We start from the raw sequence: 263,111 nt of genomic DNA, 5'->3' as shown, positions 1-263,111 counted from the left end.
GATATGCTGACTCAGAGTAGATGATGAAGGAGTGGGGGTGGGGGTTGGGATGGAGTGGGGAGGGGTGGTGTTCCCTCTGTTGTTGCTGAGGAAGAGCTGCAGTAGTTTGCCGCCAGAATACTCATGAGCAGCTGAGACTGCAACACATGACCCTCTCGCCTGTCTTCCTACACACACACACACACACACACACACACTAGTCCGGACTTTGGTGCTGTGTGTGTGTGTGTGTGTGTGTGTGTGTGTGTGTGTGTGTGTGCAGTGACGGCCTGAGATGACCTGTGTGTTTGCAGCTGTCAGTGATCAGAGCCGCTCTGCAAAAGGGAAACTCCATCATGAAGGATGGAGGCGCATGTTGCAGCCGGGATGCAAGAAGGCTGATCCCGGAGCGCCTCTGAGCTTGAGAGCCGCGTCGACGCTCCAGGGTGTCCCAGGTGGTGACGGTAGCGTGACGGCTTTTAATCATCAAGTTGGCGCATTGCGAATTTACTGTTTGCCACGTTGTGACCAGAACCTGAGAGGACGCACAGGAGGCATCCCAGCAGCTCCATGAACAACACGCACCGCTGCCATCAGGGGGTTATGGTTTAAAAGGAGAAAATAAGGCTTTAAGTCTTGAGTTATAATCGAGAGAGGAGACCACCCCCCCACCCCTCTTCAAAGAAAAATAAAAAAAACAACCTGTCGACTACTCAGATATGACCGGATTAACAGCGCTAGACAATTGCAGGTGGTCGCAGGTTTGCGTCAAACTAGACATGCGTAACGAGAGCAAGACAGGAAATCAGTGGATGTCACCTTCAAAATAAACCCTGAATATAAATTCAAAATGTTTCCAACTGGGACTTTGGTAGTGAGTTGACAGGTGCATTCATTTATGATCACCATAAAGGATGTAATAATAGCTCAGTTTGTGAAGCAGAGTCTAAGGTTGACCTGTACTTTCTTAGCTGTCCCATTTTCGAGATGTTTTTAAAGTTTCTTTCCATTTGTCAGCCTGTATCTTTTTCTCTCTTTTTGTTTTGCTTGGTTTGCATGCATAATATTTATATACCTCTTTAAAATAAATTGTTCCAGCTTGAATATTACTTGTTCATGTTTCTCTGCAAATATGGAAAACTATTTTAAGTATATTGAGTTGATTATGGCACGTTTGATGATAAAGGTTATTGCAATAGTGTCATTTGCTTTATAGACAGTCTTCTCCAGCTTCCTCCCACATCCAAAAACGTGCAATTTAGCAGGTCACTCCAAAATTTCTTGTGTGGTTGTTTGTCTATGTGTGACCCCACGATGAGCTGGTGTCTCATCCAGGGTGTACCCTAATTCTCTCGCCCATAGCCATCTGGGATTGGCTCCATCAACACCCGTGACCCCTGACTTTGGATATCAAGCTGGGACAGTTGCGATTATCTCGTCTTCTATTCCAGAAGAGAACAAAAGAATGAACAGCAGGAGAGAGTCCCTCATTTTTATTTTTCTATAGTCTTAAAAATGTGTTTATTAAAATGTACCAATACCCCAGTAAATGAGATTGTCATGTACGGAATATTCTATTTCTTGTCTTTTGATACTGTTTTCCACCCTTCCTCCTCGAACAGTAAACACAACACGCCCCATAAATCTCTTGGAGGAAAACAGAGAGGGATTACACCCAGAAACGGGAAGAACATACTCATATCCGTGATTTAAAGCTGAAAGCTTTTATTTTGAAATCCGTAACCGGAAGCTGAGGTATCGCCTCGGAGCTGTGACAGCTGCTGCCCAGACGGCCGGAGGGGAGGAGGGGGAGGAGAGAGCGGAGGGAGGGAGACGGTAACCTGCAGAGGGACTCACATGGTCCTGCCGCAGCCGACAACGGACCAGCGAGTGTTTCCAGACCTTTAAGTGTTCCTTCAGACAGAAACACCCGGTTCCTTACCCCCCCACCCCCCCCACCCACCTCTCTCTCTCTCCCCACATCCTTCCTCCTCCCGCAGCCCGGTGTCGGTCACACTCGGGCCGGTGAAGCAGGCGTCATGGCTCGGGAGAACGGAGACGCGGGCAGGGAAGAGACGTGGAAGAAACAAGTGGACGACATCAAGAAGGTTTTCGATTTTAAAGAAGTCCTCGGGACGTGAGTAGACGCGCCTTTGTGTAACTTCATAACGCGTTATGACGTGATGACCCCCGCCTGGCTCCGGGGGAACAGTTCCCGCCACGGGCTCCATCGTGACCGTCGTTCCCTTCATAAACAGCACTGATGTCACCATGGAGACAGAAACTTTGAAATCCATTAATATAACGCTGTTTAACATCAGTGTGTATCCTTACTTTTAGCTTAGCAATTAGCTTCATTCATTTATTTATTCTAACTAGTTTCCACACACTCTTCTTCTTTGAAGTTTAATGTGTGAGATGTGTGTTAAATTCTTTTTCTTATGTTTGTTAAAGGAGTTGTCCCTCTCTCTTATCATCCTTCATACTTTCTTTGTCTCTCCTGGTATTGAATGAATGCTTTATGGTTTCATTTCATCAAATTGAGATTTTTTTTTGTAAAGTTTTCTTCTATTCTGGTTGTAAAAAGGATGAAATCCTAGTATAGTATTAAATTCTGGTGTTGATCATGTTTTTTATTTATTCCTGGTTCAATCTGCATGCAGCGTTGATCATGTTTGGAGTCCATGAATGACTTTTTGACCCTAAGCATTGCTTTTTAAACTCTAATTCCATGACAGATTGTCCTCTATGTTCCTGCAGTGTTATTGTACTTTATTTGGTGTTCAGGTAGGAACTTGTACCATGTCTGACGGTGATGCTTAAAAGTGAGCATCTAGTGATTCAGTGGTTAATTTTACACACAAATCACTTTCAGTTTAGCACCAGTTCAGTTTACATGGTTCACAAACAGATTCCTATAAAAATGTTAAATTCTCTTAAATTTGCTTCTGAAAACGTTTGAAAACATTTGACATTTTAGGAAAGGATTAATTAAGTATTACCAGTTTTATATTTGATTTTTTTTGATGAGCTTTTACATCATTTTAATTTGATTTCAGCCAAATTCTACATGTTATGTTGAAAGATTGCATATTTGATAGAACATTTTGAAGGAAGATGACCCTGCAAACAGGTTCATCTGGTCATAAATTGCCTTGTGCATAAATTATTTTTCCATAATCTTAAATATTTGTTTGTTAAAATGTACCAATCCCAGTAAAGGAGATTTAATTCTCATTTTAGGAATATTCTGTTTCTTGTCTTTTGATACCATGTTCCGCTTTCCTCCTCGAACCGTAACACAACACAGGGCAACGCCCCGTAAATCTCTTGCAGCCGGTCCCCGTAAGCATCTTGTTTGTCATCTGGGTTTCGCCTGCTGAGAGGAATGACCTGTTTGGACGAGAGCCTAAAGGACAAACAGGGTGGATGCAGACTGGGATTAACTAGCAGGGATTAAAAAAAACTTCCTTTGGAAGTTGAGTCTTATTGCATAAAGACAGAAAGAGTAGAAACGGTAACCTGGTTCGCTGGTTGTTCCTGGGCCGGATGGGAAAACGCAGACAGGCGTAGGCCTCAGGATGGTAATGGACTCAGTGATCCCCCGTCCGCCATGTTGTAGCCACACATTAACAAGGGCTGCTGATGGATCTTTGAACTGGACAAATCAGCAGAAAAGTGGAAGGGGAGGGTGTGTGGGTGGAAGGAAGTGATTTGTAATTAGCATGGAAAAGGAGGATGATGTAGAAGAGGGTGAAGAGGGTTTTGTTTGAGTTGAATAAGGAAGGGATGATGGTAATAACCGGTGAAAGTGAAACGTGTTGTCGATCGGTGGGATGAACCAATCAGCTTCCCCCGGCTCAGCCTTCAGCTGCAGCAGCGCGTTAGAGGAGTGATGTGGATGTTTGTTGCTGCGGCGCTGAGTGTGTCCGCGTCAGCGTTTCTGAGCTGCAGACTCCTCTGACAGGATGTGATGTCACTGATGGGACACTGTCCCATCGTATTTTACCTCCTCGCACTGGGTCGCATTTTGCATGCAATGGTTTGTGCGTGTTTGTGTGAATGTGTAATTTGAATCCTAATTTGTATTTGTGTTATTGTACAATTAGAAATAGTATTATTAGTAACAGGGTTGTTCTAGTTAGAGGCTGTTGAGGCTTAGGAGGTGCAGTGGTGGACAGGTGGGGGTGTGATCCAGACCCCTGCAGTCTGAATGGTGTGTTTTAGTGTCTGTGTGCAGGTGGTACCTAAAAGGAGCCCATCTTCCACTGTAGTAGGTGTCTCACAGTAAGGTTATCACTAAATACTGGGCACATACTATGTGATGTAAATGTTCAAGACTACATAATTCTATTTATTTCTTGTCATATATGGTAATTCTAAAATACAGTATTTTCCACACTATAAGGCGCACCTAAAAGCCTTTAATTTTCTCAAAAACTGACAGAGTGCCTTATAATCCAGTGGGCTTTCGTTGTGAAAAAAGTTTTGAAACAGGCCATTCATTGAAGGTGCGCCTTATAATCAGATACACCTTATAATCCAGTGCGACTTTTATATGATAAAGGTTTAAAATAGGCCATTCATTGAAGGTGCGCCTTATAGTCCAGTGCGCCTTATAGTGCAGAAAATACTGTACAGTAAGAGAAAGACACTAAAATGCAGCACATTGCAGATGAATCTTAAATGAACCAAAATGTTAATGAAACGTTTTACTGTTTTGTGTGTGTGTGCGTGTGTGTGTGTGTGTGTGCATTTATGTACACGAGGCCTCTTCATGGTGTCTTATTACTATCCCCTGTTGTGTACCTTTATGTGTCCATGTTGCTCACCATTCAATAATTCAATACCAACAGGAGTTGGTCCTTTTGTGTTATCGTGTGTGTGTATGTGTGTGTGTGTGTGTGCGTGTGTGTGTCTGCCACAGCTCCAGCAGGAGGGATCACAGCAATAGCAAGAGCAAAAGAATGACAAAACAGATGATGAAGAGGAGAGAGCGAGTGTGTGTTGGTCTGCAGTTTCCAGCTCTCCGTCTGAGAGTTAGCCCAGGTTAGGATTAGTCTGGTGTTCAGGGCTGGAGGTCAGGGACTGAAGGTCTATTCAAGCTGTTCTGCAGAAAGACAATCTGTGTGAGTGAGATAAAGTTAGGATGTAAAGTGATGGCTGCAATGGTGATGCATTGTGGGAATGTCACTGTGCCATTTAGGGCAATCTGCCCTTAATTGATGTTCTACTTCCCTGCCGCCGGCTCTGTTCTCTCCACTGTTTCTGGAGCTGCAGACCCCCTCCCCCACCGAACCAGCCTCTACATCTTCCTCTTCACGTCTGCCGTAGCTCTGATATCGTAGTGCTTGGCCCTCGAAGGACACATATTTTCGCACATTGTGCAAGACGACACAAAGTGCATGATGAAGTTTCAGTTCTTTTATCCCTGTTATAAATAGCATCTTATAAATAGAACAAGATGTCAATGTTTCAATGTGACAAAAAACAACTTCATCAGTGTCCCCGTTGGGACATATTTATAACACGAGATGTGCATGCATGCGTGCGTTTGTGTGTGTGTGTGTGTGTGTGTGTGTGTGTGTGTGTTTCTAAATTAAACAGATTTTTCTTACCCCTGCCACTCTTCCCATCTGCTCAGTCCTCAGTTCCCTTTCTGCCAATCTTTTTCTCTGGCTTGTAAATGGTGTTGTTCTTTGCTTGTTGTCGCTGTTGTTGATGCCATCAACAGTTTGTATTGGTAGATATTGATGGTGCAGCTAAATAGTCTGCCTTGTTTGTTCACTGTTCTGCTTTTAACAGATGCTGTTATTGTCAGTCGTCAGTAATTATATTTTAATATTCACTTTTCCTTTTGTTTGTGCTGTAAATGTGTCCATGATGTTATTGCTGACTGTGATATTTCAACAATGTGTTAATTTGTCAAAAATACCAACAGTGGTGAAAAAACTTCTTATGGTAGATTCCTGATCTTTTCCTCAGATTCAGTTCAACATAATGGTTTCAGTTTGTTTGTACAAGCAAACAAAGTTAACTCACTAGTAAATGACTGATAACTTCCACCTTGGTGTGTTGTTCATTAGCGATGATGAAGTTCTACTAAGTTTAATTTGTACTTTTACCACATGAGTGTTTGATTGTTCACTTGTCACTGTGAACATTGACGCTGACACCCAAAGATTTCCGTTCTATTTTACAACTTTTCAGAGGAGAGATAGTGAATATATTTGTAGAAGGATGCTGAGTTTTGAACTGCCAGGCAGGAAGTCTAGAGGAAGACCAAAGAGGAGGTTTATGGATGTAATGAGGGAAGACATGAAGATAGTTGGTGTGAGAGAAGAGGATGCAAAGGACAGGGCTAGATGGAGGACACTGATTCGCTGTGGCGACCCCTGAAGGGAAAAGCTGAAAGGAAAAGAAGATCCTGACAACCCACACAATGCCCAAGATTTATACCCAAATCGAATTGGTTTGCCCCGTATGAATTGCTTGACAGTGTTATGTCCATAACAGCACACATTTTGTCAACTGACAAATTCTCCTCAAACGCTCCAAATTTTCGGAAGGATTCTTGAAGCATAGTAATCAGTGGCCTTATTTTATTTATAATATTATTTTTTATAACATTTATTTATAATTTATAATATATTTCTATCAGAGTAAACTAAATGACAAAAAATGGATATACCAACTATGGTAATAAAACATGTAAACACATATCTTCTGGAGTGACTTAGATATTCATACATGTTCATACATGTTCGCCAGCGCGTACAGTTCTCACGTATGTTAGTCACTTTACAAGTTTCAACGCGTTACGTTCAAGCTTTTAGCCCGTTGCGTTGCAGTGCAAAATGTGTTTAGAACAATGAGATAATGAACATTATCTCATATTAGAACTATCAGAAACTTTTTCAGTTCTGAGGGTGGCTGATCATGTCCCAGCTTATTAACCCTGTGGGGTGCAGTCAGTGCTCCTGAAATGAGTGTCCCTCTTCCTACACTGAGTCCTCAGGAGGACTCAGTGAAAACTGCTATCAGACTCGTTATGGTTTGAGCTCGTTTCTTCCAAGTGAGGCAGCGCTTCTTCCGATGCATAATGCCTATGTAATGCCCAGTGTCCTCATTTGAGGACAGCAAAGTTTACGCCGTTCTATAACCTATAATTGAAAGCCGATTTCAAAAATAAGAAAGACAGTCTATAAATAAACCCTTCTGGACACTTGTCAATGAATAGCAGCATACGCAGATCAAAATTAAAGAAAATATTGGTAATCATCTTCATCGGTCCATAGAAGTGTATTTTTGTCAAATTTGCATGGAGTTTTTCGCGCTTTATACTATGTAAATGAGAATTTTGCATCATATATTGATGAATCAATGTGTTCTTATTACCCACACTTCATAATGTTGTTCTACAACCAATCCTTTGTCATTATTTTCATCGTTTTTTTATGCTGTCCTCAAATGAGGACGGTGGGTTAAAATGGGTTAAACCAGGATGTTTACACACAGGTTCAGTTACAGTAGACACCTTTGTTGCCTTTTTGATGGTCAAACATGTGACTTGGTTTTTGCTATGACAAAACCAATATTTCCTTACTAGAAGACACTCTTAGATTCTCAGAGAGGCAACACTGCTCCACATCTATACACCAGTTTTGTGGTACACCCATCAAAACGCGACCAAGATGTTCGAAACTTGAAGGATCCTTTAATGGTGTTGGTTTTTATTCTGCTGTTATTTACATCAGAACTGTAATCTGTGTACTTTTATCCATGTTCTAGTTTTAGAGAAGCTGTAGATTTAAATGAGCTGGATTCATGTCACACCACACACACACGAACACACACACATACACACACACACGCACACACGCTCGCTGAGCAGTAAATCACACTTGAAACACTTGCATTGGCCAGCTGTCCACACCTTCCTCATTTCAAAATTTAAGGTGAAATTATCTGTGTGTATGTGTGTGTGTGTTTGTGAGTATCCATCCCTCTGCAGACTGAAAGCGTGTGTTCAGACCTCTGAGTATTAATGATCATAAAGTTGAGTCCATTATCGGATCAGCGCTCTATTTTAAGCCTCTGGTCGACCACATCCAGCTTATAATGGCCCCGTGCTGTTGTGACACGCATGGCTTTGTAGTCAAACAGCTGCGTGCAGACTGGTGTGTGTTGCCATTCACCTTTGTAAACACAGCCACGTGTTAAATAACCATTCAGACGCTAGATGCAAGCAAAGGAGAGAAAGCATCATGGTTTGCAGCAGAAATAAAGTGTAAGCTATTTCCATGCTATAACAGATTCGGAATGATTCGACTTAGAATATTATTTGTTAAGACCTCTCACTTTATTACAATAATATTACAAGCTTTGCCACTTACCTGACTTTAGAATACTTTAAATACATCCAAAACTTGGCACTACCATCTGTTGCAAACTATGAATAATTTTTTGTCAGTCATAGAAACCGATCTGTTTCTAGAAATCCTGGCTTACTCACATGAGACTAAAGGTCTCTGCATGCTCTGCAGACACAGATGTGAACTTTGCAGGGACATGAAATGAATACAGGTGTTGTGGGCGAGCCGAGGAAACGGGACACTGGATGGTAATGCTGCTGAGCCGAGGATTTGGTTTCAGGCCTGTTGTGCAATCCTAAAGGGTCTCGACAACAACATCTGCTCTTAAAGAGGGATATCAGGGTCAGGGCCTGCCGGGAGACAAATGTTGCCTGTTATGATGAAGTTAGCGGCTGGGAGGGCGATCAAGGACGACAGGGCGCTGGGGGTCAGCGGAGTTGAGAGCCATGTTGTTTGCCGTCTCTCTGCAGGCTACCGGCCTCTCAAAACATCATTAGAAGTCAACAGACAGCATTACGTGGTCATTTGTGCCTCGTTGCAGCTCCGCTGCGAGCAGAGAGGAACCATCCTGTTGAACACTTCAGTCAGCTAACGTTTTAATCCGAATCAAAAAGAGTGTGGCTATGTGCTTGTAGTTAAATTTCTTTTACAAAATGCTGTGAAAGCTAAAAGCGACGCCGCTCGATAAATAAGCGACAGACTTGCTAAAACCGCAACTATAAATGAATGTTAATGTTTGTAACACGATCAATGTTGTTTTATAAAGTGTCTCCCCCCAAAAAATCAATGAAAGCCCCTGAGAAAAACGATTTTTTTTTATACCTTTGGTATTTCTCTACATTTTCATGAGAAAATATGCAGGAATAACAGTTACAGCTCTGGATGCTCATTAGCAGCCACCGTCAGATTGTGTTTTAAAACTTGATTGGTGCAAAAACTGTAATTCTAAATATATTTTTTCCAACTGAGCCCCAGTGATTTTAAAACAGAGCACATGCAAAGCTATACAGACACTTAGCTTAGATTTTAAATGCACAAATTAGTTGCAGCTTCTTGTAATAAGAAGCTAACAGACACACAAATGCAGAGTCAACATATTTACCTGGAGATTTAATCACTTGTAACTGTAATCCTGCCAAACAAGTACAGTATTTTCCGCACTATAAGGCGCACACAAAAGATTGTAATTTTCTCAAAAACCGACAGTGCGCCTTATAATCCAGTGCGCCTTATATACGAAAAAAGATTTAAAATAGGCCATTCATTGAGGGTGCGCCTTATAGTCCAGTGCGCTTTATAGTGCGGAAAATACTGTACACAATTATCTGAACTATTTGCAATTATTTGGCATAACTGTATGTTTTTCTATTCTTATTTGGCGTAAATTCAGATGAAATAGAAATGTCAGGTTCCCATCAGTGTTTCCACACCATTTTCCACAGTTCGATGTTTGACTGGTGCTCATTAGTCACGTCATCTGGCAGCACTGACTGAGATGAGAGGACAGATGGTCGCAGCCATGGGTCCTTTCAGGTGACCGGCTATTATTGGAGTTTGCAGACCAATGTCTAAATACTAGCTTCACGGTTTTAATTAGTCTTCTGCTAATAAAGTTTCATTAGATTTATATAAGATGAACTTACAGAAGGAGATAATCATCATCTACAATGAAATTCACAGAAAATACATGCAAATCGGAAAAGAAAAGATGGACACAAAGCAACAGAATCCGTGCCCGTGGTCAGAGGTGTCTGAGCTGCTGAAACAGAGCAGACCCTGTTTCCTGAATAAATCAAGATTAAATATCTGTCAGCAACTGTTGTGGTTACCCTCAGGGAAATGCTTTCAGATGCCTTTGTGTGTCGGAATTACAATGCTCAATGTTTTATATAAATCTTTTGAACGTTACCTGCATATCCTGTTAGACCCACTCAAGCACAGCCAGCAGCCAAACACACTCCAAACCATGACAGTGATTGGCTTTAATATCACAGGATATAAACATCTGGCTGTTGGGGTCAATGTTAATCCATTCCCACATTTTTCTTAATTCACTGCGTCACAGCAAAAGTGAGGAAATTGGATATACTGTAACTTCGAAGATCTATTACTGCTACACAAGGTCTTCAAAGAAGCAGATAGAAACACAGTTTTAAAACTGGATTATCTAATAAATCACTTATAAACAAGAGAGACAGAAAAAAAAGGAAGAAATTTGTTCATATTAAAATGTTCTTTCAGTCGTAATATTTAAGAAAGATATAAGAAAACATAGCGGTTCACGATTGACAAGTTTTTGTGCCGTGTGCAGCCCCCTGAATATAAATTCATGTCATAAAGTAGTTTTGTATAATTTCCCTTGAGGTTCTGCTGTTCCGGAAAGTGGCAATGTGCAAAATATAACAACAAAAAAAATATGGCAAGAAGAAGGAGGAGAAAGGACGTGATAACAGAGGGGAGAAGAGGAATTGCAATGAGGGTGGGGGGGAAAGAAGCACACATAAGCCCCAGGGAGCGGCTTCAGGGCTCGCTAGGGGTATCCTGTTCCACCGCTGAAGGATAAATAGCTTTGAAATGATCAGCCCTGCTTTCCTTCTCCCATCTGCCGCCTGCAGAAACTCACAAAGCTTCTGATCTTCAACCGAGAAACGCTGCTATCTTTTCATTTGAGATTTTTTTTTTTTTCTGCTTTGGTTATGAGGTATGGTGAAATAGAACAATTACGCTGTTACACATGCAGGTGACAAAACATGCAGTTATATCAACTGGGGTCCATTTTGCGTTTGCTTGGCACAGTGCAGCTTTAGCGAAGGTATGCACTGTGAGTGAAAGAATAGCACTCTCTTCCTGTTTCACAGTTTAACAGTTCCATCCAAACACAACCTGGTGATCCATTATGTAAACTGAGAAGAAACAGAGTAAGTACAGAAGGAGCTTACAGTAATGTTGAAATGATGAATTGGTGATAAATTACATCATTATTAGTGTCACTTGAGGAAGCAAGTGCCTCTTTCAAGAGGATGTTCAGAGTCCAAACTGAACCATAAGCTAATCCATCTGTGTCTCCCTTGGTCTTTGTTAGTCTCAGCTTCCTCTCAGGGTGCTTTTGTTTGTCTATTTTGTGAGTCCAAAGCAGGATAGGCACATTGAAATTGTATTTCTTTATCAAATTCCACATTTTCAATGTAAATTTATAACGAAAAATGTTGAACGTACACTCCAGAGTGTGTTCAGGGCCAGAGTCCATCAAAGAAGGATGGGAAGAAATAAATGATCCCGTAGTAAATCAGCTTTCTTGTTGGTGCACGAACACCAAACCATTCAATGGTGAAACATCAACCAAACAACACTTGAAGAAGCAGGAGCAGTGATTCCTCGTGTGGCACGATTAACTGATGTACAAGGTCACTTCTGCTTTTTCATTATTTACTAAAAGCAGCACACAAATATCCACTAAGATATGAAATACCCACATGGCCTACAGTTTAGTCAGTAGACCAATTGTAACGTAGCAGCATCTGCTGTTTCCTGAAAGTCCAAAGTCCACCAATCTTTGCCACCCACAACTTATCAGTAATGTTTTATGTAACACTATAAATCTAAATTCAGAATCTTCAGCCTTGACTTGTTGATAAGAGACACATTGTTTATATGTTTTCACTTTAGTTTTATCACACTCTGCTATGTTTTAGCTTTTGGTTTCTAATAACGCAGCTGCTCATGATTTTCATATGTATGTGTGATCAACATCTTGAACATCTTCACCACAACAACTTTTCGATGACCTTATCTCAAAACTATCAGAAAGCTGACGAGTTACTTGGAAGTTATTTGGAAGCAAAGTTCTTCAACCCATATACAGTATTTTTTCACAGTATAAGGTGCATCTAAAGGCCTTTAATTTTCTCAAAACCAACAGTGCACCTTATGTATGAAAAAAGTTTTAGAATAGGCCATTCATTGAAGGTGCGTCTTATAAATCAGATGCGCCTTATAGTCCAGTGTGCCTTATATATGAAAACATTTTGGTCATTTGTTGATGGTGCTCTTATAGTCCAGTGCGTCTTATAATGCGGAAAATACTGTAGTCTATACACATACATATATATGTGGATATTTAGTTTATTGAAATATAATACATGACCAAGCTTGTAAGTCAAACAAATTAACTAAAATCATTTTTATCCATTCCAGCCATGTAAAAAAAACCCCAAACCCTCTAAATTATGAAACAATTTTTGTCAACCAATAGACATGTACGTATACTTAACCTGTACGTTATGTAAACCATGATAAAGTATGAAAAAAAAACGAGCAACGTCTTTACATCACGAAAGAGAACGAGATCCGGTCTCCGCTGACGTTGTTTCCCAAAGCACGACTCATACCTCTGATATTTGCTCGAACAAAAACATGGACAGAGTGATGGCTCGTATCTCAAAAGACTCGTATGTCAAGCAGCTCGTATCTCAAGGTACAGTAATCCCTAGTTACTCGTGGTTAATGCGTTCCAGGACCACCCGCAAATAACAAAATTCCTCGATATAGTGACAAACTATTTATTTTATTATTTATGGTAATTTCAGCATTTATGAACCCTCCCCATACTGATATTAAACCACTGTATATCTGTATTACCTTCTCCCACAATCTTATAGACTGTTTAAAGCGATTTTGTATGAGTGAAGGATTATTGTACCACTGTACTCTAACTCATATAAAGTTAATATGCAATTTGTGCAGAATAATTTCGCTTCCGTACAGCGTACCCATATAATATTTGGCAGGCCCAAGAGAAGTTGCCTTGGTAACGGCTAACTGTTGCCCATCAAATTGTAAATGATCACTGCCGTTAATGGAAGCAGCGTGGCTGCAGCTCCATTGCTAGCCAGCACACACTCCGTCTTCTGGACAGGTAATTTAAGGCTGCATGCACGCGCGCACACACACACACACACACACACACACACACACACACACAAACGCGCACACACACACACACACACACACACACACACAGTCAAATGCAAAGAGAGGTAGATGCATACACATAAACTGACTTTCATGAGCCAAGACACAAAAAACAAACCCAGGAAGCCACAAATTCTCACTTAGAGGATCAGAATATCGACATCACTTTTTCTTTGTTTAAGAATTCACCAGAACACACAATTCTGCTGTGAAATGATACACAGTGTAATAGTCTGCTGGGCATTACACCTCACAAGAGTGACACACACACATATGCACACACACACACTCACAGACACACACACACACACACGTACGCACGCACGCACACACACACACACACACAGATTCATCTGTACCTTGGCACCTTTTTCTGTGTTATGGGAAAACCATTTACACTGAGTCCCACTACTGCACTTAGATCACTGTGTGTGCGTGTGTGTGCGTGTGTGTGTGTGTGTTTACATACTTGTGGGGCTGTTTATCTGGTAGAGCTTGGCCCAGTTATACTCACGTTGTCCTTGAGCGAAACAGAATGCTTCACACACACAATTTTTAAAATGCCCAATTTTTGCAATGCCTCAGACTTAGTGAGAGTGTGTGCGCGTGTGTGTGTGTGGGGAGGGGGGTGTTACATTGCAGTTGAGATCATTTATATGCAAAACCTGTTTTACTATTTGGTCACACCCAGCTGTGTGTGTTGATGTCTGCCTGAAAAAATGTTGCATGAGTCATCAGTCAAAGCGTCAGCAGCCCCATTTACACAGCCTGTTCAATGCTGCGATCGTGCACCTGTGTCCCGCCACGCCAATCTGAACCCAAACGGTGAAGGTGTGATTGAGGTCTGTGATGTTCCCAGATGAAGGTCGTAACAACTGGATGAAGGTAAATTGGGAAAACACAACCAGTGACGGGGCTTTCACTGCCGCAAAAATAGAAAGACACAAACTGCTGTTATGTCAGTAATCTGTGGTGGGGATTGTCAGACTGCTGCAGTTTACACACACACGTGGTACGTCAATCATGGAAATAAAAGCTTCTGAACATATTTGTATATAAACATGTGGACAAAATTGTGACATGAAAATGAATCATCTGGGTTTGGTTTGGTGAGGAAAACTCGAATGAAGCTCAGATCAGATTTAAAAAAAAGATTTTATTTCCCTGCACACTCTGAAAAAACTCAGATCAGGTTCCAGAGATCAGTTCAGAGCCGTTGTTTTATTCCTGGAGGAAAATCTTTGTTGTTTCATACATCTCTCTCTCAGTTTTTAAATTTATCATCTTAGTTTCTTAACCTCACTTTTAATAAAGGCAAAATGACAACATAAAAATTGAGGAAGGTAAATATCATTAAAGTTACAAATTCATCCCCCATAATTTGATCCAGAGTTTACTTGAAATTCACAGAAAGCTCATTGTAATATACTGTATGGTAATAAACAGCTGCTCTCACTGTAGAACCATCAGATACACTCGATTGAATGCCAGAAATGAGGCTGCAGCCTTGAGATGACTATAGCTTATCTTAACACAGAAACAACAAGCCTAAACATGTCTTATCTTGTTAGTTTAGTTCTTACGATAAGCAACCCATATGTTTGTGAGCTGATTGCTTGGCTAGGTTCAATAACTCCCTGGTGTCTCATCTGGCTGTCTTACAGTGTCATGGTAACCTCAAGACCACACAAAATAGCTAAGGTGCACAAAATCACAACTTTTACTTAGAACAGTATCTGATTGCAAAATCTATTCTGTATTTTCTATTGCTGGTTGTGTACGTAACTTGATCGTGTCGGATCCTCCCTGATCAACCTCCTACAACGGTTTACACACCTCCAACCATTCAGAAGTGATTCAGTACATTTCAGTCTATTCAACAGAGCCTAGATAAAACCTACGTCACTGTTTTGCTGCACCACACCTTGTTAACACCTGTTTTTGTTTTTGTGTGTCGCCGTCTGGGTACGATGATGTACGATGTCAGGATTGTATGTGATCATAAGATACTGATGGGAAAATGAATATATAGTTTCACCAGAGAGAAAAACATGTTTGAGCATTTGTGTGTGTGTTTGTGTGTGTGTGTTTTATGTAAGTCGTCTTTAATTACTTAAAATGCCCTGCAGCCAGTGAGTGATGTCATTGTCGAATATTTACAACAAAGACTTCAAAGTGTGTTCACCCAACACACCAAATCAGTCCACTTTAGAGTGACTTACATCAGCAGGAACTTTCACTCAGGGACCGCTGCTGCGGGCTGAAGGACAACTGTTCTTTGACTGCTGCCCTTGACAAACACGTCATTGTTGTCTGGATGAAATTTTTGCCTGTATGGAAATCTACTGACAATGATTGTGGACACTTAGAGGGTTACTAGCAGGAAGGTTGCCACGATTAGTCGACTAGTCATGATTTTGTCAACTATTAAAATCATCAACAACTAATTTAATAGTCGACGTGTCGTTTTTTTGTTTTTTTAAAAAGTTTATTTCTTTCGAAACTCCTGCTGCACCTTCCACTCCACCTTCCACTTTTGCCTTTTTGTCCTTATCCCCGACTGTGTAGCATTTTATGTTACACAACTGTTTGTTGCTACAAGCATATTTCATGAAAGGTTTAATGCACTATCATCTTAATAATCTTTATTTTAGTTAGCATATCCCTTGAACACTCTTCAAGCTGAAAAGTAATGATGGTCATATGAGAGCATCTTCATGCTGGTGGGAGAAGGTGAATATTTTACATTCAATTTACGTTTGATCCGATTAGTCGACTAATCAATAAAATAATCGGTGATTAGTTGGCGATCAAAATAATCATTTTTTGCAGACCTATTTAGCAATAAAGAAAATGAATGTGTGGTTGCTTTTGTGGGGGCGCTCTGCTTTTTTAAAGTGATGTTAGAGAATAGGATCCATTAGCAGGAGTCTGCTGGGAGAACCGGTCCTCTAATGAACAAATGTTGGAGCCCAGGCTATAAAGGCTGTGCATCTGCATGAAGTGATTCAACATTATTAATCAGTTAAGGTAATCTGTTACTGTCTCATTCACTGTGAATGAGACGGTGATTGTTACGTGAACTGAGTTAGTCGATACATGGAAGACCTACTTCTGTTTGGAAAATTACAGGAAATACATACTCGTTTTTTTCAACTCTACCTTTGCTGACATTTAGAATGTAGAACAACGATCAGTTTCCACATCAGCCGTCAGAGGAAGTCGACATGTTTACCTCCCGCCACCGAACCACTCGCCACCTTGTTAAGATAACGGGAACAGAAACCCAGTGAAAAGGCTCCGTCTTAGACAAATACAGGGGTGTTTACCCACAGCGTGTGATGCACGTAGACAAAACCAGTGACCCGGCCTGTTCTAGAGTCTGGCTGCTTCTAGAGCCAGAAGTGCAGTAAGAATCAAGTGTTAACTCAGATCATTTGGACTCATAATCCTCAAGCCTGGAGATTTAACTCGAGTTTGTGTTGAATTTTAAAAAGTAAGAGCCACCATCAGTGTTGATGAACATCCTTGTACTGTACATCCACTGTATGTGTCAGTGTTTCCTACAGACGGTGTGACAGTTCAGTGAGTATAATAAAGCCTTCATATTTTTTTAAACATTATATTCAACTTTTTCCCCATCTTATTTGAATTTCTACTCCAAAACAACTTTTCATCAAACGGCAACACATCCTCTTGTTTTCACCATGAAGCAGGAAGTAGCTTTTGAGAGGGTGGGGATACTTAAAAACTCACCACAACTATCACACTCATTTTAATATGAAAATGATATTAAACGTGACACATCTCCACAGCGCCGCTGACACAAAACTGTTTTTGGCAGGAATGAACTAGAATAGAGATGAGAGGAGTCATGGAGTCTGTTAACGACGCTGTGAGGATCCCTCCATGTGATCCAGTGTTAAATTAACACTAGACTCACAATAGCAGCACAATGTTCACTAGTAGAAGAAGAAGAAATACACTTTGGCGAAATTATCTTTTCACTTTATCTGTATATACAATGCACCCTCGCACATTCGCACATCAACGATTGCGACTTCACCTCATCGCGGATTTTTTGGTAGACAGTCATGTGATACCGTACGTGCGTTCTATTGGCTGACGGCATCCGGAAGTGCGCTGCATTCCGTGATTCTCGGACTGCCGTGAGACACAAAAGTAAGTAGTAAGATAAATAGTTTGACGCTTTCTCGCGGAATTCATTATTTGCAGTTAAATACAGCGGGAGGTAGGGTGGGAAGCAGCTCCTTCATGGTGCACCCCTAATGAGCAACTTATAAACAGACTAATGGAAGCTTCGCAGTGGGTTCATAACTGTTTGTTGCTCCACAGCTACACACAAATCCTTTCACATTGTATGTAAATGCATATAAAACACACTGTTGTGCTTTGAATGGTGTTTGTGGGTCGTCTGACGCGGTGTTTATGCAGTACGGCTGATGGTAGAATCCACTTCATTTATTCACTCGTACTTCCTGACATTTACAACAAAGGATGACTAAAACAAATCGCTCCAGCAGTGACTTCGTTCTGCTGGATCACAAAGGCTAATTCCTCCCTGAGCCGAGATGGTGGCCGACAGGAAGTCGACGCACATCAGGTTTTTTTCTTGTGTTCTTCTCTTTGATGTAATGCTCTGCTTTTTATTGTCTGTTTTAAAGCTGAGCTCTACTCAGTATTCCTCCTCCCTACCCTGTCTGCTGTTCACAAATGACCACTCCAAAATTTTGACTTTCAGATTTGTCACACAGGTCATTCTCACATGCATTGAAAAGCATGTGCGACCTTGAGCGCACAAACACACACTCACACACACACACACACACACACACACCGTGGTTTGTTCAGAGTCCATCAACGTCCTCACACGTATGATTGTGTGATGTTGTTTCCATGGTGATTAATGTAAACAGAAGGGAAGTCTCTCGACATCCCAGTCGTGGTCAGGGCTGTTGCCATGGCGCGTTCGTACCTTGTAGGCTCTTTGGTGTGAATCTCTACATATCGTGTCCATTTCGAGTGATGTGTGTGAACCGAGTGAACTCTCGTCTTTAACATGGACGGGAGCTGAAGGTGTTTTGTTAGCAGACAAGTCACGTTTTAACTCATTGTGACCAGGAGAGTGTGTGGACACATGAAAACTAACATCAAACATGTCAGACGTTGTACCTAACAATAACACCAGTGATAATAGTTTTGCACTGGTGACAGTAGATTTGAGTTGAAAACACCACTGATAAATAAAAGCACTTGTTTCCTGCAGATTTATGTGTTTTCTGTTGAATAACGGAACCATTCACATTTGGACATCAGTGAATTTGATATTTTTATCGGCATAATTTTTTTTGTTTCTTTGTTTTTTTTGGGGGGGGTTTCCTCATAACCATGATTTGTAGTTCTTTGAGGTCCCAGTATGTCTTGACATGGACCTGATTTTATCTATATTGATTTTTTGGTACGGCAGCCCCCTCCTCCCTAGCTTGTGCCAGAGAAGGGCGGTGGGCATGTGCTTTAATGAATGAAAATGGGAAGAGGGACCAGAGAAAACAGAGCAATGAGTCAGAGGAATACAGTTATTTTCTGCCTGCTTCACAGCAGTTATGTTCTAAAGCGCAAATAAACAGAATAAACAGGTGCACACTGACACACACACACACACACACACACATGCACCTTTGCAGGAAGACGCCATATGGCTGGATTTCCTGTGAACACAGACAAATCACATGTCCAACACACACACATGCACGCACGCACACACACACACACACACACACACACACACACACACACACACACACACATACACACACACACACACAGCTCTCAATGTTGAAGAAGCCTGGGCAGAGACTAGAGACGCGGAGCAACGTAACCTCGGCAATGCATTTTCAGCCTCACACAAGACGGACATGCGGAAATATCTCCAATATAGCAACACGTTAATAATCACACATCCATAATGGTTGTGTGTGCAGATTTTCATGTAATAAGAGTGTGATATGTAGAGGTATGTGCGATCTGAGTGGCCTCCAGTTATTACCACTCAATGATGTCTTATTATCTTCCCCAACCTGCACTGGTTCATGTTTTTCCTGTCGATGTTTAATTCGGTCGTGCAGAGCTCTGCATGCACCGACCATCTGTTGTGGTTGTGGTGATGGAGTGAAGCACATTCTTTATGCCCATATGGACAACTGGTTGGAAAACAATGCAGTGAGCTTGAAGGCCAAATATTACTTGGTCTGTTTTGTGGATTTGTGTCTTAATTCATATAAAAAAAACTGCAGGCATTTTTGTGCATCGCCTTCTCTCTCGGAGTCTCATCGTCATCTTCATCCTCTGCTGTCAGAGCAGTGAGAATATAGACTATAATTGGCACTTAATTGCTGCCGTGGCAACAGTGCTATTAAAACCTACACACTATGCAACAAAGGCATAGTGTGCTCACACATGCAGGCTCGCATTAAAAGAGGATGAAGACACGAGGAAGGAGGCTTTTCACTCTTCCTCATTCTAGTACACGTGTTGATTTTTATCTTACTGAGTTTTAAATTAAAACTCAGTGTGTGTGTGTGTGTGTGTGTGTGTGTGTGTGTGTGTGTGTGTGTGTGTGTATTTTAGTCTTGTTTTTCTGTTTCACTGCCTTAACAAAGCATCCATGATAAAATTTTACCCATCACAAGTTGCCTCTTGTTGCCATGGTGATTGAAATCAGTATTTATCATCTGCGAGTCAGGAAACTACTACGGGTTCTGACATAATTTTTGTATGAGTTTGTGAAACAGTACTTTTTTTTTTGGATTGCAATGCTTTATTTGAATTTTTGTTACATTTAATGAAGGTGAAAAACAGACCAGTGAAGTTGCGTGACGGTTATTGTGCATCATCTTATTTTATTTCTTCAATATCTGCATTCCCATTGAAGAATAATTACACCTAACTTGTATTATCACTTGTTACAACATTGAGAAACATATGCAACATTGGTTGAATCGGTAAGACGTGTTTAAACCAGTTTTTGGAGGATTTGTCACATCTCCTTTGGAAAAATGTAATTTTATTTAACTTAAACAAATTATAAATTAAATAAGATTACATTTTTAAAATGAAAAGTATCTAACCCATTTATTGACATGCGTGTGGTAGTTTGAATGATAGATTGTTTAAAACATGTATGATCTCAATCATATTTTTCTGATGTAGTGAATCACGGTTCAGTATTGGTAAACAGACGGTGTTAGAATCGGTATCCGGGGAGAAACAGTTCCTAATCCTACATCTGCTGCTTTCAATCTATTCCAAGTATTTCTTTTCTGACACTTTGTGTATTTTTTTACACATTATCTGTGTTCTTGAAGCCATTGCATAATAGACTTCTAATCGATTAAATATTCAACTCCCAGATGAGTGGGAGAAGCAGGAGGACCTGTAGAAAAAGCTTCACTCTACAAAGTCCTCAGCTGCTCTCATCTGTTTTGTCTTCGTCTGTTTTTGTCACACTTTGTGTTTATTCAGTTTCCATTCTCATCCGTTGCACCAAAGGACGTTTATTCATACCCACTTGTATTTAGACGTCAGATCAACTTTGTCAGCCATTAAACTCAAATACAGTTCTTAAATATAAAAGGTCTTTGGAGGAGGAAAACTTGTTGAACCATATTTTTTTTATTTCATTCAGGAGAGATTACAGGAAAAAAAGCGAGACATGTACCTGTAATATGATTTGTGGTGAAATAGAGTTTAGTCACCAGCAGGACGCTGGTGGTGGTGGTGGTGGGGGGGTTGGAATTGGATGTCAGGGTGACTTCATGATGCTGGTTTCTCTTAGATGTCGTGGTTGGAGGTGGTGAAGGGGGCGTGGGTGTCTTATAGATCTTTCCATGTCGTGATGACAGCTGGATAACAGCAGAGAAAGAAAGTGATTGGCTGTCAGGAGAACATGACAGGCTGTGATTGGATGAATAGATAACGAAGTTCTTCAGCATTAAAAAAATAAATACTGGAAGTAGGGAAAAGTTTTTGATGTAAAGAACATGTACAGAGATGTAGTGTGTGTGTCTGAAACGATCAACACAGAACCTAAACTTACCTTTTTTTATTTTTTTAGCCTGAACGTCTTCTCAGCTCGATGTTTGGAAGCACCTGTCTCCATGTTTAATGTAGTGCTGTCACCCTGTTGTCTGCTTCTACTTGTGTGTGTGTGTGTGTGCGTGTGTGTTTCTGAGACAGGTTGTCACACTGTTGTGTTGTGTATGCACATGATGGAAACACACACACTCAAAACAGCGGCTGCCAATCCATCTCCACCACTGGATGCATTGACAGAAGCAGCGAGGCTCGACTGACACAATTACACAGGTTCATACAGGAGAAAATGGAATCATTGTTGCTGTGGGTAACAATGACACACACACACACACACACACACACGCACACACACATACATTGTCTCTCCAGTTAAATGCGTGTCTCTTTGGGGAAAACACTTACATTTAGATGTTTCAAAGTGTGAAGTGGACCGTGATGCTGTTGTGGTTACAGAGATGCTGGAGTTTGTGTTTGTAAGCCAGCTCACTTATCAGATCCGTCACACACACACATACACACACACACATACACACACACACACACACACACACACACACACACACACACACACACACACACTGGGGTGGACAAATCACCCCAGGGTGCCAGGTCCAAACAGGGAGGGGCGAGTGAGGCAGGATAATCATACTGTATAATTAATTTCCCTTTACTAATTTAATCTTATGACCATCAGTAATTGTGGCATTTTACCAGATCAGTTACCAGAAAATGTTATAATTAAAGTTTGACCACCTGATGGTTCTAGAGTTCAACCAAAATTAATTTTTAGGCCTCCTGGTTTAAATGTTTATGGAGGCCTTTGATGAAGTGGATGTTTCATCAGGAGAAAGGCCACTGTGTGAGAGCCACAGGATAGATCTGAAGGCCTGCATAACGTATTCAAAACATATGATTTCAAAAATGGAATCTGCCAATGCTGAATGACATAATTGCATTTGTTAAAATTTTTTGTTACCATTCTTAATTTTTTCTTAAAGTAGAGCAATGAAAGGTGCTGTGTTTATGGTGCTTAAACACACAATGGCCACCACAGAGGATTATTCTTTCCTTTAGTGCTGCTCTGTATATTATCACTTAATCCATCGGTAATTATTTTTTAAATGTCGATGATTGCTTTTTTTTTTTTTTAACAGTTACCTATCACTGAATCATTTTACACCTTCAAAAAGTACAAACGCATGTGCTGCTGTGAGCGGTCCACTTTTCATAATTAATAAGAATCCATGGTAGACAGCCCAGTGTACTCGTGTAACATTTCACAGCAAAGGAGGAAGCAGGGAATTAGATCATTGAAGTGAAGTCACTTTGATATGCTACCTTCAGTCAGACATCCTCTGTGTGATGTCCACTTTTAGAATTTGGGTGCAGGTGGGGGGTGCTGAGAAGAGAAATGAGATCCCTGTTGTTGAGCATCAGGAAAGGCAGCAGCAAAGATTTCTCTTCCTGTAACCCCTCGTCAACCCCTGCTGATATGAGTGTCTGCATAACATCTCAAACAGCTGTCTGGAGTTGAATAAATGGGACAAGAAATAGTGGGTGTAGCTGTGTACTGGATTCTAAATCACTATTTCATCATCTTCAACTATGAGAAATTTGCAATGGGATTTTGTTTTCCAATATCATGAAAAATAATCAATTTATGCCAAACCAAATGGAAATTCATGCAATCCATAATCACGCTCAATCCAGAATTTGCATCATAATCCTGATTGAATAGATTAAACATATGGAAGGACTAACAAATAGTGATTTATGATACAGTAACAGAGACATGGCACTGCTTTATCTCCAGTGTATGGTGGAGATAAAGCAGATTGACAGTCATTCATTTCAAAGACTGAAAGACTTGTATTTATAACTCATTTATAACTATTTATGGTAGGTGCGTGATTTCATTCCAAGGTCAAGGAATTACACGGAATCTAATTTATCATGAGTCCGAAATGAGAAAAGTGACAGCGTTATGACGAATCTACGATGTGGGTATCATCTCTTCTTTCAGATGACCTCTGAACGTTGTGGTTGTTCAGGGTTTAGTGTCAAACACAATTCTCTAGTTTACTGCTGATGAACGTTTGTGTTCAGCCTTTTTGATAGATGGTGATCTATAAATGATTCCAGGTCTTTCCGCATGGCAGCCTTCAAATATTGACGCTATAAAAGCCTCAGTGACACAAGCCATGAATAGAAATCTTAGCAAGAAGCTGGAGAATGAAGATACATGGAAGCTCACGGTGTTCATATTTACATCGCAGGGGAATCTTGGTGTGTTGGTGTGCACACATCCCACAGCCGATACGCATAAGACCACTTAGAGAGCGCCAGCAGGTTGTGTTTCTTCCTGCTGCCTGTTGACACTGAACTGATGACTGTGTCCATCAGGCGACGTTCTGACACAAACACAAACAGCTAGATGTCACGGTAGCTGTAGGCGTTTAATATTGTGCAGACTTGCTCTTTTTTTTTTACACCCCTAGATGTTTTTTTCGCCCCCAAAAGATGTATTCCATAATTGGTTACTTGTTTTTTGCTTATATTAATTTCTTCAGGCACATTTGAATCGAGCAGATTCTGCTGTTATTGTGCCATGATGGACATTATGGCTCGCATCAGCACTAGTTGATTAATTCCTGGTGGGGTATTTGCATCCTTGGGTTTTTAATTCCGTGAAAGGACCAAGATTAGTGGAAACATCTTAAACCGTGTTGGATTTTGCGATGGATATCCATTCATTCTTTATTCTCCGGAATATTCATTGTTCGATGGTGAACATTTGGTCTCTAGGTGGTTTTGCACACAGACACACACATGTAGAACATCTAAACGGTCCAGACAGACGCTTCATGTGGGATGTTTCCACCAGAAGTTAAACCTCTGTTGACAAGAAACATCTGGGTTTGATGTCAGAGGACACACCACAGCTAAAGACCTGCAAAACATGACTGACAGGAAGAATGACGTCCAAACCGTGAAGCTGTTGAACTCGAGTCGGTTGCATATTATCAATCAATCAATCAATCGATCAATCAACCAACCTTTATTTATATAGTGCTCAATCACATCAACAGACAATTCAAAGCGCTTTAACAGACAAAGGAACCCAACAGAACCCTCCAGAGCATAAGTCACAGGGACGGGGAAAAACTCCCTCATTGAGGAAGAAACTCCGGACAGGACCCAGACTTTGGAGGACTGGTTGGGTGGGAAAGGAAAGATACTGGGGGTAGAGACAGGGCAAGATAAAGAGTGGCAGATAGGGCAAATAGAATTTCCAGTCCAGATTGTGCCGTGGCTGCTGAAGTGGGGGTGGGATCCATGATTGCTAAATATGCTGTACAAAATATAATGGTTTTGATTATTGACAGATGAACACCTAGCATTAACAAATCAGAGACTAACCGCTAATGTATGAGTGGCTCTCACCTGTATGTTTTCATTCTTGCCGGCCTCCATTGAAAACCAACTTGAGATCTAGAGTACTTCACTGAATCCATATTATTCAGTGTCATATTGTTTTCTTCAGAGTGTTATATAGTTCTTGTGAAGTTAACGTGGTGCTGGATTTAGCAACCTAATGCACGCAGAAATTTAACAGAAAAGTGTTGTTTCAAATCTGCAAACTGTTGGCTCCACACTCTCTATGGACAGGACGATGCTCGCGTTGAGTCGACTGTTTCTTCTTGGCAGTATCAAATGCTTTAACCTGGACCTCCAGCTTGTGCTTTAAAATGATATTTCCGGACTCATATTGTCTCAGCCTCATTTCACACAGACAGGTCTTTATACACTCGTATTGCTTAGAAAGCAGAGTTACTGCCGCCGTAGTTCGAAGCCTTTTACAAGGTAATGTGAAAGTGAAGGTCAGAAATATAAAGCACGAAGCTGCTTTTGACGCCCGTCTTGTGGTCGGAAATTCAATCTCATTTGTTCATTTAGCTGTACTCAAATAGTGTAAATTTGGATTTGTGTTGGCTGCAGCCTGAATGCCGTGCAGAAAGAGACGAAGCAGAGGGAGAGAGAAGAAGACGACGAGGATGAAGAGATGTTTACTGTAATATGACGTTGGTGAAGCAGCTCGACTCAGAAGTCAACACACGGTTCAGGCAGATTAACTCACAGCGGAGTCATCTCTATTCATCGCCTTCTCGTCTATACACACACACACACACACGCACACACACACAGACACAAACACATCTGAAAGTCATAGCTACATTAATAATGTTCTGCTTATTATCTGTGGTTTTATTACTGTTGACATGAGAATCAACAGTTATTGAGCTTGTTTTCAAGCCTAACCATCCTTCTAAATGAATAAATAAAATATATTTATTCTTCTAATGACACATGTGGTCGATCCAATCACATTTGCATTACAGTGTAATTTTCTGCATATTAAAGGTCGTCTGATATCTCAACTAATTGTAAATTGGCTCATGAAGACAGTCAGTCCGTTTATCTGGAAATATACTGAATGCATTTTTCATAGATGAGAGGCTTTATGCTCATGCTAATGCTAATGTAATCTGAATGAATGAAAAGCGTGATCGTCTGTACCTATGAAACTTCAGGGTTATCCCACTTGAGACTGGAAAGGAACTTGAAAAGAACGTCAGTTTTAAGTAAATAAGTTTTAAATAAAACCGTGTATTACCATTCATCTAACCAAGTTAAGGTACTGGTTAAGGACTAACTTATTGCATTAACTATCAGTCTGTATTATCCAGCTGATCTAAAAGAATATTTTATTTTCTACAATCATAAAAATGAACTTTATTCTCTTATGTGAGATAAATGATATATACACGGTAGATGAGACCAGGGATGACTAATAATTATTTCAGCAGGTGTCAGAAAGTTATTTGATGATTTCATCCTTTTTCTTTTAAAAAGTCCGTCATTACCTGTAGTTTCTGCACAGACAGGCATGATTTCAAGATACCTAACTTTATCCCTCCCCTCTGGTGAGATGTGTATTTTAAATAACAATCATTTGCTTTTTCTCTCAAACTATAAAGCTGGTCTATGCCTCTGAAATTGCTTGTTTCTCCTTTGCTTTTATGTGATTATTGATTATTAATGAAAAAACACATATAAAAGTGTTTTTATATTCCCACTGTCTCAATGTGTAAGTGCTAATAATTTCTAATAAAAAAACCCATTCATGTACAGTATGTTCCACACTATAGGGTGCACCTAAAAGCCTTAAAATTTTTCAATTTCTTATAATCCAATGTGCCTTATATATGAAAAAAAGTTTTAAAATAAACCATTCATTGAAGTTCTCAGATGCGTTTTATAATCCAGTGCGCCTTATAGTGTGGAAAATACTGTATTTGTCATTAAAGTTGCAATGCATGCCTAGACTCAAATGCTAAGTGCAACGGCTGACACGACGTATTTTTGAGAAAGGATCTGTCATCTTTATCCTCTGCTGCTGAATATATATATATTTTTACCACTTTTTACTTTTATCATGTGAGGGTATAAATTTAGACATGACTTCTTGTTTTCAGTTGAATTCTTGAAGGTTAAACCTCTCCAGAGAGACATGCACACAGTTGACAGAATCCAGTTTGTGTCTAAGCTCTTCTGACACCAGAAGATTAGAGGTTATATTGTCTAGTAAATGACCTGCTTCGGACTCAAATGACATTTTTGTTTATGTGTTTCACAGAGGGGCGTTTTCTGAAGTGGTCCTGGCCCAGGAGAGGCTGACTGGTCGCATGTTTGCGGTGAAGTGCATCCCTAAAAAGGCTCTGAAAGGGAAGGAGAGCAGCATTGAGAACGAGATCGCCGTGCTGAGGAAGTTAGTACCGTTAGACAAACACACATGCATGAGCAGAAGAAGAAGCCAACCAGTTCCTGGTTACCGGGGCAACTGTGCATCTCCTCTCACTCCCTCGCAACCCCCCCCCCCCCCAACCTGCCGCCCCCAGGTCACGATCCACAGCCCACCTACCCACACACACACACACACACACACACATCACAACTGAAACATCTGTCTGTCTGAGAACAAAATAGCTGCACAATATTAACCACAAGATTCCTGCTTGAATGCGATGCTGAGACGGGAAATGTCCTCGCACAAGCCCTCAAAAGAAAAACAACAATCAATCTGACACACAAACGCGTAACCACACAATAAAACGCCACTGTCAAACTGCAATTTTTATCTTATTTTATTTTTTTTTGCTTTTAACAGCACAACTATTTTTTGTCAAGATTTGGTCCGAAACTGGACCTCATCTCTTCATCCCCTCCAGGTGATGTGTCGGTTCATTGACTCCCAGTAACAGTACAAGACAAAAGTGTCAGAGTTCAGTGAATCACTAAGTTTATTGAACACTCAGAATGAAAGCTTTACTCTGCAGAGGGTTCTGTAAATGTCTCAGGACCGAGATGAACATCCAACCAACAAATAACCTGGGAGCAGATAATCCTAAACTTTATTGGTCGTAGGGCAGCTCCCTTTTCACAGAATGTGTCCCTCACTGCTGTGAATGATGAGGCCTTCCTTTGGTGTTTTCTTCCTGTTCTTGATCGATCCCAGGATGCTTCGCTCAGAGCGACGTCGTCTTTGTTCGCGGGTGAGCGCTGACCAAAACAGACGTTTTTGAACCGTAAGCTGCCGCAACATCACAGTCTTCCTCTGATTCTTCATGGATCTGTCGTCATGACGCTAAATTCCATGACTAGAAGCCTAGATTTTCACTGGCGAGCTCTGCCAGACTGTCCCCCAGCCCTCCGTCATTGATGTCTATATGTTTCATTGGCAGCCAGTGAGTTAAGTACAGTATATATCTGAACAATTAAAAGAAAATGAACCAAAAATAGAGATAAAACCGTTACACGTTTCATTGATGGGGGACACGTAATCATGAATGAGAACAACTGGCTGCAGCTAAAGGCTGTAATATATGGGAGGGTTTGTCTGAGTGCTCTCTTCTGTCATTATACTGTTTGCTGCCAGCTCTTCAATGTCCTCGGGAGGGCTTGAACACATAAACCTGATCCCTTCTCAACCTGCGTGCCTCTGTGTACATGTAGAAATGGGCTCTGCCGTCAGCGGTAAACATCACCTCTTCACGTTCCTTTAAGTGTTTTTAAGGGAATTAGCTCTGATCATCAGGCAAAAGACGGTAAACACACGTATCGTATGTGGATGATGCGAGGCGACACTGCTGCCCACTGAGTCACTGTGCCTTCCTGTGTAATCAAAGAGTAAATATATTATATTTCAAAAAAAATTATAGGATTATTAAAGTTAGTACTTATTTGATGAGTATTTTATTGAACTGGTCTTTTTCTTTTTCATTTGCCTTTAAACATTATTTATGTGATAAAGAAAATACTAAATGTATATGCTTTCATTCTTTTTAAGCACTCCAAACATCATTTCAGTGACAGTGTGGTTACAATTCAAGCCAAAATTGTGATCTAAATAAATGTGACTGATCAGCCATCTTGCTTTCTTTTGTGAGCTTTAAACAGCTGATATTTCCTTTAAGTACTGAAATGCCTTTAGCAGACAAACAAAGTGAATGCAAGCTTTGAGCTATTGACATTAGCATTTCATTTAAGGTCCATTTAGTAACTGAAACTGAAAAGCAAACAGAAACATCAGGTGTCCACCTCCATTTTTTTTTTTCTGAAACCAGGTGTGATGTGTGAATCTGGGAGTTCCAAAATTTCTGGGATCTCCAGTCTGAAAACACATAATAAATGCTTTGTGTGCATCTTGCCTGAATCATCTGGTGTGTGTGGTTTCTTACACTTAAAATAGTTACACTCATGCTGTTTTGTCCATTGAGAATCATGTTTGTGGATACTCAGCTCTGGATCCTACAGCAGCGGCAGCATGTAAAGGCTTCTGGATCATGTTTTCATGTGAGGTGTAACATGATGCTGCTTTGAAATAAGAAGCCCTACATATGGTTTGCCTTTGTTTGCAGGATCAAGCATGAGAACATCGTGGCGCTGGAGGACATCTACGAGAGTCCCGACCACCTCTACCTGATTATGCAACTGTGAGTTTCACCTTCTCTTTTTGTCGCTCTCAACTTGATCACTTTGACGGCTGTTTATGAAAAAGGCACGCAGAAGAATTCCTGATGAATGATACAGATCAAAACCTCTAGTGCACCAAGATGCCCTCCTATCCCCCCACCCCCACCCCCATCCCTGCAGTTTGAAACTCAGATTCCTGATTTGGAGACGTGAGACTTCAAACAAGTTGGCATTCATGAGATCGTAAATCACGATCTCCACTAGCAACCTTTTTGCCAAGTACAACCCACAGTCAATTTCACAAGGTCCTCTTTAAATCTGGCAAATCACCTTTTTCCATTTTTATTTTCCCTGCTCCTCTGCTTCAGACTACAATTAGTTATCTTAGAAGACTCCAACAGTGGAGCCAGTAAATTAGCTCTTTAATCATATTTAACAAGCTGCTCTGATCTGAAACCTAGTAAATGTTCACTGGAGTTACAACAACTTACATCCAGCAGGATTTTAATTCCTTGCAACACTCTTATCAAACCTTGAACCTCTTCTAGAAGCTAAAAGCATTTCCATATGGAAATGAAGGTTTTCATGGTGTTTAGAGGACATGTTTTTTCACCCAATATTCAATGTCAAACATTTCTAATGTAGGCGTCTGAAGAAAGAAATGCTGCTGAAGTGGTGAAACAAAAGTTTATTAGCTATCAACAAAAATATAGTTGTCCATAATTCCCCCAGATCCATTTTCCATCTAGATTCACCGAAACAGTAATTCCATTTCACTGACATTATGTGGATCATCTCAGCTCCGTGGTGGTGACAGTACCATGTCTCTACCCTCTCTGTTCCTGTGACTGAATACACACTGCTCCTCTCCACATCCATGTAATCTCCCAGATCCATGCTGTAATCCACATCTGGATCCAATTGCACATTTTGACAAAACACCAGCAAGATGTCCATTAATTTGACTGGCGTTTTATTATTATTTTAAAGACAATGGCAAAACAATAAAAGGTCCATTTCTAGTGCATTTTCTTGATTTGTCGTTCTGTTTTTTTGTGTTTCATTCTTTTTATGAGACCCAGCTCAGAACGTGGTATTTGAATAACCGTATTTATTTTGGAAGAATTGTGGGATTTAGTGGTTTTGGAACTTGGTTATTGACGTCAGATAAAATGTCTTTATTTAATAATGATTTAAATCCCTTCACTCTTCACTACATGCACGCTCAAACACATAGTTTTTACTTCAGTGATGGCTCTACTGATATGAAAACATTCCACACGGTAACACACACACACACGTAACCCACCCACCCTCCCACACACACACCAGTACAGCAAACATCTACTGGTGTGTGTATTTATTACGACTACACCAGTAACCCTGGCTGTAGCCGCTGAGGGGAGCCGAGTGGCTCTGGTTTACCCGTCGGTACACGACTAACCTCCTCTGCAAGGTTACCTGCTGCTTACATAAGAAGGCAAGTTGGCCTCCAAGCTGGCAACCATGTTGGAAACATTTCAGTTAAGTTCGGGTGGAAGTCACGGCTTGGATTACACAACAGTAGCTATGTTTACAACCGATGATGTCATGAGATGATCTGTTTGCCTAGCACACGTCAGTAGGTCCTTTGGTTTCTCCCTAAATTTAACTTAAAACAACATGCAGCTCTTTGCTTTTCATGTTTGCGAATGAACTCTTAAATTTATTGTTGAATTACGTGAAACAGCTCATCCACATAATTTTATTCTTTCAAATAAACTAGGAGACACTGAGAAAAAAACAGTTTTTAATTTTTCATTTGTATCCTTGCATTAATTCCCAACACAGTGCTGTTTCTGAAATGGAAAATGTTATTACAGCAGGGACATTGAGCACAGACGATCATACAGCTTTTATTCTGCGGCTGTACACCGAATAAATATTACATGATTCAAGTCACCAAAAGCAATCCACATTTCATTGGAAGTTGAATTAAATGTAAAGATTAAAACTATCATAGTTTTAGATTTGGACTAGTTATTTGCTTCCATCCAGTTCTGGAGTTTGTGTAGCTGCTGCTCAGTATATTCACCTAAAAACTGTAAATTAGATTTCATCCTGAATGAGGATTTCAATATTCTTTATTGCAAATTGCATTTCTAATGTTTTTTATGGACGATTGTTCCTCTATTTCCTTATTATTTTAATTTAACTTATTTTCATGTGTGTGTCAGTATCTAGAAACAGAGGATAATGTGTTTCTATAATAGAGAAAAATCAAAGATTCTTTCATTCATTATTTGACTAATTCAACAGTAACCTGCTGGAAATCCATCAAATATCTTCCTTATAGTGATAAAGTGTTCAAAAACAAGAGATCAACCTTCAGATGGGAGTTAGTAATAGACAGTTGATAACAGGTACTTTGTAGTAGGTACACTTTGCTCCTGAATATGTCACAATGACATACTTTTGTCAGGCCTCATCTGACAATGAAAGATTGAACTGAAATCACTGATCTCTGTTGTTCGGCAGCAGGCAGAGGGGTTCACTGTGACATTTTCAATCCAGGTTGAAGACATTCTACAGAAAACTGCATTGGGTCTGTTGCATATTTACTAAAACATACAAATTTAATCCCACTATTAATGTATAAAGCAGTCATTTTACATCAAGATGAGAATATTGTTCTCGGCAGAGCCGTCATTTGAACAAATATAGATTTTGATGTAAAACAGTGTCAGCCTGCTTGATGGATTCTCCTTCAAACTCTGATGGAAGAATTTATCACTTTCCAGTCACACCGAGAGTCACGTCTTCTGAAAGGTGCGCTATCTCGTCTCAAATCTGTCTGCTGGCTCGACTTCACTCTCCAGTCTTACTGCTGCTAAGCTGATTACACTTGATTGAGTTTCCTGGTGCGACGAATAAACCTGTTAACCCAACATTTGTTTCCTGGCTGGTGGTTACAACCCATTATATCTCCTTTATACGTTGCACGAGAAGAAAGTGATAGTCGTAATAATACTAACAGATAATAATCTCTGCCGCCCATACGCTTGTCTCGGGGCAGCAGCTGTGTTCATTAGAGATTCTTGCTGCTTATGTATTCTTGAATTTATTTGATATTACAGACTGCAATTTAATTTTATTACATCACTGTTTGTTTGTTTTTGTCGGCAGTCTGATGAATTAAGGGAAAGGCTTTGAGATTAAAAGATATGGTGGCACAATCTTTAGAGGAAAGCCCCCCCCCCCACACACACACACACATGCACACACACTCACTCAGCTCCTTCATCTTCCTGTATCCACGCTTCATAGCTGCTTCTGTTTTCTCTCCCAACACATGCGCTCTTCTTTTCTTTGGTTTCATTGTATATTTTTCATTCCCATCACAGCCTCTTTCTGTCACTTTCTCAGTGTCTCTTTTTGTCTTTTTGTCCAATCAAAGTTTTCGTACCATCTATTCTTTGAATATGGGTCAGGGTCTTCAATTATGTCAAAAGTAAACAACTAGGCTTTAGCTTTGCAAGGTGACAATGAGAATTTTAGACGACATTATTATCATGATAAATTTATTGTTAGATTAGATGAAACATAACATATTACAGCGGCTGCACTTGAAATACTGTGGGTTTAACCCTTTAAACCAGTTCAACATTTGATCTAAACTATGGCTCCTTCACTAGGAACCATAGTTTAGATCAAGAACTGGATTTTATATTTGTTCTGTCATTCTTTATTTGATGATTTTGGGTGTTGTTGAATTGGACTGAATTATAAAATGAAAAGAAGTTCTTCTTTTTTCTTCTTTTTTTAAATAAATAACTGATTTGGAATATCGAGTCACTTAATAACACCATAAAGGTTCACTAGATATGACTGCACATTAAGTAGTTAACAAATTTAAATGAATAATTTTGCTGTATATGAAATAGGTTCATCCTGTAAATGGAACTTGGGGATGGGGTTTTAGTTTCCAATCTGCATAAGAGCGCAGCCAGTCGGCTGAGACACAATAGAGCTGGAGGAAGTGAGCGTTGAATCGAAGGACAAACTCATTACGTTTTCTAATGAATTCTCATATATAGGATTTCTTATCTCGCTTCAGTCCTGGAGTCGGTCATTTTTAAGAATGTGACTCAGCTGATTTCATGTTCAGATTCCGAAATGCTTTCCTTTAATTCCTGCCCTTGAACTCTAAACAGCCCATGTTTGCATTGCTTCTGTTCAAACCTCATGTTTACACTCACTATGTTGTTCCTGAGACAAATTTCCTGCTCTGCAGCCTCTGGCCCTTCTTCTGCTCACTAGACCTCTGCTCAGGTTTTTCCCAGCTCTCATGTAGTTACAGTAACCTTATAAAAAAACCCTGAATGCCAGTATTTGTGTTCTAATGCAAAATTAAATTTAGAAGAGCTTTATGATATGAGGGAGCTGCTATGCAATCGATTTTGTTGGGTAAATTTAAGTACTTTGAGTGTTTTGAATTGAGTCACGTGTCAGAACTGCTGCTGACTGAGGGAGCGGTCCATGATGTTCTGTGTTTGATTCATCATGGGCGGATGGATGGACGGATGGATGGATGGACGGATTACTGCTGGTGTAAAGTCAACACTGAGATTGATCCTCAGGTCGTTCACTCATTCAGCATGTGCATGTGTGTCAAGGGCTTGAATTTCAACGACATTTATTTATATCTAAACGTCCCACACTGCTTCTTTGGTTGTATTAAGAATGGAGTCTTTTAACCACCAGCTCATTAGTGAGTGAATATTATGTTTTCAGTCTCTTCTGCTGCTTTTTAGATGCTAACAAATGTATGAATGCAGCTTTCATTAACCATGAAATCATTTTTTAAAATCTAATATTCTTTACTCCAATACGTTTGGATAATTTAATAGCAAGAATGTGCAACTTTAATTGAAGTTTCCTGTAATTTATGCGTTTTATTTACTTCGTTTTCTCTAACGTTTTCTCCGTGCCGTTTCATGACAGAAAATGAAAGTAATCACATTACAGTATCACTGTGAAAAAGGTGTTAAAACAGCCCAGAATTATTTTATTTTTTTGTGTACAGTGGTGATCCTCGAATGGAAATTAAGAGCAAACGGTAGTTTTGTCAAACAAACAAGATCTAATTATTTATCTGTTACTTATCTGTCAGATTATATGTTTGCACAGATTATCAGTTAAATGTAATTGGTGTCATTTTCTACATAATCAATTATATACTGCACATTCCACACAGTGACCTTAATCTGTTTGCATAAACGTAGATCCGCTGGATTGCAGAGAGCAAACAGAGGTCAGATGTTCTGCTGTGATCTGCCTCTGAGATGTAATGTAATCTCCATCGCCGACATTCAGTATATCACGCATGCACCCAGGCCTGCTGTCAGCCATAATATACAAGCATCGCCCCCAGAGAGGGACACTGCTGCCTCCAACCACAGCAGCAGCACTGATGGATTTATGGACAATAAAAGAGAAACAGGAAAAAACATTATGTCTGAAATAGAGGCAAGAAAAGACGATGCTACTCCTATGAAGTATGAAAAAGTCTGAATGGTTAGCGGTTAGCTCATTTTTACACCCAATGTCTTTGTGGTCTGGAAAGAGAATGAAGGAAACGACACAAACCAAAAGAAGATGTGTGAAATGAATGTGGCACGTTGATTCACGGCAACGCTGCAATCCTCCCCCCACTCTGTCATATCAAACGTGTAAATTTCTACAAACACTGTGGAATTACAAAAGCTTCTGTCTAGAAGTTGCGTTATAATTTACATCATTTAATCAGAGGTGTTTCTCGTTATTCTAACTCTTTCTACTTTCTGGTTGAATGAAGGAGAGTTTAGTTCAGGGGTGTCAAAGGGCCAAATCAGCATTGGGCCAGATATAACATTTAAATGTACTGTAACTAAATGTAACTCAATGTAATATAAATGAAAAATAAATGTAACTACTCCTTAATGTTAAATAATGTTGAATTTATTACTTGTTGAAGTTATAAACATTATAGTTACACAGAAAAAAATATGTTTGCTTGTTGCTTCTTTTAAATCTTTTTAATCTGTCAGGTTATTAAACCTACAGAGCTCCAGAAAAATAACGTCAAACACAAGTTAAGACATTAACCTTGTTTGAAACACTTTTGTCAATGTTAAAATGGGCTTAATTACTCTATTCTGGGAAATGTAGTTTTTGGTCAAAGGACACTTTTGACCTATTCATTTATAGACATTCTGACCTTTTTATGCTCTTGCGGGCCTCATAAAATGATGTGGCGGGCCACATTTGACCCCCGGGCCTTGAGTTTGACACATGTGGTGTAGTTCATTTTCTCAAAAGAAATATGAAAGCCTCAGGTGACCTTTTAATTGATTTAAAAAAAAAAAAAATCAAAATATGAAACAGCATCACATGAGGTATTTCTCTTAAATCAATAATGATGATTTAAGAAAAATAATTGAGGTAAAAAAAAAAAAAAAGTAGTTTTTGATGAATATATGAAGCCTAGTTAGAATATACTAATGCCACTAGTAGTGCTAGATAAGATGTCTGCTGGGAGAACGATGATGATGTTGTGTCTCTAAACTTCATGAGGCAGGAGGAATGATAAAGCCTGATGTTGGAGACCTTTTCTTTCGGAACACTCAGCCACACTTTTTATCTTTTGTTTATGTGCTGTCAGTTATCATCAGATGAGCGCTGTTGAGCTGAAACTGAGACTCTCTATCAACACAGCAGGCAGAACCATCCGACTGTGAGATGATGAGAAAGGAGGGTTCTGATACGGGGACAGATAAAATTGATTTTAAGCTTTTGTGAGTCTGGAGGGAGGGGGACGGAAGAGAGACGGGAAAACAGTGATTTCCTCATCTGTCCATCCATTTATTCATAAAATACATCTTTATGGTGTGAGTGAAGTCTACGGACGCTCCAGATAAGGTGTTCCCTAAAGTTTCAGGTAGAAACAGGCAAATCAGATCCCATCAAAATAAAAGGATTTGAAAATAGTGACATCTGCCTCCTCAGTGAGCAAAGTTTGGTGTGGAACTAGAGGATGACTCCTCATCTCAGGAGAGGGTCCGGCCTCTGAGTGAAGCTGACATCTGGATCACATCTGAAGCACATTTTTGCTGTTTCCATCGACACAGATTTGCATAATCTGTGTTGATTTCACGTGAAAATCTTTTTGCCAGGTGCTCCGCTCTTTCATTCCTTTGTGACATTTTTGAGGGTACTTTACAGAGCGTAGATTTACCCTCAGATTTAGTCACTCAGTGATAATAATATCGTGGACAAAAAAAATGTACACATTGAGCCATTTGGACACATCCTGTCTTATGTCTTCTGTCTTCCTGGATTTTTATGTCTTTTTTATGTGTGTGTTTGTGTGTGTGCATGCTTGTGCATGTGTGTCACTGCCAGACTCGACTGCCTTAGAAACCAGTGAGCCGCTGCTGCCTCTGCAGAGAGAGGATTAGCAATTTAATTCTGATTCTTCCAGAAACTTCATTAGAGTTTTACTTCCACAGGCTCTAATCTGATCTGTGACGCCGCCCCACGAAAAAAAAAACCATGAAATTGTGTGTCTGGTCTGAAGATGTGTGTCTGTTGTTGAGCTTTAAAACAACACACACAAGTGTTAACAGTTCTACTGTAAACACAGTATGAGGGTTAAGGTGCGTGGCTTCAGGTGAAAACTGGACCATTCTGAGGCAGAAATGACTCGGTGGTTGTCGCTCAGTCGGTCCTTTGAGGGTTCATATCATCTTCATCAGCTTTGGTCAGCTGAGGAAATCTTCCTCTTCCATCTTCCTATGCTTTCTTCTGTTTCATGGGGTGGGGGGGAGGTCGTAAGAATGTGAACATCTTGTTCTGACGCTGTAATAAAATTTATGAAATCTCACAAGAACATCTGTTGCATAAATAAGATGGCACCATGGGCTGAGAACAGGAAGTCAGGGCTGTGTGAATTCAAACAGACCGTCTGAGGCTCCATCAGTCACGATATTCACATTTTTTGCATTTTGACTCACGGCATATTTTTGTGGAAGCTTTGCCTATACATGGTGAACGTACAGCAGGTTTGATGAACATCAAACATCCAGCTGAATTTTTTTTCTAACGTGGTTAAGCAGTGCTGAGAAAAAAAAATGAGGTCATCATTTAGTCAAATGAACATTTATTAATGTAGCATTCACATCACTATGTTACAAAAAAAAATACAGAAAATTATTCCAGTGGTTGGAATTTTCCTTTCTTATTTCTAATAATCAATCAGTGTATGTGTGCTGCTGTTGTGTTACTATGTTCTTATTATAAGGACCAGCTGCATAGCATAAAATAATCCCTCAAGAGGACACTGCATAGAATGCTTGTATGTTGAAAAATTAGATGTGCTGATATTTTTACTTTATCAACCGGTAATGCATCAGATCCGACATAGTTCTAGTTTGAACAATTCTGAATGTGCTGTAGATAATAATATTAAACCTAATTGGTTCTTCAAAGTTCTTCAATCATCGGTCAGATTTGAACTTTGTTGTTGACATTTGTGATCACTTGGAACAAGATGGATTTCCCACTAGTTCAGTAGTTACTTTTCTCTGACTTAATAATATTATTAGATATCATATTATAGCTTTACAATGATAGTTTACTGTTTAAAAGAATGCTGCATGTTGTGTTGTGTGGCATTGTGAGTGAAGGTGGGGGTCATCCTCCAGCAGGGGGCGCTATGTGTCTGCGTTGGAGATGATGGACAACTTATGTTACACCCTGTGTGAAGGCTGTATCTATACCTGAACAAGTCATGTCAAGTAGTCTGGAGTTGATTAACATAAAACCAAACAGTGACACAGAACTGCACTGAAGAAATGAGTTCAGATCAGAAGATGTTTTAGAAAAAGTCCAATTTTGTCAGCTGCATGTAAAAAAGTGAGGAGTTGAAGTTTTTTTTTTTAAAGTTTGTTTGATGTCAAGGTGAAAGATGAGGAAAGAAAAAGGATTCAGTTTACAGGAGTAGATCAGGGTACCATGATCACACATTCAGAATTCACTTGAATATGTTAAAATGTATGGAAAGTGTTGAAGGGTGTATGAGCATTGTGTGTCTCTGTGTTTGTGTGTTTGCACATGGCTCACGGGTTACACACACTCTTGACTGGAAACATCCACAGCTCATAAATTACCAGAAATCTCAACCATGCAAGCCCCTCCACCCACCCCCACCCCCAGTCCATGACGGCTATGTGTGTGTTTGTGCATGCGTGTGTGTATTTTAAGAAAAACTGACTAACAAACTTCCTTCTTTCTGCAGGGTATCTGGTGGTGAGCTGTTTGACCGAATTGTGGAAAAAGGTTTCTACACAGAGAAAGACGCCAGCACGCTAATCCGTCAAGTCCTGGATGCTGTGAACTACCTACACAACATGGGCATCGTACACCGAGACCTGAAGGTACAGCAGTGTGTAAAAGGCTTGTGTGGGTCAGTTTTAAAATTACATTTATGTGCATTGGTCAGATATTTTTCACATGCAAGATTATTGATAAATGAATAAATAATTAAATAATTATTAATAATATATTTATATATATTTATTTTATATGTAATGTATTAATAAATAATATGTTAACATTATATTATTATTAATATTATATAATTAATAAAATAATAGTATAGTATTATATTACATATTAATATAATATATTGATATTATTAATTATTAATATTGACAATAATATTAACATTAACACATTTATTAATATTTTATCATTGATAAATTATTGATAAATCATTGAAAATGTACTTTTTTTGGAAAAACACAAAAAACAGTCACGTTAAATGTTCTTGTTTTCTTGCTGTCTCCTAACTCCAGCCAGAGAACTTGTTGTATTTTAACCCTCAAGATGAGTCCAAGATCATGATCAGCGACTTTGGCCTTTCCAAAATGGAAGGCAGCGGTGATGTCATGTCCACCGCCTGTGGCACACCGGGATATGTGGGTAAGTTAGTCAATCTTTCCTTCTATTTTTTTTTTTTCTTTTTTCATTTTCTTTTGCTCGCAAGAAAGTTACCATTCATTATATGTTTTCTGGGCACCTGTCAGAGGAAATAATTAATCTTTTGGTAACTTGTTTACTTTCTGTTGCTCTGTTTGTCAGGCTTTCCGTTTTCTCATGGCTTATGCAGCAGGTAGCCACACAAATAAACCTCATGAGTTATTCAGGAATCAATGGGCCGTTGATTTTAAACATCTGGGGACGAAAGCAAGTGACTCATTTCGTTGTCATTGTCGCAACAATGATTCATGTAGATAAAAGTGAAATAAACAAACAATTTTTCTTTCGTGGAAGACAATGACAGGATGGGCTCTAAACCAGGACTTCTGCTTCCACATTATTCATTGCTCATTCAGCCAAGCCTCACTTTTACAGAATCTAATAAACCTATTGTTATTATATACTTTAAGAAACCGAGGAGGAATAAATCAATATGAAAAATAAACAACAAAAAAAAGTTGTCATCAAATTTGCTTCAGACTGGTCGCTTATATCTGATTTCAGCCCATCCAGATTGATATTGGATATCTCATGTGTAGTCTGAACAGCCCCAAGCAAGCTTTGTGAAATATATCAGATCTGCATGTACCCACAACGTTTTTGGGTTTTATTATGCTTGAACACAGCAATTTTGTTTGTTCAAAATTATTGTGTTTTTTCCCTGCATAGATAACTTAAAGTTGTTGAGGTTCTTGAACTCATCAGCAAAATGTTTAACTCCTGCAGGCAGATTTTATTATCAAATGGTTAACCGTGATGAAAGTTGTCCTCTTAGAACAAGGTGATAATTTCTATTTTCAGTTCATAAAAGCGTGACAACATCTTACCTTCACATACGTAAGGCTTAACACGTTTTTTGAAAGATAGCAGGTGTTCTTCGCACTCCGTTTAATGTGCTTCACCACTTTGATGACATCTTCCATAGCTTCATCAACCACAGGCATCGTGTTCTTAGCCACCAGTGCCTCTCGGTGTGAAGTTGTGGGTTTTTTTTGTCACATTAGGTGTCATTCCCAGGATTTGCTTCCCCACATCTGTCATGGACCTGATGCCATCACACTTAAAGTTAGGGACCAGCATTCATCACTATTTCTGATTAGGATGACTCTCTCAGTGTTGTCAGGCTGTTTCCAGTGAGGCTGGAAAGCTTCACCCTGCTGATCGCTGCTACCTGAGTGTCCTATCAGATAACAAGTGATACCTGCTCTCCTTTGGTTTCATCATCACTCAGACCGGGGGTGTCAAACTCACCTTCACCGAGGGCCACACAGCATAATGTCTGTCCTCAAAGAGCCAGATGTAACTTATGAATGTAACTCAATGTAATGTAATAAATCTAACTACTTCTTAATGTTAAATAACTGTGAATTTATTACTTATTTCAGTTACAAACATTACATTTATACAGAAAAAAATATGTTTGTTTCTCTGTTACAACATGAATCTTTTTTATTTCTCAGGTTATTAAACCCACAGAAATCCATCAATCAGGGATCAAACTATCAATGCATAAAGGAAAATAACATCAAACACAAGTTAGGACATTAACTTTGTTCAAAATGTTTTTGTTAGTGTTAAAATGGGCTGAATTACTGCATTGTGGGAAATGAAGTCTTTGGTCAAAGCGCACTTTTGACCTATTTATTTTTAGATACTCTGACCTTTTATGCTCTCACAGGCCACCTAAAATGATGTGGAGGGCCACATTTGGCTCCAGGGCCTTAAGTTTCACAAATGACTGAAAGTGTTTTTCAAGTATAACAGATTGTAATGAAGTTCACTGCTTTCTGATTGCTTTCTGTTTGTTTTCATTATTATGCTGCTCTGTTGGTCGAACTCATGAAATATTTGTCATGGTGTTTCTGTGGGACCTTATTATCTCCAACAAAAGTAGTGATGGCACGACTCTGTACACAAATGAATGCGTGTAAACAACATTTACAGGATGAAAACATTCTATATCATGAGGTCGAAGGGAAACAGAATTGTTATGTAAAGACTGATCGAGGTCCTCCGCTCTGCACAGGTGATGTCTGAAAAGAAGCCAATGATATAGTCCTTAATTCTTGATTGAATGTTACTACCTCTTCTCTCATATAATCCCACATTAATTACAAATTGTCCAAGCTGATACAAGAAGGTATGATACCTGCTCCCCCTCGAAATCCCCATGGTTTCTGCTGTATGTAGGTGGGTGGTTAGCCAAACAGTGATTGTAAATGTGAGCATCTATACGCATCAGCAAAAAAGAGGAAAAAAAAGATTGGTTGATGAAATAGAAACACAGAATTGATCAGTCTAATTATCGGGGTAGCACATTAACACTGGGGATCTTAATGACTAAATTAATGTTTAATGCAAATTAAATAAATCACCATCATTGACCCTCAAATAATTCCAAGTGGTTGCAAGTTTAGGTGAAACTAATGTTGCACCAAATAATGAGGCACTTCTTGATTTATTATGATTCATATGATGAATGACTGACACTCTTGATGTGAAACTAGATGACAGTGATTTTCATTTTTACATTTTTAAAAAATTATTATTATTCATTATTCAAAATAATTCCACAGGTGCCTCTGATCAATCAGCCAAACCCATTCACCTCTCTGCCTCTGGTGTTTTGTTCTACACTTCGACACGAGGGGAGCTGCTGTGCTTTGGTGAAAACTAATTGACCAATTTCACTTGGGAGGAAGTTAGTGAACAAGAAATTGATATTGTTTTCAGTCAGTGTGATGTAACTCTTGTGTAACAGTTCAGTTTAAATCTATACTGAGCCGAATTAATTTAGATTTCTGAATCCAGCAGAACAATGGCGACATCAGAGTGCGTGTTGTTTCCATCAGACACCATCTACGATTCTTTTCCTCAGTCACTGTGATCTGGAGCACCGTGTGTTTCTCTGTGTATGGGTGTTTGTGTATCGGTGGTTCACTAGCACAAGCACACACTCACCAATCACGCTTATCGCTCCCTGACAGACCAGCTCCCTCCACAGAATCAACGTGGAGCCGGACAGAACCAGTGTTTGTGTGTACTAGTGTGTGTGTGTGTGTGTGTGTGTGTGTTGTTGTTGTAAGAAACAGATGTTCCCTGTTGACACATGACATACACTTCATGTTGGAAACACAAACAGACCGATTGTTCTGTCAAACATTCAAAGTCTCACATAAACAATGCAGTCAAGCTGATACAATTTGTTCAACAAGTTGTTTAACTCCTGAAATTAATAATCACAATGTTCCCTATAAGATTACTTTTTTAAAAAAAATAAAAATTGAAAAGTATTCTTCAAGGGCAGCAAGAAAATAAATGTCCAAGAGGTCAAAAATAATTAAAGACGTATCACGAGCCCTGACTGGTAACGCCCTGTCCTCTTGAGACTTCAGCCCCCGTACCGGATGAAGACCTCTGCCTATATGCTGTTGCATACAAAACATAAAGTAGGACATACAGTGCTGTGAAGAACTATGGATTTCTTATAGTTTTGCTTGCTTCTCATAATTAAATGTTTCATATGATCACAGTAACTTTTAATTTAGGAAAAAGTCAATTCCAGTGACTAAGTGCAGCTTTTGAATTGTTATTCCATTCAATTAGAATAAAAAGTCATTTCATTTCATCCCCTTGCCTCCCTGAATATAACGCCTTTTGTTTCGTCTTTCTATCTTATTCGATTCCCGAAATGTGTGCACAAAAAAAAAGTACAAAAGTTGAAATTTGACCTTGACATAGTTTTCTCAAGGTCCAGCCTGGATGTGTGTTTAATATATCAAGTGTAAAAAAAAAAGATTTCCCTCACTAGGATTAATAAAGTAATTCAACTCTTAAATAATGAGCTTGTGCTCCACTCATTAGTTAAGCCAGTTCAACCTCATTTATAAACTTAAGCTGAAATTTATGATTATAACACCTAATTCCTATTAAACCGTAAATTCCTGGAAAATGTAATGTAAATAATGACCTCCCGCTGCATGAGTCACTAAAAGCGTCACATATTTTTGAACAGCTCTGCCCTTTTTCCCTGATAAATCTCTCCAAAACACATTAATGATAGATTTTACTCTGAGGACTGTTTTATACCCACTATTTGTTAAAAGGAAATTATATTGAATTTCGTATTTTATAGTTCCATTTACTGGTACATGTTCTGCCAAAACAGCTGCTGAGTCATGTGTAGAAAATGGATGAAAAAGTAACGTACGCATCACACCTCCAGCTTTTTCGCTCTAACATTCTGCTTTTATCTAGAAGAATTGCTTCACATCCGTTGTCTTCAATTAGATAGAAAAAAATATGGCAACACATCTTCAAGAATATTCGATATACTGCATATTAATTGTTCACTCCAAGGCTTTTGTCAGTGTTTTGGTGCCTTGATGTCTCTTAGTGTGAAGCAGCTGCAGACGCTCAGGACAACCGTCAAAACAGAACATCCCTTAGCAACAAAATGCTGCTTCCTTGATTTTTCTTCGTCTCAGCAAAATTCCACTACTGCCAATTTAAAATGCAAGGGGCAGAAAAAACTTTCCACAAAAAAAAAAAAAAAAAGGAGGCAGCATCTGAAATCTCATGTTAACGACATCATTCAGACTCCTGAAGCAATCTGTCCAAAGATGGTGAGGTCCCACATGGGGATTTAAAAAAAAAAAAAAAAAAACCCAAAGCAATGAGAAGTAAGTAACATAAAATTGATTTGAAATAAAATTAAAAAAAATATTTTTCAGTTGTTTAACACATTTTATACATTTACTCTGGATTAGTGCCTTTGATTATTGATGAAAAAGACAATAGGCAGAATGACTTCATCGTCTAAAAAATGTCCCAAATCTGGATCCAGCAAAACAAGATCACACGCACGCACACACGCACGCACGCACGCACGCACGCACGCACGCACACACACACACACACACACACACACACACACACACACACACACACACACACACACACACACATAATGAGTCAGGATAACCCTATAAACACAACTAAGCACTCTGATTCAGCTCGAGTGCCGGGTTTATATCTCGCTCCAGATATGAGTGGTATTTCTTCCATGTGTGTGTTTGCTGATGTTTACTGGCTGCTCACAGTCATCAGGTAGGTTTTGCCTGGGCCTGTCTGCCTTACACGCACTAGTAATATATGATGATGATGATCATGATGATGATAATGGAAGAAGAGAGGAAATTGTAGATCAAACAGCGTTTAGTTTTAGTTTGACATACAGGAAGAAGTCTTCAAAAGAAGATCTCAAACCTTGACAGCCTGTCTTTGTGTCTTTCATGATAGCTTTAGGTTACAGAGTTCAGATATTTACTTTCTCAGGCGTGAGAACCTGGTACCTACTGTAGAACATTTCCCATGGTTTAACCGAACTGACATGTGATTTGGATTTGGACGGACATGTAGAGTCTGCACATTTTTCTTTGTTTTCAGGCTAATAAAAACAGTTTTAATTATCATGTAAAAATCACAGCACACTTAAATGGACCTCAAGCTGACAAGAAAGTGAAATACTCCTGATAATACACTCATTTAAAGACCGACTACTGTAAAATGGAGACACATTAAAATTTCTGAAAAACACCAACAAGCTGTTGTCTTTCACTTCCAGCTCCGGAGGTTCTGGCTCAGAAGCCGTACAGTAAAGCGGTGGACTGCTGGTCCATCGGGGTGATTGCCTACATCCTGTAAGTACTGACCAGAAAACACACTAATATGCACCAATTGTCAAATAATGAAGTTATTGAGACATCACAGTTTATCGATCAGTTTCTGGATCACTTCATTTAATTGAATTCCACTCGTTTAATGCCAAAGTTTAGGCCACATGAAATGATCGATGTTATAGATTATTGTCACGAGAGACTTGCAGTAGTAATAACTTCCATCAGATCTATTGAAAAGGGTTCCTGTTTGACAACACAGAAACAGGAAGTTACAATTTGTAGTCCTTCATTCTTTTTTCTTGGTTGCCGTGGTCGCAGGCATTGACATCTTCCTGCCCGTGATTTATTGATTACCTGAAACAGATGGGGGGAAAAAAAGTGCAAATATTTGTGAAAAATGCAGAAATTTTCAAGGCGACGTTACAAAAAGTATGTTTGTGAGTTTAGTGATCTCAAAGGTCAAGTAGCTCAACGCTTTCCTCAAACTGGGCTGCAAACACTTGCAAGCACACACACACACTGCGGCTTTGTGTGTGAGTGAGTGTGAGTGTGTGTGTGTGTGTGTGTGTGTGTGTGTGTGTGTGTGTGTGTGTGTGTGTGTGTGTGTGTGTGTGTGTGTGTGTGTGTGCGTGATGCTTCGTGGTTGCCATCATCAGAGCCAGATGGAGCTCTGCTGGATGACCTTGTATGGTTATGGAGCTGCAGGCTACTCTTCTTTTTCCTCAGCTTTTTGTTTTTCATCTGCCACGTCGCCTTAACCTCTTGTCTCGCTTGAACATGCATCTGTGTGTGTGTGTGTTTGTGTGTGTGTGTGCATGTGTGTGTGTGTGCATGTGTACATGTTACCGTTATACATAATGACCGAATGTGTTTACAATGCTGCTGATTCCTGAATCCACCACGTGTGTGTGTGTTCTACATCTGTATCTTGTTGTGTGTGTGTGTGTGTGTGTGTGTGTATGTGTGTGTGTGTGTGTGTGTGTGTTTGTGTGTGTGTCCAAGAAAGGAGCTCCCTGCTGATAATTAGCACAATAGGCTTTGGGATTCAGACCTTGTTAGCTTGTAGCTCCTGTTCAGGTGGAAAGATCATATCAGGTAATCAGCCATGAAAATCACCAGGGATCCAGTGTGTGTGTGTGTGTGTGTGTGTGTGTGTGTGCGTGCGTGCGTGCTGTGAATATGTTTGATGGAGTGAAGCCTTAGCTGAGCGACAGCTGAGTCTTTACACAAATGTGAAACCAGGAAAACAAAAGGAAAGCCTTGCTTTCCTCACGCCAGGCGCAGCCTTCACTCCTTTCATCCCAGTGTGTCTCTCATTCCTGTGTGTGTCCTTGTGTGGTGTATCGATGGAGAATGGCATTTTAATAAGCTCTTATGAAAACCTCTTGGTGCATCCAGACTAATGAGGTTCAGATGATGTTTTCCGTTTAGCAGCAGCCTCGCTGTTGGTTCAGACTCATTATGAAAAATCAGGGTGGAACTTCAGTCACCTTGTGTTCGCCAACACTGTGAACCAGTAACCTCACGCTGACCTGATTAAGGTGATACAGCCAGCGCTCTGTGTGAGGGGTTGTCTCATTAGGCCACCTTCCATTAATTCTGGCAAGATCACATTAACTGATGACAAAACTTAAAAAGCACAACTGAGTTACTGTAAGTTGTGTGAATCTGGGAGTTGAACGTAAGTAAAAGCACATTAAATACCTTCATCATCACTAAGCCAGTAAAAAAACAAGAACCAATGCAGTCACGGACGGCAACAACCCACGACACTCCTAAATTCAAACTTTTACCCTGACCTACTTGCATAGATCAAAGATCAAAGCTAGTTGTTTGACCTACTGTCATAGATCAAAGCACTAGCTATGATCTATGGTCTTACTCATATTGGTCTTCTCCCTCGTCTTTCTATCTTATCCAGTTCCTGAGTGTACAAAAGTTCAAATTTGACCTTGACCTAGTTTTCTCAAGGTCAAGGTCATCATCTCATTTCCATCCCCTTTGCTGCCCGAGTCATGTGTTTTTTCTTTCATCTCTCCATCCGCAACGGTTGTGAAGATATTTGGTGGACTAGCGGACTAACAGACGAACTCACAAACGCTGACAATGACAACACATCACCGCTTTGAAGAGGGACGTAATGACTGACCGACGCTCTCGTCTGCAGGCTGTGTGGTTACCCTCCTTTCTACGACGAAAACGACTCCAAGCTGTTTGAGCAGATCCTGAAAGCCGACTATGAGTTCGACACGCCGTACTGGGACGACATATCAGACTCAGGTGAGCTCCTGGCATCATCCTCTTCCTCCTCCTCCTCCTCCTCGTCCACTGCTTCCTCATCTCCCCTTCTCCTCCTCCTCTTCCACCCATCCTGCGGTATCGAACACGGTCCACATGGGTGAAAACCATGAACAACTGGACATGTCTTCATGTGGTGAGACCTTGATAATGTGGGGGCTCACAGGGTGTCAGGGCAACAGAGAACGGTCACATTGGGCTCACAGGCCTTGTGTTTGACACGTGTGCTGTAGGCTCTTGTGCACAGGAGAGACTAGGCTTTAATGTTGCCGGTTTTTCAGCCCACAGCTACTGTCTGTGAAATATGCCGAAGAAATTCAACCTGACATTTCAAAGATTATCAGTGTTTGTGTGTGTGTGTGTGTGTGTGTGTGTGTGTGTATGTGTCACAAGTTAATCATGTTTATGGCCTTCTGGATGTTTTCTTCTCCAGCCAAGGACTTCATCAGCAGTCTGATGGAAAAAGATCCAACCAAGCGTTTCACCTGTGAGCAGGCACTCAGACATCCCTGGTGAGACACACACACACACACACACACACACACACACACACACACACACACACACACACACGCAAACACTTTCAATCTGTCTCTCTCATATACAGTATGTTATGGTTTTTCTTTAGCTTCTGTATGACATTCTTTATGTGTGTGTGTGTGTGTGTGTGTTTCTGTGCCAGGATTGCTGGGGATACAGCGCTCTGCAAGAACATCCATGAGTCAGTCAGCCGACAGATCAGAAAGAACTTTGCCAAAAGCAAATGGAGGGTAAACATTGTTTACTGGAGTGTATTCTTCAGGGTTTTGGCTGCAGCTGGTTTCTACATTTCTGTGGTGTGACTCCTCAGATGATCCTGTTTTCAGTTGGTGAATCACTGTGTAGTAAAGGAACAGTGCGCCATATGGTCAGGAGTCACTCCTACAGTGTTTTTTCATGTCTGGAAGACATCATTCTTTCTAGGTCTCAATAGTCAGTTCATTCTCAGACTTTTTAAAGATAATATTTGGTATATTTTTCACTAAAATATGAGTTGTTGTTGTTTTTTTTTTCCAAATTCAGAACACAATCTTTCTCTAGAACAACACTTTGATGGTTTAGTCCAAACTGGTTATCAGAGGTAGAAATGAAATCATCTATGAAGTCTTTGTCTCTATAAGTTTTATTTAAAATCAAAATGTCTTAATGGAAGATATATAAGTAAAAATAATGAAGAAGAGATCAGGTGAGAACGCTTCATCTTTCTATTTCCAGCAAGCTTTCAACGCCACCGCTGTCGTCCGACACATGAGGCGGCTGCAGCTCGGCAGCAGCATGGGCAGCAGCATGGATGCCTCCAACCCCCCAACTCGGACGAGTCAGACGCAGAAGCCAGCCCAGGTGGGACAGAACCAACCAACTCAGAGTCAAAGCGGCGGCCCGGTGGCAGCGAGTCAGACCTCCAGCGCAGCTGCCGTTAAAACCACCTCCATAGACAACAACGTAGCCGCTCCTCGCAAGGAATGTGAGTACGACTATGGGGAAGTTTGTCAGTCTCCTGCAGAGCCTTCTGCGGATGGAGTGTGTGTCCACATATCAGGCTGCTTTAAAAGTTTGTTTTTTATTTTAAAAAAATATTTAAAGAAAAAAGTCAAGAAACTTGACAAACTTCAGACTTCACCTGAAATATGAAGTCTGTTTGATTCTTCCTCTGGGTTTCATCTGGATTTGTTTCTTCAGTCAGTCGTAGAACAGTGGGAAGCTGGGTATCTACGCTACATGCTAATGCTAATGATCCATGGACTCTGTCCTCCCAGGCGTACCCGCACCAGTCACCCCCTGCAGTCTGGCGTCTGCAGCTCCACCTTCATCGGGCCCAGAGTTGAACCGACCCCACCCCTCGGCGGTTCCGGCGCCGGTGCTGACGGAGACCAAGTGACGCCAGGTCCCGCGGGGGACCAGCTGGGAGGCCACAGCACTGTGAGGCAGAGGGACGGTAACCAGTGGATGACTGAAGAAGAGGAGGACCCCCCCCCCCTTACTTCTTCATGCCTCGTCCACCTCACTGCATTTCAATGTGGATGTGCCCCCCCCACCACCACCACCACCCCCCAGCTAGTTCCTCGCCCTGCTCCTGGGGAGAGCAGAGGACTCCACCTACCAGTTGAAGCCCCAGACCACCACTCACACCCCCACCCCCACCCCCACCAGAGGAGGATTCCTCCTGCCACAGCAGCAGCATCGCCGCTGACTCTCGCTGAGGATGCGTCTACGGCCGGCTGTGATTGGCTGCTGTTTGATGATGAATGGGCGTCATCTGAGCAGGTCATGGTGGGTCATGGTGGGGGCCGGTGGTGTCGTATTATTCAATGTCAGTCAACGTCAACTTCCCTCCACAATCCAGTCTTTAATACACCCCTTCATTTAACTGTTTTTTGGGTTTGACTGTTAGCAACTTGATTGTTTGGTTATATATATTTACTGTTTAAACGTTACAGGTGATATGTATGACTTTAAAGAGTAAACATCATTGTCAAATTGATCCTGCTACTTTGGTACAATGATCGTAAATGGACAACGCCATGATTGAGATAATCGCAGACTTTCCAACCTGTGTGTGTTTTACAGAACAGCCACACGTTTTGACATTGAAGGACATGCGATGCTGGTGACGCCAATGTGTTCACTTTTTTTCACGTACAGCATTTTCTGCAACGTAGTGCGGAAAATACTGTACTGAAATTTAATCACAAAGTGTTTACCTGCTGGAAAGTAAGACAAGAAGACCTCAATGTTCTTGATTTCAAGCAGAGATATTTGACAAACGTGTAATCAGTCGCGTGAAGGCTCTTTCCAGGCAGTTTGAATCCAATCACGCCATCTAATGTGTAATCAGTTTGTATCAAGTCAACGCAACACAGTCCTACATTTTTCTTGCTGTGTGACGACAATTTGTTGTTTTTCATCCAAGCTGATCCATATCTGAACGTCGTTTGCAGTCAGTCTTTATGTAAATTTTACTGTATTTTATCAAGGCTGGCAGGTCTGTGATTGGTCACCTCTACCTCAAAACAGCTAGCTATTGTACAAGCATAATTTAACAGTAGGACGCCCTTTCCCATAATCCCTTAACTCCCTGGTTTTCTCTCATTGTTGCCATCAACTAATCTCAGAATGCTTTGAGTCGGTCTCTTTCTGTTTTGTGCCATAAACAAATCCAGCAGGTTTCCCTCCGAAATCCAAACTGGACACTGTGGAAATACAGAACAGAGGCTGACGGCTCTGCTTATTGGTGACCTTGTTTGTTTACAGCAATTTTACTAACGTAGCAAACGAATGTGACAATGATTTCTTCGCGTTAACATGCTACATACTGCACCTTTAAGACATTTTATATGTCCTCATGAGCTTTTTTTTTTTTTTTTTTGCTTTAAGAAATGCTTTAAAAATACCACATGACTGTTGAGATAAAAAACATACGTAAAGCGCTTTATATACTTTGCACAGGGAGGATCAGATATCTCAGACAAAGTTACCATCCACTAATGTATTGGAGATTGTATAAACCTTTATTAAAAAAAAAAAAAAAAATAGTGGATGTCAGAGCATTGTACAATTTGTTTACTGTCTGAAAGATTCTGATTTGTTTATTATTTTCTTACTTTATAGGGTTTTTTATAATACAGGTAATCACCCTTTAAGGGACAAACATGCAGCAGGTTACGACAGAACAGGACAGAACTGTCTCCAGTAGAGAATGTAAGCGACTGCATGAAATCTCGCCCTTTGATTTTCCAAACTGAGCGGCCACATTCAGTACAGTTCCAAACTTTCTCTGAGATCTTTTTACTGCATTCATTCCATTACTGTTTTACCTGTGGGGGGGAGGGAATGGCCTGCTACTGTTCCTTTCCCCTTTGAAGAAGCCATGCTCTTATCTTTCTTTTTTTTTTTTGCATCACTAGGCTGCGCCCAGTTCAGAAGTGCTCAGGGAAAATTAGATGCACTGTGAGCTGGTCAAATGTGATTTAGGATTTCTTGTCACAGTTTTTTGGTTCAGGCGTCGTCCAAACGGTGAATGACTCAGACACTTTTATTCTAAGTTACAGATTAAGGACTCAGTCTTGGGTTCAGATTATTCCAACGAGAACTCCAACCTGTTTTGGACTTGATTGTGGTTGAATTCCAGTTTCATTTCCTGCTTCAGGCCTTATTGTGACCAAAAGCCTGGTTGTGTGATTTGGTCGTCATGATGTCCAACACTGGTGCGTGATAAGCATTTATTTGACAAAGAGCAGTTAATGACAACAATGCTCTCCTCTTCCATCACCTCCAGTTAGAACATTACAAATCCAATGTGTTCCTGATCTAATTTCAACAATGGAGGAATTGTTTTTGGGCAGGTGGTTGTAGTTGCACATCCCCATTTCCAAATGTTTCTCAATAGCTGTATCTGATCCCCTGTTGATTTAACGGTTCAGGTCTGCTTCAGCATTGATTAGCATTTTAATTCAGAACAAAATGAAGAAGTCTGTGGCTTCCTACTCATCCTACTTATCCCTTTATTGCGAATTGTAGCCAAAGATCGACGTATGAAGAAAATTGGTTCATTCTAAATGATGAATTGAATGGAGCCGATCAGACATCCTGCTCTTTGATACGCATGAAGTAAAACCAAAGGCTCAACTCCATCCATCCATCCATCTAGTAGACGAGACAGTCTGCCTATTCCGGCAGGCTACACCCCGGATAACACGCCAGCTCATCATGGAGCCACAAGGAAGACAAACAACCTTTCACACTCACACCGTGAAGTGATCGATCCACCTGAAGCGCGTTTGTTTTTGGAGGTGGGAGGAAGCCGGAGAGAACCCACGCAGACACGGGGAGGACATGCAAACTCCACGCAGACAGGAATCATACCCACAACCTTCTTGCTGTGAGGCGACAGCGCTAACCACTGCGCCACCGCGCCGCCCAGGGCTCAACTTCAGCTACAAAATTAGCCTTTGAGCCATCCTAATCTGTTAACTTTTATATTTTATACACATAGGAATGATGGAAGGTATCTGCAAGTTATTCATTGCGCTTGTTTTTAGAAGAGTGCTCCACCGCTGCTGGATGATAGAGTAAGATGAAAATGGCAAGTAAGGACAATTCTAACATTCTAACTCTAACAGTCCTTTTCTCATAACAGTTCTAGTCTCCTTTTAGCTCTAATTCCCAATCCTATTAGCTTCAGGCGGAAACAGAAATCTTTAAAATGAGCCAAAAACTAAAACTTTAATTTCTAGGAGAGGCTCTGTAAGCTGAAACAGCTGGGCGCTGTAGTTTTTAGGGGATTACTTGTATCTGTGCATTAACTTATATTTGTTGAACCTGTAATTGCAGCAGCACAGTGGGGAATGTTATGCGTAAAGAAACAACGCTACAACAACATGTCGACCAGTCCAGTGGTGGGTTAAGGTCACACTGGTCACTCGTAGCTGGTTACCCGTCGAGTTCAATTTGACATGAGACAGAATGAATATATGAGGTCAATCCTTCTACCACAGCCACTCAGATTATAGTTATTCAAAACATCGGGGTAGACATGCCAGAAAATACCAGTTGACCGGATTAAATTTTTTTTTTCAATGTGTAATCATGATGAAAAAACTGGCGTTTCTTACTGAATCACAGAACTACGTCTCCTGCGTGGCCACATCGACGTGCTTTCATATGTCGTGACTTGTTTTGCTTTCAAGACACTCCATACGATATTATGTTATCGAGGGAATCGTGGAAGGGCTGTATTACCACGACAACTTCTAATTATTCACTGTAACCATGTGTACATTGATTGCTATGCATTTTTTTAACCATGTTAAATGTACACTGAAAACTTCTTCAAGTGGAGTCCAGAAACAGCATCTGCACTTTTTGCCGAATCTCTTAGAGAATTCCAATTCACTTCATTATTATTATTATTATTATTATTATTATTATTATTATTATTATTATTATTATTATTATTAATATTATTATCGTTATTATTATTAATATTATTATCGTTATTATTATTATTATTATTATTATTATTAATAATAATAATAATAATAATAATATTATTTATTACTACTATTGAATGAGCTACATTGTAAAAGTGTTGTACTTGGTTTTTCCTCCTTGACAAAAGAAGTTCATGACTCGTCAGCCAGACTGTGTTTCATTACAAGCGCTGTCGTCCACATCACTTTGGGCGTTATTTTCATGAATGTACAGGAACAGGCAGAGGGTCCGGGTTCATGCTAGTCAGTGTTTCAGCTGTAAAGGTTTTCAGAATGAATATGTCCTTGTTAAAATGTACTACTGTAAATAGATTGTGAATACAACTGGTGATTTTCAAGGTATTTACAAATGTTTTGCCGTTCAGGCAGGTGTGAGTGAATGAGCAGATGTGTGTGTGTGTGCATGGAGGGAAGTTGATTGTGTTGTCTATGGAATGTTTAATGTAAAAAAAAAAAAAAAAGAAAAGAAAGAAAAACACAGCTAAAACCCCCTTTATTCCCTCCTGCAGTTTGCTTTTCTATACTGGCTAGCACTGTGTGCCCCCCCCCCATCCAGGGCTACACACTGGTTCAATCCCATCTCTGTTCCACTGTCATGTCGTGTCGTCCATCTCAAACTGAACGCATTGTTTACTGAACTCAGGCTTAGGTTTTTGCCATCCTAAAGGAAGAAATCCAAAGCTGTGATTGGCTCAGAAAACCGCTGTCATACTCCTTGGACCTTTTTTTTTTTTTTTTAACGGCTGATGCTGCTGAAGTGTATCGACAATGAAAACACAAGCATGTCAAAAAAAAAAAAAAAAAAAAGTGTTCCAAGAGTTCAACCTCACTGAATGTTTTCAAAATCTTGTATGCCCTCGTGTGATGTTAATGTCTCTGTATTTTGTAAAAAAAAAAAAAAAAAATGTACACAGGTTGATCTGCTGAGGTGAAGAAAACCTGCGTTTTTATTCAGAGGCAGATTAGAGTTGAAGTCCAACCAACAGTTTTAAGAGGCAGAAATGCTCCCCGTATAAACTTTTCCCAAAAATCAAATTGGCTTCAGAAATCAGCAGCCATCCTGTCGCTTTTGGCGAGTCTGGCCTTAAAAAACTATGGTTCAAATTAAATCAAGACTTCTATCGTTTCATGTGTTCATTACAAAAAGCTTACCTGGTGAGATGCAGCCATGCACAGCAGTTCTGGAATAGCTAGATGACGATGATGATGATGATGATGCCAACATATGTAGCTTTTATACAGCAGAAGTCTCAATTATATTCTCTTGACTCTTTTATTCCAAAATAAGCAACCATTCTAATTTTTAACCCAGCTTCCCAGGAGGTCACACGTTGCTAATGACTATATAGTATTTGTTAAGTGCTATTTCAACCAGTTGTCATAGGATGAAAAACTGACTTCTAGAGAATGTATTTACTGTATTTTATTTACATTTTACCTGATCTTACATCATATTTATCAAGCTAGACATGGAAGCATGTTTTCTTATATCTAAGGGGTTATTCTGTACTTCTGCTAAACGCTGTAGCGACCACATATTTAGCATTCTTGACCTCAATCCTTCAACTCAAACCCATCTGAGGGGAGTTCTGCCTCTGAGAACTGTCAGGCTGAAACTCTAGGTGGGGCGTCTCCCTGTGGGTGTCCTCGTCCACGGCCTGCTGGCTCAGCTGGCTGTTTGTATTTACTCTCTGCATGTGACCACAACAACCCTCCCCATCCTGTGCACCGTCGTCATGACGCGCTCACATCCGGGCGGGATGCTGCCTGCTGCACTTATTGTGTCGTGATTGATTAATGATGATGACTTCTTTTAAATGGGGCTTGTATATCAGATGCCTTCGACAATCATGTGCACATATCAGAGTTAACCATGAAAAAAAAAAAAAAAACGACATCGGCCGGAGCGATTGATTGTGTTTCGTTTGTCTTTCTCCTGGAATAAATCCTGAATGATCGCAACGTGTTTCTCTTTTTTTAAAAGTATGGTCTGAAGCCTCACAGTCCTGTATGTATCCAGACTTCTCCTATAACTGCTAGCACCAGTGTGGAAGCCACTTTTTAATAAGTCATGGGCTGGAAAATAATCTAGTTCATTAATGATTAATGGTACTTCAAAGTTAACACGTTTAGTAATTGGAAAATATGAGCTGACAGGAAGAAAAGGGGTAACTATTAATTTTAAAAACTTTTACACCAAGACACATAAAACACTTTATATCCGCTGTCAGTGTAATAATTAATGTACCAGCGTGTAAGAAAATACAAAAACACTTCCACATTACGGTTTGTATTTGATTCTCATTATTCTTGCACAACTGTTGCCATGGTAATGAGTGTACAAAGCATCCTACAATATCGGCAGAGGTCAGCACATGCATATATGCAGATGTGATGGTCCGTTCACATCACATGACCGTGAATCAGATACGATTCTGATGAAGGACCAGATATAAAACGGCCACGTTCACACGTCCAGGCCTGAGGTGAGTCAAATCAGAGTCAAAGCAGGGGTTTTTTTCTCCTGGTGATTGTTTCTTGTTGAAGTAGAAACGTTCGCTTCAGCAGACACAGCTTCATTTAATTTCACACTGCGGGAAGATTCTTTCTGCTCCATTGACTTCATGTGCATTTAAGCCAATTTAGGAAAGGAGAACACATTTAGTTTATAACGATATATTAAGACAGAAAAGCTGCAGGCTACATTCTTCTCATGCCAATACAGTAAATGGGCTTTGGTTATATTTAAAATGTGCGTTTTTAAAAAAAAATCACCACACAATGTAAACCGTGTGCTGACTTTGGCTGTTAAACTGTGAGTCAGAGATGCTTCCTCTCCTTAAACTCGGTTCTCTCCATCTCTTTAATCCCCCCTCCCATCCTCTGTCTCTAACCTTTTCATCATTACATACAACATAAAATTAATTACAGGCAGATCATCTAAAGTACTAAATCAAACTCAAGGCCCCGGGGCCAAATGTGGCCCACCACATCATTTTATGTGACCCACAAAAGCAGAAAAGGTAAGAATGTCTAAAAATAAATAGGCCAAAAGTGTGCTTTTGGCCAAAACTACATTTCCCACAATGCAGTAATTCTGCCCATTTTAACTTTGACAAACTCATTTTGAACAAAGTTAATGTCCTAACTTGTGTTTGATGTTATTTTTATTTATTTTCTTGGATAGTTTGATCCTTGATTGACAGAATTCTGTGGATTTAATAACCTGACAAATGAAAATGATTTATTTATAACAGATAAACAATCAAACATGTTTTTTCAGTGTAACTTGAATGAGTATTGAATTCAGTTAAATTCAATGAAAGATTAAGATTAAAGATTAAATCCACTTTATTGATTCCCAGTGGGGAAATTATCTTTAAACTCACCATGCTGATGTGGCCCCTCGGTGAAAATGAGTTTGACCCCCCCCTGATCTAAACAGTGATGTGCTGAAGGTCATCTGTGCCGTGTGGACTTACAGTCGGTGGTCGAGTCGAGTCGGTTTCAGAGCCGACTGTGAGCTAAACACGGAACACGGATCCTTCCTGTTGACTCAGCTGTAATATAACGATCAGCCATGTCAACAAGTAATTTAATGTCCCATGCATTCATCCTGGGTGGCGTTCTGTCTCAAGCTTTGTTGCTCTTAAAAGTGCTAACTTCGACTATAAAATGTAAGTTTATTTATCTGGATTAAATTATTTGATATCAATACAGTAAGGCAATGCAAAAAAAAAAAGTCAACTGAATGTGTTTAATAAGAACAACCATAAATATTCAGAATCACTTTTGAGATATCTGAAGTATTTAATGATTGAAACCCAGAACCAGGTTATGCTGGACCTAACACATCAGATGCATTCAAAAACTACAATCATGTAAGAGTTATTATTCATTTAATACCAACTCCAAGTCTTCATTTCTCCCCTGATCTTCCCTGAATGTGTGATCCTATCCACATGGCAGCACCTCTCTGTGTCTGCATCCATCTCATCCGTCTCATCCGTCCTGCCTGTCACGTCATCATCCAGCGGTTTGGGGGGTTTTTTTTGTGTTTTTTTCTTCCTCGGTCTCGTGATGACGGCTCCTCGCCTTCCTCCAGAGCATTCACTTTTCCAGACAGAATTAAAGGAACATTTCAGCGACGTCCCGCTGTTCAGAACACTGCTGCCCACAAAAACACATTCCAGTCACTTGATGGACCAGACACACACACACACACACACTCATACTACACATATGCACATTAAACCTCTGTTCTGACCTCAACCTCTCTTTACACTCTCTGCGTGATGCTGCCGGGCTTAAGCCAACCTCTGTGCGACTGTTTGTTTTCTTGTACTCCTGTGACCCACAAGCTAATAACCCACTCGAAAACATCTTCACGTTCACACCGATGTTCAAATCATGTTTTATGTGCAGAAAATACTCGTACAAAAATATCTACAAACAAGCTGATGTCACAGTCTTTAAAAAAACACAACAATGAACACACTTTCAAATATTTTCTATTTTCTGTCCTCATTTACTTTCTGTTTCTAATTAAATTCATAAATCACAGCATCAGTAAAAAAGAAAAAAAAAAAGGAAACTATTACGGTGGTTCACAAGCCCGTGATCACATGAACATGTGTGACAGCCACATGTGTGGCTGTCTTTTCATTGATTAAGAAGTGCTTGATCTTCATATTTTAATCTGCTGTAATCAATATATTTGTAATGACTCTGGGTCAAATAATTCTGTTTTATTTACTCCAAGAAATGAACCTGCAGACACTAAAATTTCAGTGACGTCTCGACGGAATAACTTTGTGGAAAAAGCTTTAAAACACAACATCAAATCAAATGCTAATGTAGATGTTGCTAATGCTAATGACTGACATCGGTTGTTTGCTGTTTACTTTTATTCTCTAATGCGTCATTTTATTTTAAATCCTTTATAAACCCTTTCTGTATTTTTTATGATGCTCTAATGTCCTTAATCTACCTTTCATGTACGTAAAAATGCCGTCTGGTTGCTGTGATCCGTCCCACGTGACCACGGCCTGAGAAGTCAATCTAGCTGATCTCTTCATGTCCTTTCAAGTTCTTTTCGGCTGAAATGATTCTGACGTGAGAGTTTATTGACAAGATGACTACAAAGATGATTAATTTTAAAGTGTGCTGACAGCTGCTATGTGTTTGTGTCTTACGTTGAGACCGCCCACAAGTCTCTCGCTCCCCAACGCCAGGTTTCAGTCAAGTTGGGTTGTTGTTTCGCGTCGGGCGACACTCCTCAAAGTTGCATCTTCTGGTGTTTTGCCGTGCTGGCGTAACGCCGGGGTGTAGACTCCTCTTGTGTTATAGTGTTGAGGTGATGACCGTCCCTCCGCTCCATAGCCTGCAGCCTCACCCGCAGATCCTCCACCTCCTGCTCGGCCTTACGCGTGGCCTTGCGGGCGTTCCTCAGGGAGCGCTTCACTTTACGGACGCGCTCCTTCAGCTGCCGGTTCCTCCTCTCCGCCGCAGACAGGCGCTCCTGCAGTTTACGGCCTCGCTCCTCTTCGTCAAACAGGGCGGCCTGGACCGAGGAGCACAGCAGCTACAGGCGGGGGGAGAGAGGTGCAGTCAGTCACACACAAAGAGGGGCGTTCTCCTGCCACAACAAAGCGTAGTAAACCACCAGTTGTCCCATCAGCTGGTTGTGTCGTGTGGGAGCACTGGTGATGAGCTTTTCCCAGTAGCCTCTCTAAATCAATCGATCAATCAATCAATCAATCAATCAACCAATCAATCGATATAGCGCTTAATGACATCAGTAGACATTTCCAAGTGTAACAGAACCCAACAGAACCGTTCAAGGCATAAGCAACGGTGGAAGGAAAAAACTCCTTCATTGAGGAAGAAACTCCGGACAGGACCCAGACTCTGGAGGGGGGTCATCTGCCTTGACCGGTTGGGTGGGAAAGGAAAGACACTGGGGATAGAGACAGGACAAGGACAACAGAAAGAATGACAGACAGGCCAGATAGAATTCCAGTCCAAATTGTGCTGTAGTTGCTGAAGTGGGGGCGGGAATTCCAGCCCTTTGGATTTCCTGTCTTCTCTACTTATTCCCCACCTGTCGAACGGAACCACTGAGACAGCAGCAGTATCTTGCAAGAGAAAAGTCTAATTTAATATTAGTAGGAAAAGCAAAGAAAGGGAAGTAATAGAAGCTCCTAAAGTAATTAAATTAAGTCCCTTTAATGGAAGAGACGGAGAAAATACCCTCAGCAGTCTAGACCTATAGCAGCTCATCTAGTAGAATCTGTCAAACCCTCCTCTATCAAACAGGAGGGTTTCTAGTCTACTCTTAAATAAGCAAAGGGTCTCTGCCCCCCGGACCGAGATCGTTCCACAGTAAAGGATAGCTGAAGCTTCTGCCACCTGTTCTACTCTAAAAGACCTGACAGGTTACCAAGAAAATGCTTTTGCTTCCATCTCCTCTGGGGTATTAGTTTTCCCTCACTGACGTTGTTTCTCCTCTGCCCTTAGATGGAGGCAGAACCAGAGCGTCAGGTGGAGGTCCTGACCCTCGACAGTTACATTTATCCACACAGGCTCCCCACTGCGAGTGGAAGACATGAGAAGGCGGTGTGTGTGTGTGTGTGTGTGCCGTTTATGTGTGTGTGAAACATAAATGTTTCACCCTGTGGACCTCCAGCTCCGTCTGACAATGTGAGGGTCAGGGCCCCTGACGTCTCAGGGGCCCTTATTTTCCATGCCGTTGGCAGGACAGTGCCGACCCCCCCACCAGAGGGGCTAACGGGGTGAATGCTCTTGTATGGGCAGCGGAGAAAACATGTGTTCATTACTGCTGAGAAAGTAGGACAATCTGAACACCTTCCAGCATCACATCATCTGCATGAAGGAGGATCGATTCATTCAGGACAACTGGTCCTTGTGTTCCTTATGTTGTTCACCACCACGTTATATTATATCATATATTATATATGTGTCTTTAAAACATAAGGTCCCAAAGTTATCTTCACATGTTTTCAGGAATTGGTTCCAGCTTTGAGAACTGGGATTTTATTGAGGTCCTTTTTTTATTTGGTTGAACTGACCCTTCGGTTTTATTCAAACAATGAAATTCAGATTATATAATGTTTTTACACTTTGAACCCTTTCTCATGCTCATAGGAAGACTCTCAGTGGGACGCCCCAAACACACACACACACACACACACACACACACACACCACCTGTCTAAACATCCGGGTGTCACCTGCCTGCTGTTCTGCATCATCTGTCTAAACATCATTTACAGGACATGTGAAGGAGCATTCACACACAGCATGTCCTCAAAAACTAAAACGAGACTCTGCTGTCTATAAACCATCGAGGCTGCACAGTGTCAAAGTTAAGGAGGAGCGAAAAACAAAAAACCACAACACTTAGAGATGCATTAACCAATTTTCTTAATCTGACGATGGAAAACAGACGCTTTAAAACAATTTACGACAATGTTGTAGTTACTGGAAAACAAAAAATATCACCACATGATCAACAAATGAGGAATGGATGTTGAAAAAAAATGAGGAACATATGATGAACATGTGAGGAATGAATGATGAGCAAATGAGGAGCAGGTGATGAAAAACTAGGAACGAGGAATGAATAAATCAGGAATGAATGAATGAGGAACAAATCGCGAATGGAAGGTGAACAAATGATTACATCCCGCAGAGCATGAGTAGGTCAGGGTACAATGTTGAATTCAGGGGTGTCACGGGATGTTGCAGTCTCTGACTGCCTTGTTATCGAATTATGATGGAGTCAGCGACGGGTCATCAGCTACCTGCTGGGTTAACAGTTGGGGATTAGCTAACTAGTTGCTAAGGACTTAAAGTTTGTTAATGTTAAGACACAAGTCACTAATTATCAACTAATTAATTACTGTCTAACAATATAAAACTATATAAAACATATTGATCAGAACACAGCGGTTGATCCTGTAGGAATTGATCATTGGATGATGATTACTTCATGAACACTCAGGATTTGGAATACTGACCAGTTTCTTCATCAGTGATGATTAACTAACAGCACAAAATTACTAAAAATGGTTAAATACTTGTCACTTAATTCATTTTTACACCTTAAAAGCAATATTACACATATAGTACCAACTAGTTTATGAGTAATCTGTCATGGCTTCATCACCATCCTGTGGTGATCAACCAAGTGTTTGACCTGTGAGCAGGCACTCAGACATCCCTGGTGAGACACACACACACACACACACACTGACATCATTCATTCCGAGGTTTTAACGACTGAGTTTAACTGTGCTGTTCTACTTTCATCCCTCCAAACATCCACATAAAACGTTAATGACAGTCAGAAACTTGTTAAAGGTGTTTACACGACGGGGTTGCAACGTTCCCTTTATGCGGTTTGAATTGATTCATTAGTGTCAGTGTAAACATGAAGAGGTGCTGATTTGTCATCTACGTCTCACTGGTTCCTAACCATCGAAGGCAAACGGCCCAACGGAAAGATGTCTTTTATTTATTTTGCCAGTGATTTGTGGTATTCGGACGTCTCTTCCTCCTGCTGGTGGTTTAAGTTGCAGATAAGAGGGGCTTTTAACTCCAGCTAATTGAAGGTTCTGGCATAAAAGTAGAGGAAGTCTCTCTTTTCTGTTCTGGGTAGGGTGTCTGGTTCCCATGAGACTGGAACCAGAAGGTAACTTCCTGTTTTAGGATTACTTTAAATTGAAGAACATCTGAAACTCCATTTCAGTTAAAAAAAAACCCCAAAAAAAACACATCCTAAGTTAAATCTGTGGTCCATTCAGATTTAAACAATAATGGAATTTAGAATAGTTAAAAAGAAAATCAAACTCCTCACTAAATTCCCGGGGCAGAACACCTGCTCGATCCCGCCCCGCCTGAAGGTCCAAGCCTCTACATGCAAGTGCTCGTCCTGTAAATGAGCTGTGTCTTTAACCCCCACCACACTGACCAATGACCATCATTCAGAGGTCAAACCCTGCAGGTCAGTCCCAAAAAAAAAAAAGCATGTCTCCTGATTTGCTCTGAAGGTTACTGCAGACCATAAAAACGTGTCACCGATCCATTTAGTTTAGAGATTCTACATCAGGACAAGGTGCAACATCCTGACTGTGGATGCAGTGATTCTAAGAGATGTCACTTAACATATATTTAGCACAGAATACACAAACAGATGTAAAAAAATATCACTTCTTCACGCTGATTAAATCCTCTTGACCTGAGATCAGTCCTTTTTGTGTTCTTGATTACAAAATCAGGAGTCAAAGTCACATCTGAAGTCACTCCAAATCAAATCTTAAGCCAATTTTACCAAAAAAAAAAAAGAAGAAGAAAGAAATAGAAACCAGTGAAAACTTGTCAAGGTAAAATCTCCAGTCATTCAAGCCAAGACAATTCATTTCTTTCAAGTGTCTAATTACTGAACACTGAGGGACGTTTCTCCTGTTTCTACTGACACAAGTCTCTTCACGTACAGGCCTGCTGCTCTCACACTTACACTGTTGCTCCAGTTCAAACTTTGTTGGAATCTTGAAGGCATCAGCTCAAAGTTAGGTCAGGTCTAGCAGCACTCAAGTCTAAGTCAAGTTTTAAGTCCTCAGTTTTGTGACTTTCCTCTAATCTGAGGTCTCAGAGCCACAACTGAGACACGCTCTTCTCAGCCAGAGGTGTGATGTTCATGCCTGGATCACAGCAGCAGACCTTCCTCCTGCTGTTAACACTGTTTAGTTATCACTGGTCTGAGGTCAGCTGTGTGTTGCATCACACTGCTGCTGACACACTTTCAAACCACTGCTGTCAAAGATCTAGATCTCTGTTATTTGACCTTTAACCCCCTGATGGCCAGCATCCTGTCTGCCTGAGGAGCCAAACACACAGACCTCAACCCATCGATCATCACTTTGATCTCCATCTCACATGCGACCAATCACACGCTTGGATTTTATTTAGAGCAAAATCAATTCTTCTAAGCGTGTGTGCCAATATTCTAGTCATCTCTAATCCTTTGTTTGTGTGTGTGTGTGTGTGTGTGTGTGTGTGTGTGTGTGTGTGTGTGTGTGTGTGTGTGTGTGTGTGTGTGTGTGTGTCGGTGTGTGTGTAAAACGCTGCGCTGTGCCAGAGGGTAGACAAAACTGTTTCTACTGACCCTCACCAAATTCCTGTCAGCTGAGTCACAACTGAGCTCAGGATTAGATGTCCACACAAACACACACACACACACACACACACACACACACACACACACACACTAAAACACACAAACCAGGACCTCCTACTGCTGTCACTGTGTTCACTCATCTGAACTGATCATCTGATAGTTCCATGGAAACAACATGATGTGGGTTCTGTTTTCATCATCTGCAAACATAAAAAAAAAAAAAAAAAGGCCTTGATAAAGTCACGTTTATTCAAGCAATAATCTTTATTGATCACGCCTACGGGAAATTTAGTCACCAATTCACCAATATCTCCATCCAGTTTCTACTGGATGGAAACTGGAGAGAACACAAGCAGATTAATTTTCTAATGACGCTGAACAAGAACACGATCAGTACGATGATGATGATGATGATGATGATGATGATGATGATGATGATGATGAGGGAAGCAGCAAGCATCACCATGTGAACCAACTATCCATTCAGGATCATCGGGGTTATAATGCATTTGTTTGAGGCTTTCAAACAGATCTTTTACCAAACCAAATATAAAAAGGTGTGTGTGTGTGTGGAGTGAAAACAAATGTGACGCCCTACCCTGCTGTCCTCCTGGACGTCCCACTCAGGGCTGAAAGTGTGGAAAGGCTGGCTCCCTTGGGAGCAGTTTGAGAACTGGAAGAGACTGGAGAAGGTGCGTCTGTTGTCAGACGTGTCGGAGAAGATGGCATCCTGGAAATTGACACCATGAGGGAGGATGTTGTAGTTCTCGTCCATCCTGCAGAGGAGATAAACAGGAAATCTGAAGCTGCTGCAGCAATTACTGGCTCGCACAGTAGCCATGGTTACGAAGCTGCAACAACCCGATCAAAAATGTTTGTAAAAGTTTCATAGGCTGATGCATTCTATTCATTAGGCTCGCAGTTTGCTTTAAAAGTTAAATCCTTGCTTGTAAAATAAGTAATGTGCAATGTTTCACATTCCTGTTGGGATATTTGTGCTGCCTCAAGAGATGCATCTCATAATAATAACCTGAATACAGTCTTTTTATCTACACATTTGAATTTAGATTATGGTTTGCTCCAAAAGACTATGATTGCTATAGCAATCATTGTCTAAAGAGCAGATTCAAACTAAAGTTTGAATCTGCTCTTTAGACAATGCACTTCTGTCTGGTAAAACAATTTGTGGAAAACCGCCTGCTTTTACTGGCATCCATACATATTTCTTCTAGACAGGACAATCTGAAGTACAATTTCCAAATGTCTGCTGGATCCATTTGACTGTCCTCACCTGAGGAAAAAGAAGTAGGAGTAGTTCTCCATCACGGTGTGGGACTGGCAGGACAGGTATCCGAGTCCGGTCAGGTTGAGTCTGGATCCAGAAGGTACCTCCAGCATGCTGCCCCACGCCTGGTCGCACAGCAGTTCCACCTCCGCGGAGTACAGCAGTCCTTCCTCCGCGCCCTCGTATCCATACCCGAACCCGAAGGGCAGAGAGTTGTACAGGCTGCCGGCCCCGCCGCCCAGGGGCTCCCGGTGGATCGCCAGAACCCGAGCGTACACGATGACCTCCGCCAGTTCTGCCCGGCAGCCCTCGCTCAGCGGCCGCCACTCCGACGGGAGCTGGCAGCCGTGCGCCAAAGTGTCCAAATGCGTAAAAACGCACAGCGCAGCGATGAAGAAAGCAAAGGAAACCATCGCAAAAAGCTAAGAATGATCTATGGCGGTTAGAAAATGCTTCACGAGTGAAAATATTGACTTTTATGCTGAAGGTTATTTCAATTTGCTGATAACGACAATGACAAGTTTTCCCAGGGATGCTTGTGATGATGATGATACCTTTATGAACCTTTATGATGCCCTACTTTACTACAAACTCAAAACACATGTCAGACACTTTTTACACAAAATGATTCGTTGAGACGGTTGACAAGAACAAAAAAGTGTAGTTGCAAAAAAAAAAGTCTGCACCTCCAACCTGTTGCTGTCCTCCGTGGGTTCGTCTCATTTGTCTCATCCTGCGTGGAGCGACAGACTTCACCGGAGAGCGTCAGTGTTGCATTCAGGGACTGGAGTTGAGCTCCGACATTTGTGTTTCATATTTGATCCTTGTTCGGAGCGCTCCAGTGTTCTCTCTCTCTCTCTCTCTCTCTCTCTCTCTCTCTCTCTCTCTCTCTCTCTCTCTCTCTCTCTCTCTCTCTCTTCTCTCTCTCTCTCTCTCTCTCTCTCTCTCTCTCACACACACACACACACACACACACACACACACACACACACACACACACACACACACACCTTTCACAGGATATACAGTAATTCGGCTACGTTTTGATTGTCAACAAATAATTATCTTCTTATAATGACATGCTACAACCGTTATGCTCTCCAGTGTGACTTCATTCTTTTCCATCCATTTGTTATGTCCATTGATAGAATTTAAGTTTATAATTAATTGCTCAAAAAAAATGATTTAAAATAGTTGAACATGAATTAATTCATGAGTGGCCACTGGGTAGCAACGACCCCCCCCATGAAACTTGGAAGGAAGAAGGACCCCGGTAATCGAACCCATTGTATACATTAAAAAGTAAATAATAGGGAAGTACTCAAATTCAAACTTCAGTAAAACGACTTCACTGTGTAGTCTCAAACTTTATGTTCGTTTTCTATTTAAATCAAGAATATCTTGAATGCAAACTCATTCAATCCCTGAAGTTTTCAACCATGATTCCATTGGTCCTTAACTTGCTGGCATGTTAATGTATATCTGCTGAAAGTTAACATGCTGACTAATGAAACAAGATCTGAGCCTATAATTAAGTTAAATGAACATTTATTAACATAATGGTTTTATCATCATGTTACAAATGCACAAAATGAATCCATGGGTTGGAATTTGCATATCTTATTTGTAATTAATTAGTCAATCCATGTGTGCTGCTGTTGTGTTGCTATGGTGATGTCATAAGGGCCACCAGCATGCTGGGTCCTATTGTATTGTACATTTTAAAATAACCCCACAAGAGGGCGCTACACCGAATGGGCACATGTTTGAAATCAAATGTGCTGATTTTTTAATTTTGCACACAGTTAATGGCAACAGATCTGACATATTTTTAGTTTTCCTTTAACAATTCGGAATGATTACGTTGTGAATTATAATATTTATTTAGTGTTCCGTTTGGCTCATCTTATTTGAAAGCTGACATTTAAAAGCACTTTGAAATGTCTGCTGCTGATGTGATTAAGTGCTATACAAAGAAAGGTTGATTGATTGATAAATAAGAGCACTTATTTAATAACAGTTTCTCTTAAAAAGCACTCGTTCTCTTCTTCTTAAGTTTCTAAAGTCAAATGGTTTGCCTCTGTTTTATCATGGTGTCTTTAACTCATGGGCCCTATTTAAAAGCAGCCCAGGAAAAAACCTTGACTCTCTGTTCTGGTTACTGAAGGAACCACTAGTGCATGGAGCCAGGCTGGATGTCTGCAGTGGAGCCACACCTGGGCTGTCTGCAGCGCTTTGCAGAACCAGGACCATGACCCTCCAGCAGCTGGTGGACAACGCCGGGCCTGCGTTGGCGGATGCTTTCAGTGAATGTGGGAGACCTGCAGTGCTCTTCACTCTTCTTAACAATGTTTTTAATCTGTTCAGTGAAAATTTTAGCATCAGGAAATTCATTGACGGTGCTGGGTACAATAAATCGAATCTAAGAAAGTGTCAACTTTTAAATTTTATCCCTGGAGAGACAAAACTCGCAATTTACGTGACCAGGAAGAGGAGAATTGAAAACAATACTGTAACATCAGATGTCGCTTAAAACTAGAATTTGGTTTTTATAAAATGACAAAAGACCTGAATAACTTTAGGAACATCTGGTGTCACAAAAATGTCCTATGCACTTTAATTGATGATCAACTCACTTTTGCAAACTTCCTGATATAATGCACTAATTTTTATATTGTATTTCCCTTTTATTCATTGGTTTTTAGTGTTTTTGAAGCACTTTAGTACTTTCATCTAATGAAAAATTGTAAAATGTTCTGAATGTGATTGAAGTGTTTTTGCAAAAAATCGTCTTCTTCTTCTGAAGCACTTTAGTGCTTTCATCTAATGTAAAGCTGTAAAATGTTTGAATGTGATTAAAATGTTTTTGCAAAAATCAAAAATCTTCTTCTTCTCTTCCCCACCTCTTCCTCCTCCTCTTCCTCCTCCTTCCTTTACACTAACGTAAGATTATTACATTACATTATTGCGGCAGATGGTTTTACATTTTCTTGTGAAGTGACACTGCCACCTAGTGGATCCTGATATTAACAATGCGTCACTTCATAAAAGATGTGGACTAATGCATTGTTAACGGTCTCATTGTGTGTGTGTGTGTGTGTGTGTGTGTGTGTGTGTGTGTGTGTGTGTGTGTGTGTGTGTGTGTGTGTGTGTGTGTGTGTGTGTGTGTGTACTGTATTGTAAGATTAAAATCAAACTACGAAACAAAATTCCATGTATTTACATAATTACACTACATACTGTACATATATATGCTCACGTCATAAACTAGAACCAAGGTAGTCACAGAGTGCAAATCCTGCGACGCCCTTGAATTCAAAATTATACCCTGACCTACTTCCATAGGTCAAAGATCAAAGGTAGTGCTCTGACCTACTGTCATAGATCAAAGCACTAGCTTTGATCTATGGTCTTACACTGGCCTTCTCCCTCGTCTTTCTATCTTATCCGGTTCATGAGTGTACAAAAGTTAAATTTTGACCTTGACCTAGGTTCCTCAAGGTCAAGGTCATCATCTCATTTTCATCCCCTTCGTTGCCCGTGTAATGTGCTTTTTGTTTCATCTTTCCATCTGCGAAAATATTTGGTGGACTAACGGTCGAACGCACGAACACTGACAGTTTCAATCCATCACTGCTTTGAATCGTACGTAACAATCTCCCCACCTATGTATTTAATAAACTCACTTGAAAAAGTCTCATGCTGTCACGCTGTCACCAACTCCACCCACTACCTGTCAATCAAGTGCCAACCAATCACGGCGCATGTGCCAGAAGGAATCACGTGAACAATATGGTGAGTCATCTGCTATGTTAGGAGGAGAAATAACTTTAGGTGGACTTCCCAGTTAACATCATTTTAGAGTCATAACTGTTCCAACAATTTTCATGTTTTTGAGCATTAAAGTCCAAACAGCAGGAACAACACGGAAAACGGCAACAAATTCTAGCTACCTATTTATTCTTTTCATATGTTTGATATGAAGTCTGATATTATTGTTTAATCGTGGGTTCCCGCTAGTAAGAATATGATTTCACTGTTACAAAACATATTTCAACAGAATGACTGAGCAGGATAGGTAGGGACGGTCAATTCTTCCATAAGGTGACTCCTGAAGGGAATTCCCGTTGTCAGCTGACAGCTAGCCCCGCCCTCAGCTGGCTGGATTTCGCTGATATGTAAAGTGTACGGATAAAGCTATCGACGTCCGGCGCTGCTAAAGCGCAGGTGCAGATTGTATTCAGATCTAGTCATTGGTCTGTGACGTCACTTCGAGGAAACGAAGACGTTCCAAATACGCAGGCGTCAATACAAGTTGTGCTAGTGGCTAAAGGAAGTTGAGCAGTGAAACTTCACAATAAAAGAGCTTGTCCAGTTACGCCAATTTAGTAAAAAAAAAGATAAATAAATGCAGTGGGAAGCACTGGAACCGCACAGCAAGGCAGCTCCCGGTGCGAGTTCCGATCTGTATCTACTCCGCACAGAGCGGAACTTTGTGCAGAGAGTTCCCAGCAGACATTATGGAAAATGGATGGATGGACGGATGAATGAATGAAGACCCGTAGCCAAAGAAATTACTATATTATATGTCACTTGATGAAAATAGGACCGCTGGCAAAAAAAAAAAAAGACTAGAAGACATACAAATTGTGTCAACTAAAGTCAAATAAGAATCAAGTTGTGAGTTTACAAATAATATTTTCCATCTCATCTTAATTTTAACATTTTCAAATATGTACAGTTTACACAGCTAAATAATTAATCAAAATAATGCAATTTTTTTTTTTAATTAACGCCAACTAAGTGACTTTCTGACGTTTTGCCGTTTTCTAGCACGCCGCGGTTTGATTTCAATTTTATTTTGGAAATCTCAAGGGAAACGGACTCTTCCGCCACTCGTCTTGACGTCACCACACTCCAGAAGCAGGGACACAACCGCCGCGTTTCCCTGTTTTTCAAGTGTGTTTTTATATTTCCAGGGTGATTATCCAGACTACATAAAGTTGAGGGGTTGACAACAGGTGAGTTAAGACTTTTGTACATCTTTAGCGTTCACTGTTATGCCTTTTGGCTTCGTTTTTTCCAACACCTGCGTGGTTACTTACGGTCTACTTCCTATTGTTTACCAGAGTCGTCCACGGGATAGGCCCACCTGAAGAAACCGAAAGTACAGTCAAGACGACCACAGGTTCAGCTAAACACGTCCTTTAACGAGCCGATCGAGCGGGTTTGACTGTAATATTCAATGGTTGTTGTGTAGCAGCATTGATGTTACTGCGTTGCCGTGTGTCACAGATTGGTAGCAGAGCAGTGGTTTGTTCATTGAACACCATTCAGAATCACATGAGCAGCTGATGAGATGTTGACGCACTGAGTCAGTCGGTGATGACAGCGTGGATCGCATCCACCCTCTGTGCGCTTTGCTGACAACAAAACACATGCATTCGGTTGGAAAAATTAGACCAAACTAAATTTTTTATTTATTTATTTATTTATTTTTCCCACATTTTTAATGTGGGAATTTAATTTTCTGACATTTTCTTTCATTTCTCTGAGGTCTAGAATTTCTCCTAGTAGAGAGCAAACCTCTGCCAAGGCCCAGGAGATGTACAAGTGTGTTATCATCTCTATATTCAGTCTTTCCCTCTCTTTCTTCGTCGTCCTCCCAGCATCATGGCATCTGGAGGCCCCATGATGAATGGTGACATCCCTCGCTCTTCCAGTCAGTCCAGCACCCTGGAGGAAACGCTGCAGCAGATGAACATCCTCATCCAGGAGAACAGAGACCTGAAAGGTAAGAGTACGTGTATGAAGATGGGTATAGAGATGAGAAAAATATTTTCCATTTGACTTATCCGTTAATTATTTTAGTAGTATTTAAGATCACAGAAGCCCGTTCCACTCAGGGTCACAATTCAAGTGTTAGATAGTACAATGTAAATGTATTCAAATTGTCTGTGTGTGTTTGGTCAGAGGCCCTCCGTCAGACGAATCTGACGATGAAGGAGCGTTTTGAGGGTCTGACGATGTGGCGAGAAAAGCAGCGGGAGGAGCGGGACTTTCTTGAGAGCAGGCTGGAGGAGGCTCGGGTCCGCATCGAGGCCCTGACCGTTCAAAACCAGGAGTTCAGCCGGAACGTAGAGGAGGAGAAAAAGACCGAAGGATCCCTGGGAGGCGCTCCGGTAACGGCGTTCTGATATGTTCATGTTGAAAGCATTGAGACTCATTGTAATTTACGGATTGGCTTTCATCTAGTTTTAGTTATCCTAGTGAGGCTTTACCTTACTCATTCTACATTAATTTACACTAAATGTCCAATTTAACTAAACATTCTGTGTTGGTGATTCCGTCTCCAGGCAGTGTCATCCAATCAGAGTGCAGAACTGACCGCCCTGCGGGCCCAGGTTGCTCGTCTGCAGGCGGAGAAGAGCGATCTGGTGGCAATGAACTCTGAACTGCAGCTGAAGGCAGAGCAGGACTCACACAGCGACTCCTTTATTGAGATCATCACGGTTACGGTGAAGAGAACACTCACAAAGATATATTCAATTAAAGACGAAAGACATTTTTTAATATATTTTTTGCTGTTTTTATGGAAAGTCCTCATCTGACACCTGAAGCCTCAACTCAGACCTGTTATAGAAGTAAAAAAAATTAAAAAATCCACTAAGATAAAACAACCACAAATACCTGCGAAACAATCGGAGTGCATGTATTTTTGGTTGTAAAACAATGTTTGGTATCTAACTTCTGTCATTCTTTTTAGGATGGAGGTGTCGATGGTGTGAGCGATGTTTGTGGTTCAGAGCGCAGCAGACGTCACGAGCTCACCATGACCGCGTCTCGAATGGACAGTGAAGAGGTCACCGTCAGTCACCTTCTCCAGTCACTCAGGAACGAGACGCAGCGAGGAGAACGGCTGCAAGCAGAACTGCAGTCGTCTGCTGCCAGGTAGAGAAAAGTAAATGGAATAGTGGGAATTAGTCCCGTCTGGAGAAAGGACAGTTTACCATGTTTAAAGCATCGCCTCTTCAAATGTGTTGCAACTATTTGTAACTTTTATTCAACAGGATTAGAGAGCTGGAGGAGAAGAAGAGTAATGTGGAGAAATCAACACAGACCCCCCCGTCAGAGAAAACAGAGACCAAGGAGGATTCAGAGAAAGAGGAAAAGGTGTTTTCTCAATAATTAACAAAGCACTTGAAGGATATTTTTGGTTTAAATATTAAACGTGTTGTTTGTGCTTCTTTATTAAAACACGTCCACACACAGGTTACATCTGAGGTGGAAAACATGAAGTTCCAAATGAAGACGCTGTTCAAAGAGCTGCAGCAGGCCCAAAGCAAGCTGGACGAAGCAGAAGGCATGAAGAAGAACCTGCAGGACAGGTTAGGGCCTGAATGATAACAAGCTGTCAGAGCTAACGCTGCTACATGAGCCTCCCTGTGTACAAATGCTACCGTAATGATGTCTAAGCAGAGTTTATAAAGCAAACATTTCCAGTTTCCCTCAACTAATCGCCGTTCCTGTGCTTCCTGTGTACTGATGGTGTGTTCTCGTGGTCTGGGGTCCAGATGTAGGGAGGTGGAGCTGGACGTGACCACTCTGAAGGCCCAGCTGGTGGACAAACAGGCCGTTCAGTCAGAGAACGACCGCCTGAAGCTGCAGCTGGACAGCATGCACGCCCAGAACCAGCTGGAGCAGAGGAAGACCGGGGAGGAGAGGTCCGACCACACACACGCATACGTGCATACTGTACACACTGACTGGTTGAACAAATTTAGATCGTTTTTGTTGTCCCAGTTGTGATTGGCTGACATTTCGACTCACCAGAATCCTTCTCTCTCCCAAACAGGAACAATCTGGCCCAGCTGAAAGATGCCTACACCAAGCTGTTTGAAGACTACACTGAACTCAAAGAGGAGAAGAGGAAGAGAGAGGTTGAAATTTATTATTTATTTTAGCAACAATCAACAGTTGAATAAATCCCAATTTGTTTCCATCAAACTTGATTCGGTTCTGATAGTTTTGTTTCGTCCTGCTGTGGTCCTGCAGTCTCTGATGGTGCAGAAGGAGGTGGCTGAAGACCTTCAAAAGCGTCTGACCTCAGCTGAGGAGGCCCTGGCTTCAAAACAGAACACGATCGATCAGATGAAACAGGATATCTTCCTCAAGGAGAAGGAACTGGAGACCATATCTGTGTTCCAGGCTCAGGTTAGTGAGCGTGGAAATGTTCCTGCAGAAATCCTGTGATCTCACAGTTTGTTGGATTTGATCACAGCATCAAATGATGCATCAAAGGTTTGCATGATTTTTTCCCCCCCTTCCTACAGGCGGAGGTCTACTCGTCCGACTTCTACGCCGAGCGAGCAGCGAGGGAGAAGCTCCACGAGGAGCGGGAACGTCTGGCCGCTCAGCTGGAGTACGTAAAGAAACAGAACAGCCAGCTGCATGAGGAGATGGAGTCGCTGGGCCGGTACGTAAGCAGACCGACGTCCTGAAAAGTCATGTGACCTGGATGGTCACTCATTTATTTGACGGTTTTGGTGTCGTCATCCAGCACAATTCATTTTGATGCATTTTAACAGTTGGTGATGGAAACAAAGGGAGGTCCTTGAAGCATAGCATTATGGGAAAATAGATTCAATGTCCCTAAATCCTCTCTATGCTGACTGTTACCAAGACTAACAATCTTATATAAATATATACATGCATGCTTTTTAACATTCAGTATACACGCAGGAAATCTAATGCAAATATCTGTCATTCAGACATTTATTCTCCGTCAGACTGATGATGTCAGCTTCTTCCTCAGACTTATGTTCTAATTCGTTTTTCTGGTATGTAATTATTTTACAGGCAGTCGCTGAACGAAATGCAGAAGAGACACATGTCGCTGGGAGGAAATCCTGGTGCCAGTCTCGTTGGAAGAGGTGAGTCAACAGTTTTTTGTTGTTTTGGGGGGAAACTCGCTGTGGTGGATTGTCTGCTGACATTCTGATGCCACTCTTCACTCAGGTATTGACTGGCAGCATCCAGGGAATATTCCTGAACACGCGTGTCCCAAATGCAACGAGATCCTGCCGGACCTGGACTCCCTCCAGATCCACATCATGGACTGCATCAACTAGACCTCCATTCTGAGCATCCACAGCAGCAGTGGCTCCTTCGGCACCTTATTCTGAGTCTTCCTCTCCTTTAGTCCGTACCTGAGCTCAGATCTTCTGGGGTGAAACGTAGCGCTGTAAAATGTTCGTGTTAGAATGGAAATGTTTTTCTTTTCGGCAAAATTTAAGTACGATGATTTCTCATTTGAAAACTGTTAAGTTCTTTGTAGTTTATCCGATAATGCGTAGTTTTATCTTTTAGACGTTGCATTTCTTTACCAAGTATTTGGTCACTCATGACTTTTAATGTTTGAGTTGGAAAAAACATTTAATTCCTGTTATGTTTTTTGCTTATAAAGGTTATTCTTATTCAAGAGTCGGTGTTGGTGGAAAAGATAATGCACTAATTGACACTTTAAAATTAGAATATATATTTTGATTCTGAAAAGGATACCGGGTTATTTGAAGATTCTTTAACTTGTTAATCTCGTATACCTTTTAGTGATAACTTTTGGAAGAGCCGATGCTGGAGGCTCCAACACTGTGCTGAGTCTGTATTCTGTAGCTTCTAAAGGCCTTCTGGTTCCATGCTGTAATTGTTTGAATGAAAATAAATGAAAATATCAACTTCTGTCTGCTTTTTAGTCATATTGTGTCATAAAAAAACCAAGAGATGATTTTAAATATTTTTCCTTTTTGAAAAAAAATGAAGTTGATGCTATTTTAAATCTTACAAGCATATTGTGACATCATTCCTTAAATAAGTGACACTGTAGAAAATATGTAAAAATATAACAAATTATTACTATCACATAAAAATTCTGTGTTCTTGCCAAACTACATGTCAACCTGAGTCAGAGCTTAAAGCAATATTGGGTTGCTTCAGAAAAAAAAATTTGTTTTTGCACAGGAAGAAAAAATATTCACATCACTTCTGCAACACTATGTTTTCTGATTTCATCTTTTGAGGTTGCAGTTGGCAGATTTTTGTGACGACAAACCACTGAGAGTCTTATCATCAAAATCTTTAGTTGTACACTGACAAGTTAATAAAATGCTACTCAGGGTTTTTGTCTTTTTTTTTTCCGGCAAGACAATATGTAAAATGTTTTTCAAATGTGGCATCAGTTCGCACCTTAGTTCTAATTCCACTTACTCTAAACTCATCATGATGATCCCGGAGTCTTTGGCTGTTGAAGTCTAAAACAGTCATTCTGCCTCCCCAAAACTTTAAGTCTCTCTGGTATTTTCGTTAATTTTATTACATTTAATTTTGAGGAGCTGTTGAGTCAATTTAGTGAATTCTGTCTTTGAGTTTATTTTTATAATTATTTAGTTGGATTTATAATGAAGAAAGTCTCCTTAGTTTAGTTCACTCAAAAAAAATAAACAGGTGCAAAGTTACTTCTAAAATTCTTACATACCAGGATAATGCCTGTACACCTCACAGTTATGGAGCGATTATTTATTTTTACTATCAGTTCAGGTGAGGCTTAACCTAAAATAACCCCTGCTTTTTTGTCTCTATGTAAAAGGCAAGTTCCGGTAATTATTATTAAAAAATATAAAGTTTTTTATTTAGTTTTCGTTCCAGGGAAAATACAAAAAGTTTCTGGTTTTCGTTGTCATTCCATGAACTGGTGGAAGAAGCGGATTAAGAAAATGAATGAACGGATGGTTTGAAACAAACATGTGCCACAGTGACTGTCAAAACTCAATGTATGGATTGGTTGGAAAACATATTGTGATGAGAAAGGAATTTAAATTGATTCTGGGGACGGGAAAGATGATACAAACCAAGACGGCGTCTACCCATCAGCCCCTTTTTTCGGATGTTGATGATGTTGCAAATGAGTTGAAGGTGAAGTCTGTTTATGTCCAAAAATACACAAATAAATACATGAATAAATTAACACAAATAAATATCTTGATGTCTGTCCTGCTCATATCTCTTACTAATGCATGATGGTATATTTTACCTGTTATGACATCATCTGTACTTCTGGTCTCGATTCTGACACACACCTTTATCGTTACAGAACTACATCTGGAATAAAGAGTTTTCTTGTCAGATGAAAAGAGAAATGTCAGCTACCTCATTTCACACCAATACATGAATGATAATAATCAACATAAATTCACACATGCTTCAAGTGTGTATTTATAATTAAAAAAAAAAACCAAGCAGGAGACTCCAGGAGGTCACTTGATTTTATTGTTACGTTACATGTGACCATAAACTTTCAGGAAGTTATAGTAGCCATGGACATATATAAATATATTCAGGTACTCTGACAGGCAGAGGGGCAGTTTTTGGGGGTAGAATAGAAGGGAAGGGGCTGTTAACATCGACAAGTGTGCACAAGTTGAGGACAGTCATTTTGTTTTGTCACATCAAGTGGAACACGACCAACTTTGTGCAAATATAAAATAAGCATTTGAAAACCAAAACCGAAGAGAACGGTGACCTATTGCTACGAGCGGGAACAGCGACACCAAACAAACGTGAACAGGAGAATAAATAAAAACGTCGTTTACAGATAAACAGCACAGACCTTTGTCACCTCTGAGTTTGGTGTGTGTCCGCGAGAGAGGGATCGTAAGGACCACGATGCCTCCCTCTCTTCTGTGGCAGGAATCAGCATCTGGAAAACCTATGGGAGCGTTGCTATGGCGATGCTTGGAGAGGGGAGGAAAGAGCTGGGTGGGCTGGAGATGACCCGCTTGATTCTCTGACTTTGGCACGTCCACTGTACGCTACAGGAAATACAGTCAGTCTGCCACCGACGCCTTCATTCTAAATCAGTCCTTAATGTGTGGAGTTCACAGCAGACCCCCCCCGCCCCCCATCGCCTCTCCTCAACCCTTCCATCCCTCCCCACCCCAGTCTAACTAGAAGGCACTGGAATATATTATTTCTCCACATTCTGGGTTCTATTCGTGATGAATGACGGAGGCAATGACGATACAAGAGATGCAGAGGGGGCCGGTTAACGCGTGGGGGTGGGGGTGGGGGTTGCAGTTGGATCCCTGCAGTTCTACCAGTTCTTCTTCACACTTGTAAACGTCAACAAGGCCGATATCATAGCAGATACAGACATAAACAAATGAAATATTTCCGTTTGGAGCGTTTTGAATCAATGAATAATCATAATAATGAATTATTCTGAGCATCAAAATGAGAGGAACAGGAAATACCTTCTACAGGTCCAAAGACAACATGGTCCTCGTGATCACATACATTTCCAGGGTTTTACATTTATCGCTTTCGTAATCTAGACAACAAATTCCTAAGATTAAAATTTGAAATCCACATTTCCAATAAGGCAAAATTTTTTTTTTAAAAAGACTGTCATGTATAATAATAATAATAGTAATAACTTAACAAAATTATATTAGAAAAGCTCTTTGAAGGCTCATTTATATTCCAATTATGTCCACAAAAAAAAAAAAAAAAGCTAAATTTTAAACAACGTACTGTGTGTGTGAACAATGAGATGCTTCCACGCGTCTTTACGATATTAATTGTACGTGCGCTGGTGGGCGGTGTGGACCCACGCCAGTCCGACGGGTTGTGATGTACCTGGTTAATAAAAAGCAGCAACAGTGGAGGCATCGATGTGCTCAGCGGTGATCTACGAAGTGGGTAGACGGGTACCGACGTGTGGTCAAAGAGTTCTTTGTTCCCTTTTTCACTTGACCCCCCCCCCCACCACCACCACAAGTGATTCATCTCTCAAACATGTTGGAAATGAAGGAAGACAGGAACCCCATCCAGATACATTTAGACCAATAAGCGTAAATGAGCCTTAATTCTGCCTCCATGGCTGATGAGCATCACTCAGTCGTGACTCTTCTGATCCGGTCTGAACACCGACCCGGTTCTCTTCTTTATGTGCCGTGTGTTTCTAAACACAGCAAGTGGACAGAAAGACACATGAGGCTGAGGGGGCTGGCGTGTGCACAGAGTTCGGGGGTGTCTGGTTTGCGATCCTTGGTATTCAAACACCACAAGCTACAGAGTTACCCCCGTTGGGATATTTACACAGTGAACGGAGGCAGCTCCTACTCTACACACTGGGACAGTTTGGCTGGTACTGGCGTACATGTGGAATGGTTACTATAGTGATAGTAGTAATAAGAAAAAATCTATCTCTTCCTCCAACAAGAGGATTAATAAAGTGTCTATTCTAGAGTTTCTTGGAACACCTGAGGCGCAAAAACACTGGAAGCCATGACTGATGTCTGAATGTGATAAGGAGTGTTTGAGATTTAACACACTTTAAATTTAGTTTGCAATCTTGGACAACTTAACTATGAAATCTACGTATATTTCAAGGTAACAGTTTACATTTGAAATGCACTTATAGAATTCCTTGCAACAAGTTTGGTCAGAAGATGGATTCCACTGTTTGTTCATAAATAAAGTTAAAGACATTGGTTAGCTTAGCTTAGCATAAAGCATCTGTCCAAATGCAACTCTGCATTTTCTGCTGGTTGCCTGGAATGTTACTGATGATGATGATGATGATGATGATGATGATGATGATGATGATGATAAATTATTCAGGATGGAACTTCCATTTTAAACTAAGGGAAGTTGCTTTTTCTTTTCTTTTAAACTAATGTGATATGAAATGTTAAATATTGCGCTAACATGTGTTGGTTGGGTGGATTTAATACAATTAAAAAAGAGCTACGCTTTCCATTTCCTACATTTATGCTATGCTAAGCTAACTGGACATCTGTATTAAACAGACATCCATTAGTGGTGTTTTCCATTCAGCAGATAGTTTTTATAATACATTAAAAAAAAATCAAATCTAAATGCTTAAGTTAATGAAAAATCACCAGTTTAGACCGACTGATGAAGTTCTAAACCTCCTCAGTGCGGAAATGTAAAAAATTCGCTGTTCACTGAGCTGAAAAACACAAAAAACATACATTTTAGTGATGTTTCCAGTGCATTTGTGCCGAATTAAGACAAAATAATGTACATTTGGTCTCAAGTACCAACAATCCACCTCCAGTACACAATGGAATTGTTTCTATCTTTTCTTTTTGGAAACTTTATCTGTAAGGTGAAGTCTATACATCAGAAAAAATGGCTTCTGATTACCCGTGTCTCTTCTTTATACATTTCCATGTTTGGAAACTCAGCTGAGATTAAAAAAATGTTTAAAAAAAAAAAAAAAAAAAGTAACACAAATTGGGTCATTTTGTTTTCTCTACCTTGTTGCTGCTTTCCCCCCCCCAAGCAGACCTCTAATCAAAACGGATGCACTGAGCGGAAAAAGAAGAAGAAAAAAAAAAAGAAAAACGATAAGTAACGATTACCATCTGAGTCATGGTTTCACCTCCTTGTTAAAGGTTCCGTGTGATTTGAGGTGAAACATGATAAAACAAAACGCACCACAGCTGAAAACGGCTGCTGTCTTTGCCTTTAATGTCAAGGCAAATCAGTAAAATCGAGAGAGGCAGTCAGAACTTCATTGCACCAAATCTCATCTCTAGCAGCCTCTTCTTATCACTCCTCTCTGCTTTGAAATCAATGGATCTCCTTAGAGATTTGAAACAGATAAAAATAACCAACTTCTTTTAAAAAAAAAAAGAAAAAAAAGGCTCTCTTGTTCTCCACTTTCTGCGACTTGTGTGTGGTTTGATTCAATACAGGTAGAGAAGAAGAGAGGTGGAGGAGGCTATCACTCATTGTGACAAGTCAAAGTTCATGTCTGTGTGTCGCGTCGCCCCCCCCCCCCCCCCACACACACACACAGTGACACGTAACGTTCACGTGAGCGTGTCTGAGTGTGTGGAGGTGTCACTCTGTGTGTGGGCTATGGCTGCTACTTGAAGACGTAGTTGATCAGGACCTGAAGGAGGATGAGGAAAAAAATGGTGGCGTAGTCGCGTTGCTGGAGGAAAGAGCTCCCCTCCGCCCGGCCGGCAGCTCGACTCCGCAGCACGCCGATGCTCCTGCGAACACACCAGAATTATATTTACACACTCAATGCGTCAGCCTCGCGTCACTGTTACGGGACGAAGCGTCACCTGTTGATGTCCTCCTGCGTCTTCTTTATAGATTCAATGGCACTTTGAAGTTCACTGAGGTCTGCTCCTTTTTTCCTCAACCGACTGTTATGTTTGCTTTTGTGTCCTGGAACAAAATGTGTTCAACGTTTGTAGGGATCAACAAGTTAAAAAATATAATCTGTACAGAAGGCAATTTCAGTCATCGCTTGTCAAAATCCATTTGGGTAGATCACGGATCTGTTACCTCCACCAGGTAGGTCATATTTGTTTTGATAGCTAGGTAGCAGAATGTTGCCACACTAACTTTGATCGAATTTAGGAAGATATATATCATGTGTGAAACTAACATGTAAATACATCTAATAACAGAGATGTGTGTTTTTCCAATCGTAGTTGCTGTGCCCACCAACAACCACCAGATGGCACACGTGAGCAGTGTAGCCTGTAGTTTCCTCTATCCCACTTACCAGTCCTGAAAAGCCATCCAGGTACGGCTAGAACCCTAACCTGACCAAAAACAAGCAAGACAATCCTTTTTTTTTGCTTACATGGCACAAATATGTGGAAACATGGAGTTCCATCTCTGCCAGAAATGACTATAACTGTAACTCAGGGAACCTACCAGCAGAAAATGAGTGCAATAATTATAATCATGGTTTCAATTATTTTCTAACAATAAACTAAGATCCATTCTTTTTTTGTTTCCTTACATCTCAGAATGGACAGTAGGTCACAGCTCGGAGCGGTGAGATAACAATATGCACTCCTACCACTAGATGGCACTAACACTCCTATATGCAAATTTAGGACTTACATTCAACTTGAGACCATTTTCTTGTAGATGACTTGATCGCAATCACACTTTTTCAGTGGAAATATACTTCATTATAATGGGGTCTAATATTATTTCAAATCGTGGATGTTTTAAATGAAATATAAAAGGTATGCATGTTTTTTCATAGTCAATTCCACACCAGACCACTGGGGGGCGGGATTTCATTACCTTAATGCTACAAAGCAGCTGCGAATAGATATTCCTTTATTAATCCCACATGGGGAAATGTATAAGGAATAGAAAAAGTTATTTGATCATTGACTAAAAAATCTCATTCAGTGTTTTGCAGTTTTTGAACGGTTTGAACAAAAGAGTTTTTTGGTTGTCTTGGTTACGTATCATGAGCATTTATTTGCTGCAAAAACAACAGAACATCTCTAAAAAGCTGACATTCTTCTACAGAAGTATTTATGATCTTTAAGTCCTCTCTATCAATCATAATGTTACTTCTAATTATATGTGCTACGTATAACGTGTGCAGTGCTATGAGTGTTTGTGCTGACACACTCTTCCATGTTCATTCATGAATGTAATATTTTTCCTAGTCTCCAGAGGTTGAACCTCGTCTCTACTGGAGCAAACACGAACGCTGAACAAGGCGTGTCTCACTTTCACTGCCAGACGAGTCTTGGCGATCGGGTTCAGGTGAGGAGCATCCACTTTCTGGACTCTTGGGTTTGTCGCTCTTGTGTTTCCTCTTTGGCACCGTTACCTAAACGCACACGGATGAACGCACGCACGCACACACACACACAATCACACAGTATGTCAAACATAAAGACGAAAAGTAATAATAGCAGACAAATTAAACAGGTTAAAGGTTTTAAATTTTAAAAATGTTGCAGCATTGGTCACATAAAGATGAGAACAAGAAGGTGTTACGATGCAGGAGTTCTGAACAAACAAACATGCCCTTCATCTACTGGATTATGCACGATGCATACACACGCAACAGATACAGACTTTCACAGGGGTGAAGTCTTCACAGACGTAAACCAGAACACACATGAATCCAGACGTTTGACATGTGAGCAGCGGTGAGATGAACGCACTACAGCAGCCTCCCAACACGACACTGAGAAGCCCAGGAGACAGCAGCAAATGAAATCAAAACGGGGGCAAGAGAGGGTGAGGACGGTGAGGTGGACACCCTGAGGCACTGGCTGGCATGTTGGTTTGGATGGAGCCTTTCTGTTTTTGATGCTTCATATTGATTTAAGTATTATTCTGTTATTTAATCTGCAGCTGCACAGGTTGCCTCCACTTTAAGTGTGAGAAAAACACAAGAGTTAACCAGAACACGTTTTACTGAGTAAAACCGTAAACATAAAAAAATAAAAAACGAATGCAGCGATCAACATAAATAAAAGAGATAGGTAAAGAGCATGTACAATTAACGATAGTTTCAGTTTGTGTTCAAGAAGATTGAGTGAACGTGAAGTCAGAGCATTAAAAATGACTTTTTTCAGTCAAAAGATTTTCTTGTTTTTTTTATTATACTATGAAAAAGTAAGACTTAACCTCTTTATTTTGAATAAGTCCTGCATCGTGTGGCTTTGCTGTCGTCCAGAGTCATGAGGAGGGTAGTGATGGTGAGCTTACCGAACACTTGGACATAACCTTCCCTCCCTTTAACAATAAACATGGCAGCAGGAGCACAAAACACTTCAAACAAAGTAAAAGACAAAAGGAGCGGAGGCGACGGCGGCGCGGTGATGATGACACAAAGCGACAATGAAGACACTGCACCAGGTGCTGCGTGCAAGACGGCTGAGGCGGCGAGCTGGGGTTGTTTTAAGACGGTGGGTTTTCGATCGCGATCACCTACCTGACGTTTGCAATTGTCCCTCCGCGACCCCTGGTTACTCAGACTAATAAGACTGCCAGAACGTACCATGGGGGTGCGGTGTCGGACTTTAGTCTGGATGCAGCCGTCTTTCTCAAACTGGATGAGGTCGTTGAGAGGATCCCATGGTCTTGTGCTGGAGGGGGGGTGGTTAAGGGACACAGAGGATGAGGTGAGCAAAAGTAGAGAGGGAAGGTGTTTGGAAGATGTGAAGAGACATGTGCACCTCTGCAGTAATCAGACACAAACACTAGAGGGCAGCCTCTGACATTAGATGTTTTTGAAGAGGAAGCTTTCTGTTTATGTTCATACCGGTTTAACAGGGTGAGGAAGGCAACTTGCATGAAATTATCACCAACATTAAAGTTTAGTCACTTGTTACACAAAAACAAACACAACATGCATGAGTGTCTTGAAAATCCCAGCAAAATTTTTTCCAGACAACAATTCTATTTCTTTAAGGATTTTCAGAAACATACAGATAATACTGTATATTTCATTATTATCCAATGAGTTTTATATATATATATATATATATATATATATATATATATATATATATATATATATATATATATATATATATATATATATATATATATATATATATAAATCCTGAAAAAAAATATATATATTTTTCAGGATTCAGCCATTCAGTGAGTGTCATTCAACTAAAGTCAGCACTCTCCATGTAGCTGATGTGTTTTAGCTGTTGTAAGCTGCAGTACTCTGCACTGAAACAACACAGTATTACAGTGTGAGGGACTAGTAACAGAGTAGTCACATCATCACACACATGAACACCACAGGGGTTACTCACTCGGCATATCGGTAATGCCACTCCCCGGTGACCGGGTCCTGCTCAAACAGGGCGGGGATCCACTCCTCACACTTGGCCTTCCGTTCCCGGGCAGACTTCCTCTGAGCTTCTTCCAGGATGAACTTCTCATTGGTGGCCTCCGTCTGGTCCTTGTTGTTGATGGCTCGAGTCACGTGCTGCCACAGTCTGGTGGGTCAGGAGAAAACAAAGCCTGATGTATGAGAGTGATAAAAAAAAAACTGTTTCTGCAGTTTTTAGAAGAAAACACAATAAACGTGGTCACAGATTATTCTAAAAGTCAATGAATAAGATGAAGATACAAAAAATATATAATAATAACAAAGGGTCAGCTCTTCCACCTTTCTGATTCCAGCTCTCCCTGCTCCTCCGGTGGGACGGTGCAGCGGGTCAGACGGTTCTGCCTCAGGTCCGGCGTTGGGTTCCAGAAAGTGTCCACAGTCCCTGTCTTCTTGTCGTTGATGAAGATTTCACTGTCCTGTTGATTATGTGATATGTGACAAAATGCGATAAAAATAAAAAATACGGCCCAAATACTTGTCTTTTTTTTTTCTAACAGCTTAAGACTTTCTCCAGTTCATCACGAAACAGCTTTTGTTGAGCTCAATGTAATTAAAAACTCCTCAAAGTTGACCTAGAGATAGAATATCTTCTAGATTAGCTAATAAATCAGAACAATCAAGTTATGTTACTTTTGCTAGAGTGGAAAAATAATTTCCCTACTACGGATTAAATAAAATAAATATTGATTGCAAAGGAAAATCAAATAATCAAGTATTCGGATGAAGCTGCTAAATGGAGCGCTGTGTAGCTTGTGCACACCAGTCATCAGGTGAGTCTTACCCAGTGGCCCTCCAGCGTGGCTAACACCTCCTTTCCCAGCTTGATCTTTCCGGAGATCTGATTGACGCTGTCGCTGCTGCCCAGGAAAGGCTGGAAGGGGAGGAGGGGAGAGGAGGAGAGGTGGCAAAGAGAGGATGTAATGCAAGGAGGGCGAAGGAAGGAGCATTTACTGGGTTTGCATGCTGCAGTCGTTACGTGTCATCTGATACGTGTCATCCACAACATCCTCTGAGTTGTTCTAAAACTCCATGATTGTGTAAGAACACAACTCAACAAAACACTTTTTTAACAGAGGATGAGTCATTTTTTTTTGCATTTTTATAAAGAAATATATGTTAAATCTAACAATAGACTAATTTAATCTAACAACTGCTATTAACAAAAAATGGATGACATGACAGAAATCCGTTTCTCTGACATGTACCTGCCGCTAGTTTATGACAGGATGTCACAGTTGATGATGATCAAGGAGTGGAGGACGGGAAGTTTTTCGGGGGAGGGACAGGGAGTGGAATGGTGGTGGTGGTGTGAGATATTTAGAAAAGTCAGGTCAGAGATCTCTTTGAAGACTCCATCGCTCTAAAAATGCCCCCACTCTCTCAGAAAAAGGACGACAAATCCTTTATTGTGAGCAGGAAAACATTCATACCTTCAGTCTGAACTCAAGCTGAGCACTGTAGCCTGTTTTCTCACACGCGATGGTGATTTGACCTCCCAGTTCCAGGGTCATGGTGCCGTACAGGATGCCTGAAGACAGGAAACTTCAGTCAGCACAGGCAACAGGTTCAGAAACAGAAGTTAAATCATGTTGCACGTAGTTAACAGTGTTCTCGTTTGCGTGCGTCCCATTTTTTGACAGGGAAATGTCTGCTGATGTGATTAAGCGCTATACAAATACGGATTGGTTGATTGATTGATTATCACCATGCCTCCAAAAAAGATGCAAAAGATTGGAGAAAAACCAAGTGACAATGAGTGCTTTATTGCATAAAAAAACAATCAAAAGTTAATGAAGAAAAAGAGACAGATATTACTACAGATATGACTGAACTGTGTGTGGAGAAGGTTCTGTCAGCTTGGTGCAGTGTCCACAGGAGAATGTGTGAATTAAAGGCAAAGGAAATTACTGAGTGAAAAGCAAAAGTGGAGAAAAAAAACTGTATTAAATGTTATTTTATTTCTAAAACTGTTTTTTTCAATGACTACCAAGCGTTAACATTTTGATAAAACTAATATATACATAGTTTTACTCTTTTTTCTTTTTAATAAAAACGTTAAAATGACTTTCTTGAGGTAAAACGAACTCAGAGTTAACACAGAAGTTAACACAGAAGTCATCCTCTGTTTCAATCCATGTGAGTGCAGCAGGCTGCACTGACCTTTGCAGTGAGCGTAGGGCATGTTCATCACATAGTCCTCTCCTCGGTTCAGAAATGTGAGACGAGCTTCCCCGTCTAATATGGCAGACAAGGAGTTACCTGGAAGGTAAACGTCGGCTGTGAGTGGACACATTATCTACAGCAGCTGCTGAATTAAGGACCAACCAACCCTAAGGACTGTGGGTTCGTACCATAGAACTTGGACTTTGCCAGGATGCTGCCGCTGAGACAGAACCCGTCCTTCCTGTTGCTGACGTAGAATGCTGACACTGGAGGATGATGGGACACCTGGAGAAAACAAAACACGTTTGGAACCCGCTAAAGAGGACCTGGCCTGTGTCCAGCCAACAGATGGTTAAAGTTGTTGTCACCTGTTCTGCGATGTAGAAAGTCTTACTGCAGGTCTTCTGATGGAGCCACATGCAGCGGTACGTCTCTCCAATAATGGGGTTGTAAGGTTTCTTCAACCCCTGTGGATTCAAAAAAAACACACACAAGGATTAATATGTTCTGAATAAAGAAAGCTGGGACAGTCCACCCAGGCCTCAACATCAAATATCTCAGCCGTGCTCATCTTCTAACCTTTGGCTTTTTGTAAAATCCAGAGATGTACCACTTCACAACCTTCTTCATCCGGTTATAGGCGTTCTCTTCGATTGCAGCCCTGAGAATTAAACACACTTAGACTGATGCTCCTCTGTGAAATGTAGAGTTTAAATGAGGACTTCCGCCATTAAAACATTCTCTTCTCCTCTATTAGCCATCAATAGAGCAAAGATGTCCTGAGTGCATGGGTCACGTCTCATAAAGCAACTCAATTTTGATGAAAGATCAAGTTAAATTTGTGTTTTGGAACAGAAAGAGATTAAAGGTTGGTTTGACAGCTGCCACCTCTTTGCCTTTTTGGAATACGTAGAGTGGTGAGAACACAGATCCAACTGTAACAGGCAACACGGAGAATATTGAACAAAAATAATGTTAAGACACTCTTTAAATACAGACGTAAATAATGTCAGAACCATAATTTAGTGTAAGTTTAGCTGCTGGATGAGTTTGTTCCTGATTGTCAATCGACTGGCCACCAGATGGAGGGATTAGTGCCCTCGCTTCGTGCATATATATATTCGTCCATATATTCCTTCAAACTGCTAAACAGGAAATGGACTTACTCTGACAGGAAGTCTGCGTGGTAATAGTAGTCAGACAGTTTGTCCAGAAAGGACCTGGGCTCCAGGATGAAGGTGGGCAGCACCACCTTGGACAGGTCCATGCCAGGACGCACCTGCTTCAGCAGCGTCCATATCAGAGACTTATTCTCCTCCGACACCGTCTCCGTCTGGGCGGCCTCGCCGGCCTGCAAACACAAATCACACGTTAGCAGGGAGAAGAATTATTTCCAACATGCTGCCTGACGTGTTACGACGCACAAACCAAGACAAGCACCTTTGAAATATCGGCATGTTTTCCCTGCCTGTGCAAAGTTTTTAGTTGCATAATGTAATTTCTGTGTGGGCGTTTGTGTCGCTGGTTTGCAAAAGCAGCTTTCGAACGGCTCCCGACAAAGATATTTTTGCCTCTGCGTCAGTAGGTTTTTAATTAGTGAACTGTCAAACTCAGATTTCATCAGAGTGGAAAAAAAGAGCTTTCAGACTGGATTTCAAACCACCCACACACACACACACACACACACACATCCGCGCAAACTGTGATTGACGCCTGTCCATGTTTCAGCTGTCCTGCTAGCCCCAGCAGAGGAACATGCTAATGTTCCCCAATTATACAAGATGAAAAGGTGGCCAGAATCATCTGAGAAAAAAATTCTGCAGCACATATAATGCCAACAAATGGTTTGGAATGTCTGATTGGACCAGTTCCCTCCTTGTCCTCCTTACCATAACGGCTACAACTGTCTTAAACACACACTTTCCATTTCCCCGCCCTCATCAGCGGTATGCGGTGTCTCCTACCTCTCCCAGCTCCTCGTGGGACTGTTCCAGGTATGAGGTTTCCCGCAGGTGTTCATTTGGGTCCAGATCGATGTATGAGTCATCCTGACGCTCTGACGTGTCGCTGTCGCTCTCCTCGCTCTTCTCCAGCCCTTCTGGGTCTGACTCCTCGTGATCCGGCTCGCCCTCCCTGTCCGACTTGTCTGAGTAGAGGTCTGGGTCTTTCAGGTGGTCGCTGTCGTTGAATCTGAAGGAAGCGTGCGCCGGATGGTTAGAAGGGAGCCTAAACCTTCAGGGGAGCAGTGATGTGGTTGGAGCTCAGGCTTTCTTTCCTACTCACTGGAAACCGTGAATGTTGTGTGCTCGGAGGAGGCTGTAGAAATTAATGGAGTGTTCCCCGCCGGTGGCCACTGTGCTCGTGTCCTCTTTGCCCTCGCGGATCATGGTCCTCTTCAGCAGGCTGGAGCACTTCAGGGCCAGCTCTAAGGCATCCATCCAGCAACGACCTGACAAAGAGATCAGCAAAACCAGCCAAACGATCATCAATCTTTACATTCTGAGTACAAGATCGCTTACGGCTGTTTGAGCAGGCCAAAGTTTGACTAAATGGGAAATGTTTTTACATTAAAATTTCAGTTTACATAATGCTAATAATTTATACATCAAAATAGAAAATAGAAAGTAGGGTTAACCAGCAGCAGCGTGACGCAGACTGGTTTCAGCACCATGGACAGAGTCATGGATGACATCATAGCAGTTGTCAGCCTCCTATTCTTTGATTCTTGCTAAAAGAAGAGGCGATCCCACAACCCTGTCTAAACTTTAATCAAATTCTATTAGGATAGAGTGTTTAAAATAATAAAATCTCTCTGTTTCATCATCTAAAATATTACTTTTAAGCTACTAGATAGTTTTAATGATCTGTAAGTAATTCATGCAAATATTTCCAAATCATTCAATTGTTTTTATTTATACAACATGTCAGGTTTAGGAGATGTTCTGTAGAAGAATATCAACAAGAGTGCATGGTCATTTAAGGCATATTTTCCTATCAGTAAGAATCTCTTTCATAATGAGACTAGGGCCGGTGTCCCTTTCATAAAAGGCTTGAAATAAAGTTTTTAAGACGTTGATCGTGTTACGTTATGGATTCAATTTGATGTCTCAGCTGGGGGGTGTGACTGACAGCCTGTCTCTTACCATCAGACTCAGAGGCAGCGCGGAAGATGAGGTGACTGCTGGGTAACGGCTGAGTGATAGAACCAACAGCTTCTCCTTTAGGACCCTACAGACACGCAGAACAAACACAGGGAACAACTTTTAGTCAGGGAGGTTGTTTTTTTTTTTTTATCATCAAGTAAATCTTTTCATCTGAGAGAGTTTTTTTTTTTTTTTTTAAGTTTAGGATATCCCTGTTTCAGCTGCGGGGGTGGCTTGTTTCTACAGTTGCTCACCATTATTGTGTACAAAAAAAGAGGAATTGTAGAATATTATGTATGCCGTTATGTAAATCAGCAATGACAGGAGGCCAAAAGAGGACAGAAGCTGTTTCAATTTGAATAGTGAAGAGGATGATGGGAGAACAGGAATTTTGTAATCTAACACAGATGGCTAATTGTGATTCAAGCCTTTCATGGGCAAACATAAGGGCAGACCCTCACAAAATGACGTCAGTGATGAATACCAAACTACGGCGAGTGTGGATGAATGATAAGCAGTGAACACAGCGCTGATAAATATGAAAATGACTGGAATCAAACAAAGACAAGCTCTTAACCATACAGTTAATGCGCACATCTATTTAACTCTCCGCTTGTAAAAACAGGGAACAAAAGACGCCCCTTCACCCCCTGATAATATGTGTTTATCTAATCTGTTCATGCGCTGGAGAGGGAAACAAGCTGCCCCCAGACTCGTCTGTCTGCCAGCATTCTGCTTCACTATAATGAATTTATTATCAATCATAAAGAGGACACAATACTTTTGTTCCATTGGTTAAAAGGATGCAGTATAATCATACGGTGAAAAGAACCCAAGGGGGGAGTATCGAGGCCACGTGTGACAAAATGGAATGAAAAGACAGAACACATGTGAAAGAAGGGACCGTGTCTGACTGCTGTACACTTGTGTTCTTTTAAAACACACAATAAAACAACAGTCATGACATACATGTTGGTGACATTCAGCCAATCAGAGAAGAGCTTCTGAAATTTCAGCAACGGTAAAAAATCTCAACCATCACTATCAAATAGGGGTGTGAGATATAGCCTAATATGACATTTTTATACCTCATTAATAATTGTAACAGTATTATTGTTAACAATATGATATGGTCCACCCGTACCATCAATTCTATAAAAGTTGTATACATTTTTTTGAGTGTTCCTGGTGTAAAATTGTGTAAAATATCTGACTCTGTCAGAACGGTGTCTCCTAACCCCCGGTATTCCACCCTGCTAATCAGACTTGAAACGTCTGGGAATTCAGAGAAGGCTTTGGATGTTATCTGACCTTGACGGCCCAGATGGACTGCTCCAGCGGGTGGAACAGCTTGAAGCAGAAGCCATCCTTCTTTGATGGCCTCTCAATGAGCTCGCAGGCGTTAAGCAGCACCGTTCCCACCCACTGGCCATTCTTGTGGGTCTTATAGATGAGCAGGACCCCAGGTTTCAGCACACACCACAGCTTGGTCCAGCTCTTCAGGGTGCCACGGATCTGGATCAAATATTGAGTGATATCACTGTCTTGAACAAATATCTATAAAACAGGTTAAGTAATAACAAATCATAAAAAAATAGAGGTACAATCACACGTAGACGTCCCACCTTGAGCCAGTCGGCCATAACGATGACAGACGGATCAGTGATGGTGCTGAGGAGCTCTTTGGTTGCCCTCTTCTTCTCTTCCCTGTAGTTCTTCTTCTGCACCTACAGTGAGCACAGACAGACAGGCAACGCTCACAACCTCCATTTACACAACTGTGCATATCAAGTTTTCACACGTGCGTTCTCACAGAATAACATTTGGCAGGAAAAAAACTGTCCCTGCCAGTTGAATTAATCTCTGATACCTTAAGGGACTCCTTTTTGGTAAGCTTTCCTCCAGACGCCGACACATCCTTGTCTGAGCCATTGTACAACTTTGTTTCAGACTGTGAACAAACAGAAGAAAAAACAACAACATCATCAACATGTAATGGAAGCTACAACATGTAGCCTTGTCATAACTAATCTATTACCACGAAACATACACTCAGCAGAGTGGAGTGATGTGAGGACAGCACTGGATTCTTTAAGGACAGCGGCAGCATTGAGCTGCTAGAGTCATTCTTGTTTTCTGATGCTCTGTTGTTTAGCTCTTAGCCCAGATTTAGCTCAGAATGAACCTGATAAATGCCAATGCAGGTGAGCGCCAACTCGCTTCACGAGCCAATGGGATAGATTTAAAGTGGAGAGACAGGCAGAGATATGTGGGGATCTTAAAGCGGAGCTGCTTAAGGCCTGAGACTCCCACAGGGGAAAGCAATGCTAAAGCCTTCTCCGTAAAATCCTCCTTATATTCAGAGGAGAACTTCTGTTCATATATTCCTGTGAAAAAAGACGAACTCACAGTAGTAGCAGAGACAGACGGTTCAGTTATCAGAATCACTGCTGAGGTGAGAAATAAAGACAGAACATCTCTACAGAGAAGCATTTATCTGTAGAAAAATGAGGAAAGGAGACATTTTCCTTACCTTGCTCTTCGATATGGACTGTGAGTCCTCCTTTAAGGGAAGAGGCAATAAGTCCTCCTTCCCCCTGTCAAAACCTGCAACGGAAATCAAAATCATAGTTAAAAAAGAAGGTTTTGTCCATCATCATCAGCAGCTGAGCTACAATAGTACAAGCAGCAGACGACCACGCTGCTGTGAAAATAATTCTGAGACCGTTTCTCTACATGGAGGGAAATGAAGCTCGAACTGGTTTCGTCTGGTGCTGAAATGGATTCAGGTGCAAAAGTCACCCCGCAGGAGGTCACTGTCTCTGACCTCCAGGGTTTTACAGGCTCCATGTTCACAAATTACCACAAATGTACATTACTTGCTTTGTATTTTACGTTCTTCCTGGAGCATTCAAAAATTTGTTGCTTAATCGATGAGATAACACAGATTTATAGATAATAAAAAAAGGCAATTTAAGGATGTCTCCATGGTGAATGGAAACATTAAAATGAGTATTGTCCCGCACTATAGGACACACTGGACAATAAGGCGCCCCTACACTGAATGGTCTATTTTAAAAGGCCTTTTTATATATAAACCGCACTGGATTAAATTTCATTTTACAAATAAAGCGCACTGGATTATAAGGCGCATCTTATTATAAGGCGCCCTTCAATGAGTGGCCTATTTTAAAACCGTTTTCACCAGAATAGAGCGCACAGCATTATAAGGCACATAGAATAGAAACTACTGTAATGGCTGTGGTTGTGTTATGCATCCACAAAGAGATTGCATTCGTGACTCTGCAGCCTTTTCTCAAATTTCAAGAGCTGAGTCGCTTCTAACCAAAGGTGCCTGGCATGCTACAATTGATTCGCAAAGGCGGTCGACACCTGAAACAGCAGGTAACTGTGAAGGGGGTGGGGGGGAGCGCAGATTAGACTTGTGTATTCCGTGTGGGCTGCTGACTAGATCGCAACAGAGTGGGGGTTGAGGTTACAACTGAGAACTCATCTTCAATGAATTTAAAACTTTTTCTCATATATAAGGCGCATCGTCGCTTTTCAAGAAAATGAAAGGCTTTAAGGTGCGCCTTATAGTGCTGAAAGTACTGTATTCTTTTATCTATTGGGTGAGTTCCATCACAAAGTTAAATGGCTCCTTTTAGTGCGGAAAATACTGTATTTGAACACTTGAGTTTGTGCTTCCAAGTGTTTGAGCAGCCAAAGGCTATCTCACAACTTTAATGTCAGATAAAGAGGCTGGATCGGTTCCTGCTGCCAGCCCCTTCATTTGTGTGTGCGGCCGTCTATTGAACGTGGTTTCCCTGTTTTGATCCATAGTTTGCTGTTCTTCACCGGAGCTCCACTTCAGCTTTTCTCTCTCTATGAGACCATTTACAACCACTTAAAGTCACCGCAGGAAAAATTCCTACTGAGATCCCAGCAATTAGTAACACCAACAGGGTGAATGTGACTGAGATCCTGTAAATATTTCATGCTCTTCTATCTCCTCTCATCAGATGATCAGCCATGACAGCAGAACAGGAACTGCTCCGATTCTTGGTTTACAAAAACACAACACAAATACCTTCATATATTCATACCTGAGATGTGATGTCCTCAATATCTGATTCAATATCTGATTCAATATCTGATTCAATATCAAATTCTTTCTTTCTCTCTTCTAGCAAAGTACAGCAATAGATAATGTTACTAGCCTGCTATTACAAAACATATTCCTCCACTAACATGGGTGCAGGTGACATATTTGGGTTGGGATGTGGTTTTTGGAGCTGTTCATGGAAGAGGTGTGGAAATGTGGTGCAGCATGTGTATTGACTGTATTTGTCCTATGAGGGCTGACATTGTTTCCATGTGGATCTAATTTCAGAGGAACATCAGATGTTCCACTAGACCATCTGTGCCCACTTGACAGATTTATCTCCATGCCAACTTTAGCCGGAAAACAACTCAAGGGCAATTCATCCTTCAACCACCAAGAGGTTACACTCATCCTGTTGTACTGTAGTCTCCATGCAGAGGAGCTTTGTGACGGAATAATAAAGTTCACTAAAATGCGGAACACAGTAATGTCCTAAAATCTGTGGCTAGTGCCTTCCATTCATTAATCACTAAATTAATCCACCAGGGCATGAGGCTTTCTCTTATGTGTGCTTTTACTGCTGATCGACCCACATCAAACATTCAGCTACGTTTTTGGATTATGCAAAAAATGTTAAGAACAATGGCTCGGCTTAGAAAAGAGCTTTGCACCGGAGGCTGCAGTAAAAGTGTTTCCATGTCGTTGTGTGAAACCAGCAGGAGAATAAATGCAGTGTTAGATTACGGTCTGATTTTAAAAAGGCAGGACGGTAGGTGAGTCCGCAAGAAAATAAATTAATATTGTTAGCTGTTAAATTAAGCACTAAACATCTCTGATATGACCAAGAATCTCAAGTAAAAAGAATGATTTCAGCTGGAAAGGTCAACCGGCACTTTTTTTTTATTTGTTCCCCCGTCATAAAGATAATGCGACGCTGAGGACTGATGCCACCGGGGACAGCCAGACGTCTCAGGTGATGTGAAGCCCATCTGGCTCATAGAGCACAGGATTTAATGAACGGCAACTGCTTGTTATTTAAGTATCGTTGGTATTCCTGACACGTTTCACATATTTAAATACATACATATTACTGTTTAGTCATACTAAATCTTTTCTGTTGAATTGTTAACATCCACTCTAGAGCTATAATAAACCTCCTGCAGCAAACGCTTTACAAATAGTTTTAAAATAAAACGCCTGAAATATCTTTCGAGATCTACGTGTGGCGTAAAACTCGACTAAAAGGTCAAAAAGAACTCATCATAAAATAAGTCTCTCTGATATTTCACTGAATCAAAGTACAGTAACAGTGTTCTTCCTCAATTCTCAGATGAAGAGTACATCTTGTCCCGCAGTTCCTTATGTAAATAAGCCCTCCATTGCTTCATTTGAATGAAAGTCATGGACTAAGTTTGTATGTGTGCGTATGTTCCACGGCAGCCTGACTAAAAAGATGAGAACTGCAGTGACCTCACTCTGCATCAAACGTAGCTGCGCCGCTAAAATAAAAATCTTTCCACGTTAATGCTCCATCTCACAAAAAGAATAGAGACGGGATCAGCAAAAGCATTGCACCAATGTGCCTCGGACGTCGGAGACAAGAACACAGATTCAAGTAAGAGGAGAAAGTGTATACGAGGCTCAGTTTATACAATGCACCAACAGCAATGAATCACTGCTATCAGGTCTAAGACATGTCTATAGATTAAACATAATAATCAAATTTTCTTGGAATTTGGCAATGGTCATTTCCTCTGCTTTGCTAAACACAGCAGAGTGAAACCTCAATCATCAAAGCTCAGTGTCAGCTTTCATTTTCCAAGTCCCATCTAAAAAATGTTTCTTGGAAACCTAATTTCCTCCCTAAAAATCGTCTGATTCAGATCAGGACCGACGCTCCACTGCAACCAGATTCTGCTAACACTCAAAAACCATCTCCGAATCAAATCCACAGCTGTGAATGAAACATGTTCAACTCAAGTTGAATATTTATTCAGACGGCCTGAAAATAAGAAGCCATGAAAATGTTAATGCTTGTATGTTTCTCGAATCCCCTGAATTGATAACAATGCAACTCTCGATGACTATGATGTACTTGTGTGGAATTGTGAATGCAACCATGGCAACAGTTGGAGGGGAAAGCTTTAAGATGGGGGGGGGGTACTCTTCAGAATACATCAGATTTGGGGGGGAAATATTTCACTGCTACAGAGAGAACATGTCATTCCATTTTAGATGTCACAGATGTTTAAAAGTAGTGAATATATACTAAAAGTCAGCTGGGATGATTACTTACAGTATTTTCCACACTATAAGGCGCACTGGAATATAAGGCGCACCTTCAGTGAATGGCGTATTTAAGTTGTTTTCACATGTAAGGCGTACTGTATCATAAGGCGCATCAGATTATATGGCGCACCTTCAATGAATGGTCTATTTTAAAACGGTTTTTCACATATAAGGCGCACTGGATTATAAGGCGCACTGTCCGTTTTTGAGAAAATTAAAGGCTTTTAGGTGCGCCTTATAGTGCGGAAAATATTGTACTTGTGATCACACAGGTCTGTATCTCAGGCTCTGATAGGTCATTCTCTGCGGGATCTGTCACATACTGCTGACTTTTATTCCTCGATTTCTAGCAGGCATCGAGAGGATGTGTCACCTTAGATGACTTTTGTATATATAGATACCAGACTCCACAAGATGACTGTGCCCAGTCATGCTGACCTTTAGATGATTCCATCTTTTTCTGACCTCCTGCCGGTATCAAGGTCCCATCTAAAATCTCCCTTTCTATTAGTCACTGACCACAACAGTGAAAAAACATTTGACAAAACTTAAAGCAAGAGCTTCGTCTTGCGATTCATGATAACTCCATGGTAACTCCATGTTAACTCCATGTTAACTCCACATTTGTCTCAGGATGAATTTGGAGTTATCATAGTAGTTAATTCAGACTCCAGCTGGTATTTGTCAGCCCCTGATTATTTTTTATTTCCGGATCTCATCCCAGGCTATCTGATGTGTTTCTTATACAGCCTGTCAGACCACTGCACAGACAACCACAACATAATGTAAGCTGAAACAGTTCCAACCACATTAAAAGGGTCACGGGGGTTAATATCTGTCTACTCACAACAGACATTTTGACATGAAAAAAAAAAAAAAAGCACATTATCTCTTGAATGGAATGATATTTCCAGCCAGATGTGTCTGGATGAGAATTGGGGGCATCACCCAGGTTTTATTATCATAGCTGCCGTTTGGTATTTATAGTACACTGTTTCCTTTGCCTTTGGTAAAAACAACAGACTTCAACCTGTTGTCTAATTTTTTTGATATTTTAGAGTTCATGCTTTAAAGGCCTTTCAAAATATTATAAGGAAAACATTTGAAGCCCAGACCAACTCAAAAGTAAAGTGATGTTATAAAAGACTAAGATGAAGCTGCCGTAGATAATACAACACAGCCATATTAGTTTATCCTGTTTTAAACATGTTACTAGATGCAGATAAATTGTATTTTAATTTTTGGTAGATAGAGAAAACAGCTCGGATATGAATTCAGAAACCTAAGTTACACATTGTATCTGCACTCGGACTAAAAAACAGACACAATCTGCCAACAGACAAACGAAACCTGAGTCATCAGCCATCTATGTGAGGCTGTTTGTTACGAGACAGCCTCAGAATACTGATTTGTGAAGCGTTCGACCTGCGTAAGAGTATACACAGTGATGTCAGCAGACTCCGCTCAGGGCTCTACGAGGATATAAAAAAACACAAAACAGGGAGACGTAAAACGCACCAAATGCTGATATTGAGTAACCGGCCTGCTCCAGCTGTCTCCTGCAGCCTCACAAAAGCTGACGCTGCCTAAAGTGTCTAAAATAAGGATGAATGGAGCTGAGGCTGAGAGCAAAAAACAACATGATTCAGACATGGTCTCACAGCACAAGTTGTTCATTCGATGGTTTCAAGGGAGAAAGTGGACGTGTGGACCAAACATTTTTGTTAAAATTAGTCCCCATGAAGATTGTGAAGACATAGCAGCGTGTCTTCATCCAACAACTGCAGATGAAATGCCTCGAGCGAGACTCTTATCTGACTGAGCTTATTGTAGAAAACAGAAAACGGAAGTTGTATTAGATCCAATTCGGAGTTACTGCATGAAAAACGCTGCAATGTCTACACACACTCCAGGATTAATAAAGGTTAATGTAGTCATGTGTGAAGGTGGAGGAGGACCTCCACCCTGTCAAAGCTCCAGGGGCCGCCACCTGTCTGCCTCCAGGCTCGTGTCCTTTTCAGGAGGACAAATGAAGGAAGGATCACAGTGGTTTGGAATTTATAAATGGACACTAAACTGATTTCATCAGTTCAGTGTCCTCTGGGATTGAGGTGCACTCTTAAAAACAGATGTGTTGCGGAGATTTCATTGAAACCTGCCTCGACTGTGCTGAGATGTGAGCCTTTTTTATTTATTGTCTATTTAAACTGCAGGAGCCCATTGATACTGTGTTTTTTTTATAACCTGGTTATCGAAGAGACAATCCTGGAGGAGATGAGTCACAAAAAAACATCCTCAGTGGAACCGGTGTCTTCAATCACAATTTGAATAGAATAGAATGCTTTTTTTAGTGTCATCATAAACAATGTACAACAAAATATTTTAAAAAGACAACACCGGTGGTGCAAAACACAAGTCACACTGAGCCAATCCTACCCATGCCACTCCATCAACAACCACAACCAGTCCCAAGAACACACACAACAATAGACTAGAAGTTGCTACAGGTAGAGCCAGCGAACCAAAACAACCCCGTTCTACCTCTAGATCCACAGCCGATTAAAATCTAAATGCTATGACAGACACAATTACAATACATGTTCAAAAAACAGAGTAAATACATATTGAGGATGTTACCTATAGACTGTGTTGGCAGTGGTCGTCCATTTAAATGTAATTATTTTGGGAGTCCTGTCTCTGCTCAGAGGACCAATATCCTTTTTGTTGCACAAACATGCAGTGAAGAAGTTCTCACAAACTAACAGGCTGACGCTACTTCATGAAATCCAAATGCAGACACAAATGAATCTTGCAGTTTTTTGATCCGTTTGAATATCATCTCACAATCTACGCAAGTCAACATCACATGTGAACAAATTCAACATGAGTACTTTGTTATAAACTACCTAGACTAGTCAATCAGGTAACACTACTACAAAACGTCCCGCTGTAACGGACAGACGCTCCATCGTTCACCCACCTGGCAGTGAGATGGGTGACAGGTCATTATAGCCCCCGAAGGAGGCGTTGCGGATGAGTTTGCGTCCGTCTGGGTGCGGAGGTCGAAGCGATGCTGTCCCGCCGCACGTAGAGAAACGACGGCGGCTCAGGAGGCCCTCCTCCTTCATCATGGGAACGAGTGGAGCTCCCCCGGTACCCGGGAGGAAGACGGGGGGCGGGGGGGGGAGTAAAGGAGCGCTAAGGCAACTAAGGAAGTGGAGAGGGGTCTGAAAAGAGTCCAATCCGTCCCTCACCACTAGAGATCCAAATGAAAGCAGATGCACACACAAAGACAGGGAAGCTCAGACGGCAGGCAGAGAACCAGGGCAGTGTGCTGCTCTCCTCTGGAAGCAGAAGCCTCCTGTTCTCTCCCTCGTTCACCCTCCAGCTCGCTGCTCTGTGAACGAGTGACAGCAGCAGCCTGTAAGTACTTAATAACAAATAAGCTGAGCCCCTCCCACTCACTTTCCTCCGGATGGGGAGGAGAGCAGCATCTCTTCATGTTCCACATCATATCTTTTTCTCTTCTGCTCAATCTGCGACTGTTTGAATTTGAAAAGACCTAACTAAGACTCGAAGGGATGCTCGTGGCTTTTCAGAAAACCTCTCAATAGATTAGTCATCAGGCTGGCTCGTCTGTGATGTTTTCTAAATTGTACTCCGTACAGAAGAATCCGCGTCATTAAGACGCTGCATGGTGGAATAAATACAGAGAGGAATAAATTCAAAGAAAAGTTTGCCGCCATTGATATTTCTTTTCAAAGCTAGTCGCTAAACCAGCACGTAGCAGCCGGTGTGGCTGTCACATGACTTCCTCAGCAGTGTTGGTGGTGATCACTGATAACTTCTTTCACTTGGCTTCATGTCTATCAGAGCTGTCCATCAATTGTCAGACACACAACCACAATACAAAACATTTAAGACACCAGGACACACATATCACACCAAAGCAGAGGAAATACCTTCAATAGACGCATCTTCAAATGCCTTATTTCAACATTGTCCTCATTCAATGAGGAAAACCTCATTCATGAATTGGCAATGAAAATAATTAGTATGGACCATACCAAGTGAAACGACTGTGTGCTTTTGAAAAGGGATTCTGCAAGGACACCTGTGAGTCTCTGTGACCGCAGAAAACAACAGGCTTGGGTTTATCTGTGAGGCAGATCGTCTGCTGTTGGTCTTTTCTTTGTCGACTAGCATCCTCTTTTCAGCTTCCTTCTTTTACTCTTGCATTTCAGCCCCTTTGAAAAGAACTTTCAAGCATTAACGGGGCGTCGCCTCAAATCTGTCACTGTCAGTCATTTTTAATCAAGGCTGATTGCAGAGAGATTGATAATGCAATCCCAATGCAAAACAAGTGTGTGCCCCTGATCTAACTGACCAATCTTTACTGTGGTAAATCTGTCTGCCTGACCTGTTTAACTAACACAGGTAATTAGGAAGTTCTAAATCAGCATGCAGACCTCATTAACTTGCTTGACACTTTCTAAGTATAGTAATCATCTAGTTCATTTCTCAACTTCCTGCTAATAAACCTGAGACTCTTGTTTGGTACTGATTCTAGCAAATCCTAACCTCAGCACATTAGTCTGTGGTCAAAGCCAGGACTTAAACCACTCCTGATCAATCCTTTATTCCTGTACTTGGTCTTTAAATTAATTTCCCTGGCAAATTAATGTTTTATATTCTGTTTAAAAAGTTATGATGATCTAATAACAGTTTTATTCAAAATAGAATCAACCTAAACCTCAAGTCATTCCTGTCGCACTGATGTGCAGAATCTTTACGCACACAGAGTAAGCATCGTTTCTCATGTGCGTTCTAATGCATCTTTTCACAAGATCACCAGTGACTTTTGTGGTATCGACCTATATGGTGTGTCCCTTGCATGTGTTCAGGAAAAGCAGAATCATGAATGATCACACAATAAATTTTAAGCAGCCAGAGTCACGGATGGACACGATTTTATGAATGGAATGATTAGGAACCTTCCCATCCTTTAGCAATCTCTGACTGGCTGTCTGAAAGCCTAACTGGCAGCAATGGAGGCTTCTACTATTGACCTTTTACAACCGAGTTCTGTAAAGACTTCGAGCTGATGTGGAACAATTCAAAGAAAAGCCACTTCTCTTCACTCTGGGTCTGTATGGGAAGTTTGACATTTAGCTAACAGCCTAGAAAGACAATCTATCTGCATTATAACAAAAGGTTCAGATGTCTCGGGCTCCATTTACCTTTATATAACATGTGTGTTGGTAAATTGCTGGCTAAAGATGACCAAAATTGAAGTCACAACGTGGATCTGCTTTGCCACTGAAATCAAACGTTCACTGTACCCCTTCACACAAAATGTAAGGAAACCCTAAACCTGCTAACACTGCAATACATCTGACCCCACGTAAGGGTCAAGTGATACATATACACTGCAGACAATCGGTCGCAAGCAGACATTCTCACATAATGGCCACAAGGAGACTCTGTAAGCCTGGGATTAGCAGCACAAGAAAGAGGCTTTTAGAAACGGTGGCTTCCAGGTATCTTCTGCTGTTTACGTCTCCTCAGTTGTACGTGAGTAACAGTCAAGCACAATGAAGAACTGTGGCTAGTAACTATGGTGATAGAAGTCCCCTTCATTGGTGTGATCGGATTCTGTCCTCATGAGAAACACTCACTAAGACAAAGGATACAATCCCAACAGAAAGTTACTCGACAGCACAGAGACGGAGCTACCATGAGAGGAGTGGACACAAAGAACTCTAGATAACCAGTGACAGACTACCTTGTACTTGTACTTCAACTTGTACTCTGTCTTACTGTACCTTGCTTTTTGACTGGCGTATCCCAATGTCAAACATTTATGAAAACCTAACTGCGAATGAAGGACAAGCCCCTTCTGCTATAAAGCCAGGTTGTGTAAATCCAAGCAAGCCTTCGTTGGTCCGAGCAGAGCACAGGACCCCAGGCTGAGATATTGTCCATCTTCTCTGTTCGCTCTTACTTTACTTAACATCCAAACACATTTCATGTCTCCATTGCCAAGCTTGGTACCTCCTAACTCTCAGGTCTTGCCGGGAACTCAACCACCGGATGTCAGCATGGGTAGAAGAAGGAACGCTAGATTGGCAGTGGCTGAGGGTGCAGATAAGACCAGCCCCCGCCCTGCTGTAGCCGACTTGTGATGGGGCGTAATCCCTGATGCTGATCTTAAACCTATTCTGGCTCCATCTGCTCTGTTTCTGTGAAGTACCCTTCTCAATTTACTTCCCTTTAATTGATATGTTTTCCATACTACCCCTTTACGTCAGTAACAAGGACATGGTAGTCCCCCCCCCCCATTCTCTCTCTGCAGTACAGGTAGATTTTTCTGTTTACCTGGACAGAGGACGGAGTAAGTCAGTGAAAGACGGTTAAAGCGAGAGCGGCTACAAAGCCGATTGAAGACGCTCTGTCAGAGAACCTCCTGGGTTTATTTTAGTTCTTGGTGAGTCATAAAGAAGAGACAGCTCACTTTGACGACCAGACCGCAGGCAGCACAGCGACTGTGCCAATGTGACAACATGGCAAATCTAAACTAAATAATCCAAACAAGAATGCTGTATTTTAAAATCCATCTTGGAAGACGATGAAACATTTCCTGATAAATAGTAGTTTTACTACTTTATGTTGAAAAATATACAGAATACAGGAGAGACTGTACTTGATAGAAAACACAGAAGAATGGTCCATCAGTCAAACCCAAATCAAAAAATTAAATACAATTAAAGAACTGAATACTTCTTTACTGCTACCAGCTATTACATAGTCAATGAACAATCTACATTTTGAAATACCCTCGAGCATGGCGCCAAACCAGAACTTTCTCCTTCTAGTTTCTAGTTTATATGGACTGATTCTGAATTCTGAAGAGCAGGTGGGATAAAATATTCACACAGATGAATAGCTCATTTCATAATGTAAACTATAGTTGTATTTTCTTTCAAAAACCTAATACTGTAATACAGCTGAATGAAGGAAGCAATTGTATGTAAACAGATGTTTCAGAAGGTGATTATTATTATATATTATACATCAGTATTGAGGCTCTTCCCTCATGGAGTACAAGAAACTCTATTACCCATCATTATGGCAACTTGGGACTTATTATGATAAAAGGCATACTTGATTATTACTTTGACACAAGACCAAAGGCCAGCTGACGTAAAACACATGTGTCAAACTCAAAGCCCTGGGGCCAAATGTGGCCCTCCACATCATTTCATGTGGCCCGCAAGAGAGGACAGAGTGTCTAAAGATAAATAGGTCAAAAAGTGTGCTTTGATCAGAAACTACATTTCCCACAACGCAGTAATCAAGCCCATGTTAACATTGACAAAGACGTTTTTGATAAAGTTAATGTCCTAACTTGTGTTTGATGTTATTTTTCTTTATTCAATAAAAAGGAAGGATTGATCCTTGTTGATGGAGTTCTGTGGCTTTCATAACCTGACAAATTAAACTGTAATGTTTTAACTTGAATAAGTAATAAATTCAGAATTATTTAACATGAAGGAGTAGATACATTTATTTTACATTACACTGACTTACATTTAGTTACATTTATTACATCTGGCCCTTTGAGGACAGCCGTTATGCTGACGTGGACCTCGGTAAAAATGAGTTTGACATCCCTGACGTAAAAGAACAGTTGCTATGGATACACATCTTGAACTTCAGAGAGTCTAGGGTTATAAAAAATACATCCAGGCTGTCTCAGAGGCATACTCTTGTCTCAGAGCAACAGTTCATGATGGGCGGTGTTGCAGAATTGATCTTACACAACATATTAATGGTAAAGGAACACAGACTTTAGTGTCATTACACTGGGAGTTCAGCTATGTATTTTGTACATTTCACAACCACACATTAATTAACTTAATGTATACAATAACGTTATGCTAGCTCCCCCTTGTGGTAGGACGTAGACCCAACTATCAATGGGACTTTCTGGTGAGACCGAGCAGCTCCAGGTACTTTGGGGTCCACAATAGAGAGGACTTGGAGTCACCTCACAGACCCCATTAAAAATGTCAGCCAGCCAGTGGCTCTCCGTACAATTATTATTATATATTTTCTTCTTCATTTGTTTTTAATCTGTTATATAAAATTTTAACATAGTCAGTGATTGCTTAATGAGATTGATGTAGACATGAAAATAAGTCCTTGATTGATTGAATAAATTCTACTTGGACAAAAAAAAAACTAAAAGCAATTGATGAGCAGTAAGTTTTTTTTTAACTCTGCAAATCAAAACATAACCTGTCTATGGAACATTTGTAAAAAAAAATCTAGGGCAATTATTTCATCAAGAACAACAGAGAAGCCAGAAGGGGGCGCTGCAACACAAGAACACAACTCCTAGCATGATGTGTGACGTAAGACCACATCCACACACCATTCAGCCTTTTTGCTTCAGTAATAAATCCTCTGTTTCATTTATTCCTAATCTGAGGTCACACACTTGTCTAGTAGTCTGACCAACATTAGATCATAATGAATGGACTAATTTTATTCTAGTCTAAAAGATTGTGAGAATCTACTGAAATGGCATGGGCACAAAGATTGAGGGTAATGAGACCGACTGATGTGAGATTTTGCATTAAAGCTATAGTAAACCTGGAAATACGATTTATAAACACAGAAATGTAGCCCGCATACTGTACAAAATTGAAAACCAGTCAGAAAAAAGCAGGTACAAGCATCTGCGATAGGTTGCTGTTCATCGGCACACGTGAGCGAACATGAGTCACCGTTTTTTTCACCAAGACCACCTGACGGGGATTTGTAAATACTAGTTACAACACCGACAGTTGTCGAGATACTTTTGACTGTATTCAATGTCACATTTTCTTCCTGAATCCATTGCCGGTCATAAAACACAAAATGTATGAATATTCGCATGACTTTAAAATCCAAGGAGCTGACACTGCACAAACCAAAGCTGAACTCCAGTAAACCCCCGAGTTGTGGAAATAAAGGAGACGAGCGACTCACCGTGGCTGTAGCTGACCCCCGGGCTGAGGTTAGAGGGCGTGGCAACATGCTCCCTGCTGGGCGTTTGGAGGCCTGCTTCCTTCTCCTTCTCCTTGTCCTTGTCCCGCTCTTTTAGCTGGCGCTGGCTCATCCTGCCTGGCGTCAGAAGTACAGATTCATCCCCGCACACTATGGCAGCTGGAAGGAGGAAGAGTGAAAGAACACGAGAGATTAAAGATGAAGAACAAGTTTACCTCAGATCAGAGAACATCATACAGACAGCCCCCTCAAAAAAAAAAAAATTCATGATACGGACATTGATTGTCCTTGTCCCTTACCGTTCTTTTTTGTTTAACTGGAGCTAATGAAGCAGGTATGCTATTCCTAGGCAACAGGAGCATGCTTTGCTTGGCAAAGGCGTGTCTGAAAGCATCAACTGTGAGCTGAGAGGAGATTTTACAATCACTGAACCTCTTAGTTTATCAAATCGAGAAACATTTACACAATAAAACATGAGAACAGTGTATGAACTGTGCCATTAATACAGTACCGGTCTTCACGAGCCAAGGACTGGTACTGTCTTAGGCTGGTAGAGACTGGTTGTCAAAAAATTACCTGATGTATCATTTAATTGGCCAGAAAAGCGATGCTGACCTTAAACCAGATCAGATTAAACCAGATTAGTGACAAATACTATAGTTGCTTTAGGCTTCTTTAAAAAAAATAAATGCTGGACCACACCTTACTTTAAGACCAGCACTTCCATGGGTACACAGATTATCTGTTCCTGTGTGCTGGTCAGATCAGTAAAGTAAAACATCAGTTTGACAATTACCTTCATTTGAGAGTACTAAATTGATCAAACTCGTAAAAATAGACAAAATTCTTTTCCAAAAAAAGTCTTAAAACATTGTGTCACGGTGCGACTGCCATATTGAAATAGCAAATGATTGAGGTTCTAAATCAGGCATTGGGAAACTACAGCCCGGGGGGCCAGGTATGGCCCGGTAGGCTTAGTAATCCGGCCCGCTAAACTTGTTAAAACTATATACAGTGTTTTCAGGCACTATAAGGCACACCTAAAAGCCTTTCATTTTCTCAAAAGCTGACACTGTGTCTTATAAACCAGTGTGCCTTATATATGAAAAAATTTAAGAATAGTCCATTCATTTAAGGTGCGCCTTATAGTCCAGTGCGCCTTATAGTGTGGAAAATACTGTAATTTATTTCTTGAAATAAATGTGTTTGTAAAAAAGAAGAAGACTTATTGAACATGCATATGTATATAAGTGTGTACAGGCCTCTGCATCAAACACATAGAACAAATAAATTGTAGTGTGTGTGCTACTCAGCTGGCCTACCTGTCAATGGTTTATTAAGAGTTTGCCCACCCCAGCTCTAAATCCTAAAAATATGAACTATATGTGGACAGCAGTGTGTAAAGAACGATCAGAGGCCCAGTCCAGCCAGATGAACCATACATGTGATCCACTTTACCATAAAGCACTGTTAACTTAAACATGTCACTGAGGAGTCTCCAAGGTTTTAACTTTAAAGCAGGTTTAAGGGACACCACCACAAATTTAACCCACCCCCCATCCCCCACCATTAACTTTAAAATCCTGCAAGAACAAATAAATAAAAAATTATGCACCTTCAAACTGAAGGTAATGGTTTATTAATGAGGGTAAACCTTGACAGGTAATTTAAAGTTCTGGCAGAGCAATTAGAATAACACTTCATTTTTGTCTTAAGAACATTTTAATAACATGGAAAAACATTCTGACAAGAAAAAAAAAGTAAAACAGTAGCATGACTGTTAACTTCTTGCCCTAATTAAACCACACACACACACACACACACACACACACAGACACACACACACTCCCGTCAGTAGCAGCCTTAGCTTTTGCCTGTCTGTCCACAATGCCCTCAGCCCTTCCTCTTAAAGATCACTGGCTTACCGGAGGTGGCAGGGTGCTCTGTCAACTCTGCATGGTGCTAGCATGGGAAAAGCGTGGGGGCAGAAAAGGAGGAGTACACAATGTCGAAAGTGAGAGTTGGTGAAGAGAGAGAAATGGGAACAGGAGGCAAGAGGGGTAGGAAAGTGTGTCAGAGATTTGGGGTGAAGATTAAAGAAGGGGAGGGGAAGAGGGGCGTGCACCATGTGTTGTTGACCAGATGTTGGCAGTGGTGGGTTTGCGTACAGCAGGATGGGTGATAGTGAGGCAGCATCAGCAGTGGTGTGGGGAGGCCGCAGCCACACGGGACAACAAAAACAACAACGACAACACAACAGGAGACAGAAAAACAAAAGAAAAAAAGACATTAGTTTAATTAAAATGTAAGGGGACATGAATTGACACATAAATGACAACAGATTGAGGTAATGACGGACATGACGGGGTTAAAAAAAATACATTGACATCAACACAACACACATCTGTACTACCTACAACAGGAGCAAGCATTTACAGCAGCTGAAACACAACTGAAGTATATTTGATGTTATTCAGGATGAAATGAAAAGTTCGGTGCATTTTTTTTAATGTGTAATATTTAATAATGTAATAAATCAAACTGACGGTCCTCAATCCATAATAGCAGGTTTGTGAAAGCCCAACAAAATTACTGTAGGTGAATCTGAACCTGTTGCTTGTGAAATATCGACAAAAATGTTCCTTTTTTTTGTGTGACTATGAGACAAAGCAGACGAGTCCTCATCTGCCCTCACATTCACTTCGCTGAAGGAAGGAGGGTACAGATCTGTGTCGGGTCCCTGGAGGGCCGAAGCAGTGTTGTGAAACCCACATGACTCACATACAGGAAACGACTTCTCGGTGAGTCGTCTCTCTTCTTTACAGAGTTTAGCAGCTTGGTGAAATTAGGAAAGAATTAGATCTATTTTAAAATTTGACATTTTATTTTATTACGTATTACTTTCTTTAAAAGTCTCTTCTCAAGCTGATAATTTAGAGGAAGTTGCTTTGAGCCTGAAAAACATTGCAACCTCCCAAACAATGAAAATGAAACTAGCATCAAATGATAATAACAGTCATCATTTTACTTTATAGAGTTACTATGCATAGATCTGTTAATATGATAATCAATAGAATTAAATATCTAAATACTATATTTTGTGATACTGTATTCTTAATAACATCCATTTTACTCAATAGTTTACATGAAAGGCTTTGTGGCAGTGGGATGTGTTGGGTTAAATCAAACCTTCAAAAAACAAGATACTGTACCAGCCTTGTAATATAACATCAAATGGGACAATGAAAGAACAAGAGCCTTTAACTGTAACACCTGAATTGGGAGTTACAGTTCATAATATTGACCTAAGAAGAAGTGATCACACATTATTGGGACTAATTATGATGATATCAGTGTTTACAAAATGTTCTTATCTTATTTTCTAAATCTCTAAAATATAAGAGGCATAAGTGTTATTTAGATGAAGCTTACAGGTAGCTCTGATCACACACAAACTATTCTTTCTAACTCTGTCCTTTGTACAGCAGAGGGCAGAAACACAAGAGTCACTAGAAAAAAGAACCCATTCAGATCTCCCTGTACACATGATGGCTTCAATCATGTTCATACCCATATCTTAGACACACAATACCTCTACCCAAATATCCCATGATAACAATAGGATAAGGATAAGGATAGGGATAGGGATAGGGTGGTAAACTGATGATGTCATAGTGATACCTGGAACAGTCGGATTGCCTTAATCTCTAGGCCAAAAAAACAACAACCAGGCAGCTCAGTAAGAAGAAAAGCAAAGATAACAATGCCATTGATTGGATATTGCTTTCCTAATCCAGAAAGGGATCTCATATCATTAAGTTGTGATTGGTCCGAAACGTAGAGCTGGTGTCTGAGAGGATAGACGACACTAAGAACACTAAGGGATTAGGAAGCTCACTGAACAAGGCTTAATTTCATCACAGCTCAGTGCATATTCTAGCAGTGGGTAGACATATGTACAGTATGTTCTGGTCACTCATCTTGGAGGGAGTGATAATAAGTGGACTCGTGAGGACAACCTGGTGGTGACAAGAGTTATTATCTGGACTTTTCTTTTAAATAATGCTGCCATCCCGTCTTATTTATGTCCTTTGTTTGGGTAAACTCATGGGCAACTGTTAGCCAGTTTCCTGGCTGACAGGAGAGTCCTGAGTAGATCTAAAAATACCTGATTATAAGTGCTGATTATCTATGCAGATTATCGTGTGGAGTTTAGGGGAAAAACACAGAGCAACAACGCAAAGGGCTATGAAAAATCTCACAGGGTTACTGATAAAAATAGGCAGAATAATGAGATCTGCAGTTGAATCACCACATGTGTCGGGCCTACATTAGCATTTGAAAAGCTCCTTGACTATAAATTGACGATCAAGCTGTAGAAGCTGGCTGAGAACTTTGCTCTAGGGGTGGTGTAGCTGTGCATGCATGACAAACCAAGCGCACAACCAAACATTTCCAGGAAATGTTTATATTGCGTAACAAAGTTTAGGTTGTTTCTTCAACAGTCTAAGAGATGCTCTGCTAATTTAGAATTTAGAATTAGGGCCTCACGGTGGAACCACTGCTTCATGCAAGAAAGTTTTAGAATTTGAATCTTTTTGTGCATGGGAAAAGTCAACAGATGGTACACATGGGAACAATGTGTACGGAAACTTCCGTGAGCTCTTAAATACAATCTACAAGTTTGTTTTTCTTTTCAGTGGCGGCAGGTATCGTGTAAGCTCACACTTTAGGACTAACAAAACAGCAGATCTTAGATAAACCAGGTGAGGTAAGTGTTTGAGTGAACGCAGGTTATGCATGTTTGATTATAATGTCAATAGCTGAAAACAGGTTAAAAAAATAAAAAAAGGCTGGACTGGAAATATGTGGTCCAATGGCGTTTTTTGCCTTTTCTGATTGTTGTTGACAGTTGAATTTCACATTTTTTTTAGTTGCGTTATTTCCATTAAAGGTATAATGGTATAAGTTTGCTCCAGTGTTTGCATTTTTTTATCAGCTTGTGTCATATTGTAATCTGTAGCAAACAGTTTGTCTGTTTTCTTTGTGTGCGCTTCCTCTGGTATTTCTAGATTATCTGAGAAAGAATTACACATGAAGAAAGAATTTAATAAGAATAGCAAATTCAGATGTGTATAGTTAAGTGAATTCCTTGATATATTTAATTATTTTTTATCCAGCTCTATTCTGAATATGTTGACTTGTCTATGACGTCTATGTGCGCTTTTGCAAACTATCTCACTCAAAGCTTCGAAGCGTCAAACACTGCCCACTTCCTCCGCCCCTGAAAAGATGAAGAGTGCTTGTGCGGGATAAAATGCCATGACATATTGCATAATGCTTAAACATCACTTGCTGCATTTTCCTGACCCAGTTTCTTTATAGTGGTAGAAAAAGAAGACAAAACAGGAGCACCAGCTCCATTTATTTTCTATACCTGAAGGGTACCTTTTGCTATTTCCTCAGCTCTGAATAAAAAAGGACATTGTTATGATAATAACGTGAAATGCTGTTTTAAAGCTGTACTGACTGTAGTTAAATACAGCTGATAAACAGAGTGTCCAACCTCCAGTCTGGATTTTGAGGAAGTTACAGTAGATGCCATTGGGTTACAATATGTACAAATACTTTTATGATGCATTTAGGTTCATGGGTAAAATATATAAATATATAGTCTTCTGGGTCAAGTCAGGCAAGTTGAAGGTCACTCTAATGTGATCTAGGACTTCTTCTGGAACCAAGCTTTGGTGGACGGCTAAGGAACAAGTGTTATCTTCTTCACAGATGGTGAGATGTTTTCTTCTTAGATTTCATGTTCCTTGACGGACTCCATCTGTCCCTCTACAGAAGGCAGGTTGCTAGTTTCTGAGGAAGCAAAGCAGCTCCAGAGTATCACTGAGCCCCCACCATGCTTCACTGGAGGCATGGGGATGTTTTCAGCCTCAACTCCATCCTTCCTCCTCCGCCTCCATGCTTCTGATCCATGAATTGAGTTCAAACATGGAGACTTTAAATGAATTGAGGCCGTACCAAACTTTGTGATTCTACTGCTGAAATGATCAATGAATAATTGTCAAAAGGTTCCCGTAGTATTTGAAAAACATCAGATTTATGAATATATGCTTTTATGAGGAAAGATATCCAGGACGTTGAATAATTTCACTGATGCAGCAGTCAGTGAAAGTGGAATTTAGAAAGATTTTGTGTGATTTTTGCTCCTGCAAAGAACTGATAAATAGCATATTTTGGCACCAATGCTAATATATAATGTGGGTGGAATCAATTCAATGAGTTATTCAACTTGTTCAATGTTTATATACATACTGTAGTATACTTTAGCTGCAGTAACACAAATTTGCTGATCATGAATGTTGTTCAGCTATAGGGTGTGTTGTTGGACAGAGGACAGCTGGAGGAACCACACAAACAACATCACCATCCCATTCTATAAGAAGATCAAGTGATGAAACTGATTGGAAAGCACCTCACTTACAAAATATATGTAGTCTCAAAATATATTTAGTAATATATCAGGTATATGATCCGTTTGTGCAGCCCTGGCTTGGAGCGAAAGCACTCAGTCTAAGCAGGCATCCAGAAAACTGAGTAATCCGTCAACATGAGATGAATTAGCTCCTGTAGGAGCTGCAGATGTATGGACTGATTTACAGCTGGAGTGGAGCTGCAACAAGCCATAAATAAAGTGATCACGTGATCGAATGGAGTGGGGCCACCGTCCGAAGTAAGACTTGAGTATAGGTAACAGCATTCACGGTGGGACTGTGAGACCAAAGCTATTTCTTCTTAGACCTACGATTCATTGGTTTTCCGGTTTAAATGTGTTCAAATGACAACTGTAGAGTTAGATAAAAAAAAACAGACGTGCAGCTGCAGACTGATCCGACATCAGTACATCTGTACTTTTTGATATGAACAGAAAGCATTGTGAGTGACAGCTGGAATAAAAGGACAAGGGCCTCATGAATACAACCCAACACCTGCTGAAGTCTACAGTTTTTACAAAAAACTGTAGACCACTCCACTGTGCTGTGGAGCAAGTGTGATCGCTGAGAAGCCAGGATTTTGTAAAGATGCTCCTGCACCAAAGGTGTTATGTCATTCACTTCATTATTCTGCTGCAATGAAGGTGGAGGTAAAGTAAAAACAGCAAAATGATGTGCTGATGAAAGTGTGGTATTCCTTGTTTGACACTGATGGTATAAAGAGTATGAGCACCAGTCAGATGTGACTGATTCAAATGGTGTCTGTTCTGCTACAAACTGCACAGTCAAAGCACAAACTGCTGTATGTTCGTCAGGATTTTTTAAGATAACTACACTGACTGGGACATTAAAATGTTTTTATTGTGGTAATAAAGGGGTCAGCAAGTTCAGTTCATCACCGGCAACATTTTGCTGGTACTATATTCACAAATTCATGTCCGGTGAAGCTCTCTGTAGAGCGAAAAAAGGATGTACGTACGGTATATGTATAAACACACACATGCGGTGTGACTGCTATGGAGTCAAACTTGTTACCATTGCAGTCTTACAAATTGGAACTGTGAGTATATTTTTGTAATCCATACCTGCAAGTCCAAACAACTATAATCCTTCTTAAAGGATTCTTGACTTTGCTTGACTGTCATTTTTGAAAAGAGCAGTAGACACGTAACACAATGGCCATCAGAGATAATTGTTTTCTCATTAAGTGTAAGCCACACTGAATCTAAAAATAGGTTTCATGTCTCTGCACCAGGATAAGACAGTCATGATGATTCATAGTGTGATTATTTACTGTAATAGTAACAATTAACACCAGATGGAATCTTTAGTGCATGTGTCTCCTTTTGTGCCTCCCCTCTTAAGCTAACCTGACATATTAATTTCATATTGGTGTGATTCATCAATGAAACATTACACAGATTTGAAACAAAACAGAAAAAAAAGAACCACCACAAGATCAGCATTAGCCAATTTCTCATCAGCGTTGAAAAGTAGTGTCTGGTGTATACGGTCCAATTCAAATACTTTAATGGCCCTAAACAGGACCTGCTATAAATGTTTTAAGAGGGGCTGAAAACAAAAAGGACAGGAAATCCATAAAGAGCTAATCCTCAGCTGCAGGGCATATGCACACACCAGAGCAAGCAGATCTCTGTGGATGGATGTGTTATCCCCTCTAGACATTTGTAACATAAACCCCAGTGATGTCATCGAGGGATAGAGAAGCCAGCAGATTACGCGTCGCAGTCTAAGATCAGCAGTTTATATGTTTGTGTTTTTAAACTTTTATGACAAAGAAGCAGGGAGGAGTCGAGGGTGGGTGTTTGGTTGTAGCCCCTCGGGGTTGTAGTCCCTCCCAGAGAGGCTAGGAGGGAATCTGGGGAGTTTACACAATGATGACATAGCATTTACCCTAAAATGCAAAACCTTTCTGAAACATTTTGGGGCCCTGAAAATGATCATTCCATAAAACAGGCACCGGACTGAATTTTCTGTTTTTTTGTAAAACTGTCTCGAGTTTAACAAGAGAAAAAAAATACAATGATGACTCAAGGTTGTTTCACATTTGGTTCCAGCATCATACATGTACACAACCCCAAAGAAGGCATTGCAACAAAAAACATTGTACAGTATTGTGATTGGTGTTTTTGATCCTGAGAACTGTTTCTGTTTAGTTTAATTCTGCTCCCCTTAATGCAGATTTGCCGAATATATCTGATTTTGAACTACAGTACTACCAAAGCAACACGTACTACAGTGCTTTAAAATCTTTTTGAGGATCTGTGTGGATGAAGGTTTCAGTTTCATTAAACTAGGGGGGTTTTGGTTTGAGGCAAGGCAATAAATATTTTAAAGAGGATGGAGGGTCCATAACTGTTGTGACCAAGGAGCAGCACTAGGTACAATATAAAAATTTAACTATACAATAATTATGTTTCTTATAGTATGGCAAAACTGGGAGCGGGGCTATCATCATATGAAATTTAGAACTCATCAAGGATCAACTCAGTGATGAGGCAAAGAGACTACAAGGTAATCACAGCTGAGTTGTAATTAATTTTTTTAGCTATCAAATAATTTAGAGAGCTGTCCCATAGGAGAATCAAACTATAAAGACATAATGAAGGCTCAGGCTTGAGGGACTGTATGCAGGCCGATAGGACACCTGTGTGTACAGAATCCACAGTAAAAAGAATTTAATGCTCTAAACAGAAGAACATCTAAAATAGAACATCATCATTATCAGAACATGACAAAAGACAGAAAAAAAGAGAGAGAAATGGCTGTTAAACCTGCTGACAAAGCTGTAATTACTGCACATCACTACAGGTAGGGGTTCTTTTTGTCTGATGCTTTTTAGCGCCAGTTAAATGACTGTACAGTAGTTCCACGTGAACGTCAAAATCTATGCACAGCAGGCCTCCCTAGGAACTTCCATGTGATTGCTCTTGCCCCATCCCGAGCTGCACGCATCCCTGTACTGCCCCCCCGCTGGCTGCACGCTGTGCGTAGATAACTGGTTAGTGTTTTTCATCCAAAAAACTCCACTCACATGGCCAGACATTTAAGGAGAAAACACAAATCCTTTTTTTTTTCTTCTGGAAATTCATCCAACTGCCAGAGAGAAAAGAAACAGCGATTCCTTGTGTTTTATCCATTATCCATCTCCATCTGATGCAAGCAGCACCTCAAATATCGAAATTAGATCTATGCAGTTCAGATATAAATGACAATCGCTCTGAACAACTGTTAAGTAACAAATATTGACCCTTGCAACGGTCTGCACTGAACTCACAGAAGCAGCACAGTCTTTGTTACAGCAGCTGCAGATGTAGCCCTTGAGCAAAGTGTGGCAGTGAGTGTTAGCTCTCATTCATTGACAAAGAACTGAACGAACAACAAAATGGAATGGAAAATATAGTGAACTCTGTTTCAATGTACTGTATGAACATTTCTAACCTTAAAGAAATCACTTTGGTGGTAAAAAAAACCATACAACAACAAATTAATTATAAAGCCTGGTTCTCGTAGAACCATTTTCTGCAAATGTGACTGTATAACAATCTAACCCAATAAGTCCTGCATCCAGTTTTGACAGCTGTTTTTTTTTAAAAGCCATATTAAAAAGAGAGAAAATGCGTACCGTGTGTCGGCTGGTAGGAGGATGTGAGCCCTGACTGCTACCGCTGCTCAGTCAGACTAAACATGGTAAAAGAAACCACAGAGCTCAGGCCTGTGTCTGTCTCCCTCGCCCTCTCTTTTTCTCCCCCGTCCTCTCTCTCTCTTGCTCTCCCTCTCTCTCACACACACTCACAAACACACACACATAATAAAAATGGAAGAGAGGAGACATAGAATGCGTGTGCGTGAGATGTCGAGCTTTCCTCTCATTGGTTCTTTCCTTATTATATTCTTCTTCTTTTTTTTAGTTCTACGCTTTTGATCTGTTGACTTTTCCTCAGCTTTCTTCACACCCCAGAACACCTGTTTTTCCCACTACAATCTGCCCATCCATTTCATTTCTTGCTTTACTTTGACGTTTCCATCTCCGTGAACCAACTTGAATTGCGATAGACACACAACGAGTAATCACCACAAAATCACACAAAAGGAAGTAAGTTGTCTGCTTAAAAAGGGCTGAAATGGAAGTATTTAAATACTTTTAGAATGCTCAGGACATTTCAAGATGTTTGTGTTGACTGTTGGACTCCTGTACCAATAAACCAAAGCGACTGAACGGTTCAGCACGAGAAGAAACTGGTGGGAAGGTGCGTCTACAATCTTTATCTAGGCCAAATAATGGAAGTTCTACGCAACAAATTAATTTGACTTTGGCTTTCCACAGGAGTAAATAGTTAGCAAAACAAGGCTCAGCAATCATATTCAAACCCCTGGGGCAAGATGAAACCAAGGTCTGCTGTGTTTATGTTTAACAATGCTCAACATTTCTGTTAGCATTCTGCAGCAAGAAAGGAAAGGGCAGATGAAATCAAGCATACTGCCAGCTACTGTTACGTGAATAAAGTCGGCTGTGGTTGGAACTAATTGTTCCACCTCTGACATGGCAGTGCAGGTAATAGAATTAGAATCTGACATCTGTGAAAATATAAGCCACAAAGGCAGGACAAGGAAATGAAATTCTGATGACAGATTCTGATTGAGGCCGACAACAAGAAAAACCTATAAGCACCTAGTAGCAGTTAGCCGCTAACTCAGCCATTCAATAGAGGACGGTGGGAGGTCTTGAGGGTGACATCAGCCACAATGTAATGTAGGTAAAGGTTGTTTTTGCCATGTGAATCCATTGTTTATTTCAGGTTGCTCAACACACAGGAGATTCAGACAGTGCGATGCACTAAAGCACAGAACACGATCGACACCAAGGCAATGTTGTTCTGTCATTGTTTTTTACGGAGTAAACAAACAAAGGTGTCAAGGCAGGGCTTTCGCCGTTGTGTGACCTCTGTATAAAAATGGCTACTGAAGCACAACATGGGCGGGTTTGTGGTTGTTGTTTAGCTTCACACTTAACAGAATGACTTTACCTCACTGCACAGTAAGCTGTGTTATTTGTGTATTTGCATGAGAAACTTTTATGCATCTTTTCATGCATCCCACCTCTCTCCCATAACCAGTTGGGATATCCTCCAAAAGAACCTGTCACCCATAAGTTTGGAAAAGCAGCTGAAGAGGAAATGATTAAGGTCGATGAATGAATTACAAGTCCCATCCATCCATCTATCTTCAACCGCTTATCCGGGGCCAGGTCGCGAGGGCAACAGTCTCAGGAGAGACGCCCATACTACCCTCTCCCCAGACACCTCCTCCAGCTCCTCCGGGGGAATCGTGAGGGGTTCCCAGGCCAGCCGAGAGATATAGTCTCTCCAGTGTGTCCTCGTCCAATAGGCATCCGTAACAGATGCCCGAGCCACCACAGCTGGCTCCGCTCGAGGCAGAGGAGCAGCGGCTCTACTCCGAGCTCCTCGCTGGTGACTGTGCACCTCATCCTATCTCTAAAAGAGCACTATCGCTCTCTCTCTCTCTCTCCCTCCCCCCCCCTCTCTCTATATATATATATACTGTGTAAAAATAAATAAATAAATAAATAAAAAATGTATATATATATATATATATATATATATATATATATATATATATATATATATATATATATATATATATATATATATATATATATGAATATATATATATATATGAGAGAGAGAGAGAGAGAGAGAGAGAGAGAGACAAAGTTACTAGAGTGTGTCGTCTTGATTTTCCCTTCAGGGATCATAATAAGTATATACAATTAAAAACAAAAACATTAAATTGAGGCTGAGGCTGTTTGTGAATGAGTGGTGTCATCGATGTGAATGAACGCAGCTCTCAGATCACTTAGTAAAGCTAAAGCTGCTTTCATTCATCAAAAAACAGACAACTGTTCCTTCACTAGAAAACCCCAGAATTTTGAGTCTGCATCAGAAAATGGAACTCTGCGTGTCCACCTAAGAAGTGGGACATATTCTATGGAAATAAGAAGGGACGAGTTGGGTGGGGGGTCTGGGATTGACCTGCTGAGGCAGAGGAAGGCCATGAATCACATTATGGAGCTGGATAAGATGAACTATTTGTCCTGTAACAAACAAACACCGTATCTTCGCACCACACTACAGCAATGAAACACCTTCCTGCAAGAAGTGTGAAAACAGAACAACCTACTTCACAAGCAAACAACATCCCTTACATTCAGAGATATAAGCCTCATTTGGTTTGGAACACGGACCATTTGAGCTAAAGAGCTCAGCTGCAGGCCAAAGTACTGAATGTGATTCAGTCTGTGGCTTTGAGAGTCTTCTGTCTTTTACAGCTCTTGGCTTATTTCATGCTGCCGTTGCTCTGCTTCCTCTCTCCAGGGATGAAGACAAAATTAGGAGCTTGATCGGCGGCATCAGACAGAAACACAACTGGACCCAGTGTGTTACTTGCATAGAAGCCAGTCAGGAGCCAGGCTTGACGCACCTCACCCTAAACACACCTCCGTGGATCATTTCCACTGGAAAATAACGCAACTAACTTTACATACACCACCTATCTCAAAGACCTCTCATTGGCAAATCTACTTACTAATGTTGTTCTGTTGCCAGTCAAATGAGGAAAATCTCAAGGATGAAACATCAAAACTTCATGCATGTCTTCATTTCATCATAATAGACGACTGTTTCCGTACTGTGAACTATAAGTGTAGCTGAAGGTCACACCTTCAGCTACACAATGACGCAACTGGTTTAATTTCCAATTACTATCATCATCATCATAATCATCATCACCATCACCATCACTATAATCACCGCTACCATTGTTGATGTGGCTTGATCCTCTGTTTCTTTGATGTTTTTCAAAATAATTTACCTCATTATATAATTTTGTGTTTCATATTTGTAGCTGTTTTTCTGCAGTCAAAGTAACATTTCAAAGAGAGAGCTAAAATAAAAAAAACCCACAACCATTTAGAGTGACTGTTGCAGCAGGAAAAAATTATTGGCACCATTTTCTTGTGGAAAAAAGATGCAATTCAGTCTTTTTTTAAAGAAGCAGAACCTTCTGACAGAGGCCCTTACTTAGAGACTCATAATGTCACTGACGTTAGAGTGCCAATCCAAAGCTTAGTCACACACCCACAGCCAATATAAAGAGAATGATATTGTATTTTTTACTTTTATGTAAATTGTGGTTATCACTTCTGACTTATACATTTCATCTCTGGACTGATGCCAGCAGAATTTATGACCTGTGCGCTGAAACACAGTATACCAATATCAATACTACAACACATCACCCTGTTCCAGCCAAAGGAACTATGGATTTCAAGAAAGATGTATTTCAATTGAATTTGGCACTGAAAAATGTGAATATAAATATGTTGCAATGTTTGGGGTTGGTAAGCATTTTAGGAAAAGCAATCTGTTACTGGACACATGAGGACAACACACAAGTTTCTACCAGTTCTTCAATCGATGTAGTTCTTCATTCCAAGCGCAAATAAATCCATACCATCTTGATGACTGCACACAAAAAGGCAGCCCACCCAGCCCGTTGGCCCAGTTACAGGATTATATTGATTCTTCTGTTAAGGTGGGGGTGCTGAACATGCCTTTGCAGGGGACAATCAGCGTGTTCACTGTTTTAGTTAATGTTCAACTGCACCTGTTTTTCTTTGTGTCTTGCTTTTAGTCTTTAAAAGTTACTGGGGTTTTTTTATATCCAAAGCCAAGTCAAAAATAAGTTTTTTTTCTTATTTATCATTTACTATACTATTGAAAATGGGTGTGATGTGACCAGGCTGCCAGCTATATTATCAGTAGCACTATGAGTCCGACTGCTGATAGACTGATGCTCAGTTCTCCTTACTTTAAGCCTGAAGTCATGTATGTGTCTGGCACAGCTGCTGTTATTGTGTCTTTTTGGAAGAATTTTATTTGTGACTTATCTTTGCTTTTCTTTTTATGGCAGCCAGAATGAAGCATAGGTTTCCTGAATAGTAGTAACATTGGGTGGTTTAATTTATCTGTGACTTCAATGTTTTTTAGTTTTGGCTATACAAGCAAGACGAATCAACAAATGGATCAAATGATCATAAGACAATGCAGCCCCAAGAAATGTTGTACTGTAAGGGTGTTGTCAGCATCTCACTGACAAAACCATGACAGGTTCAGTAAACCTGTTTTTGGCTGATTTTGTGCAAGGGCATCCCCAACTTTGTAAAATGTGTACCTGGAATACTACCTGACCTGACATACAGTATATGTATCACATTATTTTACTGATATATGAAAATGTATTTTTGTGAACAGGTAGTTCATTTCACCCAGGGGTAAATTTGCAGGTAACATAAAAACTATCTAGTCCGCCCATCCATCTGTCCATTCATCCGTCCGTCCGTCCGTCCATCCATCCATTCATTCATCCACAGCAACTTACACAACTTGTGAATCATGGGTCAAGCTTTCAAGAAATGTGTGATTGGTTAAATATATTTGCTAAGGACTAACTGATGGATGCTGCTACAGTTGCACCATGTAGAAATAGTAACCACCTAGTTTCCAAGAGATTCCAATAAAAAACATTACACTAAATAATTTGGCCCCTCATCCCAGCATTAATGTACGATGTCTTTACACTGGCAGCCACCTAACACTACCAGCTCCTCTAATGGGGATGGAGTAGTGTTGCCAAAGCTGCTCCAATCCCCTGCAGTCAGTGATCTCCTACTCATTGATCATCTTCTCGTGCCTCTAAGCTACCTTGAGCCCATTGTTAAAGTGCATAATGTCTGTCTATGTGGCTATTCATTGCTGCTTATCTTGAACAGCAGGTCCCCAGATTTCACTACAGTACGCACAATGCATACATGACAGCAGACTGAATGTTGGTGGGTGTATGTAATGGGAGGGGCAGGGAGGGTGGGAGTCATTGCAGACGAAAACCTTCCGAAATATCTCTTCATTGTACGGATGTCAGGATGAGGAGAGAGAAGAGACAAACAGCTGATGCTGCTCCTCCAACCATCCTGCTCCCCAAAAGGTTAATTGCTAAAATGCACACAATACACACCAAATTCAATTAAATCCAGAAAGATAGCATTAAAAACACCAGTCTGGCTTTCAAACCACTTTACAGTATGAATGTGGAGATTAATTATGCAGCAACTAAAATAGAAATCAGACAAAGCCGGCTTATAAATTAGGTGGTACTATCAACAGAGAGCGAGTGTTAATAAAGCCCATTTCCACTCTAAGCAAGATTGGCCATACAAAAGGGCAGTTGGTGCTGCTCCTCTACATTCCTTCAGTGTCATTGTGTGTGGATGCCTCTGGGAAGGATGGCCAGTCCCGTTATCAGCTCCGTTATCTGTAATTATAATTGCCCTGCTACTTGCAGCAGAAAATGGCTGCAGAGCGATAATGACAGAGAATATAATCACGACACCTGGAGCTGAACCAAGAGAAATTATCATCCCAACCAGGGGCAGCAACTATGATTATTTTCCCTGTTAATTAATCAGGAGATTATTTTCAGGATTAAATGCCATTGTTTCAAAAAAATTAAAAATATTCAACAATTTCATTGAGAGATGTCCTGAGGTGATTTTCCGATAAGTTGAAACTTTTCAGTAGTCCAAATCCTCAAGAAGAGCTTCTAAGAAAAAGCAACCATACATTTATGTGCTTGGTCTATTGAGTTTTACATAAAGTATTGGCACTTCAACACCTGCTACAATGGTTTTTAAATATAGGCATCTCCCAATCAATCTGTTTCTGGATTAGTCAACAATATAATCAGACATCTCTAGCTGTGATGAATGCATTAAAACTAAATTATGTGTCAAAATATTGACATTTGACTTGACATCACCCATAAATCTATCTTTCTGAAGCTGCTTCAGCATCCACCTTTTCTTCTCATGTTAATTTACTGTTTACTGGACGAGTGGCCAGTGGCCGGTTACAGTCCCGATTCACTTTTTTACTGGAACAAATCCCAGGGCAAATTATGTTGATATACCTGACCTGGTCCAAGGTAGGTTATGCAAAAGAAAAAACTAAAGTAACATCCTATAAGAGAGAATTGCTGATGGACACCATCCTTGCAGTTGTACTTAAAACACAGGAAGGTATCTCCTTAATATGTTTGGGAATTAAATCAGAATTCAACATTATTCCACCATGGTTGCTTCCAAAGTTGCTAAGGGCTTAAATAGTCACACAAGTACACTTTACACATTGATTTGATGGAGAATAGTAATATCTACATTATTTTCCACACTATAAGGCGCACCTAAAAGCATTACATTTTTTTCAAAAGCTGACAGTGCTCCTTATAATCCAATGCGTTCATTAAAGTTCATTGAAGGTGCGCCTAATAAATCAGATGCGCCTTATAATCCAGTGTGCCTATAGTGCGGAAAATACCGTATTCACATTATAATGATTAAGTAGTGGAAACACTATAGATTTATGTATCCACAAAAGCATGTGTGTAATATTACTATGTGCTCTTCATTTGTAAAGTATGTCACTGTGCTGCTAGTGGACCTGTCGATGTTTAGAACTGGTCATTGAATTCAAACACTTCCTCTACAGTGAGCCCAAAAGTAGCTACCTGGGGTGACTTCTTCAGCTGATGAGGTCCTTTCTGGAGCCACTTGGAGTGTTTTTGTTAACCCCCATGAATAATGAACACAGAGACTTACTTTAAAGCTAGGTTTGTCTCTAAACAGGCTCCTTCAACTTGCAGAACAAACTTTATATTTCAGTGCAGAACAAAAAGGAAAATCTGGATGATGACACCATTTTAATTTTTTCGTTGCCCATTTAATGTCAAATTCTGTTCCTATGGAGGAAAATGTGCACAAAAACAATTTTGCTTGACCAAGTCTTGTGAACTGTTTTGTTGTCTTGTGCGCGCATGAGTCACTGATCGCAGCAGGAAATAGGAACCCTGTCCGACGTACCATTACACAAAAAGATGGAATGAAGACCAGTTATACGAGGGAAGTTATGTTTCCTTTATGCAAGTAAACTGTCATACTTTGGTCGTTCCTGATTTCCTCAAAACTATTTTCAGAATAATAGCTTAGACTCATGATTTGGGCTCTTCATACTGTGCTATTTCCTATGGGGCTGTAATGACTCACCAAAGTTTTCTCCGGCTCCTGCTGGGACTCAGCAGAGGACTCCATCTTCATGTTAATTCTCAGTCAGCGCTGTTCCGATGGCTGCATATCTGTTACGTGAAAGAAATGAGAGGTTAATTAATACTGCATTCATTCATTCATTCATCTTCTTATCCACTTCTTCTGCTTTCATGGGTCACGAGGTTGCTGGAGCGTATCCCAGCAGAATTACAGGCGAGAGGTGGGGGACACTCTGGGCACGACGGCGGTGTACCTCAATAATAATTCTACAGAAGTCCACAATTTCTTTCACTTAGTGATTTCTCGTTGGCTTTGAATGAATTTGATTTCAGTCATGCAGTTGCAGTGCCCTTCAAATGCACGTGGGATGATTATTTTTCAAGACTGGTCTTATCTGAACATTCATGCCTACTCATCTGTTACCATAGAGAGGCCCCACAAAGGGCTGTCATCTCTGTGCAGCAGAAACCTGCTCACCATTCCCCTCTGCCTTCCTCTTCACCCAGAACGCAGGTGCTGTCGCTCCAGGCCTTTAATAAACACTGTTTCTAGTGCAAGTAGGAGAGGACGGCAGACCCAGCCCGACAACACCTTTGAAAATGCATCCTTTCAATCCATCTTTTTCCCTCTCTTTTTAAGAATGCTAAAGCCTTACATTGTTTTTGACCTTTATGGAAACAGAGGAATGAAGGAATAAACACACCATTCAGTGTGTTTGTCTCACTTTAGATGTTATATAAGGGCTGACATCACATCTACTTCAAAGCAATTTGACCATTCTGTTCATGATACTGTATACTTAAAGCATAAAAGTGAATTTAACTTAGACCTGCTTTTGCACCAGCAGCACAATATGATTAAGTTTTTTCTTGATAAAAGATGACGATAAGGAACCCTAACCCAAAAACATTTTTGTGGTATGTCTCTTCACGGAATAGGTTTACACTACGCCCAACAACCAATCCACTGTAATTCTAACCTGTGTTAAGACAGTCATATGGCTCACACATCACTAATAACAAGATATAACTTTACAAATTAACACCTAAGCTTTCGTAAGCTTCACTAATGAACTTTTGTATCTAACTCTAAAATACTTGTAATAATTTCTTTCTGATTTTGTTTATATTAATGTTTGATCTCTATGATGGAGGGCAGACAGATTTGAAACAAACCATTTTCTAATTTCGTCATTGAAAAAGGAGAACCTTGCAAGTTTTCCTGTTACACCAAGCAATAAAAACGTTGCACACAACATGTATGAGGAAATTTGGACTACTCTGAAATGTTTGTCCTGCTATAATTCATAAGCAGGCTGAAATTGTTGGGAACCAACAAAACTTTATTGTGATTCAACCCATTCAGTCTTAAAGTCAAATTCAAGTGGACAAATTTGACACAGCCCATCAAAAACCTTCACACTCACGGGCCAATGTGTCTCTGAAAAAATAACTATACATTTTTCTTGTGTTTCCACAATGTCCATGACATTTTGTTAGTGTTAAGAAAATAGATAAGTTTCCTCCAGAACTCTACCAAAGCAAAACAGCAGCTTGGCTTCCAAGATCGGATGAGATCAGCTCTTTGAGAAGGTATTGCCATGACAGACTGGCAGAGGACAACAGGACATCTTAACAAAGAGGTCACCAGATCCGCTAGGAGTCGCTCTGCTAATGTGATGCTCCAGTGCTCCAACAGGCTCAACACACTTGATCTATCCTTGACTCTCAAGGTGACGTCACACCAAGAAAGATGCTCTCATCTCTCCCTCAAAATAGTCTTCACCCATCCAACCGTAACTCAGCCTGAAGCAGCTGCCACACACAGGTGGGAAAATCACACAACTCAATGGATGCAACTATAAGAGAGACAAACATGTTCATTTCCCGTCAATATTTAGCTCTATTATTACATGTATTGCAGCATTGACAGGTAATATTAGGTCATGTTGGACCGTAGTGGTGGCGCGCCCGGGGTGCAGCGGCTCTGGACCAACACTCCATCTGGCCTTTGAAATTTCGTTGTACCATCTGTGTATGTGTATAAAGACAATAATGAAAGTTTGACTTTTTTGACTTTTGACTTTTTGAACATGCTTCTGGAATACACAAGGTTTCCTGTTTCATCTATGGTTCCACAACTAACAGCTCAGTATTTAGCTCCTACTCCTAACCAGACAGACTCTGTCAGTACGAAATGCTTCAGCTTTTCTTGCAGCTTATTTTATGGATGACTAAATACAGATTAGCTCTGTAAGTGCATTCTATTTCCAGCTACCGTCTAGGGAATATGGCAGGAATTTTATATATTTCTTTTTGAGTGACATGTGTCAGAAACTATTTCATTGAATTACATAACATTTAAACACAGATATTCTTTACAAAAATGCTATTTGATGAATTGTGTCTTTTGCTCTTCGGCCAAAAAGATATTCCCTTGTATTGAAACCAGGGGTTAATCTGTTCTTTTCATGGCCGCCACCAATACCAATAACAGTGGATAATATGTAATGACATGGGTAACAAACATCTGAACTGATATACAGTATATTCGTCATAACCTCCGGTGTTAACGTTTGGTTTCTTGTGATGGAATGCAATGAAGTACTCTTAAGGACTCTTTGGGACTGTTCTAAAGCGGTACATTTATTTATACTTGATTGATGGATGGATGGACAGATGGATGGATAGATGGAGGGATGGATGTCTGGACAGACGGATGGACGACCACAAAAAATGCAAACTCGTTTACGGAGGGAATAATAATTCCCACTGCTGCATGATATCAACCATTATGCCTAATAAGTCAGGACAATATATTGCTTATTGGGTTTACAATTTTGGAAAATATTTGTTGTGAAATAATAGAAGTTACTACAAGCCTTTTTTAAAATTGCTTGCTGTTATTGTTAATGTTCCAAACCTGCAGCGATGACACACTTTGATTTTGACTTTTCATTTGAAACTCAAGGGCATCTGAGGATCAGTCATTCAGAGGCATGCGCTTATCGCGATGGGGCTGCTGACCAACCTCAAAAGACCAGGCAGCTCTCTGACAACCAAAGGAACAGATCTATAGGGTCCGATCACTACTGGCTGCTTGGGGAACGACTACCTGCAGCTGACTGACATCATCAATTTGCCACCATAGTAGATGAGAGATGAGAGCAAAGGGTGAGGATGTAACAATACTGATGGTACAGCAGAGACAGATCTCTTTCTATGGTTCTGTCTGATGATTCAAACTCTCCCTCATTGCCACTCCTTGAAGTGATCGCCAGGCTCTGTGATACTGTCATTCGGAACAAGCGCTTTACTGCTGATGAAAAAGCTTTCAGGATAATTTCCAACACACAATGAAAAAGTGATAGATGTGCTGCTGTAGAGTAGTTTAATTCAGATGACAGTGGTTTCTGTCAGTGGTTGAAATGGTCTTTTGTTCCACTCACATTAACCCAGTACAAATATTCCAGAAATATTAACACGTAAAATAAATGATGGGTCAGTGATTCACACCTGTATGACACCTGTTCCAGCTCCACAAATACCGATGGACTTAATGTGATTGGTTGTGGGTGAGGGCAGCCACACCCTGTCTGAGAATGAAAGACTACAGTCTATAGTCATGCTAGCAGGTCTGTGCAGCGAAGAACTGTTTTCATCACCTTAGTTTAACATGTTACCATGCGAACAGCAACTAATTAATGATTATGATGGCAACTGTTCAGAAATATAAATTCTATCGCTAACTAAATCAAACTCACAGTTCTTTCCAGGGCTTTGAACCGGTTCATGGAACGAAAACAGAGACCAGAAACTTTTTGTATTTTGACAGGAACGAAAACAAAACCAAAAACGTCGTATTTTTTAATGTTCTGGAACAGAATCGGTTATTCAAAATAATAGTAACCGGTTAATACCTTTTTTTTTCTCATTCTGACCTTACATTTCCCTTCCTGTTATTCACTCAATGCGTGATGAGAGGAGAGCAGTTCAGGCACATCACCAGCAGTCAAGGAAAAGGCAGTCTCCCAATCTAGATTGTATTCCTAACAGGTAAACACTGCAGTTTGTCAATCTAAAAAAAATGTTTGATTTAGACATTAACTCATTGGGGCAGAGTTCCCCGGATGCTGCTCTGAAACTTTGAAGCTTTGAAACTATGTTTCATCATAAGAAGCCGTAACTTCTCCATCGCCCTCTGATTCTTGATCCTCTGCTCTGCAACTGGATCAGTGCTGTTGTTCTGTTTACTGTAGGGACGTCTAGGTAGGTAGCTTTAGGACTATTTAAAAGTCATAAAGCCACGTACCTATTTATATTTACTATATTTACTATAAGGAACTATATTTTTTGTTCAGGTACACCAATTCAACGTAAAACCGGAAACGTTATAATACTGTTTCTTTTCAGAATGGCAAAAAAATCTGACTTAAAACCCTGGATCTGTGGGGCTCTAAGACGTACCAAGCATCAATTTTAGATAAAATACCACTCGATAGCTGGAAGTAATTTCCTGTAGAGGATTATGAAACACAATGCTATATTAGAAATGACAGCCTGTCAGGAACCAGAGGCAGACGGTTCACTTATGATTTCCAAAATGATCTCCCCTGAAATTTCAAACAAAAAAATGAGAGAGTGTTCCTGTTTGGTACAGCACACAAGGGGAGACATCTTTAAACAGAATGAACCCTGAAGGTCAGCCAGCGAGGAACAGTCATCAGCCAGGCAGGCAGAAACAGAAGGTTGCTTTATTGAACACAGACAATCCAGAAATGTTTTGGCTTCTTGATGATGATTTAAATGTAAAATGGACAAAAATAAAACGTGTAAAGATGTGACACTGAACATTTTGCAATCAGTTTACGAGACTTACATCGAAGGACAAAGTAGGGCAGAAGATTCTGTTGTCTTGAAAAAAATGAAAGTTGCAGCACCAACCCTCCTGCACAATTTTCTGGCAGTAATTCCAGTATCTCAAATTAAATGTCATCCATCAACAGGCTGCTGAGTCGACAAACGCGAGCTGCCTTTACATGATTTCTGTCTATTTCACAATAAAGCTTCTTTCAGTATCCTGAGGGTTTGGCTCCAGAGGGTGTAAACGCCCACCTTATAATGACAATAAACTGCACTGTGCTTGTTTGTGTGATGTTTAATAGAAACCACTTGCATAAATGTGGCCTTTTCATTTACTGTGTTATCCATTAGCTGTTTCCCTACATTCTACAAAAACATTGTCGGTCAGCAGCCGAAACAATACCTGAGCATTCATTGTCATATTCATTTTCAAACGTAGAGAATATACAGTAGCTGGATGGATCATGATTTTGATGTCAAAGACATTTAAGTATATCGCAAATTATATAAAACACAGTTTGATAGGATCTCATTAATCAAGATTGCGATCAAAGTATGTGAGCCTTCTGTGTCTGTACTCGTTCAGTAAGTTCAGCTCGTCTCAGATCAGAAATACACATAAAAATGTGCATATGATTAAATAAGACAGCTTGGTATTGCAACAACTGTTTGGAAACAACACAGTGGTGTGAGTGGGATTCAGTCCAAACGTGTGTGTGTGTCTGTATGTGCACATCCAGATCCATGCAGGGAAATTTCACCCAGTTCAACAGTGTGACTCATGGATCCATTGTGAAAAGTTTTAGGAACAAAATGGGGCTCTATCACCAACAGTGTAGGCATGCTACACATTAGCTGGTATTAGGATCAATTCATTGTTTTGGTCTTTTAGAGAGACTTGTTGCCCCACCCCCTATGCCAACCGCCCGCCTCCAAAAAGAAACGTACAAAACGTCTTGTTTATGGAAGTTGCATCATTTAGTTCTGGACTCATTTCAGCAGCGCGTGAGCATCTTAAATGCATCTCGCAATCCTGATCAATGATGCGGCTCTCCTCTGCTCCGGCCTGATAGGTTGTCTTAGTTGCACTCAAAACAACATCGCCCACAGGTTTCTGAAGGGCCAAGTGAAGCAAGTGTGAAGTGTGTAGTGACTTTGCTTGCATCACATACTTTCATTGAAGTGACCGGTTAGAGTTCACACAAATACGTTAGAGTGCAGTTCACGAGAGGCCAAACAGAACACCGAGAACAGCCCAATGAACTGGGGCAGAATGATGGTCACTGCTATGAATTGGGAGGGAGACGGAGAAATTGTTTTTAAAAAATTTACCATGACCTACACATTTTTTGTGCCTCTGGCTTTCTGAAAATGTTGCTTTTTGTTTTGTGATTATATCTCATCAGGTTTCAGAGATGTGTACCTGAAAAGGTATAAAAGTGAAAATTTGACCTTGACCTAGTTTTTCAAGGTCAAGGCCATCATCTCATTTTCATCCCCTTTGAATGTGCTTTTTCTTCTTCTTCATTTTGCATGTGAATATATTTGGTGGACGAAGGGACGAAAACACAAACACTGACAATTACAGTACATCACCGCTTAGCAGGATGTAATGAAGTACATGGGAAGTACCACTAGGGCTGAAACATGGAGCAAACTGAACTGTTAATTCTGGTCCAATGAAAAAGCAAGATTTTCAAAAATATTGTGATATCATCAGCCAAATGTTGTTACGTAAATTGTAATTTAAGAATACGATTTGGGACTCCCATGTCCCAAATAAGCTTAAATTAAAACAAAATTGACAGACTTGGAGCACAGACCTCTAGGACTGTCTGACTATTTATCTCTCACACAAACCCAAGTTAACAGACCAATATTTGAAAAATGACATGAAATGAAAACAGTAACGTGGACGAAAGTAGATGAGCTCGCGCCCATTTACCATCATTTAAAAAATATATTATGTACAGTTCTCTGTCTTGTCCGACCAGTGTTGGTCCATGTTCCCTTAAAGAAGGCTGGAAAACATCAGTGCAAACACAGAGCGAACAAACTGTCAGGAAACAGATTTGTGTCTACCTTAAGAGATGCTTTGTTTGTCATTTGGGAACATTTTGGCTTCAGGCAAAGGTGACAAGATACAAAAAAGGAAAAATAATAGAACTCCCATCTGTAATAGTTGAGTATATTTACAGCATAGACCACAGAAAAATGTGCAAGCAGCGTATGAAAAATTTCCTCCGGGATTAATAAAGTATCTATCTATCTATCTATCTATCTATCTGTCAACTAAATAATTGTTCTTTCATCCTAAACAAATGCACTAAATAATTCATTTATATATTTTGCCCATTTCCTACATTCAAACCTTTATTATTAGAGTAATGACGTCTGCAGGAACAGACATGCCTACAAAGGACTGGTGTGTTTTAGCTTCCATTGACAGGCAGGTGGTTTTCACCTGGTTAAAACGGTGCTCCCATTCTGCTATAATATCACTGACAGCATAATTCTTACAAAACAAGTGGAACGCCACTAAAAAGGTCAGATTGCAAAATGAAAACTGCATTTCTTTTCTTTTCAAAAGGCAAAAAGGGGTGACTCATCGCTCACTAACATCAATGCATCTGATCCCTCTGAGCGGCAGGTGGGCAAGAATGCTGATGAGACGGAGGAGGAGTGTGATGGGAAGGTCTAAACTCCCGTAGTGTCAAGGAGACTGTGATGACCTTTAGTCTCCTCATAGGAGAAACACTGCAGCTGCTCGGTTTATAGCTGCCTGTTGGCTCAGAACAAACTCACCTCTCCACAGAGACAGAGAGGAATATCATACAGAACACAGAAGTACCGCTCACTACCATGAAAATGTGTATGACGCATGCAGCCCGACTTGAATATGTGTCTGATTGTGTCTTTTTGCATAACAGGAAAGATACGAGGCAGAGATTCCTTTACATTCAGCCTTATCCATATTTTACAGTTTAAAGGATTGGCAGATTTCACCATGAATTACCACCATGAAGTGCAAAGGTCACGCTATTCTTGTGCCCTGAGATTGACCTTTGAGGAAATGAGCACAAGGGGGAAAAAAAGAGGAAGCCGGAGGAAAGACAAGATTATAGTCATCATCTCTTTCTAATCGGTGCCATAAATTTCAACATATTTCTGTATTCTGCCACCTGCAGACGTTTACAGTAGCTGCCCAGGTGTCAGGACACACACTGATGTGTGTTTTAGCATTGGTTTCACCTCGGAGTCTTCCACACACAATTACAGCAAAAGTCCACGCAAGAGAGAGTTGTATGAACAGGAACACAAGCAGACTACATTTATTCAGATCAAGTGCACATGTATTTTAACACTAACATCAATGCAAATGGGATGAAGCAGCATGCACATGTGTAACAGAGCGCAGAGAGCTGAAGGAAGCACCTACCTGACACAGCTCAGGCATCCGAAAGAAGTGAAAGCCACAACACAGCATCCGAGAGAGAGAGAGAGAGGGGGGGGGGGGGGGAGAGAGAGAGAGAGAGAGAGAGAGAGAGAGAGAGAGAGAACAGACAGACAGAAATGACATCACCATATTTTTTTTCCCCCTCTATAATATAAGCCGGTGCTGCAATGCTGCCGGTGTTGGCAGGGCAGCAGTAAAGCTCCCTCTGCTCGCTGATGAGGAGGAGGAGGAGGAGGCTGCACAGAGAAGGATCCTCTGCTGGGTCTGACCCAGTCTCCACACACACACACACACACACACACACACACACACACACACACACACACACACACACCTGATCAAATCAAATCACCCAGAGGAACTACGTCACGTTCTGGTGATAAACCCACAGGAAACATGTGTATGAAAATAAAACAAACTGAAATGTATGTTGAAATAAAAACATAAGCACAATTGTGAATGTTCCGGTCTTCAACCAATCAGTGAGCAGCATCATTCAGAACAGAATTGTGTGTGAGTGTGTGTAAACTCATAAAGCAATATTGACTTGTTTGATTTCATAGACAGTGAACTGATGTTGTGGTCTGTGTGCAGTATCTCCCAGCATTAAACACAGATAATTAAAAATGATGGTGGGAGACCCGCACCCACACACACACACACACACACACACACACACACACACAGTTTGTACATTTATTAGATATGACCTGTCTGTCACATGTCTTTTTACTTCATCTATATTGTATAATCATACTGTTGCTGCCTGTTTTCGTACAATGAAAATGAAGGCTGTCTGTTTGGTTTTTTTAATGTTCTGTAATGCCAGTTGTTTCTAGAACACACCTAAACACACACACACACACACACGCCTGGCGCTTGAAGCTGCTGCTGAAGCATCAGTCAGGTTTATCTGCTCGGCCACAGCTCTGCTGCAGGAGGCAACACAGTGGACCAGAGTAGTGTTCTCTAGTATTTTTCTTTAGTGCTGTTCTTTATGTTGAATAAAGTCAACTGGACTTTTAAAGAATAGCTCTGAAGACATTCTGAAGAATAGAAACCTCTTGAACGAGAGACGAAACATCCATCTAGGTTTTCCTACAAAGACTTTTCTAGCATGAAGTGGATGACAGAAAACCCAAAATAACAGTTGGAACACTTTGGATATTCTGGCTATCCAAATGTGCAGACAGAGAGTCTGCCCTGTCCTACTCTCGCTAAAGCTTTTATAGAAATCTTTGTACTTTTTTTGTATTTACAGCTACTGTTGAGTAAATACACTGAAGGTTGACTGTGAAATGATTGTTATAAGATGTTTATCCAGGAAGAAAATCAGGCAAAGGTTGTTGTTTTTTTTGTTGTTAAAACACAATTTACCATTCATAGAGACAAACATTATGTTTCTATGCCTCATAGTTTTGGAGTTCCTCACTGGTGTGTAGTTGAAGTGAGGTTTCACCCAACGGCTGTTTACTCTTAACAGGTTAAATTCAATGGTATGGAGTCACTCAGTTCACTCCCTTCTTCCTGTCTTTCAAATGTCTGTCAAAACCTAAAACTCATTTGTTGTTGACCATAACCTCCTGGTATATGAAACTGTTTCCTTGCTGAACACGAGTTCAATCAAAACCGTCATGACCTCCCCTGACAAATTAAACATCAACTCATATTTGGGTAACGCTGTGAAATATGATGGTACGTGATGTCAGAAAATCAGAATAATTATAATAATTATGCATAATCGTTAAATTAATCTGTATAAAATAAAATAAAATTTTTAAAAAAATTAAATCACCTGATTTCTGACTGGTGCTCAGCAATGACATCATCGAGTTACACTTACTAAACTGAGCCCCACTTTAGCTTTCTAATCTCTCGAGGTACACAACTTTTCAATGAGCACATACTGGCATCAAATGATCGAGACTGTCCCTATCAACTGAAGGAGATCTGGTAACACTAACACAAACTTGAGATGTGGCATCATTGGGTACGACAATCATTGTGTATGAAAGCGTTGTCATCTCACCTCTGATCAGCTCTGAGGTGAACAGACACCTGGAACGATGCGCGAAGCTTTGCCTAATCTCAAAATTTTTAAAAAGGAAAAACATTTACAGCCATCAGAACTGCTGAAGCTACATAAATACAATAACAGAGGAAACATTTAATGCAGTACCTTTGTTTAGGTACTGTTTAAGTATCGGCTGAACTTGTACAAACAGGTAGCATTGACTGCCGTCTGCACACCCTGTCAATGTGTAACCCTGGATGTGTGTTATTCTGCCTTGTCTTACGGATGTTCTATGCTGCAGCTGAAACACTCAGGCCAATCATAGGCAAAAGCTTCACCTACAGCTTTCGTGACGCAGTGGATAAGCCCAGCGAAGTCTTTGTTGGGGGGCTGTGGACCAAACACTGTGTCTTCTACAGGTCTGCCGGATGTAATAAAAGACGTGTGTGCAGAAAAACCAGACTCCTCTGAGAGGGGAATCTTACCACCGCTTGAGCCAAGCTAAGTAAACTCATGATTTGTAAATGAAAGCTATCAAATTTCACACTGAATTCTTTCACACTGAAAGAGCTGAACCACTGATGATGATGACGCTGACCTCGAATATCTATATTAGTTCAAAAGATATCTGACACGGAATTTTCAATTTGTTATCGGTTCTTCAACAAACACATGCAACCCTAGCGGGACTGTGGATCAATGGATTCGAAGTGTCACTGCAGCTGGACTTTTACTCACTAAGTCGAAAAACTGAAACAAGACGCTCTCTTTTAGGGAAACTGCATTTTAGATACGCAGTAAAAATGTGTCCTGTCTTCATGCTCTGGGAGCCTGACAAGGGCGAAACGCTGACGTTAATGGGATGAGGCATTCATAGATGGCTTGACACACCCACACTCCATCAAAGAACAGATCCTGCTCAGCAGTGGACCATGTAAACCCTTAAGCCCTGGAGATAGGTGTGAATGTCAGCCTTGTGTGTGTTCTGTTTAGTTTGATGTCGGGGAGCCGTAGATAAAAGTGGAATAATGAAGGGAGGAAGCCACTAGATGAAAGGTGGGCAATAATACGGTTTATTCCCAATAAAAATAGCTCTTTTCAAGCCTCCTATTGGCCAGGCGTTCCCACTGGATGTAACACAGACATGGTGAATTAAAATGTATTGTGCTCTGCTGACAGATAAATGCAACCTGACAAGCAACTTTCTATCTTCACCGGCTGGGAAGATTACACCCTCTTTCACAAACACTCCAGCAGCACAGTGTTTCTCACATCTCCCACCTGTGTTAAAGGCTGGAGGCAGCACGGCTGTTGTGAGACTCTAACATTGCTGACAGGTAAATATTAGCTCGGTGAGGAACTCAACTTGACTTTGCTGTTTTTTACTGTTTCTTGATGTGGCTGCCACGAGACCAAAAGGCAACCCGTCCAAAAACGCATCTAAATGGATAAATAGGGCTGCAGCTAAAAGGAAAATATGTATCATCATTTCGGGGTTAGCTTTCTTTTAAAGAACCATAACTGTGATTAAATACTAAACACACAGGCGTTTCGCTCCACTAGTATCAGCTGATATAAGCACTAATCGGTAGTTACTCATCTATGAGTGTAACCATTAGCAGTTTTCAACCATTTCAGATTTTCGGTATCTCGACCACAAACATAAACATTGATTTATGTGTAAAAAGGCTGTCTATCTATAATGCATAGAATGAATCAGATGAGAACTGACTTATTTAAACGTACCGTTGATAACAACAAAACATAAATGATGTCTACATAAGAAGACGGTGGCTTTCGTTATCAACAAAACACAGCTGGAAAAACAGTCTAAAATAAATCTGTTCATAATCTGCTCACTACATTTTGTCCTTCACATTGTACCTTTTTTATCTGGTTTCTGCCACACGTGTACATTAATAAAGCTGTAAGAAAAACAAACCAGAGCTACTCTGCACACAAAACACCACCTTTCATTTCTGTAATAACGTGCAGAATTCTGCCCTACATGTGAAGCATGACCGTGCTTAGAATTTTAAGCAAGAACCCAATTTACCTAATGGATTTTTACATGAAGCAGGAATATTCCCTTGCCAAGCACATGACAATATTAACCAGGTTCATTAACATAAGTGACTATCTACAGTAAAGTCTCCATAAAGGCTTTCTAATATTTCAAGAAAATATAATGCTGCTAAATGTTAAAGTACCAACTAATGCACATGTAATGTGTTATTCAAGCCCAGAACCACACACATGCTAAAAGAGACCACCGTGACATGGCTTCATTTACAATTCAGTCACGTCATATCACCATAAACCACATCCAAACTAGAAAAAAAACTGTACATTTGCCTGGGATTTGCATGAAACTAAAAGTAAGAATTTTCAGACTGAATTTGAAATTTAATGAAGTGATGAGTCTGTCACCAGAGATCTAACACACAACTATTATCACAAACGAACGTTTCAACATTTCCCCAAGCAAACACAAACAAATATTCTTTGATTCTAGTTCCTAAAATTTTATGTTTTTGAGACATTAGAATACTAGTTGGAATAGTATTTTCACATTCTTCTAGAAAAGTACAAAAGACATTCAGAAATTAAGATTGTAACTGGTTTATAATGACAGTAATTTTTGGGTGCACCCCAAAAACCGTCTGACCAAAAAAAGACATTCATACATAAAGATAAAAAGGGGGTATCTGTTCTAGAAGCCGTGTGACCAGGTGAAAAAATATTTCCAATTCATTTTCCATTTCAATAAACCAAACAAAAAGTACCAATCGCTGGTTTAGGTCAACACAACTCAGACGCTCACAGGGATGAGCCAAAATTCAAATTCCCTGCACAGAGGAGTGTTCAGGGAAAAGACTGCAGTTCAAGAAAGACAGAATGGAAACTCCATTTAGCTAAACAAATAAGCTGCTCCTGCTTGTGGTCTTGGATTGCAGACCAGATATCAAAAAGGTTTGGCATGGAAACTTTAGGATTGACATGCAAATAAGGAGAGGAATGGAAAACATGTAAATACAGTATGTAAATCCTAAATTAGGCCCACAGGGTACACAGAATAATCAACTGAATGGTGTTTTTACCATTGACTTTAACAAGTTAGCCCATGCTGTACTGTTATTTATAAATCAATTGTTCTCTGCCTTTCATTCATTATTATCTTTATACCTCAGCTTTCATATTCAAAGCGCACATGCAAGACGGAGGAAGGAAGAGAAGCTTCCAGAAAACAACACGATGGGCTGGTGTCCGATGTCTGACGACAGTCCAGGGTTCTTACAGGACGCATCGGATGTCCGACACGATTAGGAAGCGTTCTGACAGCCGAGCCGGTGTCCGGTTTCCCCGGTCAGGTGAAAGTGGAAACAGAGCACCGGAGCTGGGGAGGCTGCAGACGCAGGGCATCAGGATCACGTGTTCGGTGATGCGAAGCCAAATGTGTTTACAGCACGATATCCACTACAATCCCTTTTTTTTAAAAAAAAAAAAAACCCCAGATTATGTCTTTTTGACATATTCTTCCATAAAATCTCGCCCAAAACAACTGACTGCAGTAAAATGATGCATGCCTCAACACAGGTCATTTTGCCGGGTGACAAACACCACGTCCTGTAACGCACAGCTGCTAACAAGCTAACGATGCACATACGACTCAAATGTTACCACTGGGATGTAATTTACAGAAACATAAAGAGATGGCGAAGCTGCTGTAATAACTCATACATCACCAATCTGAGTTTATTACATAATAGTACGCGCTGCTAGACTGCAGAGTCGTCGCTGTCAACTCTTAAAACGACAAATATCGAGAACTAGCAATTATGCTAACGGCGATCATGAAAACTGGTGGATGGAAAAACTGGTCTGTTTTAGTGATTTTGTTTGCTTGTCAGTTACCTTTGGCGTCCTTCGGGGACCTCCGGTAGGCTGTCTGACGGGCACACGGAGGGAAACGCTGGCTGTGAACGCTTGTTTGCCTGCTAGCTGTTAGCTGACGCGCTTTAACGTTCAAGTTATTGCTATGACATACAGTGACGTATCGCGTCGCGCTCACAGCAATGTTATCACGATATTCCAACAATCAGGTCTGGATAATCAGAAAATACACTTTACATTTACTGAATTACATTTATTTCCCCTGTCTACGTATCGATATTCAATCAACTAGATAGCCACTAGTTCACCTTGCACAGTTTCGACCACTGCTTTACGATGACAGTGGTCAAGGTAACCGAAATGAGGTACACTTCCGGTTAGAATTTTCACATTAAAATACAGCGCCCTATTTTAATATAAAAATAGAGCGTTCTGAAAATAGAGCGCATGTTGTCTTTATTTCTAGTGTTCATTGTTGTAATGATATATTTAATTGGAACATTTTTTTTGTTGCACCTAAAAACCTTTATTGTTGCGTAGAATGGTTTCCACTTTTTCCAACACCCTTACGTCTCCAGATTTGCAGGTTTCGGCACAAACCAGTACTAGCTGTTAAATTTTATCACATTGAAAGAAATGTAAAAAATTTTGTATGTGATAATATGTTAGTATATTTTTTTATCTGCATATTGGAAAAAGCTTTTTGCCTTATCATTTAAGTGTCATCAATTGTTAAACGGAACTCTGTTTAAGATAGATAGATATATACTTTATTAATCCTGGAGGAAAGCAACATAATGTAAGTGATAAATTAGGTAATGTTTTGATTTTTCTCTATTTTGTTCTTGTTGTGTAGTGTTACTTGCCACAGAAATATTGATTTCTGATATACAGTATCAGTCAAGTGTTTATTTATTATCATATTGAAGGGTTACCAGCGCGCCGTTTCCGATTTATTTTGAAAGCCAAAGACTCAATATCCGCTCATTGAGTTTATCTTGACAGAACAGCAGCAGACGTCAGACTCGTTACTGCTCGGCGATCGTTTGATTTGCCTGAATAGCTTGTGTATAAATTACTTCCTTAATGTATATGGCCTCGTGCTCAGTTATGGTAAATGCTGAACAATTGAATGAACTTACAAAAAAAAAGACACTTAAACCTCTTTGGTTTAAGTGTGGTCAATTACGTCATAAAATGAAATCCTATACATGTTTGCTGAAAAGTGTTAATGTTGGAATAAATACTAATCGTATGAAACATGACATATAAACCAAATCGACTCACATGTGGAAGGCGGTGGTGTAAACTTGACTATGACAGGATGTGGTGTTATCCTTTTATTGGCACGTCAATTCAACTGGCTAAAGAAAGAGTGACATCCTGTGGCTGATGGGGGGCTTTGGAGCATATCTGTGACAACGTTCTCCTTAAAATAAATTAAATTGTATCCGAAGCTTAACTCCCCGCCTTGCAACGTAGATTTAAAGAATTTAATATAAAAAGAAAAGAAAAGTGCTATATAAATCGAATCAATAATAATAATAATAATAATAATAATAATAATAATAATAATAATAATAATAATAATAATAATAATAATAACAATTATTATTATTATTATTATTATTATTATTATTATTATTATTATTATTATGTTGTTGTTGTTGTTGTTGTTGTTGTTGTTGTTGTTGTAGATTTACATTTTATCTGGAATAATCACCATGCTTTCCATTCTTTCCTTTTCCTATTTTGGATTTCCAACTAAATGTCAGATATTATTGAGACAAACTCCTCTGTGTTTTTAGTAATTATGTGCAAATGTCCATCCATCCATCCATCATCAGCCGCTTATCCGGGGCCGCTTCGCGGGGGCAACAGTCTCAGCAGGGACTGAAGATAATATATTCTGTTGTCCGAAGAAATATTAAAAATAAATTGTTACTATTAAGCAACTAGTTTTCCATGGGTCTGGAATAATCATGAAACAAATTAAATTGTGCTGTTGATACAAATACCGTACACCACAACACACATGCGCGCGCACATGCACGCGCACCCGCGCACACACACGGCTTTATTCTTCCTCCTTTAGACATGCTGCGGACCTACAGGCCCCAAAAACTGGACTGTTATTCCACAGTTTCACGGAGCAGCATCCTAAAACTTTTACGGCTTATCTAGATGGAATTTAGTAACTGGAGTCAACATTACTTGCGCATTTATATGGGTAGTAATGAATGTCTTGATTTTAGGACATGAAACCCTTGTGCATTTGACTCTACTGCAATACTGATTCTACTTCTAATGAAGGATGAAACTCAGAACACTGAATAATTTTGATACTACAATAGAAAAACAAGCACCTATTGTCGAATTTTGGGGGGGAAACCAACCTTCAAAGCAGCTGTAAAGACTTAAAAACTTCAGCTTTTTGAACGTACAGTTGTAAGACAGGATTGAATCGTGTTGTTTCCAGAGTGTTCGCCTCAGACATACATCGTGCTACTCTTACAAATCATGTTTATACACCAGTCTGCCTATATGATAAGATTCTGGCCAGTATGTTTTGACAGCTCCTCCTCTGTCCGTTTGTCCCTTACGCAGCTTCTCATCTCCCACAATGCTTTGCGAGCATCACCACCAAGATGGCCGACGCTATGGAGGACTATGGGAAAGATCCTGGCTGCGTCCCTATTCTCCATCCCGAGGTATGGCCAAAGGAATTTACACCTTTGTATAATCACATGAGCATAAAAAACGTGTTATGCATCTCCGTGGGTGGGGGGCTATGTGTTTTTTCCGTGCTGCTCCAGAGGCTTCGATGCTCCCCTGCAAAACCACCGGCGGGGGGGTGGCAGGTAGCTAACGATGCTAAAGCTGGTAAAGCTAACCCCCTCCTCCTGCAGCAGAGCAAATAAACGCTGGGCAGATGTTCGTGTTAACAATCAGGTAGATGGAGCTTTCAACTAGTAAACATGAATTTAAGATGTGTGTTTAAGTCTGAAGGAAAAAGTAACGTCAATCCTTACAAATATACGAAGCTAGCCTTGAAGCTACAGTGGTAACAGTACAGCTTTTTAGCTGCGATGTTGTAAATTGGGGTCAAGTGTGCATGGTAAATAAAGCTGTGGTTTCCATTCGTAGATCATAATATGTTATATACATTAACAAAGCAAGTAAATTCACACTTTTCTTTCTTTTGTTTTCTTGGCAATGACGTAAGGCATATATGACATTGTTGATTTTTTTTCCCACTTCAACGTTGATAGGCAAAGGCTCAAGATAATCGGGCCTATACGTACCTGATAGATTAATACTTGATGTTCTCTTTTGACCAGTCATCTTCAAGCTATAAACCTATCCGATCCTTTTATTTTTGTTTGTAATTTATACATATACCAAATCTTGCCATCTTAATGCAGTTGGATGTAATATCGTTATTACAGATGTGTATCTGTAGCTGTTGTTGCACATTCTGGTGTACAGTGATCTACCTCAAGAGCATCATTACATCAGTAAATCGTGGTATTAGTGGGATTTGTTTGCCTTTGCATATTGAATATTGTCTGAGGATTTGATTCTTTACATGTAATTCAATCCTCAGGAAGAGTCCCGCTTGATTCATACAGTAGTTTGTTGTGGTGATTGTAATTTCTCTCAGAGGTTTTCTGTGTTCCTGTTTGTTATCAGCTGGTCAAGACTATTAATGAACCTATTATAATTGCTTATCTGTGTATTTTACATGATTCATGTCTTGAAGTCCAGTTGTTTCCTTTTTCAAATAGAAATAGATAGTAAATGACACCGATATCAAGTCTGTATTCTGACATTTTGTGTCTCTTTAAAAAGTTTGATGGATCTGTTTCCACTTACCAAGTATTTATTAACAATTCCTATATAACCCCGTGCAAAAGTGATTACATGAACCGTAACTTTGCATGTCTGAGAGAACATTATGCTGGATGTCTTAATCTGGTTTCTTTTGTAATTTTCTTGTTTTATTTATAGCACAAAAACACAGGCAAGTTAATTTATGAGTTCATATTTTAGTAAATATTATTAAACCTTGTCATTTCTTGGCATTATGAATACTTTTTTTTTTAAATCACAGATTCTACAATAAAAGTGAATAACACTTCACAATAGAAACACTGGTTATTACCCTATAACTGTGTTATGTATAGCTTAAATGTGTCACCGAACACTTTTCTCAACCATGGCCTAATTACCTTTCGTCACATGGCTGACCATCTCATCTTCTGTTTCAATGATAAACGCGTTGAAAAAGACAGTTTCGCTGAATTTCTTCTGCTAATTGCTGCTAGCTGCTTTGGGATGTAGGTACACTCAGTAGATCAGCAAAACATTATGCACACGTCCTCTTATTGGCTCTTAGGAAACCATTGGACAAACTTTTTTGTTTTGAGGATTGCTAACACACACATACACGCACACACACACGCACACACTCTGAAGTTATTTCAGAAAACACCTTTTTGATAAGTGAATGAAATGCAAATAGAAACTCCGCTTTTTAATCACTTGGCACAGGATAATTAAAATTTCTATTATTACATCTCGCTTAAAATGGGTGATGTATTGTGATTGTCAGTGTCTGTCCGTCCGTTCGTCCATCTGTCCACCCTTTAGTTAGTCCACCAAATATCTTCACAACCATTGCAGATCGAAAGATGAAACAAAAAGCACATTACTCGGGCAGCAAAGGGGATGAAAATGAGATGATGACCTTGACCTTGATAAAACTAGGTCAAGGTCAAATTTCAACTTTTGTACACTCGGGAACCGGATAAGATAGAAAGATGAGGAAGAAAGTCAGTGTGAGTAAGACCATAGATCAAAGCAGTAGCTTAGATCTATGAAAGTAGGTCAGAGCACTAGCTTTGATCTTTGACCTATGCAAGTAGGTGAGGGTAAAATTTTGAATTCAGGGGTGTTGCGGGATGTTACAGTCTCTGACTGCCTTGTTACTTTTACATCTGTGCAGAGAAATCCTCTGTACTCGCGCGTTTGAACAACATTGTTTTATTCTGTATTTTAGATAACTTGCTGTGTCTCTGGAGCGCTGAAGCATCCAAGTATCGACTTGTATTGCTTTTTAACTCTTGTTTACGAATGATCTTTACTCCGCTCAGACATTGAGAAAATTTCAGTTTTACAACAGGGTTTGGGGGTTGTCGTAATTTTTGGAATTTAATTTCCTTCTATTTGCTGACTCACCTGTCACAAGGATTTCCTTGTTTGTTTGGCTGGATTGAGCTGACTGGAAATCCTGAGAGATCTTAAACCAGTTTATTCGTGTAGTCCTATCAGTTTGTATTAAGTGGTGGAGGCTGAGCCTTTGCATGAGACTGCATACACATACACAGGTAGAAAAACATTGAAACAAAAAAGTGTGCGATTATGATCTGGATCAAGTCCAAAGCAGAAGAATTGCTGACAGTGTCAACGCATGATGGACTTGGGATGATTCTGTTTTCAGGTAGAATCTGTGCAGGAGCTAAAGGAAAACTCTGGATGTAGACAGTATGAAGCGCTACATCGACTTAAAGTACAAACACGTACATTTAACAGGTTTTCTATCTCAGAAGATGCTTCTTTTTTTCCCCAGTCCACATTGTTTATGTGTGTTTCATTACAATGAAGTTCTTCAAATTAATAGTATGCCATTCGAGCTGTAGACGTCTCTGAAGTGACTTTGGCTGAACTAATTGTGAAATATAGTGAATTAACTCACCATTATCTCAAATAAAATGATTATTATTGGACACACTTGGGTTAATGTAATTAGACAACAACAGCAAATTGGGAAAAATGCTCTCTTTTATGTGGGAATATAACATAAGTTTAAATTATTCCAAAGAAAGAATCAGATATTACATTTGGTCACACATCTTCCTGTCATGTTGAAGGTTCATGTCTGGGTGTAGCAACTTAATTGTAACTGTTGTTCATTTTCCTGCACACTTATCCAGACAGTATAAATTTGTCAAATATCTTTGTAATGAGACGAGGGTGAGTCTTTAATGTGTCAGACACCAGAAGCAGAGCAGCAAAATTTTGGCTGTACATTCAGAAGAACTCGTTTCGTTTCTTATGCTGAACAAGGTAACGCGTCAAGTGAACACTCACTCTCTCTGGGAAAATAAGGAGAAAAATCTTCCAAAATAAAATGAGAGATGTGTGATGTAATTATAAAATTACAATAGTAGATTAAGTACTTTACGCTCAAAGTGATTAATCAGTAGAGTGCATTTGACATGTTCATTATGTTGTGATTCTAGCACACTGACATAGGCACTTTTTCACTTTCCCAGATTTGCATATTGCTACTAGCTATTACTGAATTAGTGGGGTCATCAAATGTTGTGTTCAGTCGAAAAACACATGCGTTGATTGTCTGTGAAACATTTAAATAATGTATGTTTATGGTTGTGTCCAAAAAGGATCAAATCCTGATATTGCTTGAAAGGAGATGCTTGGATTTCAGGTTGTATTTTGTCATTTCAGTTGATAGCTTAGTTATTGAGAACTGTTCTCACACAGATGTGGGGGGAACCTCAGCTGCATGAATATAAAACTTCATTTGAAGTGGAATAAGCACACTGTTTGTTTGCAGCATCCACATTATTTGCCCCGTAAAAATAATGTTTCCCTTCTGCTTTCTTCTGAGCCACGCATGTAAAGCGCGCCTAGAAAATTGAATTAGTTCCTCGACAGGGTTCCAATCTTAGATCAAATCTGATTGTGAGCTACAGCTGCAAACAACAAACCACAGCTCAGAGGAGAGCTAAATGTAAGCTAAATGAAGTGTCTGAAATGTCAACGTGTTTTTAGCTTTGTGTTTTACCCATTATAGGGAATGTGAACGTTTTCTTCAGCACATTAGTGTGAGCTGAGGGGAAATTATTGTTTTTTCTTGAGTTCTAACTTGATCGATCCTTTTATGGTCTCGATCATTTTTTCAGTACCATCTTTGAGAAAGCAGAAATTCTTCATCTTATTCCTCTCATATGGTGCGTGGATACTTATTGCATTGTGGGTCAAATTCCCAGCAGAGGGAGAGTTGTATTATCCTGTATATAAACTTAATGACATATAACTGATGAGACATGAGCAATATTTCAGCCATCTGTGGATCCATTAGCCAGTATATTGATATTTTTCAGTGATCTTTTTTTTTAGTCAACAGACATTTATTTACAAGAAAGGCATAAGCATAATGTATGGCATTTTAACAATCAATCTATATGCTGCTGTTTATTGTACTGCAAAAGCATTTACAAAAAAGTGAGATGTAAACACCCCCCCCCACAAAGGTTAGTCATCTGCCATATGTCCCTCAGACCAGCTCCACCAACAAACGACTGCCTCATTGAACGGTTTCAGTTTCAGCCTAAAGACAGTGGCTCGTCTGACATTGGTAATGCGTTTAGCTGACATTGTCATTGCTAATGCCTGTTGCTGCATGCAGCACCAGTAATTCGTCATATGAATAAGAGATAAAAACATTGGCTTCAATTATCACGACACTTACAAATGCCATCGTCATGTTTTCAGAAGCCAGGGTGTGGAGCTGGTGAGAGGTCAGAGGTTATCTGGATGGAAGGCTAAGATGGACAGGGATTTATTGCCTGATTGTGGCTTTAGCTGTAGGCCATCTCCCCTCTGAGCCTCGACTGACAGGGAAGCAGATTCACCATCGGTATTTTGCCAACATTTTCCCCTGATTGAGTATCCAAGTGGAGGAAGAGCTTTAGTCATTCTACTTTTTGTCTTTCTACTATTTATCGGATGCAGGGAAGAATATTGGCTCAGTCACGATCACAAGTGAGGGACTTTCAGCTGCCCGTCTGTTTCTCTGGCAGTGAAACTTATGAAAAGCATGCAGGGTAGTTGGAACAATTCAAATGGATTTGTAAAAGAGCCAAATTTGGCAGAGAAAAGCACAAGCACCTCTAGTAAAAATACAGGAATGATAAGATGAGTTCACGTCTGTGTTCACGGCTCACTTACTATTTTCTGCACTATAAGGCGCACCTAAAAGCCTTAAATTTTCTCAAAAACCAACAGTTCACCATTTAATCCGGTGCGCCTTATCTATGAAAATAGTTTTAAAATAGGCCATTCATGGAATGTGCCCCTTATAACCAGGAACGCCTTATAATCCGGTGCGTCTTATATACGAAAAAGTTTTGGAATCGGTCATTCATTGAATGTGCGCTTATAGTCCAGTGCGCCTTATAGTGCGGAAAATACTGTACTTATAGCAAGTTAGACTCACTGTAGGGAAATCCTTCATTTTTTCAATCTTATTTTATCAAGGCGATATGGCAGTATCAGTAATTGTCTTTTCCCTTATTATTAATCATTTATAGCTATTGGTCTTTAGGAATTAAAGCTTCCCTTGCTGTTGACCTAAATGTGTTCATTTTGGAAAATACAGCGTGAAACAATATGAGATTTGTCACACACTTGCACAGATGTCATAGTCGGGTTTTTTGAGCTCCAGTCGTTTCATATTACAGTAATCAGAATATGACTATATGTTCAAACTGCTCTTTCCGCGGTGCATTGCTTCTGTCATTTTACACTTTATTATATTACAGGATTTTTAGACATCCTGCAATTCCAACAACAACTGTTGACAATGTATAAACAGTTCTGGTGAACATTAGATAATTATAAGATAAGAAAAGGTTACGTGACCCCTAGGTACTCAGCTTGTTGTTAGATTTTCATAATGAATGTAACCAGTTCATAAGCTCCTCTTCAGACAGCTATATCGATTTGAACTGACAGATAAATGCAGTTCAAACTAATTGAATTACAGTACTTGAGGTTTCAGAGAGCCATCAGGCACAGCACCGGCACCCTTACTGACCTGAATGAAGCTAACCTAAATGAGATCATCGCTGGCATCTGTGTTTGGGTCCCGTCAGTGAGGCGTCTGTGAAAAAGCTCTTACCCTGTTGATTTTATCTGTCACCAGCATTGCGCTGACACATTTGATTAGTATTTATTAATAACTTTACTGTTAATGCAACATTTTTTTTGGTAAAGGTAAGAGAAGGACGTCCAATTAACAGCAGATTTATCACACTCATAAACACCAGTGTTAGAGTCATTTAATTCAGTTGTAAGGTGTGGTAGCATGACAGTAAACTGCCACAACCAATAAATACCAGTGTCTAACCTTGAAATTACAAAAAAAAGAAAAAATTGAGTTTATGTCATTTTACTTGACTGTATATCCTATATTTGCTTTATAACCTTAAAGCCATAACCTTAAGCTTTTATTTTATCATTCATCCATAAATAAATTGTCTGCAATGTAGGGTAAACATTGCAAAATTATAGTTTGACATGGTAAATTTTATCCATCATTCCATATAAATTGTAATTTTTTTTTCTGTACTCTATGAAAAAAATTGTTTTATTTGTCTGCTTAAAATGGATTCGTATTAGTATTATATCACTGAAAATGCAATCATAAATAAAGTAGAGTACAGAACCAGGAATGGTCATCTTTTGTTTAGGCTTAAGTCATTTTGGTTTAGACTTAATTGTTTTTGACTTATGTTGTGACATTACGTGAGGTATATAAATGATGTGTGTGTGTGTGTGTGTGCATATATATATATATATATATATATATATATATATATATATATATATATATATATGTGCAATATAAATTCTTCTTTTATAAAACAACTGCATCACCTGCTGTGATTCTATTATGATACCTTGACAGTAAGTTTGGACCAATCACAGTTTGTAATTTCATTTGAAACATCCAATTTATATCAAATCACAAAACTGGACTGTGGATATTTAATTTTCCTCACGATCACATCTGTCAGCCTATTTCAGTACAGCAGTAAAAGTGATGGCAGCCATTCAGTTTGTTATGTTTGGTGTTCTCGTCAAAGTACACACCCAGTTTTTACAAAGCAGGAGAAATGCGGGCAAAGAAAGTGTGTTTGCTCTGAAACAGAAGACTGAGTTTAACTGAGGGTCAAAATATTAGTGATAAATCAGGCAGAAAAGCCGGCAGTCAGTGTTTAATATATTCCCTAAAAGCTACCATGTCAGATATGTTTGCACATCAACGCTTCAATATAACCTGGAGTCTGAACTTAATCTCAGGAACCATTTGCTCATCATCATGATTCTCTGTGGAATGATGGATAAATGTCAATGTTAATTAATATGGGCGAAAATTACCCTCATGCAATTGCAGGAAATACCTGATTCTATGCATATTTTCTTTCTTTCTGTAGTTTCTTCCTCACCATCAGTCCCCATTGTAGCAGAAATGCTGGCTCAGCACATCTCTCTGACACTAGGGAATCCCAAGCTCAGCTCGGAGGAGTGATGGTGGAGCCCAAGTTTCAGTCCGTCTCTCTCCTCAGGCTTCACTGCAACTCTGCCTGAACCTCCTGCTAGGAGGCCGCATTCATTCTAGCTCATTGTTGAGTGAATGCGACCCGCTGCATGTGTGAACAGACTAATATCTGAAAATACTTTCAGTGCCGAAGTACCACATTTAATGGATAATGTCAGTTACAGTGTTTTCATACATTTTTGCAGTGTTAGTAAATTATACTCATTTCAATTATTGTGTAACAGTACATCGACAGCTTAAATGAATTCAGGGGTAAGCTCCAGCACTCATTCATCAAATCCACAGTGTGAATGGCGAAAGGCGGTGTTACGAGTTGCAGCTCTTGTTTCTGGGTGATGGAGGCTAATTGTGTGGGGTTTTTTAGCATCGCTATGGAGGCTGATTGAATGAGAGGACCACATCTGTGTGACACATTAGATCTTCATCTGCAACGGGGCCGCGGTTTTTGTACCACAACGGTGCCACGTGTTTCTTGTCCTGACGACTGTCACAAATAAAGCAGCGTATCAGTATCCATGTTCACGACATTCTGTCTCTTTCTCCTCTCTTCCAGGCTCAGGGCAGCAAACCCCAGAGTCACTACAACCATGGCTACAGTGAGAATGTCAGCCGCAAAAACCATGTGGATGACTACAGCACGTGGGACATTGTGAAAGCCACACAGTGAGTAAATCATACTGTATGTGTCTCGTTCTGTCGTGCGTTCAGTTTGATTTGGGCTCAATTAATGACAGACTTTATTGTTGTGCCACTGGTAAAAAGGAAAAGTAAAATATTTCATAACTGAAATGTAATGAGCTGTTTGGATGAAAAACTTTATCGTAACCATATTCTGCTGTAAGAGGTTCCTCCAAAAAATTCAACTCTTCATCTGAACTTCTTTCATTTGGGTTTGCTCTCTGTAGCAATGTTAATATTATGATGGTCTTTATTTAACAACTAAGCTCATCCAATGAAAATTATTTTTAGTTGCATCTTTGAATAGAAGTTTTATTTTTAAGAACCAGATTGCCTCGTGTGCTCTCTGACACACAGGTTTGGCAGCGGAGGCAATGGCGACCTTTATAAGAGATGGTGCAGTTGATGCTGCACCCAAAAATAGTAAAGGGTGGCAACCTCTTCCTCATGCACTCTCTGGTTGTTATTGATTGATTGTTTATTCAAGTTTACATTTTGTTTTACTGGAGAGAACAGATTTACTTGCTGTACTATTGAGACATCTTCAATTTTAAGGCCATGTCCACACGCAAGCCGAGTCTTTTTGAAAACGCTTCGGCCTTTCGTCCACTGGACAATGCAGATATCCATGACGAAAACTGAGATTTTTGGAATCTTCACCAAATGGAAGTTTTGTTTTTTTTTTCTTCAAAAAGGCAGGATATGCGTTTCTGTGTGGACGCTGTAACGGAAGATTTTTCAGTCCGGATACGTCTTGCCTGTGACGAAAACTGCTGTGACGTCATGTGTGTGTCACCTGTGTCTACAAATAGAAACAGAATGGACGTAGTTAAAATCTATTTGTGGCAACTATAGTGCAGCCGTTTTTATCCATCTTTATCCATCTCAGTCTGTAATTAGTGGAACTGTCTTTGCGAGTGTGATTTGTGGTTTGCACGCATTCTTATTAAGAAGCTGAGAAAAGGACAGGAATACAAAGGCACCAAAAAGTGAAAAGAAATGTGAAAATTGTTTTCTCGTGAGACAATAGAGGTTTTGTGCGTTGCTGTTCAACAGCAGCAGATTTACGCTGCTTTTGATTTAAGGTTTGTAAAGACCGATGCCAGGTTCCGACACAGCGTGGGCGTTTTGTTTGGGTTTGTTCTATGCCTGTGTTCTTTTTGTTTGTGTCTACGTTAGGTTGTTTTAATCTTGTGTTTGTGTGTTAAGAGACTTTCATGCCTTCCTGTCGCTCGTCCACAGGTACGGCATCTTTGAGCGCTGCCGGGAGCTGGTGGAGGCGGGCTTTGATGTTCGACAGCCAGATAAAGAGAACGTGACGCTCCTGCACTGGGCTGCCATCAACAACAGGATAGACCTGGTCAAGTGAGTCTTGCAGTGCTTTACACAGAGCTGGTGGGGGCAGTAGAGGTTTGAAGCACACAATGTTACATCAAACAGGTTTTTATTGTTAATAGGAATCATTTATGAAGCGGAATACTCCTGGGATGTCTCACTGATTCAAGATCAAACTGTTTTCAATGCGGTGCTTGAAAGTCTGCCCCTCAGCATGTGTTCAAACCACAGCAAAATCACTACCGGAATCATTTGAATGAAAAGGTGTTGTACTGATAAAGGAAAGTTTTTCTGGGGTTGTGTCACCTCCAGATGACTCTAGTTTAATGCACTATGTTGGTTCTAGTTAATTCTTGTTACATCCCACTCCAAAGCAGAACTGTATTGTAATTGTCAGTGTTTGTGTTCGTCCGTTTTGTTCTTTAGTCCACCAAATAAATACCTTGTTGTTTAGTTGTAATCGTTTATATTTGTCATTGGATTTGCTTGTCTTCTCTTTGATTTTGATAATTGTTATATATGTAACATTATTATTGACATTTGGGTTAATCTATCCAAAAAAAAGTGCAATTTGTTATTATTATGACTACTTTATTTATGTTGGTGTAATTGATTCTGATCAGATGTTTGTTTGCAGGTACTACATATCAAAAGGGGCTATTGTGGACCAGCTGGGAGGAGACCTCAACTCCACCCCCCTGCACTGGGCCACCAGGTTAGCACCTAGCCTTTAGCACACTCGCCTCAAAAATAACAGGCAGCGTTTTGTGGACTGATGAACTGAGCTGAAATGCCAGCTGTTTTAGAAGTATTACTTATCACATGAACCCCCCTCCCCACACACACACACACACACACACACACACACACACACACACACACACACACACACACACACACACACACACTCACAGACCACACTCCCCACCTCCACATGTCCAACGACCTTTGAGAGCCACCAGACTCCTGTTTGAGTACAGGAGTTGACACCAGTGGACATGTTCTCATCATCCCATGCATCACATCAAACTTTGTGTTGTGTTGATCTTCTTCCAGACAAGGCCATCTGTCTATGGTGGTTCAACTAATGAAATACGGCGCAGACCCGTCTTTAATTGACGGTGAAGGATGCAGCTGCGTTCATCTGGCGGCTCAGTTCGGTCACACCTCCATCGTGGCATATCTTATCGCCAAAGGACAGGTAGGCAGCACCAACACCTTATAGAACAGGGAGGGAATGTATAAAACTGTCTAACTGGAAATCTTTATTTGGATTGCTATTGTTTATCAGTCAGTCACCTTTGCTTTTAGAGTCTCTTTTTCCAGTTTGTAATGTTTGGGGACACTAATTGTGACCAGTGACCTCCAGCAGGGGGAGCCCTTTTCCTTCTCTTCTTTCACCTCTTGTCAGTTCACTGTGCTTCTCCTCTCTGTCAGGATGTGGACATGATGGATCAGAATGGCATGACTCCTCTGATGTGGGCGGCTTACAGGACACACAGGTGTGTGTGCATTACACTTTGTGTACACAGCGCTCCCACAGCTTTACGACGAACCGCTGGTTCACTCTGCCTCGACAGGCAAGCTTAATGACACCGTTAAACTAACCTGCAATCATGAATCCGATGCCTGGAAAAGGTCTGACACACCAGGGGTTCACAAAAGCAGAATTTTCAAGCCTGAGCATGTTTTCTGCAAACTGGATTCACACAGCTTCCATGTGTGTACATAGATGGGCGTACATCAACAACCTGCTAGCATGGGGAAACATGGCTCAGTATTGCTTTGTAGATTATTTGGAATATTCCCTGAGAAGATGCTTTCATTTATATAACTTCTATTTATAAGTCACTTACTGTAAATAATTGGTTCTTGATGGTGAATTCTGTCATTAGCAGCATAGAGTCGTAGCAAGGCAAAGAAAGAAGCGACAAGTGAGGAAAAAGCACAGAGATACAAAATTGTAACGTAAAAAATGTGATACACATACTTTTGCTTTGTGGAATTATTTATTTACCTACTTTTTTTATTTGTTTGCATTTTTCCTAATTCCCTGCACAATTTACATCAATATCTTCAACAACCCGTACTCTAGGGAGCAGAGTCACTGAGTGACTTTCTAGATTTCTTCTTTTATGGAACAAGTAATGAATAATTACAGTAGTAGAGGAATGTCCAGCTCCTTTTGTGGATCATGTTTCCTCCTATCTTCTGTGTGACAGTGTGGACCCCACTCGGCTGCTGCTGACCTTCAATGTGTCCGTTAACCTTGGAGATAAATATCACAAGAACACAGCGCTGCACTGGGCAGTGCTAGCCGGCAACACCACCGTTATCAGCCTGCTGCTGGATGCTAACGCTAATGTTGATGCACAGAACATCAAGGTAGTTCTCACCACACTGCTTCATCCGCTGCCTGATGACACACTCAAACCGCATGGGAACAAAATGAGAATGGTTTCCCTGAGGTGTTTGTGTGGGTGGACACGTCCTCCTGTTTTTAGGGTGAAACACCGCTGGATCTCGCCAAGCAGAGGAAGAATGTTTGGATGATCAATCACTTACAGGAAGCACGGCAGGCCAAAGGGTACGACAGCCCGTCCTACCTGAAGAGACTGAAGATGGACAAGGTACACACACACACACTCTCACTGAATATACACCAGAAGAGGACAGGTCGTTAAAAAAAACGACCATTGTTCCATGTTGTCCATTTGGTCCGCATTGCTTTATTCATCTCCGACACAGCAGGCAGAAAGCCTCTTTGTTTGATCGTATTTCACCCTGGTAGATGAAGACATGTTTCTGGAACAGAACGTTTGTATGTTGATTAAGAAATATTCAAACTGTGCTTAAATGTGCTGTCTTTTCATTGGTCCGCTGGAATTTTAACAGTTAATCAAGGTAACTTTTAGTGCCTAAAAGTGATCAATAGACTCTAGTCCAGATTCCAGTGCTGTAGTGAGTAGAACAACTGTGGGGTCAAACATATTTACTGACCATACTCTAAAATTCACCCTCACCTTTTGAATATTTTGTCCCTCAACCCATGCTTCCTATATATCCAATTTTTTAAAATCTTTTGTCTCAATTATGTTGTCTCGCTGGATTTGCCATCTGTATCCACGCCTCCTCTTCCTCGCCTCCTACCGCAGGAATTCAGACAGAAGGTGATGCTCGGAACGCCGTTTGTAGTCATCTGGTTGATCGGATTCATCGCCGATCTGGACATTGACTCCTGGCTCATCAAAGGCCTCATGTATGCTGGCGTCTGGATTGTTGTACAGTTCCTCTCCAAGTATGTCCAAACACAGTAAACACACACTGACACACACACTCTGGTTATGATGTATGAACTGTATGAATGTATAACACGTACAGACAATAACACATAAAAGGCTGCTTTTATCCATCCATCCATCAATCCATTCTCTTCCGCTTATCCGGGGTCGGGTCGCGGGGGCAGCAGCTTAAGCAGGGAAGCCCAGACTTCCCTCTCCCTAGCCACTTCATCCAGCTCCTCCGGGAGAATCCCAAGGCGTTCCCAGGCCAGCCGGGAGACATAGTCTCTCCAGCGTGTCCTGGGTCGTCCCCGGGGCCTCCTCCCGGTAGGACGTGCCCGGAACACCTCACCAGGGAGGCGTCCAGGAGGCATCCTAACCAGATGCCCGAGCCACCTCATCTGGCTCCTCTCGATGCGGAGGAGCAGCGGCTCGACTCTGAGTCCTCCCGGATGGCCGAACTCCTCACCCTATCTCTAAGGGAGAGTCCGGACACCCTACGGAGGAAACTCATTTCGGCCGCTTGTATCCGGGATCTCGTTCTTTCGGTCACGACCCACAGCTCGTGACCATAGGTGAGGGCAGGAACGTAGATCGACCGGTAAATCGAGAGCTTTGCCTTTCGGCTCAGCTCCTTCTTCACCACGACAGACCGATACAGAGTCCGCATCACTGCAGACGCTGCACCGATCCGTCTGTCGATCTCCCGTTCCATCGTACCCTCACTCGTGAACGAGACCCCAAGATACTTGAACTCCTCCACTTGGGGCAGGATCTCATCCCCAACCTGGAGAGGGCACTCCACCCTTTTCCGACTGAGGACCATGGTCTCAGATTTGGAGGTGCTGATTCTCATCCCAACCGCTTCACACTCAGCTGCGAACCGCTCCAGTGAGAGTTGGAGATCACGGCTGGATGAAGCCAACAGCACCACGTCGTCTGCAAAAAGCAGAGACGCGATACTGAGGCCCCCAAACTGGACACCCTCAACGCCTTGGCTGCGCCTAGAAATTCTGTCCATAAAAGTTATGAACAGAATCGGTGACAAAGGGCAGCCTTGGCGGAGTCCAACCCTCACTGGGAAACGAATCCGACTTACTGCCGGCAACGCGAACCAAACTCTGACATCGGTCGTACAGGGACCGAACAGCCCTTATCAAGGGGTCCGGTACCCCATACTCCCGAAGCACCCCCCACAGAACCCCCCGAGGAACACGGTCGAACGCCTTTTCCAAGTCCACAAAACACATGTAGACTGGTTGGGCGAACTCCCATGCCCCCTCAAGGACCCTGCGGAGGGTGTAGAGCTTGTCCACTGTTCCACGGCCAGGACGAAAACCACACTGCTCCTCCTGAATCCGAGATTCGACTTCCCGACGGACCCTCCTCTCCAGAACCCCTGAATAGACCTTACCAGGGAGGCTGAGGAGTGTGATGCCCCTGTAGTTGGAGCACACCCTCCTGTCCCCCTTCTTAAAAAGGGGGACCACCACCCCAGTCTGCCAATCCAGAGGCACTGTCCCCGAAGTCCACGCGATGTTGCAGAGGCGTGTCAACCAGGACAGCCCCACAACATCCAGAGCCTTTAGGAACTCCGGGCGGATCTCATCCATCCCCGGGGCCCTGCCACCGAGGAGCTTTTTAGCTACCTCGGTGACCTCAACCCCAGAGATAGGAGAGCCCGCCTCAGAGAACCCAGACTCTGCTTCCTCATGGGAAGGCGTGTCTGCGGGATTGAGGAGGTCTTCGAAGTATTCTCCCCACCGAGTCACAACGTCCCGAGTTGAGGTCAGCAGCTCCCCATCCCCACTATATACAGTGTGGATGCTGCACTGCTTCCCCCTCCCGAGACGCCTGATGGTGGACCAGAATTTCTTCGAAGCCGTCTTGAAGTCGTCCTCCAAGGCCTCACCGAACTCCTCCCACGCCCGGGTTTTTGCCTCAGCAACCACCAAAGCCGCATTCCACTTGGCCTGCCGGTACCTATCAGCTGCTTCAGGAGTCCCACAGGCCAAAAAGGCCCGATAGGACTCCTTCTTCAGCTTGACGGCATCCCTTACCGCTGATGTCCACCAACGGGTTCTGGGGTTGCCGCCACGACAGGCACCAACCACCTTATGGCCGCAGCTGCGGTCGGCCGCCTCGACAATGGAGGCGCGGAACATGGTCCACTCAGACTCAATGTCCCCCGCCTCCCCCGGAACGTGAGTGAAGTTCTGCCGGAGGTGGGAGTTGAAACTCCTTCTGACAGGGGATTCCGCCAGGCGTTCCCAGCAGACCCTCACAATACGTTTGGGTCTGCCAGGTCGGACCGGCATCTTCCCCCACCATCGGAGCCAACACACCACCAGGTGGTGATCGGTTGACAGCTCCGCCCCTCTCTTCACCCGAGTGTCCAAGACATGCGGCCGCAAGTCCGATGACACGACCACAAAGTCGATCATCGAACTGCGGCCTAGGGTGTCCTGGTGCCAAGTGCACATATGGACACCCTTATGTCTGAACATGGTGTTCGTTATGGACAGTCCGTGACAAGCACAGAAGTCCAATAACTGAACACCGCTCGGGTTCTGATCGGGGGGGCCGTTCCTCCCTATCACACCCTTCCAGGTTTCACTGTCATTGCCCACGTGAGCATTGAAGTCCCCCAGCAGAACGATGGAGTCCCCAGTGGGAGCGCTCTCCAGCACCCCCTCCAAGGACTCCAAAAAGGGTGGATACTCTGAACTGCTGTTTGGTGCATACGCACAAACAACAGTCAGGACCCGGCCCCCCACCCGAAGGCGGAGGGAGGCTACCCTCTCGTCCACTGGGGTGAACCCCAATGTATAGGCGCCAAGCCGGGGGGCTATAAGTATACCCACACCTGCTCGGCGTCTCTCACCATGGGCAACTCCAGAGTGGAAGAGAGTCCAACCCCTCTGGAGAGGACTGCTTTTATCTGCCATGAATTAAGACAGATACTCGACATTGGGGGGTTTTTGTTTTAGACCAGTCTGATTGGACCCAAACAAAGAGCCTTCAGACAAGCGTTTTTCAAACGCAAAAGGTATTAGAGATGAATAATGTCTTTTCTCTGCAGGGCTTTCTTCGATCACTCCATGCACAGCGCTCTCCCTCTGGGAATCTACCTGGCCACCAAGTTCTGGATGTACACCACCTGGTTCTACTGGTTCTGGACTGATATCCTTCTCTGTTTGGGCTGCATCACTTCACTGTTTTCAGTTTATAAATAACACTTGGACCTCAGAGAATCAAGCCTAGCGTAGCATGGTGACTCAATGCAAACGCAAAAGAACGTGATGCAACCTGCCTACGTGTGTTTTCACACTTACAATTCAACATGCTGTCTGCAGCAGGCTATTTACTTTGAGTAATGTTAACAAAAGTTAATATATATTGTCACAGATTTCCCCACTGTGGGAGAATAAAGAATTATCTTATCTTATCTTATCTTATCAAAACAGAACTGTTTGGAGAAAACTTGTCAATGCTACACTTGAACCAGGGATGGATGACCTACGTAGAAACAAGCATTTGTGGTTTTGGCTTGGAGCTGGTTTTTGAGTCCTGTCCAGCCAGGCTTACAATTAAGAATTCCGCGTTCCTCTCCCTTCACATCGTAACTCTGTTCCAGTGATCAAACACTAACCTTTCAAATTTCTAATAATGGTCTGGAAATCCCAAGTACTGCGGAAGATTTGACGGGAGCTGCTGCGACTGCTGACCCATTTGCCTTCATTAACAGAGCAGCCACACAGAGCGATAAATGGCCTCCTTTGTCCGTTCGCCTTTTCCATCCACAATCCGCTGTGTGTGAAGCTAACTAGAGCTCAGCGCTCTCAAGATGTCTACTGGGAAGAAGATGTACGTCCAAAGCATGCAGTCATGTCACGTGGTGAGTGAAAAAGGGGATTGTTTTGGTCTTTGTAGGACTCGTACAAGACATTTAATAATAATGCTACAAGTCCTTCTGTGGATGGAGGCAGTGGGAGAGGAGATATTGTATTAATCAAATACCACAAGCCTAATCTGGATTAGGCTTGATTATTTAAGTGTTTTGCGGTGCCTGCTGATGTGTCATAATTCTGAAGTCGGAGTTTCCCTCATTGTGGCGTCTGAGCGGTTCTTTGTTCATGAAGGCTGTCGCGTGAGATGAGAGGTGCATCGTTCGCCGTGGGAGGCTTTTAATTTTCTGCCTCATTGGTGCTCTGATGGGAAGGAAAAGGAAGATATCTGACCTGTACTTATGAAACAAGCTGCTCTTAGTTTCTTCACATTTGTGAGAATCCCTCTGGGGGTGCGTTCATAGGGTGGAATGTCTGATAGATTTCCACGCTGGAAGCAGGGGCGGCGTGTTGATTCACACGCCTGTGTTCTTCACGCTCAAGATGAGTGTGTGTGTGTGTGTGTGCTGACGCTAAATAAACCACAGACAGCTAATTGACTCAAGGCGGCTTTTTTTCCTCTTGTGAAAAACAAATACTTTCAGACACTGTCTTGACCTCCAGCTATGTATCCACCACAGATCTGCCCCCGCAGGGCTTCTACCTGCCTTTTCAGTTGAACGACAGGCTGTTGCATGTTGGGACGACACTACAGACACCGCCCTCACTCAGGGGGGGAGGATTGGATATATTTTTAGCTATATGTTCAAGATAACACTCGAGTACGACTTCTCACACTTCATTCAGAAGCACGATTGCCCCGGTGGCTACTGGTTTTGTTTTTCTCCCTCTTCTGTGTCCATCTGTTGCCTTGTTTGTCAGCAGGATCGCTTCACAAGTTGAAACCAAATTTCACATGTGTGTGTCGCAGACTGAACGATCCGTTTTAGACTCCTCCTACACCGAAGCCATTGATAGACAGCTGTGAGGGGGAAAGCTTTTCTGAAGCCTTTTCTGAACCTACTGATACCTTTAACCTCCACTCATGCCCCCCTTTGTATTGTTCAGCGTGGTGGTGGTGAAGATTCGGATAAAAACTTTTTATATAACAGAATAAATTCTAACATGTGGTTGAAAGTGGATTTGAAAAGTGTTGCTTCCATTTCACATTTAAGCTTGTTTGGCTGGAATTCCTTGTGATTATGAAGTCATCAAGCTGGACGGTGTTCAGGGAGAAATGCGATGCAGTGGTTTTAATGTGTCTTTTCAGATGTCTTTAATTTCACTTGTGTCTCTGGTGTTATAGTTGTGCCACCCAGGATTTAGTCTTTGTTGTGCCCTCCAGGTTGAAGTATTTGATCTACCAGTTACGACCTATTTTCTGCCACAGTGAGCTCATTATCCTCCTCAGGCCTGTGGTTAAAATCAGCTCAAATGACAAGAGTGGAGACGTGCGGCAGCACTTTTTGTCTTTTATAGAATGGGATCACGCTTTTCCTCAATAGATTTTCTATCCAACTTGAAATGGTGTGCAAAAAAACCAGAAGTAAGGAGGTGGAGGTTTAAAAACTATATTTACATGAATCTGGTGAAACGGTGCTGACGTTGTGATATATTTCCATTCCGTGGCTTTTTCACGCTCATGATGACGTTACCTTCTGAGACAAAATGAATCACAGAAAAATTACGGCCTGTGAAATAGTTGTTAGAAATCACTGGAGGTTTATTGGTTTTCTTTCCAGGCCGAATAACCGAACAGAACCCCTCACTGGAGGTTATGTGTAATCCCGTAAACAAACAAGCAGCTACAGGTAAAATCATTAATTCCAGCTTTGCATGATGTGATTTCAACACACTGAATTTCTCATCCCCTCGCTGAAGACGTTTACAGCCGCGTGATGTCACCGATCTGCTCCCGTAGCTCGCGTAATCCGGTGACATCATGTTCTTTCTTCACGTTCGTGCGGTGATTGCGTTCTAGTTGTGAGACACCCGTTAGCCCACAGCGATGAGGCGTTCACTGTCTGGCCCCCCCTCAGCGTCATTTATGACTCATCCACACCTGCAGCGCTGTCTCCAGCAAACAGTCCCAGCCTTCATGAAGCCATCCCACAGCTGTTTGCTTGTTGTACGTATTCATGGAATGAAGTCAAGAAGAGGCATCGTGACACTCTCCTCGACCGTTAGTCACCATGATGTGAAACATTGATCTGAAGTCTTAGTAGTAAATGTACACGATTGTGTTCCTTATTGTTGTTGTTGTTTTTTTTTGAGTGTTTGTCCGGCAGAGAATCAAATAGACATAAGATCGACCATCTTTTTTGTATTACTGTACACGACATTTCTTCCCAGTTAAAGAGTTGATCCACGTTTTCTTTAATGCCTTTCGGAGAGAATCGGACAGTGTTTAAGCTGTTTAATGTTAATAAGTGATGTTGTATATTTGATCTCATCTTCTCAAACTGGTACTGGTAGTAACGACAGCTGGATGAATTCATTCGTAATAATTCCAGGCAGTTTCTTCGGTCATAGCCGGCCTCTATTTCCTGCTGTGAGGTTCAGATGGATCCGATGTCCGACTAGCCAGCCTTCAGATCACAGACGTGTCAGAAACATTTGTTCATCTTCCTTAACCTCACTGTACATCTGCCCTTTGCCACCGTCCACTTGCCCTTCCTGATCAACACCCTGGCTCTGTTCTACAATTTTGGAAAATCTTGGAAGTCTGACCCAGGAATTATCAAAGCTTCAGAGGAACAGAAAAAAAAGGTAACGTCACACCATCTAAGATAAATGTTCTAATTTTAATTTTTTTTTGTCAAAAATGCTACATGTTGGTGTGGATGAAGGCCCTCTGTTGTGTTTTAGCTTCATGAGCTGACATCATGTGTGGAAAGTGTTTAGAACTGACTGGTTTGTTGCTGAGTGGGGCTGATCGTCTGGCTTGCTGTTACCCATCAGTGCCTCACTGTCCCTTGTTATTACGCTCTGATGGAAGACAACAGAGGTTAAGCCTCCGGCCCCGTGATTGATGAGGAGCTAAATTTACCCGTTGTTGGTACAGCACAGGAGACATCACAGCTGGGACTGGTCGTCCACCCTGGGTGTAAAAGCCTCCAGGCCTTCCTGTCCCTGCGTTTTTATTCCTCAGGGGGGCCATTGTAGATTATTATTGTTTTATCTTTACTTTATTTGCACAGTGATGAGCTGGGAAAAAAAACTTGATGATAATGTAAAAACAATGAAAATAAGAATTTACAAAAAACTTTAAGGCCTGAAAACAGTTTAAAGGAGTGAAACAAACCATAAATCCAATAGATGCTTTTGTCTCTGGTCACAGTGAACACTAACCTCTAGTTGGTCACTGAGCTCAGGCACAATGTGGTAGGGCTTTTGTTTCACCGCCAAATGGATCTCAGCAAGATGAATTTCTTACTTGTTCATACATATTTGATCTCTCTCTCTTGCCTGTTTTATTAAAATCCGACTATTGTTTCTTGTTTCCTTCCTCCAGACAATTGTAGAGCTGGCAGAGACGGGTAGTCTGGATCTGAGCATATTCTGCAGTACCTGCTTGGTAAAGTCCACTTTTCAGTGAATTTGATCATCCACACAGGAAAGCAGAACCAAAAAAAACCTAAAACAACAACAACAACTTAAAACTGTTTGTTCCAGATACGGAAGCCCATCAGGTCCAAACACTGTGCTGTGTGCAACCGCTGCATCGCCAAGTTTGACCACCACTGTCCCTGGGTGGGGAACTGCGTTGGTATGTCCACAACTCCAGCATGTCGCTTTCCTTCTAATTTCTCCTTTCCTTGGCCAGAAGCTCTCACTGAGGTGCAATATCTCAAAAAATGCTCTGATCTATATTCTATGTTTCATTTATAGTCTATATTTTCATCGTCACACTGAGGGTTGTTGGCTTTCTCCCCTGGTTTACTAGTTCTACGTTGAGATGGGTTCAATGTCCTGAGTGATTCTGCAGATCTGGTTTGAAGTTAGTGAACATGAACGAGACTAAAGCCAGAGATCCAGAGATCTCCCTGTTTGCTTCACTCATACAGACTTCAGATGTCCTCATCTGTGCCCTCATCATTCCTCTAGAGTCTTGAGTGCGGAGAAACTGCTTTCTTCAAGCCTCAAATGATATAAAAACACGTCGGAACAAAGAATGCTGGAATGAAGCAAACATCCGAGTGAGAAATGAATACAGAACACGAGAGGAGAGACGGGTTTTGATGTGAGATGCAGGAAGTGAAGTTGTAAGGGAAGAACTAAAGGATTGTCTCGGCGTGGTGTCTGAGGCGGACTGGAGACGGCAGGCGGAGGAAGGAGTCTCTTCTTTCTGAAGCTGATGGACAGGAAGAAGCTGCAGCACTGAACAAACAAGTTCAACCTCACGACCGCAGGGAGAAGAAAACAAAACTCCGAAAAGCAGGTTTAAAGCATCACAAACACAACGGACCCTCAAGTAGTTGTGAGTTTCTTTGATGGGTTTAGAGGTGTTGATTTTGGAACAAGGTTCTGTGATTCACGTTAGGGTCGTTTGTTCAGTGATGTAAATGAGATGTCTGTAGAATGTGTAGAAATGTTTGGTCTTTTGGAGGCGTGGGTGTTACTGAGTGCAGTCAGACGTTGTGCCGTCCTCTGGATTCCCGGCTGATTTTTACAAACTGTTTGAACTTACAGGCTGCACTCAAGACTTTACATGAACTTTTCCTTTTCTTTTCCCTCTCTTCAGTTGGCAGCCAATAAGGTGATGAGTTAGACGTGACACGTTTGTTTCTCCCCCATACAGGAAGCGGGAATCACCGCTACTTCATGGGTTATCTGTTCTTCCTGCTCTGCATGATCTGCTGGATGATTTACGGCTGCATTTCCTGTAAGTAGAGGAACCTCTCCGGTTTCCTTCTTTTCCCGTCCTGCTCCTTCACTTCTCCCTCTCCGCCCTCAGATTGGAGGATCCACTGTGCCACCAGTTACGCCAAGGACGGTTTCTGGCTCTATCTGACCCAGATCGCCTCCTGTTCTCCTTGGATGTTCTGGATGTTCCTCAACAGTGTCTTCCACTTCATGTGGGTGGCGGTGCTCATCATGTGTCAGCTCTACCAGGTCTGACCGCAAAACTTCATAATGAGTTCAATTTCTTTAAAATTCTGCATGTTCCTGAAACGTTCCTGATGTGTGTGTCCTCACCCCACCCCCTCCCATCTCCCAGATCGCGGCTTTGGGAATCACCACCAACGAGAGGATGAACGCTCGCAGATACAAGCACTTTAAAGTCACGGCCACGTCCATCGAAAGCCCCTTCAAGTGAGTCATCTTAAACAAATGTTGGGTTTGTGTTGTGTGTCTCATGACTGGCTTATTAGTGCTTTTACATGTTTACATGTCAGTTTTCTCACATTCTGTGTGTGTCCTGGAACACAAATGTTCTCGTTTCACTTCCTTTAACATGGTAGTAATCATGACTGCAGCCTTGATGCTGCACTTGTTGAAATTTGGGAAAGGGTTTGATTAAAAGGGACGGTTGGTGGAGGAGGTGATGTGAACATCACTCAGACTTATTGTTTTTGTTGCCGTACATTGTGTGATTTATTACGCAGCAACAGTCACTTGAAACCAAACCCTTTGCATTGTGGTTTGTTTGTGTGTTTTATCACGTTCTTCTCTCTGCTCCTCTGCAGCCACGGCTGCATCAGGAACCTCATAGATTTCTTCGAGATCCGCTGCTGCGGTCTGTTCCGGCCCGTGACCGTGGACTGGACCACACAGTACACAATAGAATACGACCAGACGTCCGGCTCAGGCTACCAGCTGGTGTAGAGGCAGCGGTGTGGGTGCAGGGGGGGAGTCGAGGGGTTGGTAGGATGACTCTCTCCCCTCTTCCCCCCCCCCGTCGCCCCAGCATTCATATCAGAGCGATGCTGTCGCTTTCTTTTGTTTTTGGACCCATCTCTTCCTCACCAATCAGAGGACTTTGTGAAGCAAATATCAGCCAGGACGAGCATGCTGTTTCGGGGAAAACGCCACACCGACTCCCGCCCTCTACCCCCACCTCCGCTGCCTCCTCTGCTACTATCACTACTATTCTACATCAGACTTCATTACTATAGCTCCACTGCTATGAACCCCCCCCCCCCCCCCCTCATCTTGTCTCCTGAGCTCTTTGGACGGTGCATCGCTGCCGGGAGAGGAGGGAGGCCGACGGACGAGAGGAAACCGCAAACGTAAATCAAAACGCTGCCGATACAGCAGCGCCATAGAAGCAGCAGTATCCCCCCACCCCCCCTTCCCACTTTTTAACCTTATTTATGGCGTCCCTGTTGATGTATCACGTATGTAACACTCGTTCATTTTGATTGGTTGCAGAGGTGGTCCTGTGATAAATAACCGGCGGCCGGGAAAACTGAAGGTTTTAAAGCATAGATGAGGGTTTTTTTTCTTTTGAGTGTCATAGAGAAATGGGAATGTGTTTTTTAAGGTCTTGATTTGTTTGCACCATGACAAATTTCACGTCGAGCTGATGAGGATTTTGCCAACATAAGTTGAACTTCTAAGAGTTGAAGCGTGGGAGCCGCTGGAGGAGTCCATACTCGTCACCTTACTGAATTAAAATCTGCCTCCACAACAAAAGTACGAATCAGAAAACAAGCAGCATTAACGCAGGATCAGCGCAATGAAAACACTCCTCCAGCGCTTCACCGCTGTATTCTACAGAAATGTGATCCAGGTATTTATTTTAAAAACTATTTATAGATATTTTTTTTAAAAATGTACTAGCACCATCATTTTTTTTTTTTTTTTACATGTCATCATTTTAGCTGAGTAGGATTTTATTTTTGGAGCTGTTTTGATGTGGGAACCGGAGCACGGAGCTCTACTGAGGACAGGTACAGGGGGTCTATTTAAGAAAAAAAGGAGAAGAGGGACGGGTGAGTTTACCAGAAAGGTTCATTCCATGTGTGTGTGTATTTTTTGTTTTGTTTTTTTTCCTCGAGAACCTGTAAAGTCTTATTCGTTTCGTCGTTTGTCGCCTACGACATTGCACTGATTGTTTTTTTTGTTTTGTTTTTTTTAGTGTTTTTCTTTCTTTCCTTTTGGCCGTGACTGAACACAAGAGCCCAGCAGCACTGCTTCACACTGACGTTACCATTGTTTACAGAGAGGAGGAGGAGGAGGGGCCAACTCCCATCACTTCCTGTTGTCGGCTCCACGTCAGGAGCAGCGATTAGAAACCGAAGTGTAAAGATTGTGCATCTGTACATAAAGAAAACCTTTCTCTGTAACTATTTTCTTTTTTTTTGTCAGTGTTAGTCGAAGGTGCTCTGGGGGAAAGAAAAAAAAATCTCTTCCAACCGATCAGGAAGACGATCATGAAGTGACTCCAAGTGTATGACTGTAGCTTTTTGTGATGTCCAACACTGCTGTCTATAAGCATTTTAACCCCCCCCAAATATCCTAAAAAAATCCCCCTCCCCAACCGAGAAGAAACTCCACTGCATGTACGATGCTTGGGAACAGCTGGGCTCTCGCCGTCAAACCTGACCCTATCACCATCGCCGCGGTGACGAAAGCCCCAGCAAAACCACGTGTCTGTATATAGTGAATGTTAAGTATTTGCAAGTACTTTTCTGTATTACGTTCATTTTTTTTTTTCTGTTTTTATTTTTTCCGATGACCCATTATCTACGTTCACCCTTATATATTTTTTATCCAGCGTGTTTCATGGAGGGGTTTAAGTTCCTGCCAATCAGATTCCAAGTTCGGCCTCCAGTTGCAGGCGTGTAACGTCTCCATGTTTCCACGCTCTCGTCTCGTCCTAAAGGTCTTTTTTTTTTTTTATTTCCGTGTCATATTCCGCTGGGTTTGTTATACCACTGGATGTACAAATTGTAAAGCAAAGACACTAGAGAACTAAGGCAGATGCCGATTTTTTTTTTGTTTTGTTTTGTTTTCTAAACGCTGAAATGTGATAATGCAATAGTTTTAAGGATAGAGGGAGGTTCTATTACTTAAAGGCCTACCAAACTTTTGGGCCTCATGTTTGCATCATCAGAAGGGGACCGTTATTGTTATGTCACCATTCCACGTGTCAGCCCCACCCCACCCCACCCCTCCTCCATCCCACTGACCAACCACTGATGTCGCTCCTACCTGACATGAACCGCACGCAGCAGGTCAAAGGTCATGGCTGCTGCAATGTCACATCAGGACCAGTAAACTAAACCACTCACGTTCTCAGAACCTTCTCAAGCGACTGGAGCTGAACGCGGTCGAGTGTTTGAGTTGTTTTTTTTTATTTATTTTTTTTGCGGGCAGAGTTCACCAGGACAGAAATCCAGAAGCATGTCAGTGTTCACTAGTTTTTCCAACAGCCTCCCCACTCATCTCACATAGGATAGAATTTTAAAAAAAAGAAAGAAAGCACATGATCATCTCCAGTGCCTCTCTGCCCTCCTCCAGACATCACTGTAACTCCGCTTCAGATGTAAACATACGGGCATGGTTCAGTTTTAATGGCTTTAATAATAAAATACTGTCAAATGTGAACAAAGGGGATACGTTAATGTTTTTTACTTTTGTCACAAGCACCTAGTTCGACATGGAAGTAAAGGTTGGAGGAAGCAACGGTGGCAGGTTTGTGTTGGAGACATCCCAGCGCAGCATCACTGGGCGTGGACCAGCGCGCCGGCGCCTTGGCCGTAACCGAAGCCTTTAGGCCCGAAGTTCTTGGCATAACAAGCTGAGGAGGAATAAAAGAGGAAAACATTAGTCGACTCAATCGGACTCAAATTGAGTTGTTTTTGTGAACCTGCACAGATCTTTATAAAATCACTACTTCTGATCCTATTAAATACAGATGCTTAATTACAGAAAACTTCTGATATTAATGTGTCAGCTCTTCGTGAAATAAAAACTGCACATGGACAATGTACTTTCAAATTGCTCACTGACAGGAAAATTGTTGGAAGAAAACTTTCATTTGACAACAGCTTGTTGATTCTAGTTCATAGATGCGCTGTTAAATGCAGTACATTTGATTTAAAATATGAATTGTAAATTGTAAAATCGGCTGAAACAGTCGGGCTGAAACATTTCAGAGAAGACCGATTAACAGCTGACAAGCAGTAATTTAGTTCATGGAAAGTAATCACTGAATTATTGACAAACCCAAGTGACCACAGATTGATCTCGTATCGTAGACCAAAATGAAAAAAAATCTTAATGTTTACCAAAATATTTCACGGTTACACATTATTTTTTTAATTCTGTGTGTTAACTGTAACATCATGGAGGAATTAAAGGCACCAGTAGAAGTTTAATGCAGTGACAAAAGCATCTCAGGTGTCTTCTCACCTTTGCAGTAGATTTCTCCATCTTTTTCAGTCTGAGTCGTTGACTCCAGGCTTTTGCCACATTTGGCACATCTGAAGCAGTTCTTATGCCACGGCTGCAACAAAACGGAGGGAATTGTAATTTTAGAAGTACAGTCATTCGCTTCACGTCATAATTTCCTTCCGAGTCGGTGCAGCTCAGGTTTCCATCAGCCTGGAGGCTGTTATAACTATGTTATAACTATGTCGTAACCAGTTAGGCGCATCATGCAGATTTCCTCCCAGCAGGAATCTCATTCATAGCCTGATGACATCATCTGCTATAAACCAACACGTGTGTGAGTCCACATGACGCGCTGAGACGATTTACTCAGGTATTTTTCCTCAGGACTAAGCGTCACATGACCCAGGCTGTAAACAGGGTGAGGTTCCGTCATCGAGGAACCAGCGATGCTTTGGTTTGGATTGGATTCATTTGTTGATCAATACAAACTAGAAACAGCAGAGATTCAGGAACACTTCCTTAAAGTGAGTCGATTAGGAGCTGATTCCCAGGCCCAAAATACTCTGTTACTGTCGTCATGACGATAAATGCTTCTCCACATCAACCAGGAGTCAACATTTTTAACCTTGGCTTTGTTTGTGGAATCCAGATGTATTTGGCCACATCTTCCTCAGTTGAGAGCCGGATGGTGCAGAGATGATTCAAACTGTGGCTTTATTCTGGAAACATGTTTGGCCTTAAAATGGCTTTAAAATCAGAGAATATTTTGTCACCAAACCAAAGCTGTCTGCAGATTTCTGTAAATATGATTCAAATTTTCAGTAGTAATAGTAGTAGTCAATCACAATATGGTATTAAAGGAGAGCTTAAATATCAATTTAGTAATGCTGCTATAAATAAATTGCAAATGAAATGAAATACACTTTAATAATCCCCTTCGGGATTATTGAAATCAGTATTTTTTCACCCGTGGTTATTATATCTTGAAACATGCATATATAACAGTGTACAGACCTCTGAAACAAACACACACACACACACACAAACACACATGCACACACATGAGGAGCATGTGCATAGTTTATACACAATGGGAGGCAGAGTGATAGACAGCTCCATCATGGTGCACCCCAAATGAGCAGCTTGTAGGGGGGGGGGTGATGCCTTGCTCAAGGGCACCTCTGAAGTGCTCAGGAGTTGAACTGACACCTCCCACTGTCAGCTCACACTCCAGATGTTTTGGACCGTGTGCCGCCCCAGAAGTTCAGACTGGAAGACCAGTCTTTTGTCTAAATTTTGCAGGATTTTTACTCAATAATAGTGTTTAATTTGTGTGTTAATGCTTCCAGATCTTTCTAGATCACTCAGAGATCTGGAGCAGGATGAAGGTGTCACCGGATCAGAGGACGTTCCTGAAACCCTCACCTTCCCAGCTCCCATGATTTTCTCAGCAGCATAGACAGAGTCTCCGCACCGAGAGCATTTCTCCGAACCTCCAAACTTCTGGGCATATTTGGACGTGTTGGGGTTGGTGGTCGGTCGGTGAGCTTGTGTCCTGTGGGGGGGGGGGGGGGGTAAGATAAAGCACAATGATAGATTTTCTTAAAATACCCCGAGTTTTAAGAAACCTATAATCTACAGAAACTTCTCTCTTTATTTAATATTTTATGAAGTTTTGTCTAATAGTTTCTTATCTATTAATATTGAATCAAGGATGGACCTAAATGTTGATACCAGCATTAATACGTACCAGATCAGTTAGATACTGAGTCTCCGTACCGGCTGTCATAAAACGTTAAAAATGATTTTAATACCACTTTGAAAAGACAAAAACAAACATGGGACCCGTACTCTTCCTCCTCCTCTTCCTCTTCCTCTGCTGGGAAAGGGAGCAGGGCGCTCTGGGTGCTCATTGAAGGATGACTGCCAATCCCAGCAGCCCCTGAATGAAACCCTTTGTGGGGAAAGCAGAACCCTGCTGGTTGCATAATAATCCCTTTCATAACAATAATCACCTGACGTCTACTTGTAGCCATAAACATTCTGACTGGGGGTGTGTGTGTGTGTGTGTGTCTTTGTTTTCCTTCTGTTTTCGGTGCTTTTGGGTGACATTTAGCAGGATGCCTGCCCAGAAAGTGGAACCATCCCATCATCATTCTGAATGTCAAGATTTCTGAATGTCAGAGTGTTTAGAAAAAAAACTGACTGGACCTGATTGTTTTGTATAATAGACACCCTAAACATTACTTTGAATATATTAAGAATGAAATTCAATAACCTGGGGGGGGGGGAAGGCAGCATCCATATAGAAAGCAGTAGGAGGGGGAAGCCCTGAGGAACACCAAAACGCAAATGAGCCACTGAAGAACTATTACTGTCCAGAGCAACAAAAAGTTTGAGCAAAATGATGCGATGAGGTTGTTTTTACGTGTTTTTTTTTTGACGCCCATAACTTCAAAATGACGCCGTTTGAATTTGTGCCAGAGCTGTAAAGTCAACTGTACATCAAATTTAGAAATAAGGGGACAATTACAATCCAGGGATTTAAGTTCACGCCTTTTAGACGTGAGGTTTTATAAAATATACTCATGCATCTCTTTTTATTCTTTTACCAATATATATATATATATTTAGTTTATGCATCGGGAAACTGTTCTACCTCATGAATAAACACTGCCAGAATTTGCAGACACAACTTCAGAACGTCCTGAGACTTGATGCACAGCTGAACTCACTGACCTTATTGACTTCGCTGCAACCACTTGTGTAATAAAGTGTGGTGAATGTTCACTTATTCAGGCATTTATTTCAACAAGTCATCTCTATTGTACTGAAAAGAAAAAATTCAAAGTCATTTTGTGGTTTACTGGCATCACCAGAAACCCTTTTTACAATGGAAGTGCATTTAAATCAGTAAAGCGCATTTTAAGGTGTTTTTTTTTTTACGACCCTGTGAGAGAAATGTTTCTAAGTTGGAACTGACGTCAAACACACACACGCAGTAAGGAGGGACTGAACCTACAACAGCTCTCAGCGGCGCGTGCCGTCCCTTTGGTTCCATGTTGGCTGATGTCAGTGGTTTGCTGACTGAACAAAAGAGGTGATGTTGGATGTCGTTACTCACTCTTCATGTTTGATTCCTAGTCGCTCCCCCCGGTCCATGTTGAGCGTCCCCGCCCCCTGACCGTAGCCGTAACCTTTGGGGCCGTACTTTTTCCCGTAGCAGGACTTACAGTAGATCTCCTGGTCATGAATGGCCAGTGTGGTGCTGTCTAAACGTTTCCTGCAGACCACTGAGGACACAGAAGGATTATAGAGTGTTATGACACTTTATAACATGCTCATCAACCTTTGTGATTTGTGCTGCCGCTTTATTTTCTTTACTATTTCACCTTATGTAATCATTCAATAACAGAAGGCCTAGTCATGATCGACGTAGCCCCACCATACAACGGGCTCCAGGACGTCTATTCAAATCACGTCCACGTAAGAGAACACACCATTAATAAAACACACTGATCTGTTTTCTTTTTGTCACTTGAAACAAGACAAATTTGACTTTTTTTTTTTGCAGAAATACTTTTTTGATCTTATTAAATAAAACAACCAAAGGTCATTGCTTCTAACTTCCTCTTCAAACCTTCAAACAAATCCTCTGGGTACAGAAGTCTGTTCTCAGACATCTTATTAACACTCGCACTGTGCTGGTATTCATTTCGTTCAGAAATTCCACTTTAATATAATTAGATTTCATCTACAAGGAGTTACTGTTAGAGAATGATCTGAAGAAAACATTAAGAAAATCAAATCACATTCCCCACTTCTTCACACGCTGACCACCAGAGCAACAAAATTCTCTGCTCGTCTCTCTGATCTTTAAAAATGTGAACTTTGCTAACATTTTATAACATTTCTTAGTTAACAAACTTCTTAAATTTACTAACTCAAATATGTTGCTTTTCTGGCATGATTAAATCATTAATCTTTTTCGTGCAGCACTGGTTTAGGAAAGTGAGGCTATAGTGGAAAAGTAACTGCCCAAAGAGTTTATCTGCATCTGTGCAACTTTTCTGTCATAATTCAGATTTATTTTATAAAGAAATGAGAAATGCTGAATGTTAAACTGAGGTCAAACGAGAGCCGAGGACACAAAGTCTCATCACAGCCTCATTAGGGGTTTCAGACAAAGCAGCCTTTGTATGAGAAGCACTGGAAAAAAAACAAAGTCCACCTTTTGTTGCTCAGATTGTTTTGGTGTCTCCTCGTCGATAACAGCGAGATGAGAGTTTCTGTGTAATCCTTCTCTTCGTTGATGTTTTAAGGATGATTCCAGGACACCAAATCATCCAGCAACCTGAGCTGTCTGAGATTTGTTCTGATCTACTGTAATACGGATGCAGATAATATGTGCATGTTGACATAGTGTCTGCTTTTGGTGTGCTTTTAGTGCGTTTGAGACATATTTTTTCAAACCTAAATAATGTCTTACAGTTGATTCCACAGGGGGAGTAAAGGTAAAAGCGATCTGTTAATGTTTGTAAAAATACACTCAGTTCCAGCATCATTTCGGAAAATCAATTTCAAAATATATAGTATGCATGTAAATTAGCAATGACATAAAGTATCCCCATAAAGTTTGTACTGAAAAAGAAACTTCTTGAGGTCACCAGAGGAGGGAAAATCTGATTCTTTAGCTTTGAAAACACACGCATGGACAGTGTTTGGCTTTCTTCAGCTTTTTGTCACAGGTCAAAGGTCACAAGAATGCAAAACTCATTCAACTCAACTCATTCTCTACATAAGACTGAAGTCTCAGGAGAACAGAGATAAACAAAATGGGATGAGGCAATTCATGCTGAATTAGAAATATTTTTACTTTATTACTTTGATTTTTACTGGGAAATGACCATTTTTAAGGTGATCACTCATGTAATATTGTGTTGTCAAGCATTTAAGAGGATGCTCCTTTTTTCTTCATGGAGAAAAACCTACAAGAGTCTTTCGTGTGGGTGTTGCAGCTGTACTTACTGCAAAGAAAACAGCAGTTGTGGAAACTCTTCCCATCACACTGCACCTCCTCAGCATGGTAAACCGTCCCACGGCACGCGGTGCACTTGTTGCCTCCGCCCCAGTTTGGCATCGTTTGTGCTTCTAAGCGAAGATGGAGAGACGGATTAAACATTATTTAATCTGCTACTCTTCTACTCCTCCTTAGATCTGTAAATCACTTCATCACAAACAAAAGATGACTATGAATTAGCGGCCAGTCACATTCCATTAATTCTGGGTGTTTCTATGCTAAACAAAAACATATTTTGGATGCAGACTAACAATAACTATAATATTAATTCATTCATTTTCTTGAAGATGAGACAATCATTAATTGTTTCCTCTTCAGCTGCTGTCATGGGTTTATGATCAGGCTTCAATTTATTGCAGGGTCAGTATATAATATTATTTAGAAATAAATAGTAAAGTGTCAATAATGTGATATTTTAATAAACTTAATCATCATACTTCTTTAAGTGTTTAATTTAATTTCTGTTTCTATTTCAGAATGTTGTTTGTCTTGAAGCACACAATTGTTTGATCTGTACTGTAATAATGACATCTGAGAACCTGAACCCAATGGACTTCTGCTGAAATATATTAGTGGTTATGGCCCCAAGAAAAGAGGCCGGTCTAAACAACAACAGAACAGAGTAATACTCAGAGGAATGTGTGGGTTGTAGCTGCAGGACACAAACAGCAAATCAGTGTTAGCATGTTGGAACCACTGTTGTTCCAGCACAGGGGCCACAAGATGCCCAGGCACTCATGTGTGTCTGTGCTTCATCACACACATTTTAAACGTGTTAAAGGGTGTGATGTGATCCCACAAGAGACTCGTTTATCACTGAGGATCACCACAAAGTAAGTCTGCAGCTATATCATACTTTGTAGACCAAAATTAAACAGTGCTGTTAATCTTAATTGTAAAGAAAACATACAGCTATCAATCTGTGCATTCAGTAAATCCTCATCCCAGCTGGATTAGAGACTAGACTTCAGCATCAGACGGATCACAAAAACCACAAAATCCACCCTGACTACTCCTACCCTCGGGCCGGGTGTGAGTTAGACATTTCTCTTACATTGGTTGTGATCATCACCACAAACACTTAAAAGTTTCAGTTAATCTGTAAGAACTTCACTGAGATCAAGAGTTCACAGACATCATGTCTGATACTAAGCCGGGGTGTTTAAAGACAAACATATCATATTTGATTCACTCGGCCTCAGGATTTGACACTTCTACGTCACTTTTTTTTTTCCACCTGAAAAACGTGATGTATGCAATCAGACACATGCATCTGCATTTTTATCTGATAAATTCTGGATTTAGCCATTATTTTAAAAAATTCAAGCTCATATATATATATATATATATATATATATATATATATATATATATATATATATATATATATATATATATATATAATTTTTTTATTATTTTTTTTTAACCAAAAATTCGATTTCTTTTTCTGGCAATTATTTCAAGGTTCAGGCTTTAAAGGATTTAATCTGTTAGATGAGATTCTCAGCATTTCCCAAACGACAATAACAAACAGCTCTGCGATCATCGATGAAGACTAAAATGTTCCACTGCAGACTTAATGAGATTTTACTGCTGCTGTGGCTGAAACTCTGGAATATATTACTGCCATTAAAATCCGCCTACAAGTTAATATGATTCTCATTTAAAGCCCGTTTGAAACCCCACAGAAAACGACTTCTATTGTTATCTGATACAACACAGGGATCTGAAACAGGACACGAATTGTTTTGTAGTTACACAACATTCCACAAGTTACAAAAGGCTTCTTCTAACGTTAATGCTGCTTTTTGCCACAAGGTTATTTATAAAATAAACATTAAAAAACATTAAAAACAAATAACTACATACATCACTTCTCATTACGAATGCAAATATTTTGAAATTAATTCATTCCACGTTGTGAGGCTTTCACGTTTCCGTGGCAAAAGTTTGTCTTGTCGGAATTGTCAGCTGTTAAAAATCTCAAACGAAAAATATAAATTCTTGTGATTTAATTTTTTAAAGAAAATCCACTGGCATCTGAAGCGACAAAGCCTTCACGGAGACGTACGTGAAATATGTTAATTCACATAAAGACGTTTAGAATTACTAAGAAGCGTTACCTTGACGGACTCAACACGTAGCTGAGAGTGAAGATGCGATAATGTTCGAGCCTCCCCTGAACGCGTCGATCCGGAGCTGCGGCAGCGGGATTTACCGACCGCCGCTCAATGGAGGGACGGGTTTGTCACAGGGGCGTGAACGCAACACTGCCGCCTTCAAGACCAGCCGACAATTCTGCACCACAGTATCATCTATCCATCTTTTTGAAGTCTACAGCGACTTCCGGGTCACGTGTCCGCCGGAGCTTGTCTCATCTGTCCAGAACATCACAGGTCGTGTTACTCTACTCTACACACTGTTAAATTATTTTTGGACCAATGGTTCTCACTTGAAATAAGTGAAATAAGTGAGAGTAACCATCTGGATTAACATTTGGATTTTCTGTGTTTGCATGCATGCATTCACTCAAAAGTAACATGATTTACAATTTAAAAAAAAAAACACTGTAAACACTGTTCATCCACACTTCTGCCCTCTGCTGGAAAGACGTGTAATAGAAGAAAACTTGCAATTGGAAATGTAGTCAAAAATGTGGCGCCCTTGGTAACACTGTCACTGCACTGCGAGAAGGTTGCAGGTTTGAGTCCTTTCTGTTCTCCGTGTGGGTTCTCCCCATGTCTGCATGGGTTCTCCAGCTTCATGCAATGGATCAGTTACCGCTAAAGCGACTCTAGATGAGACAATTATGGGCGTCTTGTCTGCAAGAAAATGGATGGATTTTTTGTTGGAGTCTATAGCTGACATCAGGAGGCCGGGTACTCCCTGGACAAGTCGCCAATTTGCCCCATTCATGATCACAGTCAAAAGTCAGGGTGAATTAATGGTCAATTTAGACTCTAAATTGACCATTAATCAGGTAGTTCAAGGGAGGACCTACTGGTCCTTTAATGGTTCTGACAGCCTATGGAGGAAGAAGTCACACAAGTTAGACTGGTTCCAACCATTGTCTGCTGCATAATGTTCTTTTACCCTGGACTTGAGAGTGTGTTTTGGCTACCTCCTGTCCTGGAGCAACATTTTGTAAAATATGGTTAAAATTTTTGAGAAGAGCTCATACTGCACTGAGCTATCTCACGTCGTTACCCCTGTCCGGAAGACCAGTGAAAAGGGGGGATGATGGTCTTATAGTCTTATCCCCCTGTGTGTCTCTTAGCCATGAAGCTTCCTTGAACCTAACCCCTTCCATTAATTTCTTATGTGGTTGTTTTTCCGATAAACTATTTCACTGCACAATTTGATAAGGCTATTATTATGTATTCCAGAAAATCACATTAAAAGGCTTTCACCTGTTCCATTCTCCTCTTGACTGACTGATATTAGGGAAAGGAGTGTTTAAATCTCCCTACTGTGACTTAACCCACTTTAGCTAAACTTATTTGCTTATGCACTCTGCAAGATGCACATCTTCACTTCATCGTGGACTTTTAAAATTGTATATATATATGTTATATCCTCCTCGATGAGATGGGTCCTGTTAGTATAACGTAAAATACATCTCTTCTGATGTATTCACTTCAAAGCTGTTTTGATGTGATGTGATCCTTTGATGTTGACAGCGTGCAAAAGTATAAAAGATGAAATCGCCAAGTCACCCAGTGGCTCACAATGTTTCGAAACAAGCCACTTGTACATATAAAGGTGGATAGGAAATCATGGAAGAAGGAACCCAAAAAGAAAGTGACTAAACATTCCGGCCGCCGCCCTCCTCCAAAACCAGCGGTATGTGAGACAGTCGGATCACTTTTCACTGCAAGACACATGAATGACCTCTATGGCGATCGTTTACCTGAACCTGTGAATGCGAAGGCAAATGCCCAGCCACCCACCTCGATCTACCCACCTGTAACCAAAGAGAAGAAGCCCACTATTGAATATGTAAAAAAGGAAATGTTAGAGCCCGACCCTGTCCCAATCATCCTGACCAAACCCACCAGTAAGCAACAGGTCCATCCTCCCACCCAAGAGGATCCTAAGAATGAGGATGAATCAATGAAGCCAAAGGTGTATACGAAGAAGACAATGGGACCACTGACTGTAGACAAGCCATGCCCAAAGCACTTCCTTAGGAAGCATTCAAAAGAGCCAGTATTACCACAGCAGCTTACGGAATTTGTTCGTCCCTGTGTGATGAGGAGAGCCCCTGTTCCCAGATGGAACGACAATCCTCCCATAATTCACAGAGAACAGAATTTTGTGAAACAAGCCATAGAGGAGCCTTACACCACAATAAGACCAGAGCCAGCTCAAGTAGACATTAAGGGACACAGAGAGGTCCTACAGAATTCAGGCCTCGTCCCCAAATACACTCTAAAAAGGGATTTTGGAATACTACCAGGGTACCTGCAGAACCGCCTCCTCAAAATTCGGATAGCTAAGGAAAGTTATGATAACCATTTGAAATGTCTGATGGACCAGGAGGCAAGGAAATTCATGTCTGAGGAGCAACGGAAAGTCGTCCTGCATAAACTGATTCACTGGTGGCTCAAGGTAAAACAAGATTTTCGGTGCACCGCATTTATCATCGACAACCACACAAAGAGGGAACATAAAAAATCTATTGAAGCAACTTTGGTAAAAATTGAGACTGACTTGAGATTTCTTCAAGGTCCACACCCCATCTACATACCAGACCTGCCACGCACCACATTCTATGTCAGGGACTTCTTTTAATTTGACTCACATTAATAGACATCTTCATATATAAAGGTGTATCACTCTGGGTAGCATTATGGGAAGTGGATTGTGTCTGAATGGGTTTTCTCTGGGTACTCCAGTTTCCCCACATCACCAGGAAAAAACATGCACCTTAAGAACTTGGTTATGTCGGCCAGTAGGGGCACTGCACTCAGGGTGCAGTGGCTCAGGACCAACTCTCCTCACTAACCATGAAATGTCATTTTATGATCGTATAATGACAAATTAAAGTTCCTTCTTTTCCCATAGGTACCCATAGGTGCGATTCTGCGTGTCAGAGGTTGTCTTATCTGTGGCCCGGCATCGCATTCTGTTGAAGATCCTCCAAATACAGAGGGGTTTACTCCTGGTGCTCAGGTTATCCCAATACCAAAAATTTTTAACAAATACATAAGTAAATAAATAATAAATGAATGAATTTCTTAATAAGAATTAAAAAATCAGTAAAACATGTATTGACTCTTTGATTCTTACGGCTTACATATGTGTGAATAGTCTAATTTGTTCTGCAATGGAACTTTCTAATGTTGAAAACTTTAGTAACCCCACAGGCAGAAGGGAGAAAACAACCACACTACAGAGACAATACAGAGCAAGCAAACATAAATATGGTCTAAGCTTGTAGACGTAAGAAACATCAAAAAAAGACTATAAAACACATGGGGCACCTAAACAAGCAAAAATAACAAATCCATCATAATATACAGTAGATAAGACCATCATCCCCATGACATCCTGGATCCCAAGTTCCTCACCTACCCCTATTCCCTCGCAGGTCGATGTGCTTGCTGACCTTGACACCCCACCCCTGCACCCCCCCAATGGAACAGGGCACAAAGGAGGTCCTCAGTCTCTCTGAGGAGTAGCTAGGTGACAGCAATCTAACTGAAAGAGGTCCGCCTGGATATAGTCCTCCTCTCCAGAACCGTCAGATTCCATGCCCTGAGCGATCACAGAGCCAGCCCTACGGTTGGATTTGCTCTGGCGTTCCGTGTCCTTCCTGGTGCCACCTCCCAAAACACACAATGTAAGTAATAACAGTGTGAATAACAGTGGGGCTGGAAGTGTTGTAAAGGAAACAATGTGACTAATGTCTCCACTGTCTTAATGTTCAACTCAGACACTGAAGAGAAAGAATTCAAGGGATTCATGGATGAGGAATGAAAAAACGGTGAGTTTTACGTATTTCTTTCACATGTTTACAACTGAACAAAGATGGGAGATATTGTGAATATGGACATTAACGTTTAAACAACGTTGAGTTATTGAGTTATTGATATTGTTATTACTTAGCACTCTTTCGAGAGATGCTGTATTGTGATTGCACTAATGTAGGATTTACCGTAGCCGTATCAGACTGTTTCTTTCATGTGTTTACCTACAAAAAAATAAAATAAAACAGCTGTTCATGTAACTGGTATTTGTGAATGCACTAACTTGAATGCACTAACCAACATTGTGAATGCAAGATTTATTTATTTATTATAGAGAATTTATTAAATATCTAATGTATTTATAATTAGATATTAGCCTTTTTCTCATCAAGATGTATTTAAGTCATGGAGCCAGGCTGGATGCCTGCAGTGGAGCCACACCTGGGTTGTTGACGGCACCGTGCAGACCGTCCCTCAAACAGCTGGTGGACACCATAGGGGCTCCTTGGCAGACTCTCCTTGACTTTCCTATTGATGGGTCAGAACCAAACTGTGGGCTGCAACCATATACAGGGCTCTCTGGAGTGACAACCTCTCCCAAACAGGAGTACCAGTGTCAGCATGTGCCGTGATTGGTTCATTATTCAGTCTTCTTATGGTCGTTGACAGACATACTGTATTGTACAAATTGAGTAAATGAACTGCATGCGCAATCTGTGTAGTGTCTAGTGGTCGAAATATAAAAGAACAAAAGAATGAATGAAACAAAGAATGAAAGCACAAGGTGAGATCAAGGCGACGAAGATCAAACATCTGTCCCTTGATTTATTAACTTCAAAGTTCTTTGATGTTATATAATCCTTTGGTGATGTCAGCATTTGAAGGTATGAAAGAGTTGAAATTGCCCAGTCCTCCAGTTATTCACAATGTTTCGACGCAAAAAGTTTGGATATAAACCCAACCTCAATGTTTTACCTACGGTTGAGTGTGAGACAGTTAGAACACTATTCATGTCAAGACAAATATACGACATGTATGGCAAGTGTATTCCCAAACCTGTGAAAGGAAAGCCAAAAGCCCCGACACACATTTTGGGCTTCGCATATGCAACCAATAAGTGCATGCCTACTCATGAATATGTAAATAGTAAAATAAATGCTAATGGCAAAAGTGATAATCATTTGAAAGAGGTGAGGTATAAGGAGACAAGGAAATACATGTCCGAAGAGCAGCGACAAGCTGTCTTAGGAAAATTGATTCGTAGGTGGCAACAGTTGAATTTCAAATATCGGGGTATGTCAATTTGCATCGACAAAATCACAAAGAAGAACTATAAAAGGGCTCTTGAAATAAGTTTGGTAAAAATTGAGAACGACATGCGCTTTCTTCACAAGCCAAAAACCATGTACATACCAGACCTGCACCTCTACACATACTTTGTCCCAGAATTACTTCAATAACCCTTTCAGTAATATAATATTACATTTCTAGGTAATGTCATACTCAAGATTCCGAGATATTTAAAGCATTTATCTTCTTATGCACTATAAAGAAACAAGGTTTCCCAGTGCAATGAAAAACTCACATTGCCATCTGCAAGTAAGACCACCAGAGTAGTTCAAAAAACATATAAAACAACGACAAACACTACATTTACATCATGAGTTATTTACACAATGTGCATGATGGGTTACGGTTAGCAGATGGTTAAAATACAAAATATGCACAAAAGTGAATAGTCTGTGTTGAGGGTGGGTGGGTGGGTTCCTTGATGACTGGATGCTCTGCAGAGAGGTCAGGGGAGTCCTGGTGATTGTACATGCAGCCCTAAACCACTCTCTGCAGGCGTCTGAGGTCCATGATGGTGGTGCTGCCGGACCACACTGATGCAGATGATCAAGGTGAACTCAACACGCAGCTGTAGAAGCTGTTGAGGATCTTTGGCAACGTGCCAAATAATACTATAATCGAGATAATGTCAGGCAATCCCTGAAGCAACTGGACTTTTGAGGCTGGGTTTGATGATGTGTACCCATCATCCAGGAGTCGCTTCAATTCAACCTTCAAGTATAACCTGGATGAATGAGAATCTGCCAGTGTATTTTATTACAACATTTTAATTTAGGTCATTTCACTAAAGGCTTTAGTTAAATTATGCAGGCCATCACTGTGTCTGTGACACATGTTCTGTTGAAGTTCCTACAACTACAAGGGGGTTTACTCCTGGTGCTCAGGTTAGCCTCAAGGCCAAGAAAAAAAACCATTGAAGAATCATGATGAAGAATAATGATTTGTTTTTTATGCACAGGTGTGTTTTTTGATGACTAATGATGCTCCAGTGGTCCAAGTTATCAAGACTCTCTGAAGAGGTGAGACGGGTCATCCTGCTTGTTTGGATCCTGAGTCCTGATTTGTGGTTTCAGCTGAAGAGTTGAAGATTTCCAGGAATGCCAGGGCTGGGTTACCAGTACCTGCTGTCCAAGGAGATAGAGACTGCAGAGTATCATTTTTGTTCTTTTTATAAGTTAAAGGAGATACAGGGTAAAGTACAAGAGGAAGGTAGAGGAATAGAAGCTCCAGATCTAAACCTGAAACTCTGCAAGTCCTGTCACAGCATCAGTTCAGTACTCTGAATTCAATTCCCTACACTAGTTTGTGTGACTCCGTGGTACACTGGCGTCGTACCCGGAGTGTCCCCTGTCTCATGCCCTCAGTTGGCCGGGACAGGCTCCAGTACACTGCGACCCGCGGCAGATGATGAAGTGGGTTTAGAAAATGAATGAGTGAATAAACTAATTTTTAGAAATTGCAGTTTTTGTGTCAGTACCCCACTCTTCTGCAAGTGGGGTCTATTATGACTGAACATAGTTCTTATGGAATCTTGTATGAACAGACAGGAAATGTAACCAAATGTGAGCTCATGGCCTTCATTGGATTGACTGTTCTTGCAGGAAGTGAGAAGAACTGAGATGTACCAGTCTGTATGGTTTTTGGTAGTCCTCTGCACAGCCCATTGTACGAGGCCACTATGTCAATTCAAAGACTTGAAGACATTTGCCGGTTCTTATGCTTTGATGGCAAGTGGACCAGAGCCTACCGACTGCAAACAGATAACCTGGCAGCCTTTCGTCACATACGGGACCTGTTCCTGGTCAACTGACTTCCATAGGGAGGACCCAGCTTCTGCAGTACATGCCGAGCAACATCGCCAAGTACGGCATAAAGATCTCGGTTTGTGATGCACGTAGCCCATATGCAATTGATAGGATTGTGTACCTAGGTACACAATTATGTAGCCTTGGAAGCTTTGGTGATTGATTTGCTGTTAATTATGGCTTCAATCTCGGAATCTCACCTGATTCCGCAGTTCAATATCTCTTCGCCACGCTTCTTCTACTTTTAACCCCAAAAGGTCAAAAGCAGTCCACCCCCATGTGGGTGAATGGTGGTTCTTCCCCTACAATTATTTGGTGAGGCAAATCTGCCACCTGCTGGTGAACTGGCAGAGCGTTCAGACGGCGACAGGCCATCTACTGTCTCACAACCATCGTGTTCCACCTCCTGATGTCTAAGTAAAAGCTCTGATATGGAGCTCTTTGGTGAAGTTGAGTTAAAACCGGCTATTTTCTGACATAACAGCTCCACCTCGAAGACGCATTGATAAACATGCTTGACAGTTGGATATTTGTTCGTCTGTTCCTTTCTTTATGAGTCATAAAGTTTATTCATTCATGCATGCATTCATTCATTCACCTTCCTCGCCAAAGACGCTGAGGCCAGTTCTGGGTCAGACCGGGATACTCTGCCCCCTGGTGGAGAACTGTGGGTGCGCTCAGTTTATAATACCAATACATCTGTTTCATGTTTATTGTATTTTTGAGCCATCCTGAAGTAAATTAACATAAGCATCACTAAGTTTTCTAGTTAAAAAAATAAAAATTGACAGTCGGCTTCTCAACAGAGCAGCAAAATGAATACCTTGTCAAGATAAAATCAAGTTAACTCTATAATTGAATCTTTTTATTTGTAAACCTACAGTTGAAAGAGCTTCAGTTTGCAGAACAGATGACAAAACAGCTCAAATTCATGTTCTTATATTTTATTTTTTTAATTCATACAGAAGGAAATCAGTTTGGGGCAGCTTAGCCAGCAAGGATAGGCTCCAGCAGACCCGTAACCTGCAAGACTGGTAAACGACTGTAGATGAGACTTTGTCGAAAACGGATGGATGAACGCACTCCTGCAGAAGCTTTAATGCCGTTATGAGTCAGAATACTTTGTTGATCCCCGGAGGGAAATTTAGGAATACAAGGAAGAATGTGAATACAATCTAACAAAAATAACTACACAAAATGATTGACTACACATCCACAGGTCAGAGTGGATTACCTGTGCACCCTTTGGTGTGACAAAGCTATTATGTCCCTGTATAGAGCACCACTGGAGGCCAGTTCATGGACCTAAGACCACAGGGCTGAAATGCAGCTTTGGATGACCTGCGACATGTCCTGAGGCTACGTATCCTTTCAGCAAGGTGCCTTAAGTAGCATACTAATTCTTAACTAGGAGTTTCCCTACATGAACATAGAACACAGCTGCTCCATATTTAGTCTAGTCACCACATACAAGGTTAAAAAACCTTCACAGTACTCCAATATCTCTCTAAATTACATTTCTAGTAAAGTCACAAGTATTCAAGTACCTGAGAGCACCATCACATTGACCTTTGTCCTCCCCAATGGAGATAAGAGGCCATTATACAGTATGACTGCAGACCCTCTGCAACAATTCATACACCAGAAACATTCCGTCTTCCACATGAATTCATCAAGTCCAAGGACAGGTCCTCAAAAAATTAAAATCCAGTGGACTGAAAACTTCATTTGACTTTCTATCGACATGTGCATGAGGAGACAAGGACCGAGTCGCACTTTAGTGATTTTTCTTTCTTCACAGTGACAAGCCATATTAAACATTTATCTGTCAATACCTTGTGCTTGAAAAGTTTCTTTTCATTCCCTGTAATCAACATAAATTAAGTAAAATATAAATAGGAATTGGGCTATCATACACGATTGATGCAGAATAAAGTAGTATAAAACAGCAGTGGCTGACTCCCACCACAGGACGGCGCTGTTACAATGGAAATTTTTGTTCATTTACTGCTGCCCCAAAACTGAACCAGTAGGCACATTTAAACTGTTATTTAAGAAACAGTAACGTAAAAGTTTCAAAATAAAAAATATATACATTAAAAAGAAAAAGAAAAAATGAGACCTCTCAATACATCTACTTTCCCACAAGGTTCCAAACTTCAGGAAAGATTTCATGTTATATTTCAGAACTCCACTTAGAGATATGCTGCTATTATTAACATAGCACCAACGGTTTGAAACCATATTCTTCACTTTTAGGATCAACACTGCCTAAACATCCTCACCCTCACATTTCCAAAGGTTTGGAAAGAGGGTGACTGACGTCCAGCCTCCTCTGAGCGGAGCCTCTCTTCCGCGCAGCGGGCGCAGCAGCACCCAGCGCACCCGGGGTTTGGAAGAACGCCTTGGAAGATGCAGAGGGTGTTGTTTCCTCTGGGGTGTGTGGAGTCTGTGAAGATAGAGAACAATGTTAAGAACAGCTGCTGCAAGGATCAGACTCCTGGAACGATTATGTGGTGACATTTTCCAGGTGGACAGCTCTTACCGGTGGTTCTGGTGTGTCCATGGGGACAGTCTGACGCGGTCCTGGGGGGGAATGTGGGGTCGCTGCGCTCGATCTGCATGCTCTGCCGTGATCTGGAGAAGGCTGCGATGGAACCGGCGACCTGCCGGTCTCTGATGCTGATGCCAGACTGTACGGCAACGCCCCCACCATGAAATTAGCAGGAGCCACCACAGTGGGCAGACTGAAACTCAGTTTGTGGTGGGCGTCAGAGCCTGGCTGTGGGAGACCGCCGGGCAGCAGAGGGTAGTGGGAGAGGGCTGATGAGGGCAGCAGGACGTAAGGCAGCGCCACAGAGGAGAGGCTGCTGGGAGGGAGACCCGCTGGGGGCTGGCTGGCAGAGACCAGCACATTCAGGCTGTTCAAACCTGGAGAAAGTAGATTAGGAGAAAATAATAGGAGGTGGGATTACTTTGAAATGTTTAGAGGCCATCTTGTTCATCTGACTCATACCTATACGTTATATTTACCAAAGACATGATGATCAGATCCGCTCATCAGCATCTTTTGTCGGCTTTTTAAACAGACTGATTGAGGTAAAAACTTTTTTTTGAACACATTTCCTATCCAGGTCTGAGTGAATAAAACCAAACTTATCCTGGATCTGTGGCTCATTTTAATGAATTAATTCCAATAATTAATTAATTTTTGCTTGATTCTGCTTCCATTCAAAGGACAGAATCAAAAGAAATCCAATTTTTTTAACTAAATATATATATAATTTACAATATCTGCTGGACTCTGAACGAGACCTGGTATTTACCTGCATTGTTGGGTATATAGAGGTAATGTGACGGCTGGACGGGCTTCTGGCTGCCTGGACTCCTGCTGAATGCCTGCTCTCTGCAGAGGCCTGCTGGGCGATGAGGAGACATCCTGCTGCTGCCAGGCTGCGAATGACCTGCCGTCCCCTCATGAGCGCCGGCTCTCGTCTGGAAGGACAAGTGAGGAATGGGTAAAAAAAAAACATGGAACTTCATAGCTGTGTCCACCTGAGTCAAGTGCATTTTTATCAGAATGTAGAACAATCTGTAGCTAAAAATACTGCCCTGATTAGAAAAGACGCTTTCAAGCCATTTTCCTGAAGTATTTATGTTTTGTCTTTTCCTGTTGAACTCAAGCATCTCTGCTTGTTTCCTGTTTATTCCCATATAATATTTGTAGTTTTTTTCTTTGACTCAACTCACCTTGCCACCTTCCTCCAGTGCTCCCTTCTTTCTCGACACTGGTCCTCCCTCCTCCCCATCCTCCCTCCTTCTCTTCCTGGCTTCCCTGGACTCTTCTCCGGTTGACCTCTGACCTTCAGCGGTCTGGTCAGGCTGGTCTGGGACCGCGTACAGCATGACCACCGAGGGCTGGGACAGGCTGGGCAGGTAGGCCAAGCAGTGCCTGGAGGAGGAGGAGGAGGGTGTGGCGGAGGGCTCCATTGAGATGGGGGGAGTGGAATATCCTGGAATAGGGCTGCCGCCGCAAGAGTGGGTCGGCGGTGCCGGGCGGTTGCTGCAATGTGGTGAAAAATAATGGTCAGGGGGCTTTAATCCGACTGAGATTGCCCAATCCCGAACAAACCAATCAGGATGGATTCACATGGTGAGAACTCACTCAGTGCTGTTTCCAAACTGCAGTCGACACACTGTGTTGTTCCTCCTGGAATAATCCACGGGCTGCTGTTGTAGGGCTGCTGAGGGAGCGAGGAAAGAAATCCATTTGTCAGTCAGCTCAACATTTCTGTGCTCCTTTGACTGAAAACTGGAGTTTCTTACCTGAAACGTCTCCCCGTGGACTGCTGGGGGCAGAGCTGACCTGCCGCTGGACGGCCCCGGAGGTTGTGGCGATGTTAAAGGAGGCGTGACGTGCCACCCCGGCTCTCCTTGGGTCCTGGTCCGCCATTGGCTGCGTAATCCCGGGGAGGTTGGCAGAAGGCAGGTTTGCAGTAGTTCCTACATGTGACAACAGTGAGATTAAGTCCTCTAGTTGAACTGTTCCAGCTTCGCTTTCAGCGTCTGCATCTCTATTCAGTTGAAAACGTGTGAGATGCCCCTTCCTTTATCTGTGACTGTATTTATCTCACCAGCAGCTGCTTTCTGGTTGAATTCGACGGGGCCGAGCCACTTGAAGGCCGGTTTTCTGCCTCTCTCCTCGCGGACATGGACCTTCTTTATGAGGCCCAGGCTGGTCAGCACATTGGCGATGTCGTACAGTCGTCGCACCTTGGCTGTAAATACAGGGATTCTGTTTAGTTTTATGAAAACCGAACAAACAGGACTGCCATCACATGAAATACACTCACTTTTATATTTGCTGTGGCTTGAAGTGTCTTGACTCTCCTCGATGAGTATCTTGGCTGCAGCATCCAGGGTGACGGTTTGAGTTTTAGACACCAGGAACAGCATGACAAACTTTTGGCTCATTATGCGCAGAGATTTGTCTTTCCTGTTGCTACCAGCTGCAAAAAATAAATAAATAAATAAAGAAAAGAAAAATGAAGACATGCAAAGACGGTAGAAGAAAAGGGCGGGAAAAAACATCGGTGGTGGAAATATCCTTTTCTTTTTTCTTTTTTTTTACGGCTCAGAACATCACCATTGCCAGCATCTCCTTCAGTTGCGTCGTCCTCGCGCCCCGGTCCGCCCTCCTTGGCCAGCTCCATCTGGAGGTGGTAGCCCTGCTGCCGACCCCTCTGCTGCAGCTCCTCCAGCGTGGCCTCCAGCTGCTGACGCCCGTACCAGGTGTAGCTGTTCTTGGCTATCCGACCCACAATCATGAGAGACTCCAAAACGTTGACGATGTCGTAGATACGACGCCGCTCCACCCCTGAAGGAGCAGAGAGAGATTAGCTGTCTGTCACTGGACGGCTCACACATGCTTAAATTTGCATAAACTGGATTTTAGCAGTCTCGACATATCAAATATCACTCTAGGGTCTAAATCCAGTGCAGAGTCTCTCTGCCTACTATTGCTGACCCTTACCAATACTGGTTGCCACCTCGTCTAAGGAGATCCAGATGGGGCAGTGTGGCGGGGGGTAATCAGGGTAGAGGGCTAGAAACTTCTGACACAGCAGCCCAAGACTCTTCTGCTTCCTGCTCGGCTTTCTGTCGGCGTCGTCCTCCTCCTCCTCCTCCACTGCTTCCAACTACACAAACACAAACCATATGCATCACCATCAGGGCCGTTCATCACACACACACACACACACACACACACACACACACACACACACACACACACACACACACACCAGTTCACACAAACTCAGGATGAGTTCAGCTCCAGCAGCCGTTTTATATACAATAGACCTCCAGTCATGAGGCAGAAGTGAGTGATTGTGTCTCTAAAGACTCACTATGTGGAGAGTTCAGATACGAACGGGAGTCAATTATGAAGAGCATTAAAAAGGAACCACAATTTATTAATTTATGTTTAAAAAAAGAAGAAGACATGTAATGTAGGAACACATGGATGTAAGGAAGATGTATTGTAATTTATTATTGAATATTTACACAACATATTGACAGATGTCGATTTGGGGTCGGGTTTATCAGCCTTTTACACACCTGATTGGCGTCTTCCACCTCCATGTCCCCCACCGCAGCGGGTGGACTCACTGGGTTGTTGTTCTCATTCTCTATAGGTCGAAACAGGACCTTCTTCATCTCTCTGTCCCGGATGTCTGGGCTGGCGGCGCTGATGAGCATCTTCAGGTTGGCCGTGGGCGTCCACGGCTCCACCATGGAGCTGTGTTTGATGGGGGTGATGTGGGCCAGGTCAGGGGTGGCACCTTTCCTGTTTTTCAGCAATGCAGGCATGGTGGACTCTGCAGATTTTAACGGGGTGGATCTTCTCCTCTCTATGCAGATGTTTTCCTGTATTTGTTACATACAATTGATTACACATGTTGAACATCAAGTAATAAAAACATGACTTTGACTTTGAAAATAAGGTAGGAATTCCATGCCGATCATAGGATGGAGATGTGTCATACTAGTTGTGTCTGATACTATTTCAAGTATTGGTATTTCAAAATTAAATACACATATTTGCAAGCACGCTTTAGCATTTCTACCAAATTCACAGAATATTTTTGAGGAATACCAAAAAAAAAACCTCCATCAGTGGGTCTTTATTGGCTTATTTCTACATCTCAGTTGCAGACAGGTCAAACTAGTTAACAGGTCAAACTAGTTAACTTACTTAACCACCCCTGAAGCAGCAGTGGGTCCGGTCACCTCACCTTTTGTTCACTTTGGCCCCCATCTTCCTCCTGTGGAACCGCTTTGAAACTTCTATTTGGACTTGTGAGGTCTTTCAGTGCAAGACACTGAACTTCCATCTGGTAAAAACTGCTGCAATTGGAAAAATCAAAATCAAATAAATCAAACATTAAGTTAAAGTAGTTTTTTTTTTTAAATGTTGAGTTAAGTCAAACAGTAGAGAAACTCGGACTCAGGTTCAGCAGAATTTGGCGCACAGACGCAGCTATAATTAGCTATTTTATCACTTATGCTGCTGCTTTAAGGGGATCCTAGCAACCAGGAGCTGATACTTAGCATAGCTAATAACGACTGAGTAAAGGACCCATTAAACCAAACTAGATCACACATTTAGACGTGGTGGAACATGCAGAACGCAAAGCGTACATTGCGATAACTAATTTATAATGACTAATGTTAGTTTAGCTTCCATAAGCTACTTAGCTGGAATCCACTGGAGGGAAAAGACTATTACTCACCTGGATCAGCGATTCAATGAATTAATAAACTATTTCGCTGTTGCCAATCGTTAGATCTTGGAGACTTGCCAATGCTTTTTTTCCTCAGACTAACATAGCAACTAGTTTCGCTCTTTAAAATAAGCGGGTACTCTTCTTCCAGCTGTGCCTCCAGACCTCTAAGGATGGGAAGTAGATTCCAGCATCACCCGCTTCAGCTTGTTTTCTGGCGCTCTCGAGAGTCGGTGCGCTCCAGCCAATCAGAACTCTGAACGTTTCTACCGCATTCGTCTGCAGCCAATCGTTGTTCTTGTACTCGTGCGCGCGCCTCAACTTCTATCAAATGACGCGAACGCAGGCCACACCTCCTTGCTTGTGTTGGCGGGGCAACAGGCGCGCTAAGTCTAAAGCTGTGTGACATGAACAAGAGGTCTCACTCTGTTTTTTTTTTTTTAACGGACACGTACAGAAATAGAAATGGCGCGGCAGGGAAATCTCCATGTGGCGAGCAGCTTTGTCTTGTTCATTTAACACTTCTGACTTTCTCTGGGATGTAGAAGAACGAATGAAAAATCAAAGCTCTGTACGATACTACCATACGACACTATACATACTGTCCATTCATACACAGACATATAATGCCCAGTGAAAAGTTGTTCACAACTCCCAACTAGTGCAAAAACTGTGTTGCAAAAAAAAAAGAGCCAAGCACGTAAATACTTTAAATAAATAAACACTTATTTTAAATACTGTAATTTAAAAGGGAAAAACTGTTTATAAGCGATTTAGTCGTAGGGGCAAACTCCTGTTTTGGGTCCTACGAGTTGCACGCTCGTTATATATAAAGGATCTTTGACTTCCAGCTGAGAAAAGTGTGCTTCTCCCACCACGACCCGGCGTTGGGTAACGAGGTACCCGCCTAACAACTGACTGGTAACACCGGTAACCTGGGCGTTCAGGTCTTTGTCTTTCTAATTAACTCTGTGGCTGATCGACACAGATGGGGGGCCGCGGAGGGAGGCGGGGGGGGGGGACGACGCGAGTGGCGGCGCTAATATATGAGCCACAGCGCGAAAACAGAGTCCGCGTATGTGTGTGTGTGTGTGTGTGTGTTTAGAGAGCGCTTCCTCTCCAGCAGACCGCGTCCCGCCCAGCATGCACACACAGGTTGTTTAAGGACGAACCCTGTGAACCTTACGTAACACCCCACAATACACAAAATCTACCGCCAACACTTTTCAAATCTGGCCACTGAAAAACGGAGGGAAACGTCCAGCTGGGCCCCTGGGAGCCACCAGTCCACCAGCTGAGCTCCATTCAGACACATTATAAAGTAGATCCCTGCTTTTTTCCCCCACTCTTCTTCAATCTGAATCACTTGTGCTGATTCTAACTTGGAATCTTTATCTAATTTGGTTCCCATACTTGAACTGTAATCTTTCGATATTCAGTATTGATACATGTGTTTTTGTAAATGTGTGGCTGTCAGCCTCTTGTCAGCACTAAGACTGAATAATTATTATAGTGTAGAAAGAAACAAAAAGCTCAATGTTTGCTCTAATCAACACTTGAACCCTTTTAGTTGCATGTATTTGTGTTTAATTTTATGCATCTGACTCCCAGACACATGATTCCACTATACTGTACGCCATTCCCCTCTCTCATGATGTTCTGTTTAAGTCCAACGAATGAACTACACCCACAGGATTCAAGTCTGAACCAAATAATGATAATAATAATAACGTATTAATAACAAAAGATTAGATTTATTTGATTTAAAATGTGACGATGGTTAAAATTCAGAAATGACCATATAGACTTTTACATTCCAGTAAATGTATTGTGTGTGGAGCACAACTGTATTATATATTTTTCTCTCACGCTGCCCATTTATGTGGCCTTGGACTAACTAAGCGTCCAATAAAAGACTTATTATCTTAGTGAGTGCATTGATCATCAATCAATATCAATTGTTTTAGACACTGAAATTCTTGTTTTATCACCCCCTTCCCCCTCCACTCTCTCTCTCTACTGATCTTTTGTCAATCTGCTTTCCAGGGCAAACACTGTTTGCCCAGCAAGTTATCCCCACCTTCCATATCTGCCCTCCAGCTCACGGTGATTCCTGCAAGACATTTTTGTTGAAAGACATTTTTGCCCCAGTCCTCCTACATCCTGTCCTACAAAATCTCTGTCCCACCTTGAACAGTGAGAAAATGTCACGATGATGTCTTCAAACACCTGTCCAAAGGACTTCAATGCTTAATGTCGCTGAATGGAAAATAACATCCATCCATTAAAGATCTTCTTTTTTTTCTTTTTGTTTTTAAGGCCACTCGTGATCAGAGCAATTCAGGAGTGTTTCATTGATCAGCAAACCGTCCCATTTGTTCAGCTCTGGATCTCTACGTTGTGTTTTCAGCTGGACATGTTGTGTCTTGCCCAAATGATGTCGTCACGGAGTTAGTTTGATTTGATGTGACCCTCCCGCCCCCCAATGGAACAGCTAATCTTTTTTCAATGCTCAACCCTGATTAGTCAGTGAAGACTTGGTCAGCAGGTTTTGATGAGTCAATAAGCTAAAAAAGGAAATTTCACTACAGAGTTCGCACCACAAACCATTTGCAACGAAAGAAATGATTTGGAAAGTCAGCTGTACAAAACAATCAGTTTGAGCAGTTTATTTAGAGATCATTTTCTATAATATAACCAACACTGGAGAATACAGTGGTGTGTGGACAGCCCTGCTCTTTAGTGAGTTGACCTCCATGTAGCGCTGAATGGTTAGCAGGTTTCTTCCTGCTAGGAGGAAGTTTTTCCTTGCCGACATTATATAAGTTAGATTCTGTTGTCCTTCTCTACTTGGGAAGTGCCTTTAAGTTAACTTTTTTTATGATCTGATGCTATAGAATAAAAATAAAGTGAACTGAGCTGAACCTTCTAGTGCTTCTTTTTTTACCCCCCCCGTCTTTAATAAGAGAATAACTTGGTAAGTACATAACTAAGCTTTTTGTAAAAACAAAAATGACTTGAAAACCCTTTTTACGTGTGTGTGTGTGTGTGTGTGTGTGTGTGTGTGTGTGTGAGAGAGAGAGAGAGAGAGAGAGAAACAGGACACTTATCTCATATCTCAGTCTTTCTTCATAGCTGACTTTATACAGTATTACGCTGTAATTCTTGAGACAATACTGCCACACAGTGGTCAACAACATTAACTGCATGTTCCTTCCAATGTCAGAATTATGCATTGTGCTTTTTTCCTATCCCTCTGGAAACAGTTTTCTTTATTTAGATTTTCACCCAAATTTACAACAGGGGTTATTAAAGTGAGCCACAAGAAGTCATTCCCATACAGTTTACTTATTGATTAATGTACACTGACCACATTACCCCGCTCCAATCCCTTATCTTTTCATCTATCAAGAGTTTTTTCTCAGATCAGGAACAGGGGTAATTATGAAGATGTGAAAATAGTATTGGTGTACTATGTAAGGTCTTCTTTTTATGTGTGATTTAGGAAAACATTCAAAATTAATTCACTGTAAGATCAACAAATAGAAAACATTGCCTATTTCAGATCATCCCTATCACTTTCATACAGTCCCCTTAGATCATTGGGCTTCAGAAGTGGGGTTCAGAGGGGGTTGTTTTGGAGGTGTCATTGAGTCTGCATCAAAATGGGGGAACTATTTATTCATTTATCAGTTATAATTCCATCCCTATTTAAATAAATGTGTCATTTTTCTGGTCATAGTTTTAACATTTTCTTTGTAAATTACATAAAACCACCAGATAATAAGGGACTAATGCAGCTGCTGCTTTACATTACTTAGAACCTTAGTATGTATGACTGCAACCAGGTTCCATCAGGGTTTCCATAATTATTTGGCTGCAGTCAACACAGGTTCCCCCAGTCCAGCCATGAATGCATTCACATGGAGCGGATGATATGTGCATTAGTTACCATGGTGATATTCCTAACTAACAATAGCGTCTTGAAACCAAATCCCTAGATTCAGCCTTGAAGTTTTTAAAGCAGGTTTGTGGTCCACAGGATGTAGATGCATAAAATCATTGTTGGTTATTCTATTCATGGCTGTGTTGCATCCCAAACCATTACATTTTAAATAAAAATTCAAATCAATTTAAAACCGTAGAGCGAGACCACAAATATCACATCATTACTGCTAGATGCATTTTCAAATACATTCTTCTCTGCATAGATGGAAACATGAGGAGGGCAGAGGCTGGATTACAGAAGAGGTGAAACATTGCTCAATATGACTCATAATGTGACTAGTCTAGATGGTAAATAAACCTGCTTATGCTTGAGAGGTGTTCTCTATCATCGACCCCCCCCCCACATATACACACAGTTTAAATGGGACTGATAATGTTTCATATTTTTCCTCTGCAGCGTGATGTGATTTGATTTCACCTGGCAAGCAGAACGCAAACAATATGAGAAGAAGACAATTTGGTGCAATTTGGCACCCCGGCTGCCGACCAGCTGCTTGTTAGGGGTCACATGCGTGGTGTGTGGGTGATAGAGGGAGATGGAAGCCTGCTGCAAGAGGCTGAAAACAAAACTGCTCTGAAATGGGTCAGCTGCGGGTTCTATTCTCCGCGTCGAACAGCAAATATTAGCAGCTGCAGCTTCACGTGTCTGTTTTTATATTATATATGTGTCCATTTTATTTGTAGCACAGATATGTATGTCCGGTTTGTTGTCTCTGCCTCAGATCCACTCAGGTGGATCAAAACAACAATGAACCAAAATAAAATAATTTAAATGTGACAGGCAATGGTGATAATGTGTTGCAATGAGTGAGATGTTGTTGATTCAGCGGATGGCTTCTTGTTGATGTTCCAAAACTGATGAAAGTGAAATCTGCTGTAATAACATGTCTGGAAAGAAAAAAAATAAACTGAATAAATTAAAAAATGAAATAAAAGGTGACTTACTGCAAGGGACGAAGACTTGTGGCAACATATTGGGATGCAGGCGCTGATTCTGACCAAAACTCAGTGAAGCAAGAAGTACCAGCTGGTAACCCGGGACAACCAACTGCTGTCTGACTATGTGTCCATGATGGAAGTAGTGGAAAGCCTGCTGGACCCTGAATGCATCAACGGCAGCTAACAACGCTACTCTGACGCTATTACCTTTGACCCTTTATGTGAGAACAAGAAAAGATTGTCGTCTCTAGTTTGGGTTTAATGTTCAAATTTCACATAAAGGTGCAAAATATTAAAGTGAGGGTGAACTGCAGGCTTTTTGTGCCCCATTAATCCTGACCAGACTCCAAAATGATGCCATGTGACTGCTTTAAACTGACAGAGGCTCATTTTGGTCCAAATTATTCCGATCATGTTTGAGTGATGCAAACAGGGAGCTTTAAAAGTGTTTGGCTTCTTCACCAGTGGAGTTCAGTGTGAGAGCATTTCTTAAACCATCTCCAACCTATAAATCTGGGTGTTACCTGTTGCTACCTCTCCCCTTTTGTGCTGCTCTGAGTCAAAATAACCTCACAGCATAAAATCACCCAGACTTCCCTCCTATGAAATAATTCTCTTACTTGTCACATCTGACACTGTCCATTCATTTTGTTGGAGGTTTTAAATTTTAAGCATCTCTGACAAAGAAATTGAAGTTTGTTATACTGTTGATTTGTAAATTGTCTGAAAACAGCACTGGTTAAGAGAAAGATTAACTACAGCCTTTACCACAGCGTTGGATATTAAATGTGCACCACATAGCAGAAATATTCAGCCCAAATCTTTTAGGGTTAGGGTTCTGTTAAGGGTTAGGGGTTAGGGTTTGGGGGTCAGGGTTAGTTTAGGGTTAGGGTTAAGGTTAGGGTTAGGGTTAAAGGATTTGGGGTTAGGGTAGGATTAGGGTATGGGTTGGAGGTTAGCGTTAGGGGTTAGAGTAAAGTTTAGGGTTAGGGAAGTAGGGTTAGGGTTAAGGTTTGGGGGTTAGGCGTTAGGGTTTGGGGGTTTGGGTTTGGGGTTAGGGTTATGGGCTAGGGTAAGGGTTAACGTTAGTGTTAGGGGTTAGGTGAAGTAGGGTTAGGGTCAGGGTTAGGGTTTGGGGGTTAGGGTTTGGGGTTAGTGTCAGGGGTTAGTATTAGGTGAAGTAGAGTTAAGTGAAGTAGGGTTAGGGTTAGGATAAGAGTTACGGTTAGGGGTTGAAGTTAGGGTTAGGCTTAGGGTAAGGGTTAGGATAGGGTTAGGGGTTCGGGTTACCCTAAAGACCTCAGTCTTTCATCTCATGTTGTTTTCCCACAACAGAATCATTTATACGGACACGATGAGTGCTGCAGCTCCGGTGAAATATACCCTGCCGAATGTCTGACTTTTGATGTTGAGAACTGAAAATAGGTGCTAATAACTCAAGCAACTGAATGTCTTTTTGCTGGTGTGGCTCCACCAGTAGCATCAGCTCTCCAGACATCATCAGAGGCAGAATTCATAAAATATGGCTGAACTCCTGTGTTCATACATTTTAACTGAAGCAGACATTTTTACGCAGCTGATGTTGGAGCAGTCGCAGAGAATAAATCTCTCACCAAACATTCAACGGTTTAATTAAACAGATTGGAAACCAGTAGGATTGATTTTACAGGTTTATTAAAAATGTATCTTCCTGCTCATCAGCAGCCTGTGTGGAGCAGAAAACTTCACCATCCTTAGTTAAAACGTGTGATGTGCTGCATATATTCATTATACATGTAAAATATCTGTGTTTTTACTAAATCCGATTGTGGATGTTAAATGTAGATGGTGTTACTGAATCAGAGCCTTAAAGAAACTCTATAAATTGTATAGAGTTTAGTTTATAACTACATGTCAGAACTATTTTTGCAGCCACACAGAGGGAGGAGGAGTTAGAGGAGAGAGAAAAAGAGTCAGTTTGATGGCTTGTTACAGCAGTAAACTCAACGGTAACTCTGTGGAAGAAAGTGTTAATATTTGTGCCTCCTTGACGTGTTAGCCTTTGCATCACTGTATGCAGATCGCCCTCATTTCATTGTTAAGGTGTGAAGGGGAGACCTACTCATTTCTACTCATTGCGCCTGATAGATTTGGCTAAACAATATTCCACTGATAAGAAAACAACGATCAGAAAGGCTAGACTTCGACCCCTTTTCCAAATAAACGCATTTTTTACTGACAAAATGACCGGACTTATATTCGTTGTTTTTTTCGCCCATAGTAATAGTAATTAAGAATCATCCAGGGGGCCATAAATAATTAATCACGGGCCAGACCTGGCCCGCGGGCCTTGACCTTGACATATGTACACTAGGGTAATACACCGATTTAAGCGAAACTATGAACTGTGAAATTTATATGCATTTGAAAATACCATTTACCCCTGGAAGACCAAATGATTTCAGCTGGTGCAGGCTGCCTTAGCTCTCACAGCTCCAGAGCCGGGCTCTAATGAAACATCTGTTTTTTCATTGCTGTCCATTATAAAGAAAACAGACGACAGGAGATGAAATTCATGAGAATCTGAACTACAGTGCTAATACTCAATCGTAAATTCCTCCATTCGTTTCAGTTTCCTCTTGTGTGTGTGTGTGTGTGTGTGCACATATATATGCTGTGCTGAAAAGAGAAAGCATAAAATGTTATTTCCTCATTAATATTGCACACAGTTTGGTGATATGACCAATCAGGCTCAGCGACAGAGACGCAAATGGAGCCACAAATCTTTTTCAGTCGACGTCACACTAAACTAGATTTTACTCGTCCTCACTGACAGTGTTTCAAATGAATGTCACACCCAAAGGAAATCAGGCAGACAGTGCTTCTAAACTCTCCCTGACTAGTTTATACTGTATGTATATGTCATGGATTGGTTTCAGTCCATTAGTCTGACCTTCAGTATCTCTCTGTGATGCTTTACGGGTAACAGATGGTGCAACAGCTTATCTGGCAGAAAAAGTCATTATATTCTATCATTTCTTTCTTTAAACAAGTGTAAAGTCGATGCCTGTCAAGCTGTTCTGTTAATTTAAACAATTTAAAGATATGAATCATTGCTCACGTTTTAGTTTTGCAGCCTGTTGCGTCATTACAACGTGATGTCTGGTGTTAGATATTTAGAATCTATCTCAGAGTTACCTCAAAATTAAAAATTTTAAATTAATCTTTAGTGATAAATCCTACCCTGAGCTGTGCTTTCAAATATCTAAACCCCCAGTTTTGTTGCTCATTGGAAAGGGTGGGGTGGGGGGGTGTCAGAGACTAAACTGACTACTTAAATGAGGAGCTTCTTAAAGCATCGATGATGCCTCAAACACTACCACAGTACAGTGCGCCCTCAGTCTTTGTGGTTAATGGGTTCCAGGAACCACACCCGATTGAGGAATCTGCGATCGAGATCAATCAATCAATCAATCAATAGTAATTGATTGATTGAGTGCTGGGCCCATAAATCAGAGGTCGATGGATCGAAACCATCCTCTGCTAATACTTTAGGTCAAACCTCTGATTTTATTTTAGGTCTTGTCTTGGGGAGAAACGATGAGACTGTATTTGCTGTGAAGTTGGTTGGGGGACGGAAGTGGAATTACTTAATAGAACAGCCTGGCTAGCTCAGTCGGTAGAGCATGAGACTTCTAATCTCAGGGTCGTGGGTTAGAGCCCCACGTTGGGCGCAGGAGAAAATAAGCAGAGTCGCGCAGCGGAAGAGTGCTGGTCCCATAACCCAGAGGTCGATGGATCAAAACCATCCTCTGCTAATACTTTAGGTCAAACCTCTGACAATATTTTAGGTCATGTCTTGGGGAGAAACGATGAGACTGTATTTGCTGTGAAATTGGTTGGTGGACGGAAGTGGAATTATTTAACAGAACAGCCCAGCTAGCTCAGTCGGTAGAGCATGAGACTCTTAATCTCAGGGTCATGGGTTCGAGCTCCACGTTGGGCACAGGAGGTCATAAGCAGAGTGGCGCAGCGGAAGCGTGCTGGTCCCATAACCCAGAGGTCGATGGATCGAAACCATCCTCTGCTAACAGTTTAGGTGAAGCCTCTGAGAATATTTCAGGTCTTTTCATGGGAACAGAGATTAACGTATACTTGATGTGACGTTGGTTGGTGGAAGGAACTGGAATTACTTACAAGAAGAGCCCAGCTAGCTCAGTTGGTAGAGCATGAGACTTTTAATCTGAGGGTCGTGGGTTCGAGCCCCACGTTGGGTGCAGGACAAAATAAGCAGAGTGGCACAGCAGAAGAGTGCTGGTCCCATAACCCAGAGGTCAATGGATCAAAACTATCCTCTGCTAATACTTAAGGACAATCCGCTGATAATATTTTTAGGTCTTTTGAAGGGGTAGAGAGATTAATGGGTACTTGCTGTTAAGTTTGGTTGGTGGAAGGAACTGGAATTACTTACAAGAAGAGCCAAGCTAGCTGAGTCGGTAGAGCATGAGACTCTTAATCTAAGCGTCGTGGGTTCGAGCCCCACGTTGGGCGCAGGAGGTCACAAGCAGAGTGGCACAGCGGAAGCATGCTGGGCCCATAACCCAGAGGACAATGGATAGAAACCATCCTCTGCTAATAGTTTAGGTTAAGCGTCTGATAATATTTTAAGTCTTTTCATGGGAACAGAGATTAATGTATACTTGATTTGACGTTGGTTGGTGGAAGGAACTGGAATTACTTACAAGTAAAGCCCGGCTAGCTCAGTCGGTAGAGCATGAGACTCTTAATCTCAGGGTCGTGGGTTCGAGCCCCACGTTGGACGCAGGTGGCCATAAGCAGAGTGGCGCAGCGGAAGCGTGCTGGGCCCATAACCCAGAGGTCAATGGATCGAAACCATCCTCTGCTAATAGTTTAGGTTAAGCATCTGATAATATTTTAGGTTTTTTCATGGGAACAGAGATTAACGTATACTTGATGTGACGTTGGTTGGTGAAGGGAACCGGAACTGCATACAAGAAGAGCCCAGCTAGCTCAGTTGGTAGAGCATGAGACTTTTAATCTCAGGGTCGTGGGTTCGAGCCCCAAGTTGGGTGCATGAGAAAATAAGCAGAGTGGCACAGCAGAGGAGTGCTGGGCCCATAACCTAGAGGTCAATGGATCAAAACTATCCTCTGCTAATACTTAAGGACAATCCGCTGATAATATTTTTAGGTCTTTTGAAGGGGTAGAGAGATTAATGGGTACTTGCTGTTAAGTTTGGTTGGTGGAAGGAACTGGAATTACTTACAAGAAGAGCCAAGCTAGCTGAGTCGGTAGAGCATGAGACTCTTAATCTAAGCGTCGTGGGTTCAAGCCCCACGTTGGGCGCAGGAGGTCACAAGCAGAGTGGCACAGCGGAAGCATGCTGGGCCCATAACCCAGAGGACAATGGATAGAAACCATCCTCTGCTAATAGTTTAGGTTAAGCGTCTGATAATATTTTAAGTCTTTTCATGGGAACAGAGATTAATGTATACTTGATTTGACGTTGGTTGGTGGAAGGAACTGGAATTACTTACAAGTACAGCCCGGCTAGCTCAGTCGGTAGAGCATGAGACTCTTAATCTCAGGGTCGTGGGTTCGAGCCCCACGTTGGACGCAGGTGGCCATACGCAGAGTGGCGCAGCGGAAGCGTGCTGGGCCCATAACCCAGAGGTCAATGGATCGAAACCATCCTCTGCTAATAGTTTAGGTTAAGCATCTGATAATATTTTAGGTTTTTTCATGGGAACAGAGATTAACGTATACTTGATGTGACGTTGGTTGGTGAAGGGAACCGGAACTGCATACAAGAAGAGCCCAGCTAGCTCAGTTGGTAGAGCATGAGACTTTTAATCTCAGGGTCGTGGGTTCGAGCCCCAAGTTGGGTGCATGAGAAAATAAGCAGAGTGGCACAGCAGAAGAGTGCTGGGCCCATAACCTAGAGGTCAATGGATCAAAACTATCCTCTGCTAATACCTTAGGTCAAACCTCTGACAATATTTTAGGTCATGTCTTGGGGAGAAACGATGAGACTGTATTTGCTGTGAAATTGGTTGGTGGACGGAACTGGAATTATTTAATAGAACAGCCTGGCTAGCTCAGTCGGTAGAGCGTGAGACTCTTAATCTCAGCGTCGTGGGTTCAAGACCCACGTTGGGTGCAGGACAAAATAAGCAGAGTGGCGCAGCGGAAGAGTGCTGGTCCCATAACCCAGAGGTCGATGGATCAAAACCATCCACTGCTAATACTTTAGGACAATCCGCTGATAATATTTTTAGGTCTTTTCAAGGGGTAGAGAGATTAATGGGTACTTGCTGTGATGTTGGTTGGTGGAAGGAACTGGAATTACTTACAAGAAGAGCCCGGCTAGCTCAGTGGGTAGAGCATGAGACCCTTAATCTCAGGGTCGTGGGCTCGAGCCCCACGTTGGGTGCAGGACAAAATAAGCAGAGTGGCGCAGCAGAAGAGTGCTGGGCCCATAACCCAGAGGTCGATGGATCAAAACCGTCCTCTGCTAATACCTTAGGACAATCCGCTGATAATATTTTTAGGTCTTTTCAAGGGGTAGAGAGATTAATGGGTACTTGCTGTGACGTTGGTTGGTGGAAGGAACTGGAATTACTTACAAGAAGAGCCCGGCAAGCTCAGTTGGTAGAGCATGAGACTTTTATTCTCAGGGTCGTGGGTTCAAGCCCCACGTTGGGTGCAGGACAAAATAAGCAGAGTGGCGCAGCAGGAGAGTGCTGGTCCCATAACCCAGAGGTCGATGGATCGAAACTATCCTCTGCTAATACTTAAGGACAATCCGCTGATAATATTTTTAGGTCTTTTCAAGGGGTAGAGGGATTAATGGGTACTTGCTGTTGAGTTTGGTTGGTGGAAGGAACTGGAATTACTTACAAGAAGAGCCAAGCTAGCTCAGTCAGTAGAGCATGAGACTCTTAATCTAAGCGTCATGGGTTCAAGCCCCACGTTGGGCACAGGAGGTCACAAGCAGAGTGGCGCAGCGGAAGCATGCTGGGCCCATAACCCAGAGGTCGATGGATAGAAACCATCCTCTGCTAATAGTTTAGGTTAAGCGTCTGATAATATTTCAGGTTTTTTCATGGGAAGAGATTAACGTATACTTGATGTGACGTTGGTTGGTGAAGGGAACTGGAACTACATACAAGAAGAGCCCAGCTAGCTCAGTTGGTAGAGCATGAGACTTTTAATCTCAGGGTCGTGGGTTCAAGCCCCACGTTGGGTGCATGAGAAAATAGGCAGAGTGGCGCAGCAGAAGAGTGCTGGGCCCATAACCTAGAGGTCGATGGATCAAAACCATCCACTGCTAATACTTTGGGGTCAAACCTCTGACAATATTTTAGGTCATGTCTTGGGGAGAAACGATGAGACTGTATTTGCTGTGAAATTGGTTGGTGGACGGATGTGGAATTATTTAATAGAACAGCCTGGCTAGCTCAGTCCGTAGAGCATGAGACTCTTAATCTCAGGGTCATGGGTTCGAGCTCCACGTTGGGCACAGGAGGTCATAAGCAGAGTGGCGCAGCGGAAGCGTGCTGGGCCCATAACCCAGAGGTCGATGGATCGAAACCATCCTCTGCTAACAGTTTAGGTGAAGCCTCTGAGAATATTTTAGGTCTTTTCATGGGAACAGAGATTAACGTATACTTGATGTGACGTTGGTTGGTGGAAGGAACTGGAATTACTTACAAGAAGAGCCCAGCTAGCTCAGTTGGTAGAGCATGAGACTTTTAATCTGAGGGTCGTGGGTTCGAGTCCCACGTTGGGTGCAGGACAAAATAAGCAGAGTGGCGCAGCAGAAGAGTGCTGGGGCCATAACCCAGAGGTCAATGGAACAAAACCATCCTCTGCTAATACCTTAGGACAATCCACTGATAATATTTTTAGGTCTTTTCAAGGGGTAGAGAGATTAATGGGTACTTGCTGTGACGTTGGTTGGTGGAAGGAACTGGAATTACTTACAAGAAGAGCCTGGCTAGCTCAGTGGGTAGAGCATGAGACTTTTAATCTCAGGGTCGTGGGTTCGAGCCCCATGTTGGGTGCAGGACAAAATAAGCAGAGTGGCGCAGCAGAAGAGTGCTGGGGCCATAACCCAGAGGTCAATGGATCAAAACCATCCTCTGCTAATACCTTAGGACAATCCGCTGATAATATTTTTAGGTCTTTTCAAGGGGTAGAGAGATTAATGGGTACTTGCTGTGACGTTGGTTGGTGGAAGGAACTGGAATTACTTACAAGAAGAGCCTGGCTAGCTCAGTGGGTAGAGCATGAGACTTTTAATCTCAGGGTCGTGGGTTCGAGCCCCATGTTGGGTGCAGGACAAAATAAGCAGAGTGGCGCAGCAGAAGAGTGCTGGGGCCATAACCCAGAGGTCAATGGATCAAAACCATCCTCTGCTAATACCTTAGGACAATCCGCTGATAATATTTTTAGGTCTTTTCAAGGGGTAGAGAGATTAATGGGTACTTGCTGTGACGTTGGTTGGTGGAAGGAACTGGAATTACTTACAAGAAGAGCCCGGCTAGCTCAGTTGGTAGAGCATGAGACTTTTAATCTCAGGGTCATGGGTTCAAGCCCCACGTTGGGTGCAGTACAAAATAAGCAGAGTGGCGCAGCAGAAGAGTGCTAGTCCCATAACCCAGAGGTCAATGGATCAAAACTATCCTCTGCTAATACTTAAGGACAATCCACTGATAATATTTTTAGGTCTTTTCAAGGGGTAGAGAGATTAATGGATACTTGCTGTTAAGTTTGGTTGGTGGAAGGAACTGGAATTACTTACTAGAAGAGCCAAGCTAGCTCAGTTGGTAGAGCATGAGACTCTTAATCTAAGCGTGGTGGGTTCAAGCCCCACGTTGGGCACAGGAGGTCACAAGCAAGGTGGCACAGCAGAAGCATACTGGGCCCATAACCCAGAGGTCGATGGATAGAAACCATCCTCTGCTAATAGTTTAGGTTAAGCGTCTGATAATATTTTAGGTTTTTTCATGGGAACAGAGATTAACGTATACTTGATGTGACGTTGGTTGGTGAAGGGAACTGGAATTACTAACAAGAAGAGCCCAGCTAGCTCAGTTGATAGAGCATGAGACTCTTAATCTCAGGGTCGTGGGTTCGAGCCCCACGTTGGGCGCAGGAGGTCATAAGCAGAGTGGCGCAGCGGAAGCGTGCTGGGCCCATAACCCAGAGGTCGATGGATAGAAACCATCCTCTGCTAACAGTTTAGGTGAAGCCTCTGATAATATTTTAGGTCTTTTCATGGGAACAGAGATTAGCGTATACTTGATGTGACGTTGGTTGGTGGAAGGAACTGGAATTACTTACAAGAAGAGCCCAGCTAGCTCAGTTGGTAGAGCATGAGACTTTTAATCTCAGGGTCGTGGGTTCGAGCCCCACGTTGGGTGCAGGACAAAATAAGCAGAGTGGCGCAGCGGAAGAGTGCTGGTCCCACAACCCAGAGGTCAATGGATAAAAACTATCGTCTGCTAATACTTCTGGTCAAACCTCTGATAATATTTTAGGTCATGTCTTGGGGAGAAACGATGAGACTGTATTTGCTGTGAAATTGGTTGGTGGACGGAAGTGGAATTATTTAATAGAACAGCCTGGCTAGCTCAGTCGGTAGAGCATGAGACTCTTCATCTCAGGGTCGTGGGTTCGAGCTCCACGTTGGGCGCAGGAGGTCATAAGCAGAGTGGCGCAGCGGAAGCGTGCTGGGCCCATAACCCAGAGGTCGATGGATAGAAACCATCCTCTGCTAACAGTTTAGGTGAAGCCTCTGATAATATTTTAGGTCTTTTCATGGGAACAGAGATTAACGTATACTTGATGTGACATTGGTTGGTGGAAGGAACTGGAATTACTAACAAGAAGAGCCCAGCTAGCTCAGTTGGTAGAGCATGAGACTTTTAATCTCAGGGTCGTGGGTTCGAGCCCCACGTTGGGTGCAGGAAAAAATAAGCAGAGTGGCGCAGCGGAAGAGTGCTGGTCCCATAACCCAGAGGTCAATGGATCGAAACTATCCTCTGCTAATACTTAAGGACAATCAGCTGATAATATTTTTAGGTCTTTTCAAGGGGTAGAGAGATTAATGGGTACTTGCTGTTAAGTTTGGTTGGTGGAAGGAACTGGAATTACTTACTAGAAGAGCCAAGCTAGCTCAGTCGGTAGAGCATGAGACTCTTAATCTAAGCGTGGTGGGTTCAAGCCCCACGTTGGGCACAGGAGGTCACAAGCAAGGTGGCACAGCAGAAGCATACTGGGCCCATAACCCAGAGGTCGATGGATAGAAACCATCCTCTGCTAATAGTTTAGGTTAAGCGTCTGATAATATTTTAAGTCTTTTCATGGGAACAGAGATTAACGTATACTTGATGTGACGTTGGTTGGTGGAAGGAACTGGAATTACCTACAAGTACAGCCCGGCTAGCTCAGTCGGTAGAGCATGAGACTCTTAATCTCAGGGTCGTGGGTTCGAGCCCCACGTTGGGCGCAGGTGGTCATAAGCAGAGTGGCGCAGCGGAAGCGTGCTGGGCCCATAACCCAGAGGTCGATGGATCGAAACCATCCTCTGCTAATAGTTTAGGTTAAGCGTCTGATAATATTTTAGGTTTTTTCATTGGAACAGAGATTAACGTATACTTGATGTGACGTTGGTTGGTGAAGGGAACTGGAATTACTTACAAGAAGAGCCCAGCTAGCTCAGTTGGTAGAGCATGAGACTTTTAATCTCAGGGTCGTGGGTTCGAGCCCCACGTTGGGTGCATGAGAAAATAAGCAGAGTTGCACAGCAGAAGAGTGCTGGGCCCATAACCTAGAGGTCAATGGATCAAAACCATCCTCTGCTAATACTTTAGGTCAAACCTCTGACAATATTTTAGGTCATGTCTTGGGGAGAAACGATAAGACTGTATTTGCTGTGAAATTGGTTGGTGGACGGAAGTGGAATGATCTACTAGAACAGCCTGGCTAGCTCAGTCGGTAGAGCATGAGACTCTTAATCTCAGGGTCGTGGGTTCGAGCCCCACGTTGGGCGCAGGAGGTCATAAGCAGAGTGGCGCAGCGGAAGCGTGCTGGGCCCATAACCCAGAGGTCGATGGATAGAAACCATCCTCTGCTAACAGTTTAGGTGAAGCCTCTGATAATATTTTAGGTCTTTTCATGGGAACAGAGATTAACGTATACTTGATGTGACGTTGGTTGGTGGAAGGAACTGGAATTACTTACAAGAAGAGCCCAGCTAGCTCAGTTGGTAGAGCATGAGACTTTTAATCTCAGGGTCGTGGGTTCGAGCCCCACGTTGGGTGCAGGACAAAATAAGCAGAGTGGCGCAGCGGAAGAGTGCTGGTCCCACAACCCAGAGGTCAATGGATCAAAACTATCCTCTGCTAATACTTCTGGTCAAACCTCTGATAATATTTTAGGTCATGTCTTGGGGAGAAACGATGAGACTGTATTTGCTGTGAAATTGGTTGGTGGACGGAAGTGGAATTATTTAATAGAACAGCCTGGCTAGCTCAGTCGGTAGAGCATGAGACTCTTCATCTCAGGGTCGTGGGTTCGAGCTCCACGTTGGGCGCAGGAGGTCATAAGCAGAGTGGCGCAGCGGAAGCGTGCTGGGCCCATAACCCAGAGGTCGATGGATAGAAACCATCCTCTGCTAACAGTTTAGGTGAAGCCTCTGAGAATATTTTAGGTCTTTTCATGGGAACAGAGATTAACGTATACTTGATGTGACATTGGTTGGTGGAAGGAACTGGAATTACTAACAAGAAGAGCCCAGCTAGCTCAGTTGGTAGAGCATGAGACTTTTAATCTCAGGGTCGTGGGTTCGAGCCCCACGTTGGGTGCAGGAAAAAATAAGCAGAGTGGCGCAACGGAAGAGTGCTGGTCCCATAACCCAGAGGTCAATGGATCGAAACTATCCTCTGCTAATACTTAAGGACAATCCGCTGATAATATTTTTAGGTCTTTTCAAGGGGTAGAGAGATTAATGGGTACTTGCTGTTAAGTTTGGTTGGTGGAAGGAACTGGAATTACTTACTAGAAGAGCCAAGCTAGCTCAGTCGGTAGACCATGAGACTCTTAATCTAAGCGTGGTGGGTTCAAGCCCCACGTTGGGCACAGGAGGTCACAAGCAAGGTGGCACAGCGGAAGCATACTGGGCCCATAACCCAGAGGTCGATGGATAGAAACCATCCTCTGCTAATAGTTTAGGTTAAGCGTCTGATAATATTTTAAGTCTTTTCATGGGAACAGAGATTAACGTATACTTGATGTGACGTTGGTTGGTGGAAGGAACTGGAATTACCTACAAGTACAGCCCGGCTAGCTCAGTCGGTAGAGCATGAGACTCTTAATCTCAGGGTCGTGGGTTCGAGCCCCACGTTGGGCACAGGTGGTCATAAGCAGAGTGGCGCAGCGGAAGCGTGCTGGGCCCATAACCCAGAGGTCGATGGATCGAAACCATCCTCTGCTAATAGTTTAGGTTAAGCGTCTGATAATATTTTAGGTTTTTTCATGGGAACAGAGATTAACGTATACTTGATGTGACGTTGGTTGGTGAAGGGAACTGGAATTACTTACAAGAAGAGCCCAGCTAGCTCAGTTGGTAGAGCATGAGACTTTTAATCTCAGGGTTGTGGGTTCGAGCCCCACGTTGGGTGCATGAGAAAATAAGCAGAGTGGCACAGCAGAAGAGTGCTGGGCCCATAACCTAGAGGTCAATGGATCAAAACCATCCTCTGCTAATACTTTAGGTCAAACCTCTGACAATATTTTAGGTCATGTCTTGGGGAGAAACGATGAGACTGTATTTGCTGTGAAATTGGTTGGTGGACGGAAGTGGAATGATCTAATAGAACAGCCTGGCTAGCTCAGTCGGTAGAGCATGAGACTCTTAATCTCAGGGTCGTGGGTTCGAGCCCCACGTTGGGCGCAGGTGGTCATAAGCAGAGTGGCGCAGCGGAAGCGTGCTGGGCCCATAACCCAGAGGTCGATGGATAGAAACCATCCTCTGCTAACAGTTTAGGTGAAGCCTCTGATAATATTTTAGGTCTTTTCATGGGAACAGAGATTAACGTATACTTGATGTGACGTTGGTTGGTGGAAGGAACTGGAATTACTTACAAGAAGAGCCCAGCTAGCTCAGTTGGTAGAGCATGAGACTTTTAATCTCAGGGTCGTGGGTTCGAGCCCCACGTTGGGTGCAGGACAAAATAAGCAGAGTGGCGCAGCGGAAGAGTGCTGGTCCCACAACCCAGAGGTCAATGGATCAAAACCATCCTCTGCTAATACCTTAGGACAATCCGCTGATAATATTTTTAGGTCTTTTCAAGGGGTAGAGAGATTAATGGGTACTTGCTGTGACGTTGGTTGGTGGAAGGAACTGGAATTACTTACAAGAAGAGCCTGGCTAGCTCAGTTGGTAGAGCATGAGACTTTTAATCTCAGGGTCATGGGTTCAAGCCCCACGTTGGGTGCAGTACAAAATAAGCAGAGTGGCGCAGCAGAAGAGTGCTAGTCCCATAACCCAGAGGTCAATGGATCAAAACTATCCTCTGCTAATACTTAAGGACAATCCACTGATAATATTTTTAGGTCTTTTCAAGGGGTAGAGAGATTAAAAGATACTTGCTGTTAAGTTTGGTTGGTGGAAGGAACTGGAATTACTTACTAGAAGAGCCAAGCTAGCTCAGTTGGTAGAGCATGAGACTCTTAATCTAAGCGTGGTGGGTTCAAGCCCCACGTTGGGCACAGGAGGTCACAAGCAAGGTGGCACAGCAGAAGCATACTGGGCCCATAACCCAGAGGTCGATGGATAGAAACCATCCTCTGCTAATAGTTTAGGTTAAGCGTCTGATAATATTTTAGGTTTTTTCATGGGAACAGAGATTAACGTATACTTGATGTGACGTTGGTTGGTGAAGGGAACTGGAATTACTAACAAGAAGAGCCCAGCTAGCTCAGTTGATAGAGCATGAGACTCTTAATCTCAGGGTCGTGGGTTCGAGCCCCACGTTGGGCGCAGGAGGTCATAAGCAGAGTGGCGCAGCGGAAGCGTGCTGGGCCCATAACCCAGAGGTCGATGGATAGAAACCATCCTCTGCTAACAGTTTAGGTGAAGCCTCTGATAATATTTTAGGTCTTTTCATGGGAACAGAGATTAGCGTATACTTGATGTGACGTTGGTTGGTGGAAGGAACTGGAATTACTTACAAGAAGAGCCCAGCTAGCTCAGTTGGTAGAGCATGAGACTTTTAATCTCAGGGTCGTGGGTTCGAGCCCCACGTTGGGTGCAGGACAAAATAAGCAGAGTGGCGCAGCGGAAGAGTGCTGGTCCCACAACCCAGAGGTCAATGGATAAAAACTATCCTCTGCTAATACTTCTGGTCAAACCTCTGATAATATTTTAGGTCATGTCTTGGGGAGAAACGATGAGACTGTATTTGCTGTGAAATTGGTTAGTGGACGGAAGTGGAATTATTTAATAGAACAGCCTGGCTAGCTCAGTCGGTAGAGCATGAGACTCTTCATCTCAGGGTCGTGGGTTCGAGCTCCACGTTGGGCGCAGGAGGTCATAAGCAGAGTGGCGCAGCGGAAGCGTGCTGGGCCCATAACCCAGAGGTCGATGGATAGAAACCATCCTCTGCTAACAGTTTAGGTGAAGCCTCTGAGAATATTTTAGGTCTTTTCATGGGAACAGAGATTAACGTATACTTGATGTGACATTGGTTGGTGGAAGGAACTGGAATTACTAACAAGAAGAGCCCAGCTAGCTCAGTTGGTAGAGCATGAGACTTTTAATCTCAGGGTCGTGGGTTCGAGCCCCACGTTGGGTGCAGGAAAAAATAAGCAGAGTGGCGCAGCGGAAGAGTGCTGGTCCCATAACCCAGAGGTCAATGGATCGAAACTATCCTCTGCTAATACTTAAGGACAATCAGCTGATAATATTTTTAGGTCTTTTCAAGGGGTAGAGAGATTAATGGGTACTTGCTGTTAAGTTTGGTTGGTGGAAGGAACTGGAATTACTTACTAGAAGAGCCAAGCTAGCTCAGTCGGTAGAGCATGAGACTCTTAATCTAAGCGTGGTGGGTTCAAGCCCCACGTTGGGCACAGGAGGTCACAAGCAAGGTGGCACAGCAGAAGCATACTGGGCCCGTAACCCAGAGGTCGATGGATAGAAACCATCCTCTGCTAATAGTTTAGGTTAAGCGTCTGATAATATTTTAAGTCTTTTCATGGGAACAGAGATTAACGTATACTTGATGTGACGTTGGTTGGTGGAAGGAACTGGAATTACCTACAAGTACAGCCCGGCTAGCTCAGTCGGTAGAGCATGAGACTCTTAATCTCAGGGTCGTGGGTTCGAGCCCCACGTTGGGCGCAGGTGGTCATAAGCAGAGTGGCGCAGCGGAAGCGTGCTGGGCCCATAACCCAGAGGTCGATGGATCGAAACCATCCTCTGCTAATAGTTTAGGTTAAGCGTCTGATAATATTTTAGGTTTTTTCATTGGAACAGAGATTAACGTATACTTGATGTGACGTTGGTTGGTGAAGGGAACTGGAATTACTTACAAGAAGAGCCCAGCTAGCTCAGTTGGTAGAGCATGAGACTTTTAATCTCAGGGTCGTGGGTTCGAGCCCCACGTTGGGTGCATGAGAAAATAAGCAGAGTTGCACAGCAGAAGAGTGCTGGGCCCATAACCTAGAGGTCAATGGATCAAAACCATCCTCTGCTAATACTTTAGGTCAAACCTCTGACAATATTTTAGGTCATGTCTTGGGGAGAAACGATAAGACTGTATTTGCTGTGAAATTGGTTGGTGGACGGAAGTGGAATGATCTACTAGAACAGCCTGGCTAGCTCAGTCGGTAGAGCATGAGACTCTTAATCTCAGGGTCGTGGGTTCGAGCCCCACGTTGGGCGCAGGAGGTCATAAGCAGAGTGGCGCAGCGGAAGCGTGCTGGGCCCATAACCCAGAGGTCGATGGATAGAAACCATCCTCTGCTAACAGTTTAGGTGAAGCCTCTGATAATATTTTAGGTCTTTTCATGGGAACAGAGATTAACGTATACTTGATGTGACGTTGGTTGGTGGAAGGAACTGGAATTACTTACAAGAAGAGCCCAGCTAGCTCAGTTGGTAGAGCATGAGACTTTTAATCTCAGGGTCGTGGGTTCGAGCCCCACGTTGGGTGCAGGACAAAATAAGCAGAGTGGCGCAGCGGAAGAGTGCTGGTCCCACAACCCAGAGGTCAATGGATCAAAACTATCCTCTGCTAATACTTCTGGTCAAACCTCTGATAATATTTTAGGTCATGTCTTGGGGAGAAACGATGAGACTGTATTTGCTGTGAAATTGGTTGGTGGACGGAAGTGGAATTATTTAATAGAACAGCCTGGCTAGCTCAGTCGGTAGAGCATGAGACTCTTCATCTCAGGGTCGTGGGTTCGAGCTCCACGTTGGGCGCAGGAGGTCATAAGCAGAGTGGCGCAGCGGAAGCGTGCTGGGCCCATAACCCAGAGGTCGATGGATAGAAACCATCCTCTGCTAACAGTTTAGGTGAAGCCTCTGATAATATTTTAGGTCTTTTCATGGGAACAGAGATTAACGTATACTTGATGTGACATTGGTTGGTGGAAGGAACTGGAATTACTAACAAGAAGAGCCCAGCTAGCTCAGTTGGTAGAGCATGAGACTTTTAATCTCAGGGTCGTGGGTTCGAGCCCCACGTTGGGTGCAGGAAAAAATAAGCAGAGTGGCGCAGCGGAAGAGTGCTGGTCCCATAACCCAGAGGTCAATGGATCGAAACTATCCTCTGCTAATACTTAAGGACAATCCGCTGATAATATCTTTAGGTCTTTTCAAGGGGTAGAGAGATTAATGGGTACTTGCTGTTAAGTTTGGTTGGTGGAAGGAACTGGAATTACTTACTAGAAGAGCCAAGCTAGCTCAGTCGGTAGACCATGAGACTCTTAATCTAAGCGTGGTGGGTTCAAGCCCCACGTTGGGCACAGGAGGTCACAAGCAAGGTGGCACAGCGGAAGCATACTGGGCCCATAACCCAGAGGTCGATGGATAGAAACCATCCTCTGCTAATAGTTTAGGTTAAGCGTCTGATAATATTTTAAGTCTTTTCATGGGAACAGAGATTAACGTATACTTGATGTGACGTTGGTTGGTGGAAGGAACTGGAATTACCTACAAGTACAGCCCGGCTAGCTCAGTCGGTAGAGCATGAGACTCTTAATCTCAGGGTCGTGGGTTCGAGCCCCACGTTGGGCACAGGTGGTCATAAGCAGAGTGGCGCAGCGGAAGCGTGCTGGGCCCATAACCCAGAGGTCGATGGATCGAAACCATCCTCTGCTAATAGTTTAGGTTAAGCGTCTGATAATATTTTAGGTTTTTTCATGGGAACAGAGATTAACGTATACTTGATGTGACGTTGGTTGGTGAAGGGAACTGGAATTACTTACAAGAAGAGCCCAGCTAGCTCAGTTGGTAGAGCATGAGACTTTTAATCTCAGGGTTGTGGGTTCGAGCCCCACGTTGGGTGCATGAGAAAATAAGCAGAGTGGCACAGCAGAAGAGTGCTGGGCCCATAACCTAGAGGTCAATGGATCAAAACCATCCTCTGCTAATACTTTAGGTCAAACCTCTGACAATATTTTAGGTCATGTCTTGGGGAGAAACGATGAGACTGTATTTGCTGTGAAATTGGTTGGTGGACGGAAGTGGAATGATCTAATAGAACAGCCTGGCTAGCTCAGTCGGTAGAGCATGAGACTCTTAATCTCAGGGTCGTGGGTTCGAGCCCCACGTTGGGCGCAGGTGGTCATAAGCAGAGTGGCGCAGCGGAAGCGTGCTGGGCCCATAACCCAGAGGTCGATGGATAGAAACCATCCTCTGCTAACAGTTTAGGTGAAGCCTCTGATAATATTTTAGGTCTTTTCATGGGAACAGAGATTAACGTATACTTGATGTGACGTTGGTTGGTGGAAGGAACTGGAATTACTTACAAGAAGAGCCCAGCTAGCTCAGTTGGTAGAGCATGAGACTTTTAATCTCAGGGTCGTGGGTTCGAGCCCCACATTGGGTGCAGGACAAAATAAGCAGAGTGGCGCAGCGGAAGAGTGCTGGTCCCACAACCCAGAGGTCAATGGATCAAAACTATCCTCTGCTAATACTTCTGGTCAAACCTCTGATAATATTTTAGGTCATGTCTTGGGGAGAAACGATGAGACTGTATTTGCTGTGAAATTGGTTGGTGGACGGAAGTGGAATTATTTAATAGAACAGCCTGGCTAGCTCAGTCGGTAGAGCATGAGACTTTTAATCTCAGGGTCGTGGGTTCGAGCCCCAAGTTGGGTGCATGAGAAAATAAGCAGAGTGGCACAGCAGAGGAGTGCTGGGCCCATAACCTAGAGGTCAATGGATCAAAACTATCCTCTGCTAATACTTAAGGACAATCCGCTGATAATATTTTTAGGTCTTTTGAAGGGGTAGAGAGATTAATGGGTACTTGCTGTTAAGTTTGGTTGGTGGAAGGAACTGGAATTACTTACTAGAAGAGCCAAGCTAGCTGAGTCGGTAGAGCATGAGACTCTTAATCTAAGCGTGGTGGGTTCAAGCCCCACGTTGGGCGCAGGAGGTCACAAGCAGAGTGGCACAGCGGAAGCATGCTGGGCCCATAACCCAGAGGACAATGGATAGAAACCATCCTCTGCTAATAGTTTAGGTTAAGCGTCTGATAATATTTTAAGTCTTTTCATGGGAACAGAGATTAATGTATACTTGATTTGACGTTGGTTGGTGGAAGGAACTGGAATTACTTACAAGTACAGCCCGGCTAGCTCAGTCGGTAGAGCATGAGACTCTTAATCTCAGGGTCGTGGGTTCGAGCCCCACGTTGGACGCAGGTGGCCATACGCAGAGTGGCGCAGCGGAAGCGTGCTGGGCCCATAACCCAGAGGTCAATGGATCGAAACCATCCTCTGCTAATAGTTTAGGTTAAGCATCTGATAATATTTTAGGTTTTTTCATGGGAACAGAGATTAACGTATACTTGATGTGACGTTGGTTGGTGAAGGGAACCGGAACTGCATACAAGAAGAGCCCAGCTAGCTCAGTTGGTAGAGCATGAGACTTTTAATCTCAGGGTCGTGGGTTCGAGCCCCAAGTTGGGTGCATGAGAAAATAAGCAGAGTGGCACAGCAGAAGAGTGCTGGGCCCATAACCTAGAGGTCAATGGATCAAAACCATCCTCTGCTAATACCTTAGGTCAAACCTCTGACAATATTTTAGGTCATGTCTTGGGGAGAAACGATGAGACTGTATTTGCTGTGAAATTGGTTGGTGGACGGAACTGGAATTATTTAATAGAACAGCCTGGCTAGCTCAGTCGGTAGAGCGTGAGACTCTTAATCTCAGCGTCGTGGGTTCAAGACCCACGTTGGGTGCAGGACAAAATAAGCAGAGTGGCGCAGCGGAAGAGTGCTGGTCCCATAACCCAGAGGTCGATGGATCAAAACCATCCACTGCTAATACTTTAGGACAATCCGCTGATAATATTTTTAGGTCTTTTCAAGGGGTAGAGAGATTAATGGGTACTTGCTGTGATGTTGGTTGGTGGAAGGAACTGGAATTACTTACAAGAAGAGCCCGGCTAGCTCAGTGGGTAGAGCATGAGACCCTTAATCTCAGGGTCGTGGGCTCGAGCCCCACGTTGGGTGCAGGACAAAATAAGCAGAGTGGCGCAGCAGAAGAGTGCTGGGCCCATAACCCAGAGGTCGATGGATCAAAACCGTCCTCTGCTAATACCTTAGGACAATCCGCTGATAATATTTTTAGGTCTTTTCAAGGGGTAGAGAGATTAATGGGTACTTGCTGTGACGTTGGTTGGTGGAAGGAACTGGAATTACTTACAAGAAGAGCCCGGCAAGCTCAGTTGGTAGAGCATGAGACTTTTATTCTCAGGGTCGTGGGTTCAAGCCCCACGTTGGGTGCAGGACAAAATAAGCAGAGTGGCGCAGCAGGAGAGTGCTGGTCCCATAACCCAGAGGTCGATGGATCGAAACTATCCTCTGCTAATACTTAAGGACAATCCGCTGATAATATTTTTAGGTCTTTTCAAGGGGTAGAGGGATTAATGGGTACTTGCTGTTGAGTTTGGTTGGTGGAAGGAACTGGAATTACTTACAAGAAGAGCCAAGCTAGCTCAGTCAGTAGAGCATGAGACTCTTAATCTAAGCGTCATGGGTTCAAGCCCCACGTTGGGCACAGGAGGTCACAAGCAGAGTGGCGCAGCGGAAGCATGCTGGGCCCATAACCCAGAGGTCGATGGATAGAAACCATCCTCTGCTAATAGTTTAGGTTAAGCGTCTGATAATATTTCAGGTTTTTTCATGGGAAGAGATTAACGTATACTTGATGTGACGTTGGTTGGTGAAGGGAACTGGAACTACATACAAGAAGAGCCCAGCTAGCTCAGTTGGTAGAGCATGAGACTTTTAATCTCAGGGTCGTGGGTTCAAGCCCCACGTTGGGTGCATGAGAAAATAGGCAGAGTGGCGCAGCAGAAGAGTGCTGGGCCCATAACCTAGAGGTCGATGGATCAAAACCATCCACTGCTAATACTTTGGGGTCAAACCTCTGACAATATTTTAGGTCATGTCTTGGGGAGAAACGATGAGACTGTATTTGCTGTGAAATTGGTTGGTGGACGGATGTGGAATTATTTAATAGAACAGCCTGGCTAGCTCAGTCCGTAGAGCATGAGACTCTTAATCTCAGGGTCATGGGTTCGAGCTCCACGTTGGGCACAGGAGGTCATAAGCAGAGTGGCGCAGCGGAAGCGTGCTGGGCCCATAACCCAGAGGTCGATGGATCGAAACCATCCTCTGCTAACAGTTTAGGTGAAGCCTCTGAGAATATTTTAGGTCTTTTCATGGGAACAGAGATTAACGTATACTTGATGTGACGTTGGTTGGTGGAAGGAACTGGAATTACTTACAAGAAGAGCCCAGCTAGCTCAGTTGGTAGAGCATGAGACTTTTAATCTGAGGGTCGTGGGTTCGAGCCCCACGTTGGGTGCAGGACAAAATAAGCAGAGTGGCGCAGCAGAAGAGTGCTGGGGCCATAACCCAGAGGTCAATGGATCAAAACCATCCTCTGCTAATACCTTAGGACAATCCGCTGATAATATTTTTAGGTCTTTTCAAGGGGTAGAGAGATTAATGGGTACTTGCTGTGACGTTGGTTGGTGGAAGGAACTGGAATTACTTACAAGAAGAGCCTGGCTAGCTCAGTGGGTAGAGCATGAGACTTTTAATCTCAGGGTCGTGGGTTCGAGCCCCATGTTGGGTACAGGACAAAATAAGCAGAGTGGCGCAGCAGAAGAGTGCTGGGGCCATAACCCAGAGGTCAATGGATCAAAACCATCCTCTGCTAATACCTTAGGACAATCCGCTGATAATATTTTTAGGTCTTTTCAAGGGGTAGAGAGATTAATGGGTACTTGCTGTGACGTTGGTTGGTGGAAGGAACTGGAATTACTTACAAGAAGAGCCTGGCTAGCTCAGTTGGTAGAGCATGAGACTTTTAATCTCAGGGTCATGGGTTCAAGCCCCACGTTGGGTGCAGCACAAAATAAGCAGAGTGGCGCAGCAGAAGAGTGCTAGTCCCATAACCCAGAGGTCAATGGATCAAAACTATCCTCTGCTAATACTTAAGGACAATCCACTGATAATATTTTTAGGTCTTTTCAAGGGGTAGAGAGATTAATGGATACTTGCTGTTAAGTTTGGTTGGTGGAAGGAACTGGAATTACTTACTAGAAGAGCCAAGCTAGCTCAGTTGGTAGAGCATGAGACTCTTAATCTAAGCGTGGTGGGTTCAAGCCCCACGTTGGGCACAGGAGGTCACAAGCAAGGTGGCACAGCAGAAGCATACTGGGCCCATAACCCAGAGGTCGATGGATAGAAACAATCCTCTGCTAATAGTTTAGGTTAAGCGTCTGATAATATTTTAGGTTTTTTCATGGGAACAGAGATTAACGTATACTTGATGTGACGTTGGTTGGTGAAGGGAACTGGAATTACTAACAAGAAGAGCCCAGCTAGCTCAGTTGATAGAGCATGAGACTCTTAATCTCAGGGTCGTGGGTTCGAGCCCCACGTTGGGCGCAGGAGGTCATAAGCAGAGTGGCGCAGCGGAAGCGTGCTGGGCCCATAACCCAGAGGTCGATGGATAGAAACCATCCTCTGCTAACAGTTTAGGTGAAGCCTCTGATAATATTTTAGGTCTTTTCATGGGAACAGAGATTAGCGTATACTTGATGTGACGTTGGTTGGTGGAAGGAACTGGAATTACTTACAAGAAGAGCCCAGCTAGCTCAGTTGGTAGAGCATGAGACTTTTAATCTCAGGGTCGTGGGTTCGAGCCCCACGTTGGGTGCAGGACAAAATAAGCAGAGTGGCGCAGCAGAAGAGTGCTGGTCCCACAACCCAGAGGTCAATGGATAAAAACTATCCTCTGCTAATACTTCTGGTCAAACCTCTGATAATATTTTAGGTCATGTCTTGGGGAGAAACGATGAGACTGTATTTGCTGTGAAATTGGTTGGTGGACGGAAGTGGAATTATTTAATAGAACAGCCTGGCTAGCTCAGTCGGTAGAGCATGAGACTCTTCATCTCAGGGTCGTGGGTTCGAGCTCCACGTTGGGCGCAGGAGGTCATAAGCAGAGTGGCGCAGCGGAAGCGTGCTGGGCCCATAACCCAGAGGTCGATGGATAGAAACCATCCTCTGCTAACAGTTTAGGTGAAGCCTCTGAGAATATTTTAGGTCTTTTCATGGGAACAGAGATTAACGTATACTTGATGTGACATTGGTTGGTGGAAGGAACTGGAATTACTAACAAGAAGAGCCCAGCTAGCTCAGTTGGTAGAGCATGAGACTTTTAATCTCAGGGTCGTGGGTTCGAGCCCCACGTTGGGTGCAGGAAAAAATAAGCAGAGTGGCGCAGCGGAAGAGTGCTGGTCCCATAACCCAGAGGTCAATGGATCGAAACTATCCTCTGCTAATACTTAAGGACAATCCGCTGATAATAGTTTTAGGTCTTTTCAAGGGGTAGAGAGATTAATGGGTACTTGCTGTTAAGTTTGGTTGGTGGAAGGAACTGGAATTACTTACTAGAAGAGCCAAGCTAGCTCAGTTGGTAGAGCATGAGACTCTTAATCTCAGGGTCGTGGGTTCGAGCCCCACGTTGGGCGCAGGTGGTCATAAGCAGAGTGGCGCAGCGGAAGCGTGCTGGGCCCATAACCCAGAGGTCGATGGATCGAAACCATCCTCTGCTAATAGTTTAGGTTAAGCGTCTGATAATATTTTAGGTTTTTTCATTGGAACAGAGATTAACGTATACTTGATGTGACGTTGGTTGGTGAAGGGAACTGGAATTACTTACAAGAAGAGCCCAGCTAGCTCAGTTGGTAGAGCATGAGACTTTTAATCTCAGGGTCGTGGGTTCGAGCCCCACGTTGGGTGCATGAGAAAATAAGCAGAGTTGCACAGCAGAAGAGTGCTGGGCCCATAACCTAGAGCTCAATGGATCAAAACCATCCTCTGCTAATACTTTAGGTCAAACCTCTGACAATATTTTAGGTCATGTCTTGGGGAGAAACGATAAGACTGTATTTGCTGTGAAATTGGTTGGTGGACGGAAGTGGAATGATCTACTAGAACAGCCTGGCTAGCTCAGTCGGTAGAGCATGAGACTCTTAATCTCAGGGTCGTGGGTTCGAGCCCCACGTTGGGCGCAGGAGGTCATAAGCAGAGTGGCGCAGCGGAAGCGTGCTGGGCCCATAACCCAGAGGTCGATGGATAGAAACCATCCTCTGCTAACAGTTTAGGTGAAGCCTCTGATAATATTTTAGGTCTTTTCATGGGAACAGAGATTAACGTATACTTGATGTGACGTTGGTTGGTGGAAGGAACTGGAATTACTTACAAGAAGAGCCCAGCTAGCTCAGTTGGTAGAGCATGAGACTTTTAATCTCAGGGTCGTGGGTTCGAGCCCCACGTTGGGTGCAGGACAAAATAAGCAGAGTGGCGCAGCGGAAGAGTGCTGGTCCCACAACCCAGAGGTCAATGGATCAAAACTATCCTCTGCTAATACTTCTGGTCAAACCTCTGATAATATTTTAGGTCATGTCTTGGGGAGAAACGATGAGACTGTATTTGCTGTGAAATTGGTTGGTGGACGGAAGTGGAATTATTTAATAGAACAGCCTGGCTAGCTCAGTCGGTAGAGCATGAGACTCTTCATCTCAGGGTCGTGGGTTCGAGCTCCACGTTGGGCGCAGGAGGTCATAAGCAGAGTGGCGCAGCGGAAGCGTGCTGGGCCCATAACCCAGAGGTCGATGGATAGAAACCATCCTCTGCTAACAGTTTAGGTGAAGCCTCTGATAATATTTTAGGTCTTTTCATGGGAACAGAGATTAACGTATACTTGATGTGACATTGGTTGGTGGAAGGAACTGGAATTACTAACAAGAAGAGCCCAGCTAGCTCAGTTGGTAGAGCATGAGACTTTTAATCTCAGGGTCGTGGGTTCGAGCCCCACGTTGGGTGCAGGAAAAAATAAGCAGAGTGGCGCAGCGGAAGAGTGCTGGTCCCATAACCCAGAGGTCAATGGATCAAAACTATCCTCTGCTAATACTTAAGGACAATCCGCTGATAATATTTTTAGGTCTTTTCAAGGGGTAGAGAGATTAATGGGTACTTGCTGTTAAGTTTGGTTGGTGGAAGGAACTGGAATTACTTACTAGAAGAGCCAAGCTAGCTCAGTCGGTAGACCATGAGACTCTTAATCTAAGCGTGGTGGGTTCAAGCCCCACGTTGGGCACAGGAGGTCACAAGCAAGGTGGCACAGCGGAAGCATACTGGGCCCATAACCCAGAGGTCGATGGATAGAAACCATCCTCTGCTAATAGTTTAGGTTAAGCGTCTGATAATATTTTAAGTCTTTTCATGGGAACAGAGATTAACGTATACTTGATGTGACGTTGGTTGGTGGAAGGAACTGGAATTACCTACAAGTACAGCCCGGCTAGCTCAGTCGGTAGAGCATGAGACTCTTAATCTCAGGGTCGTGGGTTCGAGCCCCACGTTGGGCACAGGTGGTCATAAGCAGAGTGGCGCAGCGGAAGCGTGCTGGGCCCATAACCCAGAGGTCGATGGATCGAAACCATCCTCTGCTAATAGTTTAGGTTAAGCGTCTGATAATATTTTAGGTTTTTTCATGGGAACAGAGATTAACGTATACTTGATGTGACGTTGGTTGGTGAAGGGAACTGGAATTACTTACAAGAAGAGCCCAGCTAGCTCAGTTGGTAGAGCATGAGACTTTTAATCTCAGGGTTGTGGGTTCGAGCCCCACGTTGGGTGCATGAGAAAATAAGCAGAGTGGCACAGCAGAAGAGTGCTGGGCCCATAACCTAGAGGTCAATGGATCAAAACCATCCTCTGCTAATACTTTAGGTCAAACCTCTGACAATATTTTAGGTCATGTCTTGGGGAGAAACGATGAGACTGTATTTACTGTGAAATTGGTTGGTGGACGGAAGTGGAATGATCTAATAGAACAGCCTGGCTAGCTCAGTCGGTAGAGCATGAGACTCTTAATCTCAGGGTCGTGGGTTCGAGCCCCACGTTGGGCGCAGGTGGTCATAAGCAGAGTGGCGCAGCGGAAGCGTGCTGGGCCCATAACCCAGAGGTCGATGGATCGAAACCATCCTCTGCTAATAGTTTAGGTTAAGCGTCTGATAATATTTTAGGTTTTTTCATGGGAACAGAGATTAACGTATAGTTGATGTGACGTTGGTTGGTGAAGGGAACTGGAATTACTTACAAGAAGAGCCCAGCTAGCTCAGTTGGTAGAGCATGAGACTTTTAATCTCAGGGTCGTGGGTTCGAGCCCCACGTTGGGTGCATGAGAAAATAAGCAGAGTGGCACAGCAGAAGAGTGCTGGGCCCATAACCTAGAGGTCAATGGATCAAAACCATCCTCTGCTAATACTTTAGGTCAAACCTCTGACAATATTTTAGGTCATGTCTTGGGGAGAAACGATGAGACTGTATTTGCTGTGAAATTGGTTGGTGGACGGAAGTGGAATGATCTAATAGAACAGCCTGGCTAGCTCAGTCGGTAGAGCATGAGACTCTTAATCTCAGGGTCGTGGGTTCGAGCCCCACGTTGGGCGCAGGAGGTCATAAGCAGAGTGGCGCAGCGGAAGCGTGCTGGGCCCATAACCCAGAGGTCGATGGATAGAAACCATCCTCTGCTAACAGTTTAGGTGAAGCCTCTGATAATATTTTAGGTCTTTTCATGGGAACAGAGATTAACGTATACTTGATGTGACATTGGTTGGTGGAAGGAACTGGAATTACTAACAAGAAGAGCCCAGCTAGCTCAGTTGGTAGAGCATGAGACCTTTAATCTCAGGGTCGTGGGTTCGAGCCCCACGTTGGGTGCATGAGAAAATAAGCAGAGTGGCGCAGCGGAAGAGTGCTGGTCCCATAACCCAGAGGTCAATGGATCAAAACTATCCTCTGCTAATACTTAAGGACAATCCGCTGATAATATTTTTAGGTCTTTTCAAGGGGTAGAGAGATTAATGGGTACTTGCTGTTAAGTTTGGTTGGTGGAAGGAACTGGAATTACTTACTAGAAGAGCCAAGCTAGCTCAGTCGGTAGAGCATGAGACTCTTAATCTCAGGGTCGTGGGTTCGAGCCCCACGTTGGGCGCAGGAGGTCATAAGCAGAGTGGCGCAGCGGAAGCGTGCTGGGCCCATAACCCAGAGGTCAATGGATAGAAACCATCCTCTGCTAACAGTTTAGGTGAAGCCTCTGATAATATTTTAGGTCTTTTCATGGGAACAGAGATTAACGTATACTTGATGTGACGTTGGTTGGTGGAAGGAACTGGAATTACTTACAAGAAGAGCCCAGCTAGCTCAGTTGGTAGAGCATGAGACTTTTAATCTCAGGGTCGTGGGTTCGAGCCCCACGTTGGGTGCAGGACAAAATAAGCAGAGTGGCGCAGCGGAAGAGTGCTGGTCCCACAACCCAGAGGTCAATGGATCAAAACTATCCTCTGCTAATACTTCTGGTCAAACCTCTGATAATATTTTAGGTCATGTCTTGGGGAGAAACGATGAGACTGTATTTGCTGTGAAATTGGTTGGTGGACGGAAGTGGAATTATTTAATAGAACAGCCTGGCTAGCTCAGTCGGTAGAGCATGAGACTCTTCATCTCAGGGTCGTGGGTTCGAGCTCCACGTTGGGCGCAGGAGGTCATAAGCAGAGTGGCGCAGCGGAAGCGTGCTGGGCCCATAACCCAGAGGTCGATGGATAGAACCCATCCTCTGCTAACAGTTTAGGTGAAGCCTCTGATAATATTTTAGGTCTTTTCATGGGAACAGAGATTAACGTATACTTGATGTGACATTGGTTGGTGGAAGGAACTGGAATTACTAACAAGAAGAGCCCAGCTAGCTCAGTTGGTAGAGCATGAGACTTTTAATCTCAGGGTCGTGGGTTCGAGCCCCACGTTGGGTGCAGGACAAAATAAGCAGAGTGGCGCAGCGGAAGAGTGCTGGTCCCATAACCCAGAGGTCAATGGATCAAAACTATCCTCTGCTAATACTTAAGGACAATCCGCTGATAATATTTTTAGGTCTTTTCAAGGGGTAGAGAGATTAATGGGTACTTGCTGTTAAGCTTGGTTGGTGGAAGGAACTGGAATTACTTACAAAAAGAGCCAAGCTAGCTCAGTCGGTAGAGCATGAGACTCTTAATCTAAGCATCATGGGTTCAAGCCCCACGTTGGGCGCAGGAGGTCACAAGCAGAGTGGCGCAGCGGAAGCGTGCTGGGCCCATAACCCAGAGGTCGATGGATCGAAACCATCCTCTGCTAATAGTTTAGGTTAAGCGTCTGATAATATTTTAGGTTTTTTCATGGGAACAGAGATTAACGTATACTTGATGTGACGTTGGTTGGTGGAAGGAACTGGAATTACCTACAAGTACAGCCCGGCTAGCTCAGCTAATACTTCTGGTCAAACCTCTGATAATATTTTAGGTCATGTCTTGGGGAGAAACGATGAGACTGTATTTGCTGTGAAATTGGTTGGTGGACGGAAGTGGAATTATTTAATAGAACAGCCTGGCTAGCTCAGTCGGTAGAGCATGAGACTCTTCATCTCAGGGTCGTGGGTTCGAGCTCCACATTGGGCGCAGGAGGTCATAAGCAGAGTGGCGCAGCGGAAGCGTGCTGGGCCCATAACCCAGAGGTCGATGGATCGAAACCATCCTCTGCTAACAGTTTAGGTGAAGCCTCTGATAATATTTTAGGTCTTTTCATGGGAACAGAGATTAACGTATACTTGATGTGACGTTGGTTGGTGGAAGGAACTGGAATTACTAACAAGAAGAGCCCAGCTAGCTCAGTTGGTAGAGCATGAGACTTTTAATCTCAGGGTCGTGGGTTCGAGCCCCACGTTGGGTGCAGGACAAAATAAGCAGAGTGGCGCAGCAGAAGAGTGCTGGTCCCATAACCCAGAGGTCAATGGATCGAAACTATCCTCTGCTAATACTTAAGGACAATCCGCTGATAATATTTTTAGGTCTTTTCAAGGGGTAGAGAGATTAATGGGTACTTGCTGTTAAGCTTGGTTGGTGGAAGGAACTGGAATTACTTACAAAAAGAGCCAAGCTAGCTCAGTCGGTAGAGCATGAGACTCTTAATCTAAGCATCATGGGTTCAAGCCCCACGTTGGGCGCAGGAGGTCACAAGCAGAGTGGCGCAGCGGAAGCGTGCTGGGCCCATAACCCAGAGGTCGATGGATCGAAACCATCCTCTGCTAATAGTTTAGGTTAAGCGTCTGATAATATTTTAGGTTTTTTCATGGGAACAGAGATTAACGTATACTTGATGTGACGTTGGTTGGTGAAGGGAACTGGAATTACTTACAAGAAGAGCCCAGCTAGCTCAGTTGGTAGAGCATGAGACTTTTAATCTCAGGGTCGTGGGTTCAAGCCCCACGTTGGGTGCATGAGAAAATAAGCAGAGTGGCACAGCAGAAGAGTGCTGGGCCCATAACCTAGAGGTCAATGGATCAAAACCATCCTCTGCTAATACTTTAGGTCAAACCTCTGACAATATTTTAGGTCATGTCTTGGGGAGAAACGATGAGACTGTATTTGCTGTGAAATTGGTTGGTGGACGGAAGTGGAATGATCTAATAGAACAGCCTGGCTAGCTCAGTCGGTAGAGCATGAGACTCTTAATCTCAGGGTCGTGGGTTCGAGCCCCACGTTGGGCGCAGGAGGTCATAAGCAGAGTGGCGCAGCGGAAGCGTGCTGGGCCCATAACCCAGAGGTCGATGGATAGAAACCATCCTCTGCTAACAGTTTAGGTGAAGCCTCTGATAATATTTTAGGTCTTTTCATGGGAACAGAGATTAACGTATACTTGATGTGACGTTGGTTGGTGGAAGGAACTGGAATTACTTACAAGAAGAGCCCAGCTAGCTCAGTTGGTAGAGCATGAGACCTTTAATCTCAGGGTCGTGGGTTCGAGCCCCACGTTGGGTGCAGGACAAAATAAGCAGAGTGGCGCAGCGGAAGAGTGCTGGTCCCACAACCCAGAGGTCAATGGATCAAAACTATCCTCTGCTAATACTTCTGGTCAAACCTCTGATAATATTTTAGGTCATGTCTTGGGGAGAAACGATGAGACTGTATTTGCTGTGAAATTGGTTGGTGGACGGAAGTGGAATTATTTAATAGAACAGCCTGGCTAGCTCAGTCGGTAGAGCATGAGACTCTTCATCTCAGGGTCGTGGGTTCAAGCTCCACGTTGGGCACAGGAGGTCATAAGCAGAGTGGCACAGCGGAAGCGTGCTGGGCCCATAACCCAGAGGTCGATGGATCGAAACCATCCTCTGCTAACAGTTTAGGTGAAGCCTCTGATAATATTTTAGGTCTTTTCATGGGAACAGAGATTAACGTATACTTGATGTGACGTTGGTTGGTGGAAGGAACTGGAATTACTAACAAGAAGAGCCCAGCTAGCTCAGTTGGTAGAGCATGAGACTTTTAATCTCAGGGTCGTGGGTTCGAGCCCCACGTTGGGTGCAGGACAAAATAAGCAGAGTGGCGCAGCGGAAGAGTGCTGGTCCCATAACCCAGAGGTCAATGGATCGAAACTATCCTCTGCTAATACTTAAGGACAATCCGCTGATAATATTTTTAGGTCTTTTCAAGGGGTAGAGAGATTAATGGGTACTTGCTGTTAAGCTTGGTTGGTGGAAGGAACTGGAATTACTTACAAGTACAGCCCGGCTAGCTCAGTCGGTAGAGCATGAGACTCTTCATCTCAGGGTCGTGGGTTCGAGCTCCACGTTGGGCGCAGGAGGTCATAAGCAGAGTGGCGCAGCGGAAGCGTGCTGGGCCCATAACCCAGAGGTCGATGGCTCGAAACCATCCTCTGCTAACAGTTTAGGTGAAGCCTCTGATAATATTTTAGGTCTTTTCATGGGAACAGAGATTAACGTATACTTGATGTGACATTGGTTGGTGGAAGGAACTGGAATTACTAACAAGAAGAGCCCAGCTAGCTCAGTTGGTAGAGCATGAGACTTTTAATCTCAGGGTCGTGGGTTCGAGCCCCACATTGGGTGCAGGACAAAATAAGCAGAGTGGCGCAGCGGAAGAGTGCTGGTCCCATAACCCAGAGGTCAATGGATCAAAACTATCCTCTGCTAATACTTAAGGACAATCCGCTGATAATATTTTTAGGTCTTTTCAAGGGGTAGAGAGATTAATGGGTACTTGCTGTTAAGTTTGGTTGGTGGAAGGAACTGGAATTACTTACAAAAAGAGCCAAGCTAGCTCAGTCGGTAGACCATGAGACTCTTAATCTAAGCGTGGTGGGTTCAAGCCCCACGTTGGGCACAGGAGGTCACAAGCAAGGTGGCACAGCGGAAGCATACTGGGCCCATAACCCAGAGGTCGATGGATAGAAACCATCCTCTGCTAATAGTTTAGGTTAAGCGTCTGATAATATTTTAGGTTTTTTCATGGGAACAGAGATTAACGTATACTTGATGTGACGTTGGTTGGTGAAGGGAACTGGAATTACTTACAAGAAGAGCCCAGCTAGCTCAGTCGGTAGAGCATGAGACTTTTAATCTCAGGGTCGTGGGTTCGAGCCCCACGTTGGGTGCATGAGAAAATAAGCAGAGTGGCACAGCAGAAGAGTGCTGGTCCAATAACCTAGAGGTCAATGGATCAAAACCATCCTCTGCTAATACTTTAGGTCAAACCTCTGACAATATTTTAGGTCATGTCTTGGGGAGAAACGAAGAGACTGTATTTGCTGTGAAATTGGTTGGTGGACGGAAGTGGAATGATCTAATAGAACAGCCTGGCTAGCTCAGTCGGTAGAGCATGAGACTCTTAATCTCAGGGTCGTGGGTTCGAGCCCCACGTTGGGCGCAGGAGGTCATAAGCAGAGTGGCGCAGCGGAAGCGTGCTGGGCCCATAACCCAGAGGTCGATGGATAGAAACCATCCTCTGCTAACAGTTTAGGTGAAGCCTCTGATAATATTTGAGGTGTTTTCATGGGTACAGAGATTAACGTATACTTGATGTGACGTTGGTTGGTGGAAGGAACTGGAATTACTAACAAGAAAGGCCCAGCTAGCTCAGTCGGTAGAGCATGAGACTTTTAATCTCAGGGTCGTGGGTTCGAGACCCACGTTGGGTGCAGGACAAAATAAGCAGAGTGGCGCAGCGGAAGAGTGCTGGTCCCATAACCCAGAGGTCAATGGATCAAAACTATCCTCTGCTAATACTTAAGGACAATCCGCTGATAATATTTTTAGGTCTTTTCAAGGGGTAGAGAGATTAATGGGTACTTGCTGTTAAGCTTGGTTGGTGGAAGGAACTGGAATTACTTACAAAAAGAGCCAAGCTTGCTCAGTCGGTAGAGCATGAGACTCTTAATCTAAGCATCATGGGTTCAAGCCCCACGTTGGGCGCAGGAGGTCACAAGCAGAGTGGCACAGCGGAAGCATGCTGGCCCCATAACCCAGAGGTCGATGGATAGAAACCATCCATTGCTAGTAGTTTAGGTTAAGCGTCTGATAATATTTTAAGTCTTTTCATGGGAACAGAGATTAACGTATACTTGATGTGACGTTGGTTGGATGAAGGAACTGGAATTACTTACAAGTACAGCCCGGCTAGCTCAGTCGGTAGAGCATGAGACTCTTAATCTCAGGGTCGTGGGTTCGAGCCCCACGTTGGGCGCAGGTGGTCATAAGCAGAGTGGCGCAGCGGGAGAGTGCTGGGCCCATAACCCAGAGGTCGATGGATCGAAACCATCCTCTGCTAATAGTTTAGGTTAAGCGTCTGATAATATTTTAGGTTTTTTCACGGGAACAGAGATTAACGTATACTTGATGTGACGTTGGTTGGTGAAGGGAACTGGAACTACATACAAGAAGAGCCCAGCTAGCTCAGTTGGTAGAGCATCAGACTTTTAATCTCAGGGTCGTGGGTTCGAGCCCCACGTTGGGTGCAGGAAGTAATAAGCAGTGTGGCGCAGCAGAAGCATGCTGGGCTCATAACCCAGAAGTCGATGGATCAAAACCATCCTCTGCTAATACTTTAGGTCAAGCCTCTCACAATACTTTAAATCTCGTCCTTGAAAATATTTTAGGTTTTGTCTCGGGGAAAAGCGATGAGTCCGAATCAGTCGAAACTACGCTAATACTATAGGTCAAACTTCTGACAATATTTTAGGTTTTTTCTGAGGGAAAAACGATGAGCCCGCATCTGCTGTGAAGTTGGTTGGTGGACCGAAGTGGAATTATTTAATAGAACAGCCCGGCTAGCTCATTCGGTATAGCATGAGACTTTTAATCTCAGGGTCGTGGGTTTGAGACCCACGTTGGTCACAGGAGGTCATAAGCAGAGTGGCTTAGCAGTAGCATGCTGTGCCCTTAACCTAGAGATCGATGGATGGAAACCATACTCTGCTAATACTTTAGGTCAATCCTCTGACAATATTTTAAACCTCGTCCTTGATAATATTTTAGGTTGGTGGACGGAAGTGGAATTATTTAATAGAACAGCCCGGCTAGCTCAGTCGGTAGAGAATATGACTTTTAATTTCAGGGTCGTGGGTTCAAGGGCCATGTTGGTCGCATGAGGTCATAAGCAGAGTAGTGCCGCGGAAGTGTGCTGGGCCCATAACCGTGAGGTTGATGGATTGAAACCATCCTCTGCTAATACTTTAGGTCAGTCTATTTTCTGCCGTTTTTTCCGCGTATTATATGTTATTTCATATTGTCATTTATATATCAAATTGTGTAGTAATGAAACATTTCCACGAAATGCAAAAGAAAGAAGCAGACACGAGAAACAAAGTCTGTTAGTTCCTTTGACGCTCTTATTTCATGACTTCCTGTTGTACCCGGAAGTGGTTTCCTGTAAATATAATGCTCTTGTTCTGCTGCGTGTGTCATGCGTAATGTGCCATCAGGTGAACGTACCAGGCTCTGGTTCAATAAAGAAGAGAAAAACTCTTTTCGTTCCCCATATCATTCACCATGCAGATTCCGGATGATTAAGTCTGGTATCGTAACAGAAAGAAAGAAAAACAAACTTCAATGGAATCAGGTTAGCCTAAAGTACGAGTTACCGGCGTCTTTTTAACACATGTTTACGGCTCTGTAACTCGTACAATAGGCAATGGAACGCAAATTAAGTAAAAAATTATTGAATACAGTTAACTAAAATAAAAAGCACATTACACCTTTTGGTGGTGAGCAGTTGGCATACGTGAATGTTGAAGAGGGAGAGGATTAGGAGGAGGATGGATGTTACTGCGTTTGGTTTGCGTTTGACTTCCAAATTTTGTTTGACTTCTAAGACAAAAGTCCGAAGTTTTGGTCAAATTCTGATTTGTTCAATGTCTAAAGCGTTCAAAAAACAAAGTTTGCTTGTACTTAGACGAGTAGACATTTTCACTTTGACTTAGACACTTTGATTTCAGTTTTGTCCTAATATTTTTTTTCTCAATATTCGATTGTATGATTTTGTGCGTGTGTGTGTGTGTGTGTGTGTTTGTGTGTGTGTGTGTGTGTGTGTGTGTGTGTGTGCGTGTGTGGGTATCCTGCCATGGAACCCCCCCCCCACCACCACCACTATTGGTATGCCATAGTTTATTTTTTTAAAATTCAATAATATGATTTTTCTTTCAATATAAAAAGGCATGAAAAAGCGAGGTGAATACACATTTACATGCATCGCTGGTTATTCCTGCCGGATCAAAAGTCTGAGACTACAAAAAAGTATTGATAATATCTTTCGTTTACCTTCTGATCGGTCTGTCACCACTCGTACCCCCTCTCGGCATTCACCATTTGTTGTTCAATTAGAATTTTAACACAAAATCTACTATAGAACACTCTATTCTCATTTTCTGTCGATCGATCGTCCCTGCCTGGTCGTACCCCAATAGAATCCTTGTTTTTTCAATGGACGAAGAGGTCATGACCGAGTGCATAGTTAATGATCGGGAGTGTTCAGGTCACTTCGGCTAATTCCGTCGGCATGCGCGCCGCCTAGTTTGTTTTCTTACGTTATTTCTCGGGAATTTTGGCAATTCCAAAAAAGTTTTAGCCTTTTTTTCTGAAAAATAAGAACGCCACTGTGTCTGTACAGGCTAAAAACCTTGTAGCCACTCTGGATTTTCCTTCGCCTATGCCGTAGTGGCGATCAGCTAGCACAAGCCCAGATACTCTCAGTCCTATACTCTTTTCGTTCCTCTTCTCTCTCTTCCTACGAACTCACTTTCACCCTCTCCTTTTTCGACCAACAGTAGTCCAATTTCCACCCGCACCCTGTAGGTGAACAGCACCGATGGCGGTCGTTGTTAACCTGGGCTTCGATCGATCCGGTATGGAAGTCATAGGTTTGATTCGCCTGTTTGATTTGGCAAAAGTTTTACGTCGAATGCCCTTCCTGACACAACCCTCTATATTTATCTGGGCTTGGGACCTGCACAATAAGACACTGGCTTGTGCCCTCTTGCGTCTACTGTATATTAATGCTAAACAGTTACGTTACTTCTGGCAATGGCGAATGTGAAATGATTCAAGGATATTGGTTTCCTCAGTCTGTGTCAACTGGACAAACTCACCCCGGTTACAGCTAAATAATTGACTTAGTTGGTTCTTAGTTGATTCTAGAAGAGACCGTGGGCTCTGGAGGGACTTCAGGACCCTTGAACAAATTCTCAGGACTATTTAAAGACAATGACTCCATTGTTTAAAACATTATTAGTTCTTTTTTAACCCATTAATCTTTTAATGGGTAGAACTTCGAGGACACGTGACCGTCTCTAACCGGTCCAGACCCTCCAGCAGGACATCTCCCAGCGCAGCGTCACCGTGGATAAAGCCTGCTGCACCGCCCCCTGGTGCCCGCCCGAGCAGCTGCAGCCCCCCGGTGAGCGCTCAGACGGGCTTGGCGCTCTGAGATCTGCAGGCTGCAGCCGCTCTCAGTCTGAACGCAGCCTCCTCTCCCGCGGATACCTGCGCTGACAGCCATCCAGGAACATCGTTACGGGAACTGCTTCTCCCGGACGCAGTCCCTCCTCTAGAAGCCCTGCTTTGGTCTCTTTATGTGATTAAAGACCTGCGGTGGAGACAAGGAGCGAGAACGAGACTCCCCTCTTCAGCTGCTGATGCCAGGTAAGACAATTTAGCATTATTAAACAGATAAGCGTGTGATTTTACCACTTAGTGTTTTGTTGCTGGATTTTTTTTTGAGAGGAGAGGCTTGTGGGAGTGGACAAAAGATGGTGCACATGATGGATTGTTCCAAACAGACTGCACCTGCTTGAAGTGTGGCTGGCTTGAAAATACACAAATCACTTCTGCGAGGTGACGTCCGACCAACAAGGTTTGCTGATACACGGGAAAGTGTTTATTATGAATGGAACCGCATCCTCAAGGGCTGTTGCCACTGAAGGATGCAGGTATGACTTAACAACAAAATGTACTTTTATCAGTGTAACTCTGCTGAATCCCCATGAAAACCAACCAAACTCATTGTTGGAAGAATATTTTATCCTGCTTTAATTACATTCCAGACATCAACCTTGCTTTGTGTCACCTTTTTATAATAAACTTCACATGAAGCTGCAGACAGCAGACCAACCCTCTGCTTCTTCTACTCATCTGGAGGATAGCTCTGTGCTCAGGATGCTCCTGCAAGTTCTTACCTTACTGAAATACCACCTCGGGGAAACCAGCGTCTGAGCAGTTTCAGACACCAATGCAGATAAGGTGTCATCCTAATCTATTTATGCCCCCCCCCCAAACCCCCCTCCAGCCTGCTCTCCTGCATGCCTGCAACATTTTTAATAATAGAATGCTAAATAGATTCACTGGCTTCGACTTTTGTCTGTAAAGAGTTGTCTCAGAAGAAACCAATGAAGCCAAATGTTGTGAAACCCCAAAAAAATCAATAGTAATCATAACAGTTAATTCTGACATTGATTTCATATAAATATATGAAATACAGCAAATCTAAGTTCCTCTACACCAAATTATGTGACAGGAGGTTTAAAAAGTCACGAGGTTAGTGTAAACTAACTGCACTAATCAGGGATAGAATTGATTAGCTGCATTAGATCCAGATGTTCCTGAAGGTGCCCATGGGTGTGTTTCTTACGGCCTCTTTTGATTAGAAAACTCCTTTACTCTTTCAAATGGTTCCTAATATAAATAAGACCTTCTTTACTGCCGTAATTGAATTACACACCCAAGTCAGAGGCACCAATTATTCCCCTGATTGCGTAACAAGTGAGATGCTGCGACATCTGGTGTCATGTCCCTCAGGGCCGACGTGGGGCCAGAGCTGGCTGAGGGCCCACTGAGAGCCTTAACCCTCATTCATCCCAGCAGAAGCTGCAGACTGGAGACAGCTCATGATTTCACCCACCGGGAATACTAATAACCTTACCAGAGAGATTTGTCTACGCTGTGCTCACTATCGCCTCAGCAGGCAGGCGTGGTGGCGTGCCAGGGCTCAGCAATCATGATGGGGGGTAGATCCAGTAAGGTGGGGCCAATGGTGTTGCTTTAGGAGTCTCTTAGATCAGCCCATGGGGAGTCTCTGAAGACCGGCGGTAGGCTGGGTGGTTGAAGGCGAGCGATTTTAACGTGACTGTGGTATTTAGGGTCTAGTGATTGGACGTGCTTTGGTTTTTAAATAATAATCTATAAAAAAGTATTTTAGATGCAGTTGTTTTCTCCACTTGATCCACTTTTTACCTCTTCTTTTAGAACTAGAGCTGCAATGATGATTCGATTAATCTACTAATATTTGATTTAAGACAACCGTTAAAAATTGCTTGAGTTGCTTTTCAATTAGAAATATATGAAAATTCCAGCTTTGTAGATACAAGAAATTACGGTTTTCTTTGGCATTTACTATAGTAATCAATGTTTGAAGAACAAATGAATGAAAGTGAACACATTTGGTTTTGACTTGGAAATTGTAATAAAAATTTACAGATACATTTTATAGACTGAATAATTAATAGATTAATGAAAACAATGATAATATAACTGTTAGAGCACAAAACAGCACCAGAGTAGAGACAGAGCCGTAGTCCTGAAATCTAACATGTTTCTAGTTGATCAATTGTTTGTGAGATCTTTTTTTTTTGTAACAGTGATATATTATGTGTTCAGAATCAGAATAGTAAGCTAAGTTAATCATTAAATGTAGTGGAGCAAAAAGTACAACAATGTTGTTGGGTGAGCGGAAAACATAGCGGGAAATGGAAATTATGTTTGAATACCTTGAATCCTACTTAGTACATGAGTACTTAGTGTTAGTCTGTACTTAACCAGAAATATTTAAAACGATAGCGGCCGGCCTTGACTGAACCGACTTCATTTGTCATCCAATAAAATCCTCTTAGAAATATGTTTTTAATGAATCTTTATGTTATTTGTCTGAAACGCTGCCCAGTTTTTACATGAGGAGAAACTCTTTGTGTTTCCTTTGTTGGTTTTGCGTCTCCTTTTACAAGCTGTTCAGATGTGGTTTTGGGTTTGAACTCCAGTCGAGCTGCTTATTGAACGGACTCAAAGACGACTCACGTCAACTGTTATATTGTTCTGAATTTTAATCTCTGACAGAAAATCTGTTTGCGATTATTCTTCCATTATGTCACTTTCTACCATTTTGTTGATACGATATGAAATTGTCTCTAAGCATCTTATCCTCTGGTGCAAAGTAGTGCAGTATGGTTGTACTTTCCATCTCTACTCTTGCACCGTGTATTCACCTGGATCAACTGATTCTTCTTCCTCTCCCATCTCCTTCCATCTATCCTTCTATCGCTCCTGTCTTTCATTTGGCAGCTTTCATTTTACAACTTCTTTTCATGCCCTCGGGTCACGTCTGTATGGGATCATGAGGGTTGCGTTTCACTGAGATCAGCGACAACTGAAGGCACTTCATTTAAAGTGTCAGATTAAATTAGGACGAACCTCCACAGACAAGGTTTTAAGGGCCTTGATGGAGAACGGCAACAAGCTCTCTTATCCATATAGATTAGCTCCATTGTCATTTTAGTCTAATTTCATCAATCAGACCCAAAGTAGTACCTGGAGGGATGCCATCTGATGAATTATTCATTATTTTATCCTAAAACTTATTCATCAACATTCTTCTGCCACGTCATGCTCTGTTGTTTCAATCTCTGGATCCATTCTGCTCTGTCTTCATGCTAAACTTGTGGATACTCACAGAGCCGACTAGGCTTCCTCTGACACTAACAAAAGAGTCAGAATTACAAAAAGCAGAACAGAAGATGAAAAGTTTGTGCATCAAACAGCTGTTTGTTCTGTTTTCTGGAGAGGAGAGAGACTTTCCCACCAGACAGAGAATAGGGAGTAATGAGCGACACAAGGAGAGGGTGGGAAGGGGGATTATTTGTCATCACTGAACGTTCTGGGCAGAAAGCATCATGACACTGACGTCCTGTGGAGCTGCTGCTCTGAGAACGCTGAATGAACGTCTTGTGACAGATAGCTCATCGCGTCCTTGAGCAGCTGGGAGCTGTGGATAAATTCTGCAGAGCAGTGACAGACTTTAAAGCTGCCGTGGAAAAGAAGTTTCACCTGATCCTCCAAAGAGGTGAGGCCAGAAAGGAAGTCAAGTTAACCTGATTGAGTCCTTGATGTTGTCGTCCTCTAATGCTCTGTGTTATCATCTTGTTTCTGGTATCATTGACTAAAATGCACTTGATGTCAGAGGATCTAATCCATTCAATTTTTGAATCCTCCATTCAAAGTAGAAAACACAGAAGCTTTTAAGATGTCAGGGACTTAAGATTTGTTGTGAAATACGATGTTAGTTTGTGGTAAAAAGTACCAGACTGGATTTTATGGGAACAATTGAAGATATAAAAACATAACATGACATCACTTGGAGACTGTCGGTAAAAACTTTGGACAATGCGGTGAGCAGCTTCTCTCTGATGAGGGAGTGTTGTGATTAGAGGATTCCTTCGGCCCATGTTTTAAAGCCATTATGCTCCATAGAGGATGTATCGTCATGACGCTGATAACCAGATCATTCTCTACTGGCACCACAAGATTTACACTGAATCAGTGATATGTCTCATCTGTTGGAAGGAGAGTGATGTCAGAATGAACACAAGTTTAATTATGTCAAAATTTGATTTGCCCAATATTTGGGTCGATGCTTTGGTTTGTAAATACCACAAGTGTACGGAACATTCACATCTCATCTTAGTGACTTTGTATTTAGTGCTAGCACACCTTGACTTGTTGGTGTGCTAACGTGCTAAAATAAACCATGGTAGTGCTTCAACTTCATATTCCTCTGCTAAAAGTAAAGCTTCACAAAGTGTTTCTGTTTTTTTTGTAGTTTTAATTAATTGGATCTGCCCTGGTTATCTATATAGAAGCAGCTAACAAGTTAGACCACAATCACAGACACTCACCACTAAAGGTGCAGGTACCTTAGAACACCTGTGGAACACAGGAAGCAGGAAGACGTCACATTGCAATACCTTCACCTGAAAGCTGGCAATCAAAAGTAAATGAATGGAAAAGTGGGTTCAATCTATGTGGCTTATGAAGTGTCTGAGATGTACCAAAGGATGTATAAGGAGGGTTTTTGCTGTTTCTAGCTATGCAGCTTGGGTGCTAGCCTTTACTGTTTTACAACTACTGCCTTTGCCCGTGTGACGCCTGACCTAATTCTGCTACAGCCTCCTTTGACCAGTTTCTCCATTAACCTTTGCTGGTCCAGAGAAACCATCAGCTTATGTGGTTTTACTGTCAACAATGTCACACAACCTTACACTTCGATGGTTTGCTGATCATAAAGCTGCTGAGGGTAAAAGTGTTCCTTGACTGTTGGTCAGCACTGAGGAGAGGGTAATGCTCTTGATTTAATTCAATTAAAGTCAGGAAAAGTTGGAGTCACATCCAGAGTTGCTGGCAGCCACACCAGTAACTTTCGGATTTAGTGAGATTTAAGTGCTGTTGTGTCACCCAAAGTCTCCAAATGCTTCCATCATTTTCTTGTAAACTGGTTTGGACCCAAACCAGCTGAGCTCTGATTGACTGTGATGAATGGAATAAATTAGTACTGACTGAAGTAACTTTTCTGGTGAATGTCTTTACCCAGAAGCCCAAAGAGCCAGTAACCTCTGCCCTGGTAGAAAAGGAAGCTTGCAGTAGAAGGCCTGACCTGTACCTTTATCACTGGACCTAAATGGACCTGGTTAAGTCCTGACTCAGCTGATTTGCTAACACGAGGCATCGCTGTACACCAAGAAAATACAAATCTGCATTTTTATATCGGTCGCTACAAGACTGATAACCAGTGGGTTTAAGAGTAGCAGGCTAAGGAAATGTCTACGCTTGGTTCTAATTTACATCAGACTCATTCATCTCCCTTCTCTCCTTAGCAGCTCTTGACATTGAAATGGGGAGGGGGGTTTAAACACAGCGTAGGAGACTTGGGTGTGCATAGTGCACTATTTTTCTCAGCACTTTCATGGGAGCAACTCAGAAATGATGAATGACATGGCAGTTTAATGATCTTGTAGACGAGAGGGAAGTGCTGAAGAAGGCATACTGAATGCTAACGGCGCCGAGATGAAGACTTCTGCCAGGAGCCTGAAGCGTTAGCTTGACAAACCTCCACCGATATTAAGGGAATGATCTGTAGAATGAATGGTAAAGAGGACGACATACAAAACAACCAAAACCTCCCCCCCTACACCTTCCTTGTTGTATTTATTTCAAACATGCAGCAGGATTCATCATGTTCGCTGTGACTCCCTCAGGGTTTGTTGCTATCGGCCCAATCTGTAATTCACACCTAGACCTGTACGCCTGTTTTATGGCAATAGGGAGGATGATTTACATTTTACAGGGTTCTTTCTGTTGCTTCACTTCTTTAACCGTAACGCCGTACCGTTGTGGTTAAAGACTCGCTGCTCTCCTGGCAAACTTCTTTACTTCATAGGCTGTCCTCGGTTCAGCTGGGAGTCTCAGTCGTGGTTAGAATGATGTCTTCATCTGGATCTTCTCCTACGTCTATGAGCACATTTCATTAACCCAGTTGCCTTCATGGGCTTTCTAAATTTCTCTGTTTGTGAAGGTGGCGAAGCCTGAAGACTTTGGGAAACACTAATCTGCTCACAGTACATTTGTCTGTTTCACAATGTACCATATTTGTGAGAGTATGAAATCCTCAGTGTGGCCCCGAGGAGTCCTCAGAGCTCAGGATTGTTTGTACGTGCAACTTTGTGTGTGAAATTCTTGTTTAGATGCACGTCTGTTTCGGCAACTCACTATGTGTGTCTGTGTGTCTCTGGGATCCTACTTGCGTAACCGACGGTGGTGTATGTGTGCATGTGAGTTTGGGAAGATTTGACTGCAGCCACAGCCAGGGAATGTTGCTGACACAGAGAAGGCAACCGCGTTTTCTCCGTGTACAACAATCAGCATGGCATCAATCGTACCATCAAAGCAGTGGTGGGTTTGCGCTTGGGGTTAGCCGCGGGTAGACTCGATGTGGCTCACGCGAATCATGAGGTTTCAAGGGGTTCGTGTGAGTTCACTTTAGGTTAGCAACGCCACATGTTAATGTTTCGATGTACATTTCAAAGCGTGCGGTTGGCTTTAGATGCCAGAGGATGTAGACCTCTCAATCTTCATTAGGAATTTAACAGTTTGAGGCTACAGGAAGGCAACACACACTGATCTCAGATCGTGAAGTCTCACTTTTGTATGCTGGCACACACTTTATAGAGTCTATAGAATGTTTGCTAGTGCATGAAATGGAGAAATTGGCCTTATTTTTAGGGATGCACTCGATGACCGGGCTGCGTAATGCGTATCCAGTGTCAGAGATGGGGCTTGTTTGTGGTCAGCTACATCAGGGTTTTTGGTTGTCTGTTTATGGTGGAGGTGCACCACCAAATATAAAATTACTCTTTTCTATTAAGCTCCAGGAAGAACTGAAGACGTTGTGTAACGCAGCAAGCGATATATTTTCGGACCTCGGCTTTGGATGTTGTTTTTGCTGACACTGGTCTGTCAGTCTGTTACAGGATTACTGAAAGTGATCGTGATGAACTGACGGTAAGGCCAGGGCCGAACTAACTCACATTTCCTTATTTAGTCAGATTTTTATCAATTGTTGGCCACTGACTTCAAAGCTTTTGGAAAGGACACATTTAGTTAAATTGTGTCAGAATTCTTACTTTATTTATCATTAACGTCATGTTAAATTCCATCATACTAACATGATTTAACAAAAAAGTAGAGTTCAGAAGATTTCAGCCCCTGCCCTCTGCCCCCGCCCCTGGATCTTACCAGGAATGGTCCTTCTGGTGGTGATCCAAATCATCATCTTGGATGACAATTCTTTTTAAAAGATTATTTAGCGCTGCAGGATTGGGGCGTACATCCTGGGATACCTTCCAAGGAAACTGTCATTCATCTTTTGTTGTTCATCTTGAACTGTTTTTCCTCTCAAGTCCCGCCCACAGGTGTGACTGTTCACATTGATTTACGGGCAATTTCTGACTGCAGTAAGATGTGTGTGTAGTCCAAACCCAACTACAGGTGTGATGTTTACCTGTTGCAGAGTGAAGCTAGATTGGCCAAATCAGGTGCGTTCCTGGTAAAGTCCTGATCGTTTGAAGATGGAATGAGTTCGGTGTAGCTGTACACTTCCTGCATTGGCACAAGGAGTTTTCATTGTTATAATCGAAGTTATAGGTCCAGTATGACCACGTTTCCTGTATGAAAAGGTTAACTATATAAACATGAATTCCATCAATATTAGTAGTCGACTGGAACCTTGCGGACGGTGCCAGAGGGATGGCGCCATCCGCAAGGTTCCACTTACTGGCGGAATGTGAGATACTCTGGCTCCGCCTCCTCGGACTTGACCTCCATCTTTCCTCCTTAATCTCCATCTCTCTTTCTCTCTCCACCAACAGAGAACCGCATTCCGTTTGGTTTCTCTTTCTCTAAAAGCGGTTTGAAATGTCTGTTGATGCGATTAAACGCTTTGCAATAAAAGTTGATTGATCGATTGATTGATTGATAAACATTGCGTTCTACTTGATTTTTCTCCAGAAACTTTCCCACAAACTTCTGGTAGCTTACTGGTGAAAGGAAAGAGGGAAATGGTTCAAGACAGACTTGTGCACAGACTTTTACATTGGTCAACTGATTTGGGAAAGAAAGGACATGCAAATGGTGTTGAAAGGTGGGGGTGGGGGGGTGGGGGTAGGGGTGGTGTAACCAGAAAATGGATATGAACAGTGTAATATTCATTTATGTGTAACATGCTTTAAAGCATACCAGAAGGAAATGTCTCAAAATTCTTTTAATATATAATATATATGTGTGTGTGTGTGTGTGTATACATATACCTATCTATATTCAAAATATTTTTGAAAACACACACACACACACACACACACACACACACACACACACACACACACACACACACACACACACACACACACACACACACACACACACACACACACACACACACACACACACATATATATATATGTATAAATAAACAGCAAAAGACACAACATAATTTATATCTTTCAATATAAACTATTAAATATTTTGCTCAATTTATACTGCGATAATTTTTTTTGTGTGAATGAAAAATGTACTTGGAGCCTTACTATAAATATTTAAAAGTTATTTTTAGGATTTGTCGAAGTTATGACTGTTTTTCTGCATACTTGTGATTCGTGAGCAGCCAGATTGGTTTAGGACAGTCAAGGGCAGCAGGCCAAGATGGCTGCTGGGGATGAAAGAGTTAAATGGTATTATTCCACTTTCTAGGAGCAGGTTTTCGTGGTCCAGGAGTCAAACCATCGTGGGATGTTTCTTTTGGGTACAATGACCTTAATGGTGAAACTGAGCTGAATGTGAATGTGCTCAAAATCTTGTATCGTATTACTGTTGGGTAATGGATGATGGTGAGCTCTGACACAAGAAAAAAGATCAACAATACTCTCTCAGCAGCATTTTAGTGAAACCAATCCTTCCCACAGACAGGAAATTTTTTTAAATCTCAGGCCTTTACACACCACTGGTGTGCTATGGAAAAATCCTCATCAAAATAACTTTATTCCCAGAGAGCAACAAAAACAGAGGGATATGTTTTGGTGACAGTTTTCGAATGAATTATGTTGCTCTGTCCGTATAAAAGCTATAACTGCTCTCTTGGGTAATGTGTCTGTGTTTTCTCCAAAACTACGTGAAAATGGCTTAAATGCAGCATTTTTGGCCCAAGGGCAGCGACTCATGCATGCAGATTGAACTCCAGCTTGTTTATCGTCTCCCCTCTCTTTTTTTCGGTGGTGTTGCTGCTCATGTCCTCTGGGTCTGACGCTGCACACCCGCTAATCTTTGATGGGCATACACAACACGGGCGTTCATGCCCATATGAAACAGCAGAGCGTCTCAACCAGTCGTCGAATCCATCACCAGACGCTCTTCTGATCAGAAGATGTTGATTTGTCATTCCCCTGCTATGTTAGCCAATGGAATGACAGGATGTGTTTGATTGCTGTGGGTACACTGGTGGAGACTCATTAATGTGGTTGATGCTGTAATGTCAAAACTGCCTTACATTTCCTGTCCAAGCCTTGTAGACCGGCACAGAGATGAACTTTTTATCTTCAGTTTGACGGTACATTGGTATTTAACCACAGTCATCTCCAGAACGTCTCTCTTAGCTTTTGAAAATGTGACAGGTTTTGAGTGTTATCCAAATCAGCTATTAATGTAGAAAACTAACATATGATATCACCTTTTAAATCAGAGCAACTCTAGTGATCAGTAATGTGATGGTTGGTTGGTGCTGGAATATGTTTAAATGCGGAACCCTTCAGGGTATTGATGAACTTGTGCATTTGTTGATTGGTTTGATTGTTAGCAGGATATGCAAAAAGTATGAAATAGTTTCCAAAACAGCCTCGTGAAAAGTTCTGGATAAAAAAAATTGCACATTTTTCCTTTTATTTAACTCTAATAAGTTAGTTTTGTTCCCCCAAAAACTTCTGTCTCACGTTGTCTCCAGTTGACAGATCTTTACTCTGACTAGTAAATCTACATTAGCACTGATCCATCCACAATGACTTAGGTTGGAATGTTTTAAACCAATGTTTTATGCAGATTTCCAACCAAAGCAAAGCATTTCGCTTCAAACCGTGACAGTAACCTGACCGACACGAAGAGAATCACCATGCTCTGCTTCCTTTCCAACATCCTTTGACCAATTCTTTTATTATAATTGTCTTTTAACTACAGATAATGAAGCAGTTGGTTTCATCATGGTTTGCTTGTAACCCACCATAAAGGCCCACACATTAACTGAATTAGCAGCAGAGAGGAAACAGAGTGGAGGAGACGGGGTGATTTAGAGACGCCTCTGCCAAGGTAGGTACATGCCAGCACTTAATAGTCTGGCCTGCTGACATGCATCTTTGGTTAGAAGTTAATAAACAAAGGAACAGACCTCCAGCGGTAATAAAAACCGCCCTGACTCTCTCTTTTATGATTTTTCATCTTGTTTACCCATGGCATCTATGTTGGTACCCTGACCTGGTCAAACATTCCTTATCTGGTTGCTTGGTGAACTAAACCAGGTAGATCTGAGATCATCCATGCAGGGTGGAAGTGTGAGGGGCTGTATCCCCCACTCTGATGTGATGGCAACGCCTTTAAGGAGGCGGTTTTGTGTCATATTTGCAATATGGGAGTCATAAATATCATAAATATCATATTTCATGGTGATGACTTCTCATGTTTGATGCATTTCTCTGTGTTATGACCAAAGAGGAAAAATGAAAATGTTCATTTGGACTTTTGACTGAACAAGAAGGAGGAATAGTTTGTTGCAAATAGCAGCAAAATTTGCTTGTGTGGCAAATTCCGGAGACTAATATCAAGCTCAGATTTGCCCTTTCAATATGCAGCATTAAAAATGAGGACAGCCAACTTGGTCTATCCGAAGTTTAAAAATATCCTCATAAGCACATTTATATCTCACTAAATAAAGTTTTAATGAACATATTATAATGATGTTATATCTGCAGTGCCATGTCCGTACTGTTTGAAGAAGATAAAATCTGTAAAATTTAGAGCTTTTTTTGTATGTTAGATGTTGTTCGTCTGGGTTAGTGGGTTATCTTTAAAGTCTCATAGCAGAATTATTTACACGTACAAACTGTAAAACACAAATAAGCGCATTTGTTTAAAAAGAAAAAAAGTTACGTTGTTACCTGCATGTGTTTTTATGTTATATTTACTTATGAATGAAGTCCATGCGCCGCTCCTTCTGAACAAAAGTATTGAAAAAATTATGAAGTTGAGATTTGTAATCCTCCATTTATATAGTAAGGCAAGGCGAGCGGAAAACTCAAATGAATGGCTGTACTTGATTTGCTGACTACAGACTGTAGTCAGCTGTTAGGAGTCCCAAGAAGAATCCCTGGGATCACCAGCGCCCCCTACCATGAGGCAGGAGAACTGCGTGCCTCACTTAGTGCCTCTTCCCAGTGGTTTCAGAACCGCTCAACTCAAGAAAGACATTACAAACATACAGTTGTTATATATATCAGCTAAACTATGGAAGTTTTGTTCATATAGCAAACATGTTTTAACATTTTAATAGCGACATATAGAGAGATAGCATTACTATCTCACTGTTTAGCTATCAGCACAGCTAGTCGAGCGACTGCGCAATTCATGGTGAGGCTCGGCTGGCTGGTGCCTCACCGCAGGTTTCTTCTCAATATTTCAACGGTAAATGTGAAAATTCAGCAATTTTGACTAAAAACAACCAAAAATTAGTGACGTAAAATGGAAAATCACTTTGTAATACACATCACTGGATAAATATAACCATTTAATTTATTTCTTCCTATCTTTCATGATGGCAGGTGAGGCCGTGCCTGGATTACTTTTTTGATTATCAAACATGTGTGTTGTTGTCTGTTCAAATACACATTTCTGTTTTATTTTACGTGCTTTTTGTTTCTGGACCTTGTAAAGCAATGTCAGAAGTAAAGTAACAAGAAGGGTTCCTTCCTCTCTTCTCTGCATTGTTCCCATCTTTTTCAGAGCATGACCAAACACACTTGCACGGATGGTTTAAGTTATTGAATGCACAGATCAATCCAGTGGCGCAGCAGGCGCTGGTTAGACACGGTGACTGCAACCTCGTATTAGATATTTCAGTGACGACTTGATTGTCGTGCGCCCGAAAGGAAAGCGATTGATGATCAGGTGACAAGTGGAGCACCTCCTGCTGCTCGTGCCATGCAGAGCGCGTAAAATAAAATTACTAATGTAACACGGAATGCTCTTTTTTCTGCTGGTAGCTGATGTCATTTTGCTCCTCTTGGCTCTGCAGGCCTCCGCGGTTCTGCCTTTAGTGGTTTTTGGAAATCACTCACTCGCCTCTTAGTTCTGTCTTTTTTTGGGGCCACTGAGGCGGGATGGTTGAGTGAGATGCTTTCCATTACGGTAGTCTGTCACCGCATAGAGCAAATTTTTTTTTTTCAGGCATTTTTTCTTTCCACCGTACTGCAAAACACGCGATGATGTATCAGTAACAGTAAGCCAACGGAGATATGATAGTAGATGCAAAGTCCTGGAGTCATGCATTTTTTTTATACGCATAATATTTACTGCTCTATATTTGAATTTTTTCATATCATAGATAAATAAAGTTGTAATAAGAAGCAATGTAGCCATTCCTACAGTGACATAGTTATAAATACATACAATAAAGTTGAAGTGTGTAAAATAATGCATGTCCTTCTCCTGGTTGTGAACAAGATTACTGGAAAATGACTTTCTCAAGTTTCATGATACTTTGCTGAAAGTTGAAACAGAAGTCAAAGATGAGGGCATTATTATGGAGTGGATTTGAATCACAGGTTGATCATGAGTTTCAAAGAAAATCAAGAACAGACAGTAGAGAATGTACAGGGAGGAGAGGATAATGAGGGGAGGCAATACCAACAGGCACAGATCAGATGGGAAGAAAAACAGAGGAATTATAAAAAAGATATTAAATAAACCTATAAAACAACAAACTAGACTAAATAAAGGAACAAGGCTACATCTTCACTATCCTGATCAAGGCTGATCTGCAGGGCTACAGCCTCCATCATGCATGCGGGTGGATGTCTCTCCGGTGTGATGACATATTGAGCTAGTTTCCCGTCTGCCTGCCAGCACAGACACACTAACCTGAAACGCAACACAAAAATGTTTGGAAAATATTTCTGATCGCAGTTTTTTTTGGAGCTAACGCCACTTGTAAAAAATAATCTTGTGCATGTGGATCATCTTTTAGAAACCCCCCTAATTTTTTTTTAATATGGAGGATTGCTAATTACCCTGAAAAACTGCCCTAGCAGCGACCATGTAATTGCAGTGTTTATACAATTTACCAATGCCATGGTTGCCCAGAGGTGTAGAATATCTGACCCGGCGTTTGCCAAGACATTCCTCTTCTTCATGAGTCATCATCATGTGGATCTGTGGTGTACGGATTAGTCTCTAATGATCCACTCCCTTTACCTTCACCCCCCACCCCCACACCTCTATTCTTACTCATGTTCACTCCTTTTCGTCCGTTCATCCCACCTGGATGCTCTCCATTCATTAGTATTGATCTGTATGAGCAGGCAGGAGCTCAGGTTGCTTTGTGAGGTTTGCAGGTCATGCCGTTGAATCCCATCAGATTGTAAAGATGTCGACCTCTGACCCACCAGCTCTTTGTACCTATGCTTTATATTCTTGAACATTTTATTGAACGTAGTGGAAGAACAGCATGGTATCGGCACTCCTTTGATGCATATTTTATTAAAGTCAGAGTGGCTGTCACTCAGGCTACCAGCCGCCTTCTTGTCCAGCTTTCATGTACTTTTAAATTTTTCATTAATAGCATTTAGCAGATGCTCTTATCTAAAGAGAGAGTGTACTGGTGGGGGTTCAGCTAATTAATGAGGATACAGGCTGTCGCAGATGTCAGATGTGTGACATTTTAGTTGCTGTCTGTGCCCTTTTGTGATCCTGATGCTCATTTCAGAAGTGAATTTGACGTGTTCTCCACCTGCTCAAGGAGATGTCTTTAATTAAACTCACTGCCTTTACTTCATACAAGAAACTTCAATTTGTTTGTTTTCAGTCATAAAAAAGAAAATTCTCAGGATTATTGGGCTCCGTGGTGAATTAAAATTAACTTTAAAAAATTTGTAGCATTGCTGAAACAGTGCTGAAATTGCATAGATAGAGAAGCATTGTCGTTTAAGGGTTGTTAGATGGTTGGTTGTCAGAAGTCCCTTCGTACCATCCACAGTAAGTCTTTAAGCCATATTTTTTGCATGTAGACTTCCTTTGGAAAATCAATAGGATTCAGATGAAAAAATATAGAGCCTCATTTTATACAAATGAAAGGCCTTATAGGTCTGCTCGCACACACGTGATTTTTTTCTTTTAACTTTAGTTTTTGGACCCCAGTTCTATTCTTGAGGTTGTTTCTCTTTATTTAATATTAAAATGTATTTTAACTCTTTTCTGCACCACTTTCTAATGACTTTCTGGTCAGATTTTAAGGATGTTGAATTGAAGCCATCTGAGGAAGTCAGCGTTTGTGTTTTCCTTATAATAAAGGACAAGGCTGTTCTGAGGCTCCCGACTATTCTTTGGAACTGACTCTAGCAACAGATCATTTTAGTGAGTTAAAGTAATTTACTTGAAAACGAACCCCGTGGAAATGTTTGGCTGTTGTATTAAATGTGAGAAAAGTCCTTAACTAAAGAAAATAATTTTTTGCTCACAGTAAATGGAGGAAAATTCCATCTATTGTGCTTTTATTATTATAACAAACTGTTATGTTGCTGCTGGTTGTACCAGACAAGATTTTTAAAAACATGGTTGCAGGATTAGAAGAAGTGTGTTGTCTTCCACTCATTTCTTGTAAAAGAAACAATCAATAGATTAATGGAACAGCTTAATGATCTATGACAGTGATGTGATGCACATGGTAGCTAAGGGCAACTAACGTAGTGATCAGAGTCATCCATCAAACTCTTGGCCGTCGGTCTCAACGTTTGTTGGTGTAATTTCTTTGATGACCGTCATCCTTTAGGTAACCTGGTGGGAAACACGGAGTTAAAATTCACAAAGTTGTGAGACAATCGCGCAGAATGTTGAACACACACTCCATTGTCTCATCATAGATTGTCATGATGGTCTTGATCTTAGTCTTTCCATGTCTGCTCACAGCCGATGTCATAAAATACCACGTTCAGCTTCTTCATAGACACTGACGGAGTATTGAACGGACAGAATCTACTTTTCTCCACCCGTCTCTCACTGCATGTGTTGAAAGCTGCTGACACGGTCCTTTGTCGACCCACACGTCCACGTTATTCTGAATATTTGCTGATTCGTCACCAGTTAAAGTCACCCATTAAGGTATTCTGCCCCAACCGCAGGTTCCTACAGCGATATTCATCTACAGCCACAGTGTGTGTTTGACTGAGCACCACATGTGACGGGGTGTTAGTAATGGTGGTCGCAAAGCACTCATCCGCCGCCACAGAACGTTATTTATAAGGCAGTCCTGTTATTTCGATGCGTGTAGGGAATAAAGAGGCAGAGGTATGAGGGCAATTTGTCCTCTTTCCGTTCCCTCATCTCGCTTTGGGTTTTTTTTTTTTTCCCACAATGGAAAAGATGGACAGCAGCCACCTCCTCTTAACAGCCGGTCCAACCTAAGGCCAAGGGATCGGACTGGTCCAAAGTGGCAGCCTCCCTCGCAACTTTCCTGTCCAAATCCACTCTTGAGGCGTCGTTGCACAGCCAAATTAAGATTCAAACAGGTTCTGTTCCAAAAGCAGAGTCTTAAAAGCTTTGTCATTAATGCTAATGCCTTTCAGACACTGGCAGGTACTGCTTATGTTTTTTACTTCTTGAAGCGGCCCCCTTGTGTTTCAGAGGTGACTCGTTCAATATGTGCTCTCTCTCCCCCCGAAGTGCGTCAAAGCTTTAGGAAACATTCTAAAGCTTCCACAACTAATGTGCACTGATTTTCCAATGAAATGTGAGTAATGATGACATTATCACCTGTCAGTCACCGTAATGCAGCTGCTCATATTGTGGCTTTTCACAAGCGTGTGCTTTGTGGAGGGGTTGAACTTTTCACACTTTTAAGAGCCGGGGAGGCCTGCCACACCAGAAGTATATTTTTACCATCAGTGTGTGATGTGTGGGTGTAATGGTTGGACAACAAGGTATTAAACATATTTCTAGAATTTTTATGATCATAAAAATCTGGGAGCAACACGTGTGGTTTTTTTTTAAGAACTAGTCTGAGGACTTTTTAATTTTTTTGTTGAATGCGGTGCATTTGAAAGATGGTTTTTAGAGCTTTATTTCAGTTTCAGACACAAAACTTAAATAAAATAAAGAATTATAGAAGAAAAACATGACACATTTGAACAATAAGAGGTTTTGAGATAATTTTGAGATAACCTGGCGTTACACAGGTCAGATGTTTCTACGTAACAGGGCAAATACACAACATTTCCATCCATCCCATAGGGAACAAATGTGAACATGACACACTGAGTTGCTTTGGATAAATGCAGCATGTGGCGATTCTCTGCTGCTCCAGCTTCCTGCAGCTCATTATTAGACGACTGTTGACAGAAGACAAAAACTTCATTCAGCGAATCCAAGGCCACATGGTAAGACATTATCTTCTACCCGCTCCCTCGCTTCATTATCTGTATTTAGGGGTGTTGCTCTGCCTTTTCATCTGCAACATCTGCTGATGGTAACCTTGAGATTCATCTGGAACGTTAAGAGGATTTTAATTCTGTAGATTTTAACACCTGGTGGAGGGGAAGGTGTGTGTGAGTCTGAGTCATGGAGTAGGAAAATGAAAAGCTATGCAGTGTGTGTGTGTGTGTGTGGGTGGGGTGTGTGTGTGTATGTGCTACAGGGAAGCACAGAGAGACTTTAGTGTTAATGTCCTAAAAGTAAGATTTAAATCTGTATGGTGCCATGAAACACAATGATGTAATCGCCATCACACTGAGGATGACTTCATCTCTGTTTTTTAGGACTGGATTTTGAAAACTACGATAATGAAACACACACACACACACACACACACACACACACACACACACACACACACACACACACACACACACACACACACACACACACGACTCTTAAGTGCGAAGTGTGCATTAGCAAATTGCCCGGTTGATGGAGGATGGGATCATTGATACTGTTCGATTTCTCTGAAGCATACTAGATGTTTAAGAAGCACAAAAAGAAGATTCAGCAGTAAATGTTTGAACCTTCTGTGTTCCTGTTGACAAATACATCATTTTTGGCGCTTGAAGTGTGAATTTCAATGTAGGAAATGTCGCCTAAAGATTGGAAACAAGAGGTCAGGGCCAGACCCTTTCTTTCCGGAGGTGAAAATGGTTTCCTGAAGCATTCACTGGTTGCCTGGCAACTTCGTGGCGATCCAAAAGCTGCAGAAATTTAATGCATCTACCCAAGAAACAATGCAGTGTATCCAATTATTCCTGTGGCATCTGTAACTGTATTCATAGTATGCTTCGTGTTTGTGTGGTATAGTAGGATGTTAATAAAAGAGCCTTAAAGGTGCTGATGCTCACATTTCAAATAATGTTAAATTGTTTCTTCCATCTTTTCATGGAAGCTGTCATTCTAGTGAATATTAACCTCCGCATAAATACATACAAAATTGGACTTAGAGGTTGGGTCTGTGGTTCATATGCTGACTGTTACTCACTCACAACATACATTGAGTACTAGTCTGGTAAGTTATGCGTTAACTGTTAGCTGTAATGTTTATTCTCCCTGTCCCACCAGTCCTGTGAGGAGGGGGTCGTGGGAATGGAATCCATCGGCCCAACTTTCCATCAAATTTCTGGACCGTATCTCAAAAACTATTTACCACAGATTGAAGAGCTGCGTTTTGGTTATTTAGGAACTTTCATAATTATTGTTTGTCTCCATGGTTACCAGTTGAATTGATGCTTATTCTGAGTGGGATTCATCTCAGAAGGTGTCTGGGTCATAACTTAACAGCTGTTCGGTATATGTACACATCTCTCACATACTTTTTTTTGATTTTCTTGAATTGTCTCAGTCGTGTTTTTACAAAAACACCTAAATTTATACTTTCTTTCTGTCTGATGAAACAAACCAATGGTGGAAGTATCTGATGCTTCTTAAAAGAAGATGGTTTTTGGCTGCAATAGTTATTCTTCTCGTAAATTTCAGACAGGCGCTAACTCAAAACTGTGGTTGGAAGAACGATGATCTCCTAAATCCACCATTAATACAAACACTTTTTTTCTTTTTGTTTATTACATTTAATTCATTCTGAAGGGAATTAAAAGTATAAAGTTATGTTCATATTTAGACCTGGTAATATTTATCTATGTGCAGATTGATCTATGATGAGTTTTGACTTCTGAAAGGCACATCTTCTTGGAGGAGTGTGACTGTAATGAATTAGTCTGAGCGCTTCCTCCTGATGATTCAGCCAGCGAGCGTTCAGTGTAAGGATGACATCACCACTGAAGAGCCTGTTACCTCGTCATGCTCCAGACATGTCATGGGATTATGAGTAATGTGAATCACTTAGCAGTGATATGGTGTACCAGTGCTTCTGCAGCAGGAATTAATACCCTGTAATTACGTTAAATATGATCTGTGTAACTAGAAAAGTGAATGGAGTCATTTTGTGGTGATGCTTTTATTTATGAACTCATTTATTTGTATTCATTTCTCTGTAAATCCTTTTTTTTTTTTGCTTCATTTAATTTGTTTTTGCAGCTGCAGACATTTGATGTCTTCCTTTGGTTGCCAATGATAATATGGGCGTTATACCTGAATTTGTCACTATAGTGGTGCAGCACATAATAAAACATATTTGAGCTCTAATAACGTCTTTTGTAAATGCTGATGGTAATATTTATTAATCTATTTCTTGTCTAGCCTCATCAGCACCAATGTGTGACCCTCCTCTGCAATTGTCATGTAAAAAGTGAGCTCCTTTTATCCAAATAGGATAATCACTATCGGTTGCCAGTCAAGACGTGTGACAAATGGGAATTGCTGTCGTCAAAAGCAAATTAGATTCATACTTTCCTTGCTGCTTTCCCTTTATTCTCTCACAGTTTTTTCCCGAGGATGTTTACAATCCTTTGTGGGCTTTCCACTAAACATATTACTTTGTGGCCATGGGGGAGCTTTTAATGGATTTCTCAGCACGCTTTTGCAGAGATTTGAGGCATGTGTGTCTGTAATGCGCCACAGAAGCCTAAACACAGATATCAAATCCACTTATCCAAGTGGAACATTTAGATACTGAGAAGAATTCATCTTTTAACTGTGTCCTGGTAACGCGTAGTGTTGGGTTTCAGGGAGTCAGTCTCAGATTTCCCAAGTATATTATTATTATATCTATCTCATAATGTTAGAAATTCTTTTACACCTTTCCTGGGATTGAATACAAATGTATAACAGAGCTGAAACAATGTCAGCCTCTGTATTACACACACACACACACACACACACACACACACACACACACACACACACACACACACACACACACACACACACACACACACACACACACACACACACACACACACACACACACACACACACACACACACACACACACACACACACACACACACACACACACACACAACCAGTGTTTTTAAGCCTGTGTATATATCAGTGTGCAAAAATGAAGCTTTTAAACTGACCAAAGGAATCATCCAAAATGTATGTAAAGTATAGAGATCATTTTTCCGTTGTTTATCTCATTAATCCATCCTGTGTCAAATATTAACCAGTATAATATTTCATTACAGTTTTTTTTTCCAGTCATGTTTTATTTAAATATCAAGTATTTTGTTTTAGTAATATTCAGTATTTTTGTCTATTTCTAATGAAAAGGCTTTCATGTTTTTTTTAAAGAGACATTTCAGTCAATCTAATCCAGACTAGACCAATATTTTTGGTTATTCTACTCTGATTTAATAATTTTATATCCGATTTGTCCAATCGATATTTGATGGAAACTGGTTGAATGATTTATACTGTAGCTTCAACAAAGTGTCTGGTCTGAAGATTTAACAAGTGTGGCCCTCTGATTGGCTGATTGAGCGGCATGTTAAGTGTTACGTGCTCTAGAAGTGTGTGTGTGTGTGTGTTGGTCTGGTCTTCCTGGTTGTTTGTCTGTGCAGGTGTGTTTGCACAGACAGTACACTCAGGTGACGATTTGTTCAACCGGTCACATAACTTTCTCAAGGCTGTGACTTTGAACAAGGGCAACCCCCCTGCTACTGAAGGAGGCCCATTCTTTATTACACATACTACACTACAGCAGATAGACAGGCAGACAGATAGACAGACAGACAGTGAGACAAACACAGGCTCGCCCTGCAGTGAATGGAGAGGCATATTTATGGAGCTGACATGTCCGGAGCTGCTGGCTTTGAATGGACAGCTGTCCTTAAGACGACACTACGAGAACAAATGACTGGAGAATTAGGCCAGACTCTGTAGTTTACATAATTACTTTGTTCCATAAATGCATCAGGAGCTGAGGGTTAATTTAATGTGAGCCTTTGGTTTCCTTAATGTAGTAACTGATTATGTTTGATTAACAACAGGATTCTTTTTGGAGAATAAAGGAACCCAATTTTACCCAACAATCCATTAAAACAAGCAAGTCAAGCATGAACATTAAATCACAGATGAGATGCATAAATGTGAGCGACCACTTTCAACATCCCAGAATCCTCCCTTGGAAATCCAGTAGTTTAATCCTGTATCTGCCAGGCTAGGAAAACATACAGCAAACCACCTGATTATGAAATCTGCTGACAGATTGATGTATGCAGACTGAGAGCTTCCTTACAATGTAGAGAAGATTTAATGAAAACACTTTAGGATGGTTGTGTATGGTTGCAGTAATAAATTTTGTAGCTTGAACAAACATCGGATTTATATGACAAAGGTCATGACCTGAAGGCAGGTCAGTTTTGGAGCTATTTAATGCAAAGACCAGGCAGTTAAGGAGTGTTTCCTGGATGGATTCGATAGGTCTCCTCATCTCCTCTTATCTGTAACAGTCCCCTTTGTCTTATCCAAGACAGATGGAAGGATAACGGGAGGAGAGTTTGAACAGAATCACCATGGTTACTCCCAATCTTTATAATCTTGGTGTTTCTCTGGATACCTTCAACTCTTCTCCTCCTCTTGCCGCGTGCATCCCTCCATTCGTCTCCACTCGTTCGTCCGTCTTCACTCGCCAGCCGGGTCTGATGTCTGGAGCTCATCGAGCGTCGCCATTGATTTACACTGTGACATGTCGCCCCTGACAGATAGCTGCATTACTGTCACAAGTGTCACGCAAGACAAATGGCAATGGCAGCAGTTACTGGATAGGGTTTGGGTGTGGAGGTGGAGGGATTTATCTTTCATAGTGAATGGGTGACGCCAAGGTTAAGATTGTATGTATGGTTGAAATGTTACAGCCGGGGCTGAAGGAGGCTTGTCATCTCCACAATCCTCTCCCAGTTTGCACTGGTTGTGTTTTTACTGTTAATTTTAGGGAGGTCACTCTGTCGCCGGGCAGAATTTGATGACGTAAACATGAGGGCATGTTGAAATAATGTTGATGGTGGCTCTCCTTGTCACAGACTCTTTGCATCAATATAACCCCCCCCCCCCACCCGGAGGATGGTTGTATGTAAGTGATGATCCTCAAAAGAATGAGGATTCCCTTACCTGAAATCCAGGCCAAAACCACACATTAGGTACGGGCTTTAAATGCTATGTGGTGGAAAAAGCACCCACTCAATTTGTGATTTACATTTGGGAAATTAAATCAGAGCTGGAATCTTCACAAACTAGATTAGAAAGAGTCTCCTCTGCTCTTGATCACAACAGAATGCTAATTTCTTACTGTTTATTCCAGGAAGGAATAACTCAAATGCAAATGAGCTCCATTCAAACATCCTTGTCCGTGTTAAACTCCATTGGTTCCACTGAGTTCGGTGACTGGGCTGCAAAACCTGAAAGGAAGTTGTTCTCATGCTGTCTGAATGGCTGTCAGGGGTGACGTTTGCTGCCACGAGGGCTTTAGCACGCAGCTTAACATGAATGATGCAAAGTGTAATCACCACTCGGTTGCCCTTGGTTTCCACTTCAGAGTCAGAAGACAGTCTCCGCCTGACACAGCAGGCAGCTGCTCTGCTGCACGTCTCGACCTCTGACCCCCAAACATGAGGCTCCTATCACACAGTTTGATGCTCATCTGTGATCCACCCACGAGGTCACCGCTAGCAAGGACAGAGGTCGTGACTCAGATGAGCTTTTCGTGAGGGGAGGAGTCCTAAGCAAAACTAAGCAACATGCTGCTCTCTGACTAATGAAACTTTCCTCCTGCTGGATGGATAAGTTAAGCTTACAGGTTGAATTTAATGCTAATTCGCAAAGAAAAATGACAAAGCTCTACCTCAAAGAAAAAGAGGGAGGTGGGACAGATCTGCTTTATTTAATCTTCTTGTTGCATGAATGACTGATCTCTGCCAGAGGAGCTTATCTGCCTCCTGTAGTCAGTCTGGTGCTCAGCCTCGTCCAAACAAGCAATTCAGATAAGACAGAGGTTTTGAAATATCTCCCTCATACGACTAGTTTATGGGTTAAGAAATGAGGGATAACTCATAGAGTGGCACTCGATAAGAGAAAGCATGGTTTCAGCACACCTTTTAGGTTATCAGTTAGATTCTTCACAACAAAGCAGAGGGATTGACATCTCTTTATCGGATAAACAGACTGCAATAGGAGGATGCATCGTCTGTCACTGATTGATGCATATTTTCCTTATGGGCAAGAAAACCAGTCGTACTGTGGTGCAGCATGTGTTGTTGAAGCCTGGCTCTGTCCCACACAATATTTTGGCTGGAGTCTCTTTAGGAGCGCTGTGAGTAGGACCGGTAGTCTTGCCAAGAAACATCAACGCTCCACTGATGCGTTCATGGACTGCTGTTGAACAGGAACTCTGGAAAAGGTTTAATTACAGTCACTTCAGAGATGTCACACCTCTACATCTGTGCATAGATGACAGAACAAATGTGGTAGTAAGTTGGAAGTAGCTACAAAGGGAAAAATCTGTCCGACAGGCGTGACGGCAGTGTGTGGAGCAACATATAGTAAAACACGCACGCACACACTCACACCTATGGGCAATTCCACCTACAGTGCATGTTTTTGGAGGGGGGAGTAAGCCGCCTCGTTGTGCGGTGATAACGCTACCGACAATGCCTTCGTGCCACCCCCAATATTGCATAGTTTACACCAAAAAATATCAATGACAATTGGGAAAACGGACTTTGCCTTTGTCTTGATTATGACCCTGGTGAGGTTCTTGTCAACATTTGTTTGGGATAACATAAAAAAAGATACAAGTGATTGAACAAATATAGTATCTGTATCCCCCTTGGGTGTCAATAGTTTTGTAATGGTTTACTTTACATCATGGAACGATCTGGAGATAAAGTCAGAGAGGCCAGACTGAGATGGTTTGGACATGTCCAGAGGAGAGATAGTGAATATATTGGTAGAAGGATGCTGAGTTTTGAACTGCCAGGCAGGAGGCCTAGAGGAAGACCAAAGAGGAGGTTTATGGATGTAATGAGGGAAGACATGAAGGTAGTTGGTGTGAGAGAAGAGGATGCAGAAGACAAGGTTAGATGGAGGCAACTGATTCGCTGTGGCGACCCCTGAAGGGAAAAGCCCAAACGAGAAGAAGATGGTACGATTGGCAGAATTTAGAAAATCACTGACCGTAAACTGACCAGTAATAGAAAATGTTCAATCTCAGGTAACAAAGCCATGAATGTTGTATTTGGTTGATGAGACAACAACACAATATAATTCTAAAATGTACAGTAGAACCTACCTGTTCAAAGGCTGAATGGTCCTACATGACAATTAATCCAGATGAAAACCAAAGGAAAATAACAACAACCAACTGGCACAATGAGGCATCTATATATTACATGTAGATGGATCCAACTTAATTTCACACACTGGACCTTAAAGAATGGGTTTTCCCCCAGTCTTCATTTGCCCCTTCTTTTTCTATAGCTGTACATTCACAAGAAAGGGGCTTTAATCGACCTTTTACAATGTAAAGGCTCCACACTTGCTCATCTATTTCTTCTTAGGCCTGACACCCAGGGAACAGCCTTGAGTTGTCTGAAATGGAGCACTAATTGGATTGTCATAGTCTGACAGGGGAATACGAGTCAGTGAGAAAAGGGCTTCACGCCGTTGGCTTGTTTGATCCCCTGTTGTCTCATCTTCTACTTTTTTTTTTGTCCTTATGACCAGCTGGACATTAATCTTTTCTGCTGTACATGAGAGAAAAAGTCTATCCCTCCTTTGGTTTTCTTTTCCCTCAGATTCCTAGCAGATCAATTCACTCCTTCATCCTAACATCAGAACTCCTTCTCGCTATGGTATAAGGAAAAGCTATCGTTGCATCTGGAATGGCGTGGTGCTGTAAGACATCTTTTACAGCTGCCTGGAGGGCCGTATATTCTATGTCAACACCCTCCTCTCACAGAGACACACACACAAATGGACAATCGAAGGTCAGGTCAGCAAAGCAGGAGCGGCAGAGCGATAGAGGTGCTGCCGTGATAACAAACACAGGAGTCCTGTGGGAAACGGACCAGTAAATGTCCCGTTAAAGAGACAGGAGGATGTAAGACTGAGGGTGAGAGCGGCAGCGCTCGTGGAGTTGTAAAACTCTTCTAGGTCAAAAATATTGATTCCAGTTTAAAAACACAAATAAAAACCTGCTGCACTGCCATGTCCATGAGTGATTAAAAACACACCAGTTGTGGAAGAGATCAGAGGATATTCAAACCCAGACGTGAGGATGATTGAATCTGATTAAAAGCTGCACTGAAGCTGAACACACCCAAATGGGTAGAGAACCATCACTGGCAGCAGCAACCAATTAATGATCAGCTGTGGTTGTAAACACACCAGTGCCCTCACTATGAGTTGTGCTTGATGTCTTGCCTGCAGTATTGTCTGCTGCTACTGATGGTGCACCAGATCTGCTCGGCTGTTTCTGATCCAAAGCTTTGACACAACACAGAAGAATCAGACCCGACTGATTGTCCATAGAACTCATCAAGTTTACACTGATTTCTCAACACATCGTTCTTGTCCAGTGTATGTACAGGCAAACCTCGGTTTCCGACCACAATTCGTTCCGGAAGGCTGTTCGAATAGCTATTTGTTTAAATTCCAAATACATTTTCCCCATTACAAATAACGTAAGTGGTCTTAATGTGTTCCAAGACGCTAGAAAACTACCTTTTTTCAACATAATGTTATTTCATAATGTCATTTATATATCAAATTGTATAGTATTGAAACTTATCAAAGAAATGTAAACGAAAGAAGCAAACACGAAAAAGAAAGAAAGAGAAAAAAGAAACCTTTGACGTAATCAGGTTAGCCTAAGGTACGAGTTTACAGTACCGTAACTCGTACCTTAGGCAGGGGAACGCAAATTAAGTGAAAAATTATTGAATACAGTAAACTAAAATAAAAAGCACATTACTGTCACTTTTTCTTTTGACTTTTTTCGCCTTTTCTTGCGCTTGGTGGCGTTTGTTTTGCGTTTGAATTCTGTTTTTTTTTCTCGATGTGTAAAGCGTTCGAAAACCAAGGTTTGCTTGTATGATAAATGTTTCATATGTAATGAAGTAAATGGTGTAGTGGGTAGCACTGTAGCCTCACAGCAAGAAGGTTCTGGGTTTGTATGTTCTCCCCATCTCTGCATGGGTTCTCTCGAGGTTCTCCAGCTTCCTCCCACCTCTAAAACATGCAGCTGAGGTGAATTGATCACTCCATTGTCCGTAGGTGTGATTGTGTGCATTAATGGTTGTTTGTCTTTTGTGTGGCCTTGTGATACACTGGTGAGGCGTTCGGGGTGTTCCCCGCATCTGGCCCATAGCCAGCTGGGAGAAGCTCCAGCATCACCCGTGACCCACAAGGCACAAAAGTGAATGAAGACGAGACAATTATGGTCTTCTTGTCTTCAGGAAAATTGATGGATGGATGGTTTTCTAGGAAAAACCGCTGAATTTTTTAAAATATTGGCTGCTTGTTCACACCAGGAGATGAAAATGATAAATGACATGAAATACCCATAATTATCACATTGTAAATTACTGACACAGTATTATTAAAATCATGCACACATCACACTGTCATGTTGTGAAGTGAATCTGTGAGCATTGTTGTGAAGTCCAAGGTCTTCTCTTGGATTCATCACGATGGAAACACACCATGATGTTCCAGATCCGCAGTGAGAGCTAGAACTCATGAGCAAAATCAAGTCAGTCAGTCCCTCACTTGAACTGTTGTCAGACTCAAGCAGGAGGAGTTGAAAGAAGTGGTAGAAAATCCAAGAATGCTTTGCAACCAGAGGCACAGTAAAGGAAGATGGCTAGCACCGGTAAAGTAAGTGTATAACTGTTACATATCTTGAAAAATGCAAGGTAAAAAATGTAAAACTGGGCTTCTGCTCAGTCATGGTGTGTTTCCACTAAAATGAAACCAGAAGAAGACTTTGGTCTTCGTAACAACCAGGTGAAATGTCTTCAACCAGCCTGAAGCAAGTCCAGTTGATTCTGTTTGTATTGTTCTGGATTTACCTCAACCTGGATGACTGAGAACTTTTGCAGACATAACTGGAACACACACTTTATAGAAATCACCTGTTATGTGTTTGAACTCATGCTGTTCTCCTGGTTTTACAATCCACTTTTTTTTGCATGCAGTTTTGTGTTATTTTTGCCTATTCTTTTGTTCTCTCTTGTAAGAGGAAAGGGTTTAAAAATAAGACTTAGGACTGGAACAGATTCTCTATCATGAGTCACAACTTATGGAGTAAATAAAGGGTACAGGTATTTAGAGAATACACCGTTATGGTTTATGTGAGTTTAGACAGTGAACAACACACAGTAGAGCACCTTGAAGGCAATATTTCTGCTCAGTTGGTGGTCTTCACCACCCATTGTGCATTTTGACTCCTGAGGATTACCACTGATCCCCTCCTACAACAGCATTGCGGGAGGTTGGGTTGGGGGTGTGTGGGGGGTGGGAAGACTGTGTCGTGGGGATGAAATGTGGAGTGAAGTGAGAGGAGTCTCAGCAGACCAGACCCAATGGTGACCGCTAGAGGAGGTTCATGGGGGTGAATGAACATGAATGGAATGATTATGAGGGCTGAAATGGAAGAACGTTGGGGGGGGGGGTCTCATGCCTGCCTCTCACAGAAGCTGTTATCAGACGTGTGAAGAGATAAAGATTAGACCACGAGGCTAGGGAGCGTCACTGCTTAGGGCCGGAGACGTCTGGCCCTCAAGCGTCCTTGAGGAGAAAACCAGGCGATCTTCAGTGTCACGGTTTTGGCCCCAAACCCTCTGGAGGACAGTGAAAGTAATCATATACATTTATATTTTTTATTATCAGGTTACATTTTAATTAATGCTAAAGATGCTAATGATACTCTTTGGTCATGTGTGCTTCCTGTGTATTTCTTGAATTTCTGGTCTTGTTTGATATACTGTTTGTAAAAGGCAAACAGTGGTTGTAATTGACATTTAAGGGGAAAAAAAAACAGATTTTAACAAACATACAACATCCCCAAACGTACAATACAGACAAATGTCCCTCCAAAAGCCTGATAAGTCACTCTTTAACTTTTAAACCACTACGTTGCTAATTTGTGGAAGTGATACACAAAGAAGCACTATAATAAATAAAAAATGTCATCATGATTAGTGACGAAGTCTGCAAGCGTTTCTGTATAGCAAATGTCTCTCCATAATGTATTTAATAATTCAAGACACAATCTGTGGACCCTCATTATACATACAGTCCATTAAGGTGAGAAGGAGTAACTTTTACTCGTTGTATTTTATTTTGAAGGAAAAAGTAACCACATAATTTAGGATTCACAAAAAGTTAAAAATCAGAGATATCAAAGTTCAGAGAGGCTAATGAGAGGATTGTTGCGTTGCTGCTTGTGTACATTTAACAAGCTAATTTACGCACGTACAAATGAGACCCAGTTCTTTCATTAAGCTCGCGGCATACTTTGGAGCAGCTAAAGATGTAACCAACAACAGATCAGACACTCATTAGGCGTGGTGTCATCGCCGTAGCAACAACAGCTGACAATGACATAATCCCTCTATTACTATAATCCATAACGTGTTGTTCTGCTGTTATTTGAAGATGCAACATACAGTAATAAGCCCCCCGGTACTACCTAACATTTGTGGAGTAGCATAGCAGCACATTTTTTTAAAAAATATTTCAGACACTATTGATCAAAAAGTTACCATTTGGTCAAATTGATCGCTCCTCCTCTTCACCTCCCCCTCCTGTCTTACTGCCCTCTACCTCCAACCATCAGACAGACAGATGGACATGTGGATGGACAGTCTCATCTTTTAATTTCTTTTTATCTTTATCATTAAAATTCTCACGCATTGTACCTTTTAGCAAACTTAGCCTAGCAGCTGAGCTCTTTGCTGTTGCATAAATAAATGTGTTGATATCTGGGATTTTATTCATAATAAGTCCCTGAACGTGTCCCACAGGTCCTCCCGGAGGCGTCAGGTATCGGTAATTCCGTGCGAGAGCTCCATCTGTCCTCTGATGTTTGACGGAACAGACATTGGTTCTGGCGCTGAATGCAGACATAATCAATGTGCTCATGGCTCCCCGGCTAATGAACTGCTAATGCATTCCTTTGCTGCCGTTCTGAAAAGTGTCCACGTCGACTGTGCCACAGTGATGATTACCTCCCGCTGGACGCGGATGCAAACGAACTTTGCATCACCAGTCTCTCTCCTCCCTCGCATCCTCATGATGTGAGCAGTTTTCATTCCTTCATACTCAAAGGTGTTGTTCTTGGCGTTGCTGTTGGAAAAGGAGTCGTGTTTTGACACTCATGACTGCTGTTTTCCGGCTGCTTCACTCGTCTTAGCATCACTGTAAACATAGTACTGACTCAGCACAGCATCAATGCGCTGCATCGAAGTCTGTAGGCCTCCAAGCGTCCTCTGAGCAAACATTATTTATCCAGTTGGCTAATTTGTTAATTTTTTAACCACATGCAACTCTCTCCGGCTTTACTCCAGTCGGTCATTAAGACTCTCTTGTGCTTTTTTTCCTTCTTTGTTTCCCACATTTCCGCATCACTGCCAGTACTGCAATAATTGCAGAGTGAGATAATTGTTGACATACAACAGGACACATGAACTAACAATAGAATGAGGCTTGGAGCCTTTGTCAAAGAAAGGAAAAGTTGCTTCCTTGTGGATGCCAGGTCCTCATTCGACCTCAGTGGAAAGCATAGAGTTCATGTATGATGATGCATTAATGACTGGAACATGTGATCTGGTCTCCCTGTGTGCTTCAGCTTTATGTAACACTGACAGCCTCATGCAACGCAGGCAGAGTTATGAGTTTTGCTGTACGGTATATGTAGACAGCATATGGCTGGTGAAACCTCTTATTCCTGACTGGGTCGTGGGCCGTTTTAGCCAATGAATGCATTCACATTATGTTGACATGTCATATGTTAAATTTTTTTTTTGCAAAAGATTTACATTACATTATTGTAAATTCATTCAGATGATACCACCTGCTGTACAGTAGGTAGGACTTTATATTACAGCAGCAATACGTAATTAAAAAAAAAAAAATTTAACCTGGAAAGTCAAGAATACTCAGCATTTCTTTAGATTCATTTATTTGGTCACCTAACATTTTTTTTTTCCAAATTTGAGCCAGTTTGAGTTTAGATTTTGTCTTGATCATCCCATGATGGAAATATATCATGTAAAGTATATTTTAAGCAGCAAATAGAGCTAGTCTAATGTGGATTATCTAAAGGGTTCTGTAATTAATACTGGGTTTAACCAGGTTAGATCAAAAACCAAAACAAGAAGCTAAAAGAGTCTACACCTTCCCTATAGCTGGAGGAAACTGAAGGTTCAGGTGATTGTTCTGTTTGGTTTTGTAATGGTAAGCGATACCTGTCACCCAGTACGCAGAAATATTTTATCATTTGGCAAATTTACGCATTTGGTTGAGTAAGAAACTGTAATATTTACCAGACAGCCTCTGTGAAGCTGACTTCCGCTAATTTTTTTGTCTTCTTACCAGAAGCAGGAGGATGACACCTCATTCCTTACTGTCAACAAAGAATTTATAATAGACTTAGCTTAGCTAACTAAACTCACTCTAAAGCTCACTCATTCACAGTGACACCAATCGCCCTAATAAACCTTCAGCACTGAAGCTAAGTGCACAGTTTGTCGAAGGTTTATTTCTTTACAGGCAATGATGAAGCTGTGAACGACATGTTGGACATTTTCCTTCTGATATATTGCTCACCCCCCCCCCCTCTGAACATCAAGGTTAATTATGTTCTCTTATGAAAGGATAGGGATCTTTAGGTTGGTTTGCTTTGCCCTCGGCATACGATTAATGTGGACGTTTGGTCAAATCCTGGTTAAGATTCACCAGATAGTAATTTTGATTTGTATAATTTATTCTAAAGAGTGTATTCTTTTGTTGTGGTAAATAAAATCACAGCACAGGCTAGTGTGAATGAAGCTGCAGCCGCTTTAGTGTAACAATCCTACAAACGCAAAGAGCACAAAGCTGAGGGTTAATGAGAGGGAGTGTTTTAAGCATTTGTAACAGCACCTGATGGACCAGTATGATTTTGAGAAAATTAGGCTAAAGGCAGCATGTGGATCTGGGATCACAGGATGCCTAAGTGGTGTTTCCATAGCAACAGTGATTTTCCCTTCACTGTAGGTGATGAGTCTATGGTGGTCCACCCGGCCTTTGCCTACCTGCAGCGGGAGCATGTGCAGTCATAAATTCTGTCATTAAGCTCATTTTTATGGTTGGCCAGTGAAAAGTAGCCACACACACACACACACACACACACACACACACACACACACACACACACACACACACACATACACACACACACACACACACACACACACACACACACACACACACACACACACACACACACACACACACACACACACACACACACACACACACACACACACACACACACACACAAAGCAGTTAAAGCAGATGTATTGATAAATGCACAAAAATGTGACATTGAGATATGTTTGATCATTTGATCAAAAACTGAAGACTTTTTGAAATAGCAACAGTTCTGAAGGTGGTTTTCAATTTTGCCTGAGCCGACACATCGTCTCCTTCATTTATTGACTAGACAGTATGAAGAAATGTTTCCACGGGGTCATTATAGTGTAGGTCTGAGCCATACCAGACAAATTACTCTCAAAGCAGCAGGGTCAAGGCAGCAGATCGGGACTTCAGGAAGTGTGCAGAACACCTGAAACACACAACACAGCATGTTGGGATCGGTCTGCTAGTGGCTGACAAGAGCAGCCGGGTGATTGGCTCTGGTCCCCAGTGAACATCACTGCTGATTGGCCCAGTCTGGTGGGATCACAACCAAGTATCCCGCTTCACTGTATTTGATCCAAACAGACATCAGACCCGCTGATCAGGCAGATTTTCGCTTCTACTCCTCTTACCATCGTGGGACATCATAAATAACATCTACAAACTAAACATCTAGAAGGAGGGAGCTGTCAATCATGTTTGTACATGCCCACCGTATTCAGATGGTTAGACTAGTTAAAAAAGGTATATACCAGTGTGATTGGATCAAGAAAGTGTATTATTTTTTCAGACATTCATAAACCAGAGTAATGATGGAATTCAGTGAAAACCCTGTTTGATTCTTCCTCTTCCACAGAAATCTTTTACCAAAATTCATGGAACTCAATCTATGTGTTGTTGAGACGTTAGCTTGTGGAGCTCGCTGCTGGGATGATGGATCAGGTGTTGAATGGTTTGTGGTAACTGCTGAGTCGGCATTGAGAAGCAAAGGGCTTCAACCAAAGAGTTAAGATATTTCTAAGGTCAGAAATGAACCTCCATCCTCTGTTACTCTTGTTATATTGCATTACATTGCCTTGTACAATCTATTATTTAGTCTACCCCCTGTGTTCTCTAAACCAGCAATCACTTGTAATTCCTTGAACATTTCAGATCCCACGCCATTGAAACATGGAAAAGTTGTCCTTGTATTTATTTTGTACTTCTGCACAGGGTGAAAGTCAATAAAAGCCTTCATTCTGTCAGGAAGCTAAAAGACAACTGAATTAGATGTTTACCGTCCCCTGGAGGATGATGTCATGTAGGTCTTTTTAGTATACACACTGTAAAAAGTCGTGCTCATACAGTAGGTGCATCCTTACCCCTATGGTGCTAACAAACTGCATGTCCTTGTATTTAAAGTTTATGCTACCTTTCGGAGTTTCTAAAGACAGTGTGTTCACGCACATCCATATATCATGTCTGCATGTATGTCCCTGCCTGTTTGTTATTGTGGCTTTCTACATCCTGCAGGAGGAAATTGGCTGCTTGCACTCTGACTGCACCACAAACTCATTCATCATGGAACTCTTCGGTGCGTCTAGGTGACTGCTAAAAAGAGAAGGCATCGGAAATGGTGAACAGTGTTGTGGTTGCAGTTGTTTCTATTTTGACAGGTGATTGCACACAATGAGGATACATGAGGAGGGGTATTTTTGGGCCTTGTGAAGTAGGCCAGTCCTCATTGTGACTGATGGACTGGCCTCTTTTCTTCCGTCATATCCTCAGTGAAGTGAAAGGATATTCAGGCACTAATGTGTGACCTAACCTGGCTACTGCTACCAGGTACAGCACAGTTCCTACCACTGCAACCACAACCTCAAATTCAATGACTTGTTAAACACTGACTACATCCGAAGCATCAGATAATAAAGAAAAAGACATTATCAGATAAAAATCCTCCATCCTCACAGCACACCCAGCATCCCAGTAGAACACTGAAACAGAAGTGGACAGCGGTTAACCGGCAGGTCTGCTATTTAAAACCATTTTTGAATAGAGAAGCATGTTTGCAATGATATTAGCTTTGAAAACTGTTCTGATTTTAAATTACATTATAAATTAAATTGAAAATTAAATAACAAAAAATTTAAAAATGTAAAAAAATTTAAAAATTTTTTTTTAATGACAGCATTAGACAGTGATAAAGAATTGGACTTGAGACATTGTCAGATTCTATTCCTTTTATTCCACGTTGAATCGTAATAGATCTTGCCTTGTTTATTTATCATGCTGATGTGAAACTACAGAAGAAGAAATTTGACCTTGTCCTGATTGTTATGGTGCAGCTCAGATACAAACTGTGAGATCAGCTCATTTAATGATTTGTAGTTGTTTCCATCTGGAGGTTTTTATCGTCTGATAAGTCAAGAATTCTCATAATAGCCAACCTGCACCGGATAATTTAGTCTGCTGACCCAACAGGGCAACCGTCTCTCATCACCTGCCCATGGAGGCCACTCACTTCCTGCCCTCAGCTGCCTGTGACGGCTCCTTGCCTTCTAATTGGTTGTTTTCCTGCCGACATCCCACAATGGCTGACTTCATCCTCTGGAATGTCTCAGTCCAGTCTGGTCAGGTTTGGACTGACCACACTTTCAACCAGCATCCTTGATCTTTATGTTTTTCCACTTGTTTTCCCGACCCAAACAAAGTGAAATTGTTACTGTTATTTTTTAAGCAACAAGTCACTTTTTGTTCTGCAGGAGCTCTTTTATACTCTCACAGTCTCAGGTTTTTTTAATTGTATACTGTAATGATCCTAAGAGTGGAAATTATTTTTCCACTCTTATATATCCATACACCCGGACGCACGCATACACTAACAAACACACAGCTTGGAGGCATGCAAGTTGGGTAATAATGACGGTAGAGCAGCACATGGCACCCCACCAGCAGCTTGTGGGGTTCAGTGTTCTTGCTCAAGGGCACCTTGTCAGGAGTCAGGAGGTGAACTGGCACCTCTCCATACTTTTTAGTCCGTGCTGGTCTTGAACTGGCAACCCTCTGGTTCTCAAACCACGACCTAGTGATGATCAGGAAGGAGTCGTTCCACTACTTTTCCAGCTTGACTGTCACTGATTTAAAATGCAGCCTTTGTTTGAAGTTCCGGTCAAAGGTCATAGTGTTTATTTGAAGCAGCTGCGTCCGTCGCTGTGATCAACTCATTCACCTCAGAGGTTTTTGGCAAGATCCTAATTTTAATTTACTGACAAATATCCAATGCTTTTGTTCATTATTGGATATTTTTGAATCAAATCGGGTGCATAAACATGTGGTTTAGATTGTAATTTAGTCCAACTACCCATGTGAAGCAGTGTGGATGTTTCATTTACATACAGACTGTATCAGTCGTGTGTACTCACACAATTAGACTAAAGAAGACAGAAGTAACCACTGCAAATTGTGAACAACAGGAAGGTATATTACTGATTCTGATTCATTTCTGAAGATAAAATGAAAATGAAAACAATAAACCTATTGGTTTTATAATCTAAAGTCTTCATTTTGCATGAACCTCATCTTTGTTTTTTATAATAAGCAGCCCTTTGTAACAAACGTCTATTGGAGTCATCATCTAGTGTTGAAAGTCTCTGGTGTTACGTGATGGAGGTAGCAGGTCACATGACACCGTTATGATTTTAGTTAAGAGTTTTTAATGCAGTCGCAAAATGGGAGACCTCTGTGTGTTAATAGGGACATATTGTGACTGTAATTACGTTTAATATTTATTTATTGGTTAATTATCTGTTATTCCAGTGGGTGATGGTTATATTTGATGGCTTGACTGCTGCACTCTGTCCCACGTCATAAATGTGAGCCTTTAAATCACGTGTGTCAAACTCAAGGCCCGGGGGCCAAATGTGGCCCGCCAAATCATTTTATGTGGCCCGCGAGAGCATAAAAGGTCAGGGTGTCTAAAAGTAAATAGGTCAAAAGTGTGATTTGACCAAAAACTACATTTCCCACAATGCAGTAATTCAGACTATTTTAACACTGACAAAAACGTTTTGACCAAAGTTATTGTTCTAACTTGTGTTTGTTGTTATTTTTTTTTATTCACTGATAGTTTGATCCTTGATTGATGGAGTTCTGTTGGTTTAATAACCTGACAAATTAAAAGGATTTTAATTAAATAAAAACATTTTTTTCTGTGCAACTGTGATGTTTCTAACTTGAATAATTAATAAATTCACATTAAGGAGTTTATTTGACATAATATTGAGTTACATTTAGTTACATTTTTCTGGCCCTTTGAGGACAGCCGTTATGCTGATGTGGCCCTTCGGTGGAAATGAGTTTGCTTTAAATGAATGTTCCTCACATATAAAAAATCTTGAATAAAATGAAA

At 41.8% G+C, this 263,111-nt stretch overlaps 8 protein-coding genes and 80 non-coding genes across 106 annotated transcripts; 84 read left to right on the top strand and 4 right to left on the bottom strand.

Annotated features, from left to right (window-relative positions):
* Nucleotides 1-1,982: 1,982 nt before the first annotated feature.
* Nucleotides 1,983-49,598, top strand: camk1da (calcium/calmodulin-dependent protein kinase 1Da). The gene is made up of 11 exons (XM_068306764.1): nucleotides 1,983-2,116; nucleotides 27,139-27,270; nucleotides 29,420-29,494; nucleotides 38,791-38,929; nucleotides 39,350-39,476; nucleotides 45,160-45,235; nucleotides 47,382-47,494; nucleotides 47,946-48,024; nucleotides 48,195-48,282; nucleotides 48,767-49,016; nucleotides 49,309-49,598. Exons 1-11 carry the CDS (start codon nucleotides 2,019-2,021, stop codon nucleotides 49,428-49,430), a joined length of 1,299 nt encoding a protein of 432 aa, XP_068162865.1. The 5' UTR covers nucleotides 1,983-2,018; the 3' UTR covers nucleotides 49,431-49,598.
* A 7,740-nt stretch (nucleotides 49,599-57,338) lies between these two features.
* On the bottom strand, nucleotides 57,339-65,809 carry ccdc3a (coiled-coil domain containing 3a). Of its 3 annotated transcripts, none has more exons than XR_011034230.1 (4): nucleotides 65,033-65,809; nucleotides 64,340-64,517; nucleotides 58,737-59,125; nucleotides 57,339-57,708 (listed from the first exon to the last, which is right to left on the bottom strand). XR_011034230.1 is itself a non-coding variant. In XM_068307448.1 (3 exons), the coding sequence occupies exons 1-3, from the start codon at nucleotides 65,437-65,439 to the stop codon at nucleotides 58,820-58,822; spliced, it is 891 nt and encodes a 296-aa protein (XP_068163549.1). In that variant the 5' UTR covers nucleotides 65,440-65,809; the 3' UTR covers nucleotides 57,724-58,819. The 3 variants fall into 3 exon arrangements, 1 of the variants encoding a protein (XP_068163549.1); XR_011034231.1 differs by having other exon boundaries at nucleotides 57,341-57,654; XM_068307448.1 differs by lacking the exon at nucleotides 57,339-57,708 and having other exon boundaries at nucleotides 57,724-59,125.
* A 4,115-nt stretch (nucleotides 65,810-69,924) lies between these two features.
* Nucleotides 69,925-74,775, top strand: optn (optineurin). 3 transcript variants are annotated; one of them, XM_068306733.1, is made up of 14 exons: nucleotides 69,925-70,047; nucleotides 70,156-70,214; nucleotides 70,696-70,820; nucleotides 71,000-71,208; nucleotides 71,383-71,544; nucleotides 71,793-71,977; nucleotides 72,097-72,199; nucleotides 72,299-72,414; nucleotides 72,601-72,750; nucleotides 72,882-72,966; nucleotides 73,082-73,240; nucleotides 73,360-73,502; nucleotides 73,886-73,959; nucleotides 74,045-74,775. In XM_068306733.1, the coding sequence occupies exons 3-14, from the start codon at nucleotides 70,700-70,702 to the stop codon at nucleotides 74,155-74,157; spliced, it is 1,620 nt and encodes a 539-aa protein (XP_068162834.1). In that variant the 5' UTR covers nucleotides 69,925-70,047; nucleotides 70,156-70,214; nucleotides 70,696-70,699; the 3' UTR covers nucleotides 74,158-74,775. The 3 variants fall into 3 exon arrangements, with proteins under 3 accessions (XP_068162834.1, XP_068162833.1, XP_068162835.1); XM_068306732.1 differs by having other exon boundaries at nucleotides 70,156-70,820; XM_068306734.1 differs by lacking the exon at nucleotides 70,156-70,214 and having other exon boundaries at nucleotides 69,932-70,047.
* Nucleotides 74,776-76,335: 1,560 nt separating this feature from the next.
* On the bottom strand, nucleotides 76,336-136,760 carry osbpl8 (oxysterol binding protein-like 8). Of its 10 annotated transcripts, none has more exons than XM_068306828.1 (24): nucleotides 136,737-136,760; nucleotides 122,202-122,290; nucleotides 106,427-106,463; nucleotides 104,484-104,660; nucleotides 91,587-91,660; nucleotides 90,924-91,004; nucleotides 90,679-90,780; nucleotides 90,365-90,568; nucleotides 89,054-89,138; nucleotides 88,194-88,359; nucleotides 87,875-88,100; nucleotides 87,077-87,261; nucleotides 86,490-86,571; nucleotides 86,279-86,377; nucleotides 86,099-86,195; nucleotides 85,908-86,006; nucleotides 85,178-85,275; nucleotides 84,529-84,618; nucleotides 84,027-84,163; nucleotides 83,668-83,853; nucleotides 82,830-82,983; nucleotides 81,611-81,713; nucleotides 80,185-80,290; nucleotides 76,336-80,109 (listed from the first exon to the last, which is right to left on the bottom strand). In XM_068306828.1, exons 2-24 carry the CDS (start codon nucleotides 122,250-122,252, stop codon nucleotides 79,980-79,982), a joined length of 2,769 nt encoding a protein of 922 aa, XP_068162929.1. In that variant the 5' UTR covers nucleotides 122,253-122,290; nucleotides 136,737-136,760; the 3' UTR covers nucleotides 76,336-79,979. The 10 variants fall into 10 exon arrangements, with proteins under 10 accessions (XP_068162929.1, XP_068162928.1, XP_068162932.1 ...); XM_068306827.1 differs by lacking the exon at nucleotides 136,737-136,760 and adding an exon at nucleotides 136,450-136,730; XM_068306831.1 differs by lacking the exon at nucleotides 136,737-136,760 and adding an exon at nucleotides 136,450-136,730 and having other exon boundaries at nucleotides 82,896-82,983.
* Nucleotides 136,761-139,064: 2,304 nt separating this feature from the next.
* Nucleotides 139,065-164,401, top strand: zdhhc17 (zinc finger DHHC-type palmitoyltransferase 17). Its single transcript, XM_068306571.1, has 17 exons — nucleotides 139,065-139,139; nucleotides 147,414-147,523; nucleotides 148,781-148,903; nucleotides 149,511-149,588; nucleotides 149,930-150,074; nucleotides 150,311-150,375; nucleotides 151,096-151,258; nucleotides 151,378-151,503; nucleotides 152,029-152,171; nucleotides 155,237-155,339; nucleotides 158,688-158,810; nucleotides 159,556-159,618; nucleotides 159,717-159,810; nucleotides 160,843-160,926; nucleotides 160,999-161,156; nucleotides 161,263-161,357; nucleotides 161,732-164,401. The coding sequence occupies exons 1-17, from the start codon at nucleotides 139,077-139,079 to the stop codon at nucleotides 161,868-161,870; spliced, it is 1,875 nt and encodes a 624-aa protein (XP_068162672.1). The 5' UTR covers nucleotides 139,065-139,076; the 3' UTR covers nucleotides 161,871-164,401.
* Nucleotides 164,402-164,553: 152 nt separating this feature from the next.
* csrp2 (cysteine and glycine-rich protein 2) lies at nucleotides 164,554-172,772 on the bottom strand. Of its 2 annotated transcripts, none has more exons than XM_068306577.1 (6): nucleotides 172,590-172,772; nucleotides 170,415-170,534; nucleotides 168,511-168,679; nucleotides 166,812-166,941; nucleotides 165,405-165,498; nucleotides 164,554-164,790 (listed from the first exon to the last, which is right to left on the bottom strand). In XM_068306577.1, exons 2-6 carry the CDS (start codon nucleotides 170,524-170,526, stop codon nucleotides 164,714-164,716), a joined length of 582 nt encoding a protein of 193 aa, XP_068162678.1. In that variant the 5' UTR covers nucleotides 170,527-170,534; nucleotides 172,590-172,772; the 3' UTR covers nucleotides 164,554-164,713. The 2 variants fall into 2 exon arrangements, with proteins under 2 accessions (XP_068162678.1, XP_068162677.1); XM_068306576.1 differs by having other exon boundaries at nucleotides 170,415-170,537; nucleotides 172,590-172,770.
* On the top strand, nucleotides 171,157-180,196 carry LOC137589099 (enkurin-like). 5 transcript variants are annotated; one of them, XR_011034143.1, is made up of 5 exons: nucleotides 171,157-171,299; nucleotides 175,534-175,641; nucleotides 176,060-176,311; nucleotides 176,405-176,455; nucleotides 176,831-178,013. XR_011034143.1 is itself a non-coding variant. In XM_068306575.1 (5 exons), exons 1-3 carry the CDS (start codon nucleotides 174,196-174,198, stop codon nucleotides 176,141-176,143), a joined length of 1,074 nt encoding a protein of 357 aa, XP_068162676.1. In that variant the 5' UTR covers nucleotides 174,133-174,195; the 3' UTR covers nucleotides 176,144-176,311; nucleotides 176,405-176,455; nucleotides 178,747-180,196. The 5 variants fall into 5 exon arrangements, 4 of the variants coding, with proteins under 4 accessions (XP_068162676.1, XP_068162673.1, XP_068162675.1 ...); XM_068306575.1 differs by lacking the exons at nucleotides 171,157-171,299; nucleotides 176,831-178,013 and adding exons at nucleotides 174,133-175,077; nucleotides 178,747-180,196; XM_068306572.1 differs by lacking the exon at nucleotides 171,157-171,299 and adding an exon at nucleotides 174,133-175,077.
* Nucleotides 180,197-181,827: 1,631 nt separating this feature from the next.
* On the bottom strand, nucleotides 181,828-187,064 carry e2f7 (E2F transcription factor 7). The gene is made up of 13 exons (XM_068307316.1): nucleotides 186,889-187,064; nucleotides 186,391-186,502; nucleotides 185,714-186,022; nucleotides 185,127-185,292; nucleotides 184,740-184,970; nucleotides 184,447-184,602; nucleotides 184,228-184,371; nucleotides 183,920-184,096; nucleotides 183,759-183,837; nucleotides 183,344-183,656; nucleotides 182,920-183,088; nucleotides 182,139-182,524; nucleotides 181,828-182,042 (listed from the first exon to the last, which is right to left on the bottom strand). Exons 2-13 carry the CDS (start codon nucleotides 186,487-186,489, stop codon nucleotides 181,881-181,883), a joined length of 2,391 nt encoding a protein of 796 aa, XP_068163417.1. The 5' UTR covers nucleotides 186,490-186,502; nucleotides 186,889-187,064; the 3' UTR covers nucleotides 181,828-181,880.
* Nucleotides 187,065-195,466: 8,402 nt separating this feature from the next.
* Nucleotides 195,467-195,539, top strand: trnar-ucu (transfer RNA arginine (anticodon UCU)). The gene has a single exon. It is a non-coding gene; the product is annotated as a tRNA-Arg (tRNA).
* A 470-nt stretch (nucleotides 195,540-196,009) lies between these two features.
* Nucleotides 196,010-196,082, top strand: trnak-uuu (transfer RNA lysine (anticodon UUU)). The gene has a single exon. It is a non-coding gene; the product is annotated as a tRNA-Lys (tRNA).
* Nucleotides 196,083-196,554: 472 nt separating this feature from the next.
* trnak-cuu (transfer RNA lysine (anticodon CUU)) lies at nucleotides 196,555-196,627 on the top strand. The gene has a single exon. It is a non-coding gene; the product is annotated as a tRNA-Lys (tRNA).
* A 198-nt stretch (nucleotides 196,628-196,825) lies between these two features.
* trnak-uuu (transfer RNA lysine (anticodon UUU)) lies at nucleotides 196,826-196,898 on the top strand. The gene has a single exon. It is a non-coding gene; the product is annotated as a tRNA-Lys (tRNA).
* A 472-nt stretch (nucleotides 196,899-197,370) lies between these two features.
* trnak-cuu (transfer RNA lysine (anticodon CUU)) lies at nucleotides 197,371-197,443 on the top strand. Its single transcript has one exon. It is a non-coding gene; the product is annotated as a tRNA-Lys (tRNA).
* Nucleotides 197,444-197,641: 198 nt separating this feature from the next.
* trnak-uuu (transfer RNA lysine (anticodon UUU)) lies at nucleotides 197,642-197,714 on the top strand. The gene has a single exon. It is a non-coding gene; the product is annotated as a tRNA-Lys (tRNA).
* Nucleotides 197,715-198,459: 745 nt separating this feature from the next.
* Nucleotides 198,460-198,532, top strand: trnak-uuu (transfer RNA lysine (anticodon UUU)). The gene has a single exon. It is a non-coding gene; the product is annotated as a tRNA-Lys (tRNA).
* A 470-nt stretch (nucleotides 198,533-199,002) lies between these two features.
* trnak-uuu (transfer RNA lysine (anticodon UUU)) lies at nucleotides 199,003-199,075 on the top strand. The gene has a single exon. It is a non-coding gene; the product is annotated as a tRNA-Lys (tRNA).
* A 285-nt stretch (nucleotides 199,076-199,360) lies between these two features.
* On the top strand, nucleotides 199,361-199,432 carry trnam-cau (transfer RNA methionine (anticodon CAU)). Its single transcript has one exon. It is a non-coding gene; the product is annotated as a tRNA-Met (tRNA).
* A 114-nt stretch (nucleotides 199,433-199,546) lies between these two features.
* On the top strand, nucleotides 199,547-199,619 carry trnak-uuu (transfer RNA lysine (anticodon UUU)). Its single transcript has one exon. It is a non-coding gene; the product is annotated as a tRNA-Lys (tRNA).
* A 200-nt stretch (nucleotides 199,620-199,819) lies between these two features.
* On the top strand, nucleotides 199,820-199,892 carry trnak-uuu (transfer RNA lysine (anticodon UUU)). Its single transcript has one exon. It is a non-coding gene; the product is annotated as a tRNA-Lys (tRNA).
* Nucleotides 199,893-200,092: 200 nt separating this feature from the next.
* On the top strand, nucleotides 200,093-200,165 carry trnak-uuu (transfer RNA lysine (anticodon UUU)). The gene has a single exon. It is a non-coding gene; the product is annotated as a tRNA-Lys (tRNA).
* A 200-nt stretch (nucleotides 200,166-200,365) lies between these two features.
* trnak-uuu (transfer RNA lysine (anticodon UUU)) lies at nucleotides 200,366-200,438 on the top strand. Its single transcript has one exon. It is a non-coding gene; the product is annotated as a tRNA-Lys (tRNA).
* Nucleotides 200,439-201,181: 743 nt separating this feature from the next.
* trnak-uuu (transfer RNA lysine (anticodon UUU)) lies at nucleotides 201,182-201,254 on the top strand. The gene has a single exon. It is a non-coding gene; the product is annotated as a tRNA-Lys (tRNA).
* Nucleotides 201,255-201,724: 470 nt separating this feature from the next.
* Nucleotides 201,725-201,797, top strand: trnak-uuu (transfer RNA lysine (anticodon UUU)). The gene has a single exon. It is a non-coding gene; the product is annotated as a tRNA-Lys (tRNA).
* A 472-nt stretch (nucleotides 201,798-202,269) lies between these two features.
* On the top strand, nucleotides 202,270-202,342 carry trnak-cuu (transfer RNA lysine (anticodon CUU)). Its single transcript has one exon. It is a non-coding gene; the product is annotated as a tRNA-Lys (tRNA).
* Nucleotides 202,343-202,354: 12 nt separating this feature from the next.
* Nucleotides 202,355-202,426, top strand: trnam-cau (transfer RNA methionine (anticodon CAU)). Its single transcript has one exon. It is a non-coding gene; the product is annotated as a tRNA-Met (tRNA).
* A 114-nt stretch (nucleotides 202,427-202,540) lies between these two features.
* Nucleotides 202,541-202,613, top strand: trnak-uuu (transfer RNA lysine (anticodon UUU)). Its single transcript has one exon. It is a non-coding gene; the product is annotated as a tRNA-Lys (tRNA).
* Nucleotides 202,614-202,812: 199 nt separating this feature from the next.
* Nucleotides 202,813-202,885, top strand: trnak-cuu (transfer RNA lysine (anticodon CUU)). Its single transcript has one exon. It is a non-coding gene; the product is annotated as a tRNA-Lys (tRNA).
* A 198-nt stretch (nucleotides 202,886-203,083) lies between these two features.
* Nucleotides 203,084-203,156, top strand: trnak-uuu (transfer RNA lysine (anticodon UUU)). The gene has a single exon. It is a non-coding gene; the product is annotated as a tRNA-Lys (tRNA).
* Nucleotides 203,157-203,626: 470 nt separating this feature from the next.
* On the top strand, nucleotides 203,627-203,699 carry trnak-uuu (transfer RNA lysine (anticodon UUU)). Its single transcript has one exon. It is a non-coding gene; the product is annotated as a tRNA-Lys (tRNA).
* Nucleotides 203,700-204,171: 472 nt separating this feature from the next.
* trnak-cuu (transfer RNA lysine (anticodon CUU)) lies at nucleotides 204,172-204,244 on the top strand. The gene has a single exon. It is a non-coding gene; the product is annotated as a tRNA-Lys (tRNA).
* A 12-nt stretch (nucleotides 204,245-204,256) lies between these two features.
* Nucleotides 204,257-204,328, top strand: trnam-cau (transfer RNA methionine (anticodon CAU)). The gene has a single exon. It is a non-coding gene; the product is annotated as a tRNA-Met (tRNA).
* A 114-nt stretch (nucleotides 204,329-204,442) lies between these two features.
* Nucleotides 204,443-204,515, top strand: trnak-uuu (transfer RNA lysine (anticodon UUU)). The gene has a single exon. It is a non-coding gene; the product is annotated as a tRNA-Lys (tRNA).
* A 199-nt stretch (nucleotides 204,516-204,714) lies between these two features.
* Nucleotides 204,715-204,787, top strand: trnak-cuu (transfer RNA lysine (anticodon CUU)). Its single transcript has one exon. It is a non-coding gene; the product is annotated as a tRNA-Lys (tRNA).
* A 198-nt stretch (nucleotides 204,788-204,985) lies between these two features.
* trnak-uuu (transfer RNA lysine (anticodon UUU)) lies at nucleotides 204,986-205,058 on the top strand. The gene has a single exon. It is a non-coding gene; the product is annotated as a tRNA-Lys (tRNA).
* Nucleotides 205,059-205,258: 200 nt separating this feature from the next.
* trnak-uuu (transfer RNA lysine (anticodon UUU)) lies at nucleotides 205,259-205,331 on the top strand. The gene has a single exon. It is a non-coding gene; the product is annotated as a tRNA-Lys (tRNA).
* A 743-nt stretch (nucleotides 205,332-206,074) lies between these two features.
* On the top strand, nucleotides 206,075-206,147 carry trnak-uuu (transfer RNA lysine (anticodon UUU)). The gene has a single exon. It is a non-coding gene; the product is annotated as a tRNA-Lys (tRNA).
* Nucleotides 206,148-206,617: 470 nt separating this feature from the next.
* On the top strand, nucleotides 206,618-206,690 carry trnak-uuu (transfer RNA lysine (anticodon UUU)). The gene has a single exon. It is a non-coding gene; the product is annotated as a tRNA-Lys (tRNA).
* Nucleotides 206,691-207,162: 472 nt separating this feature from the next.
* Nucleotides 207,163-207,235, top strand: trnak-cuu (transfer RNA lysine (anticodon CUU)). The gene has a single exon. It is a non-coding gene; the product is annotated as a tRNA-Lys (tRNA).
* Nucleotides 207,236-207,247: 12 nt separating this feature from the next.
* Nucleotides 207,248-207,319, top strand: trnam-cau (transfer RNA methionine (anticodon CAU)). Its single transcript has one exon. It is a non-coding gene; the product is annotated as a tRNA-Met (tRNA).
* A 114-nt stretch (nucleotides 207,320-207,433) lies between these two features.
* Nucleotides 207,434-207,506, top strand: trnak-uuu (transfer RNA lysine (anticodon UUU)). The gene has a single exon. It is a non-coding gene; the product is annotated as a tRNA-Lys (tRNA).
* A 199-nt stretch (nucleotides 207,507-207,705) lies between these two features.
* On the top strand, nucleotides 207,706-207,778 carry trnak-cuu (transfer RNA lysine (anticodon CUU)). Its single transcript has one exon. It is a non-coding gene; the product is annotated as a tRNA-Lys (tRNA).
* Nucleotides 207,779-207,976: 198 nt separating this feature from the next.
* Nucleotides 207,977-208,049, top strand: trnak-uuu (transfer RNA lysine (anticodon UUU)). The gene has a single exon. It is a non-coding gene; the product is annotated as a tRNA-Lys (tRNA).
* Nucleotides 208,050-208,519: 470 nt separating this feature from the next.
* Nucleotides 208,520-208,592, top strand: trnak-uuu (transfer RNA lysine (anticodon UUU)). Its single transcript has one exon. It is a non-coding gene; the product is annotated as a tRNA-Lys (tRNA).
* A 472-nt stretch (nucleotides 208,593-209,064) lies between these two features.
* Nucleotides 209,065-209,137, top strand: trnak-cuu (transfer RNA lysine (anticodon CUU)). The gene has a single exon. It is a non-coding gene; the product is annotated as a tRNA-Lys (tRNA).
* Nucleotides 209,138-209,149: 12 nt separating this feature from the next.
* Nucleotides 209,150-209,221, top strand: trnam-cau (transfer RNA methionine (anticodon CAU)). The gene has a single exon. It is a non-coding gene; the product is annotated as a tRNA-Met (tRNA).
* Nucleotides 209,222-209,335: 114 nt separating this feature from the next.
* trnak-uuu (transfer RNA lysine (anticodon UUU)) lies at nucleotides 209,336-209,408 on the top strand. Its single transcript has one exon. It is a non-coding gene; the product is annotated as a tRNA-Lys (tRNA).
* Nucleotides 209,409-209,607: 199 nt separating this feature from the next.
* trnak-cuu (transfer RNA lysine (anticodon CUU)) lies at nucleotides 209,608-209,680 on the top strand. Its single transcript has one exon. It is a non-coding gene; the product is annotated as a tRNA-Lys (tRNA).
* A 198-nt stretch (nucleotides 209,681-209,878) lies between these two features.
* On the top strand, nucleotides 209,879-209,951 carry trnak-uuu (transfer RNA lysine (anticodon UUU)). The gene has a single exon. It is a non-coding gene; the product is annotated as a tRNA-Lys (tRNA).
* A 199-nt stretch (nucleotides 209,952-210,150) lies between these two features.
* On the top strand, nucleotides 210,151-210,223 carry trnak-uuu (transfer RNA lysine (anticodon UUU)). The gene has a single exon. It is a non-coding gene; the product is annotated as a tRNA-Lys (tRNA).
* Nucleotides 210,224-210,695: 472 nt separating this feature from the next.
* trnak-cuu (transfer RNA lysine (anticodon CUU)) lies at nucleotides 210,696-210,768 on the top strand. The gene has a single exon. It is a non-coding gene; the product is annotated as a tRNA-Lys (tRNA).
* Nucleotides 210,769-210,966: 198 nt separating this feature from the next.
* On the top strand, nucleotides 210,967-211,039 carry trnak-uuu (transfer RNA lysine (anticodon UUU)). The gene has a single exon. It is a non-coding gene; the product is annotated as a tRNA-Lys (tRNA).
* A 745-nt stretch (nucleotides 211,040-211,784) lies between these two features.
* Nucleotides 211,785-211,857, top strand: trnak-uuu (transfer RNA lysine (anticodon UUU)). Its single transcript has one exon. It is a non-coding gene; the product is annotated as a tRNA-Lys (tRNA).
* A 470-nt stretch (nucleotides 211,858-212,327) lies between these two features.
* Nucleotides 212,328-212,400, top strand: trnak-uuu (transfer RNA lysine (anticodon UUU)). The gene has a single exon. It is a non-coding gene; the product is annotated as a tRNA-Lys (tRNA).
* A 285-nt stretch (nucleotides 212,401-212,685) lies between these two features.
* trnam-cau (transfer RNA methionine (anticodon CAU)) lies at nucleotides 212,686-212,757 on the top strand. Its single transcript has one exon. It is a non-coding gene; the product is annotated as a tRNA-Met (tRNA).
* Nucleotides 212,758-212,871: 114 nt separating this feature from the next.
* Nucleotides 212,872-212,944, top strand: trnak-uuu (transfer RNA lysine (anticodon UUU)). Its single transcript has one exon. It is a non-coding gene; the product is annotated as a tRNA-Lys (tRNA).
* A 200-nt stretch (nucleotides 212,945-213,144) lies between these two features.
* On the top strand, nucleotides 213,145-213,217 carry trnak-uuu (transfer RNA lysine (anticodon UUU)). Its single transcript has one exon. It is a non-coding gene; the product is annotated as a tRNA-Lys (tRNA).
* A 200-nt stretch (nucleotides 213,218-213,417) lies between these two features.
* Nucleotides 213,418-213,490, top strand: trnak-uuu (transfer RNA lysine (anticodon UUU)). Its single transcript has one exon. It is a non-coding gene; the product is annotated as a tRNA-Lys (tRNA).
* A 743-nt stretch (nucleotides 213,491-214,233) lies between these two features.
* trnak-uuu (transfer RNA lysine (anticodon UUU)) lies at nucleotides 214,234-214,306 on the top strand. The gene has a single exon. It is a non-coding gene; the product is annotated as a tRNA-Lys (tRNA).
* A 470-nt stretch (nucleotides 214,307-214,776) lies between these two features.
* Nucleotides 214,777-214,849, top strand: trnak-uuu (transfer RNA lysine (anticodon UUU)). The gene has a single exon. It is a non-coding gene; the product is annotated as a tRNA-Lys (tRNA).
* Nucleotides 214,850-215,135: 286 nt separating this feature from the next.
* On the top strand, nucleotides 215,136-215,207 carry trnam-cau (transfer RNA methionine (anticodon CAU)). Its single transcript has one exon. It is a non-coding gene; the product is annotated as a tRNA-Met (tRNA).
* Nucleotides 215,208-215,321: 114 nt separating this feature from the next.
* trnak-uuu (transfer RNA lysine (anticodon UUU)) lies at nucleotides 215,322-215,394 on the top strand. The gene has a single exon. It is a non-coding gene; the product is annotated as a tRNA-Lys (tRNA).
* Nucleotides 215,395-215,593: 199 nt separating this feature from the next.
* On the top strand, nucleotides 215,594-215,666 carry trnak-cuu (transfer RNA lysine (anticodon CUU)). Its single transcript has one exon. It is a non-coding gene; the product is annotated as a tRNA-Lys (tRNA).
* A 198-nt stretch (nucleotides 215,667-215,864) lies between these two features.
* trnak-uuu (transfer RNA lysine (anticodon UUU)) lies at nucleotides 215,865-215,937 on the top strand. Its single transcript has one exon. It is a non-coding gene; the product is annotated as a tRNA-Lys (tRNA).
* A 470-nt stretch (nucleotides 215,938-216,407) lies between these two features.
* On the top strand, nucleotides 216,408-216,480 carry trnak-uuu (transfer RNA lysine (anticodon UUU)). The gene has a single exon. It is a non-coding gene; the product is annotated as a tRNA-Lys (tRNA).
* Nucleotides 216,481-216,952: 472 nt separating this feature from the next.
* trnak-cuu (transfer RNA lysine (anticodon CUU)) lies at nucleotides 216,953-217,025 on the top strand. The gene has a single exon. It is a non-coding gene; the product is annotated as a tRNA-Lys (tRNA).
* Nucleotides 217,026-217,037: 12 nt separating this feature from the next.
* trnam-cau (transfer RNA methionine (anticodon CAU)) lies at nucleotides 217,038-217,109 on the top strand. The gene has a single exon. It is a non-coding gene; the product is annotated as a tRNA-Met (tRNA).
* A 114-nt stretch (nucleotides 217,110-217,223) lies between these two features.
* trnak-uuu (transfer RNA lysine (anticodon UUU)) lies at nucleotides 217,224-217,296 on the top strand. Its single transcript has one exon. It is a non-coding gene; the product is annotated as a tRNA-Lys (tRNA).
* A 199-nt stretch (nucleotides 217,297-217,495) lies between these two features.
* Nucleotides 217,496-217,568, top strand: trnak-cuu (transfer RNA lysine (anticodon CUU)). The gene has a single exon. It is a non-coding gene; the product is annotated as a tRNA-Lys (tRNA).
* A 12-nt stretch (nucleotides 217,569-217,580) lies between these two features.
* On the top strand, nucleotides 217,581-217,652 carry trnam-cau (transfer RNA methionine (anticodon CAU)). Its single transcript has one exon. It is a non-coding gene; the product is annotated as a tRNA-Met (tRNA).
* Nucleotides 217,653-217,766: 114 nt separating this feature from the next.
* Nucleotides 217,767-217,839, top strand: trnak-uuu (transfer RNA lysine (anticodon UUU)). The gene has a single exon. It is a non-coding gene; the product is annotated as a tRNA-Lys (tRNA).
* A 199-nt stretch (nucleotides 217,840-218,038) lies between these two features.
* trnak-cuu (transfer RNA lysine (anticodon CUU)) lies at nucleotides 218,039-218,111 on the top strand. Its single transcript has one exon. It is a non-coding gene; the product is annotated as a tRNA-Lys (tRNA).
* Nucleotides 218,112-218,309: 198 nt separating this feature from the next.
* trnak-uuu (transfer RNA lysine (anticodon UUU)) lies at nucleotides 218,310-218,382 on the top strand. The gene has a single exon. It is a non-coding gene; the product is annotated as a tRNA-Lys (tRNA).
* A 472-nt stretch (nucleotides 218,383-218,854) lies between these two features.
* trnak-uuu (transfer RNA lysine (anticodon UUU)) lies at nucleotides 218,855-218,927 on the top strand. Its single transcript has one exon. It is a non-coding gene; the product is annotated as a tRNA-Lys (tRNA).
* A 470-nt stretch (nucleotides 218,928-219,397) lies between these two features.
* Nucleotides 219,398-219,470, top strand: trnak-uuu (transfer RNA lysine (anticodon UUU)). The gene has a single exon. It is a non-coding gene; the product is annotated as a tRNA-Lys (tRNA).
* Nucleotides 219,471-219,756: 286 nt separating this feature from the next.
* trnam-cau (transfer RNA methionine (anticodon CAU)) lies at nucleotides 219,757-219,828 on the top strand. The gene has a single exon. It is a non-coding gene; the product is annotated as a tRNA-Met (tRNA).
* A 332-nt stretch (nucleotides 219,829-220,160) lies between these two features.
* Nucleotides 220,161-220,232, top strand: trnam-cau (transfer RNA methionine (anticodon CAU)). The gene has a single exon. It is a non-coding gene; the product is annotated as a tRNA-Met (tRNA).
* A 114-nt stretch (nucleotides 220,233-220,346) lies between these two features.
* trnak-uuu (transfer RNA lysine (anticodon UUU)) lies at nucleotides 220,347-220,419 on the top strand. Its single transcript has one exon. It is a non-coding gene; the product is annotated as a tRNA-Lys (tRNA).
* A 286-nt stretch (nucleotides 220,420-220,705) lies between these two features.
* On the top strand, nucleotides 220,706-220,777 carry trnam-cau (transfer RNA methionine (anticodon CAU)). Its single transcript has one exon. It is a non-coding gene; the product is annotated as a tRNA-Met (tRNA).
* A 114-nt stretch (nucleotides 220,778-220,891) lies between these two features.
* Nucleotides 220,892-220,964, top strand: trnak-uuu (transfer RNA lysine (anticodon UUU)). Its single transcript has one exon. It is a non-coding gene; the product is annotated as a tRNA-Lys (tRNA).
* Nucleotides 220,965-221,163: 199 nt separating this feature from the next.
* On the top strand, nucleotides 221,164-221,236 carry trnak-cuu (transfer RNA lysine (anticodon CUU)). The gene has a single exon. It is a non-coding gene; the product is annotated as a tRNA-Lys (tRNA).
* A 198-nt stretch (nucleotides 221,237-221,434) lies between these two features.
* Nucleotides 221,435-221,507, top strand: trnak-uuu (transfer RNA lysine (anticodon UUU)). The gene has a single exon. It is a non-coding gene; the product is annotated as a tRNA-Lys (tRNA).
* A 470-nt stretch (nucleotides 221,508-221,977) lies between these two features.
* Nucleotides 221,978-222,050, top strand: trnak-uuu (transfer RNA lysine (anticodon UUU)). The gene has a single exon. It is a non-coding gene; the product is annotated as a tRNA-Lys (tRNA).
* A 472-nt stretch (nucleotides 222,051-222,522) lies between these two features.
* trnak-uuu (transfer RNA lysine (anticodon UUU)) lies at nucleotides 222,523-222,595 on the top strand. Its single transcript has one exon. It is a non-coding gene; the product is annotated as a tRNA-Lys (tRNA).
* Nucleotides 222,596-223,067: 472 nt separating this feature from the next.
* On the top strand, nucleotides 223,068-223,140 carry trnak-uuu (transfer RNA lysine (anticodon UUU)). Its single transcript has one exon. It is a non-coding gene; the product is annotated as a tRNA-Lys (tRNA).
* A 199-nt stretch (nucleotides 223,141-223,339) lies between these two features.
* trnak-cuu (transfer RNA lysine (anticodon CUU)) lies at nucleotides 223,340-223,412 on the top strand. Its single transcript has one exon. It is a non-coding gene; the product is annotated as a tRNA-Lys (tRNA).
* Nucleotides 223,413-223,610: 198 nt separating this feature from the next.
* On the top strand, nucleotides 223,611-223,683 carry trnak-uuu (transfer RNA lysine (anticodon UUU)). The gene has a single exon. It is a non-coding gene; the product is annotated as a tRNA-Lys (tRNA).
* A 472-nt stretch (nucleotides 223,684-224,155) lies between these two features.
* Nucleotides 224,156-224,228, top strand: trnak-cuu (transfer RNA lysine (anticodon CUU)). The gene has a single exon. It is a non-coding gene; the product is annotated as a tRNA-Lys (tRNA).
* A 198-nt stretch (nucleotides 224,229-224,426) lies between these two features.
* Nucleotides 224,427-224,499, top strand: trnak-uuu (transfer RNA lysine (anticodon UUU)). Its single transcript has one exon. It is a non-coding gene; the product is annotated as a tRNA-Lys (tRNA).
* Nucleotides 224,500-263,111: the final 38,612 nt, after the last annotated feature.

This window comes from Antennarius striatus, chromosome 22 (genome assembly GCF_040054535.1).
Source record: "Antennarius striatus isolate MH-2024 chromosome 22, ASM4005453v1, whole genome shotgun sequence".
NCBI lineage: Eukaryota > Metazoa > Chordata > Actinopteri > Lophiiformes > Antennariidae > Antennarius > Antennarius striatus.
The sequence above is the reverse complement of the archived record's forward strand: the minus strand, read 5'-3'. Positions and strand labels throughout refer to the sequence as shown.

Excerpts from the sequence above, each read along its gene's own strand:
- camk1da (XM_068306764.1), top strand. The coding sequence starts at position 2,019 with ATGGCTCGGGAGAACGGAGACGCGGGCAGGGAAGAGACGTGGAAGAAA. Across the intron at positions 29,495-38,790 it reads CTCTACCTGATTATGCAACT|GGTATCTGGTGGTGAGCTGT; the intron begins GTGAGTTTCACC and ends TTCTTTCTGCAG. Across the intron at positions 48,283-48,766 it reads TTGCCAAAAGCAAATGGAGG|CAAGCTTTCAACGCCACCGC; the intron begins GTAAACATTGTT and ends TTCTATTTCCAG.
- ccdc3a (XM_068307448.1), bottom strand. The coding sequence starts at position 65,439 with ATGGTTTCCTTTGCTTTCTTCATCGCTGCGCTGTGCGTTTTTACGCAT. Across the intron at positions 64,518-65,032 it reads TCCTACTTCTTTTTCCTCAG|GATGGACGAGAACTACAACA; the intron begins GTGAGGACAGTC and ends TCTCCTCTGCAG. Across the intron at positions 59,126-64,339 it reads ACGTCCAGGAGGACAGCAGG|CTGCTGTGCTCCTCGGTCCA; the intron begins GTAGGGCGTCAC and ends CCCCGCCTGTAG.
- e2f7 (XM_068307316.1), bottom strand. The coding sequence starts at position 186,489 with ATGGAAGTTCAGTGTCTTGCACTGAAAGACCTCACAAGTCCAAATAGA. Across the intron at positions 185,293-185,713 it reads AGGTGGAAGACGCCAATCAG|TTGGAAGCAGTGGAGGAGGA; the intron begins GTGTGTAAAAGG and ends GTGTTTGTGTAG. Across the intron at positions 184,372-184,446 it reads AAGCCACAGCAAATATAAAA|CCAAGGTGCGACGACTGTAC; the intron begins GTGAGTGTATTT and ends CTGTATTTACAG.
- csrp2 (XM_068306577.1), bottom strand. The coding sequence starts at position 170,526 with ATGCCAAACTGGGGCGGAGGCAACAAGTGCACCGCGTGCCGTGGGACG. Across the intron at positions 168,680-170,414 it reads CAACTGCTGTTTTCTTTGCA|TGGTCTGCAGGAAACGTTTA; the intron begins GTAAGTACAGCT and ends CTGTGTCCTCAG. Across the intron at positions 164,791-165,404 it reads TGGAGAAATCTACTGCAAAG|CTTGTTATGCCAAGAACTTC; the intron begins GTGAGAAGACAC and ends ATTCCTCCTCAG.
- LOC137589099 (XM_068306575.1), top strand. The coding sequence starts at position 174,196 with ATGTTTCGAAACAAGCCACTTGTACATATAAAGGTGGATAGGAAATCA. Across the intron at positions 175,078-175,533 it reads TGATTCACTGGTGGCTCAAG|GTACCCATAGGTGCGATTCT; the intron begins GTAAAACAAGAT and ends CTTTTCCCATAG. Across the intron at positions 175,642-176,059 it reads GGTTTACTCCTGGTGCTCAG|GTCGATGTGCTTGCTGACCT; the intron begins GTTATCCCAATA and ends ATTCCCTCGCAG.
- optn (XM_068306733.1), top strand. The coding sequence starts at position 70,700 with ATGGCATCTGGAGGCCCCATGATGAATGGTGACATCCCTCGCTCTTCC. Across the intron at positions 72,751-72,881 it reads AGGAAGACCGGGGAGGAGAG|GAACAATCTGGCCCAGCTGA; the intron begins GTCCGACCACAC and ends TCTCCCAAACAG. Across the intron at positions 72,967-73,081 it reads AGGAGAAGAGGAAGAGAGAG|TCTCTGATGGTGCAGAAGGA; the intron begins GTTGAAATTTAT and ends GTGGTCCTGCAG.
- zdhhc17 (XM_068306571.1), top strand. The coding sequence starts at position 139,077 with ATGGCCGACGCTATGGAGGACTATGGGAAAGATCCTGGCTGCGTCCCT. Across the intron at positions 150,075-150,310 it reads ATCTTATCGCCAAAGGACAG|GATGTGGACATGATGGATCA; the intron begins GTAGGCAGCACC and ends CCTCTCTGTCAG. Across the intron at positions 160,927-160,998 it reads GATTTACGGCTGCATTTCCT|ATTGGAGGATCCACTGTGCC; the intron begins GTAAGTAGAGGA and ends CTCCGCCCTCAG.
- osbpl8 (XM_068306828.1), bottom strand. The coding sequence starts at position 122,252 with ATGAAGATGGAGTCCTCTGCTGAGTCCCAGCAGGAGCCGGAGAAAACT. Across the intron at positions 88,360-89,053 it reads CGCTGCCTCTGAGTCTGATG|GTCGTTGCTGGATGGATGCC; the intron begins GTAAGAGACAGG and ends TCTCTTTGTCAG. Across the intron at positions 81,714-82,829 it reads GGGACAATTGCAAACGTCAG|GTAACGGTGCCAAAGAGGAA; the intron begins GTAGGTGATCGC and ends GTGTGCGTTTAG.